This window comes from Chiloscyllium plagiosum, unplaced genomic scaffold (assembly GCF_037043375.1).
Source record: "Chiloscyllium plagiosum isolate Xiang-an unplaced genomic scaffold, Cpla_swu_hap1 HiC_scaffold_9, whole genome shotgun sequence".
Lineage (NCBI taxonomy): Eukaryota > Metazoa > Chordata > Chondrichthyes > Orectolobiformes > Hemiscylliidae > Chiloscyllium > Chiloscyllium plagiosum.
This window is the reverse complement of record NW_028270147.1, coordinates 40,123,196-40,368,309: the sequence shown is the minus strand read 5'-3', so window position 1 is coordinate 40,368,309 and position 245,114 is coordinate 40,123,196. Positions and strand designations below refer to the sequence as shown.

General features: G+C 40.9%; 4 protein-coding genes and 1 pseudogene across 10 annotated transcripts; 2 read left to right on the top strand and 3 right to left on the bottom strand.

Annotated features, from left to right (window-relative positions):
• Positions 1 to 2,171: 2,171 nt before the first annotated feature.
• Positions 2,172 to 63,571, bottom strand: LOC122554297 (uncharacterized). Of its 3 annotated transcripts, none has more exons than XM_087990565.1 (12): positions 63,377 to 63,571; positions 57,802 to 57,870; positions 48,589 to 48,622; positions 46,030 to 46,178; positions 40,176 to 40,257; positions 39,895 to 40,087; positions 39,039 to 39,106; positions 37,110 to 37,186; positions 26,136 to 26,236; positions 23,892 to 23,971; positions 20,987 to 21,148; positions 2,172 to 5,471 (listed from the first exon to the last, which is right to left on the bottom strand). In XM_087990565.1, the coding sequence occupies exons 1-12, from the start codon at positions 63,398 to 63,400 to the stop codon at positions 5,332 to 5,334; spliced, it is 1,179 nt and encodes a 392-aa protein (XP_087846691.1). In that variant the 5' UTR covers positions 63,401 to 63,571; the 3' UTR covers positions 2,172 to 5,331. The 3 variants fall into 3 exon arrangements, with proteins under 3 accessions (XP_087846691.1, XP_043555030.1, XP_087846692.1); XM_043699095.2 differs by having other exon boundaries at positions 63,205 to 63,568; XM_087990566.1 differs by lacking the exon at positions 63,377 to 63,571 and having other exon boundaries at positions 48,589 to 48,617; positions 57,802 to 57,872.
• A 138-nt stretch (positions 63,572 to 63,709) lies between these two features.
• Positions 63,710 to 72,978, top strand: LOC148149128 (cyanocobalamin reductase / alkylcobalamin dealkylase-like). 3 transcript variants are annotated; one of them, XM_087990563.1, is made up of 4 exons: positions 63,716 to 63,822; positions 66,273 to 66,467; positions 68,785 to 68,937; positions 72,058 to 72,978. In XM_087990563.1, the coding sequence occupies exons 1-4, from the start codon at positions 63,718 to 63,720 to the stop codon at positions 72,388 to 72,390; spliced, it is 786 nt and encodes a 261-aa protein (XP_087846689.1). In that variant the 5' UTR covers positions 63,716 to 63,717; the 3' UTR covers positions 72,391 to 72,978. The 3 variants fall into 3 exon arrangements, 2 of the variants coding, with proteins under 2 accessions (XP_087846689.1, XP_087846690.1); XM_087990564.1 differs by having other exon boundaries at positions 63,762 to 63,865; XR_015758142.1 differs by lacking the exon at positions 72,058 to 72,978 and having other exon boundaries at positions 63,710 to 63,822; positions 66,273 to 67,808; positions 68,785 to 68,826.
• Positions 72,979 to 93,428: 20,450 nt separating this feature from the next.
• zte38 (zebrafish testis-expressed 38) lies at positions 93,429 to 153,922 on the bottom strand. The gene is made up of 15 exons (XM_043699090.2): positions 153,874 to 153,922; positions 142,855 to 142,947; positions 137,173 to 137,317; positions 133,537 to 133,600; positions 128,215 to 128,251; positions 127,942 to 127,962; positions 115,222 to 115,248; positions 115,047 to 115,114; positions 104,495 to 104,634; positions 101,768 to 102,003; positions 101,452 to 101,485; positions 97,631 to 97,692; positions 96,055 to 96,126; positions 95,029 to 95,145; positions 93,429 to 93,809 (listed from the first exon to the last, which is right to left on the bottom strand). The coding sequence occupies exons 2-15, from the start codon at positions 142,900 to 142,902 to the stop codon at positions 93,750 to 93,752; spliced, it is 1,131 nt and encodes a 376-aa protein (XP_043555025.1). The 5' UTR covers positions 142,903 to 142,947; positions 153,874 to 153,922; the 3' UTR covers positions 93,429 to 93,749.
• On the bottom strand, positions 146,361 to 154,289 carry LOC148149127 (uncharacterized; annotated as a pseudogene).
• Positions 154,289 to 235,407, top strand: dmap1 (DNA methyltransferase 1 associated protein 1). 3 transcript variants are annotated; one of them, XM_043699085.2, is made up of 11 exons: positions 154,289 to 154,394; positions 169,436 to 169,544; positions 174,377 to 174,468; positions 193,174 to 193,369; positions 193,967 to 194,125; positions 214,481 to 214,648; positions 215,958 to 216,143; positions 217,396 to 217,467; positions 225,903 to 225,975; positions 228,140 to 228,435; positions 234,198 to 235,391. In XM_043699085.2, the coding sequence occupies exons 2-11, from the start codon at positions 169,446 to 169,448 to the stop codon at positions 234,255 to 234,257; spliced, it is 1,401 nt and encodes a 466-aa protein (XP_043555020.1). In that variant the 5' UTR covers positions 154,289 to 154,394; positions 169,436 to 169,445; the 3' UTR covers positions 234,258 to 235,391. The 3 variants fall into 3 exon arrangements, with proteins under 3 accessions (XP_043555020.1, XP_043555021.1, XP_043555019.1); XM_043699086.2 differs by having other exon boundaries at positions 154,355 to 154,381; positions 234,198 to 235,393; XM_043699084.2 differs by lacking the exons at positions 154,289 to 154,394; positions 169,436 to 169,544; positions 174,377 to 174,468 and adding an exon at positions 176,331 to 176,616 and having other exon boundaries at positions 234,198 to 235,407.
• Positions 235,408 to 245,114: the final 9,707 nt, after the last annotated feature.

The following is a 245,114-nucleotide window of genomic DNA, read 5'->3' as shown; positions in this document are numbered from 1 at the left end:
TATTTTAAACCCTAAATTAAGTGGGCTGCTTTTACTTGTGATGTTGTCACTTTCTCTATAGTCCAGTAGTAGACTAATGAAGTGACTGACCCATTAAGACAAAATGCCATGACTAGTTCACTGCTGGATTTTTAGTTGAAAATGGAAGGTACGTACAAAAGCAGCCACTGGTCTAATGCTCAAGTATTTATTTTGGTAATCTGAGTTGAGCTAAACTTTGGACCCAAGTTTAGGGAGCTTGTTAAGGTTTGATGTTGAATGGTTGTCAAAAGTGTTGTGAAACATGAAAGGGTTCAGAAAAGATTTACAAGGATGTTGCCAGGGTTGGAGGATCTGAGCTACAGGGAGAGGCTGAACAGGCTGGGGCTGTTTTTCCTGGAGTGTCAGAGGCTGAGGGGTGACCTTATAGAGGTTTACAAAATTATGAGGGGCATGGATAGGATAAATAGATAAAGTCTTTTCCCTGGGGTTGGGCAGTCCAGAAATAGAGGGCATAGGTTTAAGGTGAGAGGGGAAAGTTACAAAAGAGACCTAAGGGGCAACTTTTTCACACAAGTTGATACGGGTATGGAATGAGCTGCCAGAGGAAGTGTAGGAGGATGGTACAATTGCTACATTTAAGAGGCATTTGGATGGGTATATGAATAGGAAGGGTTTGGAGGGATAAGGGCCGGGTGCTGGCAGGGAGGACTAGATTGGGTTGGGATATCTGGTCAGCATGGATGGGTTGGACCGAAGGGTCTGTTTCCATGCTGTACATCTCTATGACTCTAAGCAACTTTGGCAACCACAAACACCTATTTGATTCTTCTGAAGTTTTTCTCTTAAAATGCACAATTGTGCATATTAACATAAATATGTCAGTGAGCTTTATGCAGGTTTATTGTTCTGATATAGAATTAGCTGCCTGCAAAATGACATTTTGATTACCTTGTGGGTTAGCTGCATCATATGGCTAGTTTATTTCCCCCCAGTTCTACAATCTTTTGAAGGAAGTAAGCACTGCTGGTAAGATCAACATTTATTCCCCATCCTTACTTGCCCTGGAAAAGTGATGGCAAGCCATGTTCACCTTGAATTCATGCAAACCGTAGGGTAAGTACTGTGCTGTTCAGATGGGAGTTCAATGATTTTGACTCTGTCTCAAGTGAAAATCAATTTAGTTCCAAGTCAGTGGTTAGGAGAGGAACATGCAGGTGGTGTTCCCATATGTTTGCTGCCCTTGCCCTTCTAGGTGGTTGTGAATATGAGTTTGGAAGGTGCTGCTGGAGGAGTCTTGGTAAATTACTGCAGTGCATTTTGTATATGGTGTACACTATATAGTAGCAAATATTCATCAGTTACATTTTGTAATCTTTAATTCTGGTAAGGGTTTATAATTAACAACGTTTAATTAGTTTGAATTCACATTGGTCCTGAAACCTTTGCTTTCATTCAGTTCTCATCTTATCCTCTTCGCTTAGAAATCCAGATGATAGTTGCACAGAGACCACTTCAGCCTACTGTATGCATCACACTATTTACTTAACCTTTCCAAACATTTTGACAACAATGATTTCTCCCTACAACCGTGCATCAATTTTAATCCATTTTTCCCTTTTAAAAATATGCAGCAATGCCGACCTTTAAGTATTCCTTGTGGTAAATGTTTTGTTTAATAACTAAACTTTTCCTCCTCTGATTTCATAAACTCTTTTTATCATAGTTTTAAACATGGTTGAAACAACTCACTTCTGAACACAATTTTTCCCTGTGCATCTTACTGGAATTTTTAAAATTAAAATCTTATTTCGCTTTTTCTCTGCTTTTAATGTCAAAATATACCAAGTCCTCTTAGTTTCCCTTCGGGTCTTAACCAATTTTGTTTGCTGTATTGCTCTGATGTTCTTTCTATGAAGATCTAAGGATATGCCTATCCATTGTCCATGAATTGGGGGAATGTTTGAACTGTTACTATCCACTTTCAAGAAAGGAAAACCACCAGTTATCACGTGAGAAACTTACTGAGGAGGCTCTTATGGTGCAGTGATAGTGTTCCAATATCTGGGCCAGAAGATCAGATTCAAGTCTTACCTGTCATGGAGGTGTCATAATTCGATTGAACAAGCTGTTTCCTTTTATTTAAAGATCTAGCGGAGGGTTTTCAAATCTCACATGAAGATTAAGAAATATACACAAATAGTGAAATATTTTTATTTTGAACAGTAAATTATTACTTTCTCCAGATAACTGTTTACAGACGTTTAAAAGTTTAGAAATTTGTCTCTGAAATGCTTAAAAATAGTTGATGGCTTCAAAATCCATTAAATTTATAGAACATGATAAAGAATCAATCTCCTGTATTTTCCAAAATGCTTACTGTGAACAGTGGCACTATGCTTAAATTGGTTCACTTATTTGCTTATGGTATGTGGGCATTGGCTAAGCCAATGTTTACTGCACATTCCTGACTGCCTCAAGAAAGGTGGTGGTAAGCCTATTATTAATAAATCATCATATGTTAAAGTATATTTAAGACTTTACCTCTGCTTCCCAACTACTTTGCTAGGCTTGAAATTCTTAATTTTGTGGAAGACTTTGATTTTACACAAGTAATAATATTTATTTAAAATGCCTGGAATAATGCAATGCAACTTGCCACTGAAGACCTCCTTGCAATAGTTCATTTGTCAGATATAGCCACTAAAAGGTTAAGTACCTTTCTGGTCAACTGAAAGGTCAGTGGCAAAACTGGAAATATTTTGAACAATAGTTACTTTAACTACTTTGAGATTAAAGGCTGTGTTAAATTTCTAACGACACTGTTGCTCTACACCATTCGCGTCGATTATTTAAATGTAAATGTTCGTTGTTGTATTACTGCCATATACTTTACCTGTGATAACTCCCTGCTATCTGAACTACCACCAAGCGATAGCTGAAAACCAGGAAGAAAGAGCAGTGCAGAAACTGATGCAGTGAGTTCAGTGGAAGAATCCTGCAAAATGGGCTACTGTATTACAGGTTAAGAGAGACAATGTCATAATCCTAGTCTGGCAGGGTTACATAAGCAGCCTCTGAGGGGAGAGACATGAGTAATTAGACAAAGAAGGAACCAAAAAGCTTGTTGTCGTCACCTCCTCGTGGATCAGGTATTTCATGAAGGGCTTATGCCTGAAACGTCGATTTTCCTGCTCCTTGGATGCTGCCTCACCTGCTGTGTTTTTCCAGCACCACACTCTCAACACTGATCTCCAGTCCTCACTTTTGCCTATTTGTACTTTACTGCCTAGTTAATGCTTCTTACCAACTGTACACTTAAAATGACCAAATTCTACTTTATTGATTATTACTAACAGCATTGAAGAATTACCAGGGCAATGGACTCACTGGTAGACCATTGTCATATTCCAGGTGAAGTAAAGTAACTGTATTGAGAGTAACTGGGAGTGTAAGCCTCAACCTCTGACCACTGTAAACAGGAGTGCAGGAAACACAACCACCAGCTTCGTGCAGGAGCAGAAAAACAGCCACCTCCCTCGACTGAACCCCATCTGGCCACTGTCTTCACACCTGCTGGCAAAAATGTCTAGCTGGATTATTTAAATGAAGGTAACCTTCTATTGACACTCCATACTCTGGTAAGATAATAAAAGGTCAGAAGTAGGTGGGTCATGATACTTCAGCCAGGATACAGGACCAACAGATTGTGGACCTCGTGCATTGAGAAATTCCTTTTTTAAAAAATTCATTATGGTAAGGTCAGCAGTTACTGCTTTTGAAACAAGCTAAGTTGAAGTTGGCCATCAGTATGTGAAACATCACTTATTCAATGCGCTGTCTTGATGCCTCTTACTTTAGCTTGGTATTAATTATTGGCTGATCATACTTGTGAAGGGCCTTGGAATGCCTCACTACAGTACTACATAAATTCAAGCTGTTATGATATATTCACATACTTGCAGTAACTGTTACACCAATGGGTGCTGCAGTTACTCATTTTCACAGTTCTGGCTATCTTGCCTTCATAAAATTGGATGTTGTGTTTCCTAAATTTTATCAGGTAAACAAAATTCAAATATTTGCCATTTTAAAATATTAGTTTTATCACCTATTTCAGTGTTTTATCTCCTATTTATTCCTACGTTGCTGTGTGGCAGAAAGAAGTAAACGATGAATTCTGCTAATTGTCCACGAACAGCCTGTGCTCAGATTTATTAACTAATCTCATATGAAACCTAGTGATGGTCCTTTTTAGAAATCCTCGATATAGCACACCCCAATGTAGCATTACCCTTGTATATTCTGTTAATTCTTAACCAGATAAAAATTTGAAGTTGGTCAAGCTAAGGTTTTCTTTTGGAAAATCCATATTGGCAGCTATCTTTTTGTTGTTACAGATGTTCAGTACTTGCAGAAAAGTGACTAAATAATGTCCTGTGAACTTGATTACTATCTAAAAATAATACCAGCTACCTGCCAAGAAGGTGGAAGAGGAAATAAATGGAGCAACTTTAAAATTAATTAATCTGATACTAAGATCGTGACTACTTCAAAATTAATTAGCCAGAAGACTTTTTGAAAGCCTAGAAACTTCAATCACTCAGATTATAGGAGCTTTCTAATTTAGTAGATCAGGCCAACAAGGGAAGACTTGCTGCTGAATGTGGCAAACTGAAATGAGACCAGTGCCTTCCTCAGTTTCACTACTCCTTTGTCTCTCATCCCCTCTCCTACCTTCCTTTTGTACATTGGCTGCCCATTTGTTCAATACCCTACTTGAGCCCTGTTACAATGCTACCGGAGGCTGACTATATCAGTGACCACACCTTATCACATGAATACTCCAATTTTAACAAAAAATCAGTGCACTTTTAAATGTGTGTATTGCCACCCAAAAAAAAACTTCCATTTCTTTCCAACCAACTTATTCAAAGAAACCAAACCTAGCTTTCAGAATAGGTAATGGATGATGGCAAGATTTGAACAAACCCTGGTACTAAACAATTCTTCCATATTCATTCAAATTGATGTCCAGTCTGAGCCCCAAGTTTCTTCCTTCATTCACTTGTAAAAGTTTTTAACCAATTTTTGGATGTTTCTTGCCTGGGACCATAAACAATATTTGGAAAATAAAACTGAAATTGTTTTTTAAACTCTAGATCAAGTATACCTGAAGAATAGATATCACTGTCAGGAGTAAAACAGAAGTTATTGCCTTCGACTGGGAGAATCTTGATTTAAATATTAATAAGATGCAAATCTTTGAATATGTTAGAGGTCTTTATGAGAAATATTGCAGAAATGTCATTCTGCAACGCTGCTGGGTTTTTTGTTTGAAGGCTGCAATATTCAAGACAGATCACTGAGAGTTAGTTCAGGTGGGTTGTCAGATAGTCCTCCTAAGTCCACGCTGAAATCTTCATCTGAATAACTTGTTCTTGGTTCGTTCTCACATTCCTCCATACACAAGGCAGAACTGTACTTGGCACCTATGTTAGAACAAAATATTTAAGTTAACCATCACTTGTTGACTCTAGAATGCCTTTTTGAAGGGACGCTTTATAAACTAGTGTTGGAATATCCAATTTAATTACTTTCTAGTTGAGTTCTCATTTTAAGTAAATGTTAAAAAGCAGCACTTATTCCTCCATCTAGTTCATAGTTATCAGAATTCTGCTTGTTATTATTGAATTGCAAACAGATGAGAAACTATGAATCATTTGTTACTATAGTTACTGAAATTGAATAGTAAGTAGTTTTTCATTTATTTTCTTTCCATTTATTAATTTAGTAATGAATTACACCAAAACATTTTGTTGCCATTGCTGGTGAGGCTGACCTTTTACTGCTAATTCCTAATTACTCTGAACAAGGTGGTGCTGTGCCACTAAACTGTTGTAGTCCATTTGGTGTAAATATAGCTACAGTGTTTAGGTGTTCCAGGATTCTGACCCAGCAATAGTGAAGGAATTATATACTTCAAGTCAGGACAGTACTGGAGGGGCAAGTTGCAAGTGATATTCAAAGTTTGGAAGATGCTATTGAAAAAGCCTGAGCATATTCTTAGTGTGTGCTACCAAAAAAAGTGGACCTCTAGTGGCAGGAGTGAATATTTGATGTGGTGGATGGAGTGCAAATGCAGCAAAGTGCAGTTTATCACATTCCTGACTAGTACCTTTAGCTGCTGGTTAGGCTTTGGGGATTCAAAAGGTGAATTACTTGTCACAAAATTCCCAGACACTGGCTTTCATAATCACATGATGTGACTGGGCCAGTTAAGTTTCTAGTGATACCTAAAATGCTTGTTTATGCTGGGCCATTCACTGATAATGACATTGTTGAATATTCAAAGTGGTTAGCCGTAAATACTGATCCATGCAAGATTTGAATTTTGCTCCTTACAGAATTTAAAGCATTATTATTCCCACTCCATTTCGGCCATGTACTGCACCACACAGTCTTTGGTATTGGAAGCAGCTGATGGTTACAATCATTGTTCCTTGAATCGTTCTGCCCCAACCTTTTAAATTATCGGTGAAAACGCTCTGGTTTTATCTTTGAGCTACGATAGTTGACTGGCTCAATAGACCCATATAGGATCCACAGAGTGATCATCCATTTTCCTTCCTGTCCTTTCTTCACTGGCATTTTCTCTATCAACACCACAATTTTCAAATCTTCTACTCAGTTTCATGACTTTGTTCTTCCCACCTGCTACGACCTCCTCAGCCCAATTTTTTTTTTTCCTTAAATCATAAATACCCCACATGCTCTTTTCAACTCTGACCACCCTTCAAACCTCTTTACACAACTTCTTTAGATGTCATGGCCATGGATTCTAGAATTCTTTCTCTGCCACCTGACTATTTTTCTCTTTCAAAACATTCCCTAAAACAATCTTTGTCATGCCTTGGGGTCATCATCCCTCCAATATTGTACAATTTTTCAATATCCAGTTACTTTCACTTCTGAAATATTTGGAATGTTTGATTAGATTCCCAGAGTCTTAGAACATCTTAACTCTATGCAGATTTTATTCCTAAGCCACTTTGTCTACTACTTCCTTCACCTTTTTAAAATCTAGCTATTTGTCAAAGCTTTCAGACAAGCCTCAGTCCTCTCACATAGCTCTACCTCTTTCCTTTTGTTATTTTCCTCCTCTGTAAAGCTTTGTTTCTATACTAAAATTAAGTTGCTGTTTTCTTGTTTCAAATTTTTATTTTTATCCTTTTTTATCCTTGCAACGATGCATTATTGAAATAAAATCCACACGTGAAAGTTTGTTTTCATTCTCATATAGATCATTTCCATACAGATCTGCCATGCATTGACATTTTGATAAATTCAGTGCTATACTGGAAAGTTCCACAGCTGAATTAAGTTGACACTCCGAATAACTTTTGGAATTGCTATCCCATACAAAAGAACATTACAGCGCAGGAACAGGCCCTTGGGCCCTCCAAGCCTGCGCCAATACGTATCCTCTATCTAAATTTGCTGTCTATTTTCAGAGGATCTGTATCCCTTTGCTCCCTGCCCATTCATGTATCTATCTAGATAAATCTTAATTGACTCTATCTTTCCCGCCCCTACCACCTCTGCTGGCAATGCATTCCAGGCACCCACCACTCTCTGCATAAAGAACTTTCCACGTATATCTCCCCTGAATTTTTGCCCTCTCACTTTGAACTCCACTCTCGGGAAAAAGTTTCTTGCTATCCACCCTGTCTACACCTCTCATGATGTTGTAAGCCTCAATCAGGGCCCCCCTCAACCACCTTCTTTCCAATGAAAATAATCCTAATCTACTCAACCTCTCCTCATAGCTAGCACCCTCCATACCAGGCAACATCATGGTGAACCTTCTCTGCATCCTTTCCAAAGCATCCATATCCTTTTGGGCAATGTGGCGATCAGAACTGTGCGCAGTATTCCAAGTGTGGCCAAACCAAAGTCTTATACAACTGTAACATGACCTGCCAACTCTTGTACTTAATACCCTGTCCGATGAAGGAAAACATGCCATATGATTTCTTGACCACTCTACTGACCTGCGTTGCCACCTTCAGGGAACAATAGACCTGAACACCCAGATCTCTGTACATCAATTTTCCCAAGACCCTTCCATTTACTGTATAGTTTGCTCTTTAATTGCATCTTCCAAAATGCATCACCTCACATTTGTCCGGATTGAACTCCATCTGCCATTTCTCTGCCCAACTCTCCAATCTATCTATATTCTGTTATATTCTCTGACAGTCACCTTCACTATCTGCTACTCTACCAGTCTTAGTGTCATCTGCAAACTTGCTAATGAGGCAAACTAATGTTCCTCCAAATCGTTTTTGTATATCACAAATAACAGTGGTCCCAGTACAGATCCCTGTGGGACACCACTGGTCACATGTCTCCATTTTGAGAAACTCCCTTCCACTACTATTTTGTCCTGTTGCCCAACCAGTTCTCTATCCATCTCGCTGGAACTGGTTGAGCAACAATTGTATTAGGAAGTTAAGGCAATGCTGGAAATGGAAGTGGACTCTGAATTAAAATAACAATTTAAAAAGTTAATTAATGGTATTTCTATTACCCCAATATTTGGTCAGCTACACAAAGCCAATTTTATGCATTTATTAGAGAAAATAAGGCAGGACCTCCAATGCTGGGAAGATCTCCCAATATCCTGGCTAGGAAGAACAGCTTTGGTAAAGATGAATATTCTACCTCGCCTACTATATCCCATGAGAATGCTTCCTTTGATGTTGCCAACACAGGTACTGTGTAAGCTTTATGGTTGGCTTGGCTCCTTTATTTGGAATCACAGACAGACCCTTATTAAGTTGCAGCTTGCACAAGTAAGGGGAGGTCTAGATTTTCTGGATTTCAGAAGGTACCAACTGAGTTCTCTGTTATCATATGTGGCTGATTGATTGATTGTGGGTCACGAGACCCAATTTGGTTGGACATTGAGGCTTCCCAAGTAAAATGTCCCCTCATCAATCTATTATTTCTGGATTAGAGTTATTACAGATCATTGTAAAAACCTAATTGTATTCAATACAATCAAAGTTTGGAGGATGATGTAACAGGATGAGGGTAATTCACAAAAAACCTCTCCTTCCACTCCTATAGTGGGAACATTGGGATTTCAGCCAGGCTTGACTGACGCTGGATTTAAAATTTGGGAGTCCAAAGGCATCTCCTGTTTGGGAGATCTGTTCAATGGGGAGGTCATGATGTCTTTCAAACAGTTGCATCAGAAGTTCGGGTTGCCTAACAAGGACCTTTTTCGATACTTTCAAGTACAAGATTTCATACAAAAAAAACCACATTGATGACTAATCCGTACAAATTAGATATGGAAAGGAGTGTGCTTCAGCTGATGGGAGCACCCTCGGTCAGTACTCTCTATCACTCTCTAGGTAATAAGGTATCGAAGACACAGTGGTTAGCACTGCTGCCTCACAGCGCCGGAGACCCGGGTTCAATTCCCGCCTCAGGCGACTGACTGTGTGGAGTTTGCACGTTCTCCCCATGTCTGCGTGGGTTTCCTCCGGGTGCTCCGGTTTCCTCCCACAGTCCAAAGATGTGCAGGTCAGGTGAATTGGCCATGCTAAATTGCCCGTAGTGTTAAAGGGTAAATGTAGGGGTATGGGTGGGTTGCGCTTCGGTGGGTCGGTGTGGACTTGTTGGGCCGAAGGGCCTGTTTCCACACTGTAATGTAATCTAATGTAATCTAATCTAATCAAAAAGACATGGAACGGTTATACAAAAACTGGAATCAAGAATTAGGGACGGCAATCTCCTTCGAGGTGTGGGAGGATATCTGGGAAAATGCTAGGAAGATCTCTATCTGTAATAGAACTCAGGCTATCCAATGGAAGATAGGACTCATATGGCACCAGAGCAACTTGCAAAGTTCAAGGCAGGAGCATCCCCAATGTGCCCGAAATGCAAAATAGAAGTTGATACTCACTCATTGTCTGTGGACATGCCATAAGATTCATAGATATTGGGACAGTGTATCTTGGTAAGTTGGGTATCAGAAAATCCCTCGGGACTGTCGAATTGGCACAGGACTGTTATGGAATATATTCTTCTAGACTTCCATACGAATATGGATTATTTTATAGAACATGGCGGCCCGTTTTGAATTACACTGATGCAGATGTATCGGCCATACTGTTTAGGGCCTTTGTTTAGCCATGAAGATGATGTTTGTTGGTTCGGGGGCCCCTGGGAGGAAGAATCCCATATAAATACGGGTTGTGTTGTGACTTAGTCATAGAGATGTACAGCATGGAAACAGACCCTTTGGTCCAACCCGTCCATGCCGACCAGATATCCCAACACTATCTAGTCCTACCTGCCAGCACCTGGCCCATGTCCCTCCAAACCCTTCCTATTCATATACCGATCCAAATGCCCTTCAAATGTTGCAATTGTACCAGCCTCCACCACTTCCTCTGGCAGCTCATTCCATATCCGTACCATCCTCTGTGTGAAAAAGTTGCTGCTTATGTCTCTTTTATATCTTTCCCCTCTCATCCTAAACCTATGCCCTCTAGTTCTGGACTCCCCCACCGCAGGGAAAAGACTTTGTCTATTTATCCTATCCACGCCCCTCATAATTTTGTAAACCTCTATAAGGTCACCCCTCAGCCTCCGACGCTCTAGGGAAAACAGCCCCTGTGCAGCTTCTCCCCATAGCTCAAATCCTCCAAATCTGGCAACATCCTTGTAAATCTTTTCTGAACCCTTTCAAGTTTCACAACATCTTTCCGAGAGGAAGGAGACCAGAATTGCATGCAATATTCCAACAGTGGCCTAACCAATGTCCTGTACAGCCGCAACATGACGTCCCAATTCCTGTACTCAATACTCTGACCAATAAGAAAGCATTGCAAACGCTTTAGAACATAGAAAAATACAGCACAGTACAGGCCCTTTGGCCCTCGATGTTGCACCGATCCAAGCCCACCTAACCTACACTAGCCCACTATCCTCCATATGCCTATCCAATGCCCGTTTAAATGCCCATAAAGAGGGAGAGTCCACCACTGCTACTGGCAGGGCATTCCATGAACTCACGACTCGCTGAGTAAAGAATCTACCCCTAACATCTGTCCTATACCTACCACCCCTTAATTTAAAGCTATGCCCCCTCATAATAGCTGACTCCATACGTGGAAAAAGGTTCTCATGGTCAACCCTATCTAAACCCCTAATGATCTTGTACACCTCTATCAAGTCACCTCTAAACCTTCTTTTCTCCAATGAAAACAGCCCGAGGTGCCTCAGCCTTTCCTCATACAATCTTCCTACCATACCAGGCAACATCCTGGTAAACCTCCTCTGCACCCGTTCCAGTGCCTCCACATCCCTCCTATAGTATGACGAACAAAACTGCACGCAATACTCCAGATGCGGCCGCACCAGAGTCTTATACAACTGCAACATGACCTCAGGGCTCTGGAACTCAATTCCTCTACCAATAAAAGCCAGTACACCATATGCCTTCTTCACCGCACTATTTACCTGCGTGGCAACTTTCAGAGATCTGTGTACATGGACACCAAGATCTCTCTGCTCATCCACACTACCAAGTATCCGACCATTAGCCCAGTACCCCATCTTTTGTTACTCTTACCAAAGTGAATCACCTCACACTTACCTACATTGAACTCCATTTACCACCTTTCTGCCCAGCTCTGCAACTTATCTATATCCCGCTGTAACCTGACACATCCTTCCTCACTGTCAACAACTCCACCGACTTTCGTATCATCCGCAAACTTGCTCACCCAACCTTCTAGCCCCTCCTCCAGGTCATTTATAAAAATGACAAACAGCAATGGTCCCAAAACAGATCCTTGCGGAACACCGCTAGTAACTGCACTCCAAGATGAACCTTTACCATCAACTACTACCCTCTGTCTTCTTCCAGCCAGCCAATTCCTAATCCAAACCTCCAACTCACCCTCAATGCCATACCTCCGTATTTTTTGCAGTAGCCTACCATGGGGAACCTTATCAAACGCCTTACTAAAATCCATATACACCACATCTACGGCTTTACCCTCGTCTATCTCCTTAGTCACCTTCTCAAAGAATTCAATAAGGCTTTCTTCACTATCTACCTGCAACTCCACTTTCAAAGAGCTATGAACCTGCACTCCAAGCTCTCTATGTTCAGCAACACTCCCTAGGACCTTACCATTAAGTGTATGATTCCTGCTAAGATTTACTTTCCCAAAATGCAGCACCTCGCAATTATCTGAATTAAACTCCATCTGCCACTTCTCAGCCCATTGGCCCATCTGATCAAGATCCCGTTGTAATCTGAGGTAACTTTCTTTGCTGTCCACTACACCTCCAATTTTGGTGTCATCTGCAAACTTACTAACTGTACCTCTTATGCTCGCATCCAAATCATTTACGTAAATGACAAAAAGTCGAGGACTCAGCACCGATCCTTGTGGCACTCCACTAGTCACAGGCCTCCAGTCTGAAAAACAACCCTCCACCACCACCCTCTGTATTCTACCTTTGAGCCAGTTCTGTATCCAAATGGCTAGTTTACCCTTTATTCCGTGAGATGCAACCTTGCTAACGAATCTCCCATGGGGAACCTTGTCGAATGCCTTACTGAAGTCCATATAGATCACATCTACCGCTCTGCCTTCATCAATCCTCTTTGTTAATTCTTCAAAAACCTCAATCAAGTTTGTGAGACATGATTTCCCACGCACAAAGCCATGTTGACTATCCCTAATCAGTCCTTGGCTTTCCAAATACATGTACATCCTGTCCCTCAGGATTCCCTCCAACAACTTGCCCACCACCGACGTCAGGTTCGCTGGTCTATAGTTCCCTGGCTTCTCCTTACTACCCTTCTTAAAGAGTGACGATGTAATTTTATTTTAAATGCATATTTATTTATTTATCCTTTTTTTTTTCGTTGTCAATAAGTTTTATTTCTTATACCTTATTTTGTGTTTTGGTAGTTTATAGAATAGATTAGTAGTTAGTTTTTTTTACAATATAATGACAACGCCAATATAAAATTTAAAGTGGACAAACTATTTTGTAAAAAAAAATTAATTCTTTTCAATAAAAATATTTACAACAGAAGTTAAATAGAGGTGGGCAGTGCAGGCTTCAGTCCACAGGCCTTTGATTAAATTGTTGCATATATTTAATCAAAGTTGAATTTAACAATGGGCAAATACCTTTGTGGTTCAAAAGATGTTAAATGGTAGAACTAATAAATTTGTGTGAAGTTTTAATTTTGTATAATACCTTGGATCTACTTTGTGTTAAAATATGTACAATTCTGACTGTTAGCTGCATCACCTCAACATTTGAAAACTTACTAAACTACACACATTCCAGCTTCATGTTAAAGCTTTATATTAGTTGACATGTAACTGTTCTCTCTCTCTTTGGGTTTTGTCCTCTTTACTGTTCTTTTAAATCTGCAGTCATTAACCCTCAAACACTTTAAACCTCATGCTTGCAAGTTATTTACCCATCTTCAACATGCTTTCCATCCCTAAAATTGATGAATATATCTTTGCCCCCTAAATGTGTACCCAAGTTATAGGAGGTCTTTCAAATAACTGACCAGTCTCAGATTGCCACTTGTCACACTAAAAATGACAGTTGATCACATCACATTCCCCCATACCTCTATTTCCATCCAGCCAGGAAATACTGCCAGAGTGACCAGCCAAGTCTACTTAATTGTGATAATGCATCACCATTTATGATTCCTTTTTCTCATTTCTGCATAGCCAAGCTTCTTTGAACAATTCAACTGTTAATTTATCAAGTTGTTGGCCTAACAGCTTGAAACTTCTCCCATGTAATTACTGAGAAGACTGAAGCCACTGAGTTTGGCCCCTACTATAAACTATACTCCTGTACCTCGACCCTATTACTGTCAACCTGATGCTGAACCTACCTGTAAACCAGAGATGAGCTTTCAACCATATATCCACATGGTTAGTGACAACCGATTTCTACCTGCACAACAATTATTCTGCTGAAGTTCTTATCCATGCTATCATTCTCTAGATATTATTTGACACGTCTGGTCAGCCTCTTGTGTTCTATCCTCTTCAACTGAAGTCATCCAAAACTCACACCAAGTCCTATTCCCACACTACCCCTGTGTGTTGGCTTCATGTGCCCCCAGTTAATCTTAAAATTGGTGTTGATTTTCAAATCCCTCCACAGTCTATTGTCTCCCGTCTCTTGAAATCACCACCTCCAGTCTCAACCATGTATTAACTCTGGGCTCTTCAGCATCCCCACCTTTAATCATTTGATTTATGGTCATGCCTTCAAATGTCCAAATCTTAAATTATGGAGTTGCCTTCCTGAATTGCTTTCTCAACTATAACTTCCTCCTGCTCTTTGTTTTGGTCATCTTCCCTAAAATCTCCTTATTGTGGCTTAGTGTTGTTTTGCTTTATTTATTTAACCTGTATTTTTCTAATCAACCTGTTCAGAGATGTTATTACATACCTTTTGGAGCAGGTGCGAGTGAAGCAGAACCTCACTCCAGGTGCAAGGATACATTATACTATACAACACCACACAAGATTATAATTCTGAAGTGCCTTTTGATTATTTTATTACATTTAAAGGCACTATATATAACTGCATGTTGTTATAGGATATCTATTTAATTACTCTCAGCTGCCCTGGTAAAAATTTGGAACAAAACCAAACAGGATGAAAAGTGTGAATTTAAGTGCCATGATTATGATACCGATGCACAATCTTCTGTGGATGGAAGTTTCAGAGAGGCAAAGGAAAACTGCAGAAGGGAAGAGTGGAGAAGTACACTTTAAAAGGAACGTTGTGGAAGAGGAATGTTAATGTATGATATTCTAATCCTTGGATATCAAAAATATATTCTGAGTAGTCAATCTCAAAATGGTTCATTCTTTGAAACTGCAGGCACAGACATGATAGACTAAATGGCTGCCTGAGTAATTTGATTTTTTTTTGGAAGGAGAAAACATTGTTTCATTTGCATATATATTTTAAGAGGGCAGAATCCCTGCTAATATTTTTCTCCTGACAACTTGATGGATGAATTTAAGCTCTGCATATATTCTGCAATATAATATGAAAAGTTATTATTTTGCAGAATATAAACCTTGAAGTAACCAAAAAAAACAGAATTTGCTTATGAAACTCCACTTCTAGCAGCATCTGTGGGAAGAAATCAGTGTTAACGTTTTAGTCCGGTGATTCTTTATCAGACTTACAAGCAGCTAGGACCTGCTGAATTTTGCCATCGGTTTTTGGTTCAGATCTCCAGCATCTGCGTTTTGTTTTACTAAAAACAATGATTTGTTCATGCAGCTTAAACTGTAATTGCTTATTCCATTTTAAAACAGAAAAAAAGTGCCCTACTTCTATTAAGCATGGGGCAGGGACAAAGGTTTTCCATGCTCTTGATAATTTCTACAGCCTCTATTGGTATCTTGTCTTCTCCTGACTCTCCTCAGACTGATACAGCGATGGCCCATAAAATATTCTGTTCACTGCACTGAATTTACTATGCTATTTGGAAAACATCTAAACTGGTGTTTATGTTCTGCATGAGCCTCCTCCCACACTTTTGTTAAGCCCATCAGGGTGGTACTCCTTTCTCACAATTATCTAGTTTCTACTGAGGTGGACTTATGCTATTGGGGTTACCTGTCCTATAAGATGATTTTCCCATTATGGAACCAGAATGGAACTATTAGTACTCTGGACTTTGAATGCAGCAATCTAAGTTCATATCTTGGTGGATCCTTAAAGTGTCTTGAAGGGCTTTTGTGGTGCAATGTAGTGTCCCTACCTTTGAGCCAGAAGGCCTGGGTTCAAGCCCCACCTGGTCCAGAGATGTGTAATAACATCTCTAAACAGGTTTATTAGAAAAATGGACCAAGAATCCTAGACTCCCCCCTCACCTTTGGTTTGCATTGTGCATAACAGGCTTCGCTTGTAAATAGTGAATTGGCAACATGGATGTTTTTACTGGCAATGGATAGTAGTTTTAAAGCAAAAAACAAGTCTGATTTTGCTGGTGGGAAGGTTCTCAATTGTGAGAGAACACTTCTAGGTAGAATTTGAACAAACTCAGGCTCTTGTCATGCAGTAGTATTGTCCCTGCCTCTGAGGCAGCCCAGGTCTCACCTAATCCAGAGGTCTAAAGAAACAGCAGCACCATAACAGCGAGGTTGCCTTTCACAACCTTTAAAAGCTCTCATTACATAAGTTTGAGCACCCTATACGACACACTTGTGGTGTAGTGGTGGTGTCCCTACCTCTAGGCAAGGAGGCTTGGGTTCAAGTCCTATCTGCTCCAGAAGTGTATAATATCTCTGAAAAAGTTGATGAGGAAAATAAAATGTAAGCACCCTCTGAGGGCTCTTCGTAGCAGTATCACAATGGAGGTGGGTAACATTTCTTAACAGGTTGATTAGAAAATATCTCTAAGCCCCATCCGGTCCTTTTTCTGTAGTGTAGTGGTTACTGCATTCACTTTACAGACCCAAAGGGCCTGGCTCAAAACCAGACAAACATTTGCACTAATTGCTTGTCACAATGGAGAACGGTTTCCTGATTTAAGGGGCTTTTTTGGTGCAGTGTTAGTGTCCCTGACTCTGAGTTATGAGATTCGGTTTCAAGTTCCACTTGCTTCTGAGGTGTATAACAGCCATCTCCTCCTAACTAGATTATGTTGTAGAGAAATGGTAGTGTAGCTGCTTTTGACCCAGGAGGCTCCAGTTCAAGTTCCATTTGCCCCAATAGTGTATAATGACATCTCTGAACAAGTTGATTTAGGAAAATAACAAACCTAAGAATACACAGACTCTTGCAGCCACACATTTGATCAGACTATTTAAAAATATCTTTTCAGTACCCTCTGGATAAAGATGTTTCTCTTGAAATCCTGGTTACATTTAGAGTCACAGATGTACAGCATCGAAACAGACCCTTCCGTCCACGCCGACCAGATATCCCAACCCAATCTAGTCTCACTTGCCAGCACCCTACCCATATCCCTCCAACCCTCCTCATTCATATACCCATCCCAAAAGCCTCTTAAATGTTGCAATTGTACGAGCCTCCACCACTTCCTCTGGCAACTTATTCTGTACACGTACTGCCCTCTGTATGAAAACGTTGCCCTTTAGGTCCCTTTTATTTCTTTCCCCTCTCATCCTAAACCTATGCCCTCTAGTTCTGGACTCCCCAGCCCCAGGGAAAAGACTTGCCTATTTATCCTATCCAGGCCCCTCATAATTTTGTAAACCTCTATAAGGTCACCCCTCAGCTTCTGATGCTCCAGGGAAAACAGCCCCTGCCTGTTCAGCCTCTCCCCATAGCTCAAATCCTCCAACCCTGACAATATCCTTGTAAATCTTTTCTGAACCCTTTCAAATTTCACAACATCTTTCCGAGAGGAAGGAGACCAGAATTGCACGTAATATTCCAACAGTGGCCGAACCAATGTCCTGCACAGCCGCAACATGATCTCCCAACTCCTATACTCAATATTCTAACGAATAAAGGAAAGCATACCAAATGCCGCCTTTACTATCTTATCTACCTGCGACTCCACTTTCAAGGAGCTATGAACCTGCACTCCAAGGTCTCTCTGTTGAGCAACACTCCCTAGGACTTAAAACTTTAATGGTAAAGTCCTGCTAAGATTTGCTTTTCCAAAATGCAGTGCCTCGCATTTATCTGAATTCAACTCCATCTGCCATTTCTCAGTCCATTGGCCCATCTGGTCAAGATCCTTTTGTAATGTGGGGTAACCTTCTTTGCTGTCCACTACACCTCCAATTTTGGTGTCATCTGCAAACTTACTAACTGTACCTCTTATGCTCTCATCCAAATCATTTATGTAAAGGACAAAAAGTCGAGGACCCAGCACCTATCCATGTGGCACTCCACTAGTCACATGCCTCCGGTCTGAAAACAACCCTCCACCACCCGCTCTGTCTTCTACCTTTGAGCCAGTTTTAGATTAGATTAGATTACATTACAGTGTGGAAACAGGCCCTTCGGCCCAACATGTCCACACCGACCCGCCAAAGCGCAACCCATCCATACCCCAATCCCTACATTTACATTTACCCCTTACCTAACACTACGGGCAATTTAGCATGGCCAATTCACCTGACCTACACATCTTTGGACTGTGGGAGGAAACCGGAGCACCCGGAGGAAACCCACGCAGACACGGGGAGAATGTGCAAACTCCACACAGTGAGTTGCCTGAATCGGGAATTGAACCCGGGTCTCTGGCGCTGTGAGGCAGCAGTGCTAACCACTGTGCCACCGTGCCGCCCAAATGGCTAGTTCTCACTGTGTATTCCATGAGATCTAATCTTGCTAATCAGACTCCCATAGGGAACCTTGTTGAACGCCTTACTGAAGTCCATATAGATCACATCTACCACTCTGCCCTCATAAATCCTCTTTTTGTTACTTCTTCAAAAAACTCAATCATGTTTGTGAGACATGCTATCCCCCGCACAAATCCATGTTGACTATCCCTAATCAGTCCTTGCCTTTGCAAATACATGTACATCCTGTCCCTTAGAATTCCCTCCAACAACTTGCCCAATAAGGTGATCATCCCTTTCTTATTTCTCAGTTCCATCCAAATAATTTCCCTGGATGTATTTCTAGGAATATCCTCCCTCAGCACAGCTGTATTGCTGTCCCTTATCAAAAATGCCACTCCCCCTCCTCTCTTGCCTCCCTTTCTATCCTTCCTGTAGCATTTGTATCCATTTCACAACCTTTAAAAGCTCTCATTACATAAGTTTAAGCACCCTATACGACACACTTGTGGTGTAGTGGTGGTGTCCCTACCTCTAGGCAAGGAGGCTTGGGTTCAAGTCCCATCTGCTCCAGAAGTGTATAATATCTCTGAAAAGGTTGATGAGGAAAATAAAATGTAAGCACCCTCTGAGGGCTCTTTGTAGCAGTGGTAGTATCACAATGGAGGTGGGTAAGCTGCCAGTCCTACCCATCCCTGAGCCATGTTTCTGTAATTGCTATGATATCCCAGTCCCATGTTCCTAACCATGCCCTGAGTTCACCTGCCTTACCTGTTAGGCCCCTTGCACTGAAATAAATGCAGTTTAATTTATTAGTCCTACCTTGTCCCTGCCTGCCCGTTTGATTCACTTCTGTTCTCAACTGTACCAGTCTCAGATTGATCTCTTTCCTCACTATATCCTGGGTCTCACCTCCCCCACCTTACTAGTTTAAATACTCCCAAGCAGTTCTAGCAAATTTCCCTGCCAGTATATTAGTCCCCTTCCAATTTAGGTGCAATCCATCCTTCTTGTACAGGTCACTTCTATCCCAAAAGAGATTCCAATGATCCAAAAATGTGAATCCTTCTCCCATACACCAGCTCCTCAAACATGCAGTCATCTGCTCTATCCTCCCATTCCTGCCCTCACTAGCTCATAGCACTGGGAGTAATCCAGATATTACTACTCTCAAGGACCTCTTTTTAAATTCCTGCCTAACTCTTTGTATTTTCCCTTCAGAATCTCAACCTTTTCCCTTCCTATGTCATTGGTTCTAATGTGGACAATGACCTCTTGCTGGCCCCTCTCCCCCGTGAGAAAATTCTACACCCTCTCTGAGACATCCTTGATCCTGGCACCAGGGAAGCAACACACCATTCTGTTTTCTCACTGCTGGCCACAGAAACGTCTGTCAGTACTTCGGACTAGAGAATCCCCTAACACAACTGATCTCTTGGAACCCGACATACCCCTCGGTGCATTAGAGCCAGTCTCAATACCAGAAACTTGGCAGTTCGTGCTACGCTCCCCTGAGAATCCATCACCCCCTACATTTTCCAAAACAGCATACCTGTTTGAAATGGGTATAGCCACAAAAGATTCCTGCATTACCTGCCTGCCTCTCTTACCTTTCCTGGAGTTATCCCGTCTATATGACTGTATCTGAGACTTTCCCCCTTTTCTATAACTGCCATCCATCACATACTGTTGCTGTTGCAAATTCCTCATTGCTTCTAACTCTAACCGATCCATTCGATCTGATAAGATTCGCAACCAACAGTATTTATGGCAGATATAATCCACAGTAACCCTTAAACTCTCTTTAAACTCCACATCTGACAAGAAGCACACATCACTCTACTAAACGCCATTTTTGCTCCTTTAAAATCTATAGACCCAGAAAATATCACTGTCATATTCCTCTACAAACACTGCCCCAGGTTAAATTAATAGTTATGGCTTATATTTTAAGTTTAATCAAGAGACATATCTCCAAAAACATATCAAGAAAGAACCCACTCTACTCACTACTGCAGACTTTCTGTAGTTCACTTAAAACAATTAACTTATCTGATTCTGTGCTGTGAACTTCGCCCAACTCCTCCAAGATCAGTTGTGAAATTCACTGTTTGTTAATTTTCCCAGATGCACTCCAATGTCCAGTGATACATGAATTTAAACAGCAAAGGCAGTGTCAGTTTCTTTCTTTCTCTTTCTCTCTCTCCTGCACACTGACCTCACCATGTGCTTCCTTTGTTTGTTGTCCCTTTTAAAACTGCTGTTGTTTTGACTTTATTTTTCCCAAAAGTTCCAAAACAATGCTGCTCCTGGAATTAGAGGAAATCACCTCCCCCCTAAAATACCTCAAAAAAGGTGCAGCTGTTACAGCCTGAAATTTTTCCTGTCCTCCATCCTCTTTTTCAGACCAAATTTCTGACTTTGCCGACAAGTATATATTTTTCCTCCACTTACGCTAACAAACCTTTTGATAATCTTCAAGACCTCCATCTGATTACACCTCCACTTTGCTCCCATCTCTGTGATGCTCATTGAAAGGAATGTGACTGGAATCAAAAGCTCAATTTACTGTTTTGCGATTATAGCTACTGGATTGTTCAGCCAACATTTCCAACAAACTAATTTCCAGATTTTACCTTTTTTATGAGGAGGATCTAAATCAAGATCTTGCAATGATGAAATGTCATCATCTGAGCTAATGTCTACCAAACTAAGAGTACAACTTAGATTGGAGTCAGAATCTTCATTTAGCGACTGGGTCATGGATTGGTGGTTCTCTTGGTACTGTTTTCTTGCATCTGAAACAAAGAATAGCAAGATAATGGTATATCTTGGTAAATTGAAAATCAACTTCTGAGTATCAGAAAATCCTTAAGTGTGAAATAGCCATTTGACCCAACAAGTCCGTCCGACCCTCCAAGAGTAACCCACCCAGACCTGTTCCCCTACCTTATTACCCTATTTTTACCCCTAACTAATGAACCTAACCTACACATCTCTGAACATTATGGGAAATTTAGCATGGCCAATTCACCTAACCTGCACAACTTTGGGTTGAGGGAGGAAACCAGAGCAACCGGAGAAAATCCACACTGACATGGGGAGAATGTGTTGCCTGAGGCTGGAATCAACCCAGATTCCTGGTGCTGTGAGGTAGCAGTGCTAACCACTGAGCTACTGTGCCATCCAAGTACTTGAATATCTATACTGCTTCACATTATTCCTCAAAGCAAAGATAATGCTACAATATCAACAAGAAAACAAATTGTTTGCTGTGTTCTTGCATTTAACCAACTTTCTATAGTCTTATACAATAACACTCCATATAGCATGTCTGCTGTAAGTTAGTTCGTGGAAGTACAGAACTGTAATGGTGGATTTCTAAGGGAAAATCACCTTAGAGATTTAAATTATCTCCTTTTATTATGACTGTATAAAGATTTACCCGTACTTTATGTTTCACGGTGTACAAATGATGTTTGTTTTGGAAGATCCTTAAAGCTTCACTAATGGAGCCACCCCAAAGGCCAGAGTGAAATTATTTTCCTCTAATCACTGAACATTTCATTTTATCAAGAGGAGATGGCATAGCCAACGTGTCAAAGGCTAAAGATTGGTTAAAGGATGAGGATGTGCCACAGTATTGCGAATCTGATTTCAAAATTAGTGTTTTGGAAAGTAACTACCAGGAATTGAATTTGCAGTAATTACAATTCCAAGGTTACTCTGTTTATTTAATATGGTCCCAGTTAGAAGTGACAACAATAAAACAGTGGATGACCCATATGAGCTTTTATTTGAACAGGAAGTCTGCAGTAATTTCTAAGACTTAAATTACTTGTGGTTTACAGATCAAAGATAATAAAAATCAGCTCTTGTACAAAGGGTTTTCTAACTGAAGCAAGTCAGGAGAGAGTCATTTAACTCTATTACACATGTACATTATTCACATGGTTCATAGAATCAAAGGGTTCCATTAGAAATAAAAAAGGTAATTGACATGCATTTCTATTTGAGAACATCCCTTGTTTGCCTTGTGGCTATAGCGTTAAGCTGTACAAGGTGGGTACCCATTATGTTGAATTTTTTTCGGTCTTGATTTTCAAAAGGAACAGGCAGAGGTAGGGAGGGAGCAAAAGACAAATCTATTAGCAGCTGCAAGGACAGATTTGGAAGAAGCAATGTGTCTGCTTAAAGCCAGAATAAAGAGCATGTAGACTATTAGGTTTTAAATGCTAAGGATTCCCATGAAACTTAACATCTGAGAATAACTGGAACTGAAGAGAATTCAAAATGAATTCCAGAGAACTATGGTGTACTTAATTTCAGTCAAAGGTGAATGAACTGTCAATTTCAATTTGGCAAAAACAGAAAGGAAAATCAATCGAATGGCAACAGATTGGGAAAAAGCGAGGTATAACAACCTGGATGTCCTTGTATACCAGTTGCTGAAATAAACATGCAGGTGCAACAGCCAGTGATGAAGACAAATGGTATGTTGGTCTTCGTAGCCATGGGCTAGTTTACAGGGCAGCGATGTATTGCTGCAATTGCCTGGGCTTTGGTGAGACCACATCTAGAGTACTGTGTGCAGTTTGGTCTCCAATGAAGGATATTCTGGCAATGAAGGGAGTGCAATGAAGATTTACCAGACTGATTCCTGACATATGAAGAGAGATTGAATTGGTTCGGACTACATTCACAATTTTAGAAGATTGTCAAAATCTTGTAGAAGTGTACAACATTTTAACAGTACCAAACAAGCAAATACAAGAAGGGTATTCTTTATAACCAGGGATTACAGAATCAAAGATCACAGTCTAAGGAAACTATTTAGCATTAAGATGAGACATTTTTTCAACCAGAGAGTGGTGAGCCTGTGGAATTCTCTGCTATAGTTGATGTCAAAACATTACATGTTTTCAAGGAGTTAGTTATAACTTTTAGGGCTAAAGGGATCAAAGGATATGTAGAGAAAGGGAGAACAGAGCACCGAGTTGAATAATCAGCAATAATCATTTTGCATTGAGGAGCAGACTCAAAAGGGCTCCTACTCTACAAATTTCTTGGATGAAAGTCTTGACAAATTATAGTATAAAGCTGGTGTTTACATTATTTTAATAATAAAAGTTTTACATTATCTCAAAATTATTTTTCTAATATAATTTATTTCAGGTGTTTTGAATTTTTTCATGTATTAACAGTCTGAGCTTCATTACAACACAGTCTCAAGTTAATCATAGAGATGGTGGATGTGGTTAATGTCATTTTAGTGATGGAGGGAAGTATAGAATAATTGGTCTTGAGGTCCATTTTAAATCTATCCAATGAGGATTTTAATATGACCACATGCTTGAGGATTTTAATCTGACCACATGCTCAAGGATATTTGAAGGGTTAATGTATTCCAGGTCACAGTTGGTGACAGGATTTTAAAAAGGAAAGAGGACAGTACTTGAGAGGGTTAATAAGAACTCTCTTGAACAGTTACAATCAAGGGAGCGGATAGTTGTAATGTTAAGTAGGTATTTATGCACTTACCTGGCTTTGATGGTGTACTTGTCTGGTTATCAGCTAGATTGATGTTTCTCAGTTGTTCCTTCAAGCCTGCAACTGTGGATCTACAAAGAATTTTACCTCAGAATTAACAATAAATTAAGTATTAATGTAGCTGCAGTAAACACTTCATTCAGATTTATCTCTTCAGTGACTGTCCTACAGCTATTACAGAAACTTTTGTATAGATAGAAGTGACTGCGATGAAAATACTGTATATTAATCTTAATTTATGATAAATCTGCTCAAGTTCCAGTCTCTGAATAACACTGCATCCTAGAAGGCCATATGGTTCAAGGGCTGCACTAGCTCCAGGCTACTCTGTAGCAATTCAAGACCACTTTCTTCTTCACGCCTTATCAACTAGATCAGACTGTACATGGGAATGTTATCATGTCCAAATCACATACTACCCTACTTGGACATAATATATTTCCTTCATTGCTGGATCAAAATCCCAAAATTCCTTACACAATGTAATCACCACATGATTTAAAAAGGAATCTAAAATCCAGCACCTTCTTAAGGACAAGTAGGAATGTGCAAGAAGTGCATGCCTTGCTAACAATACCCACATTTATTTAATAAAGGTGGTAAGGAAAAGCCTGAAAACTATAGACCTGTGAGCCTGACATTGGTGGTGGGCAAGTTGTTGGAGGAAATCCGGAGGGACAGGATTTACATGTATTTGGAAAGGCAAGGATTGCTTCGGGATAGTCAACATACCTTTGTGTGAGAGAAATTGGGTTTCTTTAACTGAGGATTTTCTTTGAAGAAGTAACAAAGGATTTGAGGGCAGAGCAGTGGATGTCATCTATATGGACTACAGTAAGGCATTTGACAAGGTTCCTCCATAGTAGACTGGTTAGCAAGAATACATCACATGGCATAGAGGGGGGACTAGCTACTTAGATATAGAATTAGCTTGAGGTAGAAAACACAGGGAGGAAGTGGAGGGTTCCTTTTCAGACTGGAGGCCTGCAACTGCAGTGTGCCACAAAGATCAGTGCTGGGTGCACCGCTTTTTGTATTTTATATAAAATATTTGGATGTGAATATAGGAGGTATGGTTAGTAAGATTGCAGATGATACCAAAATTGGAGGTGTTGTGGACAGCAAAGAAGGTTATGTCAGAGTACAATGGGAATTTGATCAGATGGGCCAATGGGCTGAGAAGAAGCAGGTGGATTTTTAGATAAATGTGAGGTGCTGCATTTTGGAAAGGCAAATCACGGCAGGACTTGTGCACTTAATGGTAAGGTCCTGGGGAGTTTTGTTGAACAAGAGACCTTGGAGTGCAGATTCATAGTTCCTTGAAAATAGAGTTGCAGGTAGATAGGATAGTGAAGGTGGCGTTTGATATGCTTTGCTTTATTGGTCTGAGCACTGAGTACAGGAATTGGGAGGTCTTGTTGTGGCTGAAAGGGACAGTAGTTAGGCCACTTTTGGAACACTGTGCAATTCTGGTCTCCCTGATATAGGAAGGATGTTGTAAAACTTGAAAGGGTTCAGGAAAGATTTACAAGGATGTTGCCAAGGCTGGAGCTATAGGGAGAGGCTGAATGGGCTGGGTCTGTTTTCCCTGGAGCATTGGAGGCTGAGAGGTTTATGAGGGGCATGGATAGGGTAAATATAGAAAAGGTCTTTTCTCTGAATGGAGGGAGTCCAGATTGAGAGGGCATAGGTATAGTGTGAGAGGGGAAAAATTTAAAAAGGGATCTAAGGGGCAACTTTTTCATGCAAAAGGTGGTGTGTGTATGGAATGAGCTGCCCGAGGAAGTGGTGGAGGCTGGTACAATTTCAACATTTAAAAGGCATCTGGATGGGTACGTGAATAGGAAAGGTTTAGAAGGATATAGGCCAAATGCTGACCGATGGGACTAGACTAGGTTAGAATATCTGTTTGGCATGGATGAGTTGGACCAAAGGGTCTGTTTCTGCGCTGTACATCACTATGACTCTGCCATTCTGTCATCATGTGTAGTCACTTAGCTTTAAGATCACAGAGTATTTCACCTATAAAGTTGCAAGTGAGGATTTTTTTTTCCAAACCAGTGATGTATCATAGAGGCTGGAATCACAGACAGTAGGAGCCAAGAACAAAACTTATACTTTTGTAGAAATGTGCATAAAGATCTTGGTCACTTATCAAATCTATCTGCAAAGTTTAACAATGCAACATTCAGCAAAGCTTCAGAGCTTTATATGTTAGTTATAGTATTTACTCACCTGATGTGTGTAAGCTCTTGTTCAGTATACTCTCGTTCATGAACTGACTTGTTAGAATCCAAAAGTTGCAATTGATACTTACTCATCAATTCTCTCAGAATCTATGAGGAAAAAAAATGACATTTTTCACAACCTGAAGACATCCCAAAGTATATTTTTTTAAACAGCCAAAGGAACACTTCTTTTTGAAAATATATTCACCGTCATAATAAAGGTATTGCATCAAGCAGTTTGTATTGGCCAAGACATCCCAGAACTCCCTGCTCTGAGTTATGCCACAAGATCTGAAAATTCTAAACAGGGCTTCACCCTTGTCTAAATGACAGCAGCTGCAATAGTGCACGTTCTCAGCAATGGAATAAGATTTTAGTTTTCACAAGGTTTGGCAAAAAAATGACGTAAGTAAGCACAACTTTATTTCAATAGTAATCATTGTAATCAACATTGAGCACAGTTCTCCAACATTAAGAAATACTGAATAAAAACAATTAAGCTTCCAATTTCTTTTCTATATTACCAAAAGCAAAACTCTGTACATACTGAAAACCTAATTAAACACAAAAAAAAATTGAAATCGTAGGTCAGGCTGTACCTATGTAGAGAAAAGCAGGGTTATGTGTTTCAGGTGGATGAACTTGCTCGAGGTCATTGGCATGTAATGCTAATTTCTTTGTTTGCAGATATTACCAGTGAATTTTGTTTATTTGTAACTATGTACATTCTGCAGTAAAAACAAATTTCTGGAGAACTTAGCAGGTCTGGTAGATATTAGGGAAGAAAACAGAGTTCACATTTCAAGTCTGCTGATCCTTCATCAGAACTGCTCCAAAACATATTTATCTTAACACAACAGGCTTTGGTCCCCATTATATTTTAAATAAAAAACCAACATAACATTATAATGAAATACATTACAGTTAGAGTTGGTGCTAAGAAGTGTGATAGAACATAGCAAAGTACAGTACAGGACAGAACAGGCCCTTCAGCCTCTATGTTGTGCTGGCCTTTTATCCTACTTTAAGATCAGACTAACCTACACACCCTTCATTATACTATATTCCATGTGCCTAACAAAGAGTCACTTAAATGTCTCTAATATATCTGCCTCTACCACCACTCTCTATAAAGAACCTACTGCTGGCATCTCCCCTCAACCTTCCTCCAATTACCTTAAAATTATGCCCCCTTGTGTTAGCCATTTCTGCCATGGAAAAGAAGTCTCTTAACTATTTACTCTATCTATGCCTCTCAACATCTTGTACACCTCTATCAAGTCACCACTCATCCTTCTTCGCTCCAATGAGAAAAGCCCTAGCTCCCTCAACCACTCTTCATAAGACATGCCCTCTAGTCCAGGCAGCATCCTGATAAATCTACTCTGCACCCTCTCTAACGCTTTCACATCTTTCCTATAATGAAGTGACCAGAACTGAACACAATATTCGAAATGTGGTCTAACCAGGGCTCCATAGAGCTGCAGCATAACCTCAGTTCTTAAACTCAATCCCTCTGTTAATGAAAGCCAACATACCATACGCCTTCTTCACAACCCTATCAATTTGGGTGGCAACTTTGAGGGATCTATGGATGTGGACCCCAAGATCCCTCTGTTCCCCTACACTGCCAAGAATATTACCTTGAACCCTGTATTCTGCATTCAAATCCAACCTTCACACTTTTCCAGGTTGAATGCCATCTGCTACTTATGAGCCCAGTTATGCATCCCGTCAATATCCCATTGCAATCTACGACAGCCCTCCACACTATCCACAACTCCATCAACCTTCATGTCATCGGCAAACTTACCAACCCACCCTTCCACTTCCTCATACAAGTCATATATAAATATCATAAAGAACCAATCCCTGCAGAACACCACTGATCATCGAACTGGGTTGAATATTTTACATCTACCATCACTAGCCAATTCTGTATCCAGATAGCCAGATTTCAATGTATCCCATGCCTCCTTACCATGGTGAACCTTATCAAACGCCTTGCTAAAATCCATGTACACCACATCCACTGCTCTATCTTCATCAACGTGCTTTGTCACATCCTCAAAAAGCTCAATAATGTTTGTGAGGCATGACCTGCCCCTCACCAAGCTATGCTGACTATCTCTAATCAAACTATGATTTTACAAGTAATCATAAATCATTTAGAATCCTCTCCAATACTTTGCCCACCAGTGATGTAAAACTGACTGGCCTGTAATTCCCAGGGTTAAATCCTGTTCCCTTTCTTGAACAAGGGAAAAACATTTGCCACCTTCCAATCATTTGGCACTACTCCAGTTGACAATGAGGACACATGATCACCAAAGGTGAAGCAATCTCTTCCCTCGCTCCCTGTAGTAAGCTAAGGTATATCCCTTCTGGCCTAGGGGTCTCATCTATCCTTATGGATTTCAAACTTTTCAGCACTTCCTCCTTGCTAACATCAACCAGTCTGTTTCACACTGACCTCAGCAACGTCAGGGTACTTCTCAGTAGTGAATATTGAAGCAAAGTATTCATTAAGGGCCTCCCCTACTTCCTCCGATTCCAGGCACAAGTTCCATCCACTATCCCTTATCAACCCTACCCTCACTCTGGCCATCCTCTTGTTCCTTACAAATGTAGAATGCCTTAGGCTTTCCATAATCCTACTCACTAAAGCTTTCTCATGCCCCTTCTAGCTCTCCTAAGTCCAATCTTCAGTTCTTTCCTGGCTATCGAGTAACACTCGAAAGCCCTGTCTGATCCTTGCCTCCGCAACTTTAAGTAAACTTGCTTCTTTCACTTGACTAGATGCTCCACATCCCTGGTCAGCCAAGATTCTTTCAATCTACCATCCCTTCCTTGCCTCAGTGGGACAAACCTGTCCAGTACTATCAGTGAGTGCTTCCTAAACAGCCTTCACATTTCTGTCGTACATTTCGCTGAGAACATCTGTTCCCAATTTAACAGTCCCAGATCCTGCCTAATAGCATTGTAACTTCGCCTCCCCTTTCCCATACAATCTGCTCCTATCCCTCTCCGTGCGCATAGTAAAGGTCAGGGAGTTGTGATCACCATCACCAAAACACCAACACCTGGCATGGTTCATTGCGAAGCATCAAGTCCAATATGGCCTCCCCTCTAGTCGGCCTATCTACATATTGAGTCAGGAACACTTCCTGGACACACCTGACAAGAACTACTCTAGCTGAACTATTTGAATTAAGGAGATTCCACCAATATTCGGGAAGTTGAAGTCACCTATAATAACAATCCTGTTACTTCTGCACATTTCCAAAATCTGTCTCCCAATCTGCTCCTCAGTGGCTCTGTTGCTGTTGGGGTGGCTGTACAAAATTCCCAATAAAGTGGTTTATTTGGAAGCAGTAGCTTTCGGAGCATTGCTCCTTCATCAGGTGGTTGATGAAAGAGCAGCTCCGAAAGTTAGTGCTTCCAAATAAACCTGTTGGACTATAACCTGATGTTGTGTGATCTTTAACTCTGAAATTACTACTCTGCTCATCCTGCCTTCTAGCTTCCAACCTAACTCCTTATATTCTCTTTTCAGGTCCTCCTTCCTTTCCTTACCTATATCATTGGTACTGATGCGTACCAAGACTTCTGACTGCTCTTCCTCCCCCTTAAGAATCCTGTAGACTCAATCTGAGGCATACCTGACCTTTTACTGTTCAAAAATGTCTCTCTGCCTTAAAAACATTAAAAATACACATACAAGGAGATTCAAGAATAGCTTCTCTGTTGTTGTTTTCAGACTTTTGCATGGATCTCTTAAATGTTAACGTTGATCTCTCTCTGCACCCTTTCTGCAGCTGTAACACTCTATTCTGCGACCTGATGCATTTTGTATTCCATGATCTGTCTGTCGAGCATGTAAAACAATACTTCCACTGTACCTCAGTACATTTGACAACAATAAATCAAATCAAATACCAGAAGTGAAGAGTTAAGGCAAACCGACCAATCAGGCTTCAAATATCACTACAGCTGGTGCTGACCATTCTGTAAATTGGACTAGTCTATGATTCTTTCACTTTCCAGCTTTCTGATTTCTGCTTCTCCTTTTGCCTGTAAGTCAAATTACACAGGGTGGGCCTTGTAGAATCATGGAATTGCTTCCTGGTCAATATGTAATGTGGCGAAAGTGAGGACCGCCGATGCTAGAGATCAGAGTCAAGATTAGATTAGTTAAGCAGGAAAATCAAAGGGCTTTTACCCAAAAGGTCAATTTTCCTGCTCCTCAGATGCTGCCTGATCTCCTGTGCTTTTCTAGCACCACTCTAATCTCAACATGTAATGTGGCTTTGGCTCCTCTGATAGTCCTTAGACTTTCCAGGAAGATTTCAGGGTATTTAGTTCGGATTTCACTCGGGCAGCCATTTTCAATTTGAAAAATGTTGAGCCAAACTAGGTGAATCTCTCAGAAACAATTTTGCCTGCTCAGACTTGGGCCAGATTCTTTTACAATGCTAACTGAAATAGCTGCTTTCTGTAAGAAACATTCATCCTCTTTTATATGTTAGCAAGGGCTCCCTGATTGGGTCTGTTACTCTGGTCCAATCAGGGGGATTCATGTTGTCATAGAGATGTACAGCACGGAAACAGATCCTTTCGTCCAACTTGTCCATGCCGACCAGATATCCCAACCCAATCTAGTCTCACCTGCCAGCACTTGGCCCATATCCTTCCAAACCCATCCTATTCATATACCCATCCAGATGTCTTTAAAATGTTTTGTACAATCCTCCACCACTTCCTCTGGCAGCTCATTCCATACATTCCTCTGCATGAAAAAATTGCTCCTTAGGTCTCTTTCATATCTTTCCCCTCTCACCCTAAACCTATGCCCTCTAGTTCTGGACTCCCCCACCCCAGGGAAAAGTCTTTGACTATTTATCTTATCCATGCCCCTCATGGTTTTATAATCCTCGATAAGGTCGCCCCTCAGCCTCCGACGCTTCAGGGAAAATAGCACTAGCCTATAGCTCAGATCCTCCAATCCTGGCAACATCCTTGTAAATCTTTTCTGAACCCTCTCAAGTTTCACAACATCTTTCTGATAGAAAGGAGACCAGGATTACATGCAATATTCCAACATTGGCCTAACCAATGTCCTGCACAGCCGCAACATGACTTCCCAACTCCTATACTCAATGCTCTGACCAAGAAAGGAAGGCATACCAAACACCTTCTTCACTATCCTATCTACCTGTGACTCCACTTTTAGGGAGCTATGAACCTGCACTCCAAGGTCTCTTTGTTCAGCAACACTCCCGAGGACCTTACCATTATAAGTCCTGCTAAGATTTGCTGACCCAAAATGCAGCACCTCACATTTATCTAAATTAAACTCCATCTGCCACTTCTCAGCCCATTGGCCGATCTGATCAAGATCCTGTTGTCAACCTTCTTCGCTATCCACTACATCTCCAATTTTGGTGTCATCTGCAAACTTACTAACTATGCCTCATATGATCACATCCAAATCATTTATATAAATGATGAAAAGTAGTGGACCCAGCACTGATCCTTGTGGAACTCCACCGGTCATAGGGCTCCAATCTGAAAAACAACCCTCCACCACCACCAACGCCCTCTGTCTTCTACTTTTAGCCAGTTCTGTATCCAAATGGCAAGTTCTCCCTGTATTCCATGAGATCTAACCTTGCTCACCAGTCTCCCATGGGGAACCATGTCGAATGCCTCACTGAAGTCCACATAGATCACATGTATCACTCTGCCCTCATCAATCCTCTCTGTTATTTAGTCATAGTCATAGAGATGTACAGCATGGAAATAGACCCTTCGGTCCAACCAGTCCATGCCGACCAGATATCCCAACCAGATATCCCAACCAATCTAGTCCCACCTGCCAGCACCCGGCCCATATCCCTCCAAACCCTTCGTATTCATATACCCATCCAAATGCCTCTTAAATGTTGCAATTGTACCAGCCTCCACCACATCCTCTGGCAGCTCATTCCATACACGTACCACCCTCTGCGTGAAAAAGTTGCCCCTGAGGTCTCTTTTATATCTTTACCCTCTCACCCTAAACCTATGCCCTCTAGTTCTGGACTCCCCGACCCCAGGGAAAAGACTTTGCCTATTTATCCTATCCATGCCCCTCAATTTTGTAAACCTCTATAAGGTCATCCCTCAGCCTCCGACGCTCCAGGGAAAACAGCCCCAGCCTGTTCATCCTCTCCCTGTAGCTCAGGTCCTCCAATCCTGGCAACATCCTTGTAAATCTTTTCTGAACCCTTTCGAGTTTCACAACATCTTTCTGATAGGAAGGAGACTGGAATTGCACGCAATATTCCAACAGTGGCCTAACCAATGTCCTGTACAGCCGCAACATGACCTCCCAACTCCTGTACTCAATACTCTAACCAATAAAGGAAAGCATACCAAATGCCTTCTTCACTATCCTATCTACCTGCGACTCCACTTTCAAGAAGCTATGAACCTACACTCCAAGGTCTCTTTGTTCAGCAACACTCCCTAGGACCTTACCATTAAGTGTATAAGTCCTGCTAAGATTTGCTTTCCCAAAATGCAGCACCTCACATTTATCTAAATTAAACTCCATCTGCCACTTCTCACTCCATTGGCCCATCTGGTCCTGATCCTGTTGTAATCTGAGGTAACCCACTTCGCTGTCCACTATACCTCCAATTTTGGTGTCATCTGCAAACTTACTAACTGTACCTCTTATGCTCGCATCCAAATCATTTATGTAAATTACAAAAAGTAGAGGGCCCAGCATCGATCCTTGTGGCATTCCACTGGTCACAGGCCTCTAGTCTGAAAAACAACCCTCCATCACCACCCTCTGTCTTCCACCTTTGAGCCAGTTCTGTATCCAAATGGCTAGATCTCCCTGTATTCCATGAGATCTAACCTTACTAATCAGTCTCCCATGGGGAACCTTGTTGAACGCCTTACTGAAGTCCATAAAGATCACATCTACTGCTCTGCCCTCATCAATCTTCTTTGTTACTTCTTCAAAAAACTCAATCAAGTTTGTGAGACATGATTTCCCACACGTAAAGCCATTTGGACTTTCTACGAATCCAGTTGAAATGTACAAATTTGAGAGGGTCCTGGATAGAATGTATGAAAATGTCATAATTTCCCTAACAGAGGGGTCAGCAACTAGGGTGAACAGACTGATAGAAGAATTGGAGAGTTATCCAGAGTTGATAGATGTCTGGAACTTACTACCTGAGTGGGTAGTGGAGGCAGAAAGACTCATCTTATTTGAAAGGTCTCCAAACATGCTGCTGAAGTCCCTTAATCTTCAGGAACATGGACGTATTGCTCTATCATAGAATTAGGATGGCTCATTTTGGCACAGACATGACAGGCAGATTGGTCTTCTGTGCCATAAGTCTTTTTACACCTTCTAAATATTCAAAATATCTAAAGAAGAGGAATGTTCAGGGATATGGAAGAAGGGTGAAGGAGTGGGAATATATGAATTGCTCCATGGGAAGGGAAAAATGGACACAATCAGTTGAATGGCCTCCTTCAGTGCTGTTCTGGATTAGTGGTGCTGGAAGAGCACAGCAGTTCAGGCAGTATCCGAGGAGCAGTCCTTCAATGCTGTAATGATTCTACAAGACCTTGAATGATTTAAATGTACATGTTTCTTTTCAGATCTTATGCACCTTTTTTTAGGATGACTGCTAATGGGTATCCTGCACCACGTATTTGAGTGGGGTTTGGAACAAATTGGTCCTGGAAGTTGAATTACCTTAATCAGTGTCACTCAATATGTTGGATTGAAAAAGATACGTTAAATTCGAAATAGCTTGGTGGCAAAAAAACAGGAGAACTAGCATCCTGGACAATTGCCAATGCTCTCAAAGGGGCTGCAAAGGAAGGGAGAAAGGATTTACAAATAAGAGGCGGGGGTGGGGGAGGGGGTGCAGGGTGGCTGGAGGAAAGAAAGTGAAGAGCTGCAAAGAATGTGAAAGGGGCTTCAGGAGAGGACGCACCAACAAAGGGAGGGAGTTTGTAGAGGGAGGGAAAAGAAAGCAATGAGGCAATTTGAAAAGGGAGAGTAGGAGGATGTCTGAAAGAGTGGGAGAGGGGCTGCAAGAGAGAGGTCAGAGGTTGCAAGAGAGGGAAATAGGAGCTGCAAGAGAGGGAAAATGAGCTGAAGCGGGGAGGGGGGAAGAGAGAGAGCATGAGTGAGTAGAAAGAGGACTTGAAAAGAAAGAATACTAATCTGAATAGATTAGATTTGATTAGATTACTTACAGTGTGGAAACAGGCCTTTTGGCCCAACAAGTCCACATTGACTCTCTGAAAAGCAACCCACCCAGAACCATTCTCCTACATTTAGCCCTTCGCCTAACACTACGGGCAATTTAGCATGGCCAATTCACTTAACCTGCACAATCTTTGGATTGTGGGAAGAAACCGGAGCACCCGGAGGAAACCCACGCAGACACGGGGAGAGTGTGCAAACTCCACACAGACAGTTGCCTAAGGCAGGAAGTGAAGCCGGGTCTCTGGCGCTGTGAGGCAGCAGTGCTAACCACTGTGCCACCGTGCTGCCCCTAGTTTATTTCATAAATATTTGTATTTACTTGTTACCAAATCAAAGCATCTCGGATAGTGCAAGTTACTCAGCAGTGATTGCATTAGAGACAAACAAGCAATGATGTAGCCGTGGTCTCACCAGTCCATGCTTGTGATGATGCCTTTGTGAATAGTAATATCAGTTTAATTTAAAAAAAAACAGGCATAAGTTAGTATTAAAGGTATCTTGGAAATTAATGCTTTGATTGCGTTTTATGGCTAGGTTTTAGAGAGTAGTGATGATTGAGGACCCTCATGATTTATTCTAAGAGAGTTCAATTATCAAATATGTCAACAAAAATACACCAGATAATGTTAATGCATGAGTGAATCACCTAATAAAGAAGTTATGAGAACTACAAGTATCCCCTCTAAACTGAAAAGTAGCCCTGAGAGAAATCTCAGGAGGAGTAATAGAGGAAAACAAAACCGACCCCTGCAGCATGGCAACCGCCAAATGAGACTCCAGCCAATTAAGGCAGGAGCAGTCCCCGAAAGCCATTGATAGTTCAGTGCAGTTCACAGGCGGGTGACAGAAGTACATAAACAGTATTTACATGGTACTGCTGAGAAATATTAGAGCTCAGAAACCCTAAGAGTAGCATCAATTTAGTGAAGCTAGCTGTCTATAGAAGATCTGCATCTAAGTTTGCTCGCTGAGCTGGAAAGTGTGTTTTCAGACATTTTGTCTCCTCATACTAGGTAACATCATCAGTGAGCCTCCAGTGAAACACTGGTGTTAGTGACCCGCTTTCCATTTGTGTGTTTAGATTTTCTTGGGTTGGTGATGTCATCTCCTGTGGTGTCATTTCTAGTTCTTTTTCTCACAGGGTGGTAAACGGAGTCCCTTACTGGCATAAAATTCACTAAAGAGGAGGAATACAACAAGAAACTGCTATTCTTAAATGTCACAGTAGAGCGAACAGCCAATGGGAAACTTCAAACTAGTGTCTACAGGAAAACAACACATACGGACCAAATACTGAACTACAGAAGCAATCATCCCAACATTATTTAAAATGAACAACAACACACTGCAGCACGGAGGAACTATGAAGAACAGAAGAAAATCACTTATACAGCTTATTCAAAGAGAACAGGTACCCAATGAACACAGTCTGTCGATTTCTCAGCAATAAACCAAAACATGCATACAAAACGTGCCAAGAAACCCTAAATCAAAGACATCTTGGAAATGACTGCCAGACTACTCAGACCTCTTGGCATCATGGTCACCCACAAACCCACCAACACACTAAAACAGCAGCTAGTGAACTTGAAAGACTCCATACAGACAACAAGCAAAACTAATGTCATTTACAAAATACCTTGCAAGAACTGTAACAAACACTATATTGGACAAACAGGCAGAAAACTAGCCACCAGGATACATTTTGTGGAATTAGCCACAAAAAGATATGACCCACTCTCACTAGTATCCTTACATTCAGATGAGTAAGCACACCACTGGGACAACACATCCATCCTAGGACAAGCCAAACGGACACACGAGAATTCCCAGACGTTTGGCATTTTAAGTGGAACTCTCAACAAACACATTGACTTGGACCCAATTTACCACCCTCTGAGAAAAAGAACAGGAAATGACACCAGGAAACCTAAACACATCAACTGAAAGTGGGTTACTAACACCAGTGCTTTCCCTGACTCTCACTGATGATGTTACCTAGTAGGGTGACGAAACATCTTAAAATGAACCTTCAAACTCAGCAAGTAAACTTACATCCAGAACATCAACCTGAGCTACACATCTTCTCAAAACTCACTGTCTATAGAAGAGCTGAATTGTACAGGTGAGTAGGTGCTGGAGCACAGCCTTGAAAATCTGTGGAAGCAAATTCACAAGAAGAAATTAAATTACTAGGATATACGCAGTCATTGTGACAGTCCTTGAAAGGATCGCTTTTGAGGGTGTTCTCAAAATCACCATCTTGAAAAATAAAGAACTGGAATGCCTTGCAAACAAAAAAAAACAGGGTTTTAATGAGATTTTCGAACCCACAATGTCAGGATCTGTCTTTGCTCTTTAAATGGTCAAAGGAGTAATCTGAGGCTGTTTAGTATATCCGTATATATACTTTAGATTGTTTTACTTTAGTTTTATAAAGGTTAATTTGACTTGCTCAAAATTATTCAATCTTATGACTTTATTTTCTTAGTATTTGCAATCTCTACTTCAGACAAAAAAAAGTTAGCGATTCCTAATGGAATTACAATTGTATACATCATTATAAAGTCTTTAACCAAATCTCGTTCTTGTAAGTGAAGAGTTCTACTTATGCCTGTGCAAGACTAGTATTAACATACATAAAGTGCAAAACAAAGCATTTCACAGAAAACATTCTTAAGATTAAAGATCTACCTTACTACTTCTCTCCTGTGATTGCTTAAGTTCTCTTGTATCAGAAATGTGATTCAGTAGTTCATCCTCTTGTCTCCCTAATAAATACAGTGCAAATTCATTATAAATTCATAATACTTAATAGAAGTCTGAATTAAAGAATATGTCATAGTATGTCCAGCTAAATGGCATTTAAGAAAAAGAAATCATCAAAATCTGATTCTCTTTAAAAATACAGCTTACTATCACGTCAAATCAAGTGTCTGTGTCTGGAACACCAGAGAATGGCTGTACATGGTGAAATATTTTGTTTTTAAAATGTCACATATGAAAAAAAAACTGCACAATAACATCATTAGCCAGGACTTAAGTTTCTTAATGGGACCATACAAATCTATTGACACTGAATAGTGGTGAAATGAGACCATGGTAAAAATGCAAGTGGTCTCAACAGTCTAAACCTAATGCGCCAGGTGGTCATGCTTTGAACATAATTTACATTTCACTAATGCAAACAACGACATCTTTGCTTGTAATTCTGTCTTCTCAAACCAGGTACCATCCTAACGAACCTGTATAATCACCTATCAACATTCTTCTATTTGGAGCCTATAATATTGCTTTTATTGCTTACTACTAAATCTGGATGATGCCGAGCATTATTATGCTGTCCATTTGACAATCTACTCCTCCTAATATGCTTACTGAAGATTGTACATCAGCAAGGACACTTCAAAAAGTACTCCATAAGCTATAAGATGCTTTGGGATATAATTAGGTCATGAAATACGCTATATTAATGCAAATTAATTTTTCTTCCTTTTATAATCATTTATTGAAAAGTGCTTCCCCATACCCCTCTCAACCTTTCCCACTTTTACTTCAAATATTGTGTAAGAAGTTCATGGACTTTATACCTTCCAATCCTGACTTTCGTACAAGTTCAAGTGAATTTTTGCAGTTTCTCTATCATCTGCTCCACCCACATTGAATTTCTCTCTCTCAAACCTACTTGCTGCCTCCTTGATGCTTTCTTCATATCTTCCCTAGCCCTACTGGTCACTGACAATTTTAATGGCATCCTCTGTTGCATATTGCCCAGTCTCATTCCATACAATTTCAACAAATCCTCCTCAAAAAGCCACATTTGAACCATCCTCCCTCTGTCAATCAACTTATAGCTTCTGCTTCCAAAGTTCAGTTCTTCAATAACTTCTATTCAAATCCATTCAGTCTCAATTTTCTTCTACCCATAGGACTGAAACCATAGTGGTCAAAATCATGAACAATGTACTTGGTAACTGTGTGACATTGGTATATAATCCTCCCTGAGCTCTTTGCAACATTGCACATTCCCCTCAATATGCTATGTACAGAAAAGGTTCAACTATCATTATTGTGAAGTATGTAGTAAGGCATAATATCTCAAGATAGCATAGGGTTTTTATAAAAAGATTAAGCTATCTTGAGAATGTGACTTGAAAGAAGCTCTGAGATTTACATATTTATGAACCAAAACCGGCAACCCATTATAAAAGATGAAAGACTTAACAGCAATCTAGGTTTGCTCAATATATCATATCACTTGCATGCATGACACTGCAATAAATTTGCTTTTGTTATAAATTCTGTGTCTTACGATCCTGCTCCACAGCTACCTGAAGAAGGAGCAGTGCTCCGAAAGCTAATACTTCCACATAAACCTGTTGGACTATAACCTGGTGTTGTGTGATTTTTAACTTTGTCCACCCCAATCCAACACCAGCACCTCCATCTCATTAAATTTGAAGAAGATGGAAAGAAAATATAAATATCTCTTAAAATACTTAAATATTTATGGCAAACAGATCCATTCAACTCTTGTCAAAAGAAGAAAAAATAAAATTGAAAATGCAGCTAACCTAGTTTACTGACATCAAAACTTAACAATCCATTAAAGCATGCACTTACGTATTTTGTGCTTCAAATGATCAATCTCTCTTCGAAGTGAGTCATGTTCTTCGCACAGATCTTTTTTGCTGTGAATGAAACATTTGATTAAAATATGCTTCAAATGGATTATTTGTGAATTGTCAACACATGTCATCGGGGTAGAGTAATTAGAGTAGGCTCCTTGATTTTAGTATAGTTTTTGAAAAATAGCTTTAATTCAAGTTTAATTCAATTAGGGGGAGGTGATGGCCTAGTGGCATTATCGCTGGACTCGTAATCCAGAGACCCAGGTCATGTTCGAATCCTGCCGTGACAGATGGTGGAATTTGAATTCAACAAAAATATAGAATAAAGAGTCTAATGACAATCATTGTCGATTGTTGGGAAAAACCCACCTGATTCACTAATGTTCTTCAGGGAAGGAAACTGCCATCCTTACCTAGTCTGGCCTACATGTGACTCCAGACCCACAGCAATATGGTTGACTTCCCTCTGGGCAATTAGGGATGGACAATAAATGCTGGGCTAACCAGTGACATCCTCAACCCATGAATAAATAATAAAAAAAGTGCACTAAGTGACAACACTATATTTAATATTATTTACATGCCCGCAATGAGAATAGAAATGCAGCAATGATTAGTTTCCTTAGATATAGATCAAAACCTGATTTTTCCTGTCCAATCAGTGCTTATGAAATAAAATTCAAAATACTATTAAAAAACTAACTTTAGAGGTTTTTTTGGCACATGGTATCACCCTCATTGTTCTATCAATGGCTTTAAATAAAAGCATGAAATCTAAACAAAAAAACACTTTAATACAGGACCACAAGACCTAAAAAGCAATAAGGATTATCTTAATTAGTTCCTACCTTTGCTGCACTTCTTGCATTAGACTAGAAATTGTGATTTTTCCTTGACTAAATCTCCCATCCACATGTTGTACTTGCTCTCGCAAGCTGTAAATTTCATTTGACATCCCTCTCCGCCATTCCTCCATTTTCTTCTCCAATTGGAAATCCAAACATCTTTCTTCAGTTTTACTCTGTAATCGTCGAATGTCCTCTATATCAGAGAAAATTGGTAATTTAGAATTCATATTGCATTTTTATAAAAAAACAAGATTAAAAGTAAGAAATTTTTAAAGCTTTACCTTCTAATGATCGAATTTTTTGCGTTTGTTGTACCTTTTCTGTTTCAACTCTCAATAAAGCTTGTTGTAAAAATTCAATTGTCTAAAGACAGAATTAGATTGATCACCATAAATGAAAATATGTATATACAGTATAAGAGACCACTTGGAAAAAAAAATATCTTATTTTGATCTCTCTATTTTGCACCAAACATAATACTGACTAGTATCCAGATTATCATTAAGGGTGATGAATTACCCCTGTCTGGATAATTTTTTTAAAAGATGTCAGATGTAAAATCCATCTGAATCACCAAAACAGTGCAGCAGAATATAGCAGAGGGCTGACAAAATCAGAAGAAACTAGATACAGCAAATGTCAGCGTGTTCTCGGTCGTGATATCTGGCCACCATGCATTCCAACTAGGTGACAAATTGAAGTATGAGGATGGTGAAAGGGGTTCCTAAGAACATAGGAGTAAGAACAGACCACCCAACCCACAGACCGTTTATGCCTTTCAACAAAATCATGGCTAATCCAATTGTGGCCTTCACTCCAATGTCCCTCACAACTTCTGACACCCTTGTCAAATAAAAAATCTATAACACGGACATAAGTAATTTACTCAATGAAACAATCTGCATTATTCTCCAGGGAAGAGTATTCCACTGACTCATAATCCTCTATGCGAAGAAAATCCTCTTCTTCTCCACCTTAAACAGGAAATCCTTATATTTTTAAACTGTACCCTCTAGTTCTAGTTTCCCTCACAAGAGGGAATATCCTCTCAGCATCTATTCTGTCAAGCCTCCTCAGAATCTCAAAGTCTTGCAGGCAGATAGAAAAAGCAAAGTCAGGAAAAAAAAGTAAAGTTAAACCAGAATCACAGTAGTCTCACAAGGACAATAAGCTACCATATCAGCATATCATTCCTGATGAAGGGCTTTTGCCCAAAACGTCGATTTTCCTGCTCCTCGGATGCTGCCTGACCTGCTGTGCTTTTCCGGCAACACTCTGATCTAAACTATATGATCTAAACCATATCAGCAGTCAAGGAATGAGAAAAACAACTCCATATGTGGAAAGAAGCTTGAATATTCCAAGCTCTTGGCCTTGAGGTGTGATAAGGTTAAGCCAAGTTTAGAATAAAGAGAGTATGTGAAAGTCGTTAGGCACCCCTTACATGAGGCGTTTTGCCAAATGTAATGGGTCAACCCTGCAGTTTCAAAATAAACTTTTTCTTTGCTCTTGCTAGCATTTCAGTCGAGTCGATTTAATTTCCATGACATCCAGTGACAATGAAAACTGCAAGGCCTTCTCACCCCTACATAAAGTTTGGCTGAGAGCCCAGAAATCCAGTAAAACTATTAAAATAGCTGAACCCCAGGGAAATCATTAAACAATTGACTGACCTGTACCTCAGATCTATAATAATTGTATAATGCTTATTTACACAAGGTGGTTTCAGGTACTTTCAATTCTGAAAGTATTTGAATGCTTAATACATCTATTTACGTGTAAAAAGTAAAAGCAATCCCTTTCCTTTTTCTTCAGAAATGTTTTTTAAATTTTATTTTTATTAGGAAACAGAAAATAGGTACAGGCATAACCATCCAGAACACCAAATCTGCTCTACCGCTCAACATGAACATGGCAGGTTCTTCAGCTGTATGCATTGCCCCTGCACTCTATCTATATACCTATTTATTTCTTAAACATATTCAGTGACTTGATCTCCACAACCTTCTGCTTTAGAGAATTCCACAAATTTATCACCCTCAAGTGAAGAAACCTCTCTGCATCTCAGTGTGAAATAGTCTGCTCTGGCCAGAGATTGTGATTCCTTATTCTGTAACCTGAACCAAGGGAACCATCATGCTTGCATCCAATCTGTCTGACCCTGTCAGAATTTTATATTTCAATCAGATCCTCTCATTCTTAATTCCAGTGACTACAGACCCAATTAACCTAATCTCTCATCATATGATAAATCTGCCATCACAGGAATCAGTCTGGTGAACCATCACTGCATTCCAACATGTCAAGTTTATCTTTGCTTAGACGTGCAGACCAAAATTGTACACAATTCTCCAGTTGTGGACTTAAGGTCCAATACAGCTGCAGAAGGATGTCCTTGCTCCCTGTATTCAAACTCTGCTGCATTGAATGCCAACATATGAATGGTTCTTGCGATGCAGTGGTGAACCATAAGCCTGAGTTAAGTCCTACCTGTTCCAGAGGTGTTTTTAACATGTTTGAACAGGTTGATTAAAAATATCTACCCTATGCCTTCCTAACTACACAGCAGCATCAGCATGCTTGCTTTAGTGATGGGTGTAGAAAGACACCCAAGTCCCTGTGTATATCAACATTTTCCAATCTGTCACCATTTAAGTAGCATGCTCTGATTTTAGTATAACTATAGGGTTCTTTACATCTGAACGGTGTGAATTTATTTCTTTTACAGGTTGCGAACAAGTCAGGAGGCAAATTTACTTCCCATTTCTCAACTCCCTTGAGAATGTGGTGGTAAATCACCTACTTCTGGATCAGTGGTGCTGGAAGAGCACAGCAATTCAGGCAGCATCCGAGGATAGGCAAAATCGACGTTTCGGGCAAAAGCCCTTCATCAGGAATAAAGGCAGAGAGCCTGAAGCGTGGAGAGATAAGCTAGAGGAGGGTGGGGGTGGGGAGAGAGTGGCATAGAGTACAATAGGTCAGTGGGGAAGGAGATGAAGGTGATAGGTCAGGGAGGAGAGGGTGGAGTAGATAGGTGGAAAAGGAGCTGGGCAGGTCGGACAAGTCCGGACAGGTCAGGGGATCGAGTTGCGGGAGGTTAGAAGCTAGGATGAGGTGGGGGAAGGGGAAATGAGGAAACTGTTGAAATCCACATTGATGCCCTGGGGTTGAAGTGTTCCGAGGCGGAAGATGAGGCGTTCTTCCTCCAGGCGTCTGGTGGTGAGGGAGCGGCGGTGGAGGAGGCCCAGCACCTCCATATCCTCGGCAGGAGGTTTTTACCTCATTTTTACCTGGTAAATCACCTACTTGAATTGTTTCAGTCCATGTGCTATAATGCTGTTGGGAAGTGATATACTTACTGGCTAGGATGGCGTGTACCTTGGAGGGCAACTTGTGGGTGGTGCACCCCATGCATCTGCTGTCCTTGTGTACGGTTGTGGTCATGGGTTTAGAACGTATTATAAATGAATGAACCTGGACATCTTATTCCTTGGCATGAGGGCAGACATGAGACACTATGGGACTTGGTGCCAAAACTTGGCCTAGGAGATATGAATAGTTAATAGGGAAAGGGGTTAATGCCACAGTTTGTCATAGAGATATGAATTATATTTGTTGGGCATAGTCTGGCACAGGGGACTTGAGAGGCCATAAAGAGCTGGGCAAGTGCCACAGTTTGGTAAGGGAATTGAAAGGCCATGGGACTATGAGTGAGGAAGCATTGCCTGGTATCATGGGGCATGAGGAGGACCTTTTGCACCTAACTCTCAAACAATTTCTCTCTGTAGACCACGGTTAACGACAAACCCAAGATGCCATGGATCATAATTCTTTAAAAAGCTGGCCTGACTCCAAAAAAATTGAAGACGTGTAGGACATGCCTATCCCTGCAATGTCTGAAGTACAGCCTGATGGCTTGTGAACTCACCCAGCCTGCAAATCTGAAAATTGGAAATCCTGGAATAGGGTCAGCAATTTTGGAATTTTGCCACGTCCATCATTTTTAAAGGATTCCCAAGTTACCACAGTTCGGCAAAATCCCAAGAATGTGTCAGTGAAGGTTTTTCCTAAATAAATTACCAACCTGGATGCAAGTTTGCTCGCTGAGCTGGAAGGTCCATTTTCAGACGTTTCCTCACCATACTAGGTAACATCATCAACGAGCCTCTGGTGAAGCACTGGTGTTAGTGACCCGCTTTCTATTTGTGTGCGTGGGTTTCTTTAGGTTGGTGATGTCATTTCCTGTTCTTTTTCTCAGAGGATGGTAAATGGGGTCAAAGTCAACGTATTTGTTAATACAGCACCAGTTGGAATGCCATGCTTCTAAGAATCTTGTACGTGTCTCTGTTTTGCTTGCCCAAGGATGAATGTGTCGAAGTGGTGTCATTCACCATCCATATGTAAGGATATTAGTGAGAGTGGGTCATGTCTTTTTGTGGCTAGTTGATGTTCATGTATCCTGGTGGCTAGTTTTCTGCCTGTTTGTCCAATGTAGTGTTTGTTACAGTTCTTGCAAGGTATTTTGTAAATGACATAAGTTTTGCATGTTGTCTGTATGGGGTCTTTCAAGTTCACTAGCTGCTATTCTAGTGTGTTGGTGGGTTTGTGGGCTGTCATGATGCCAAGAGGTCTGAGTAGTCTGGTAGTCATTTCTGAGATGTCTTTGATGTAAGGAAGAGTGGCTAGGGTTTCTGGGTGCATTTTGTCTGCCTTTTTGTGTTTGTTGCTGAGAAATCGGCGGACTATGTTCATTGATAGCCGTTTTCTTTGAATAAGCTGTATAGGTGATTTTCCTCTGCTCTCCATTGTTCCTCTGTGCCGCAATGTATGTTGGCTTGTTGAAAAAATGTTCTAATGCATCTTCGTTTGTGAGGGTTGGGACGATTGCTTCTGTAGTTCAGTATTTGGTCCGTATGTATTGTTTTCCTGTAGACACTGGTTTGAAGTTCCCCATTGGCTGTTCGCCCTACTATGACATCTAGGAATGGAGTTTTTTTTGTTGTTTTCCATCTCTTTAGTGAATTTTATGCCAATAAGGAATATTATTGATGGTCTTGAAGGTTTCCTCTAATTTGTTTCGTTTAGTGATAACAAACATGCCATCCACGTATCAGACCCAGTCTGGGTTGGACAGTTGGCAGAGCTTTTTGTTCGAGTCTCTGCATTACTGCCTCTGCTAAGAATTCTGATATCAGAGATCCCATGGGTGTTCTGTTAGCTTGTCTGTAGGTTTTGTTATTGAAAGTGAAGTGAGTGGTAAAGCATAGGTCCACTAGCTTGATGATGTTGTCCTTGCTGAAGAAGTTGGTGGTGTTTGGTGTATGTGTCTTTGGTTCTTCTAATAGTGTAATCACTGTTTCCTTGGCCAGGTTGATATTGATGGATGTGAACAGGGCTGTTCGTCAAAGGAGACCATATTTCATTGTCTTCTATCTTGAGGTCTTTGATGGTATTCAGGAATACTTGGATGGAATGAATGGAGTGGTGCGAGTCTTCTACTAAGTGTTTTAGTCTTTAGTGTATCTCCTTGGCTAAGCTGTACATTGGTGTTCCAAGTAGCGAGACTATGGCTCTGAGGGGGGGGGCTCCTGGTATGTGAATTTTGGGGAATCTGTAGAAGCATGGTGTGTTGGATCTGTCTGGTTTCCTTTTTTTGGAAGTCTGTCTTATTTAGTTCTCCAGATTTCTGAAGTTTTTTGATTCAGTTGAGATTCGGTTCTCTAATTGTGGGATTGGGTCTATTGCCACTTGTTGGGAAGTGTCAGTATCTGCAAGTAGTGCATTAGCTTTCTCAATGTAATGTCTTTGGTTTAAAATAGCTAAAAACTCACTGATGTTACCTAGTATGGTGACGACACATCTGAAAATGAACCTTCCAGCTCAGCGAGCAAACTTACATCTAGAACTTCAACCTGAGCTACAAATCTTCTCAAAACTTGCAAATTACCAACCTGTTTGGGCATTTTATGACACCTTTGTGGCCATCTTGATGTGGGACTTGAACCTTCTTGCCTAAGGCAGGGCCATTACTACTACTACATCACAAGACCATATTTTTCGACTCCAGACAAGAATGAAAATAGAATTCATGCACAATATAAAATGTGTTTTTACATTTATTTTTTTCATACTTACCTTTCCTTGGGATTGGAGCTGTCTGTAGATACCCATTAATTCTTCTTTAGGTAATTTATAGCTTAACATATCTGAATAGGAAGAGGGTTCTGTTGCAACTGATATAGGATCACTGAACCGAACATGTTCCATTTTATCAATTGAGCCAACTACAAGAAATAAAAAAAAAGACATAAAATAATAAAACTAATCGGCTGAGAGAGTTGCATATTTTGGTGATTACAGAAAATTGAAGACAAGTAAGCCATGCATATCCCTGCAATGTTTGGAAAACAGCATGGTTTGTGAACTCAACCAGCCTACACCATAAGACCCAGGAGCAGAAATTAGGCCATTCAGTCCTTTGAGTCTGCTCCACCATTCAATCATGGCTGATAAGTTTCTCAACCCCATTCTCCTGCCTTCTTCCCATAACCCTTGATCTCCTTGACACTCAAGAACCTATCTATCTCAGTCTTAAATATACTCAATGACCTGGACTCCACAGCCTTCTCTGGCAATGAATTCCATAGATCCAACAGTCTCTGGCTGAAGACATTTCTCCTTATCTCTGTTCTAAAAGGTGTTCCCTTTATTATAAGGCTATGTCCTATGATCTCTCCTACCAATGGAAACATCTTCCTAACATCTACTCTGTTCAGGCTATTCAATGTTCTGTATGTTTCAAGTAGATCTCCTCTCATCTTTCTAAACTCTATCGAGTATAGACCCTGAGTTCTCAAATGTTCTTCATATGTTAAGGTTTTCATTCCTGGGACCATTCTCGTGACCGTCCTCTGAACATGCCTCAGAACCAGTACATCCTTCCTGTGGTATGGGGCCCAAAACTGCGCACAATACTCCAAATGTGTCTGACCAGAGCCTTATAGAGCCTCAGAAGTACATCCCTGCTTTTATATTCAAGTCCTCTCAAAATAAATGCTATCATTGCATTTCCCTTCCTAACTATTGACTCAATCTGCAATGAGAATATCCTGGACTAGAACTCCCAGTCTCTTTGCACTTCAGACTTCTGAATTTTCTCCCCATTTGGAAAATAGTTCATCCCCTATTGTTCGTACCAAAAGTGCATGACCTCACATTTTCCCATGTTGTATTCCATCTGCCACTTCTTTGCCCACAACTGTCCAAATCCTTCTGCAGCCTGCCTGTCTCCTCAACGTTACCTGCCCCTCTACCTATCTTTGCATCATCTGCAAACTTGGCCAGAATGCCCTCAGTTCCCTCATCTAGATCAATAACGTATAAAGTGAAAAGTTGTGGTCCCAACACTGGCCCTTGCGGAACACCACTGGCTACCATCCTGAGAAGAACCCTTTTATTCTCACTCTCTGCTTTCTGCTAGACAGCCAAGCTTCTATCCATGCTAGCACCTTGCCTCTAATATCATGGGCCATTATCTTACTCTGCAGTCTCCTGTGCGGCACCTTGTCAAAGGCCTTCTCGAAGTCCAGGTAGGTAACATCCGTCAGCTCTTCTTGGTATTACCTGCTCATTACTTCCTCAAAGAATTCTAGAAGATTTCTCAGGCCTGAATTCCCCTTGATGAAACCATGCTGTTTTTGCCCAATTTTACCATATACTTCAAGTATTTAGAAATCTCATCCTTCACAATGGATTCCAGGATCTTACCTACGACCGAGGTTAGGCTAAATTGGACTAGAGTTTGACCTCTTTTGCTGTACTTCCTGCTTAAACAGAGGTGTCACATTGGCAATTTTCTAATCTTTCTGAGACCCTTCCTGATTCTAGCAATTTCTAAAAGATCACCACTAATATCTTCACTATCTCTTGAGCTATCTCTCTTAGAACTCTAGGGTGTAGTCCATCTGGTCCAGGTGATTTATCCACTTTCAAGCCATTCAGCTTTTCTAGCATCTTTTCCTTGATGATGGCCACCATACTCAGCTCCACTGTCTTTCCTGCTAGGCTCCTCTCCCAGTCAATTCTACACAGCTCTTCCCTCATGCCTCTGTAGTTGCCTTTATTCAGCTGTAATACCGCATCCTCTGATTCTATCTTCTCCTTCTCAAATAGCAGAGTAAATTCAATTATATTATGATCACTGCCTCCTAAGGGTTTCTTTATCTGAAGCTCCCTTATCAAGTCTGTCTCTTTGCACAACACTAAATCCAGTATTTCCTGTTCCCGAGTGGGCTCCACTACAAGCTGCTCCAAAAAGCCATCTTGTAGAAACTCTTAAACAGCAAATCTGAAAACTGGAAATCCTGGAACAAGATCAGGAATTTTGCCATGTTTATCATTTTTTAAAGATGATTACACCAAATGAATCACTTATTTCTCAGCACATCTGTGCTAATTTCTCTCAGATGGCATAATATTCTACTTTGTGCAACTTTCTCCACAGAATAAGAAAGAAAATGTCTTCTTGTCAGCACACATATGCTTTGTTCTATGCAGAAAATGCTCATGAGAAAGTCAGAGTTTGATTTATAATGATATAGCTTAGAATGGGAAAAAATTGAAACAGTAAGATTAGTAAAGAGTATTTAGATTTAAATCACAAATAAACATTCAGCTATTACATTAAAGCAGTACCTTTAGCATAATAACCTGTTGTGTTCAATCTTTTCTGTAAAGAAAGAAAAGTATTCACATTAATTGTCAGTACAGTTTATAAATATTCAACAGTAATAACATTTCAAATAGCAGAAGCATGGATTTTTCAGTCAGTAGTCAAAAGAGCAGTGCTCACTGTTCTTTAAGATTGCAGCTGCCGGGGGATCGAAGATGGTGGCGATCTGAGAAGATCACACTGCAGAGGTTCACATCGCAGCAGGAATAGGACAGTCCTTTAACCTGCCCAACCCAGGTCATCAGGATTTCTTGGGACTCCAGAAAGATCGTGGAGTCCCAAGAAATGTCTAAAAATTAATTTACCTGTATTTTCAGCTGTCCAGAAATGCCGAAAAAGGGAGGAGAAGCATCTGAAGCCGGGTCTGCAGTTCAGCCTGCAGCAGCCTCGGATCCAATTATTCTCCAGGACCTGGTTAACCAGTTCTCGAAATCTCGTGAGATGTTGGGGAAACAGATTGAAGTAAAGCTGGCTCCAGTCTCTCTCATGCTACAGAAGCATGAGCAGCATCTGGGAGACCTGGAGAAGAGGACATGTGAGGTGGAGCACAGGGTCACAGTGGTGAAAGCTGATGCCAGTTCATTCAAGGATGAGATCAAAGCCCTGAAGACGCAGGTTCGTAATTTGCGTGACCAAGTGGATGATCTTGAAAACAGGGGCAGGAGAAAAAACATTCGGATCATCGGTCTGCCTGAGAGTAAGGAAGGTGAGTGGCCTGCAGAATTTGTTGAAGATTGGCTTCCGAAATTCCTTGACTTCAAGGCTGGCATGAGAGCATTGAAGATAGAGGGCTCACCGGGTTGCAGTGCGGAGATCGGGTCTGGGTGAACATCCTCGTCCTCTCCTGGTGTGGTTCCATCATTACCGGGATAAGGAGAGAGTCATGGAGGCTTCCAGACTCCAGGAGAAGAATCTGAAGGCCCTAATTTACAGTGGCTCTAAGGTCATGTTTTTTCAGGACTTTTCAGCGGCAGTGATCCAGAAGTGAAAATCTTACAATGGTGTCAAGAGAAGACCAAGGGAGCTTGGGATTCAGTACTCCCTGAGAAATGCGGCAGTGCTTCGGATCACCTTAGATGGATCCTTGCATTTCTTTGACACATCGGAGAAGGCAACAGACTTTGTGAACAAACTAAGCTAATTTGAACAATTGTAGTATGTATAAATAGTGTTCTTTGGGTGTGTGTTTATCATTCTGTAAAAGACATGGAGGAAGTCCAGTTGGAGCTTTATTTCTTTTTCCTCTATTGATAATTTGGTTTAAACTATGTCTGGCAGTGATTAAGATATACATTTTCAACTTCTAAGTTAGGATATACTAAAGGATAGGTGAGGTATCTATTTCCCCCTTTTTTTTTAATAAGAATTTTTTTTATTCATATCGATATTCTATGGGGTGTTTATTATTTTCAGCTTGTGTTTGCGGTGCGGCTCTAGCTGGGAGAAGTGAAGGTGGTTGAGATGGTTAGATGCCTACTTATGGGCAGTTCGGGATGGGTAGTTGCCCCCTCTGGGCAGGGGTTGAGTTCTCCTACTCAGCACTGTTGGCGCGTTATATGTTGGTTTGTTTTCTGGTTTTTGTTGTTTTTAATTTTTAATAATTTTGTAGGTTTGTTAAATGTAGTGGTTTTAGTTTATGTAGTTTTTCTATTTGGTGGATCATGTGACACTAAGGCTCAGCAGTTTGTGGTTCGGGTTCCTCCTCTCTGGAATTTAAATGTAATTGCAGAAGATGATGGCTAATGATTTGATTAAATGGTGTACCTGGAATATCAAAGGAAGTCACTCACCAATTAAGAGGAAGAAGGTACTCTTGAGTCTTAAAAAGGTGGATAATGCTTTGTTACATTTGGATGATAAGGAGCATCTGAAATTACAGCAGAATGACTTTGACCGTGTTTATTTTTCATCATTTAATACCAGAAGTAGGGGAGTGGCTATATTGGTTAGGAAAAATCTCCCATTTAAATTGTTGGAATGTGCTAAAGACACATACGGGAAGTTTGTAATTATGGAAGCCTTGATAAATGGGGAAGAACACGATGTTTTAAATGCTTATTGACCCCCAGCTCATCCCGTTAAATATTTGGTAGATGCTTTTTCTAAACTGATAAGTCTTGAGTCCCGGCACATCATTATAGGGGGAGATTTTAACTGTCTCATGGACCCCACAGTAGATAGGTTGCCCAAAGGTCCCTCAATACCCTCTGTACAAACTAAACAGTTAGTGGGTCTGTGAGGAGAATTATGGTTGATGGACGTCTGGAGGCATTGCCACCCTACAGGTAGAGATTTCACGTTTTTCTCCAATCCGCACAGATGTCACATGAGGATTGATTTTTTTCTGACCCCTGCGGTAACTCTGGATGTGGTGGCATCTTGTACGTTTGGTAACACTACCATCTCTGATCATGCTCCAGTGTACCTTATGGTTAAGATTAAGGACGTTACAGTGGGTTCAAGGTACTGGCGAATGGATCCCTTTATTCTCATGGGATAGTAAGTTTGTGGAGTATTTCTCTAGGGAATGTTCCTGGACATCAACATAGGCTCAGTTGATAGCTCATCCGTTCTCTGGGAAACTGCCAAAGCCTATGCTAGGGGGTTAGTTATTTCATATTCCACCAGTAGGAAGCAGCAGGAGGGTGAGCAGCAACATCTCCTTGAAGCACGGTTGAAGGCAGCTGAGAAGGCCTACTTTGACAGTCCCTCGTTGGTCAAACTACAGAGGATTACAGCGCTGCAGTCTGCACTAAATTCCGTGCTCACGCAGATGCAAAGAAGGAGCTGGCTTTTGCAAAGCAAAGGTTATACGAGCATGGTGACAAGCCAAGCAAATACTTAGCATACCTTGCCAGAAACAGGAGTGCCCCACAAACCATTACGGCGATTAGGGAGGGGTCTGGGAACCTAATATCTGATTCTAAAAAGATTAATGTGGCATTCCAGAGATTTTACTCTAAGTTATACCAATCTGAGGGTTGTGAGGAAGGGCAGGCCAAAATGGAATCCTTTTTTTAAAGAGATTAGATTAGATTACATTAGATTAGATTAGATTACATTACAGTGTGGAAACAGGCCCTTCGGCCCAACAAGTCCACACCGACCCGCTGAAGCGAAACCCACCCATACCCCTACATTTACCCCTTACCTAACACTACGGGCAATTTAGCATGGCCAATTCACCTGACCCTGCACATCTTTTGGACTGTGGGAGGAAACCGGAGCACCCGGAGGAAACCCACGCAGACACGGGGAGAACGTGCAAACTCCACACAGTCAGTCGCCTGAGGCGGGAATTGAACCCGGGTCTCAGGCGCTGTGAGGCAGCAGTGCTAACCACTGTGCCACCGTGCCGCCCACAAGATCTGAAGCTCCCGGGTGTGACTCCCGAATAACAGTCCTTTCTCAATGCCCCATTATCAGAGCAAGAAGTGCAGGAAGCTGTGAGGCAGCTTCAGAGTGGAAAGGCGCCCGGTCCTGGCAGACTTCCCAATGAATCCTATAAGGAATTTATAAGTATACTGTCAGGTCCGATGCTGAATATGTTTAATGATTCATACAGTCATGATTGTCTCCCACCATCTCAGAGTCCAATATTTCACTTATCCTTAAAAAAAGGGAAGGAGCCAGAAGACTGTGCTTCCTACAGGCCCATCTCGCTCTTAAATGTGGACTTTAAAGTCCCCTCTTGCATTATAGCTGGAGACTGTGTTACCTTTATTATTAAAGAGGATCAGGCGCGCTTTATAAATGGTCGCAGATCCTCCAATAATGTTAGGAGGCTGCTTAACGTAATTCAAGTATGCCAACAGCAGTCAATAGAGGGATTGGTGATTTCTTTAGATGCAGTGAAGGCATTTGACCGAGTTGAGTGGCCGTACTTTTTCTGTACTCTCGAGCGGTTTGATTTGGGTGAAATCTTCATAAGATTGATAAAGGTTCTCTACGGTGTACCTGTCGTGGCGGTCATCACCAATGGGGTATGATCAAGCAATTTTAATATTTTTTGAAGCAGCTGGCAGGACTGCCCCCTTTCACCATTGCTTTTTACGTTGGTGATTGAACCATTGGTGGATGCCATTCGTGGGGATCCCAATATATCAGCTCCAGAAGTGGGATCAAAACTACATAAGATCTCATTGTATGCAGATAATGTCCTAATTTTTTTGACAAATCCAGCAGTTTCAGTGCCTCGCCTGATACAATGCATTCATGTGTTTGGTGTTTTTTCAGGATATAAGATTAATTTTGCTAAATCAGAGGCTATGCCTATGGGTGGTCTTACGAAGGAGCTGGCTCTTGAGGGCGACTATAGATTCCCATTTAGGTGGTCACAGGAGGGGTTTAGTGTATTTGGGCATATTCATTACTCCAGTTCTGGATTGGCCATTTAAAGTCAATTTTACTCAATTATTTGGAAAAATTAAACAAGATCTTCAAAGATTGGAGACACTTCCAGTCTCGTGGTTGGTCAGATAGCGCTTAAGATGAATATTCTCCCTAGGTGCTATACCCTATACGGATGCTCCCCCTGATTTTCAATAAACAAACACTCAGGAGACTGAACTACTGGTTCAGCTCCTTTATTTAACATTGTAACCGGCCCCTCATTAAATTAGCCAAAATGCAGTTGCCCCACAGATTGAGGGGAGTGGACCTTCCAGACATTACAAATTACCAATTAAGCTCGCTTTTATCCTACGTGAGTGATTGGGTTTGTGGGGATCCTCTTTCAATATGGCTAGATATCGAAGCCTCCCAGGCAAGGTGCCCCCTTACCAGTTTGCTGTTTTTGGACAAGATGAGGACAGTTAGGGAATGTTGCCATAACCCAATAATCGTCAATACTGTTAAAGCATGGAGGACAATTCGGCAGAAGGAAGGCAATATTGGCAAAACAGCTTTGTGGATATGCCGGGTTTTCAACCGGGTCTGATCGATTCAGGATTTAAACGTTGGGCAGTTAGGGGTGTGTCTTGCATGGGTGATTTATTTGAGGGAGACGTAATGATGTCCTTCGCTCAGTTAGTACAGAAGTACAAGTTATCTAATAGAGATGCCTTTTGTTTTTTTCAAGTTAGGGATTTTATTAAAAAAAAAGACCACACTTTTGACTGATCCCTGCAAATCTGACATAGAGAGGGGGGTGCTAAGGGCTAAGAGTATACTCTCTGTCAGTACTTTATATCATCAGTTGGGAGGTGCCACCTCAGAGGAGTCTGATCAACTCTGCAAGATGTGGGAAAGAGAGTTGGGTGTTGAAGCTTCCTCAGAGGCATGGGAGGATATTTGGGAGAATGGAAGGAAGATATTAATTTCCAATAGGAGCATGCTTTACAGTTGAAGATTCTCCATACGGTCCACTTGGCTCCAGACTGTTTGTCAAAAGTTAAACCAGGGGTATCTTCAGCATGTCCCAAGTGCAAGCTCTGCACGGGCACCCTTACCCATTGTCTTTGGTCTTGCAATAGGCTTCAAGCAATGGAGAAGATTTTGGGTGTAAGGGTGGAGAAGGACCCCCTCTCTCTCTCTCTCTCCTTTGGGCCTATCCACTGTATTTCCTGCAGACGTGCATAAGAAAAAAAGCTTTTCAATATGCTCACATTCTGTGCAAGAATGAATATCTTGCGAAGTTGGATATCCAAAAAATCCCCAGGCCTGTCGGGTTGGCGGAAGATTGTTATGGAGCATATTCCCCTGGATTTTCTCACAGATATGGTACACCACAAATCTGAGAATTTTTACAAGTCATGGCAGCCTTTTTGGAATACCTGGACACACTAACAAGGGCTTTTATATAACCATAACAATTGTGTTTCACGAGTCCAATAGCCAGGGAGGAGGAACTGTGAGTGTATGAGTGTTTTGTTTGGCTGGGCTTTTGTTTGTTGTTGGTTATTTATTTAGTTAGTTAAATAGCTAGTTTAGATTTTTAAACATTTTATATTTTTCTATATATGTTTATATATATGTGGAGTCTGATATAATGAAGTATTCTCAACTGAGTTCTGAAATCTGTGTGAACACAAAAAGCAAAGTGGGGCCTCTTCACCCTATTAGACTGAAGGATTTTTACTGAGGTAGACAAAATTTGAAACAGGAAGCATTCATTAGAATATTCAATTTAATATATAAGAAGTAAAATTGAAAACAATGATAAAGCAGGTGTAAAGAGAAAAGGAAAGAAGTCTATTTTTAGATCTTCATGAAGATAATTAAAATCTTTTAAATTTTAAAGAAATGAGACTCATTTGTAAAAGTCAGTTTTCACTGTCAAAGAAGGCATTTGTCTACAGTTAAAACTTACCAAATTAATAAAAATAACTTTACATTCGAATGGACACAGACATTTTTCTAATGTATTTAGTGGTATCTAGTAGGCAAGTACAGTAACCTGACATAAAAGAACAAGGTTTATTCCTCGCATTAGAGTGCAGGCAGGACCTGAGACTTTCATCCTCAAAAGGTGATAACTGAATTGTTATGACACAGGGGTGAACCCCTCTGTTGATTAAACCAAACACCCAGAAAAGCTCACCTCGCCTGATAATCTGTTAAAATATGAGTGACAGAGAACTCCCACATTCTACTATTTAAAGAAAATAATATCGATTTTTTTTTAAACTCAAAGTGAACATTAAATAACACTATTCACAACTCTAAACTCCCTTTTCTCTTAACTGTTTATTACCTGACTCCAACTCTATAACAATTTGCTGTTCCAATAAGACACTTATTCAAACTTACATCAAATTAATTTCAAAACCACACAGCCACTGTCGTCTTCTGTGACTTCACTCTTCTAACTGCTGAATTCTCTGGGTCGTCTTCTTTCTTTTTACTGCGAGTATGTTTCATATGAAAAGATACATTTGATAGAGTGTTTCCTAATTTGTTGGAGAGCAAGATCTCCATGTGTTTCTCTCTCGATGGCAGCTGCTCACTCTTCAATTTTCAAAAGTCTGCATTTTTATATCCCTGACATTGGATCATCTCATTGGTTCAATGTTGACAAAATAACAAATTCAACCTCGATTGCATTTTAGTATCCCAGGGCATAATTTAAATTTGAATTGTTGTCAAAACAGCAATCAATTCAAGTATCCATTTCATAGCCAAATATTACATATTTTAAATTTTCCCATACGCTGGGACTGCCATCTAGTCATATACACAGGTGCTTGTAATCTCTCAGTTCAAAACAGCATTCTGTCTCAAAGATGCAGTACACGTCTTCAACTTCATAACAGAATGAAGGAATCTTATAGATTATGCATGATAATGAAAAAGGTGGTTTTTGAGATGACAATGTTCTTGTTCACAGTCATACAGCGCAGAAACAGACCCTTCAGTCCAACTAGTCCATACCAACCATGTTCCCAAACTAAACCAGTTTCACATACGGCTTTTGGCCCATATCCCTCCAAGCCTTTAATATTCATGAACTTATCAAATGTCTTTTAAATGTTGGGACTGTACCAGCAACCACCACTTCTACTGGCAGTTCATTCCATATGCAGACCACTGTGTAAAAAAGAAAGTTGCTCCTCATGTTCTTTTTAAAACTTTCTCCTCTCACCTTAGAAAAATGCCTTAGTTTTGAACTTCCCCACCTTAGGGAAAAGATTTTTCTATTAACTCTATCTATAGCCTTCATGATTTTATAAACTTCTATATAGTCACCCCTCAACCTCCCATGCTCCATTGAAAAAAAGTTCCAGCCTATTTTTAAACACAAACCTTCCATTCCCAGCACCATCCTACACAAAGATATTTTCACTTTTGTTGCTGGGCAGAGTATGGTTAGTGATGGAGTGGCTGTCCATTATACAGTTTCTGGATCAGTGGTGCTGGAAGAGCACAGCAATTCAGGCAGCATTCAAGGAGCTAACAGTTTGTCCAGTTATACTTTCCATCGTCATTTCACCCAGTGTCATGCAGCTCTAGCAAGACTAAAGTCAATGAGAAACTGGAAGAAAACTCTCCACTGGTCGGAGTTGTATCTATTACAAAAAGTAAAAGTATTTGTTAAACATAAAACACCATCATTTTTCAACCCCTTTCAGTTTTGAAAAAGAGCCATACTGGATTTGAAATGTTAACTCTTTCTCTCTCTACAGATCTCCTGCGTTTCTCCAGAATTCTGTTTTTATTTCAGATTTCCAGCATCCACACTACTTTGCCTGTATTCATGCAATAAATACGGTGGCTGCAAGAGCAGGGAATTCTGCAGTGAGCAATCCATCTCCCAAAGCATGTCCACTGTCTATTGTTTAGAGGAGTGCAGCTGGAACAACACTTATAAACAAATAAATAAATCTAAAATAAAGCTCGACTGGCATTCCATTTATCACTGCTACACATCAGGGCAATGGGGTGTACCACCTACAAGGTTCTCTGCAACAACCTGCTACAACACCTTGACAGTACCTTTCAAACTAATGATCTCTGTATCTAGAAGGACAAATCCCTTCCAAATTTCACCATTTTGACTCAGAACTGTATCTTATATTACTATTGGGTCAAAATCGTGAAATCCATTTCTAAGACCACCACCTTCTCAAGGACAATTAATACTGCCAGTGATACACTCAATTTTTTTTTAAAAATGTGTCAATTATCTCACAAAACAATCAACACCTGCAATGTATCTCATAGTAGAGTAGTTGAGACAAAAACACTGAGCCTGTTTAACAATTAGATGCCACATGGGCATCGGTTGACTTTTTCAAACATTCAATGGAATAGATTGAAAATATTCTTCCTAAAATATATTCATTTTAATCTTACATTATCTCTTCCCTGGATCTCCTCTCGTGATTCTATATTGGAGATTTACACTAGTCAATATTACATCTATAATGCTATATCCAAAACTGTAGATGGAACTTAAATTGTCAATCTTCAAATAGTGAAATGCATGATTATATACAATTACTGGCAAAGGAAAGTCACAAATTAATGTGCAACTGTTTACAACACAGGTACTTATATAATCCAAAATTTAGCTTGTATTTTATTTAAAAATGGCTTGGAAAGAACTTTGAACTTGGACTACATTTTGAGAGTTTGTTTGTAACACAATCTGAAAGATCCTCTCATTCATCCATACAGTTGAGAAGTATAAACTAAAAGGAAGAAAAACATACAATTCAACAGAATAACACACTTACCTTAATTTTTTCAACATTGCAATCAGTATCATTCAATATGGAATTTAGCTGAGTGTTCCAGTTCATGTTCTGTTACAGGAATGTAAACACAGTTTATGTCAACAGCAACTTCAAAGACATGACCAGGCAGCTTAAAAATCAAAAGGCTTCATTTTTTTTATTAATTTGCTTTTGTTTCAAATCGTGAAATAATGTTTCATGAATTTTGAAAAAAAATCAATTTTATTTGTTTTTAAATGGAGTTGCACAAATATATAAATATTTGCCAAAATAATAATTTACTTGTGCAGTAACTGTAACATAGAAACATAATCAGATAAGAATGCACACTAGCCAAAGAAGAAAACATTAGAAAAGGTGACCGAAAGCTTTGTCAAAGAGGCGGTTCTTAAAGAGGGTCTTAAAGATAAAGGAAATGGAAACACAAAGGGAGGGAATGCCAGACAGCCTAGACACCTGCCAGCATGGTCAACATTACAGCGTGAAAGGAATGAGGAATACATATCCAAGCAGAGTTGAAAGAATTACAGGACTGGAGAAGATCACAAAGAAATGGAGGGTCAACTTCATTAAGGGTTTCAAAAGGGAAATTTAAATTCGATGCTTTGAGAGAGCCAGAGACCAAGAGAGGTCAGGCATGAGAAGGATTGTGTGATGTTACATAAGTGAAAGTAGCAAAATCTCAGATCTGGATCAAATGCAGTGCTGAACTAATATATTTAAACAGCCAGGATGAGATATGGAGTCAATGGCAAGGGAGTATAGAGCTGGTGATGGGGCCAATGACAATTGCTTCTCTCTTACTAATATGCAGGACATTGTGGCTCATCCAATACTGAATGTCAGATAAACAGGTGAAGAACAGACACTTGAAAGAAACAGAGTTACATTTGCTAAATTTTTACTTAAGCTCTTTAAACTAGAAAATGGGGAGGTTTTGTTTAGATTGGATACTGGACATCCACTTATTTTGTGGCAGAGCTGCCACATATTTCGACCATAAGAGCGAGCAACAGGTGGAGGTAATTCGGCCCCTTGAGCCAGCTTGACCATTCAATAGGATCATGGCTGATCTGACACTCCCCACATCCAGTTTTCTGTCCTTTGCCCACAACTCTTGGTTTCTCTACTGATTGCTTTCTCTCAGCCTTAAATATACAAAGCTCTCTGTGGCAAGGAGTTTGAAAGACACTCAACCTCAGAAAGGAAATTCCACTTCATCTTAGTTTTAAATTGGTGCCTCATTATTCTGAGACTATGCCCTCTTATGGGAAAACATCCTCTCAATATTAAACCCCTTAAAAATCCTTTATGTTTCAATGGAAAACAGTAGCTCAGTGATTAGCACTGGTGCCTCACAGCACCAGGGACCCGGGATCAATTCCAGCCTTGGGCGACTGTCTAAGTGCAGTTTCACATTTTCCCATGTGTGTGTGGATTTCCTCCCACCGTCCAAAGATGTGCAGGTTTGGTGGATTCGCCATGATAAATTGTTCATAGTAACCAGTGATGTGCAGGCGAGATGGATTAACCATGGGAAACGTAGGGTGATAGGTTGGGGGATGCTCTTTGGAGGGTTGGTGTGGACCTGATGGGTCAAATGGCCTGCTGCCACACTGTATGATTCTCGATAATCTCTCATTCTTCTAAACTCCAATGAGTACAGTCCCACCTGTTTTAGATTTTGCTTATACGACAATCTGGGGAATCATCTTACAAACCATCCCTGAATTGCCTCTAATGAAATTAAATCTCACCTTCAATTAAGGGGCCAAACTAACTCAGATCAGATGTGGCCTCAGCATTTGGTACAGTTGCAGTAAGATTTCCCTACTCTTATACTACTCCAACTCCTTTGATAAAAGGACCAACATTTGATTAGCCTTCCTGATTATCTACTGCAACTGTGTGCTAGCTTTATGTATTTTGCGCACAAGTATCCCCAAGTCCATTTGTGTTGCAGTTTTCTGCAGATTTTCTCCATTTAAATATTATTCTGTTCTTTTGGCTCTCTTCCAAACTGAACAGTGTCACATTTTCCCACATTCTACTCCATTTGCAAACTTTTTGCCCACTTAACCTATCAATATCTCTCTGTAAACTGTTTGTATCCCTCTCACAACCTACCCATACACCTATTTTGTGTCATCTGCAAATTCACTTCCTTCCTCCAACTTATTAATATGTAGTGTGAACAGGTACAGTCCCAGCATTGATCACAATGGTCACAGCTCACCCCACCTGAAAAAGAACCCCTTTTCCCCACTGGTTGCTTCTTGCCCATGGGCCAATTCTCTATCCAGGCCAATATACCTCCTCCAACACAATGGGCTCTTATCTGATGATTTAACCTTTCATTGAATGCATTCTGAAAGTCTAAATACAACACATCTACTGGTTACCCTCTATCCATTCTAGCTGAACTTCCTCAAAACAGTATTTCCTTTTATTCTAACTCTACCTGATTAGATTATGATGATTTTCCAAAAGTTCTGTTATTATTACCTTAATAATTGCTTCCAACACTTTACCTACAAGTTAATTGACCTATAGTTCCTACTTTTTGAATAAGGATGTCATATTAGCAGTTTTTCAATCCTCTGATATTTGTCCAGAGTGTATTGATTTTTGGAAAATTACAACCAATGCACCCACTATCTCTGTAGCTATCTCTTTTAGGATCTTAAGATATAAGCCTTCAGGACCAGGGGATTTATCTGCCTTTCGTCCCAATAGTTTGTCTAAAATAATTTATTTAGTGATGGTGACAACTTCCTTCCTTCCTGTATTCTTTAGTTGTGATGGAATGCTTGAAGTACCTTCCACTGCAAAGACTGATGCAAAATATCCATTTGCCTCCTTTGCCATTTTCTCAGATTCATTTTCTAAGGGGCCTATGTTCATTTGACCTCTCTCTTCCTTTTTATATATTTAAAGGAGCTCTTAATGACAGTTTTTATGTTCCTCGCAGTGTTTTTTGTCTTTATTATCTTTTTAGCTGTCCTTTGCTGGATTTTGAATTTATCCCAGTCTTCTGTCTGATTAATAGAAACTAATTATGTTCCCAGTAACAAGAACAACTTAATCATTATGACTTCCAAACAGACTAACAATTTTATCCTGTCAAAATGCTGTATGATTTCAAATTGCAACTAAGACCGAGCCTTGATCACTTGAATGAAAAGTCTTAATATTTAACAGTTGCCTCCTTTTCCTTCTTTTATGGACCAGACCAGACTCCCTACATTTCAAGAAAGTAGCCCAGACCTTAACTTTGTTAGTTGTTTTAAGCAGGTGAAACGCAGATATTCCAGCAGGGATGCCGTTGGTCACACCATGTAGTTTTAAACAAAACAGAATTTATTTACAAGATTACCAAATGAAATACAAACAAAAAAGAAAATGGAATACTGAATAACTTAAACCTATCCGAAAATCCAACAGATTGTCCCAACTTAACGCTGTTTCAATACTTGCAACAATGCCCATAAACATCCCTCGGCACAAAAGGTAAAATCAAACACAGGGTCTTACAGAAGAGCTGTCAGGGAGAGAGGGTCAGCATAGACCTGCTTCTCAGCAGCTTCAAAACACTACTGCACTGAAACCAAACCAAGCCAGAGGAAAGCTGAGCTGAGAGAACTGACCACTTCCCTTTCATAGTACAAGTGTTTTTTTCCCCAAAAACTTGAAAGCCCATTGCCTGAGACCATATCTATCAGCTATAATCAAATTAGTCTTAAAACTCTTCAACTTAGACTTTTCGGAATCTGTGTCTTTTACGACCTCTCTTTTAAAAAAAATGCCAAGGACACTATAACCTTGTTAAAAGGAGCAGCACCATCGCACTCCTCTGACCAACCATTCACAACCAACAAACTTTGTACAGCCATTGCAGCAGAAGTTAAATACTCACTGCCATTTCTTCAACTTTTGTTTGGATTTACTCTAAAACAGCTTCTGAAACACCAAATCCATGCTATTGACACTTTCAGATGCAATTACTTCAGTGGTACCTTTGATGGCTTTAAGTTATCCAGTTTCTAATATACTAATTTATTCAAAATGCATCGACCCATATTCTGCTTCAGCCAGCAGCTCTACCTTGTTTACTTACATATGCTCCTTGCACCACAGGCCATTAAATTTAAAAGGCAATGCTTCTATCTCTGCCATAGAATCACAGAAGTGTTATGGCATGGAGGAGGCCTTTGGCCCATTGTGCTTGTACCCAATTGTTAAATGAACATGATTATCCAAGTCCAATCTGCTGTTTTTTTGTTCCATACCCTTGTATATTATTTTTATACAAATATTCATCCAATGCCTTCTGGGCTTAGTTGAACATGCCTCCACCATACTTCCAGGCAGTCCATTCCATACCCTAATTACTTACTGAGTGAAAAAGTCTTTCCTCACTTCAGCCTTGCTTCTTTTACAGGATACTTTAAATCAATGCGCTCTTATTCCTTTCACAAGCAGGAACAGTTTCACTCAATCTACTCTATCCAGACTATTCATGATTATGAAAACCTCTATCAGATATGCTCTTAGGCTTCTTCACTCCAAGGACAACAGTCCCTACTTTTTCAATAATTGAAGTTCTTCATCCATGGAATCATTCTTGAAAAGCACTTTGGCACTGTCTCCAATGAGTTCACATCCTTCTTATAATGTGACACCCACTAATGATCTCAATAGTTCAGCTAAGGTCTACCAAGTGTCATGTCCCCATTAACAAAGCTGAAGATACCACATGCTTTACTTACTGTTCTCTCTAACTATCCTGCCACTTTCAAAGACAAAATTAGAAATTGCTGGAAAATCTCAGATCTGGCAGCACCTGTGGACAGAAATCAGAGTTAACATTTCAGGTCGAGTGGCCCTTCCCCAGAGTTGGAATACCAGTTTTAATGATCTGTGCACACGTACACCCATATCACTTTGCTCCTGCAAAGCCACCCCCACACTAGAATTGGACCACGTTTTATATTTTAAATTAGAGTGGTGCTGGAAAAGCACAGGTCAGGCAGTATCCGAGGAAGTTGTGACTTATTTCAGAGTTGATGTCGCACTGCCTGACCACAGAGTTGGCAAGACAGGTCTGGTATTCGCGTGAAGATCTATGCTAAACAGGAGGAGGCGACTTGAATGAGATGAAGTTAAAAATCACACAACACCAGGTTATAGTCCAACAGGTTTAATTGGAAGCACACTAGCGTTCGGAGCGACGCTCCTTCAAAATCACCTGATGAAGGAGCGTCGCTCAGAAAGCTAGTGTGCTTCCAATTAAACCTGTTGGACTATAACCTGGTGTTGTGTGATTTTTAAACTTTGTACACCCCAGTCCAACACCGGCATCTCTGAATGAGATGAGGAAGAGAAAAAGAAACATCGAGGTACCTTAAAGGTGGCGAATGCAGGTCTCGTTATCGCAAATGGTCGGTTTGGATATTAACCCATCAACATAACGGCAATGTCAGGAAACTGGTCTACATTAAACACACTTTGCAGGAGGAACAATCACATCAAACTATGTAGAACTAGGAAGGGTTTAATCATAAAGGCCTTTAACCTTCACTAGCTGGGGTGTCGCCATATTTGACTGGAAACACTCGGTCGGTTTACATTTAACAAGGCACAATCACTATATTGGGGTCCGTTCCGTGAAGTTGTTGCAGACAGCTCTTCCCTGCAGCCAATCTACCGTTAGGTACAGTCAATGTCAAACACCAAACATTGACTCACCCCAGCGGCTCCCCGAGATTTAAAAGAACGTCAGATCGTATGACGCCACGGCGCACTGCGCAGAGCCGCCTGGGAGTTGTTGCTTGTGGTACAGCCCCGCGCCGCGGCGGATGTTACGTCACAACGTGTCGCAGAGCCCGTTGGGAGTTGTAGTTATACGTTCCCTCTATGGAGGATATTGCATCACAGAAAGGTGAAGTTATGGCGGCTGGAATACATCAGTGGCTGAGTAACTGGTTGGGTCCGCTCGGCTTCCAGTGCGACCCGTTCAAGGTAAAGATGACTTGAGTAAATGGACCTTGGGGCTGTTTGCTTAGTAAGCATATTTCTTTCTGATCCGATGTTAAATGCGACCGAAATTGTTAGTGATGCTGAATGGACAGGTGGAATAATGTTTCCCCTAAAAACCTGCAGCAATCCTCCTCTTGTTCCCAGTCCCCTCTGTTCATGGTATGTCTGTACGTGGGACACTCGACCCGAAACATTAACTCTGATCTTTGTCCACAGATGCTGCCAGATCTGCTAAGCTTTTCCAGCGATTTCTGTTTCTGTTTCACAGTTCTTTCAGTTTTTACCAATCACTGATGTCAGACTCAGGTCTATAGTTTCTAGGCTTCTCCTCTTTAAATAAAGGCACAACATTAGCCACTCTCCAGTCCTCTGGCATCTCACATGTGGCTGTAGGTGATACAAATATATCTGCTCGTGGCTCTGCAATTTCTTCCGGAGCTTCCCACAACATCCTGGGGTACACTTGATGAGGTCCTGGAGATTTATCCACCTTTTATGTTTTTAAGACCTCCAGCCCTCCCCTTCTACAATACATCAATATTTATACCCTGATCCTGAGTCTCCATGTCTTGCTCCACAGTTAAAACTGATGTGAAGTATTCATTTAGTATCTCTTCCATTTTCTGTGGTTCCACACAGAGACAACCTTGTTGAACTTTACAGGGCCCTATTCTCTCCCTAGTTGCTCTTTTGCTGTTAATGTACTAGTAGAATCTCTTTGGATTATCCTTAATTTTATCTGTCAAGGCTATCTCCTATCCCCTTTTTTGTCCTCCTGATTTTCCCTCTTGAGAATGCCCCTACACCCCTTATGCTGATGAAGAGATTCATTTGATCCCATTTGTCTATACTTACCCTATGCCTCCTTATTCTTGACCAGAGCCTAAATATATTTATTCATCTATTGTTTCCAACTCCAACCAGCCTTGCCCTTCACTCTAACAGGAACATACTGCCTCTGAACTCTTGTCTCACTTTTGAAAGCCTCCCACTTGCCAATTTGACTCTTTATCTGTGAAGTCTACTCTAATCAACTTTTGAAAGTTCTGCCCCATACCACCAAAATTTGCCTTACTCCAATAACTTTTATACAAGGCCTATCCTTTTCTGTAACTATTTTAAAACTAATAAAGTTATGATCATTGGTCCCAAAGTTCTCTCCCACTAACTCTTCAGTTACTTGCTCTGCCTTATTTCCCAAGGGAAGGTCAAGCTTTGCTCCTTGAGCTTTGACAAAGGGTCAGTTAGATTCGAAACGTCAGCTCTTTTCTCTCCTTCCAGATGCTGCTAAACCTGCTGCGATTTTCCAGCATTTTCTCTTTTGGGTTCAGATTCCAGCATCCGCAGTAATTTGCTTTTATTAAGCTTTGCTCCTTCTCTAGTAGGTACATCTACATATTGATAAATAAAATTTTCTTGAGCACATTTAACAAATTCCTCACCATCCAACCCCTTAATTGCATGGCAGTCCGTCTCTGTTTGGAAAGTTAAAATCCCCTGCTATTACATCCTGTTAATCTTGCATATATGAGATTTCTCTACATATTTGCCCCTCAGTTTGACTGTTGCGGTCCTATAATACAATCCCATCAAGATGATCTTCCCCTTTTTTATTTTTTGAGTTCCACCTATATAGCTTCACTGGACAACCCCTTGGGAATGTCCCCTCTAAGAACAGTAGTAATTTTTTCCAAACCAAAAACCTCACAACCCCTCCTCTTATGCCTCCTTCTATAGCATCTAAACCCCAGAACATTGAGCTGCCAATCCTGTCCCTCCCTCAGCCATGCTTAGGTTTACTTGTCATTTCTGGAAATCTGCGTTTTCTGTAAATTTGGATTTTGATTCATTTTCATTATGTTTACTACTATTTAAATAACTTGGAGTCCAAAAAACATAGAGCATTAAAAAAAAACACTTTTCACAACCTTTTGGATGTCATAGCCATTGAAGTACTCAGTAAATATAGGAAATTCATCAAGTTATGACAAGTTGTTATTTGTAAAATTGAGTGGTGGGAGAGACTTCAATGCTGATCAGCTGCTGTTATGGCAGAAGTGTGATATGACACACAAATGTGTGCTCGTGACTTCTTTTCTTTTATTATTAAGGTAATTTTTAATGTAGGTGTTGGTTAGCTCAGGTGGTTGGACAACTGGTTTGTGATAGTGAAGATGTGGCTGGACAGGTTCAATTGCTGCACTGGCTGAGGTTACCATGAAGCACTCTTCTTAATCTCACCTGTCACCTGAGGCATGGTGACCCTCAGGTTAAACCACCACTTCTAATGAGAGAGCAGTCCCATGGTCTGGCAGGACAATGGCAACTTTAATTTTAATTTTTAATCTGCTTATTTGTATTGCATTTCTTAAGCCCTACTTGTTTGTTTCTGTTAGTTTTATTATGACTATATTGTTATTGTTTTTTCACAGATTGGTTGGTACAATGCTTTCATACAGCCCTCTTTTCACCTTCAGTATCAAGATGACACATTGGCCTTTGTTGTCCTCAGTACACCTCAGATGTTCGAAAAAGCCTTCAAACCTTTCATTGCAGAGAAGCCATTAACCACTATTCGGGACCCAATAGATGAGTGTGTTGTTCATTATTTTTCACTTCTGAAGAATGTAAAGAGCACCTTTTTATTTAATGTTTTCAAAACTTAATTTTGTGAACAAATAGGAATACTAAACACTTTTCATCTTGCATCTCATCAAGACAGATTCACAAACGTAACCAGTTCTTAGAGAATATCAATAATTGGAGGAACCAAATGTTTTGATTTGACTTGCTATTTCTTGTGATTCTGTTTTATTGAGTGAAGATAAAAACTTCAAAATGTGTTGCTGGAAAAGCGCAGCAGGTCAGGCAGCATCAAAGGAGAAGGAGAATTCTCCTTTGATGCTGCCTGACCTGCTGCGCTTTTCCAGCAACACATTTTTAAGCTCTGATCTCCAGCATCTGCAGTCCTCACTTTCTCCAAGATTAAAAACTTCAACAGGATGCTTTTTTTTTAACAGAAAAATGCTATCAAGAAACTACAGTCGATATATTCGTGGTGGATTTTGTTTGTCGGTTTTCATGACCAGAAATCACCTCTGTCAAAATATTGTGAATATTGAAGCCATTGTGTTAGTCTTCACGACAATTTGTGGGCGGCACGGTGGCACAGTGGTTAGCACTGCTGCCTCACAGCGCCAGAGACCTGGGTTCAATTCCCGCCTCAGGCGACTGACTGTGTGGAGTTTGCACGTTCTCCCCGTGTCTGCGTGGGTTTCCTCCGGGTGCTCCGGTTTCCTCCCACAGTCCAAAGATGTGCAGGGCCAGGTGAATTGGCCATACTAAATTGCCCGTAGTGTTAGGTAAGGGGTAAATGTAAGGGTATGGGTGGGTTTCGCTTCGGCGGGTCGGTGTGGACTTGTTGGGCCGAAGGGCCTGTTTCCACACTGTAATGTAATCTAATCTAATCTAAAATCTAAACTGTTTCCTGTTCACTTGTTCCATCTCTCAACCAACAATTGTCTGAGACTTAACCAGATAATTTGCAACTTAAGTGTCATACTTGAGATGAGCTTTTTTCCAATTCCATGCCATCACTAAATCTCTGCCTCAGTAACATTGCCATACACCTTTTTACAGCTTATTGCAGTTGAACCTCCGTTAATGCTTTTGATTCTTCTAGATTTAAGTTTTCCATTGCACTGCATGCTCTGTCTTATTAATTATAAACAAGCTCATCCAAAACCTTGCCACCCATAGGCTAGCTTGCACTGTCCTCTGTTCAAGAGTAACCCTCTGCTGCCTATTTTGGCTCTCCGTTTAAGTTCAACTTTTAAAATTCTCACCTTTGTTTTCAAGGAAGATGGTTGTGGTTGTTGAAAGTCAGCAATGAATCTCTTTGCGGGAGATCCTTGGGATAGTGACCTAGGCCTAACTGCTTCTTCAATGACCATCCCTCCATCATAAAGGTTAGAAGTAGGTATGTTTATTGACTTGGAACCAGTTGGACACTTGGAATCCAACAGTGAGTGACTCACAACTGGGCTCTCCAAAACCTATCCACCATATACAAGGCATAAGTCGGGAGCGTGCTGGAATACTCCCCATTTGCCTGAATGAGTACAGCTCCAACAACATACAGGACAAAGCACCATATCCCTAGACATTCACTCATTCCACCACCAGTTCATAGTAGCAGCAGTGCAGATATTCACCAAGACACTTCAGACAGCACTATCCAAACTCACGACCATTTAGAAGGATGAGAACAGCAAATAGATAAAAACACTACCAGCTGCAAGTTCCCTTCCAAGCCATTCTTAATCCTTATTGCAGTTCTTTCAGTGTCAATTGCTCAAAATCCTGGCACTCCCTCACACCTTGTGTGTAACTACACCAAATAGATTGCAGCAGTTCCAGAAGGCACCTTACCACCACCATCTCAAGGGTAACTAGAGATGGACAATAAATGCTGATCCACGTCCCATGAATGAATAACGAAAAAAGCCTCCTTGAACCTCACCCCGTCTATCTGTAAAACAACCTCTGACTGCTCTCTTAAGATATCTACACTCCTCAATTCTGATTGCTTAACGCAGACTCCATTTTAATTGTTCTGCCAATACAAAACATGTTTTATCTGTCATGGGCACACAGAATTAAAAACCATCATGAAGAGATCAGTATTAGGGTGAATGGTTGTTTACTCAGTCCACAAGGGAAGAAAGGAGCAAACCTGGCTATAATTGGATGGGACTTAAATGGTGAAGTGCCATTTAAATCTAAATTTGTGTTGAGGATTTGGAGTATTTATATAACCTTTTAATGTGATAATGTTGTGAATAACTGAATAAGTTTTCTTTTAAAAATATATATCTATGTATGCCAGATACTTGGTTCCTTATAACTTGTACATTAAGAAACATTTTTTTCTTCTTGCTATAGGATTTTTCTGATCACAGGATTGAAGCCATCCATGACTTTGAGGTGCTTCCAAATCGAAAGCCAAAGATTTTGGCACAGACAGCTGCACATGTGGCTGGAGCAGCCTATTATTATCAAATGAAGGATGTGCAGCAAAACCCCTGGGGAGAAAAAGTAAGGGTGAGGCCTCTGAAGGAGAGAGGGAGCGTGTGATTTGCTAAATTTTGAATGATCCATTAAATAATATTTCTGATAAGACAGCAACTTAAACTTATGAATTGTTGCTCTAATCTGCATTTGGCCTTTTACTGCCCAAACATTAACGAGTTCTGAAGAAGGATCATACCAGGGATCAAAACTTTGCATCTATTCCTTTCTCCACAGATACTGCCAGACCTGTCAAGTTTCTCCAGAACTCTGTGTTTATTTCAGAATTTCAGTATCGTGGTATATTGTCTTTATTTGAATGATACTTCATTCGGTAGTTTTCTTTCTCTCAGCCTTGTGGTTTCTGACAACTATTTTTTTTAAAAAAAAGCTTTCTTCCCTCATATATTTCCAATAAAAGCACATTTCAGTTGTCTGGGTGTTTCATCAAAGGATATTATCTTTTTTGGAAGTAGTTTTTTTTTAAACAAAATACTTGTGCAATGGCTTCCAAAGAGTCATTATTCTCAAATTAGTCATTATAATGTATATTGAACCTTGCTACTTGCTGCTTCATTCTATCCATGTCACTGAAACCCTCACCTACAAGGGAGTAAATATTAATGTGGGGGCAGACAAGAAAATACAGCTACGGACATACATAGATCAGATGTGAACTGATTGAACAAAAACAAATTACTGGAGAAACTCAGGTCTGGCAGTATCGTTAAAGAGAAAGCAGAGTTAATGTTTTGAGTCCATTGATCTTCTGGATTTTGGCTGTGTTTGCAAACCTGTTTCTGTGGTCTAACTTCCCACCTTTAGTTAAGTGTTTCACTGTCTTGGTTCCAAACAGTGGATAGTGAGGACATCCTATATCTGGTGTGACCTTTGTAACATTTCAGTAACTATGAAAACAAGCTCATGGAGTGTAGCAGGATTTCATAATCTGGTTTTAACTAAATCAAGTAATGTTTGTGGAATTGATGGAAAAATTATAAACTTTCCTAAAGATATTTTCAAATTATGGATATTTTAGACAATAGTGAAAACTGATCATTTATTAGTTTGATAACTTGTATAGCATTATCTTTTGGATGTCTTACTAGATATAAAAGATTCGATTTGAAGGAGGCCAGGGTACTTCTGTTAATTCAGCCAGCATTTGTCCCTCAACTGTAAACCCAGATTGTTTAACTTAATTTTACTTGAAAGGCATAAGTCAATTACAATTGAAGGCAGAGTTTGAGACAACTAATCTAAAAGTGTCTCAATCCTGATTAGCTACAAAGCCACTCTAGATGCAAGTGTGTTTTCACAAATTTCACAGAATTTATTAATTTTGTAGCAATAGGTACAAAAGAACCAATAGTAAAGGCAGTGATTCAGTTGGTTCACTTTGCGAATCAGGCTGAGTGGGCTGCAGTCCCTGGTCATGTTAATTAGAATTGTTCTGTCTTCACTTACTGCTGAACACTGGACTAGTAAGAGTCACTGCTTATTAACCCTGTTATCCACGAGTTCTGTACGTGGTCATTGACATCATTTTGGGTGGCATGGTGGCACAGTGGTTAGCACTGCTGCCTCACAGCGCCAGAGACCAGAGTTCATTTCCCGCCTCAGGCAACTGACTGTGTGGAGTTTGCACATTCTCCCCGTGTCTGCGTGGGTTTCCTCCGGGTGCTCCGGTTTCCTCCCACAGTCCAAAAAATGTGCAGGTTAGGTGAATTGGCCATGCTAAATTGCCCGTAGTGTTAGGTGAAGGGGTAAATGTAGGGGAATGAGTCTGGGTGGGTTGCGCTTCGGCGGGTCGGTGTGGACTTGTTGGGCCGAAGGGCCTGTTTCCACACTGTAAATAATCTAATCTAATCTAATCTCTGAACTCGAATTGGATTTCAAAGGAGGGAATTGCCTGTGAAGCTGAAAATTCTGCTGGGCAATACCCTAACACCTGGGACCCTCTCAAAGTCTCCATTTGAATTGGAAGAATTCAGAAGACTCACTGAAATTACCCAGAAGTAAGTAGTTACTCAAGCAAAATTAGACTATTAAATATGTAATCTAACTCATGAGTAACAGTTTAACTGACTCCCCAATTTACCTCACACCCTTGCAGTGGTTATGCCATTCAACATCCGGGACGGATCGGTGTGTTTATTAAATTCTTTTGTTGAAGATGGTTGTTGTCTTGGACTTAAGGTACAAATGTTACTTGCCACTTATCAAGCCTGAATGTTGTCCAGATCTTCTTTCATATGGACAGATTTTGTTTCATATGGACACAGACAGCTTCAGTATCTGAGGTTTTGTACATGGAAGTGAACATTCTCACCTCTGACCTTGTGAAATTTTCAAAATTGATGAGTTGTTTAACAGCAATTGATTGGCATTGATTTTGAACTTGTGTTACCTTGCATGTTACATTGATAATCTAAGCTATTCAAATGGGCAGGTAGTTTGTGCTGAAAATATTGTGTAAGATTCCAGGCTGTGATTGTGCAACTTCTAGTAAATGGTGGCTTTGGAGTACAGGACCTGTTGTCTGTCATTTCTGCCATGAATTGGTTACTTGGTTTTGCAAAATAAGGCTGTGTTCACGTGGAAATGCATGAAGACCCATAAAGTGATAGAGGAAAAAAATACTTTCTTAGAAGAAATAAGAAACTTGTTGTTAAACTTGAAGGGATTCAGTAAAGATTAAGAAGGATGTTACCATGGTTTGAGGGACTTGGAAAGAGTGAATTCACAGAGGGTGGTGCACATATGGAATGAGCTGCCAGGGAAAGTGGTGGAGGTTGGAAGAGTTACATTTCAAAGGCATCTAAATGCATACATGAATTGAAGGGTTTGGAGGCATATGGGCCAAATGCTGGCAAATGGGACTAGATTAATTTGGGGTATCTGGTTAGCATGGACAGGTTGGACCGAAGGGTCTGTTTCCATGCTGAACAGCTCTATGAATATTTTTACTAACATAAGAAATAACTCATGTTTTTTGAACCATTGGATGTCTTCAGTGGACACTTTATGAAATGCCATTGAGAAAGATCGAGCAGTTGTCATCTATCCACCACACTGGAAACCAAAAGAGAAAAGGTAGAACAATAATAACCTTGAATTTAACAAACGAAAACTGTGTATTTCCAGAAAATGTATGGAGTTTGCATTCATCCACGCTATGGGGGCTGGTTTGCAATACGAGGAGTCCTGATATTCCCAGATGTCCAGGACCAAGACCTTGAGCAGAGGCTGCCTGTAGACTGTGTGTCAACAAATGAGAAAAAGATCCAGTTACTTGAAAGGTTTAACTTTAACTGGCAAGACTGGACTTACAGAGATATCATTGATGTAGAGGAGAGGTACTCTGAAGAACAAAAGCAGTACTTTGCTACACCACCTGCTGAAAGATTTAAACTCCTTGGATTGAAAGGTGATGCTTCTGGAGGTGATCAGCAAACCACAACTCATGGAGGTTTTTAATCTCTCCAGATTACAGGAAGCCCAGATTTTAACATTTGGTGAAGGGAAAGTAATAGAGAGACTGTTAACTATTTAGCTGCTGGATAAATAAATCTTGGGAATAAGTTTTGTGGATGGGATAAATTATGTACTCCACTTTTTATGCCATAATATATAGTTTTATAACATTTTATAAAAAAGTATGGTTTTCTGTTTTGGGTTTTTTATGGTTGTTTCCAGCTTTCTAGATACTTTGCTTTATAAATTTAGAAAATAGCATTATTAAACTATACATAATTTTGTTTTAGTATTTAACTCAAAGATGTCATAGTATGAGAGGTTTTCAATTAACTTGTGAGGTAAGGAAAATCATGGCATTTAGTTTATATTCTGAGTTTGCAAAATAAGGTTTTATTTATTCAGAATAAAATATATAGAAATTGATATGGACTAAGTCACAATATGGAAATGAGGTACTTGGCCTAATCTTATTGCAACACTGCTCTGGTGCATGTTTGAGTCTCTGTATAATGCAAATACTTTGTGAAAGAGTAAATGTTATGAAAACCGATGGAAACATACAAAATAAAAGTTTACGTTTGGAAATCACTTTAAAGAGCTCTGCTGAATATGACATTTAATCATTTTACAATGTAACTACATTGGGTACACAATTTTGTGAAATTGTGTACAAATTATTGTAAAAGTGGAGCGAACTGTTACAAGTAAGTGCGCTGAAAACTTTCGAAACACTCAGCTGGCAGTCAGCATTTGTAAATTTTATAAAAGTGAAATATTTCAGATTTTGGAAATATGAATTAAAAATATAAGATGTTAGAGAATCTCACTTAAGAATTCTGAGCTCTTGCCACCCTTTAATGATTCATCTAAAATAGAGTTCAACATGGCAGAGTACTGATCCATCACTTGAGGGCCTGGAGGAATATGTGGTAATCAGCAGAAAGTTTTAGTGCCTAAATTTAATCTGATGCCATGAGATTTCTTGATCCTTTGTAAATGTTGATGCCTATGGCAACTTCCCCCTGACTGTAGACCACTGTGCTATAACTGTCAAGCCAGGGTATTAATTGTGTTTCAAGGAAGTGTACAGGAGAACATGCCAGGAGCAGTACTATGCATTCATAAACATGAGGTGTCAATCTGGTGAAACCACAACCCAGAACTACTAGCACGCCAAATAACAAAAGCAGCAAGTGGTAGACAGGATTGTGATTCCAGAATCAATTATTCAAATCTAAACTCTACAATCCTGTGACATTCATGTGTGAATGGTGATCAACAATTAAACAACTCAGTGGAGATGGAGGCTCCACAAATATTCCATTCTCCCAGCGTAAATACAAAAGGTAATGCTGAAGTTTATGTAACAAGCGTTAGCCAAAAATGTTGACTGGATGTTTAATCTGAGTTACCTCTTCTGGAAGTCCACAGCATAACAGATGCCAGTTCCCATAATAACGAGAAGTGGCTGAAGATACTGGATGCTGCAAAGGCTGTGAATTCTGACAATACTCGTAGAATCCCTACAGTGTGGGAACAGGCTCTTTGGCCCAACCCTCTGAAAAGAGTAACCCACCCAGACCCATTCCCTTATCCTATCTTTATCCCTAACTAACACACCTACACTTCCCTGAACACTATGGGCAATTTAGCATGGCTAGTTCATTTAACCTGAACATCTTTGAATTGTGGGAGGAAACCAGAGCACCAGAGGGACCCCACACAGATAGTCACCTGAGGCTGGAATCAAACCTGGGTCCCTAGCACTGCGAGGCAGCATTGCTAACCACCAAGCCACCGTACCATACTCTGGTAATAGTACTGATGACTTGTGCTCCAGAACTTGCCGCACCCTCTTCAAGGTGTCCCAGTGCAGCTTGTGATTATGCTGTGCCTTTAACGAGGTTATTGATCTTGTTTTTGTTCCAAAGAGGTTGTAAATGACCACAGCCTCTGAAAAGTCTAAATTGCAGGGTTTTAGGGCCAATTTGATTATAGCAAGCAGATACTGCCTGAGGCAGAAGGGTTTCAAGTTTTCGAAAATCACTTGTACAATGAGAGGGGAGTGGCCAGTTCTTCCAGGTCAGCTGGTTTGATTTGGATTTCTTTTACCAGTTTGGCTATTTACTGAAAGCAGTCAGGCAGTTTTGAAGGTGCTTGGCCCAAGAAGCACGTGCATACTCTCTCTCTCGTGCTGACATCTCCTGCTCTCACTGACATCTTTCCTGTAAGGCTCTGGGCTTGATTGTACCTTTTGGGCCGAGGGATGTTTATCAGGACTGTTGCAAGCATGGGGAACAGCATCATTAACTTTGTCTTCGGTTAGGTTATTTTATTCAGTATTCTGTTCTCTTTTGTTTGTGTTTCATTCAGTAATCTTGTAATAAATTCTGTTTTGTTTAAAACTAAGTGGTTTGATCAGCTACATCATTCCTGGATTATTTATGTTACACCTCCTTAAAACAGCTAGCAAAGTTAGGGTCTGGGCTACTTGCTTAATGTTTCGAGAGGGCCTGGCCTGTTCCATAACAGATTGGGGCTCTTTGCGGTATTTGTTCTATTGTTCCAATTTGGGATTAGGGTTGTTGACTTGAACACTGCAAGTGGTAGGTGTTAGTGTCTTTTGTTCTGGGTGTTGAATTCGGTTGGTTTAAACAGTGCTTGGGAATAGCTCTTTCAGTCACCAAGAATTTTCTGGGGGTGGACGAAGTGACTTTGGGAGTTTTGCAAAAAGTGATTAAGGCCAAGCTGCTGGAATTGGCAGACAAGCTAGAGTTGGAGCTGCTTCCTTCCATGAGGAAAGGAGATATAATTACAGCAATATCTCAGAATTTAAATTTGCTGAAAATGCCCTCAGAATCTTTAGAGGTGGCTAAAATTCAATTTAAAATGAAGCATCTTGAGTTGGAGGCAAAAGACAAGGGAAGAGCAACAGAAATGAAACGGTTTGAATTACGATTAAAAGCAGAGGAAAAGAAAGAGGAAAGGAAGAAAGAAGGAGTTTGAACTCCAGAAATTGGCAGTTGGACAGGAGTTCGAAAATTCATTTTCTGATGTAGTGAGAACTCGTGGAAGAACAGAGAGCTAAAATGGCAAGATTAGCAGCTGAAATTGCTGATGATTATGAATTGGTCCATAAATCAAAGTTTGGCTTCCAAAACCAATTTCAATCTGTGAGGGATAGAAATTGGGGAAAAGAGAAATCCTCACATGGAAAGGGAAAGGTGGATCTCGGTGATCATAAGGATAATTTACTACAGGGTAACAAGGAAACCCTTGAAGGGGAAAGAGACGTTTTAAAAGCTCTGGTGTTTTCACTCTAATAAAGTAGGCCATGTGAAATCACAGTGTTGGTGGGTTAAGAAAAACACTGGGAAGCCAGATGTAGGAAAACATGGTAAGTCAGTGAATTTTGTTGGAGTGGTAATGGAAAGCATAGCGGAGACTAGAAAACTGCACCAGAATGCACAAACTGGTTGGAGGTTGGTTAATGAGGAGGTGCCAGATCTTCTTAAACCATATACCTATGAGGGTAAAGTTTACTTACATAGGTCAGGAACAGCAGGTAAAGAGGTTACTTTATTAAGAGATAAAGGATCCTCTCATTCTGTGATGTTGAAAGATGAGGAGATATGTACCTCTGAAAGACTATTGCCAGAAAAGGTGCTAGTAATGGGAATTCATGGTGAGACAAGAAGCACTCAATATGTAAAGTGGGGTTAGAGTGTCCAGTGAAGAGCGGAGAAGTCACGGTAGGGGTACTGGATGAAGTCTCGGCCCCAGGAATATAATTTGTCCTTGCTAATGATATAGCTGGTTCACAGGTAGGACTGCTGTCTACTGTGGTTGAAAAGCCAGTGGAAACCAGGCAACTGAACAATTGTAGGACACATATCCTTGGATTTTTCCAGACTGTGTGGTAACAAGGTATCACAAAGGCACCAATTGAAACAGGAGAGATCAAAGAGTATAGATCTGAATGTTGAAGTGGAATTAGCAGAGACCCTGTTTGATCAGATGGTTGATATGAACCAGAAGCAGATAGATGACACAACAGGCATAGAACATAGAAAAGTACAGCACAGAACAGGCCCTTTGGCCCACGATGTTGTGCCGAGGTTTAATCCTAATGTAAAATATAGTAACAACCTACGCACCCCTCAACTCACTGCTATCCATGTGCATGTCTAGTAGTCGCTTAAATGTGCCCAATGACTCTGCATCTTTAGCTCAGATAAATTAACTGAGTTACAGCAGATAGATGAAAATTTAAAGCAATCATATCAAAAGGCATTCACAGAAAAATATTTGGAGTGTATCCCTGAGTGTTATTAAAAATGATGTCTTAATGAGGAAATGGAGGCCATCATGTATTCAGGCAGATGAGAAATGGACAAAAGTTCATCATATTGTATTGCTAGTGGGTTAGAGAAGGGAGGCATTGCAAGTAGCACATGGGCTACCATTAGGGGGTAATTTGGAGTGAGAAAAACTAGCTAAAATACAAAAACATTTTTACTGGCCTGGACTGCACAAGGATGTAGTTGAATTTTTCCAGACATGTCATACATGTCAGGTAATTGGAAAACAACAGGTAGTAATAAAAGTGGCACCTTTAATACCTATTACCTCCTGCACTTTAGGAACCTTTTACAAGAGACTTAACTGATTGCATAGGACCCCTACCTCAAACAAAAAGTGTGAATCAGTATTTGTTAATAATTGTGGATATGTTCACTAGATTTCCAGTGGCTATTCCATTATGCAATATCACAGCTAAAAGTATTGTAGAGGAGTTACTCAAAATTTTCACTAGATATGGACTACCCATAGAGATACAATCAGATCAAGGGTCAAACTTGACATCAAAATTATTCAAGGAAATTTGGACAGCTTAGGAATAAAACAATTCAAATCTACTGTGTACCATCCAGAGTCACAGCGAGCGCGAGAAAGAAGGCATCAGAAATTAAAAACTATGTTGAGGGCTTGTAGTCAAGACTATTCAGATGATTGGGATAAGGAAACTTCATTTGTGCTTTTTGTGATCAGAGATGCACCAAATGAATCAACCAAATTCAGTTCATTTGAATCTTTGGCCATGAAGTGAGAGGACCGCTAAAATTGATTAAGGAGAAATTGGTAAGTCAGAATTCAGAAGCCACATATTTGGACTATGTGTCAAATTTTAGGGAACAATTAAATAGAGCAGAGAAGTTGGCTAGACAGCATTCAAAGGTATCACAGCATACAATGAAACAGGAAGCAGACAAGAAATCAAAAACTTGCAATTTTGCTATCAGAGATAAGGTGTTAGTGTTACTTCCAGTGACAGGTGAACCTTTAAAAGCAAGCTTTAGTGGACCTTATCAAGTCAAAAGGAAATTGAGTGGGGTGAAATACTTGATAAAGACTCCAGACAGAAAGAAATCTCACAGAGCCTGTCATGTAGCTATACTCAGAAGGTATTTTGATGGGGAAGGAAAGCCAAAGGAGATTGTGTTATTGGTTACAACACATTGGGAAGAACCAAGTTCAGAGGATTCTGAATTGGACATTCCTCAAATGAAGTTGGACATGACAAAGTTGTCAGTAATTGGGATAAATTATTGAGTTGTCTTCCAGAGGAAAATCAAAATGACCTGAAAGACCTATGACATGGGGAGATATGTGGAAATAAGCTGGGAATATTGACCTGATTATGCATGATGTAGATACAGAGGTTGCTATTTCAATTAAGCAGCATCCTTATAGGCATATCCTTCTAAAGTTGGCATAGGTTCAAAAGGAGGTTGAATCCATGCTCCAAGACAACATACTGAAGTGAGTTACGGTGACTGGAGCTCACCCCTAATAATGGTGCCAAAATCAGATGGTACCCAACGGTTATGTGTGGACTATCGCAAAGTCAATGCAGTTTCAAACACTGATGTATATCTGATTCCACATTTGGAAGACTGTGTTGAAAAGGTGGGACAACCAACTTATATTTCTAAGCTGGACATGATCAGAGGTTACTAGCAGGCACCTTTGTCAGAAAGGGCAAAGGCAATTTTGGCTTTCATTATGCTGAATGGACTGTATCAGTTTAAAATTATGCCATTTGGTATGAAAAATGTGCCAGCCACATTTCAGAGACTAACCAATAAGGTCATTGCTGGATTACCCAGCCCTGTCATATATATAGATGACCTGGTGATTTTTAGCGAACACGTGGAAGAAACATTTGCACCATTTATCAGACTTGTTCGATAGATTTCAGAAAGCAGGCTTGGTGATAAACCTGGCTAAAAGTGAATTTGTCAAAGTCCATGTCACCTTCTGGGCCATGTTATTAGACATGGACAAATGGCTCCACGGAATGCAAAAACAAAGGTAATCAAAGAGTTTTCCATACAATCAACAAAAAGATCATTATTATGGTTCTTGGGATTGAGTGGATTTTATCAAAAATTCGTACCAGATTTTAGCAGAGTGGCTGCTCCCTTCACAGAATTGCTAAATAAAGGCAAGACGTCTCAATGGACAGAGGACAGTAAGAAGGTATTTGACAGCCTGAAAGCTGTGTTAACTACTGCCGTAGTATTGGCCACACCTAATTAAGCGAAGTCATTCATGTTGGCTATCAATGCAAGTGATGTGGGTGTCAGTGCTGTGCTTTTGCAGGAAGATGATGAGAAGATAGAAAGACCTTTTCCCCAAGAAATTGAACATTCATCAGCAGAAATATTCAATAGTTGAGAAGGAGACTTTGAGCTTGGTGTTGGCATTACAACATTTCAATGTTTATGTTACCAGTAATGTATCTGAGACATCATATACACTGACCCTAGCCCATTGAAGTTTTGGACAAATTGAAGGACAAAAATGCCAGACTGTTTAGATGGAGCTTGTTGTTACAGCCATTCAAGTTGAAAATCGTGCATGTGACAGGACGAGAAAACATGATTGCCGATGCATTGTCGAGACTTGAATGAAAAATGAACGGATTCAGTGGCAAGAGTAAAACAGACTGAAACCAAATGTAGTTGTGCATATTTGCATGTATATCGTCAATGTATGTGTGCATTATAGAGTACTAACATTTTAAAATCAAGGGGTTTTAAAATGAAGCCATCTTTGGATATTAATGATTCATTCTTTTAAAAGGGGGGAGGTGTGACGATATTGCTCCTCTAACAAGGTTATGTTGTGCTTTTTTTTTAGAGAGGTCATAAAAGACACAGACTCCAAAAAGTCTCAATTGAAGAGTTTTAGGGCCAATTTGATTATAGCTAACAGATACTGCCCCAGACAGATGGCGTTCAAGATTTAAAAATAGCACGTCTACAAATAAAGGAGAGTGGCCAGTTCTTCTAGCTCAGCTTTTCTCTGGTTTGATTTGTTTTTGTAAACGGTCGGCCTATTCGCTGAAGGCAGTCAGGCAGTTTTGAAGCTGCTGAGCCCAAAGAAGCAGGTCCATGCTAACCCCCCACCGACTTCTCTCCTATGAGACCCTGGGTTTGATTTTACCTTTTGTGCCAAGGGGTGTTTATGGGGATTGTTGCAAGTATGGGGTACAGCATCATTAAGTTGGTACAAAACGTTAGGTTTTCGGATAGGTTAAATTATTCAGTATTCTGTGCTCTTTTGTTTGTGTTTCATTCAATAATCTTGTAAATAAATTCTGTTTTATTTAAAACTAACTGGTTTGAGCAGCTGCATCACTCCTGGAATACCCACATTACACCAGCTAAAACAACTAGCAAAGTTAGGGTCTACACTACTTTCTTGAAATGTTTTGAGGGGTTCTGGCCTGGTCCATAACAAACTACAACACGAGCACCTACCCAACAATCTGGTAAGTTGCTCAGGTTTGTCTCATGTGCAAAAAGCAGGACAAATCGAACACTAACATCCTACTTAGTCCATGTTCGATCCTACATAAAGTGATGAAAGGACTCATTAACACTGCCATTAAGCAGTGCAATAACCTGCACACTGATGCTCTGTTTGCATTCCACCAGGACCACTCAGCTCCTGTCATCATTACAAATTTGCTTCAAACATGGACAAAAGAGGGTGTTGGAGGCAGGTATTCTCAACATTTAAGAAGCATCTGGATGAGCACTTAAAATGTAAGGGTACAGTTGGCTGTGCGCCAAGTGCAGGAAAATGGATTAGTGTGTTTTCTTTCTTATTCATTCACAGGATAAGGGTGTCGCTGGCCAGGCTAGCATTAATTACCCATCCCTAATTGCCCAGAGTGCAGTTAAGTGTTAACCGTATTTCCACAAGGGAAATGAGAGCGAATGCCCTTGATATCAAAGTCACATTTGACCAAGTATGGCATCAGGACCTCTAGCAAAGCTAGGGTCAATGGGAGTTCTGGGATAACTCTGTAGTTGGAATCATACCCAGCACATGGGAAGATGGATATGGCTATTGGAGGAAAGCATCTCAGATCTAAGGCATCATTGCAGATGTTCCTCAGGTTAGTGACGTAGACTCGACCATATCCGGCTGCTTCATCAATAATCATCCCTCCTCCATAAACTCAGAAGTGGGGATGTTTGCTGATGACTACACAACATTCAACATGATTCACAATTCCTCAGATACTGGAGCAGTCTTTCCCAAATGCAACAAGACCTTAATATCCAGGAATACAGCAATCATGCTGCATAAGTAGCAAGCAATGACCATCTCCATGAAGAGAAAATCTAACCATCGCCCCTTGACATTCAATGGTACTACCATCACTGTATCACTCCAATGCCAACATCCTTGTGTTTATTGTTGATGAGGTACTGAACTGGACTACCCATATAAATATTGCAGATACAAGAGAGAGAGTGGAAGGAAAAGGTGCAGCGGAGACGTACCATATTGCCTGAGATGAAAACTCTCAGTTATGAGGAGAAACTGGAGAGGCTGGATTTGTTTTCCTTGGAACTGAGGAGGCTGTGTAGGGAGCTGGTTGAGGTAAACAAAATTATGACAGGCATAGTTAGAGAAGATTGTGAGTATCTTTTCTCCATGATGATGACTCTAAGGCCAGAAGCATAAGTTTAAGGTAAGGGACATATGGTTTAGAGGAGATCTGAGAAAGAAATGTTACCTGGTTGGTGGTAGAAATATGCAATGTGCTGTCTGAGAGGGTGGTGGAGGCTGGTACACTCAACATTTAAGAAGCATTTGGATGAGTACTTAAAATGCAAGCGTATAGTAGGCTATGGATCAAGTGCAGGAAAATGGGATTTGTGTTTTTTTCTTATTCATTCACAGGATTCATCGCTGGCGAGGCTAGCGTTGATTACCCAATTGCCCAGAGGACAGTTTAGAATCAACCACATTTCTCTAGGTCTGGAGTCACATGTAGGTCGGACCGGGTAAAGTTGGCAGGTCCTTTCCCAGATCTTTTTGACAATCGACAATGGATCCATGGTCATCATTAGACTATTAATTCCAGATTTTTAATGAATTCAAATTGCACTATCTACTGTGGCGATTCAAACCTGGATCCCCAAATTGGTACCTGTGTCTCTGGATTAACCGTCCAGTGATGATACCACTAGGCCATTGCCTCCCCAAAGACTGCTAATCATGTCCTTTGTACATAGCTGTAAAAAAAATTGCACAAACAGGTTTTATGTTTCTTCCTATTTTATGTTCATACTCTATTGTCTCTTCCTGTATCAAAATCTTGGCTCTTCCTTAAATCCTAAAATTCTCTAATCCTCAGGTTTCCAGCTTTTTTTTGACAACTGTATAAGCCTCCACCTTTGATCTAATATTATGTTTAGGTTTCATATGAGTGACGGCTCTTTAATTTTCTTGTTGGGTATATTTAAAGGAATGTTTTTTTTAAAACAAAGCATTAGTTCTTTAAATATTATTTACTGTCTATCTAGTTTCAAACCTTTTTTTTCAATCCAAATCCACCACAGTTAATTTCCTCGTCATAACTTAATAACTAGGAAAAGGTTTTGAAAGGTGTGCCCTAGAAATTAATTTTTATTTAGTTGGTTCTTGGAAAATAAATAATATTTTCCTTAACCATAAGGAAAAATGAAGAATCTTATGTTCACAATTATAGAAAATGTATACATGTAGAAGTGAAATGATTACTGTTTTGTAGGTGACATTGTAATTGACATAGGATTAGCAGACATGAGTAGTCTGGATATAGAAATAGATAAATGCACAAATTTAGATGTTCTGGTTTAAGTTATTAAAAGATAGTTTATATAAAATATGTTCTACAAAAAGTCTGAGAGTCTGAGCTTTGACATAGGAGACTTTATATAGAAAAGCAACAGTATTTGATTCTGTGCAGATCATTTGTCAAATCTCAGTAGGATTTAGTGTTTGGTTTTGGATGACTTTAGAAAGGATATAGGAGTCTTGGACAAAATGTATTGATGATTAACAATGATGTTTCCTGGGATTAACAAACTTTTTTGAGAAACGGGATAAATTAGGACGACATTTTCTGGATATAAAATAGTTAATACATGACCAAATAGAATTGTTTAAAACAGCTACATCATGTAATTTTTTTTTCACCATCAAACACTGACAGTTAGGCCTCAATAAGAGCCTCAGGCACTTTTGGAGCAGGTTGGTCTGAGATATTACGTGGAAAACCTGAAAGAACTTTCAGTACACCCATCTATGGCATTTAATGCAACCATCTCATTATAATATCACCTCCAGGTTTGATGTGAAATGCATGACTGCAGGTAAATTGTGTGTTTGCATAATTCAATCTCAACTAGACTATTTAAAGATCCAATCCAAAGATTAAACTTTGAGGAGGTAGAAGTTTGAACAAGGACAGGGAGACATTTCATCATGGATTACTAAGAGTTAAACGCCAAGCCTCTATTTGCATTGAGCTACTTGGTGTACTGCTGTGAACAATGAGGAATCATGAGGGTTAATTTTTCCCAATAACAGTTGAAGATATCTCCTGCTCCAATGCAGAAAGTGAAGGTGACTGAGCAGGTCATCTTCAGGAGATTGTGTTCAGGTATCAATGCACAAACTGCATGAATGGCCAAAGTGCATTAATCCCCTTGCCAGGTCATGCTATGTTCAGTTGTGCACAAATTCTACACATTCTGTCCCACCCACCACTTTGCCATTGTCCAATTACACCAAGATAAACTCCTCTTTTTGTTGCCCTTCACTTTGTTCTCAAGAAGTGATCTCTATAGCTTTTCTCTGTTGCTTTGAATAGTTTTGGCCACAGTACTGAGCTTTCTTGTGCTATTTCTCACTTGAAACATGCCTTATTGTTCCTTTTCTAGCCTGACACATGCTAGTTGGTTCCAATATAGGTTCTGGATAAATCTCACATCCTTATTATCAATGTCACATTTCAGCAACACGTCTAAAAACTTTTGATGATAAATACAATTGACTGTTTTTCAAAGACAATAAAGCATAAGTTATTGCTTACTTATGTATATTTATAAATGTTTGTTTTAAGGTAAAATATTCCCCTTCTGTTCAGACACCATGTCTAAATTCAGACTATTTCACCAATCTCTGCTTTAAGTGTGTTATTTATTTCTATTATGATTGTGAAGATCACATTAATGAGGTGACTTATTACACTTATAGTTCTAGAATGAGTGCACTCTATTGCTTTAAGCTTCTTAGACAATTAAAAAATAAAGAATAGGGAGGGGCCTCAAGTCACTTGGAATGTAACTTTTGAGAGATATTTGATAACTAATGTCTGTTATGAATTCTAATTTTGCCTATCCAAGATTTAAAATGTTGCATTGTTATTTCATTTGTGACTGGAGTTTTTCCTGTACTTGTCAATTTTTGAGTTTTTTTTACCTTGGGTATCATGTTTTGTCCATCATTTATCTTTCTTGTAAGAGTTCCCTCAGCTTGGGTCATTGTACAATTCACTTTTACGTTCTATCAACCATAGTGCTACTGCTTCTCTTTCAAATAATATTTGACTATTTTTGTCTTTTATGCGTCCACTATTTGTTATTTTTTCCTTTTTGTCTGCCATATTTTACACCACCTGACCCAAAACTGTCATTTCTTTCTTACTCCTATACTTCAGCACTCATCTCATTGCAGTATTTATTTTTTCTTTTAGTTATCCTAATTTATCTAATTTCTCAAAACTCTTAATCCCAGGAAACACCTTTGCTAATCATCAATGAATTTGTCCAAGACTCATATATCCTTCCTAAAGTCATCCAAAACTAAACACTAAATTTTACCAAGGTTTAACAAATGGTCTGCATAAAATTAGTACTATGGCCTACATGCGTTTTTTAAAAAATCTTAGTCTGGCATGTTTCCTTTCATCTTTCTATCATCATTGCTAATATTTCATTCATCATCCACTCCTTTCTCAAAGATACATAAATGCAAATCACTTAGCTATCTGATAACAAAATTAAATATCGATGACCCACATATACCACAACTCAGAATCAAGTTTAATGGTTTTCAGAAGCTACTGACATTTACATACACAATTAGACTGTACAGCATAGAAGTAGCATTGGGCCATTTGGCCCATTGATCCCACTGTACCATTCAACATGATCATAGCTGCTCTGATAATCCAAGTCTTTTTCCAATAACCCTCAATTCCCTTTCTGATTACATATCTGTCTAACTCAGCCTCAAAAGACTTCTGTGTAAAGAATTCCACAGACTGACTAACCTCTGAGATAAGTAATGCCTCTTCATTTCAATCATAAATGGGAGATCCCTTATTCTAAGATTATACCCTCCGTTCCCATACTCTCCCATAAGGAGAAACAACATCTCAGGGTTTACCATACTTCTAAGAATCCTACATGTTTCAAGAAGGTCTCCTCTCATTCTTCTAATCTCCAATGATTACAAGCCCAATCCACTCAACCTTTCCTCGTAAGAAATTCCCTCCATACCCAGAATCAGCCCAGTGACTCTTCCTCGGACTGCCTCCAAATGCCAATGTACTTCTCCTTGGACAAGGGGACCAAAATTGTTCATAGGCATAGTCTGACGAATACTTTATAAGAGACAAAAAAACTGCAGATGCTGAAATCCAAAATAGACAGACAGGAGGCTGGAAGAATACATCAGGCCAGGCAGTATCCTTTTTTTTGGTGGAAGTGTTTATGGATGACTGGTGGGGTGGTAGGTGAGGACTAGGGGACGCTGTCTTCATTGCGTTGGGATGTGGGGGGATGGCTGGTTAGAGCTGTACAACGGAGATTGGAGGTGGTGCAGCAGAGGGCTATCTGGATGACGGGGGAGGAAAAGCATGTTGTTCAAAGTAGCTGGACCACCTAAGAAGCTCATGAGTGGAATCTCTCCTCATCCGAGCAGATGCGGTGGAGGCAGAGGAATTGGGAGAATGGGATGGTGTTCTTGCAGGATACTGGATGGGAGGAGATGTAGTCCAGGTAGTTAAAGACCTCTCTCTTTTTAGATGTCTTTGAAGTGAAAGTCAGTTTCATCTATCCACTCTTCCAAGAGACTTTTCAAATTATCTTGAGGCCCGGCCTTCAACTGCTTTATTGCAGGCTGCAGTTGCTGTGCTACAGCTGCCTTTATGCAGTTACATGCAAATTGATGTTGTAATTAAGTCAACTTATCAAACATAAGAGTATTCATACTTTCACAGAATGTCAAAATTTTGTTTTGAAAATGTCAGAAGTTTGAAATGAACACTTGATTGAGTTTTTCTAAAACACACTGGAGATCCACCACATGATGTCACTGGTTGGCAAATGTGAATTTGGATTTCGTATTTTTCCAGCTTCACCTATGTTTATGTGGAGAGACATTAAGTGGAGTTCAAAATATTTCCATTGAATAATTCCATATTCATCTTAGTTAACTGGTTTTAAAACAGCAGGGACTTTGAGAACAAATCACCTGTCTGCCCTTTCAGTCAGGGATGGTGTAAAATGTTGCAACCTAAAGAAAGAAGGCAAAGCACAATACATAAATTTAAAAAAATACAAATCAATTTGTATACTGGTAAGCAGACTTCTACATTAGAAACACATTCATAACTCTCATTCCTATAAACTTCATGCAGGTTTGAAAGCACAAACTATATAAAATAATAAACACAAAAGAGTCCTGTTTATATAGTAATCACAAGCTGAATTGACCTGAAACGATAACAGGAAGTTTTATGGTAATTCAATTTGTTTTATCTATATACATGAAGTTACACATGCCAGTATTTATCGTTTAATATTTGGCATCGACAGAGGTTTATTTGAGAAATTAAACCACTGAATCAAAGCATCCTTCAACTTCTGAATTGAAAAGTTACCTCATTTCGTTTCAATTGAGCTTTCACATTACAATGTACTTCTTGGCAGCCAGCTATATTTTAACTTCATGTATATATCTCTGTCATCTAATTAAAACTTAAATGGCAGATTAACACCATTGAATAAATTTACCTTTAAATTCAGAATTTCTAACTGTTCAGTCAAAATGCATTCAGTGGTTATTTTTAAATTTTCTTTCATTTTCATTGACTTTTCTCATGCTACAAGGTCAGTGGGAGCAGCAACCTCCAATGTCTTATTTAAGAGGTTACTCTTCATGTGTGAGCCTGAATTGACAGTGAAGGCACTATATAGTTGAATTAAAGCCAAGGCTCTATTTAACATAAACATTTATTTTTTTGGCAGTCAGGAGGTGACATTTACATTCCTAGCACAAAGTGCTGACACAAATTACAATACAACATGGCTTGCCTTGCTGAGATTGATCAGCACAGTGTAGATTACACTGGAAGCTTCTAGTCAAAATTATACAGTGTAATTGTTCACTATTGTCACAAAGCTGGTCTTTTTTGTAAAAGGTGGTCCTTCTTCTCAAGGAAACTGTGTCCTTGATATTTTTCAGAGAGATCGTAAACAGCCCAGGCTCCGAATTGGCTGAAGTGGTACAGAGATGAATGGGTTTACTGAGAGGCTTTTTGTTTACATATAAACAAATGAGTCTTCAGACTTCAGATTTTCATGTTTTAGAAGTAACCTGTATAATGAAAGGGGAGAGGTCAGTCCTGAAAGCTCAATTCTTGTTTTTGCTCAGTTGCAACAGGGGATGTGTGAAACAAGCTGCTGAACTCTCTCTCCTTCTGCTCTTCTAACTTCGATCTGTAAGCTGCTGTTTCATTTTTACTCTGTGTTTAAAGGGGTTTGTTTATTGGGACTGTTTGTATTTTTGGACCAGCATAATTAAGTCTAGTTTGGATAGACTCAGTTTTGTGTGTATTCTATATTCTGTTCTTTGCGTTTCATTCCATAATTTTGTGAATAAATTTTTGTCTGTTTTAAACCTGTTAGTCAACCTAGCTAACTTAGTCCGATAATTTTCACTGTACACTTACTGAAGCAAATAGCAAAGTTACAGTCTGGGCTGCCTGCTTAAGAATGTTTTGAGTGGTCTGGCATAGTCCACAACACTATGTTGTTTCTCAAAAAGACATGTAAAATCTTCATTATTTCCTCACAATCCACTATTAACTGTTTAGAATAATGAACCGATTGCGTTTATAATTCCAAGAGTTATCTCCGTTAATGATAGCCATCTGAGTGTCAGGATATTGCTGTTTCCAAAGTTGGAGGGAAAAAACATCTTCCTCATAAAATTTACATACATTTTGCAATAATTAATTTGAGCTTGCTGTTTAGATAGTGCCTGCCATTTACAGTTGATCCATTCAAAACCATGTCAAATTTCTTACTTCCATTTTCCCCAATCACATTCCATTCTATGAAATTAAATGAACATATCATTTGTAAGATTAATAGCCCCATAAATTCATAAAGTATAACACATAAAAAGCAAAGGATATTGAAATTCTCTCTGAAATCTGATAGCTAATGATAACCTTTATTTCAGCAACTCTTGCACCAATTTCAATAGTACAACACATTCTGTTCGGCCTCTCAGCACCCTAGAGCCATGAATGTGTTATCGTTGAGGTGTTGCTTTAAAATTCAGCTCCTAACTTGTGATACTGGCTTTGCAGGAACCACCTGCCAACTCTTTGATGTGTCACTGCTCCAAATATGGACCGTGACAACTAGTTCTCTCACTTCCTGCAACAGAAATCTTGTCAATTACTAAGCATACAAAAGTTAATCTGAAGATTTTATTCTTCACTTTAAGATTACATTTCATGTTGCAAGAATGAGATTGATATAATTGCTCCTCTCAGCTGAATGTCTTTGTTCACAACCAGTAAAGAAAATAGAAGAAACTTTTTGTGTAATTCTAATTTTTTAATTATTACAAGCCATTTACTTCAAATTTTTTCCTAAATATTAACAATCTGAATTTACAGTACTGTAAAGGGTAGAGACAGTCAAAGGTTCCTTGAGTGTGCTAAGGAAAATTTTCAACAGTACTATGTTTCCAGTCCGACAGGAAAGAAGGCATTATTGGTTTTGCATCTTGGGGCTGAGGTAGGTCAAGTTGTTCAAATTTCAGAAGGGGAACATTTAGGATTCAGTGACCATGACATCATAAGATTTACATTGACCACAGAAAAACACACAGAGCAATCTAGAGTAAGATTAATTAAGTGAATGAAAAGCCAACTTCAACTAATTAAAAACAGATCCAGACCCCAAATAAAGATTAGCAGACAAAACTGTAAATGAAGAATGACTTTAAAGAAGGCATTGTTCAAATACGGTTATGGAATATTTCCTTGCGAGGAAAGACTGTGCAAACAAATCCAGAGTTCCCTGGATAATGAAAAAGATAGGGATTAAGATTAAGCAAGGAAAAAAGTGTGTTTATGACAGATGTCATGTGGATAATACAATTGAGAACTAGGCTAAATATAGAAGACTAGTATTGAAAATGCAGACGAAAATGTTAGAAATAAAGATAAACTTCGAGAAGAACATATGAGGGAATATAAAAGTTTTCTGGCAGGCAAATAAATGAAAGAGAGGAATGGAACAAATTAGCAACAAAAAAGGGGGATTTATACTGAGAGGGCATTATTGAGCTATTAAATATTATGTTAGTAGGGCTGTTGTACTTTAAAGTCATTAAAGCTCAAGGATGAAATTAAATGCATCCAAGGATGCTAAAGGAAATGAGGGTGGAATTTGTGGTTATAAGTTTTCAATCTTCCTTAAATTCAGAGGTGGTGCCAGACAACTGGAGAAGTGCAAACATTATACTCTTTTTCAACAAAGTATAAAAAGTAAACTTAGCAACTACAGGCCAATTGTTTCTGAGTTGTAGAAACTTTTAGAAACAATCTGCTGAATTGTTCCATTTTCAGTTAAAGTGTTTTGTCGAGTAAGATTCATGATACCCAGTCCACACTGGCATACAATGAATCCTCTCATGTAACTTTCCATTCCTCACCTCGATAATTTCATAATAGTACTCTTCAGCACCCTTCTTGTGTACTCATGTGCCATGAGAGGCAAGTATGCTCACCACTGCTGGGAACAAGTACTCCACAAGGGTGAGTGCCTGAAATCCTTTCTTTGCTACTTCACTCACAGGGCTACCAATCATTCTAATTCTGTCACACCAAATCATCTTGCCAAGCTCATAGACAACTTTCACTATTGCATGCATCGTGTCCACTCACCAGCTCTCACACACCTCATCTTCCCAAACTACTAATCCTTCCTGCCCTTCTCACTTACTGGGATACTTCACAACTCTCCTACTCCTACACTACCAGTACCTTCTCTCCCACCCACTTCCATCATACTCAATATCTTCCTTTTGTCTCACTGTATGAAAAATTGTCTCAACTCAAATTTATATCTCCACAGGGCACTGACTGATCTACCTATCATCCTGAAACTAATTGCATTTGACCTGCACAACTGACCATAGGCCAATCTCTAGACGGTAAGGTAACGGATGCCTGGATTTTGTTTAGATCCAACTCCTAACTGACCATGGCCAATTCCCTGGTGACACTCCTTGATGCCATGAAGGATTAATCCCCTTTGACTTTCAGACATTGCCATTTACTTGAAGCACATGCAGGGTGTTTGCCATGCAAGCTGCTGGCACAACTGCAGGTATAATGTTGATGTAGGTTGGTGCTGCAGAGAAATTGTCCCCTTGACTGTTCATTGCTCCCCACTGTGTCAAGCTGTCTGCCTCTCACTCTGAGGGGTAGCACAATAGCTCAGTGATTTGCACTGGTGCCTCACAGCACCAGGAACCTGGGTTCAATTTCAGCTTTGGGTGACTGGGTGGAATTTGCACATTCTTCCTGTGCCCGGATGGGTTCTTGTTGGCTGCTCCAGTTTCCTCCAAGTATGCAAAGATGTGCAGGTTAATTGGATTGGCATGGTAAATTTACCCAGTAGTATCTAGGGATGTGCAGGCTACGTGGGTTAGCCATGGTGACACTGAGGTTATGATAGTAGGGTGGGGAGCTGGGTTTGAGTGGGATGATCCTTGGAGTGCCTCCTTTCACACTGTAGGGATTCTAATACTCTGCATGAAAATCACTGAAAGCCAGAGGTTGGTAGATTCCTAGTAAGCGCACAGAAAGAGAGCACCAACAAATTATCGTGTGTGAGAGACCCGGTAAAGTTGTAGGTGTCCTTGATCTCCAAAATGAAGTGTTAAAGGGCTGAAGTAATGTATGAGTGGGTCCAAGGACATGCATTATGAAATGGTGAGGGTGATGGTTTGATATTCCAACTTGTATAAATGAAGAATTGATAAGAATAGGGCCCATGAAGCATGAAGGGATATTGTGGTGAAGTCATTGTTTGCTGACAGCTGGAGGGCACAATTAATGCTGCAGCCACCAGCTACCCTCTCTGACTCATAAGTTGAGAATTTGCACCATCTACTTTCTTAGGGAAGGAAAGAATTGGAATTAGCTATAAAAAGTGTACTGGGCTAATAACGAATTGCAAATGCAGGGATTGCTGCTCAGTAGTGTGATTGGTAGTTGCCATTTAATACTGGAGTGAAAATTTGGATTTTTATTCCTCTACATCAAAATTCTGATGTTTTCATTTGATGTATTTTCCCACCTTTCTTGCCACTGCCCACACTGATCTATTGAGGAGCAAATTACACCCAATAATTAAAATTGAAATCACTTAGGAAAAGTGGATAATTTAAAAAGCTAGCACAGATTTTTAAAGGGCACATTTTAACTAACCTGTTTCAATTTTGATGAGATAACAGTGGGTGTTGAGGGTAATGCTTTAATGTGATGCACAGGGGCTTTCAAAAAACATTTGATAAAGCGTTACACAAGATTAGTAAAGATGGGGCGGGGGGTCATGAAATTGAAAGGACAGTAGCAACATGGATATGAAATCGGCTGTGACAGGAAACTAAGTAGTGGTGAACAGTGGTTTTGGAATTGATAGGAAATTTCAAAACCATGAAGGATGTTTCATGAAGGAAACCTGTTCCCATTGCTGGCAGGATTGAGAACCAGGAGATGAAGATTTAGGGTAATTGGCAAAAGCAGCAACAAGACTTTGGGAAAACACTCTTTCATGCAGTGAATAGGTAGGATCTGGAATGCACTGCTAAAGAGTCTGTTATATCACACTCAATTGAGGCTTTCATGAGGGAATTGGATTATTATCCAAAAAAGGAAACATTTGCAGGATTACAGGGAAGGCAGAGAAGTAGAACTAGATAAGTTGATCCTTTACAGGGCCAGCACAAATGCAACAAAAGGTGGACGGCCTCCCTCTGAGCTATAACCATTCTATGATTTTATGACTTTTCATCAGAAATGATTTGACAGATTGGTGTTCAAAGACATAAGTAGTCTTGATATAAGAGATAGTGAAAAACTGCAGGAATGGAACCAGCCAAGTTGCTTTGGCACCAATCTGGCATGGATATGATGGATTATACCTCTATCAATAAAATCTACTTGTGAACTAATACAGGATTCTTTTATCAATTTTGTCATTATAAGTTCAAATGAAAAGCTCGAACAGTACATCTCCTTTTTGAGTAAAATTGAAGTTCTGTAAACTCAAATGTAATGGTTTAAGTTACTGCTCATGCTCAGACCAAGTCCGAAGATGTGCAGGTTAGATGGATTGGCCATGCAAAATTCCCCATAGAGTCCAAGGATGTGCATCCTAGCCATGCGAAATGCAGGGTAACAGAAATAGGGTAGGGGCTGGATTTGATTGGGATGCTCTTCAGAGGAACAAATAGGACGGATGGCCTGCTTCCACACTGTAGAGATTCTATGATTCTAAATTGTCTTGTATGTATTATCATTAATTATTCCTAATTCCCAAATGTTAATGCTGGAAAAATTCTAACTTGAAGTTGTTAGCCAGGCTGCTGCACAGAGACAGAGACAGGGAGATCAATCAGAGACATATTCCTGAAAATGAGATGTTAGTCAGGAGGCTGCAAAGCGGTGGAGGTGCCAGTCATTGACAGGGGCCAGGAATGCTCAGTATATTAGAAAAAAACTGCTGACATACAAGAGAAACAGCTTGTGAACTGAGAATGACTGGAGTCCAGGTACTGCTTGGTACCAACCATATTCTGCAGTAAAAGAAAGAAAGATGAGGTAATGCAAACACCTTATTTGGACAAGGGGCAATAAGGTAATGCTACTAGCTCCTTGGTCTGGAGCCAATCAGGTAAAGACATGCAATTAACAGGTGAGCCTGACCCAACGGGGAAAAGACACCATGACTTGAGAAAGATCAGGAAAGAGGATAAAAGAAGATGCTCGAGGCATACAGACAGCAATAACTCCAGTAATTAACACTTGCAAATCAGATCCTTTGTTGGTTAACATGGAGAGAGAGCTGTGTGTGGCCAATGTCAGTCCTCAACAGGAGCAAAACAGTTAACTAGTTCGTGTATTATCTTTTATATTCTTATACTACTCAGAGTGTAAGAGGACTCAAGTGGGTGTATAAATAGGTTGTTAATTCAGTTTGTGGGAAATATATAAGCTATGGTTTGTAACAGAACACATAATATGTAAGTGCATGGTTTAATACATAAATAAAGTAACTTGTAAAGTTATAAGAACTGACTTTTCTCTCTGCACACACCAGCAGCTGCAGCTGGTGGTTGCTGGACTCAAACAGACATCAACAAAGTATTCATCACGAAAAATTACCCTTGTAAAGTTTAAGAAATATGACAAAGCCTTACATGACCACAGTGTTTTATTTCATTTAAATTATCCCAAATATATTTTATACATATATAACCAAAGTAGTAACAACGACTAATGCAATCTTTGGGTGACAATGTATTTTGTTGGCATGCAGTTCAATATATTAAAAATCTAACTAAATTAATGGTTAAGTAATGCTGTCATGAATCATGAATTGTGCCCAATATTGTGAAAGCATGTTTCAATTTTTCCTCCTTCGCTTTGTGATCTTCTCTTGAAGCATAGCAGAATCACATGTTGCCTGTTAAGAAATGTACATCATAAGCACACTAGCTGTGAGTGATTTGTAATATCACATCATGTTTTTGAAAAGTATTTGTGAAACTCTTTCTTCCCATTAATTAACAGTAAATAACTCTTTTTCTGCCACATGGACACAGCAAAATATATTGGATGCAAATTTATTTTTAGATACAAGAAAACTGTATTCTAATAGATAGGAACAGAGATCAAGGTTGGGCCCAAACATAGAACATAGAAGAATACAGCGCAGTACAGGCCCTTTGGCCCTCGATGTTGTGCCGATCCAAGTCCATCTAACCTACACTAGCCCACTATCCTCCATATGCCTATCCAATGCCCGCTTAAATGCCCATAAAGAGGGAGAGTCCACCACTGCTACTGGCAGGGCATTCCATGAACTGCTGATTCGCTGAGTAAACTTGTCCTTGTTTTCATGTCAAAATTTCATGTGAATTTAGGACTGGGAGTATTAAAAGGCAAATGAGGGAATTATGTTATGTTCCATATTTCCTTCCATTTGTCAATTTTGAATGTATATTCAGATGTATACAACTGTTCATTTCTATTAAGAGTACCATTAAGTACACTGGGGACAATTTCAATGCTGCAGTATGTCACAGATTGGTGTTGAAATCTAACTTAGCAAAAAATTGAGACAATCACTGCTCATAAATTTTTAAAGATACTAGATAGTTATGATTGTGGTTCTAAATCCCAACCTGAGTCAGGTGCCTCAGGTGTGCTGGAAATGGAACAGGAGATGCAGTCAAGTGACAATAGGAATGCTATACATTTCTGAAATGACTATGGGTGGAGGTGAGGAATAAGAGGTATGAATTCTGTCAGTGGTCCGAATGAAAACAGGCAGAGGGAAAGATAAGATTTAAAGTAATTTAAAGTGAACAGAGCTGATCCTGACAGCTGTTGGATCTCATAGTACTCTGTAGAACTTTACCCAAAAAACCAGAAAACTTGTTTCTGCTGTGCCACTGATATTTCCAAATCACACCTTGGGGATGTTGCAGCTGCACAACATGAGAGCCACGGAAGTGCAAGGAAACTCAGGGGTAACAATTTAAAGGCAGAAAGCTGTTCCACCAAATATCATTTCTGTACAGTATGCACATGTAAATGGTAAAGAATGAGTACTTATCTAAATATGTTCAAATTTATCTACTAAAAAAAAATAGAGCAATTCATAAAGATTTTTCACCAACCTGATCAAGTTCAGAGAGAGTCTTTTTAGCTCGAACAGCTTTTATACTCTGTGTAGTGCTCAACTTTTGAGGTTCCTCATATCCTATGCCATTATCCTGCAAGTCATCTTTTTGCATCTAACAGTGAAAACCCAGCAAGATAATTACATATATGCCAAGAATTCAAACAGTATGGTAAGAACCATTAGCAAACACGACTCATAAATATATTACAGTTAAATGTTTAGGGTAAAGCCTTCTTCCAGAAATAGTTCAGTGGTTTTTACAGTCTTAAAAAAATGGTTATTCTCACCATAATAATTGAAACAGCAAACTGTAGTTATTAAACACTTTTACATTGTGCATTAAAAAATTGGATCCTCAACCCAAGTCACGTGAGTCCTAATCAGTGATTTGCAGCCTTTTTTGTACTGAAAAATAAGGAATGCTCAAAATGCAGGTGCATTGCAGAAAAAAAATTAAAAACCACATGTTGCCAAAGTTAACGGGCCATCAATTTGGAAGAGAAACTGTTTAACAGGATGGCCTATGTTGGTGCTGTTACATACCAGCAGGCTAAACTTTCAGGAACTGAGAGAAGACATTGATTGCCTGCTCAGCAGCAACCCTATCCATGGTTGAAAGATTCCAGCTGAACCATATTCATGGGCAAAGGTTAAGTTAAATTGGTTACTCACCACTACAGGTTGGTAGTTTCTGCAGTGGTGACTCCATCTCCTGCTCACAAATGTGAACAAATCTGGTAGCAGTGCATGTGATTAGCTATGTTCCAACACTGCTCCAAGTTCTGCCTCCATGCAACCATGAAAATTCTCATAAATTAGGAGTAAGAAACAAACATCAAATTTCTTGCATAGTGAAAACAGCTTTCTCTAGTTGGACTATTAATATATTCATGAAAGATGCCTATAGATTTACATGGTTAACTTCTCTGTTCTTCAGATTGGACCACAGTACCTGGAAGCACTGTGTATTAAAAGTGCAAAAAAGGAAAATATTTCAAGTAAGATATTGCAGAATACTGACCAACACTTTTCTAAGCTTTAATCTTTTGCCTGATACATCCAGCTCTGCTGCCTTTGCAACCAACTGCTTTATCTGAAATTAAAAAAAAGTATTCTTGAGACAAGTGCAAAGTTGATATTACAGTACACACTTCGCTCTTGGTGGTGCAAGATCAGCTTTGCTGTTTCACCTTGTGTTTAGCAGCCAGAATGTTTTCATTAGTCTGCCAGCAGAGATTTTTAGCTACACTGGCAATGCCCTCTACAGGGTAGACAGGATGTGGTGGTTCCAGTATTGGACTGGGGTGGACAAAGGCAAAAATCACACAACACCGAGTTATAGTCCAACAGGCAGCTGCCTGTGGGAAGTAACAAGCTTGCAGTTTTCAAATAAGCCTGTCAGACGATAACTCGATGTCATATGATTTTTGACTTTTATAGGGTATTAATGGTATCTATGAGCAAAGCAAGTGACTGCAAGGCTCATCAACTAATCAGTTTGAAGCACCTGCATTGAAATATGCAGATCGCAAACCAGGAAATGAAAAATAGGAAACTGTGTACAAAATGAAGCAAATTTTGACACACAGTTGAGACTAAGGTAGAGCAGTGAAAAAAAGAGAGAAAAGAGAACAAAGACAAAATTTGAATTTATATTTTCCTAATCAGCTGCAACATCAACTTTTTTTTAAGCAAATATACGACCTTATAACTCAACTTCTTTTCAGAACTGGAAAGATAGTTTGTCAATGATTATCATATTGGGCACTGTTTAAAAATAATCATTTCTAGAATCACTTTCTACAATTGGCACCCTATAAAGAGATTTTTCTCCCAGAACCAGCCCTAACTTTTTCAGCAGATTAAATGTAAGATAGACTAAATTTGTATAATTACAGTGTTAACAGTGGAAGTCTATTGCTGAGGACTGCATTAGTGCACCCTTTCGAAAATTGGGGTATCTCCGACAGCTATATCAGAATTTCCAAGATTAACTGCACATATGCATATTAGAAGATACTATTAGACTCATTTTCCTCAGTTCAGCATCAATAGTAGAGCAAAATTTGGGCATTGTTAAATGTAACAATTTAAAGCTTAAAGATTTGAAACAAGTTGTAACCAAGAATATCATGATAGTAATTTATGTTGAGTTACAATAGTTGAAATGCCCTGTTGAAATTATGCTTTTCGTGCAAACTTTTTTTGCACTATCAGCAAGGTACAATCTATGTTGTGATTTGATGTTATTACACACCTCTGGAGCAGATGAGACTTGAACCAGAGACTCCCAGTCCAGGAGTAGGGACACCAACAGTGTTCCACAGGAGGGCCCTAAATCTGAGTAACTAATGTGTGTGTTTCTTGTTGCTTGAAGGGTGTTAACCATAACTGTGGGAAATGTCTCTTCATTACCTTAGAGTAGCTGATCCAGACAATGGGGAAGCATTCTAATACTGAGTACTGACCACTTTTATTTTAATGAGCACAACACATGCTTACTTTACTTTTTATGTTATATATACAAATGAAAACGTTTCTGATTCGTCCTTGTGACTTCCAAAGTATTTAACAGAAATTCTTCACAAATGTAATACCTCTTTGTCTGATTCACTAAATGACTGCTCATTAGTCACACTCCTCTGGAGTTCAGAATGGGCTGCCAAAATATGAAAAATGGCCAAAGGTTACATATTTTCCAACTGATTATTGTATAAATGAAACACTACCCTGGATATTAACATTGTATAAAATGATGTAGTACAACGTTGCATAGCTATCCTCCAATAGTTGTGACTAATTATTTACCTTTAGTATATAAAAATCTAACAATTTTATTCATAGAAGTTACCTTTTCTGGATGTTCTGGCAAATCAATTTTATAGAGTCTTTTTTCTTTTACTGAAAGTTACATACATTTACTTATTTGATCTTTGCCATACTCATATTATGATTAGATTACATTAGGTTCCCTACAGTGTGGAAACAGGCCCTTCAGACCAACAAGTCCACACTGACCCTCTGAAGAGCAACCCACCCAGACCCATTCCCCTACATTTGCCCTTGCACCTAACACTACGGGCAATTTAGCATGGTCAATTCACCTAACCTGCACATCTTTGGACTGTGGGAGGAAACCCACGCAGACACAGGGAGAATGTGCAAACTCCACACAGACAGTTGCCCTAGTCGGGAATTGAACCCAGATCCCTGGCACTGTGAGGCAGCAGTGCTAACCACTGAGCCACCGTGAGTATGATGTTCCTACACATATACATAAATGAAAAATGTATCATAAAATATTTCTTAAATTTAACACGTCTAGGACCCCATGCCTTTTGGCTACAATATAGTGTAGATCAAATGTGTAGCATCCATTTCAGGCTTTGGGAAGGTCTAGTTGCAAACACTTCATGAATTTGTAAACATAGCCAAAGTAGGATAGAGATAGCAACTCAGCCAGTCTGACAGTATCTGTGGAGACAAGAACAGTTAATGTTTTAATCTGATATGACTCTTCTTCAGAACTCCAGATGGTGCCAGATCTGCTGAGTTTCTCCAGCATTTTCCATTTTTCGTACACAAGCAAAGTGCTGCAAATAGAGATGACAATTATCTGCACACCTATATTTTTCATCTGTAAAGAAATAAGTTAACTAAATGATTGTTTTCTATTCCTATTATGTTGGAAATTATGTTTCTTTGGTGATGCAAAGACTCCCTTCATCTCTGAAAGAGTGCAGCAAACTTGAGGCAGATTCTAGGGAAACACTTGAATTCAGAAATGGTTGCCAGATCTGCACATTGCACTCAGATTTTGAAATGTTGCTTTGAAGACCCTGGTCCAAGCAGCAGACAGGAAGAGACATCCTACTACTGCCAGCGAGAGCAAGAAAACTCTAGGCAATTTTTGCATCACTGTTGGAAACTAACCTTTCAGGAATCAATGCGAGAGGAATTAATTTTTAAAGGACATGATTGCAATGCCACAACATATTTAATGACCTCTAAATTGTCAAGATTTGAATACTGTTCTCTTATTCTCTGCTCACATATATACCACCTTCAACCTCACTACTTATTTATTCTTATAATCAAAAGTTGATCAACGTTTGCATTTCTCAGCCCTGCAGGCTTACCAGTTGTGCACAACCCCAGGTAGGAGTCAGCCAGTGGAGAACTCCAAGTTCACCTGCAAACCACTTCATCAGAAGAAAGCATACGGGCCTTTATAGGAAGAGGGAGAATCATGGCCATTTGATTCAAAATGCTAGAGGACACTTTGAACGCTTAGTTCCTATATGCACCATGCATGACAAACTGAAGATACATTTATCATGTAATTATTTATTGTAAAAACATTAAGTAATGTCGCTTTTGAGAAATTTGGTGACACCTCAAGGGAAGCACAGACTTTGTATTAAGTAGCACCACTCAATTTGGCAAACTTATTTAAATATTTAAACTTATTTTTGTTGGTCTGTTTGCCAAGCTGGTAAGTTTGTTGGCAGACATTTCGTCCCCTTTTTAGATGACATAATCAGTGCTCTGTTGCCTCCTGTGAAGCACTGCTGTACTGTTCCACTTTGAATTTATGTGGTTGTGTTTGAGCTGCTTCCAGTTGGTGCCGGTTCTGGTTTTTCCACTGCAGCGGTTCGTGCATCGGGTCCAGGTCAATGTGCTTGTTGATGGACTCTGAGGATGAGTATTATGCCTCCAGGAATTCCCTTGCTGTTCTTTGTTTAGCCTGTTCTAGTATCATGGTTTTTGTTGTCAGTATGTATGGATACCAGGGAGAGTTGGTCGTGTTGCTTAGTTGCTAATTAGTGTTCATGGATGGGGGTCACTAGCTGTCTGCCTGTTTGTCCTACATAGTGCTTAGTGCATTCGCTGCATGGGAGTTTGTAAATTACATTCATCCTGCACATAGTGGGTATTGGTAATTTATTCTGGTGAACCACTGTCTAAGTGTGGCTGTCGGTTTGTGTGCTGTCAAGATCGCTAGTGATTGGAGCAGTTTAGTTATCAGTACTGAAATGTTTTAATATATGGGAGAGGAATCCATGTATTGGGGCGTGTCTTGTCTTCTTGATATTGCTTGACTGCCAAACATCTTCAGACAAAGCTGTGGGGGTATCCATTTTTAGCAAAGACTTTGTATAGGTGTTCTTCTTCCTCTCTTTGCTGCAGTGTTGCTGCTCTTTTGACCAGGATTCTAATGCAGTTCCTCTTGTGGGTGTTTGGGTGGTTACTGTTGTAGTTGAGGATCTGATTGGTATGTGTAGTCTTTCTGTAGACTTTTATTGTGCATTCGCCATTCTGTGTTCTTGTAACCATTACATCTAGAAATGGGAGTTGGTTGTTTTTCTCCTCCTAACTAGTAAATTTGATCCCGGTGAAAATGCTGTGGATCTTCTGGTGTATGTTCTGGATTTCAATTCTTTTGATTTTCACAAAAGTGTCTACCACGTACCTGATCCATAGCATGGGTTGGATCTGTAAGAGGGCTGTCTGTTCAAGTCTTTGCATTACCGTTTCAGTTATGAGCCCTGAGATGGGTGGGTCCATAGATGTTCCATTGATTTGTTCATATACCTGGTTGTTGAAGATGAATTGTGTTGTCAGGCACAGGTCAAGTAGTTTTAATATGCTGTGTTTGAAGGGTTTATTGTCAGTTTGGCTGTTCTGGTTGTTCAGCAGTTCTGCTATAGTTTCTTTAGCTAAAGTTATATCGTTTGAAGTAAAAAGTGCCATAATGTCGAATGAGATCATCACTTCGTTTTTGTTGATATTAATATTCCTGAAGTCGTCCTGGAAGCATGGTACTCAACCTCAGCCTCTATCAATAAACCTTCATCTGGACCCATATACAAACCGCTGCAATGGAAAAACCAGAACCGGTACCAACTGGAAACAGCTCAAACAGAACCACGTAAATTCAAAGCGGAACAGGACAGCAGTGGTTCACAGGAGGTAACATCGCACAGATGATGTCATCTAGAAAGGGGATGAAACGTTTGTCAATAAACCTAACAGCTCGGTGAGCAGACCAACAATGAACCCAACCAGCTCACGAGATACAGATCTTCACAAAACTTTATTTAAAATATTAATTTGATATTTTAATAGTTCAGGGATGTACCCTGGATACATAAGGAGCAGTCTCATTATTTTGGTGGATGTTATATTTGCAGCTCCAAATTAAGGTGTGCATTATGCCTGCTGCATTAATATTTATTTTATATTAGAGAAGTAGATGTGGGATCAATATTTTTTATGCCATCTTCATTAATGCCTGGTAGCACTCTGCTTCTTGCACTAGACAACCAACCTTTTTAAATTTTCTGTAGTTCAGGAAGTTGAATTATGCATCAAACTAGTGCTCATACTTTCCTTTAATATGCCGGAATGATCATACCTGTAATATTTTGGTAGGATGGAGAATCTCTGTCCTAGATCAAAAGAAACAACAGCTGAGATGCCGATTGCAACAGATTAAAACATGATAATGATTTATGCTTGTAGAATTTAGAACACCACTCCTGCAAGTCACTAGTTGTTCTGGGTGTCTCACCATAAATATTCTAAGTGTGCTTTGCTCTGAACAAAAAAAACAGGCTCAATTTTTTATGAGATCCATCCTTGTTATATTAGTTTCTATTAGAACCTCACTGTTGTACAGACTGAAACATTTCAAAATAAATTATAAGTAGCTAGTTAGTGTTGTCACTCACGTTCGGGGTGGATTTGACTTCCTCCATTCCTTGTACTGAAGTTTTGACTTCCTCATTTAGTATGTTCTCCTTCTCCAGCTGTTCCATTGTTTCTTTCTCTGTGGTGACCCTCACTTTCATCATATGGAATGGAGTCGGCACATCACCAACTTTAAAATGGACTGGAGTTCCCTCAAACCACACAGCATCACACTCACCTTGTTTAAACCCTGGAGGCTGGTACTCAGGAGGTGTCACTGCCAAGTAGAAAATAAATGAGGATTTTTTTCACCAATATTTATGCAATGAACATTTTAAGTAAAGATTAAAATACAAGCTATACTTAATAAATTCTAACGCTTGCCTTCTGGCTGGATTTCCTAAATACAGATATGTACAATGCTATTTAAATTGACACTAAATTTTACAATTGAATAATTTAGAAAGGAGAAATGAAGTAGAAATGACCTCATTCAAAAGGTTGCGTATCTTTGGAATTGTCTAATCCAGAAGGTACAGGGTGTTCTACTTCTGAAGACATTAAAAATATTTATGGGTTATCAAGAATAAAAGGGTTAGGGAGTGGGCAATAAAGTGTAGTTGCGGCTCAAGATCAGCCATAATCATATTGAATGGTGGAGCAGACTAAAAGAACCACATGGTGTAATGCTACTCATATTTCTTATGTTCTTATTTACCTATTTACTTCTCTCTCATAGCGCCTGGGTGCAGGCAATATCTGAAAACACCCCAAAACATTTGTTTATTTATGCCTCTTAGATTTCCTGTCAGCCTGCTAATCTTTAAGGGCCCTTCTTTTACAGGAATCTGTCATTACCATGGGAAACATGACATTATATTATAGTAATTTCAGTAACACAATCAAACCTATAAAATTGTATGATCATCTTTGTTGCCATAGTAGAACTTCTAGGGGAGGATCACTATAGCTGGAAATCCTGAGTACTCAATAAAATGGACGCATTATATTGAATAGGCATTGTCATGATCCTGGATGAGACCACAAATTACGTTACAATCCATGACTACACTGGTTGTGCTACATTATGGCTAGGGACTAGGAACGTTTTGTATTTAGATAAAGTTTGAGATCTCAGGTACAAAGAGCGCCTGGGTGCAGGCAATATATGAAACCATAAAATTCCATGGTTTTTAACAAAGTTTTATTGTACAAAGTTAAAACAGTAAAACAATGTATTTTATATTATATACATACATGCCTTAAACTATAAACATCCAGAATTAAAAAGGTTAATGTATCTAACATATAAACAATGGTCAAATACCCAAACCAGAAATAACAGGTTCTACAGATTTCACAGCAACACCACAGATGTTACTGACGCTATAGGTCAGAAACTATTAAAACTTTTTCCAAGGCATTCTAATTCTTCTTTATTGAAGACACAGCTTCAGAACTCCACTGAAAGCTGCCCCATCAGAGTTCCTCAATGACTGCTCACAAGTTCAATCTCCTTGGGAGACTGTTGTCCATTGGATTCCTAAGACTGCATTTTATCATTATTCATAGGCAAAATTTCTGTTTATAGAAGATAGCTGGCTTCATTCATTTTAGTTGGATTTCTCAGAACTCAGTATGCTAATTTTTTGAGTTGTACCAAGATATTGCTTGTGGGCTTCCTTCATATGCATTCTCAGTGGCACTGAACTACCAAAGGTTCTCAGGTTCCAACACAGAGCTAATGATTTTCCACCATGTTTTCAGCTCCTGGGGCTTCTTTGGAGTCCTAACTGCATGGAGATATTAAATTGGTTCCTGGGTCTTCTTCCTGAATCTTAAACAATGTTGCACCACTGAGGCTTAGCTGTCTTCTCACCAGCAGTTAACACTAACACTTTTCCTACATGGAGCTTATTTCTCTATACCATGTCATTTGTCACTAACATATCATGGGTTTCCATGCCACCAGCAACCTGCAGGTGCACAACACTGAGAATGGGTTCACCCTGCTCGATCTCTGTAATGGCTGTGAAGAATTGCTAGGCAAAGAATCCCAGTAAACACCAGGCTGACCATGAATGGTCTGTCCGCCTTGTGCATACAGCGGAACTTCCAGAGCATGCCAAGAATTATTGTCCTTAGCCTCTTAGTGAAAATGGCAAATTTGGGTTTCCTAATATCCTGTACATTGGGAAAATAAAAGTTCATTAAAGGGACAGTTTTGAAAATACAAGTTCTTAACATATATAAAAGAAACAAATAAACAAACAAACAAATAAATAAATAAATAGAGTTGTAGTTGAATTGGCTTGACTAGGGGTGCACCAAGTTCTGGAATACAAGTCTCCAGTCCTATTGCTGAAATGTTCTCAGGGCCCATAGCTTTCGTTGTATCCAATGCCTCCAGCAATTTATTGATATCATGTGGAGTGACTGGCTGAAGACTGGCATTTGTGATGGAGAGGACCTACAGAAGAGGCAGAGATGGATTATCTTCTTGGCACTTGTGGTTGAAGACTAAGGCTTAAGTATTTGCAACATTTTTCACACTGACACGTTGGCTCCTCTATCATTGAGGGTGGGGAATATTTATGGAGCCTCCTTCTCCATAGAGTTACTTAACTGTCCACCACTATTCACAACTGGATGTGACAACTGCTGCTGAGCTTAGATCTGATCAGTTTGTTATGGAATCGCTTACTCTTGTCCATCATTTGCTGCTTATGCTGTTTGGCACAATTCTTAAAATAATAAATCAAATTTACCTTCATCATAATAGAACAGTTTCATTGTCAGAGACACGTCATTAGGAAGAATTTCTAGGCTTTGCATCAAGACAAACAGCTTACGGATGAGCAAAATGGAGGCTTTCTTTGTATCTTGAAGGCTTACTTGCTTGTTTTTGCTGTAAAAATATAAATATATTGGGATGAATACCCTTGCTTTTCTAAACCACACTTGTGATGCATAATCAGAGTATGAGATCTTTTACCAGCAAAAAATGTATACAGGAGTCCATAACATTGATTTTCTACTGTTAATTCTCCTTCGTTTACAACCCATTTCATTTGTGTTCCCTTCCTTCACTTCTTCTGTGTCTTTATTTAAATCTATGGACTTGGAATTTACAACATATGCACATAAATATACCCATAATCTCCTAAATCAGAATCGTTGATAGAGAGAGATTTTTAGGAGAGCAATAAATTTTTTTTTCAGATCTTTTAAATGAAATTCTAAAAAATCCTCACCTGTGACTGACTCTTCTTTCCTAAAATAAATTTTTATGACATCAGTATCCTTCACGTAGAAAATTAAATAGCTTCTTCAGTAGTGGGTTCTTAAACATGGTAAGCATAAGGTGGAACTCAAATTTTAAACTCAAGGAACTCGTTTTCTGACTAGTCAGGGTATCTTCCAATTCTGCCAGTAGCTATATCAAACAACAGAGGGAATGCAACTGCAAAGAGATTAAGCAAGTGGTTGAAGATGTAGCAGATGGAGTTCAATGTAAATGTTGTTTGGTGGGGTGTGGATAGGAATGAGGTTATCCACTGTGGTGAACTCAAGAGAGATAGATCATAGTATTTTCTAAAATAAAATATTAAGAAGCGAGGAAATGTGAAGCAGAGGTTTAGGAGCTCATGCACATAGATCTCAAAAAGCTAGTAGACAGGTATAACATTAATTTTAAAATTACATGTAATGTTTGATCCCCCCCCACAAATATGGGATACAAAAGGGTGAAAAATATGGTTCATCTGCATCAACTCATTACACCACATTTTTTTTTATAGATATTTTTATTAGAAATTTAACATTTTTACAAGTTTACAAAAATAAACAAAACTCTCAGATATAAACATTGATATACAATTAGCTCAAATATACAATAACCAAAATTTGACAAAAAAAAACAAAAAACAAAACAACAAAAAAAAACGAAAAGAAAAAAAAACACAAACAAACAAAACTCAACTATCTACTAATCTAGATTCTGGATCAGTGGTGCTGGAAGAGCACAGCAATTCAGGCAGCATCCGAGGACAGGCAAAATCGACGTTTCGGGCAAAAGCCCTTCATCAGGAATAAAGGCAGAGAGCCTGAAGCGTGGAGAGATAAGCTAGAGGAGGGTGGGGGTGGGAGAGAGTGGCATAGAGTACAATAGGTCAGTGGGGAAGGAGATGAAGGTGATAGGTCAGGGAGGAGAGGGTGGAGTGGATAGGTGGAAAAGGAGCTGGGCAGGTCGGACAAGTCCGGACAGGTCAGGGGATCGAGTTTCTGGAGGTTAGAAGCTAGGATGAGGTGGGGGAAGGGGAAATGAGGAAACTGTTAAAATCCACATTGATGCCCTGGGGTTGAAGTGTTCCGAGGCGGAAGATGAGGCGTTCTTCCTCCAGGCGTCTGGTGGTGAGGGAGCGGCGGTGGAGGAGGCCCAGCACCTCCATATCCTCGGCAGAGTGGGAGGGGGAGTTGAAATGTTGAGCCACTGGGCGATGTGGTTGATTGGTGCGGGTGTCTCGGAGATGTTCCCTAAAGCGCTCTGCTAGGAGGCGTCCAGTCTCCCCAATGTAGAGGAGACCGCATCGGGAGCAACGGATACAATAGATGATATTAGTGGATGTGCAGGTAAAACTTTGATGGATGTGGAAAGCTCCTTTGGGGCCTTGGATGGAGGTGAGGGAGGAGGTGTGGGCGCAGGTTTTACAGTTCCTGCGGTGGCAGGGGAAAGTGCCAGGATGGGAGGGTGGGTCGTAGGGGGGCGTGGACCTGACCAGGTAGTCACGGAGGGAACGGTCTTTGCGGAAGGCGGAGAGGGGTGGGGAGGGAAATATATCCCTGGTGGTGGGGTCTGTTTGGAGGTGGCGGAAATGTCGGCGGATGATTTGGTTTATGCGAAGGTTGGTAGGGTGGAAGGTGAGCACCAGGGGCGTTCTGTCCTTGTTGCGGTTGGAGGGGTTGGGTCTGAGGGCGGAGGTGCGGGATGTGGATGAGATGCGTTGGAGGGCATCTTTAACCACGTGGGAAGGGAAATTGCGGTCTGTAAAGAAGGAGGCCATCTGGTGTGTTCTATGGTGGAACCGCTCCTCCTGGGAGCAGATACGGCGGAGGCGGAGGAATTGGGAATACGGGATGGCATTTTTGCAAGAGGTAGGGTGGGAAGAGGTGTAATCCAGGTAGCTGTGGGAGTCGGTGGGTTTGTAGAAGATGTCAGTGTCAAGTCGGTCATCACTGATGGAGATGGAGAGGTCCAGGAAGGGGAAGGAGGTGTCAGAGATGGTCCAGGTAAATTTAAGGTCAGGGTGGAATGTGTTGGTGAAGTTGATGAATTGCTCAACCTCCTCGCGGGAGCACGAGGTGGCGCCAATGCAGTCATCAATGTAGCGGAGGAAGAGGTGGGGAGTGGTGCCGGTGTAATTACGGAAGATCAACTGCTCTACGTAGCCAACAAAGAGACAGGCATAGCTGGGGCCCATACGTGTACTGGGCCCCAGCTATGCCTGTCTCTTTGTTGGCTACGTAGAGCAGTTGCTCTTCCGTAATTACACCGGCACCACTCCCCACCTCTTCCTCCGCTACATTGATGACTGCATTGGCGCCACCTCGTGCTCCCGCGAGGAGGTTGAGCAATTCATCAACTTCACCAACACATTCCACCCTGACCTTAAATTTACCTGGACCATCTCTGACACCTCCCTCCCCTTCCTGGACCTCTCCATCTCCATCAGTGATGACCGACTTGACACTGACATCTTCTACAAACCCACCGACTCCCACAGCTACCTGGATTACACCTCTTCCCACCCTACCTCTTGCAAAAATGCCATCCCGTATTCCCAATTCCTCCGCCTCCGCCGTATCTGCTCCCAGGAGGAGCGGTTCCACCATAGAACACACCAGATGGCCTCCTTCTTTACAGACCGCAATTTCCCTTCCCACGTGGTTAAAGATGCCCTCCAACGCATCTCATCCACATCCCGCACCTCCGCCCTCAGACCCAACCCCTCCAACCGCAACAAGGACAGAACGCCCCTGGTGCTCACCTTCCACCCTACCAACCTTCGCATAAACCAAATCATCCGCCGACATTTCCGCCACCTCCAAACAGACCCCACCACCAGGGATATATTTCCCTCCCCACCCCTCTCCGCCTTCCGCAAAGACCGTTCCCTCCGTGACTACCTGGTCAGGTCCACGCCCCCCTACGACCCACCCTCCCATCCTGGCACTTTCCCCTGCCACCGCAGGAACTGTAAAACCTGCGCCCACACCTCCTCCCTCACCTCCATCCAAGGCCCCAAAGGAGCTTTCCACATCCATCAAAGTTTTACCTGCACATCCACTAATATCATCTATTGTATCCGTTGCTCCCGATGCGGTCTCCTCTACATTGGGGAGACTGGACGCCTCCTAGCAGAGTGCTTTAGGGAACATCTCCGAGACACCCGCACCAATCAACCACATCGCCCAGTGGCTCAACATTTCAACTCCCCCTCCCACTCTGCCGAGGATATGGAGGTGCTGGGCCTCCTCCACCGCCGCTCCCTCACCACCAGACGCCTGGAGGAAGAACGCCTCATCTTCCGCCTCGGAACACTTCAACCCCAGGGCATCAATGTGGATTTTAACAGTTTCCTCATTTCCCCTTCCCCCACCTCATCCTAGCTTCTAACCTCCAGAAACTCGATCCCCTGACCTGTCCGGAATTGTCCGACCTGCCCAGCTCCTTTTCCACCTATCCACTCCACCCTCTCCTCCCTGACCTATCACCTTCATCTCCTTCCCCACTGACCTATTGTACTCTATGCCACTCTCTCCCACCCCCACCCTCCTCTAGCTTATCTCTCCACGCTTCAGGCTCTCTGCCTTTATTCCTGATGAAGGGCTTTTGCCCGAAACGTCGATTTTGCCTGTCCTCGGATGCTGCCTGAATTGCTGTGCTCTTCCAGCACCACTGATCCAGAATCTGGTTTCCAGCATCTGCAGTCATTGTTTTTACCTCCTATCTACTAATCTAACCTACAACTAACCAGGGTGTATATTTAAGTCTCTTACATGCTCGGGATGTGTTAACATCAGATATGATAAAACCCGTATTCGTGCGGGATTCCTCCCCCGAGGGGCCGCGGACCAGCCAGGTCTGTAGTCTCAATTAAATAAAAGCCCTTGTTAGGATAGCCGAAATATCTGTATTTATGTAATTCAAAAAGGGCTGCCATATTTTATAAAATAATTCGGTCTTTCGGTGCACCATATTTGTAAGGAAGTCAAGGGGAATACATTCCATAATTAGTCTGTGCCAATTTGAAAGTCCAGGGGGGCCCTCCGCCACCCAGTTCATCAAAATATTTTTCCTTGCACAGAAAGAAAGAATAGAAAATAGTCTCTTCCCGTACGTGTCCAGGGAGGGAAAGTTCGAAAAGCCCAAGAGGAGAGATACGGGGTCCACTTTTATTTCCGTTCCTAAAATTTCTGTCAGGGTGCTTGCTACTTTAGTCCAATATCTACGGATCTTATGACAGGTCCATAAGCAATGTACAAGAGTGTCCACCTCTATTTTGCATTTAGGACACATTGGAGATGTTCCTTCCTTAAATTTTGCCAATCGAACCGGTGCTATATGGGCCCTATGAAGTATCTTCAGCTGGATAGCCTGGGTTCTGTTACAAATAGTAATTCTTCTAGCATTTTCCCAGATATCATTCCACGTTTCTGTGGAGATTTCTAGTCCCAGATCCTGATCCCATGTTTTAAGCAGATTATCCATATCTCCCGATACTTCATCATGTAGCAAATGATAAATATTACTGACGGAAGATACCCCCACTGGTCGTAGGACACTACATTCTCTATTGGATTTATAAAGACTATCTAATAACGTAGTCTTCTTCTGTATAAAATCTGGAATTTGGAAGTATCGAAAGAGGTCTCCATTGGGTAATCTGAATTTCTGACGCAGCTGTCCGAAAGACATCAGGACCCCATCTTTAAATGAATCCCCGAGACATGAGATACCCCTGGATCTCCAGAGTTTAAAAGTGGCATCTGTTAACCCCGGTTGGAATCCCCATGCTCCCACTATCGGTGCATAGGGGGATGTTTTATGTGAATTACCCTCATTTTGCCGCATTATATTCCAAGCCTTGATTGTATTCAGTATTATAGGGTTTTTACAGTGATCTGTAATGATTTTCCTCTTGTCTGAGAATAAAAGGTTAATAAGTGGGTATTTTACTTGAGAAGCCTCGATGTCCAACCAGATTGATTGTGGATCAGACAAGACCCAATCAGCTATATAACTTAATAGGGAACTTAATTGATATTTCCTAAAATCTGGGAAGTCCAATCCACCCCTTGCCTGTGGAAGCTGTAGCTTCTTCAGCTTAATAAGGGGCCGCCTATGATTCCAGATAAAGGAACTCAGCCAGCCGTATAATTTACATAAAGCTGTCCTCGGCAGCATCACCGGAAGCATTCTCATAGGATATAGAAGACGGGGCAGGATATTCATTTTGATTAATGCTATTCTACCCAACCAGGAAATTGGCAGGTCTCCCCATCGCTGGAGGTCCTGCCTTATCCTTTCCAATAAATACACAAAATTAGCCTTATACAACTGACCAAATACTGGGGTAATAAAAATGCCTAAATATAAGAAACCCTCCAGGGACCAGCGAAAGGGAAAAAGGGAACCGTCCGCTAAGCGGGGTATCACAGCAAGGCCACCCATTGGCATAGCCTCCGATTTTGAAAAGTTAATTTTATAGCCTGAGAATGCACTAAATGTATTAATAACTTGGATTAAACGAGGTATGGACATCAAAGGGTTACTGAGGAATAGAAGAGCATCATCTGCATAAAGGGTAATTTTATGTTTACCTGTACCAATCCTTGGGGCCACTATATTAGGATCAGCTCGTATAGCTTCTGCTAGTGGTTCAATTATTAGCGTGAATAACAATGGCGAGAGGGGACATCCCTGACAGCAGCCCCTACCCACACTGAAGCTATCCGAGCCTAATCCATTGGTAACCACAACTGCTTTGGGATCACTATACAATGTTGAGATCCATTTGGTAAACACCTGTCCAACACCAAACCTCTCCAATGTGTAAAACAAATATGACCATTCGACCCTATCAAATGCCTTTTCCGCGTCTAATGAAACCACTACTCCTGGTATCTTTCCCTGATGACAAGCTTGAATCATATTCAGAGCCCTTCTAACATTATTGGATGATCTACGGCCCTTAATAAACCCCGTCTGATCCTCCTTTATAATATGTGGCAGTATCCTTTCTAATCTCAGTGCTAACGTTTTAGAGAGGATTTTAAAATCTACATTTAGCAAGGATATTGGTCTGTATGATGTACAATCTTCTGGGTCCTTTCCTTTTTTAAGGATAAGAGAGATATTTGCCTCTTTCAGCGAAGGCGGGAGACAGCCCTGACTATATGCATAGTTATACATATCCATAAGTGGACCAACCAGTATTTCTGTAAATTCTTTATAGAATTCAGCTTGAAAGCCATCTGGGCCCGGCGTCTTACCATTTTGAAGGTGCCTAATTGCATCAACTATTTCTTGGGGTGTAAGAGGAGCATTTAGGACCGATACTTGTTCCGGAGTTAGGTCTGGAAAAGTCAAATTTTTAAAAAATGACTGCATCCTCTTCGTCCTATCTTCACAATCCTGTGATTTATATAACTCAGAATAGAATTTTCTAAAGGTCGCATTAATCTTTTTATGATCATGAGTCAAAATACCCGTACTTTCCTTGATAGACATAATAGTCTGAGGGGCCTTTTTTTTCTTTGCAAGAAATGCTAAGTATCTACCCGGTTTGTCGCCATATTCATATAACCTTTGCTTTGCAAATAATATTTCCCTCTTAGCCGTTTGAGTAAGTGTAGTATTTAGAGCTGTCCTAAGGGCTGTAATCCTTTGCAATTTAATAATAGAGGGTCTATCAGTGTATGCTGTTTCAGCCGCTTTTAAGCGGGCTTCATGCAGACGCTGTTGTTCTCCCTTTAATTTCTTCTGGGTCGCTGAGTAGGAGATGATCAAGCCTCGCGTGTAAGCTTTGATGGTCTCCCACATCATTGACGGGTTGCTAGCTGTACCTGAATTAATTTCTAAAAAAGTTTTAAATTCTTGCGAGAAGTACTTTACAAATTTACTATCTTTCATTAAGAAGGGGTCCATACGCCAATGCCGAGGGGATGTCCCACTGTTCCTCGCCTTAGTTTCCATATATACAGCAGCGTGGTCAGAAATTGCTATATTACCTATTTTACAGGATGATATGGAATTTAAAAAAATTGAGGGGGCAAAAAACATATCAATTCTGGTGTGACATTTATGTGGATTAGAGTAGAAAGAAAAATCTCTACCCTGTGGATGAAGACATCTCCATACATCTACTAATCCTAATTCTTTGTTCAGATCCATCAATTGTCTAGATCTGGGAGATACTCCTGCAGTACTCTTGGGAATCCTGTCTATTTCCGGATCCATAATACAATTAAAGTCTCCCCCTATAATTATATGACGGGCATCAAAAGCCATCAATTTTGAAAAGGCTTCCGTTATAAATTTAAAGGGGTGTGCCGGGGGGCAGTACAAATTTAAAATCCCATATTCCTCTCCATTTATGAGAGCTTTAATCAAGATATATCGTCCAGATTCGTCTTTTATCTGCTTTAGGATTTTGAAAGGGAAATTCTTCCGAACAAGAATAACAACTCCCCTGCTTTTTGAGCTAAAAGAAGAAAAAAAGGCCTGATCAAATCCGCCCTGTCGTAATTTCAAGTGTTCTTTATCTGACAGGTGTGTCTCCTGTAGGAGAGCTATATCAACTCTTTCCTTCTTAAGATTTGATAATATTTTCTTCCTTTTAAGTGGCGAATTACTCCCCTTGACATTCCAGGTGCACCACTTAACCGATTGATCAACCATAATCCTCTGGGCCAATCCGAGACCCCTCGGGAGGGGGAACCCTATCCAGAACATCCCGAGCATGGAACATGTAAAATTTACAAAAATAAACCCTCTTTAATACACCCACAACAATACAGTAAAAAACTATTTCTAAATAAAAAAAATATAAAACGTATCTAAGTGGAGACTTTCCCCCTTGTTCCCAGGGGGCATCACTTCCTCTCCAAAAATCCCTCATATCCTCTCCCAACCAATGCCCCACCCTTGACCCAGGCACTCCTCAATAAAATGAGGAAAATTCAAATATAATACAAAGCTAGAGTTAACAGTGAGCACCCCACCCCCACCCCTACCAACACCTGGGTATATTTGGTAATGTTAATACCATATATAAACATATAACTATAAAATTACCAGTTCAACAAATAATAATTAAATATGATAATACAAAATAACGAAGGGAAAAACAACCCCGCTCCTAAAGACAGAGGTAAAATCGAATAAGGTAACCACCTCCCCCCACCAACATTAACCAAATCCCCCAGCTTATATATACATATATATACATACACATACATATATATATATATATATATATACATACATACACACACACACACACATATACATACATCCCTCATATATACATAAAATAATAACAGAAAACAACTCCAAGGGGGGGGGGGGGGGGGAGAAAATCAAATCCCTCTCCCCACCCCCCATAATAATGTTAAGCAATAAGGTAAGAAAAAAAAAGGGAGGGGATATAAACCAAAACGGGGGGGGGAAGGCAGACCAACATCCATTATGTCCTACAGTTTATCTAAGAGAGTCCAAGAATTCCTTAGCCTTTTCTGGTGATCCAAAGTTATATACAGATCCTTCATGGTTACGGCGTAACATCGCTGGGTAGCGTAAGGAGTACTGTACATTTAAGTCCCTTAAACGCTTCTTCGCCTCGTCGAATGCCTTCCTCTTTCGAACCAGAGCCGGGGAAAAGTCCTGAAATAGCATGATCTTGGATCCTTTGTAGATCATAGCTTGGGGGTCTTTTCCGAGATTTCTAGAGGCTTCTAGGAGTATCTGCCTCTCCCTGTAGCTCTGCAGCCGGAACAGGACCGGGCGTGGGCGCTGGTTCGAGCCGGGCCCGCGTATTGCTACCCGGTAGGCCCATTCCACCCTTACCTGGCCTGATCCAGCTTGCAGATTTAAAAGTTGTGGCAGCCACTGCTCCAGGAATGCTGAAAGCTGGCCTTCCTCTTCCCGTTCGGGAAGGCCCAGCAAACGAATATTTTTTCGACGGCCTCGATTATCGAGGTCGTCAATATGATTTTCCAAGGTCCGGACTCGCTGCTCGAGAGTCCGGACCTGATCCACGGCCGATTGAGCGGTTGTCTCCGAGGTCGCGGCCTTTAGCTCCGCCCCTCCGACTCGGCGTTGAATTTCTTCAATTTCACGGTCGTGCTTCTGCAGCGCGGCCGAGAGCGACTCCCAACGATTCCTGGATTCGACGATAAAGGCATCGATCTTCGAGTCAAGCTTGGAAAGCATTTCTGCAAGACTTGCTACTGTAGGTAAGTCCCCGGGGCGGCTGTGGACGCCTCTGCTGCAGCTGGAGAGTGTGGGGAAGGGGTTCCTGCTTGCTGAGAGCTGCGGGCTCCCTTCCCTTTAGTCATTTTAACTTAGGATAAAGTTGCTTAAATGTAATATTACACAACTAATTGAGTTACTAAACTATTAAAAATGATTTATAAATGATTTGGTGAGCTTGGTAGGGGGTAGGTGACCCACTGTGCCCAAGTCTTGGGAGGAGCACTATAGACTCAGTCTTACTGGGTCGCCACCATCTTGGATCCCCACCCTTACACCACATTTTGAGCAGGCACTGCCCTGAGAGAACGTATATTTTTGCTCTGGAGTGTCAATTCACTGGAATGATACAAGACTAACATGCCGACAAATCACATTAGATTAGATTAGATTACTTTACAGTGTGGAAACAGGCCCTTCGGCCCAACAAGTCCACACCGACCCGCCAAAGCGCAAACCACCCATACCCCTACATTTACCCCTTACCTAACACTACGGACAATTTAGCATGGCCAATTCACCTGACCTGCACATCTTTGGACTGTGGGAGGAAACCGGAGCACCTGGAGGAAACCCACGTAGACACGGGGAGAATGTGCAAACTCCACACAGTCAGTCGCCTGAGGCGGGAATTGAACCCGAGTCTCTGGCGCTGTGAGGCAGCAGCACTAACCACTGTGCCGCCCATGGTGTGCATTTCCTTGAGAATCAAACATTAAAGAATGTTTTTAAAAAATGGTAATACAGATAGAACCATTTTCTACTGGTGAAACCCAGTTTATTACCTTAAAATATCCAGCTTTGGTCCATCTGCCGTGTACTTGAACTTAAACTGGTAAGACTCAATTATGCTCTGTAGGTGGATATGGGATCAAGTATAATTATAATTACCTTTCACTTTTATTTGTAAACAAAAATAAAAATTATTACAAAATATTTTCACAAAATATAAATGCTTACATTTGGATCCTCAGGATCTCTGTGAACCTAAAAATTAAAATTAATCAAAGTTGTACTGTAGATTATCCAGGAGTTAAAATTGAACATTTTAATAATTATAGCTACAGAATAATGACAAATATATTCAAATATATTACATGCCAGGAATATTAAATAATAAACGAGGAAAGATTAATTTGCAATCAGTGAGTAAGTCTTTTCTCGCCTTCCAATCTTGGTGTGATTTGAACTGTCATGCCTCTCTCTTCAAAGCACATGGAGTTTGAGTTGAGATGGTTGGAGATTTTGGAGTCAGGGAAGGATTGTAGGATAGTTTTTTTTGGTGTGGGTGGAAATACTCCCATTCATCATGGCCCAAAAGCAATGTTGTAAAGTTATGTATCCAATGGATACAAGTACAGATCGTTCTGCTGTAATGCGCATTTCATTAATGCAAATTCGCTATAACATAATTGACAAATTGAGGACACTGTTTCTAAAGCATGAACTTTTAAAGCATGTATTGGTTATAACATGATTCTGGCCCCATTAATTTAAATACTGCTGCTATTACACAATTTTCACATGGGGTTGCATCAGAACTGAACTATTGTGTGAGAGCAGAACCAACTGCTCTTCTTGCCATTTTTTATTCACTTGGCTTCTCAAGGTTATTTAAAATTGAAATCCTCTTAAAATAGACGTACTCAGGATCCTTCAAAGCTTCTCATGGTAGACCTGCCTCTTGAGAGCAAATTGGTTGTTCACATTTCTTCAGCTTCTATAACAACCAGAATTGGATGGGTTTGATGTCGAGATGTTCTCAATATTTTAACTTCTTACCAGAATAATGCTTTTTATTTTTTTGTGGGTATGAGTGGGTGTAAACAGATATAGGCACACTTATTGTTCAGTCGGTAGTTACTGATTAGCTGGCTCAAGCAGACTATTGAGGCTAGAGGTTTGTCCATAGTTAATGTTGAGATCCTTTGCTGGGAAAGCAAAGACAAAAATAGGCCTGGATGGTTTGATTGATAAAGAGGAATATCAGTCATAACTCTCAATCAGAATCCATTGGACTTTCTTGACGGTCCGTTCCTATATACATTTGATAGAGGTGGGAATAGGCATGTGATGTCATCATAGTTGGAATGGCGAGACTAATGCACTAACTTGTACATTAAAATGGCGACCTAAGGGCAATAATTGGAATCAACACCTTCAAGAGTGTAGGAAGGAATGAAAAAAAGGATTTAGTACTTAAAACATGAAAATAATAGCCTGCTGTGTATTTTATGTAGGAGCAACGTTAGTTGTGAAAAATTTGCTCTGTCTGTCTAACACTCTCAGTGCAAGAATATTCAGAAATGAGTTAATTTGATGCCATAACCAAAGTAGGCTAACACTCTTTTGCTAAGTAAAATAAATTGAACAGTATATTAAACAATATTTATGAATAAAACAGAAAATTCTGACAAATACCATCATGTTCAACAGTATTTGTAAAGAAAACCCAAGAACATGTACATATATAGCACTCATTACATCAGGATGTTCCAATCTTGGGGATCAGCATTCTGGCAGGCAAGTTTGCTACTGCAACACAGCTACGTTTAAACTAAGTAGCGGGGGGGGGGGGGGGGGGGGAGGGGACAAACTAGACGCTTATGAAGGAAACTGAAGGGAAAGTTAGAACAAGGGAAGTCAAGAAAGACAACTGTCAATGAGGCAGAAAACTTAGAAAGGGATCATGCTGTAAGGTTGAGTGAAATAGGAGTTGATGGGAAAGGTGAGGGCAGTAACAAATTAAAAATACTATACATGAATGCACGAAGCATTAGAAATAAGATGGGTGAGCTTGAGGCTCTTTTGGAAATTGGCAGATACGATATTGTGGGGATAACTGAGACGTGGCTTCAAGTGGACAGGGCCTGGGAAATTAATATTCAAGGCTACACGTGCTATCGTAAGGACAGACTGACGGGCAGAGGGAGTGGGGTGGCCATGTTGGTAAGGGATGATATTCAGTCCCTTGCGCGGGGGGACCTAGAACCAGGCGATGTAGAGTCAGTGTGGATAGAGCTGAGAAATACGAAGAGTAAAAAGACCCTCTTGGGAGTTATCTACAGGCCCCTAAACAGTAGTCTGGATGTCGGATGTAAATTAAATCAGGAGCTGAAATTGGCCTGTCGCAAAGATGTTACTACAGTTGTAATGGGGGATTTCAACATGCAGGTAGACTGTGAGAATCAGGATGGTATTGGACCTCAAGAAAGAGACTTTGTGGAGTGCCTCAGAGATGGATTCTTAGAACAGTTGGTGCTGGAGCCGACCAGGGAGAAGGCAATTCTGGATCTGGTATTGTGCAACGAATCAGAATTGATCAGGGACCTCGAAGTGAAGGAGCCATTGGGAAGTAGTGACCATAATACAATAAGATTCAATCTGCAATTTGAGTGGGAGAGGGTACAATCGGAAGTGACAATATTTCTGTTGAATAAAGGGAACTATGGAGCTATGAGGGAGGCACTGGCCAAAGTTCAATGGTGCAATACCTTAGCAGGGATGACAGTGGAGGAACAATGGCGGATATTTCTGTGTATAATGCAAAAGTTGCAGGATCAGTTCATTCCAAAAGGGAAGAAAGATCCTAGGAGGAGGCATGGGTGGCCGTGGCTGACAAGGGAAGTTAAGAAACATATAAAGTTAAAAGAGAAAAAGTATAACATAGCAAAGATAAGTGGGAAAACGGAGGACTGGGAAGCTTTTAAAGAACAACAGAGGATTACTAAGAAGGAAATATGCAGAGAAAAAATGAGGTACGAAGGTAAACTGGCCAATAATATAAAGGAGGATAGTAAAAGTTTTTTTAGGTATGTGAAAGGCAAAAAAATGGTTAAGACTAAAATTGGGCCCTTGAAGACAGAAACAGGGGAATATATTACGGGGAACAAAGAAATGGCAGAAGAATTGAATTGGTGCTTCAGATCTGTGTTCACTGGGGAAAACACAAGCAATCTCCCTGAGGTAACAGTGGCTGAAGGACCTGAACTTAAGGGAATTTATATTTGCCAGGAATTGGTGTTGGAGAGACTGTTAGGTCTGAAGGTTGATAGGTCCCCGGGGCCTGATGGTCTACATCCCAGGGTATTGAAGGAGGTGGCTCGAGAAATCGTGGATGCATTGGTGATTATTTTCCAGAGTTCGATAGATTTGGGATCAGTTCCTGCGGATTGGATGGTGGCTAATGTTGTACCACTTTTTAAGAAAGGTGGGAGAGAGAAAGCAGGAAATTATAGACCAGTTAGGCTGACCTCAGTGGTGGGAAAGATGCTGGAGTCTATTATAAAGGATGAAATTACAACACATCTGGATAGTAGTAACAGGATAGGTCAGAGTCAGCATGGATTTATGAAGGGGAAATCATGCTTGACTAATCTTCTGGAATTATTTGAGGATGTAACTCTGAAGATGGACGAGGGTGATCCAGTAGATGTAGTGTACCTGGACTTTCAGAAAGCTTTTGATAAAGTCCCACATAGGAGGTCAGTGATCAAAATTAGGGCGCATGGTATTGGGGGCAAAGTACTAACTTGGATTGAAAGTTGATTGGCTGATAGAAAACAAAAAAAATGGCTCTATTTCGGAATGGCAGGCAGTGACCAGTGGGGTACCGCAGGGATCAGTACTGGGACCGCAGTTTTTTACAATATATGTTAATGATATAGACGATGATATTAGTAATAACATTAGCAAATTTGCTGATGATACTAAGCTGGATGGCAGGGTGAAATGTGATGAGGATGTTAGGAGATTACAGGGTGAGTGGTCAGATGCATGGCAGATGCAGTTTAATGTGGATAAATGTATAGTTATCCACTTTGGTGGCAAGAACAGGAAGGCAGATTACTATCTAAATGGAATCAATTTAGGTAAAGGGGCAGTACAGAGAGATGTGGGTGTTCTTGTACAGCAGTCAATGAAGGTAAGCATGCAGGTACAGCAGGTAGTGAAGAAGGTTAATAGCATGCTGGCCTTCATAACAAGAGGGATTGAGTATAGAAGCAAAGAGGTTCTTCTGCAGCTGTACAGGGCCCTGGTGAGACCACACGTGGAGTACTGTGTGCAGTTCTGGTCTCCAAATTTGAGGAAAGACATTCTGGCTATTGAGGGAGTGCAGCGTAGGTTCACGAGGTCAGTTCCTGGAATGGCGAGATTACCTTACACTGAAAGACTGGAGCGACTGGGCTTGTATACCCTTGAGATTAGAAGACTGAGAGGGAATTTGATTGAGACATATTAGATTATTAAAGGATTGGACACTCTGGAGGCAGGAAACATGTTTCCACTGATGGGTGAGTGCTGAACCAGAGGACACAGCTTAAAAATACGGGCTAGACCATTTAGGACAGAGATGAGGAGAAACTTCTTCACCCAGAGAGTGGTGGCTGTGTGGAATGCTGTGCCCCAGAGGGCAGTGGAGGCCCAGTCTGTGGATTCATTTAAGAAAGAGTTGGATAGAGCTCTCCAGGATAGTGGAATCAAGGGTTATGGAGATAAGGCAGGAACAGGATACTGATTAAGGATGATCAGTCATGATCATATTGAATGGTGGTGCAGGCTCGAAGGGCAGAATGGCCTACTCCTGCACCTATTGTTTATTGTAAAATGCTTTTAACCTGTTCAGATGTGGTATGACACACCTCCAGAACATGTAGAACTTGAACCCTCAAATTACTTGTTTTTTTTTGGAAATTCAACTGTTCAGAAATATTATACACTTATTTCGCTGATGGGACTTAAACCCATACCTCCTGGCTCAGAGGTAGGGACACTACCACTGAACCAAAAGGTCCCCTTAAACCTTTCTATATTGTCATAACATCACAAAGCTTTTTCCAGCCAATTGATTCTACTTGAATTACAATTGTGTGTTTTTTTTTTAAAAGAGATCCTTCAAATCAACCTGCTCAGATGTGTTTTGGATAGTTTCCATTCAAACTGTTCAGACTTGTTATCAGACAGTTTCAGAGCAAGAGGGATTTGACATATATCTTCTGGCCTAGAGATGGGTGCACTATTAGTGTGCCACAAGACCTTAATTGCTTAATTATAAACTGTAGTCAATATTGTTTGTAGACAAACATAATAGTAAATTTGTGCACATTAGAGTCTTAGGAAAGAAATGAGATACTGATGTAATTTGCTATTGATATTATTGCTTCAACAATAAGTGTCAACCAGGTTGTGACAACATCTCTGCTGTTCTTTGAGGAGTGTCACACAATCTTGTGTGTCCACCTGGGATGATGGATAAGACTGTGATGGATGGGTCTATTCTGAAATATTTCTCAATGTTGTGACCAGAACTTGAAATCACCTTTTCTATTTATTTATGGGTATATTCATTTTCCATCATTTTTTTAGAATAATTTTTATCCTTATTTTGAAGTCAAAGTCTCATTTGCCACTATTTGGCCCATATCCCTCTGAACCCTTCCTTTTCATGTAACCATCCAAATGTCTTTTAAATATTATAATTGTCCCAGCCTCCACCACCACCAGCAGCTTATTCCATATAAGCACCATTCTCTGCATGAAAAGATTGCCCCCTCATGATTTTATAAACCTCTATAAAGGTCATCCCTCAGCCTCCGATGCTCCAGGGAAAATAGCCCAGCCTATTCAGACCCTCAAACCCTCAAATGCTGGCAGCATCCTTGTAAATCTTTTCTGAACCCTACCAAGGTTAACATCTTTCCACATTCCTGATGAATAACTTATGCTTGAAACATCAACTCTCCTGCTCCTCAGCTGCTGCCTGACTGGCTGTGCTTTTCTAGTGCCACACGTTTTGACCCCCAACATCTTTCCTATAGAATAGAGTCATAGAGATGTACAGCATGAAAATAGACCCTTCGGTCTAACCCGTCCATGCCGACCAGATATCCCAACACTATCTAGTCCCACCTGCGAGCACCCAGCCCATATCCCTCCAAACCCTTCCTATTCATAAACCCATTCAAATGCCTCTTAAATGTTGCAATTGTACCAGCCTCCACCACATCCTCTGGCAGCTAATTCCATACACGTACCACCCTCTGCGTGAAAAGGTTGCCCCTCAGGTCTCTTTTATATCTTTCCCCTCTCACCCTAAACCTATGCCCTCTGGTTCTGGATTCCCCAATCCCAGGGAAATGACTTTGTCTATTTACCCTATCCATGCCCCTCATAATTTTGTAAACCTCTATAATGTCACCCCTCAGCCCCCGATGCTCCAGGCAAAACAGCCCGAGCCTGTTCAGCCTCTCTCGATAGCTCAAATCCTCCAACACTGGCAACATCCTTGTCAATCTTTTCTGAACCCTTTCAAGTTTCACAACATCTTTCCAAAAAGAAGGAGACCAGAATTGCAGGCAATATTCTAACAGTGGCCTAACCAATGTCCTGCACAGCCACAACATGACCTCCCAATTCCTGTACTCAATACTCTGACCAATAAAGGAAAGCAAACCAAACATCTTCTTCACTATCCTATCTACCTGCGACTCCACTTTCAAGGAACTATGAACCTGCACTCTAAGGTCACTTTGTTCAGCAACACTCCCTAGGACCTTACCATTAAGTGTATAAGTCCTGCTAATATTTGCTTTCACAAAATGCTGCACCTCGCATTTATCTGAATTAAACTCCACCTGCAACTTCTCAGCCCACTGGCCCATCAGGTCCAGATCCTGTTGTAATCTGAGGTAACCTTCTTCGCTGTCCACCACACCTCCAATTTTGGTGTCATCTGTAAACTTACTAACTGTACCTCTTATGCTGACATCCAAATCATTTATATAAATAACGAAAAGTAGTGGACCCAGCACCGATTCTTGTGGCACTCCACTGGTCACAGGCCTTCAGTCTGAAAAACAACCCTTCACCACCACCCTCTGTCTTCTACCTTTGAGCCAGTTCTGTATCCAAATGGCTAGTTTACCCTTTATTCCGTGAGATGCAACCTTGCTAACGAATCTCCCATGGGGAACCTTGTCGAATGCCTTACTGAAGTCCATATAGATCACATCTACCGCTCTGCCTTCATCAATCCTCTTTGTTAATTCTTCAAAAACCTCAATCAAGTTTGTGAGACATGATTTCCCATGCACAAAGCCATGTTGACTATCCCTAATCAGTCCTTGGCTTTCCAAATACATGTACATCCTGTCCCTCAGGATTCCCTCCAACAACTTGCCCACCACTGAGGTCAGGCTCACCGGTCTATAGTTCCCTGGCTTGTCTTTACCATTCTTCTTAAACAATGGCACCACGCTTGCCAACCTCCAGTTCTCCGGCACCTCACCTGTGACTATCGATGATCCAAATATCTCAGCGAGTCCCAGCAATCACTTCTCTAGCTTCCCACAGAGTTCTCAGGTACACCTGATCAGGTCCTGGGGATTTATCCACCTTTAACCGTTTCAAGACATCCAGCACTTCCTCCTCTGTAATCTGGACATTTTGCAAGATGTCACCATCTATTTCCCTACAGTCTATATCTTCCATATCCTTTTCCACAGTAAATACTGATTCAAAATATTCATTTAGTATCTCCCCCATTTTCAGTGGCTCCACACAAAGACCGCCTTGCTGATCTTTGAGGGGCCCTATTCTCTCCCTGGTTACCCTTTTGTCCTTAATATATTTGTAAAAACCCTTTGGATTCTCCTTAAATCTATTTATCTCATGTCCCATTTTTGCCCTCCTGGTTTCCCTCTTAAGTATACTCCTACTTCCTTTATACTCTAAGGATTCACTCGATCTATCCTGTCTATACCTGACATATGCTTCCTTCTTTTTCTTAACCAAACCCTCAATTTCTTTAGTCATCCAGTATTCCCTATACCTACCCGCCTTCCCTTTCACCCTGACAGGAATATAATTTCTCTGGATTCTAGTTATCTCATTTCTGAAGGCTTCCCATTTTCCAACCGTCCCCTTACCTGCGAACATCTGTCTCCAATCACCTTTCGAAAGTTCTTGCCTAATACCGTCAAAATTGGCCTTTCTCCAATTTAGAACTTCAACTTTTAGGTCTGGTCTATCCTTTTCCATTACTATTTTAAAACGAATAGAATTATGGTCGCTGGCCCCAAAGTGCTCCCCCACTGACACCTCAGTCACTTGCCCTGCCTCATTTCCCAAGAGTAGGTAAAGTTTTGCACCTTCTCTAGTAGGTACATCCACACACTGAATCAGAAAATTGTCCTGTACACATTTAAGAAATTACTCTCCATCTAAACCTTTAACACTATGGCAGTCCCAGTCGATGTTTGGAAAGTTAAAATCCCTGACCATAACGACCCTATTATTCTTACAGATAGCTGAGATCTCCTTACAAGTTTGTTTCTCAATTTCCCTCTGACTATTAGGGGGTCTAAAATACAATCCCTTTCTTATTTCTCAGTTCCACCCAAATAACTTCCCTGGATGTATTTCCGGGAATATCCTCCCTTAGCACAGTTGTAATGCTATCCCTTATCAAAAATGCCACTCCCTCTCCTCTCTTGCCTTTCTTTCTATCCTTCCTGTAGCATTTGTATCCTGGAATATTAAGCTGCCAGTCCTGCCCATCCCTGAGCCATGCTTCTGTAATTGCTATGATATCCCAGTCCCATGTTCCTAACCATGCCCTGAGTTCATCTGCCTTCCCTGTTAGGCCCCTTGCATTGAAGTAAATGCAGTTTAATTTATTAGTCCTACCTTGTCCCTGCCTGCTCTGACTGTTTGATTCACTTCTGTTCTCAACTGTACCAGTCTCAGATTGATCTCTTTCCTCACTATCTCCCTGGGTCCCACCCCCCCACCTTACTAGTTTAAATCCTCCCAAGCAGTTCCAGCAAATTTCCCTGCCAGTATATTAGTCCCCTTCTAATTTAGGTGCAATCCATCCTTCTTGTACAGGTCACTTCCACCCCAAAAGAGATTCCAACGATCCAAAAATGTGAATCCTTCTCCCATACACCAGCTCCTCAGACATGCATTCATCTGCTCTATCCTCCTATTCCTGCCCTCACTTGCTCGTAGCACTGGGAGTAATCCAGATATTACTACCCTTCAGGACCTCCTTTTTAAATTTCTGCCTAACTCTCTGTAATCTCCCTTCAGGATCTCAACCTTTTCCTTTCCTATATCGTTGGTTCCAATGTGGACAATGACCTCTTGCTGGCTCCTCTCCCCCGTGAGAACATTCTGCACCCTCTCTGAGACATCCTTGATCCTGGCATCAGGGAAACACACCATTCTGCTTTTTCTCTGCTGGCCACAGAAACGTCTGTCTGTACTACAGACTACAGAATCCCCTAACACAATTGATCTCTTGGATGCCGACATACCCCTCGTTGTATTAGAGCCAGTCTCAATGCCAGAAACTTGTCTGTTTGTGCTATGTTCCTCTGAGAATCCATCACCCCCTACATTTTCCAAAATAGCATACCTGTTTGAAATGGGTATATCCACAAAAGACTCCTGCCTTAGGTGCTGACCTCTCTTACCCTTCCTGGAGTTAACCCATCTATGTGACTGTATCTGAGACGTTCCCCCTTTCCTAAAACTGCCATCCATCATATACTGTTGCTGTTGCAAATTGCTCATCGCTTCTAACTGTCTCTTCAACTGATCCACTCGATCTGGAAAGATTTGCATCCAATAGCATTTATGGCAGATATAATCCGCAGTAACCCTTAAACTCTCTTTAAACTCCCACATCTGACAAGAAGTACGTATCACTGCAAAAGCCATTTTTGCTCCTTCACAATCTACAGACCCAGAAAATAACACCGTCTTATTCCTCTACAAAACACTGCCACAGGTTAAATTAAGAGCTATGGCTTACATTTTAAGTTTAATCAAGAGACTTATCTCCAAAAACATATAATCAAGAAAGAACCCACTGTACACACTAATACAGCCTTTCTCTTGGACAGACTTAAAACAACAATGAACTTATCTTGTTTTAGGTTACTTACTTACTTACAGTGTGGAAACAGGCCCTTCAGCCCAACAAGTCCACACCAACCCGATGAAGCGCAACCCACCCAGACCCATTCCTCTACATTTACCCTTCACCTAACACTAGCCAAATCATGTAATCTGCACATTTTTGGACTGTGGGAGCGAAACCGGAGCACCCGGAGGAAACCCACGCAGACACGGGGAGAATGTGCAAATTCCACACAGTCAATTCACCTGAGGCGGGAATTGAACCCCGATCTCTGGCACTGTGAAGCAATATTGCTAACCACTGTGCCACCGTGCCGCCCCTCTGATTCTGTGTTGTGAACTTCGCCCCAAACCGGTTCCTCCAAGATTAGTTGTGAAATTCACTGTTTGTTAATTTTCCCAGATGCACTCCGAAAAGCAGGGAGGCCAAAACTGAACACACGTTTATTCCAAAGCATGACATACTCATACTATACTTGAAACTCAATGCACTGACCAATAAAGGCAAGCATAACAAACACCTTTTTCACTACCTATCTACCTGCAACTCCACCTTCAAAGAACTAAGAACCTGCATTCCAAGGTCTCTTTTTTAGGCATCACTCCCCAGGACCCTACCATTAAGTAAGTCCTACCCTGATTTTCTTTTCCAAATAGTAGCACCTCGCATTTATTTAGAAAAGAAAATTTACAGCCCAGGAACAGGCCCTTCGGCCCTCCAAGCCTTAGCCAATCCAAATGTACTGTCTAAACCTGTTGGTCAATTCCTAAGCATTTGTATCTCTCTGCTCCCCACCTACTCATGCATCTGTCCAGATGCATTTTAAATGCATCTACTGTGCCTGTCTCTACCACCTCTGCTGGCAATGCGTTCCAAATGCCCACCACCCTCTGTGTGAAGTACTTGCCGTGTGCATCCCCCTTAAACTTTTCACCTCTCACCTTGAAAGCATGACCTCTCATTATTGAATCCTTCACCCTGGGAAAAAGCTTGTCTCTATCCACCCTGTCTATACCCTTCATGATTTTGTAAACCTCAATCAGGTCCCTCCTCAATCTCCTTTTTTCTAGTGAAAATAAACCTAACCTATTCAACCTCTCTTCATAGCTAGCATATTCCATACCAGGCAACATCCTCGTAAACCTTCTCTGCACCCTCTCAAAAGTGTTTTATATCTAAATTAAACTCCTCACCTCATCTGATCAAGTTTCTGTTGTACTTTGAGATAACAGGCTTGAAAGTCCAATACACCAATTTTGGTGTCATTTGCAAAATTACAAACCATTCCTCCTATATTCACATCCAAATCGTTTATGTAAATGGAAAAAAGCAGTGGATTCAGCACCAATCATTGCAAAACACCGCTGGTCCCAGGTCTCTAGTCTGAAAAACAATTCTCCACCATCACACTCCATCCAACCTTTTAGCCAATTTTATATCCAAATGGCTAGCTCTCCCTGGATGCCATGTGATCTAAACTTACTAATCAGTCTACCATACGGAACCTTGTTGAACACCTTGCTGGTCCATATAGACAATGTCTATAGTTCTGCCATCTTCAATCTTCTTTGTCATTTCTTTAAAAATTTGATTAAGCTAATGAGACTGAGACTATCTCTAATCAGTCCTTGTCTCTCCAAATACATGTAAATCCTATCCCTCAGAATCCCTTCCAACAACTCATCTACCACTGACTTCAGGCTTATTGGTCTATAGTTCCCTGACTATTCCTTGCCACCTTTATTAAATAATGGTACCACATTAACAAGCCTTCATTCTTTTGGCACCTCACCCATGGCTATCAATGATACAATATTTCAGCATGGACCCAGCAATATCTTTCCTAGCTTCCTAAAAGATTCTGGGATACACCTGATCAGGTCCCATTGATTTTACACCTCCTTCTCTGTAATATAGACACTTTTCAAACACCACTAATCATTTCTTCAAGTTCTCTAACTTCCATATCCTTCTCCACAGTGAACACTGATGTGAAATACTCATTTAGTATCTCACCCGTCTCCTTCTCTTCCACACAGATGCCTTTATTGATCTTTAAGGGGCCCTATTTTCTCCCTCATTACCTTTTTGCCCTTAATGAATTTATAGATCTCTCTTTGGATTCTCCTTAACCCTATTTGCAAAAACTACCTCATATCCTCTTTTAGCCGTCCCAATTTCCCTCTTAAATACACTTCTACTGCCATTGTATTCCTTGAGGGATTCACTCAAGACCCAGCTGTCAATACCTGCCATATGCCTCCTTCTTCCTTGACCATAGCATCAATTTCTCTAGTCATCTAGTATTCCCAACAACCACGAGCCTTGCCTCTCACACTGACAGGAACATACTGCCTTTGGACTCTTATTGTCTCATTTTTGAAGCCCTTCCAGCTGTCCAGTTACCTGCTAATAGCCTCTCCCAATCAACTATTAAAAGTTCTTGTTTAATGCCATCAAAATTTGCCTTACTCCAATTTAGAACTTCAACTTTTAAATCAGGTCCATCCTTTTCTATAACCATCTTAAAACTTATGGAATTATGATCACTGACCCCAAAGGTGCTCCTCAACTGACACCTCAGTCACTTGCCCCAAATTTATTTGTAGCTGCAGAAGAATAATGCCATTATGGTATCTGTTATGTCTCGCTGAACCTCATACCAAATATCAAGACACTCATAGATCTGAATGCATTTCTCATTTCAAAATCTTAATAACGAATGCATTTTTTTAAAAAAAGATTGTACTTACTCCCAGGATTATTGTTCGTAACTATCAATGCAAAAGAAAACAGAAAAACTTATAAGTTTGTTTTTAACAATCTAAAAAACAAATAATTTATATGCATGGAAATTTGATACATTTAAATGAATCTTCAAGAATTGAAATGAAATAGATAAGTTTATATTTGTTAATGACACTTAGAATATTTAAAATAGTGTACTTGAAATAACGAAAATACACATTCTGAAGTTACATAATGGTATGTTAAAAGAATTTTGGATCTAAGCAAAATTAACTTACAAATTTTTTTTCCAAAGCATCAAAGCATCCCATCATCCTGGAAGAAAATAAGATTGAAATAACCATAGCCAGCAAAGTGAATGGAGATCAACATTTCATGTAATATGGAGAATTCATCTCTGACTCAATGATTTTGTTTTGCAAAGCAGTCATCACAGTTTGATTCCTGCTTTTGCACCACATCTCAGCTCTACATTTCTGGCCTGGCTTTCTTATTTGGCATCTTAAGATTTGCTGAGTAAATTTTTTAATAGGTGAGCTTCCTCACAGCCTAGAGTTGAAGACAAACCTTACTCCTTTTTATGGCACCAGCTGCCACAATGCAAGTTTAAATGGATGAATAAATGAGCAGGCTGGTAGGGTGGATAGGTGGTGAGTTAAGTGGTATGGTGGCAGGCAAGTGAGGGAAGAGGTGGGTTGGGTAGCAGTTGGATATGCTACTAGAGCAGGGAAGCACCCAGAATGGCAGGTTGGTGAGACGGGTGAATGTCTTTTGGGTTGTTTGGAAGCGATTGTCATGTTGGGGATGTGGTGGGACTAGTCAGATGGTGGGGGTAGTCAAGTCGGGTCACTGTGAATGTTTGGGGGTTCAATTATAGTTACAAGAAATCAGAGGCTTTTTTCACTGGGTCCTGAAGGACAGAAGAATTGTCCATTTGAAGTTCAAACTTCCTGGATAAGTCCACTGAGGTCAATGAGAAAGAACTTCCGCAAGTCCCAGACATACCCCTTGGGCTATATATCCTGTTTCCAAAAATAAATACCAAGAGGATGTGGGCCATTAAATTCTGTCCACAGCATCACTGAGACTCAAATACATTTATTTCTCGGAATTAGAATTTATTGGGAAGCTAGCAGGAACCTGACTCCAGCATTTAGCTTAAAATTATATAGTGTTGGAAACCATTACTCAGTGAAACTTGAAATTATTTAGTGTTTCAAGCTGGCGCCGGAATGTGATGACACTGTGTACAACATGTGAAAATACACTTTTCATTGTATTTTTATATACATGTGACAATAGATTTTAACATACAGAACTGATAATAATGTTATTAATAGAAGTTGAAATAAATCAGTGCAATTTGAATTCTGGATTCTATCGTTAATTGTCAGTGTGTGTGTTTCTTCATCCTCCTGCAAATTGTTGGGTTCATCAAGTCAAGAATACAATAGGTTTGACAAGCCAGAACAATTGACATGCAAGAATATCTTTAAATACTGAGATATGACAGCTGTTGCTCTGCCTAAGTGAAAGGCTTTGCCCACAACACAATTTCTGAGAGTGTTTTCACTTGTTCAGAGCTTTTTGTTTTTACTATTTTTGAGTTTTTAAACCTTTGATTTGCTCTTCATGGCTGTCAGCCTTTGCAGCAGAGATGCTTATACAGTTCTATTTCAGATCTCTGATGAGCATCAAAGATCAGCACCAGTAGTCACAGCACCAGTAGCTTCCTTCTCCTCAACAAACTATGGCTCCTTGGGGCAGACAAATTGGAAGTTTGAACAAGATCCACAAGATTCTGTTGTGATGTCTTTATTCTTCACCAGTTACGTCTTGCACATGCTTTTTCACCTCCTAGTAGGGTCAGTGAATGGCTCCTTGAGGCAAGAGATAAATAAAATGTCTTTAAAGTTTGAGCATCTTATCATAGTCACCCATGAAATATACTACCAAAGGCACAAGAATGGTCATTGTGCACATCACCAGATGCTGGAGATACTTACTGGTGCATAATGTAGGCATCCCCAGATTTATCTAGGTAACTGAAATGTATGTCCAGACTTTTCATGTTTTTCTGCATTGCACAATTTAGCACAGTAGGAAGGATTGGAACTATAGAAGGAGCAAACTGCATTTTTCGAGGAGGACGACAAGATGCAACAGAAAGAGCGGGAGAAGTCTGATGTATTGAGGCTACTTTTGGTTTCTTCCTTAGTTGCTAAGGATACCTGGGACCAGATGCTCCCTCTAACCTGTGTGGTCACACACTGGTTGGAGGTTCCATGCAATTCAATTGGCATGCTAACACATTGGCTTGCACTTCTGAAAACCGCTGTCATGCAGAGACCTTGGAATCTGAGCAGCAGAAAAAAGATAATTAGAAGGTTACTTGGGACAAACAAATTCAGGCACATTTAGCTAACTCGCACTCGTAAAGCCTGTCAACTATCTTAACTTGCAGAGGAGGAATGCAGCTCCAACAAATACCAAGAAGTTTCCCACCTTCCAGGACAAAGCAACCTTTTTCATTGGAACACTTTTGACCACCTTATAACTCTCACTCCCAGCAGTACAGGCATATAGCAACAACCGTACGTGCCATTTAAAAAAATAGGGATTGCAGCAACTTCCTTTGATTCCACCTTCTAATCCCTCTACCACTATCATCTCATAGAACAAGGGCAACAGGCACGTAAGAACACTACCACCTAGAAGATCCCTTAAGTTCGTGTCTCTTCATTGTTGCTAGATTAAAATCCTGGAAATACCCTCACTAGCATCACAGAGTGCACCTTCACACATGGACTGTAGCAGTTCAATATGTTGACTCACCACTATTGTCACAATGCCATCAGGTGTAGGCAATAAATGTTTGTCTTGCCATTGTTGTCCACATCTCAAACAGTTATAAAACAAATATGAGGCAGAGCGAACATTTGATATACCAATGCTGAATGAATTGTGCTTACTCACCTATTCCAATTCAAAGCAGTCTCATATCCCTCTCACTGACACAGCAAACAATGGGAAGGATAACAGACTACGGCATTTAATATATTGTTAAATAGCCAAGTGAAATCCTTGCGCTCCTACAAGTCATTTCTCTTCCTTTTCCTATTACTTCAAACTGGTGCTCCTACAGCAGCTTCAGTAGAGTTTGAAGCCTCTTGCTCATTCTCCTGCTGACTGTGGAGATGCTTATAGCCTTATGTTTTGAGTCCTCCAGGAGCCTGTCAAAGATTACTCAACTATACCTATAATGCAAGGTCAGACTGGACCAATAAAAATTGCACCAGGAGTCAGCTTGAGATACCTTGACTTAGGGCTAAATCAAAATAGGAAGACTCAGTGCACTTTCAGCAAAATTCCTACTTCCATATTTCTTTTCTCTGTCTTAATTCTCAGGACCCACCTACATTTTCTTGCTAATCAAGAGATGAACAGCGCTTCAGTAAAGTACTGAATGGCTAATGCAAGGTGGTTGTCCATTTTAAGTTGGTATAATGAGGGCAAAGGCCATCAGTCAAGGCCAGCATGAATGAAGGTGCCTGAAGCATTTGAAATTTCATTAATTTGGCTACTGCTTCAATGGATTTAGAAATCAATGCAAAGGCCTGTGACATCAGAGCATTTGTGGTAAGACTGAACCTTTCTGATTTATCTCCAAGTGTGTAAAATAGCTCTGAAAATGCTGTCATAACATCACAAATTTTCTGTTGATGTCACAGGACAGCCTTGTTCATCAATAATCAGAGGGTCAGCACCTGTCTCCTGCTGAACAAAACTTGGCATGTCTCCACTGAAAATCACCTATTGCTGTTCCATGCTTCAATACTTGGTCCCATTCACTTTTAATACATTAAATGCCACCCATTATTTAGAACTTATATGGAAGGTGAGGGGGTTCTTAGTTTTCTCATTATGAAATTATCTTTTTCCATTGTGCTAACACTAAATTAGCATGAGTGATTTATCTTATGTAGCTGTCCGATAGCTCATTCTATCAACAGGTAGCTAGGAGACCGATTCTTTCAACACCAAAGATTGTGTGTGAAATTCTGCTGATCTTCAGTCTAAGAGCCTACATAGCAGTCAAGATTGTGATGACTGATTGGGTACCTTTTTTTGTACGCTTTTTCTGCAAGGAAAGAAAGAAACATGTCATAAGTGTGAAAAACATTAATGTGTTGAGAGGATAGAAGGGCAACATTTGTGAAGGGTCACTGAGCTGGGGGTTAGTTTTTTTTTTCCTGTTTATTTTTATATTTTTTTTTCTGGTTATATTTATATTTTATTAAACAAATTACAGACAAACAGTTTACAAAAAACATTTACAGCTGTACATAAGAGACAGCAATGTTACAAGGGAGAGGAGCAGCAAAGCTAGGCCCCAAACCCTACCATTCAACCATTTTACAGGGAGATGAGGACAAACCTCAAATCCCAGTTCCACTTATGGCAAGACAGTGACAATGACATTTGTACATTAGACAATACTGTTACATACAAAGTGCAGACAATACAGACCCAGCAAGCCCCCATCCCTCCCACCTTCCGACCACTCTAAGGCAGCCCGCCCCTACCCACCTTCTGGTTACTGAGCTGGTTAGTTATGACACGGCAAAGAGTGTCATTGGAGGGTTGTCAAATTGGGATGTGAGCAGATGTCTTGATAAAAATGGTCACAAGTCACAACACCAGCATACAGTCCAACACATTTATTTGAAACCACAAGCTTTTGGAGCATTGCTTCTTCATCAGCTTGTGATTTCAAATAGACCTGTTGGATTATAACCTTGTGTCGTGTGACTTCTGACCTTGTCACTGCAGTCCACAGCAGCACTCCACGTTATTGATAAAAATGGACAGGTTCACCTGCAAGATGTGTTGATGTGAAGAATGTTGTGTCGGGTAAGTCCAGAGGTCAGATAGAAGGGATTTGCCAAGTTGAATCTGCCATGTCACTGACCTTTCAGAGCTGAAGAATTTAGTGCAAGACCATATGCAGGAACAGAACATTGTAGTCATTATTACTATTGATATCTTCTGTCACTCCTAGATCTGCGTTCGTGATTTCTGAGGCAGGCTACTTCATACTGTGTGCTGATTACAGAACATTCCTGCTGAGCCTGCAGCACAATGTCTAGTGATGTATCAGAGAACTCAGCGGCTGGTTAAAGATTTCCTCTATTGACATAGAACCAGCCAATTGACAGGTGTTATCTTGACAGTTGTAGAATTCTATATTGATCCTTCCAAGTCCAGTGAAGCTTTAAAAGGGTAAGGGAAGAAATCATCATGTCCATGCATCATAATCCATTGGGAAACTTGCGGAATATTAATATGTGGCATAATTAAAAGGCCTCTGAAAAGCTCACCACTCAAACTGTAATGATCCTGATGCACTGCTGGCCTTGCACAGTTGGAAGGAGGCTGGACAATAAAATATAGTCCAAAGTTTCACAACAAATTAATAGAGTTTAATACTGAACAAGCAATTGAAGTGTTAAAAGATAATTTAACTAATTTAGATTTACAAAAATCATTTAACCATATGTTTACTCTAATGTCATTTAAGTAAAAGACGGTGTGCTGACCACTTTACGACTTTAGATGCTCCAGGAAAACGACTGTCCTCACGCAGAATCTTTACACACATGCCTGAAAAACATTACACAATAATTCAAATGTGTAGAATTTTCAGGTGTGTGCAAAATAAAAATATAAAACCCAAATTTAATTAATCATACTTTTATTTACTGCATTCAAAAACCTTTTGAATTATTATGCTGTGAATAAATCTCAATAATTTATAGGAGCCAAGTAGCCATTATTGCAATGTAATCGATGACCTTAGCTACTATTGTAATCAGAAAAGGAGGAGAGCTTATGATGAAGAGCTTAAGTTTGAAGGGTTGATTCTCCTGCTTCTCAGATGCTACCTGATCTGCTGTGCTTTTCCAACGCCACACTTTTTGACTCTGATCTCCGGCATTTGCAGTCCTCACTTTCTCCTAGTCAAAAATGCAAGGCGAGTTAAAGAAGAAAGCATTCGAATGGAAGACAAAAATTTAGTCAAAGTAATTTCAAAGGAGGAACAGGCAGAGGAGAAACAGAGGTAATGGAGAACAAAGGGGCATGACACGAGAAGGCACAATAGTGAGATGAAAAGACCCCAAAATGTACAATAATTCATATTTGGAACAATAGAGAATTTTGAAAGATGTTGTAGAGTTGGGGAGAAAACATGTGAAGGGTCAAGGCCATCAAGAGTTTATTACACAAGGCTGAGAATTTTGAATTTGATGCATTCTGAGACCAGGAGTCAATGTAGTTTTGATGGAAAAGTGAACTTGATTCACATGAGCATTGTAAAAGTTGAGTCTTTATTGGTTTGTCCTTGATCTGCCATGATGTTAGTCATAGAAAACCGAGTGCAAACTTTTCAGATGTTCACTGGAATGAAATTAACATTTCTACACTCCGAGATGGCAGCAGATTAGGGCTCCTCTTTTCTTCCATTTAGGGTCATAAATTTGTACAGTACAGAAACAGACCCTTTGGTCCAACTCATCCATGCTGACAAGATATCCTAAGTTATGTAGTCCCATTTGCCAGCATTTGGTTGATATCTCTTGAAACCCTTCTTACTCATGTACTCACCCAAATGACTTTTAAATATTGTAATTGTACCAGCCTCCATCACTATTTCTCTTTTCTCATTTTTTTTCTTCTTTACCCTTACCACTTGTGAAGAGGTCATTTGTGGCAATGGCATCGGCAGCGAGCTTGGGTTCCCAGTGGCTTCTGCATTGACAAGGTTCACCCAGCGCCGATTCATGGCTGCTACAGCAGACGCGAGTTTGGTTCCCTGCAGCATCTGCATCCAGCGCAGATTCACTGAGGCAGTGGCAGAGGCGAGTTTGGGTCCAAAACGAGACCCAGTTGCAGTGGCAGTGGTTGCATTCCCAAGGTCCAGCAACAATGCATGGTGGTGGCAATGATGAAAGCAAGATGGTGCCCAAAGATTGGGGCTCTTGTTGTGGCGGTGCGGTGAGGGAACTTGTGGCAGGCTGCTCCAGGCTTATGACAGCACTTAACCCGAAGTGCTGTAAAGTTGAACTTTATTTTTCAAAGTTTGTGAAAAGATTTGTCGCTCGGGTGCTCGTTGTTATGGTTCTGGGAATTTGTGTTGCAGACGTTTCGTCCCCTGTCTAGGTGACATCCTCAGTGCTTGGGAGCCTCCTGTGAAGCGCTTCTGTGATCTTTCCTCTGGCATTTTTTATGGTTTGAATCTGCCGCTTCCGGTTGTCAGTTCCAGCTGTCCGTTGCAGTGGTCGGTATATTGGGTCCAGGTCGATGTGCTTATTGATTGAATCTGTGGATGAGTGCCATGCCTCTAGGAATTCCCTGGCTGTTCTCTGTTTGGCTTGTCCTATAATAGTAGTGTTGTCCCAAATCGAATTCATGTTGCTTGTCATCTGCGTGTGTGGCTACTAAGGATAGCTGGTCGTGTTGTTTCGTGGCTAGCTGGTGTTCATGGATGGGGATCGTTAGCGGTCTTCCTGTTTGTCCTATGTAGTGTTTTGTGCAGTCCTTGCGTGGGATTTTGTACACTACATTGGTTTTGCTCATGCTGGGTATCGGGTCCTTCGTTCTGGTGACTATTCAAAAGGGCCACAACACACTGCAGTACACCAGAACTGCAAAAAGAGGAAGAAGAACATCTATACAATGTATTCGCCAAAAACGGATACCCGCGCAATTTCATCAACAGATGCCTAAGGGAAAGACAACGGAACGAGGACATGCCGCAACCCAAAGAACTAGCCACACTACCATACATCAAGAGCATTTCTGAACTAACAGCCAGACTACTGCGACCACTAGGACTCATAACAGCACACAAACCAACAGCCACTCTCAGCCAACAACTCACCAGAACAAAGGACCCGATACCCAGCATGAGCAAAACCAATGTAGTGTACAAAATTCCATGCAAGGACTGCACAAAACACTACATAGGACAAACAGGAAGACAGCTAACGATCCGCATCCATGAACACGAACTAGCCACGAAACGACACAACCAGCTATCCTTAGGAGCCACACACGCGCAGATGACAAGCAACATGAATTCGACTGGGACACTACTATTATAGGACAAGCCAAACAGAGAACAGCCAGGGAATTCCTAGAGGCATGGCACTCATCCACAGATTCAAATCAATAAGCACATTGACCTGGACCCAATATACCGACCACTGCAACGGACAGCTGGAACTGACAACCGGAAGCGGCAGATTCAAACCACTACAAATGCCGGAGGAAAGATCACAGAAGCGCTTCACAGGAGGCTCCCAAACACTGAGGATGTCACCTAGACAGAGGACGAAATGTCTGCAACACAAATTCCCAGCTCGGCGAACAGAACCACAACATTGAACTTTATTTCTTTGATTTTCTGCTTTTATATTCTATGTTTTGGTTTACTTTTTGATGTTTTTAAATGACACCAGAGACTGGCATCCTTGTACAACATTTTTCACTATATTTTATAGCAAAATACATGTGACAATAAATAAAATAAAAAATACTCTATGTTCTGCAAATGCACGTACGAATAACCATAAAAGGTGTCTCAGGTAGAATATGCATTGGGAGGAAAATAGGAACAAAGAAATGGCACCCTTCTTTTGTCTTCAATGAATCAATTCTTTTGGGATCATTGGAAGCAGGGCAACGATAGAGTAGTCACATTATGGAGATGCCAATAAAGCAGCAATAAAGTAATGTAGATATTCTACAGGAAAATGTAACATGAATATCACAAATTAAATAGGACACATTATCTGAGCAATTTAATAGAATTTTACATTTATGCCGATTCATTGGCTTGAAATATATCCATTGGTAACTTTGTTAACACTATAAGCAAACAAGCAGTCAAGTAAACAAACTCTGTTGAATATTATTTTACTATTCACTATAACTTTAAGAAATATCTTTAATCCTGCAAGTAACTTTAGAGAACCTCTACTTTACTTTGATTTAGCAAGTTATATCTCCAAGTAACATTTGGAACATTTCTATTTTGGTTCCATGTTCTTTGAATCAACACCTTCAAATATGTCTTACATACTTAAGTGTTGTAGTCTATATAATTGGATCATTGCTTTGGTGTAACGTCTCAGGGTTAACAAAGTATTATTATAAATCAGGAATGTGTGTACCTTCTAAGTATCGTGTTCTATAGGCATCTTCAGGAAATATCCCACGTAGATATGTAATGCATGATACTCCCACAGCCATCATTCTCTTAATGAAAACAAGGGATTGGTGTTGTGTTGTTACATCATTTGGAAATATTGCATTCCACTAGAAGCACAAAAAAAGCATACATTAGTGGAAAAATACACCTTGCTATCAGCTTAATATTTACAAAAGCCCAGAAATTGTGTTCCCAGACAAAAAGAAAGTGGAAGAACCAGAAGTTGAAGCAAAATATGTCTCTATAGAGGTCCTTCTTTGTCAGACAACAATAATTCATTCCAGCTTAAGGGGTTTGAGGATGCTTCTTCTCCATTGCAAACTAGATTTAAACTTGAGGGCATTCCCAGTTTTCGAGGAGAAAGTGAGGACTGCAGATGCTGGAGATCAGAGCTGAAAATGTGTTGCTGGAAAAGCGCAGGTCAGGCAGCATCCAAGGAACAGGAGAATCGACGTTTCGGGCATAAGCCCTTCTTCAGGAATGAGGAAAGTGTGTCCAGCAGGCTCAGATAAAAGGTAGGGAGGAGGGACTTGGGGGAGGGGCGTTGGAAATGCGATAGGTGGAAGGAGGTCAAGGTGAGGGTGATAGGCCGGAGTGGGGTGGGGGCGGAGAGGTCAGGAAGAAGATTACAGGTTAGAAAGGCGGTGCTGAGTTCGAGGGATTTGACTGAGACAAGGTGAGGGGAGGGGAAATGAGGAAACTGGAGAAATCTGAGTTCATCCCTTGTGGTTGAAGGGTTCCTAGGCGGAAGATGAGGCGCTCTTCCTCCAACCGTCGTGTTGCTATGGTCTGGCGATAGAGGAGTCCAAGGGGGAGTTGAAGTGTTGAGCCACGGGGTGGTTGGGTTGGTTGGTCTGGGTGACCCAGAGGTGTTCTCTGAAACATTCCGCAAGTCGGCGGCCTGTCTCCCCAATATAGAGGAGGCCACATCGGGTGCAGCGGATGCAATAGATGATGTGTGTGGAGGTGCAGGTGAATTTGTGGCGGATATGGAAGTATCCCTTGGGGCCTTGGAGGGAAGTAAGGGGGGAGGTGTGAGCGCAAGTTTTGCATTTCTTGCGGTTGCAGGGGAAGGTGCCGGGAGTGGAGGTTGGGTTGGTGGGGGGTGTGGACCTGACGAGGGAGTCACGGAGGGAGTGGTCTTTTCGGAACGCTGATAGGGGAGGGCAGGGAAATATATCCCTGGTGGTGGGGTCCGTTTGGAGGTGGTGGAAATGACAACGGATGATACGCTGTACATGGAGGTTGGTGGGGTGGTAGGTGAGGACCAGTGGGGTTCTGTCCTGGTGGCGGTTGGAGGGGCGGGGCTCAAGGGCAGAGGAGCAGGAAGTGGAAGAGATGCGGTGGAGGGCATCGTCGACCATGTCTGGGGGGAAATTGCAGTCTTTGAAGAAGGAGGCCATCTGGGTTGTACGGTTTTGGAACTGGTCCTCCTGGGAGCAGATGCGGCGGAGACGAAGGAATTGGGAATAGGGGATGGCGTTTTTACAGGGGGCAGGGTGGGAGGAGGTGTAGTCTAGGTAGCTGTGGGAGTCGGTCGGTTTATAGTAAATGTCCGTGTTGATTCGGTCGCCCGAGATAGAAATGGAAAGGTCTAGGAAGGGGAGGGAGGAGTCTGAGATGGTCCAGGTGAATTTGAGGTCGGGGTGGAAGGTGTTGGTAAAGTGGATGAACTGTTCAACCTCCTTGTGGGAGCACGAGGCAGCGCCGATACAGTCATCGATATAGTGGAGGAAAAGGTGGGGGGCGGTGCCAGTGTAGCTGCGGAAGATGGACTGTTCCACATATCCTACGAAGAGGCAGGCATAGCTGGGGCCCACGCGGGTGCCCATGGCTACTCCTTTGGTTTGGAGGAAGTGGAAGGATTGGAAAGAGAAATTGTTCAGAGTGAGGACCAGTTCAGTCAGTCGAAGGAGGGCGTCAGTGGAAGGGTACTGGTTGGTACGGCGGGAAAGGAAGAAGCGGAGGGCTTTGAGTCCTTCGTGATGGGGGATGGAGGTGTACAGGGACTGGATGTCCATGGTGAAGATAAGGCGTTGGGGACCCGGGAAGCGAAAATCATGGAGGAGGTGGAGGGCATGGGTGGTGTCCCGCAAGTAGGTGGGGAGTTCTTGGACTAAGGGGGACAGGACCGTGTCAAGGTATGCAGAGATGAGTTCGGTGGGGCAGGAGCAGGCTGAGACAATGGGTCGGCCAGGGCAGTCAGGTTTGTGGATTTTGGGCAGGAGGTAGAAACGGGCAGTGCGGGGTTGTGGGAGATCCCCTGAGGTGATAAGGTTATGGATGGTCTGGGAGATGATGGTTTGGTGGTGGGAGGTGGCGTCATGGTCAAGGGGGCAGTAGGAGGTGGTGTCCGCGAGCTGGCGTTTAGCCTCAGCGGTGTAACGGTCGGATTTCCCCAGACATCCTGCTGGGTACATCACCATAAGGCTCAGGTGTAGTTTGCTGTTCTCGGCCACAGATGGGCACCAGTAAACTGCCACGAGTTGCCACTTGATTCAGGGCCAACATTTCTTTTTACAAATTGATCCTGCGGGATTTTGTGGCACAGTGGTAGTGTCCCTACTTCTGAGCTAGAAAGCTTGGGTTCAAGACTTAGCTGTTCTAGAAGTCTGTCATAACATGTCTGAACAGATTGATTAAAAATATCTACCAATTGATCCAGTTCTTGTTGACTGAGTTTGTAAGTATTCTGGCATGACATTCAAAGATTCCAAATGTTCTGCTGTCTGGGCAGTTCTATTGTGTTATTATTGGCACAGATATTCAACCTTTTGGAATCATAACAGGATTTACACCCCACAGCATTTGTAATGGTGTAATGCTATCAGTAGAATTTCTGTTCTTTGCATATCTATACCAATAATAGTAATAATAATAATAGAAATAATATCAATACATTTTAAAAACATTAAAAGTTGCATGCTTTTTAATCTGTGGTGTAAAACTCAGGAGAAAACACGAGGTCAATTCCTGGAATGGCGGGACTAAATTATGTTGAAAGATTGGAGCGACTGGGCTTATGTACCCTTGAGTTTAGAAGGCTGAGAGGGGATTTGATTGAGACGTATAAGATTATTAAAGGATTGGACACTCTGGAGGCAGGAAACATGTTTCCGCTGATGGGTGAGTCCCAAACCAGAGGACACAGCTTAAAAATAAAGGGTAGGCCATTTAGGACAGAGATGAAGAGAAACTTCTTCACCCAGAAAGTGGTGGGTGTGTGGAATGCTCTGCCCCAGAAGGCAGTGGAGGCCCAGTCTCTGAATTCGTTTAAGAAAGAGTTGGATAGAGCTCTCAAGGTTAGTGGAATCAAGGATTATGGAGATAAGGCAGGAACAGGATACTGATTGAGGATGATCAGCCATGATCATAATGAATGGTAGTGCAGGCTCGAAGGGCAGAATGGCCTACTCCTGCACCTATTGTCTATTGAAATTATACTATGCAAAGTTCCTTGCCAAACATTGAAGATCTCAATGACCAAGACTGTTTTGAAATTAAGAATTAGGTCTTAACAGAAGTCAGCACCACCTTTATTTGAACACATATTCTACATTATACAGCTTACCCTACAAATAATTGCTCAACTTATTTGCTATTTTAAGAGTCAAGGAAAATGGGGTTGTAGTAACATAGTACAAGTTCAAGTGTTCAGTTGTGTCAGTATCACAAGGCACAATTATGCCAAGTTTTATGAAGAGCATGTCTCCTCATAATTTGAATAAGTTCCACAGGGATAGCTTTTTCAAAGAGACTAGTCAACAGCACATTTGCAGGAAATTCAAAATGGAGTAGCATCAGCCGTGAAAGGCTGATGTCCACCACAGGAAAGCAACTTGTTTTAGCAAAGAAACACATACTTGTTAGTCACAATGGCAAAACTGAAACATATGACCAAGACCATAAGACATATGAGCAGAATTAGGCCATTCAGCCCATCGAGTCAGCTCCATCTTTCAATTATGGCTAATATATTTCTCAACCCCATTCTTCTGCGTTCTCCCAGTAACCTTTGATCCCCTAAACAATTAAGAACCTATCTGAACCTTAAATATGCTCAATGACTTGGCTTCCATAGCCTGCCATGACAATGAGTTTCACAGATTAATGACTCTCTGGTTGTAGAAATTCCTTCTCATCTCAGTTCCAAAAGGTAATTCCTTCACTCTGAGTTATTGCCCTAGTCTTTCCTACTAGTGGAAACATCTTCACCATGTCCACTCTATCCTGGCCTCTCAGCATTCTGTAAGTTTCAGTTAGATGCCCCCTCAGCCTTCTAAACTCCACTGAGTACAGACCCAGAGTCCTCGATTGTTCCTCAAACGACAAGCCCTTCATCCCTGGGATTATTCTTGTAAACCTCCTCTGGACTCCCTCCATTCCCAGTACATCCTTCTTAAGAATTGGGGCTGTAAACACTCAATATTCCAAATGTGATCTGATCAGAGCCTTACACAGCCTCAACAGTACATCCTAACCCTCTCAAAACGAGTGCTAACATTTCATTTGGCAGTTAGGAAGGCAAATGCACTTACATGTTAATGTTAAGAGAACCTTGAATTAGGACTCCCATTTCCCTTTGTGTTTCAGATTTCCAAAGCATTTCCTTGTTTAGAAGAAAGTATGCTTCTGTTCTTCTTACCAAAGTACATAACCTCACACTTTCCTACATTGAATTCCATCTGCCACTTCTTTGCCCACTCTCCTCGCTTGTCCAATACTTCTCCAGCCTCCCTGCTTCAACACCACCTGTGCCTCATCTGCAAACTTTGTGTTCGTGCTATTAATTCCTTCATCCAGATTGTTAACATATAACATGAATAGTTCTGGTCCCAACACAGACCTCTAGCTACCAATGCCACTCTGAAAAGTACTTCTTGATCCATACTCTCTGTATTCTGCCAATCCTCTATTCATGCCAGCACTTTGCCCCTAATATTTTGGGCTATTATCTTATTAAGCAGCCTCTTGTATTGCACCTTGTCAAAGGCGTTCTGGAAGTCCAAATATATCATGTCCACTAGCTCCCCTTTGTCTGACCTGCTCATTAACTCCTCAAAAGAATTTTAACATATTTGTCATGCATGACATACCCTTGACAAAGCCATGTTGATTCTGCCCTATTTTACCATGCACTTCCAAGTACTCCACGATCTCATCCTTAATAATGGACTGTAAAATCTTAAAGAAAAAAAGGCTGAAAATACTCAAATCTGGATGTTGAAATAGAAACAGAATTCACGTTTGAGTTGGATATGACTCTTCTTCAGAAGTCCTTTAACTGAATGTGAAATTAGGAGAGCGGAGCTTAGCAATGATTGACAGAGATAGCAGACAATCAAAAAGAATCCAGTTAATTCATTTTTATGCTTCAGTTTGATTTAAAGTGGAAAAAAAAGGTAAAATGCCAAACATTTTCAGATAGAAAAGTACATACAAATAAGATATATTTATATTGACAGATGGATTAGGCACACATGTATGCCTAAATATAAGAAATTAACAGTTTTCTTTCCACTAAAATGGCAATGAAATAAACTATTTCTGATATACACAATGTAATTTACAATTTAATTGAATGTCTAGAATATCTAGTAATAAACTATGCAGTAATACTTGTTTAGTCTGAATACAAAATTACCCCAGATACTTGTTTCTCAGAGGTCCGCATTTGTTGTGCTGTTGCCATGGAAACAGGAAAAGAGTTTGCTGTTGTTTCCAATGAAGTATAATCCTATGGTAGAAAGACATAGCATAGATTGAAAGACAGAATTCAAAATAAATGTGAAACATAAAATCTTGGAACAGTAACTGATCCAACATGAGCACAGTGAGATCTGCTGTATCATTTATACACTTTAAAGTTGTATTTACAGTATAAAGTATTTTGAATTATGTATAAATTACAATATGGATAGAGACCATTTGGTTTAACAGTCTGTGTTGGTGTTTAACCTCAACAACATTCCTAATCCCATTTCATCTTCAGTTTAATCTTTTCAACCAAGAAAGTAACTTGTCATTAATTGCTGACGGTTTCCACTGTTCTATCCTTTTGGACTAAATCTTATATCTAAGCTGTACTGAATATCACATGTATTCAAATACACAAATTATTCTTGTTTAAAATGTTAATGCATCAGGCAGCATTAATTCTCGAGAATGTGTATTTGGTTCCACAGCTTGAATTATGCCATGGCTACCAGAAATAGACAATGCATTCTGAGCATGGTCTACTTAGAGTCATAGACATGTACAGCATGGAAACAGACCCTTTGGTCCAACCCATCCATGCCGACCAGATACCCAACCCACCTGCCAGCACCCGGGCCATATCCTTCCAAACCCTTTCTATTCATATACCCATCCAAATGCTTTTTAAATGTAGCAATTGTACTAGCCTCCAACACTTCCTCTGGCAGCTCATTCCATTCACAGACCAAACTCAGCATGAAAACGTTGCCCCTTAGGTCTCTTTTACATCTTTCCCCTCTCACCCTAAACCTATGTCCTCTAATTCTGGACTCCCCCAGCACAGGGAAAAGACTTTGTCTATTTATCCTATCAACGCCCCTCATAATTTTGTAAACCTCGATAAGGTCACCTCTCAGTCTCCGACGCTCTAGGGAAAACAGCCCCAGCCTGTTCAGCCTCTCCCTATAGCTCAAATCCTCCAACTCTGGCAACATCCTTGTAAATCTTTTCTGAACTCTTTCAAGTTTCACAATATCTTTACAATAGGAAGAAGACCAGAATTGCATGCAATTCAAAGTTTGTGAGAAGATTTGTAGCTCGGGTGCTCGTTGCTGTGGTTCTGTTCGCTGAGCTGGAAGTTTTTGTTGCAAACGTTTCGTCCCCTGTCTCGGTGATATCCTCAGTGCTTGGGAGCCTCCTGTGAAGCGCTTCTGTGGTGTTTCCTCTGGCATTTATAGTGGCCTGTCCCTGCTGGAAGCAGGAAACACCACAGAAGCGCTTCACAGGAGGCTCCCAAGCACTGAGGATGTCACCTAGACAGGGGACGAAACGTTTGCAACAAAAACTTCCAGCTCGGCGAACAGAACTACAGCATTGCATGCAATATTCCAACAGTGGCCTAACCAATGTCCTGTACAGCCGCAACATGACCTCCCAACTCCTGTACTCAGTACTCTGACCAATAAAGGAAAGCATACCAAACATCTTCTTCACTATCCTATCTACCTGTGACTCTACTTTCAAAGAGCTATGAAGCTGTACACACTCGTCCAGGACCTTACCATTAAGTATATAAGTCCTGCTAATATTTGCTTTCCCAAAATGCAGCACCTCGCATTTATCTGAATTAAACTCCATCTGCAACTTCTCAGCCCACTGGCCCATCTGATCAAGATCCTGTTGTAATCTGAGGTAACCTTCTTCACTGTCTACTACACCTCCAATTTTGGTGTCATCTGCAAACTTACTAACTACATCTCTTATGCTCACATCCAAATCATTTATATAAATGATGAAAAGTAGTAGACCCAGCACCGATCCTTGTGGCACTCCACTACTCACAGGCCTCCAGTCTGCAAAACAACCCTCTACTACCACCCTCCGTCTTCTACCTTTGAGCCAGTTCTGCATCCAAATGGCTAGTTCTCCCTATATTCCGTGAGATCTAACCTTGCTAATCAGTCTCCCATGGGGAACCTTGTCGAAAGCCTTACTTAAGTCCATATAGATACTTGAATGTATCATTGTTACTGGCAGTCCTTTTAATCTCCATAATCACTTTAGGATGTAAATCTCTGATGCAGAACCTTCAAAATATTGAAAATATACTTTAGGTGCACTGCGTGAGCATCTTTGTGAAAAAAAACCCATCTGCAATGCTGCCTTGAGTGAAATATAGGGCCAAATAAGATGAAAAGTGGTTCCTGGGCTCTCAATTGCTGGTTGGGGGACATCTTGCAATTTCACCAGAGGTTACCTCTTAATTGGTCACCAGTGACCCACCACTAAATTAAGAACGGTGGAACTCATTCCGTGCCCCCAGTCTACGACCTGTCCTCTCACTGTTACCTGTCTTCTGTCTATTACCTGTTGTCTCATTCTGTGATCTGTCCTCCATCTATGACCTGTCATGTCTCTCTCTCTCTCTCTCTCTGTTACCTGTTTGTCTATTACATGTCGTCTTGCTCTGTTACCTGTCCATTACCTGTTGTCTCGTTCTCTTTTTGAAACACTCATGAGCGCCTTTTTCAAGACTTTACCTCACCCGTCGACATCTCAAACCAAGAGTTTGAGATCTTGTCATCTCTGAAATACCGAGTGCCTGCCTCTTGACATTCAAGCCTTCTCCACTTTTCGAATTCCCTTTCTCTCCATCCTGCATACCTGTTGGGTGGTTTCTGTCGTCTGGCGTCTGCCTCCTATAGTGCTGGCATAGTTGTCTGGATGTGAGTCATTGGGTCCATTTCCCCTTCACTGCTGCTTTGGCTGCCAGGTAGGAAATCTTCGAATTCTTTGAGGACTTTGAGTTCTCGCAGTCCTGCGACAGTGTCTGTTGCATTCTCCTCTATACTGGAACTAGGCCCATATGATAACATCCTTAGACATGTCTAGTGCCTCGCGTTTGTGGACAATCGCAGATGGAATTTGCACTTCCAGTTTTGGCATGCTTAGACTGACATTCCTGTTGCTGGCACACAGGATTCCAGCAGTGGTATGAGGTGGAAGGTGGAGGAATTCTTTCATGGTGTTCCGTATGATTTGGTCCAGCTTTATCAGTGTGCTTTGAGATGCTTCAGACAGGATCAAATGAAAATACAATCTGGGGATTGTATGAGTTTTTAGGATTTCTAGGTGTTGCCTCGGTCGGAGAGATACTGCCTGTATTCTTTTCACCCAGGTCTCTCCTCCTATTCTCCTTCCAACACACCTGCCCACTGGTTGATACAAATACCCAGGTATTTCTCAGTATCTCCTGGGGTTATATAAACTATAGATTTGTTACACAGCCTCCAGTTAGTGAAGTGATTATACAGGAAGGTCTTCCTCTTAAAAGTAAAGTGGAAACCCTTTGACTTTGCGATGTTAATATGGAGGCCTGTGTGGTCACAGTATGACTGCAGCAGCTTCAGATTCCTCACCACACCGATGTGACAGTCACTCAGAAGGGCTATGTCATCTGAGAAGGCCAGAGTCGAGCAATTGACTCTTCTGCCACCCAGGGGCATGGCGACCCGAGTCGGCCTTCTCCAGAGAGCATATCAAAGAATTCAGAGTGATGTTAAATAACATTGGATCACCCGTCTCAATGTTTATTGGAGTGGTATAAGTACCGTTCCATTCTACCACAGTTGTATTGCTAGTGTAGAGATCCTTGATCAGGCCTACAAAGGCTTTTGGAAGATTTGCTCTTTGCAACATTTTTAATAGTAGCTTGTGCCCAACTGAGACAAACACTTTCGCCAGATCAACAAAGTCAACTGCGAAGTCCTCACGGTTATGCTTCGCTCCCTTAATTATGTTCTCGAGGATGACAATGTTTTCATTGCACCTGGGTGTGGCTGCTAGAAACCCCTTTTGTCTGTTGTTTATTTCAACAGTTTCACTGAGGCGTTTTGCCATTATTTTTGTGAAAGCCGTAGCAGCATCAGACCAATGGTTATTGGCTGCCAGTTGTTGATGTCTTCATCCTTGCACATAGGAATCAAGACTGTTTGACTCTTTGTTAGTGATTCCAGTATCATGCTCGATTTTAACCTTAGGGAGAAGAGTCGGGATGGAGGGGTTTCCTCCTCCTCGTGAATGGATCTTACATCACTCAGTTTCAGGCTGTCTGGTCTAGCGGTACTGTGCTCGTCTATCCCCTTGATGGTTGCCTCAACCTCTTCCACCTCTATGGGTTTCATCGAGAATCCATCATCTACGTTCCCTGTATATGGGGCATATTTACTAATATTAGATTTATGATTTGGTACTGAAGGTTTCTCTCTGAAACATGCCTTCAGTTCCTCTTGTGCGAGAGGACAAGCGGATGAGGTCAGCACCACCATGATCTCTCGAGCTAGCTGGCGCCGGTTGGTTTTGTAGAGCTGCTGCGTTGCTCTGAACAGAGTTCTACATGTTGCCCATCTTTTCTTTGTGCCGGTATTATTGCCGGTCTTTTTGTCTTTTTTACTCTGGCCTTCTCGAGGCTTATTCCATTTACTCTCTCTCCCTACCATTCATTATTAGGTCGATAATACTCTCCATCAGTCCAACCCCTAGGGCCAGAGTGTCCGGGTTGTTCCTTGCACTCATGAGCTCCTCAGCTTGTTTTAGCTGGTCATCTACGCCCCTATGCTTAGGGATTGAAGCCGGTGTTCTGTGGTTGGCTCTTTGGCACGGGTTTGATTCATCTGACTTATCTCGGACACTCTCTGCCTCCAATTTCTGCAAGTCATTAGCTATGAGGAGAAAGTGAGGACTGCAGATGCTGGAGATCAGAGCTGAAAATGTGTTGTTGGAAAAGCGCAGCAGGTCAGGCAGCATCCAAAGAGCAGGAGAATCAACGTTTCGGGCATGAGCCCTTCTTCAGGAATGAGGAAGGTGTGCCAAGCAGGCTAAGATAAAAGGTAGGGAGGAGGGACTTCGGGGAGGGGCGTTGGAAATGCGATAGGTGGAAGGAGGTAAAGGTGAGGGCGATAGGCCAGAGTGGGGGTGGGCGCGGAGAGGTCAGGAAGAAGATTGCAGGTTAGGAAGAGGCATAGGACAGATGTTAGGGGTAGGTTCTTTACTTAGCGAATCGTGAGTTCATGGAATGCCCTGCCAGTAGCAGTGGTGGACTCTCCCTCTTTATGGGCATTTAAGCGGGCATTGGATAGGCATATGGAGGATAGTGGTCTAGTGTAGGTTAGGTGGGCTTGGATCGGCACAACATCGAGAGCCAAAGGGCCTGTACTGCGCTGTATTCTTCTATGTTCTATGAAGGTGGTGCTGAGTTCGAGGGTTGGGACTGAGACAAGGTGGAGGGAAAGGAAATGAGGAAATTGGAGAAATCTGAGTTCATCCCTTGTGGTTGGAGGGTTCCTAGGCGGAAGATGAGGCGCCCTTCCTCCAGCCGTCGTGTTGGTATGGTCTGGCGATGGAGGAGTCCAAGGACCTGCATGTCCTTGGTGGAGTGGGAGGGAGAGTTGAAGTGTTGAGCACGGGGTGGTTGGTCTGGGTGTCCCAGAGGTGTTCTCTGAACTTTCTGCAAGTAGGCGGCCTGTCTCCCAAATATAGAGGAGGCCATATCGGGTGCAGCGGATGCAGTAAATGATGTGTGTGGAGGTGCATGTGAATTTGTGGCGGATATGGAAGTATCCCTTGGTGCCTTGGAGGGAAGTAAGGGGGGAGGTGTGGGTGCAAGTTTTGCATTTCTTGCGGTTGCAGGGGAAGGTGCCGGGAGTGGAGGTTGGGTTGGTGGGGGGTGTGGACCTGACGAGGGAGTCACGAAGGGAGTGGTCTTTTCGGAATGCTGATGGGGAGGGGAGGGAAATATATCCCTGGTGGTGGGGTCCGTTTGGAGGTGGCGGAAATGACGACGGATGATACGATGTATATGGAGGTTGGCGGGGTGGTAGGTGAGACCAGTGGGGTTCTGTCCTGGTGGCGATTGGAGGGGCGGGGCTCAAGGGCGGAGGAGCGGGAAGTGGAAGAGATGCGGTGGAGAGCATCGTCGATCACGTCTGAGGGGAAATTGCAGTCTTTGAAGAAGGAGGCCATCTGGGTTGTACGGTATTGGAACTGGTGCTCCTGGGAGCAGATGCGGCGGAGACAAAGGAATTGGGAATATGGGATGGCGTTTTTACAGGGGGCAAGGTGGGAGGCGGTGTAGTCTAGGTAGCTGTGGGAGTCAGTCGGTTTATAGTAAATGTTCGTGTTGATTTGGTCGCCCGAGATAGTAATGGAGAGCTGCCCCACCGAACTCATCTCTGCATACCTCGACATGGTCCTGTTCCCCTTTAGTCCAAGAACTCCCCACCTACGTTCGGGACACCACCCATGCCCTCCACCTCCTTTGGTTTGGAGGAAGTGGGAGGTTGGAAAGAGAAGTTGTTCAGAGTAAGGACCAGTTCAGTCAGTCGAAGGAGGGTGTCAGTGGAAGGGTACTGGTTGGTACGGCGGGAAAGGAAGAAGTGGAGGGCTTTGAGTCCTTTGTGATGGGGGATGGAGGTGTACAGGGACTGGATGTCCATGGGGACCGGGGAAGCGAAAATCATGGAGGAGGTGGAGTCACTCCCTCCGTGACACCCTTGTCAGGTCTACACCCCCCCACCAACCCAACCTCCACTCCCGGCACCTTCCCCTGCAACCGCAAGAAATGCAAAACTCGCGCCCACACCTCCCCCCTTACTTCCCTCCAAGGCCCCAAGGGATCCTTCCATATCCGCCACAAATTCACCTGCACCTCCACACACATCATTTACTGCATCCGCTGCACCTGATATGGCCTCCTCTATATTGGGGAGACAGGCCGCCGACTTGCGGAACGTTTCAGAGAACACCTCTGGGACACCTGGACCAACCAACCCAACCACCCCGTGGCTCAACACATCAACTCCCCCTCCCACTCCACCAAGGACATGCAGGTCCTTGGACTCCTCCATCGCCAGACCATACCAACACGACGGCTGGAGGAAGGGCGCCTCATCTTCCGCCTAAGAACGCTCCAACCACAAGAACTCAGATTTCTCAGTTTCCTCATTTCCCTTCCCTCCACCTTGTCTCAGTCCCAACCCTCGAACTCAGCACCCACCTTCCTAACCTGCAATCTTCTTCCTGACCTCTCTGCCCCCACCCCCACTCCGGCCTATCGCCCTCACCTTTACCTCCTTCCACCTATCGCATTTCCAACGCCCCTCCCCCTTACCTTTTATCTTAGCCTACTTGGCACACCTTCCTCATTCCTGAAGAAGTGCTCATGCCCGAAACGTCGATTCTCCTGCTCTTTGGATGCTGCCTGATCTGCTACGCTTTTCCAGCAACACATTTTCAGCTCAAGTCATTAGCTATGCTCGCATCATTTGGGATTTGGACCCTGTCGGAGTGTTCGCAAGGTTTTTGTGTTTGTCAGAAATTTGCTTGGGTGTTTTCGTTTTAAGGATACTGGCGATCTCTTTATTAATTAATTTGCACTCTACAAATCTCTCTTCTAATTCCCTCAGGAGTGCAACCTCCTCCTATGACCATATCCGATCACGTCTCCTTGGTTTGCCTTTGACCTTGAGGACTGTTCTGAGGCAGTTTTCATTTTGTAGAATAGGATATTGATGACTCTCGTGTTGACCAAGTCCATCCTGGGTTGTAACCCTATTGTCACACACACTGCATGCAAAGTCCCCAGTCGGAGGGGATTTCTTACCTTTGCACTTAGGGCAATGGCAGGAGATTGCGTGGTACTCTCCTGCTTTATCGCAGCATGAACATTTTGTCTGGATGTTCTTAATTTGGTGCACCTTAGTCATGTGGATCTTAAACAGCTCACTGTGAGGTTGAGCAGTCGATGCAAAACAATCCATTGATGGGGTAATGGATTATTACCTCCCGGACAGATGTTCTGTCATACACTGATTCGATAGCAACTCCTTTCACGAAGGTAGTTGTCTCGGTTGTCATACCATTGGTTTTGGTCTCGTTAGCCGAATGCTGTGCCCGGTTTTGAAATTTGACAATTTGATAATTGTTGAAGGAAGTTTGGGAGTGATGCTTATCCCATCCGGTGGGTGGACCGCCCACACGGGTCCTTCCAGAACATAATCCATGTCATCCACTATGAGACAAGTCGGCTCATTTGGTGGTGGTGGTGAGGTGGTGGTGGGAGGTGGTGGTGTGGCAGTATAGCCGAGCTCAGCTCCCAGTAGGGCAAGATGGCTGTCTCGGTTTGACTAGAGACTGATCTTGTTGCCAGCTTTGTAGTCTATGCACATTTACAACTTAACACAGCTCGCAGTTATGGACAAGGTGCGGGAGGTTGTTTATCCAGGATGCTTCCCAGCCCAACTGCTCCACTGAAAATGGAAAACCCTTTCTTTTTTGAGAGTGATACCGAGGTATCCAGTCTGCATAGACCACGGCAGCCTTGTACTTTTTCTCAGTTGTTACATCACTCAGCAGCCAAGGCTACTGAGCTTACCAGCAGGCCCAATGAGGAGGCATGAGACAAAATATGTGCCCAAAATACATCAAAACGTCATAGTTACTCCCATTTGTTACCTGTTACCATAGTTACCTGTCCTCTGTCTATTACGTGTCCTCCATCTATTACCTGCTGTCTCTTTCCCTCTCTCTGTGTGTTACCTGTCCTCAGTCAATTATCTGTTTTCTCTCTGTCACCTGTCTTCTTGCTCTCTTAACTGTTGCGAGCGTGGTGCTGGAAAAACACAGATGATCAGGCAGCATCTGAGGAGCAGGAGAATCAATGTTTCGTGCATAAGCCCTTCATCAGGAATGAGGCTTGAGAGACAAGATGGTTGAGAGATAAATGGGAGGGGAATGGGGCTGGGGGGTAACTGAGAGTGCGATAGGTAGATGAAGATGGGGTTAATGGTGATAGGTTGGATAGGAAGGTAGAGCAGATAGGTGGAAAGGAAGATGGACAGGTAGGACAGGTCATGACGGCGGTACCGAGTTAGAAGGTTCAATCTGGGATAAGGTGGAGGAGGGGAAATGAGGAAATTTGTGAAGTCCACATTAATCCTGTGTGGTTGGACGGTCCCAAGGCAGATGAGGTGGTTTGGTTTGGCAATGAGAAGGTCCAGCACCTGCATGACCTTGGCAGACTGGGGACGTGGAAGGAGGAGTTAATGTTTTTGGCCATGGGGTGGTAGGGTTGCTTCGTGTGTGTGTCCTGGAGATATTCTCTGAAGCATTCTGCAAGCAGGCATCCTGTCTCCCCAATGTAGAGGAGACCGCATCAGGAGCGACAGATACAATAAATGACGTGTGGAAGAGCGGGTAAATCTATGATGGATGTGGAAGGCTCCTTTGGGGCCTTGGATGGAGGTTGGGTGGGGCAGGGGGGGGTTTGGCGCAGGTTTTGCAATTCTTGCAGTGGCAGGGAAAGGTGCCTGGAGGGGAAGGTGGTGTGGACCTGACGAGAGTCATGGAGGGAATTGTCTTTTACGGAATGCAGATATGGGTGGGGAGGAAAATATATTTCTGGTGGTGGGGTCCATTTGTAGGTGGCGAAAATGCCGGAGGATGATATAATGTATCGGAGGCTGATGGGGTGGAAGGTGAAGACCGGGGGGGGGGGTTCTGTTCTTTGTTGCGGGACCACTCCAGCAATGGTGACCGACTCAACACGGACATCTTTTACAAACTCACTGACTCCCACAGCTACCTGGACTACACCTCCTTTCACCCTGCCTCCTATAAAAACACTATCCCTTATTCTTAATTCTTCCACCGCATCTGCTCCCAGGAGGGCCAGTTCCACCACAGAACACACTAGATAGCCTCCTTCTTCAAAGACTGCAATTTCCCCTCCCATGTGGTTGATTTTGTCCTCCAATGCATCTCATCCACTTCCCGCAGCTCCACCCTCAAATCCCACTCCTCCAACTGCAACAAGGACAGAAACCTCCAGTCCTCACCTTCCACCCCACCCACCTCCAGATATATCGTATCATCCTCTGCCATTTCTGTCACCGACAAATGGACCACAGCACCAGAGATATATTTTCCTCCCCACCCCTATCTGCATTCCCTAAAGACCATTCCGTCTGCAATTCACGCCAGATCCACCCCCCCAACAACCACCCTCCCCTGCACGCACCTACCCATACCACTGCAAGAATTGCAAAACCTGCACCCACACCTCCCCACAACACCTCCATCCAAGGCCCCAGAAGAGTCTTTCACAGACATCATAGATTTACCTGCACTTCTACATGTCATTTGTTGTACTATTGCTCCTGATGCGGTCTCCTCTACACTGGTTAGAAAGGACGCCTACTTGCAGAGCGCTTCAGAGAATATCTCCGGGTCACCCGCACGAACCAACCCCACTGCCCTGGCCGAACACTAACTTTCCCTCCCACTCTGTCAAGGACATGCAGGTGCTGGACCTCCTCCATCGCCAAACCATAACCACCCGATGCCTGGAGGAAGAAGGCACCCCCCAATCACATGGATTAATGTGGTCTTCACCACTTTCCCCATTTCCCCTCCCTCCACCTTAAGCCCAGATGCAACCTTCTAACTCGGCACTGCCCTCATGATCTGTCCTACGTCCCATCTTCCTTCCCACCTTTCAGCACCATCCGCCTTTCCGAACTATCACCATTACCCCCACCTCCATCTATCTATCGCACTCTTCGCTCCCTTAGCCTCCAGCCCCACCACCCCTCCAATCTGTCTCTCTATCCCCTTGGCCCACAAGCCTCATTACTGATGAAGGGCTAATGATTGAAAGGTCAATTCTTCTCCTCTTCGGATGCTGCCTGACCTGCTGTGCTTTTCCAGCACCGCAACCTCAACTGATCACCAGTCCCCCGGCGATTCCCTGCGCTCTCTCCCTCCATCACCTGTCCACCCCCGTCGATCCCTGCGCGCTCACCCTCCGTCACCTGTCCTCAGTCTATTACCTGTCGTCTCGCTCTCCGTCACCTGTCCTCAGTCTATTACCTGTCGTCTCGCTCTTCGTCACCTGTCCTCAGTCTATTACCTGTCGTCTCGCTCTCCGTCACCTGTCCTCAGTCTAATACCTATTGCCGTCTCCTCGAACTGTCACCGACTCGCTCGCGCTCTGTCACGTGCCGCTCCTCCTGCACTCGAACCGACGCCCCTCGCGCGTTTTTCGCGCTGCTGTTCCCGCCCCGCCCCGCCCCGCCCCGCCCCTCCAATCGCACCGGTGAGCGTGTGAAACCTGCTAAAAACTTAGCGGATATTCAGTCATTGCTTCAAAAGTTTTAATGTCATAATTTGCGAACAATGCCAAAATTAATATTCTAAATATTAAAAAGTAACGCGCGTTCCTACCTTAGCCTGAAGCCAGTTAACTATTTCCAACAATTTCGGACCAACTCTCAGGACTACGTTTCCCAGGATGTGGCGCGATTCGCGCCTGCGCTCTGTGGGCATGCGGGTTTCCCATAATGCAGTTGGATCTGACCGGTGTTAGGCAGGAAGCGTGAGAAGCGCATTTAAAACGGAAAGTAAAGCTTGTCTTTGAGGTGAACAGTAAAGGTATTTGGTTTATCGTTTGTAATAAGTCGATGTGGTTGTCGTAGTCATTTATTTATCTTGATTGTTACCTTTGAAGAATCAGAATCAAATACTTGGGCCTAGCTGTAAATGGGGGCCCAATGCAAAAGCTATGTTATTGCTGCCTGTCCTGCCGTTGGAAGGAAACGTCCAGCAGGTGGAAACATATTGTAGTTCTGAACTAAGTCCACGCTTAAAATTCACGAAGTCCAAGCATATTATAAATAGTAGCCAATTTACATGGACGTAATTAAAATACCAGCATGTTTAGTAGATAGCATTTTAGGTGATGTCGACATTTGAAGGATCTTGGTGACTTGGGCTAAACAAAAGCATATCATTGCAGTATTTATGAGTTCGTACTGCAGTAGTTGCTGTTTTCGCATACTTGATTGCGTTTTGAAACTTGGTCTTATTGCAGTATGAATTTTCCTTATTCAAATTATGCTGCCACAATTCATGATTTTATGTGACAATCTTTTTACTTATTGGGTTCTGTTTCTTGTTAAGTGAGGAGTTTATAACTTTAAAATGAGTCCCAGTTAATATATTGCCACTTCAAAAAATACTACATGTTTTAAGATTGTCTAGACTTCCTCAACAGAAACAGGATTTTTTTTTATAAAGTGGGAATTGCGCTGCCTTTTAGGAATTTTGAGTAGTGCTGATAATATGGGTAGAAATGTTACAAAAAAAAACTGTATTCTGTGCATTTCATAGCATTTAGCAAATTTTGAGAAGATTTGTAGCTCAAGTGGAGCTTCTGGATGTAAGTTTGCTCACTGAGCTGGAAGGTTTGTTTTCAGATGTTTTGTCACCATACTAAGTAATATCATCAGTGAGCCTCTGGTGAAGCATGGGTGTTATGAGCTGCTTTATATTTGAGTTTAGGTTTTTTTGTGCGTGCCAAACAGAAACACGCACGAGAATTCCTAGAAGAATGACATTCCAACCAGAACTCTATTAGCAAATACATTAACTTGGACCCCATCTATCTCTCTCCTGAGAAAAAGAACAGGAAATGATGTCACCAACCCAAGGAAACCTAAACACACAAATAGAAAGTGGCTCATAATGCCAGTGCTTCACCTGAGGCTCACTGATGTTACTTAGTATGGTGATGAAACTTCTGAAAGTGAACCTTCCAAGTCAACGAGCAAACTTACATCCAGAATTTCATAGCATTAATGTAATAAAAAAGCCAAGCACCGTTGATTTGGAGGAAAGAGATTCTTGCTGGCAAAAAAAACCTTGACTACTTTTGAGGACATTAGTGATTAAACAGTGAGTGGTGCTTTGAAAGCTTAGTTCCACATGAAAGACTTCTAATTAACTAAGCTTTACACAAATCTGGTTTTAAAATAGAAAGTACAATAATGTTGCTATATACAATAATCTCTATTAATGGTTTTCAATTAAAATCCAGTTAAAATGTGAAAACTGAGGCAACGTTTTGTACTAACCTCTACAAAATTGCCTCCTTCATCACTTTTTCATTTTATGTTCTTACTGCAAATGGATTTATAATATTTTAAAATTCTATCTAATGCATTGTAGGAAAATGATTATGATGAGGATTGCAGTAGTTGAAGGAAAAGGTCTGCATCACCTTAAAGCAAATAGGGATAGGCATAAAGAAGCCTTTCTATTGCCCTTGGCTTTTTGCATAATTGTAATTTCTAAACTTTTCTGATACCCTTTAGCATTTTTATATTTATCATAGTTTTTGTTTTTATGACAGGATAATGATGTAGACAGGCAATACATGATAAAATTTCCTGCAGCATATTGTGAAATTATGCACTTTTAATTCACTCTGTCTTCCTTTGCACTGGAAATGAATTCAACCAGTGGAGAATTTTCTCCAGAATCCCATTGACTCCAGTTTTGCCTAGGTCACTTCATACCATACTTGCTTGAATACGACTGTTGTTGTTAAGGGCAGTATTGTCATCTCACCTCATCTCTGAAGTTCAGCACATTTACTCCCATAATTTGCTGTTGATCAAGAGTAGATCAATCTCAGCATGTTGGATTTGACTTGCCCTGTATGCAGAATATGATGGAGCAGTTCTCCACATTGTGATAGATGCCAGTATTGTATCTGTATTTAAGATAGAGATGCCCCTTAAAAATCAGCAAGGTTGCCTATATGTGGAACTGCAGGAGATAGGGGAGACACCCAATGAGTATTTTGCATCAGTGTTTGTTGTGGGGAAGGATATGGAACAGAGAGAACATGGGGAAATAAATAGCAACATCTTAATGTCCGTATTACAGAGAAGGAGATGCTGGACACCTTAAAACATACAAAGGTGGATAGATTCCTGGAATTTGATCAGGTGTATGCTAGAACTCCATAGGAAGCCATGGAAGTCATTGCTGGGCTCCTTGCTGAGATATTTGTATCATTGATAGCCACAGGTGAGGTGTCGGAAGACTGGAGGTTGGCTAACGTGGTTCCACTGTTTAATAAAAATTGTAAAGAAAAGCCAGAGAACTACAGACCAGTGAGCCTGACATTGGTAATGGGCAAGTTGTTGGAGGGAATCTTGAGGGACAGGATTTATATGTATTTGGATAGGCAAGATCTGATTAGGGGTAGTCAACATGGCTTTGTGCGTGGGAAATGGTGTCTCTCAAACTTGATTACTTCAAAACAATTCACTGAAGACGATTGAGCATGGACTGGTGGGTGTGATCTATACGGACTTCAGTAAGGTGTTTAACAAAGTTCCTTATGGTAGATTGGTTAGCAAAATTAGATCACATAGAATACACGGAGAACTAGCCATTTGGATACAGAACCAGCTTGATAAAAGAAGATGGAGGGCATTGGTGGAGGGTTACTTTTCAGACTTGAGGCCTGTGACCAGTGGTGTGCCACAAGGATTGGTGCTGGGTCCACTGCTTTTTGTCATTTATATAAACGGTTTGGATATGAACATAGGAGGTATGGTTAGTAAGTTTGTAGTTGACACCAAAATTGGAGATGTAGTGGATAGCGAAGAAGGTTACCTCAGAGTTCAATGGGATCTTGGTCTGATGGCCCAATAGACCGAGCGGTGGCAGATGGAGTTTAATTTAGTTATATGTGAGGTGCTGCATTTTGGAACAGCACATCAGGGCTGGACTTATACAATTAATGATAAGGTCCTGGGGCGTGTTGCTGAACAAAGAGACCTTGGCATGCAGGTTCATAGTGCCTAGAAAGTGGAGTCGCAGGTAGATGTGATAGTGAAGAAGGTGCTTGGTATGTTTTCCTTTATTGGTCAGTGCATTGTGTAGGAGTTGGGAGGTCACATTGAGGCTGTACAGGACATTGGTTAAACTACTTTTGGAATGCTGCGTGCAATTCTGGTCTCCTTTGATGTTGTGAAGCTTGAAAGTGTTCTGAAAAGATTTACAGGGATGTTGTCAATGTTGTGGAGTTTGAGCTATAGGGAGAGGCTGAATAGACTGGGGCTATTTTCCCTGGAGCGTCGGAGGCTGAGGGGTGACCTTATTGAGGTTTATAAAATCATAAGGGGCATGGATAGGGTTAATAGACAAGTTCTTTTCACTAGGGTGACGGAGTCCAAAACTTGAGGGCATAGTTTTAAAGTGATTTGGAGATGTCGGACTGGGGATGTACAAAGTTAAAAATCACACAACACCAGGTTATAAGTCCAACAGGTTTACTTAGAAGCACTAGCTTTTGGAGTGCTGCTCCAACCACCTGATGAAGGAGCAGCGCTCTGAAAGCTAGTGCATCCAGATAAACCTGTTGGACTATAACCTGGTGTTGTTTGATTTTTAACTAGGTTTAAGGTGCACAAGGAAAGATTTAAAAAGGACCTAAGGAGTAAAGCAAATCTTAGCAGGACTTATACACTTAATGGTAAGATCCTAGGGAGTGTTGCTGAACAAAGAGACCTTGGAGTGCAGGTTCATAGCTCCTTGAAAGTGGAGTCGCAGATAGATATGATAGTGAAGAAGGCATTTGGTATGCTTTCCTTTATTGGTCAGAGCATTGAGTATAGGAGTTGGGAGGTCACGTTGTGGCTGTACAGGACATTGGTCAGGCCACTGTTGGAATATTGTGTGCAATTCTGGTCTCCTTCCTATCGGAAAGATGTTGTGAAACTTGAAAGGGTTCAGAAAAGATTTACAAGGATGTTGCCAGGGTTGGAGGATCTGAGCTACAGGGAGAGGCTGAACAGGCTGGGACTGTTTTCCCTGGAGCGTTGGAGGCTGAGGGGTGACCATATAGAGGTGTACAAAATTATGAGGGGCATGGATAGGATAAATAGGCAAAGTCTTTTCCCTGGGATCGGGGAGTCCAGAACTAGAGGGCATAGGTTTAGGGTGAGAGGGTAAAGATATAAAACAGACCTAAGGGGCAACTTTTTCACACAGAGGGTGGTACGTGTATGGAATGAGCTGCCAGAGGATGGGGTGGAGGCTGGTACAATTGCAACATTTAAGAGGCGTTTGGATGGGTATATGAATAGGAAGGGTTTGGAGGGATATGGGCCGGGTGCTGGCAGGTGGGACTGGATTGTGTTGGGATATCTGGTCGGCATGGACGGGTTGGAACGAAGGGTCTGTTTCCATGCTGTACATCTGTGTTTTCAGGCAAAGGGTGGTGCATGTGTGGAATGAGCTGCCAGAGGAAGTGCTGGAGGCTGGTACAATTACAGCATTTAAAAGGCATCTGGATGGATACAAGAATAGGAAGGATTCTGAGGGATTTGGGCCAAATATTGATGAATGGAGCTATTAATTTCGGGTATCAGGTCAACATGGATGAGTAGTACCAAAGGGTCTGTTTTTGTACTGTATGTCTCTATAATTCTATGTGGCTAGTTCTAAAGCACATTTTCAGCACTATTACCAAAATGTCATCAGGGCACATATCCTTTGTAGTATCCAGTGCTTTCAGCCATTTCTTGATATTTTCTGATTTGCCTGATGCTGCTCCTCCACTGTTTACTGAATCAGGATTGGTTCCAGTACTGAGCCCTTGGGAACCTCTCCACAAACCTTTGTCCAATCCAAAAAAAATCCATTATTTATTAGTCTCTCTCACATACCCCTCAGCCAATTTTGTACGCATGTTTCAGTGACCTGTTGGGTGGCTTTCCTCCTTTTCCCTTTTAAGAGAATACATCAATATTTGGGCCTACTCTATCCGGCCCATCTTTGACCTTCTCCGATTGAATTCCACTGTCTGCCAGTTGACTATTCCTAATGATGTATGTCATTTTTCATTGTCATCCTAAACTTGCAATACAATGAATGCTGCCATTGAAATGCTTCCCCCACTGTCAATTTGTTTTCTATTTGGCCCACTTTATTGCCAACAACCAGGTAAACCAGTGCCTCCTTTCTACTGGACATGCATGTGATGTTATTTTCATTCATTGGATGTGGAAATTTCTGGTTATACCAGCATTTATTGCCCATCTTTCAATGAAGAGTCAACCGCATTGTGGATCTGGGGTCACATAGAGTCATAGAGTTGTACAGCGTGGAAGTAGACCCTATCATCCAACTTGTCTGAGCTGACCAGCTACAGGTCCTTCTGCTATAGTTTGCATTTTGTCAATGTGATTTCGCTGTAATGCGACTGATGAATTGGGGACACTATTTCTAAACTTTTAAAATCTGTGTTGACTATAATGCGATTACATCTCCAACACTTTAAGCATTGTTTTTAAAGCGCAATGTTTCTTAAATGTGGGATTACACAAGAATGCAACCATCGAGTAATAGAAGAACTGACTGTATCCTTAGTTAAGCTAGTCCTATTTGCCAGCGTTTGGCCCATATCCCTCTAAATCCTTCCTATTCACATACCAACCCAAATGCCTTTTAAATGTTGTAATTCTACCCACCACCACTTCCTCTGGCAACTCATTTCATAAACACAATCACCTTCTGCTTGAAAATGTTGCCCGTTATGTCCCTTTCAAATCTTTTCCCTCTCAGCTTACACCTATGCCCTTGATTTTTGGCTCCCATACCGTGGGGAGAAAGACCTTGACTATTCACCGTAACCATGCCCCTCATGATTTTATAAATCTCTATAAGGTCACCTCCTCAGCCTCTGACTCTCCATGGAAAATAGTCCCAGTCTATTTAGCTTCTATCCATAGCTCAATCTTCCAACCTTGGCAATATCCTTGTAAATCTTTTCTGAACCCTTTTCAAGTTTAACAACATCTTTCCTATAGGACGAAGACGAGAATTGAATGCAGTATTCCAAAAGTGGTCCATCCAGTGTCCTGTACAGTCGCAACATGACATCCATACTCCTGTACTCAATGTATTGACCAATAAAGGCAAGCGTACCAAGCATCTTCATTACCTTGTCCATCTGTTACTTCTTTTTCAAGGAATATGAACCTTCACTCTAATGTCTCTTTGTTCAGCAGCACTCCCCAGGATACTACCATTAAGTGTATAAGTCCTGCCCTGATTTGTCTTTCCAAATTCAGCACTCCCATTTGTCTAAATTAAACAACATCGGCCACTCCTCGACCCATCATGTAGGCCACACCAAGTAACAATAGCAAATTTACTTCTCTAAAAGGCATCAGTGAACTAGATGGATTTTTAACTCTTTCTTTGTTTAAGTATCTTGTTGATTGTGGTTCTCTTCAACATTTTGTTTTTAATTTAAACTCTGCGTTATTTTTTACCTAACTAAAATTTGTTTCTTTTCCAGTCATGTATCATTGTTGTCCTTTTTTAAGGAAAAAGAAAGTTTTATATTTAAATGTTTTTTACAGCCACTGATTATCTCAATGTACTTTTTGGAGTGCAAATACTTGAGAAAATGCAGCAGCCAATTTATGCACAGCAAATTTGGGGCGGCACGGTGGCACAGTGGTTAGCACTGCTGCCTCACAGCGCCAGAGACCCGAGTTCAATTCCCGCCTCAGGCGACTGACTGTGTGGAGTTTGCACATTCTCCCTGTGTCTGCGTGGGTTTCCTCCGGGTGCTCCGGTTTCCTCCCACAGTCCAAAAATGTGCAGATTAGGTGAATTGGCCATGCTAAATTGCCCGTAGTGTTAGGTGCAGGGGTAAATGTAGGGGAATGGGTCTGGGTGGGTGCGCTTCGGCGGGTCGGTGTGGACTTGTTGGGCCGAAGGGCCTGTTTCCACACTGTAAGTAATCTAATCTAAAAAAAAAATTACCACAAAGAACAAGAAATAATCAAGCCAAGTGTTATTGAGGGATAAATTTTGCTCAAGGCATGGGAGAACTCCTTCCCTCAACAGTGTATTGGAATGTCAAACTTGATTCCTGCACAGAAGTGCTCGAGTGGGACTTAAACCTGGAATTTTAAAACTCTGAAGCTAGTGTGCGACTACGATTGATTGCAGTAAAGGGAAGCCATGCTAACATTTACTAGGGTAGCATACGACTGAGGAAGATAAAAGGTTAAGCCGTTGTTCCTTTGGAGAGTGTTCAGCATAGGCAGGAAAGCTATTGCTGGAGATGCTGTTGGCTGTAGGTAAAAGTGGAATCAAGCAAAGATAGTCCCACCCAACTGGAAAGCAGATAAGTGAGGTAGAGAATGATATCATCAGTTGTAAATATTATAGTAATATGTACATTTTTAAATTAAGTGCTGTTTGATCTGGGGATTTCATTTTTGCCTTCCTTGTCCTGATATTATTTTCTACCAACTTTTTCAGTTAAACTTGTCAATCTTTCCACCTTCAAATATTCTATATACAGTAGCGCCTCGACTTACGAACTTAATCCGTTCCGGGACCCGTTTCGCGAACCGAAAAGTTTGCGAACTGAATGAATTTTTCCCATTGTTTGGATAACGTAAGAATGCTTGGACGGCTGTTCACAGCGCACGCACCAAAGACGAACTGAATGAGATCACGCGGGGCCCGAGAGCTTTTGTGTTCAACAAGCACGTAGCAAAGCAGCACAATGAAACCACTTGGTCGCACATGGGCTTTTTGCGATCGTACCTTGAATTTCGTATGTACGTTGAAGCAAAATTTTACGTACAATCCTGTTCGTAAACCGATTTGTTCATGAACGGGGTCGTTCGTATGTCGAGGTGCTACTGTACTGATATTGAACATAGAACAATACAGTGCAGAACAGGCCCTTCGGCCCTCGATGTTGCACTGACCTGTGAACTATTCTCAGCTCGTTCTCCTACACTATCCCATCATCATCCATGTGCTTATCCAAGGATTGTTTAAATCTCCCTAATGTGGCTGAGTTAACTACATTGGCAGGTAGGGCATTCCATGCCCTTACCACTCTCTCAGTAAAGAACCTGCCTCTGACCAAAAGAGAAAATGCTGGAAAATCTCAACAGGTCTGGCAGCATCTGTAAGGAGAGAAAAGAGCTGACTGAATGAGATCACGTGGGACCTGAGAGCTTTTGCGTTCAACAAGTGCGTAGCAAAGCAGGACAATGAAACCATGTGGTTGCACACGGGCCTTTTACGTTCGTACCTTGAAGCAAAATTTTACATACAATCCTGTTCGTCTAACTGACCCTTTGTCAAAGTTCAATCTTACCTACCCTATAAAGATTCCTCCTCCTACCTCCCCCAGCCCATGACCACACCACTGAGCATCAAGCCATTGTCTCCCACACTGTGACTGACCTCATTTCCTCTGGATGCCTCCTCCTCCCCCCCCCCCCCCCCCCCCCCAATAGCTTCCAACCTCATAGCCTTCCAACCCTGGACAGCCTGTTTCTACCTACTCCCCAAAATCCACAAGAAGGACTGTCCCGGCAGGCCCATTGTGTCAGCATGCTCCTGCCCCACTGAACTTATTTCCTCTTACCTTGACTCCATCCCTACTCCTCTGGTTCATTCCCTCCCCACCTACATCCAGGATTCCTCTGATGCCTTGCGACACATTGACAGCTTTCAATTCGCAGGCTCCAACCACCTTCTATTCACCATTGATGTGCAATCTCTTTACACCTCCATCCCACACCAAGACTGCTAGAAAGCTCTTTGCTTCTTTCTCGAAAAGAGGCCTGAACAATCTCTATCCACCACCTCTCTCTTCCACCTGGCTGAACTTGTTCTCTCTCTCAACAACTTCTCCTTCAACTCATCCCATTTTCTCCAAATCAATGGTGTAGCAATGGGTACCCACATGGGTCCTAGCTATGCCTGCCTTTTCATGGGGTATGCGGAACATTTCTTGTTCCAGGCCTACCCAGGTCCCCTCCCACAACTGCTTTATCGGTACATTGATGACTATTTCGGTACAGCTTCATGCTCTCGTCCTGACCTGGAAAAATTCATAAACTTCGCTTCCAGTTTCGATCCACTTTGACAAAAGGTCAGTTAGACTCAACGTCAGCTCTTTTCTCTCCTTACAGATGCTGCCAGACCTGCTGAGATTTTCCAGCATTTTCTCTTTTGGTTTCAGATTCTAGCATCTGCAGTAATTTGCTTTTAAATCTGCCTCTGACATCTGTCTTAAATCTATCACCCCTCAATTTGAAGTTATGCCCCCTCATACAAGCTGACGTCATCATCCTAGCAAGAAGACTTTCACTATCTACCCTATCTAATCCTCTGATCATCTTGTATGTCTCTATCAAATCACCTCTTAGCTGCCTTCTTTCCAATGAAAACACACCTAAGTCTTTCAGCCTTTTCCCCATAAGACCTTCACTCCAGACCAGGCAACATCCTGGTAAATCTCCTCTGCACCGTTTACAATGCTTCCACATCCTTCTCGAAATATGGCGACCAGAACTGTACACAATATTCCAAGTGCTGCTGTTTTGTATAGTTGCGGCAAGATATTGCGGCTCCGGAACTCAGTCCCTCTACCAATAAAACCTAATGCACCGTATGCCTTCTTAACAGCACTACCAACCTGGGTGGCAACTTTCAGGGATCTATGTACATGGACTCCAAGATCCCTCTGCAATCCACACTCCCAAGAATCTTTCCATTGACCCAGTACTCTGCCTTCCTGCTGTTATTTCCAAAGTGCATCACCTCACACTTAGCTGCATTGGACTCCATTTGCCATCTCTCAGCCCAATTCTGCAGTTTATCCAAGTTCCCCTGCAACCTTAACATTCTTCCAAACTGTCTACTACTCCACCGACTTTAGTTTTGTCTGCAAATTTACTAATCCATCCACTATGCCTGTGTCTAAGTCATTTATAAAAATGACTAACAGCAGTGGTCTCAAAACAGATCCTTGTGGCACACCACTAGTAACCGGACTCCAGGCTGAATATTTTCCATCAACCACCACTTGCTGCCTTCTTTCAGAAAGCCAGTTTCTAATCCAAACTGCTAAATCACCCTCAATTCCATGCCTCTGCATTTTCACCAACAGCCTACTATGTGGAACCTTATCAAAGGCTTTACTGAAGTCCATGTATATCACGTCAACTGCCCTACCCTCATCTACATGCTTGGTCACCTTCTCAAAATACTAAGAGTTTGTGAGACATGACCTTCTCATGTTGACCATCTGAAATCAAATTGTTGCTTGCTCGATGCTTATAAATCTTATCTCTTATAATCCTTTCCAAAACCTTTCCTAGAACAGAAGTAAGGCTCACTGGTCTATAATTACCTGGGTCATCTCTGCTTCCCTTCTTGAACAAGGGCACAACATTTGCAATCCTCCAATCCTCTGGTACTAAACCTGCAGACAATGACGACTCAAATATCAAAGCCAAAGGCTCTACTATCTCCTCTCTAGCTTCCCAGAGAATCCTCTGATAAATCCCATCCAGCCCAGGGGACTTGTCTACTTTCATTCCTTCTAGAATTGATAACACCTGTTCGTAACTAACCTCGATCCTTTCTAGTCTAATATCTCATATTTCATTCTTCTCCTCTACAATATTCTCCTTTTCCTACGTGAAAACCGATGAGAAATGTTCCAAAGACAATAAAGTAAGGAGCTTGTGAGGCATTTAAAAAAAAAATAAGTTAGAAAAATAGAAGCAGCCTGAATGGGTGCGATCAACATCCCACAGAAGCAGAATTTTTTAGTTTTAGTCCTCAGTAGCAGTTGCTGGGATCTTGAAACTGGATGTGGTAGTTCTTATTCCTCACTTTCTGTTACAACTAAAAGCTGGGGTTCTCTGCCTGCTGCTAGAATTGCATGTGAGACAACCTATTTTACAGAATTTGCTTTTGCCAAGTGTGTGTTTATGGGATGTTACTGTGTTGGAACAGTTTGTCAGAATTAATTAATATCTATGCTGAGCATGTTCCTGGATCCAGTAGGTGTCCACTGATCAGAGGCTGAGTGGGGCCTGCTGGAGCATGTCCGGAATCTGGTAATTGGAGGCTATGAATGGGCTCTGCCCGAGCATGTTCCAGGACTTGGTTGCAACACCAGTAGTCACAGAATTGGAGGCAGCAGCAAGAAAGCTGAGGCAGTAGTGTCAACAGTAGCAATCACTCCGCTCCTCCCAAGACGCCAGGCTGTGGCTTGGCCCGGCTGCCTGCATGGAGATAAGATTTACGGAAGACTTAAATATCTGGATACTTCTCATCCCTTTTGGCTTTGTTTCCCTCAGTTATGCTTTGTTAGAAAATTCTGCTTTTGTAATCAAGTGTGTAACAAAGATGGTGCTGGTTACGTCAGTGGAGGCGGGATGGCACTGAAGAGTGGTGACTTTCGTTCCAGTAGTGCAGTGAAGGGGACTCATGCCTGGCCACCTAGCCCATGATAGAGCACTTAACAAGAAGGACTGTAAAGTTGGACAATTCCTTTATTTTCCCATTTTTCTGCCATTATATTCTGTTTTTATTTGTTTTTTTACGGTGGTGCCAGAGACTGGTGATGCTATACAACACTTTTCACTGTATTTTGTAACAAGATACATGTGACAATAAATAAATGAAATAAAATATATTGTTAAGCACCTGTGCTCCGGTTTCCTCCCACAATCCAAAAATGTGCAGGTTAGGTGAATTGGCCATGCTAAATTGCCCATAGTGTTAGGTTAAGGGGTAAATATAGGGGAATGGGTCTGGGTGGGTTGCGCTTCGGCGGGTCGATGTGGACTTGTTGGGCCGAAGGGCCTGTTTCCACACTGTAAGTAATCTAATCTAATCTAATGTCAAGAGTTACAGTTAAGCAAATTATTTTTTTATTTTGTCTCTATTTTAATCATAGGTGTACGAATAAAGTATGTTTTGTTTCAAGCCTGGTAGTTTGATCAATCAAGTTGCAATTAGAATACAATGCCTTACACTTATCTGTACAATAAGAAAAAGTTAATGTCTAGACTATATTCTTGAGGGGATTTGGTCCGATCCATAACATAGCGATTGTTGCTTGGAACAATATGTTGGGGAATCGACCAAGGAGCAGGCTATTGGTATTTGGTATTGTGTTAGAAAGAAAGAAAGATTATAAAGGGAGGGAAAGCATCCATAGCTAAGCAAGGAAATTAAAGATAATATACAGTCAAAAACAAGGAATACTATATTGCAAAGGTGATTTTCAGGCTGGAAGATTGGGAAGAATTTAAAGATCAATAAAGGGTTGCTTAAAAGTCGGAAAAAGAGCAAAGGTAAGTTATGAAAAAAATCTGATGTAAAATATATAAGTGAATAGCAAAAGGTTCTACAAGTATATAAAGGGGAAGAGAGTAGCTATAGTGAATGTTGGTATTGGGGGCTGAGATTAGGGAGTTAATAGTGAGGAACACAGAAATAGCAGAGTCACTAAATTAATATTTTGCTTCAGTTTTTACATTGGAGGGCCTGAAGGTTTACATTTTAGGATCTTAAAGGAAGTGGCAGCAGAGATGTTGGATCGGTTGGTTATAGTATTCTAAAGATCCCTGGATGTGGGGAAGGTTCCATTGGATTGAAAAATGTTAATATAGCACCCTTATTCAACAAGGGAGGGAGGCAGAAAGTAGGGAACTATCGCCTAGTTAGTTTAACATGTCTTTGGAGTATTATTAGAATCCATGTTTAAAGAAGTAATAACAGGACATTTTGGATAGTCAAAATACAATTCATCAAAGTTTGCATGATTTTATGCAGGGTATTTCATGCTTGACTAACTTACCAGAGTTCATTGAAGGCATTTGATAAGGTGTCGCACAAAAGTGTTTGTGACAATGCTGGGGCATTGAATAATTTTAAGGTGGAGATTGACAGATTTCTAAATTTAGTAATGGGTTGAAGACTTCTGGACAGTAGGCTTTCAAGTGAAGTTGAGGCCAAGGTGAGAGTAGTCATCATCATATCAAATAGCAGGGCAGGTGCAATTGTCTCCTCCTGCTCCTAGTTCATGTGTTCTTTTATCCTCTAATGTTTCTTGGCAGGATGTGTGTGCTTTCCTTCCAATCCATAATTATCTTAAAGTTTCTGTGTCTGCTCTTTTGCCAGGTATCAGGGAGGCAACACATAATTTGAATTCAGTTTTGCATGTGTGACCTCAACTTGGAGCTTTCATGCAAGCCTCACCTCTGAAGGCAATACTGAGGTTGCCACCCACAAAACTATCAATCTAGTTAATACAAATTATTGTACATTTTTGCTTATTTAGAATCAGTTGGGCTTCTATAGAGGAAGTAAGATTTTGAAATGGGTTGAAGTTATCAGATGTATGCTTCAATGAGTAGTTATCTTATGTCTTATCTGGCCAAGCATAACAGTGGAGAGTAGTAATTCAATGTTAAAGATTAAAAAGAACTTTATTTAAATGTTTAGGTAAATAACTGTTAGGTTACATATCATTTTGTTACTTTCATATAGGTTGTATAAAACTGCCACCAGTTGTATTCTCTAATGAGAGAGAGAACACAGCCCTATGGTCCACTAGCACGATGTGACTTTCATAAACTGACAATGTTTATTGCTACTTGACTATTTATTGACATTCAGTAAATTCAAAGTGGCTTAATCATCATTGTCTCATGGTAATCACATGTGAAAGAGTTGAATTGAATATCAGTACATATCAACATAACCAAAATCTGAACATTCTTTTACTTTATTTTTACTTAAATTCAACCCTATATCTTGGAATTGTAGTTTTATCTTGAACAGTTATGGTCTTGAATAATATTTTACTTACTGCTTAATACTTGGCATCCATTCTATTTGTAGTTATATGAGATAATTCTGATTTAGGCCTTTCTTTTCAATTAAAATGTAAAATGGTGTGTAGTAGTGCAGAGATTGATGTTACCTGCTTGGGGTTCTGCCTTACAACAAGCCTGTGTGTTTTGGTTACTATACAAATGAGGGGTGTGGGGGCCCAGATTGAAATTTAATGGGAGCAAAGTGCAAAATGTCCATACCTGAAAGCAAATGCAGGAGAAACTAGGCTGACTATGGACAGACTTTTAAGCTCTGAGATTTCTTTATATAGAATGGGACAGGTCTTGCAGAGAAGAAAAAGACTGGCCAGCAGATTGGGTAAACTCTGCAAGACTCCTGGGAACTACCAGATGGAATGCTGGAGGGAGGATGGTCACTGGTTGAAAAGACGCATCCTAATTTAAGGGTCCTTGAAGATTTGTCTTGATGAGGCTTGGAGGCCTTACTGTTGACAGTTGGTTTGGAAATTCTCTGAAAACAGAGGGAAATGTCTTTCAACAGTTATTCTATTATGACTTGGCTAAACAAAAGATGTGAATCCGTTGAAACTGGGAGTGACTGTAGACTTTTTTCCTATATAAAAAATGCTACCTGTGGAGAGTGTGTTGTATGTGGCATGGGTTTACTGGTCATATTAGAATTATGAAGATGATTTTTTTTGTAGTTAGATGATTAGTTGCCTACTGGATAATTTTCTAAGAGCCCTAGTATCCTATTTTGAACACAGTCCATTCAATTAATTATATCATGGGTCATGTCTTGAGAGTACCCAAATGTAAGGATTCTGAAATTTGTATACAATGGCTAAGTTCAGCTGTTCTTCAGCATTGAAATTTCAACCCAGGTGTAGGGTGAATACAGTAAATACAGTTTTTGATTGTTGTAACTGAATTTCCTTCTTAAATTTCTACTTTTAATCTTTACAGGTTTATAAAAATGGCGACAGGAGCAGATGTTCGTGATATTTTGGAACTGGGGGGTGGTGACTCTGAAAACACACCAATTAGTAAAAAAGATATCATTAATTCAGATAAGGTAACACTTTTTTTAAACAATTCTACAATGTAAAACTCCTTCAAGGTTAATATGAACTGTCGGAGCTCATTTAGTTCAGTTGACTGGATAGCTGGTTTGCAATATAGGGTAACACCAGCCGTGTGGGTCCAGTTCTGCACTGGCTGAGGTTATCATGAAGAACTGTACTACTTGATCTCTTCCCTCACATGAGGCGTGGTGACCCTTAAGTTAAAACTGCCACCAGTTGTGTCTCTCTATCATTCATCACTCCTCTCTTCCCCCCGACCTATCATCTTCTCCCTCACCTTCATCCACCTATCGCATTCTCAGCTATCTTTCCCCAAACCCCCACCCCCTCCCATTTATCTCTCAGCCCCAACCCACAAGCCTCATTCCTGATGAAGGGTTTATGCCCGAAATGTCAATTTTCCTGTTCTTCGGATGCTGCCTGACCTATTGTGCTTTTCCAGCACTACACTCTTGACTGACTGACTGAGTGAGAGAGAGAGAGCAAGCAGCCCTATGGTCCACTAGATGACGTGACTTTCATAAACTGACGATAATGCTTATTGCTACCTGACTTTATTGACATTGAATAAATTCCAAGTGGCTTAATCATCATCATTCCACATGAAAGAGGTATTGAACATAGTACATATCAATATAACCAAAATTGCTCAAAGTTGTGGTTCAAATTAATAGCAGATAACTTTGTTTAGTGCACTGCTTTAAAATTACTGAATAGATGTAATCTCACCTCTGGGTTTCTATAATTGTTTAAAGCCCTTAAGTCTTTCTTTCCTGGAGTCTGTACTACTTTGAACTGATCAGTGAGATTAATGGTTTACAACCAGACCTGTGTATATATTCAGTTTTTAAGCAGCACCCTTTTGAGCCATTTCATTTGTATTTAAATAGTTTTCCATCATGGATTTAAAAGATTAATTTATAGCAGGCTGGCCAAAACCTGTAAATTTACATATGCTTTTAATTTAAATTAGCATTTTAATTTCTTCACTGATTTGCTCTGCATTGACATCATCTTGCCCTGATTATCAGTGTGTTAAATTAATCAGAAATGATGCAGCACAATGTAGAAAATGAGTAAATATTGAATTTCTGTTCCCTTTCACTTCAGTGATTGTGTTTAATTAAAAGGAATAAGCTGCTGAATCATTTTTTTGAATAGATTTTGCTTTGAATAAAATCTGCATGTACTTTTTTGCATTCCAAAATGGGGCTAAATGTTCTAAACTTCTTCATTCTGTGTTATTTTAAATCTATTGTAATTCAGGCAGAATAATTACTATAGCAGCTTCAATTAGTGGGTAGATGTTGGAGAAACTAAGTAAGTAAAATTGCGTGGATTTATCTTTCAAACTAGCAATTAGATTGAGACGACAAACAATTTTGGGCCTTACTTGGAAATTCCTTTATTCCTGCCAATTTCCTCCTCTTCCTAGCTTAAGATTGTTGATTATGATTCGAGGAAGGCAGTGGCTTAGTAGTAATATCACTGTTTTAGTGATTCAGAATCCCAGGGCTGTCTTCCAGATTCTTGCTTAATTGGTCACATTTGAACCTTAAGTGGCTATGGAAAACTGAACTACAGCGACATTGTAGTCCTATCCAATCTTATCCTTATTAAATTTACATATAGAGTCTTCCAGCAAGTATCACTGGATACTCATCCTTGCAAATTGTTCACTCCCAAATCCAGGCATGCCAAGACCTATAATTGATCTGTTTGAGATCTGCTAATTTGACTAGTTGAATGTTATACATGATATATCTAATCTGTATGTGAATCTGTTCGAGATGGTTTGGTCATGGAATTTCTTTTAAGGCAATGGTTTGCTAAATTTTAAGCTTGAATTTTAATAGGTTTTGGAATTCATTCTTGTTTCATAATTTTGAAGTTCTATTTTAACTTCATTATTTAGACAAAACTAAACTTTAAAAACTGGCTGAAGGTGAAAACCAAAAATACATACTGATATTTCTTTAATTTAGAGGGATAGAGGAAGAGATCAGCTTTTTCAAGCCAGGGGTCAGTGATTGATAGTAAGGAGGAGGCTGAAATGATCATCTTGGTCTTTGGAGTTGGTTACAAAGCAGATAAATTATTGTGGCTATGAGCTGTTGTGGTGAAAGGGTTAAAATTGTGTCCCAATACATGTGTGAATCTAACCGAAAATGGAAGGTGTCGCTTAGTCCCGTGTGAATCTTATTACACACCTTCCCGTGTGAATCTTCTTATCTGTATGTGACCAGAATGGAATGTGTTTTTCAGCCTTGCTCTGCTGTTCACATGAATGTTTAGATCTCGAAAAGAGTATATCAGCTGGAAAAGTCTCCAGTTCGGTAGAGTCTGCTCCGGGGTTGCGTTTAACCGCCGAGCGTGGGTTGTTGGCAACCGCTCTACGAGAACTGACGGCTCCCAGTTCCGGTAACACGTAGAGTGAGTATAAACCAGACCCGTTGTAAGTACGAGACCTGGTTGTGGCGACGCTGCGGGGAATAAAACACTTATATTCTAGCAGACTCGCCTCTTGGCTGTTTGTTCTGTGTCAGACTACTTTCCTGCGAGCCTGGTCCTTGACCTTGAGAATTTTTAAAAACATTTTGGCGTAGTCGGCAGGATACAATCGCAATTGAGGAAAGATTTTGATACAGAACAATGTTTTGGAAAAAGGCTAAGAAACCAGAGGAACAAACTGTGGAGGTCCCGACCGTCCCGGGATGGCATGGACCGTGGCATGGCGTGGCAGTTTGTTTGAGAAATGGTGGGGGGCGACCGGAGAACTGGGAGGCCGAGGGCGTAGGAACCCCAGGGTCGCTGCTGTCCACCCTTGAGAGGATCCCAGTCCTGCCGAAGAACCCCTTGCCTGGGGTACAGCGGAGGATGTGGGCCTGTGCGGCGGCTTGTAGACAACAGTCAGACAAGCGCCAAAAAGCTGAAGCAGAATTAGCCCTCCTGAAACATGAGCAGGGACTCAGTTCGGGAGATGCCTCTATGTTGAGGCAGGAAATTATGAAGTTAAAAGCTGAATTGACAGCATTAACTGAACTAGCAGGACGAACTATTATGTATCTGTCTGCTAAGAAACGGAAAGAGAAAAGGAAGGTCCCTCCAACCCCGGACCCAGTACAAGTACGGGCGTTTGTAGCCCAGTTAAATAACGGGGATCGGTGGGATATCGATCATTGGGATGGGAACATTTGGGGAGATTCAGATGATCAGTACGAAGAGGACCTACCCGTACTCCAAGCTAAACCAGTGGTTAGGAGAAAGCAGGTTCAGAGACGTCTCCCAGTGCAACGGGAGGTAACGTTAGATGAGGAAGGAAACCCTATACGGAATGAACAAGGGGAGGCAATTATGCATGAATTACCGCGGGCTCAGCCTCCTGCAGAATTCTCTGAATTAACGGAAGATTTCACTACCGATGAGGTGCTGTTTATCACCCAGAAAACCCGACGTAATCCTGGGGAGCCGTTAGAGCTATGGCTAATTCGGCTCCTCGAGGAAGGGGGGCAACAAGTGCAGGTAGACTATCAGGATGCTCCCAAGTTTGGTGGATTAGCAAAGGATGCTGCCATAGACCTGGGGTACCGCAGACAAGCCAAGGATATGGTAATAGATCGCAGTATGGGGACCTTATTTGGGATGTATGCCAGGGCAGTGGCCGAACAGTATCCCTTCCCGTCCGATTGGCCCCCCTTGGAAGGAACTTGGACAACAATTAAGGAAGGGGTTCAGAGGCTAACCCGTTTGTGTGTGCGGGATGCCCTGTTGCTGGGAGTGCTGGACGAGGTAGATAACACAAATGTTTTAAAAAATTCTCAAGGTCAAGGACCAGGCTCGCAGGAAAGTAGTCTGACACAGAACAAACAGCCAAGAGGCGAGTCTGCTAGAATATAAGTGTTTTATTCCCCGCAGCGTCGCCACAACCAGGTCTCGTACTTACAACGGGTCTGGTTTATACTCACTCTACGTGTTACCGGAACTGGGAGCCGTCAGTTCTCGTAGAGCGGTTGCCAACAACCCACGCTCGGCGGTTAAACGCAACCCCGGAGCAGACTCTACCGAACTGGAGACTTTTCCAGCTGATATACTCTTTTCGAGATCTAAACATTCATGTGAACAGCAGAGCAAGGCTGAAAAACACATTCCATTCTGGTCACATACAGATAAGAAGATTCACACGGGAAGGTGTGTAATAAGATTCACACGGGACTAAGCGACACCTTCCATTTTCGGTTAGATTCACACATGTATTGGGACACAATTTTAACCCTTTCACCACATTCCACTGCTTGGCCCAATACATGTGTTACATTATGATTCACACATGTATTGGGACATAATTTTACACCACAGCTGTCCAACAATAGTAACTTACTTCACTGTAAAGCTGAAATTCTGCAGCAATAGGTTGCTGTATACCAGTTTGGGAGAATGCATTTTTTAATTTTCAATCTAATTCTTACTTTGTCCCTTCTTGTGTTTTCCTTTCCACTAATTGTGATTTTATTTTATGTAGAGTTTAACTCTTCTCATTTTCACTCTCCGCTGTGTTGCTTAATGGTAAATAAAAACAGAACGTGCTGGAGAAACTCATCATGTCTGACAACCATGAAGAGAGAAAATGTCTTGAGTTCAATCACTATTCTCTGATCATTGGGTCCAAAACTCTGGATCTATGTCTATTGATATCGCCAGATCTGTGAAGTTTCTTCAGTACTTATTGTTTTTATTTCAGATTTAAAGCAGCTGCAGTATTTAGCTTTATTTTAATCCTTAATGTCAAAGCTAATTTTGAATAATAAATTCCTATTTTATTCAGAAAAAATCAAAGAAGTCCACAGAAGCGCTTACATTTAAAAGACCAGAGGGAATGCACAGAGAAGTTTATGCTCTATTGTACTCTGACAAAAAGTAAGTTAAAGCAAATGAAAAATAATGTTTTTACTAACTGCTCACTAAGTGATTGGTTTATTGAGGATGTGTTTATAACCTCTAACAGCTTTGTGTTAGAGCAGCCTCTCATGGCAGCTGTGGAATATTGCAGTGTTGTATTACTCTATTTCTCACTGTTCCTGGATTCTGCTGAAATTCTGAGTGCATCTTATGCTTCGGAAAGTGGAGATTTCAGTTTTGAAGAAAAACATTAAATTAAAATTAGGTAAACACGGTAGTCAAGTTTTCAGAATAATGCCTGACTCCTTTATTAATGCACTTCTCACGGCTGTCTATTTAAATACTGTCTGTACAGGGCTGAGGTATTTTAACAGTCAAAGGGAGTTATTTGTTGAAGGTAAAGGGAGACTGATCTGAATGACTGGTTTGAAAGTTAGCATCTTGAGAACAAATGTGATGGAGAAACTTGAAGACTGGCATCAAGTCCCCTACAGAACTAGGGTATGAGGATGGGAGTCACTGAGTTTATGGTGAATATTGGTCAAGATCTGCACATAATTAAAAATTGAAACAGAGAAGTTGAGAAAGGGAAAGGAATATTTAGAGATGAACCATTAAAGAAGGGTGGAATTTTGAATCAAAGATGACAACTTGGGTTGAGCTGAGAGCAGGAAACTGTGTTGGTACTGTCATTAATGTATGATAATAGAGGCTAGGGAGGGGATCGAAATGGAATTTAGATTATGAATGAGCCACATAACCCAAAAAGAAAAGGCAGGTATTGCTCAGAATTATGTAGGTTGCCATAGCAGCACATTTATTTGAAATCAATGAGTTGACTCAAAAAGAGAAGTTGTTCACTGTGTGAATACGTTAGCCTAGGGCTGGAAGATAGTCATGATAGATAGAGAATTCTTGGATCTCCTTCAAGGAAGAAGTGGCAAGTCCGCCAGCTGACCTGGTGAAGCTAGTGAGATTGGATCTCCATGGATAAAAGGCGATATATAATGGCATGGAACTTGAAACTGAAGTGGGATTGACAGGACCAATGAAAAAATGTGTTGAGTTGTTTTCATTCCAATTCCACTGCACTGCAATATTCAAAGTACATTGTCAATGACAATCAGGTATAGAAATAGAAAGTGAGTTCTGCGTTATGAGAAGAAAGTCTGTGCATCAGATTTGTCTCTGTAGTCTAATCATGTTGCTGCAGTACTATAATATCCAGGGTGTGTGTTATCAGGCATAAAGTTTACAGATAACTGTTAATGGGTATAAAAGACAAATGTTTACAATTTGAAGAAGTAATTTTTAAAAATAAAATGCTATGAAACTTTAGTTGCGCCATGACCACATATATGATCTGGAGATGCTTTCGCACAAATCTTGGATATTACAATTGAATTTGTGAAAAGATTTGTAGCTCGGGTGCTTGTTGTTGTGGTTCTGTTCGCCGAGCTGGGAATTTGTGTTGCAGACGTTTCGTCCCCTGTCTAGGTGACATTCTCAGTGCTTGGCTGCCTCCTGTGAAGCGCTTCTGTGATCTTTCCTCCGGCATTTGTAGTGGTTTGAATCTGCCGCTTCCGGTTGTCAGTTCCAGCTGTCCGTTGCAGTGGCCGGTATATTGGGTCCAGGTCGATGTACTTATTGATTGAATTTGCACTCATCCACAGATTCAATCAATAAGCACATCGATCTGGACCCAATATACCGGCCACTGCAACGGACAGCTGGAACTGACAACCGGAAGCGGCAGATTCAAACCACTACAAATGCCGGAGGAAAGATCACAGAAGCGCTTCACAGGAAGCAGCCAAGCACTGAGGATGTCACCTAGACAGAGGACGAAGCGTCTGCAACACAAATTCCCAGCTCGGCGAACAGAACCACAACAATTACAATTGAATCTATGTTCATGTGTCCTGTTGCTTCACTAAATTTGCTCTGATGCTCTGACTGTGAGACTTCAATGCCCATCACCAGAAGTGGCTTGGAGCCACCTCTGACTGAGCTCAAAACTGGGCATCCACAGGGTCCTGTAGATTATTACCAGCAGGAGAACTGTGTTCAACCAGAATCTGGCATATTCCTCACTCTGCTATTATCATCAAGCCAGTGGATCAACCTTGCTTTGATGGAAGTTCAGGAGAGAATATTGCAAGCAAGGTCAGGCATAGCTAAAATAAGGTGTCAACCCATTGAAGCTATATTAAAGGGCTACATACAAGCCAAGCAGTGCATAGATAGAGCTAAGTGGTTCCACAACTAATGATCAGATCAAAGCTCGACAGGGTTGACACATTCACTGATGAATAGTGGTCTAACAATTCAGAACTAAAGAACAGTTCTGAAGAAGAATCATAACGGACTTGAAATACTAATTCTTTTTCTCTCTTCACAGATGCTGCTAGAACTACTGAGTTTCTCTAGCACTTTCTGATTTCCGTTCAGATTTCCAGCATCTTCCGTATTTGCTTTAATTTGATAATCCAAGCAGGTGCACCAACAAACATCCCATCATCAGTGATGGATGGGACCAGTATGTCAATGCAAAAGATAAGACCGAAGGTCTAAGTGGGTGATCCATCTTAGCTTCTTCCTGAGGTCTTTTAAATCACTGGATGCCAGTCTCCAACCAATTTGAATAACTTTACATAATATAAAGAAACAACTAAAGACAGTGGATACAGAAAAGTCTATGTTTACTGACAATACCTTGGTAATAGCACTGAAGATGTATATTCTCGGACCAGCCACATACTTTAGTTAAGCTGCAACACTGACATCTACTGACAACATGGAAAAAAAATGCCTGTATATTCTCGGGCACAAAAGGCAGGATAAATCCAATCTTGCTAAATACCTCCTGCCCTCTAATATTGATCTAACGTTGATCTTCAGTCAAGTGTTGGAATATATTGTTGACAGGGCTATCAAGTGACACTTAATAACCTGCTTCCTAATGCTCAGATTTGGTTCTGCAAGGACAAGTAAGAATCTGAACTCATGAATTTACACTCATGAGGTTTAAACATGAATTCAAGAAGTGAGGTAAGAGTCCTTGACATCAAGGTGGCATTTCACTACATGTGACGTCAAGATGGCCTATTAAATCTGAAGCAGGAGTAGGCTATTTGGCCCTTCTATCTGCTCTGCTATTTAATAACATTATGGTTGATCAGATTGTGGATACAACTTCACACTTCTGCCTAACCCCAACAATCTTTGACTCCTTGTTAGTCAAGAATCAATCTACTTCAGGCTTAAAATATTCAATGCTGCTGTTCCTGCACTCCCTGAGGAAGAGAGAAACCCTCTGACAGAAAAAAAATTCTCTTCATCTCTTTCTTAAATGGAAGATCTCTCATTTTTAATCTGTTTCCTCATTCTAGTTTCTCCCTTAAGGGGCCACAACCTTTCAGCATCTACTTTAAATCACCTCAAGATCTTGTTTCAATCAGATGATCTCTCATTTTTAAACTCCCATGAATATAGGCTCAGCCTCTTGCCAACACTGCAAGTGTTGTCCTTCAATCATCTCAGTCCCAGAACATCACAGTTAGAATTTCGCAGGGTTATGCCCATGGCTAATCATCTTTAGCTGCTTCATTAATTAATATTGGAAGTGGGGATGTTCATTGATTGTGCAAGATTGCAAGTCACTCAGAACTTCTCAGCTATTGAAGCTGTTCATATTCAACAAAACATGGACAACCTTTATGCTTCAGCCAGTAACTTGTACCATTGCCCTGCGATAGTGTGATTTGAATGACCATTTCTGAGATAATATATCTCCCCATAACATTCCAATAGCATCAACATTATTATTGACCAGAAATGGAACCAGCCCACACCTCCCCCCTTACTTCCCTCCAAGGCCCCAAGGGATACTTCCAATGGCTTGGAAAAGGTGGATGCTAGGAAATTGTTTCAGTTAAACGAGGAGACTAGGACCCTTGGACACAGCCTTAGAATTAGAGGGGGTCATTTCAGAACAGAAATGCGGAGACATTTCTTCAGCCAGAGAGTGGTGGGCCTGTGGAATTCATTGCCACAGAGTGCAGTGGAAGCCGGGACGCTAAATGTCATCAAGGCCGAGATTGATAGATTCTTGTTGTCTCGAGGAATTAAGGGCTACGGGGAGAACGCTGGTAAGTGGAGCTGAAATGCGCATCAGCCATGATTGAATGGCGGAGTGGACTCGATGGGCCGAATGGCCTTACTTCCACTCCTATGTCTTATGGTCTTATGGTCTTATCCGCCACAAATTCACCTGCACCTCCACACATATCATCTATTGCATCCGCTGCACCCGATGTGGCCTCCTCTATATTGGGGAGACAGGCCGCCGACTTGCGGAACGTTTCAGAGAACACCTCTGGGACACCCGGACCAACCAACCCAACCACCCCATGGCTCAACACTTCAACTCCCCCTCCCACTCCACCAAGGACATGCAGGTCCTTGGACTCCTCCATCGCCAGACCATAGCAACACGTCGGTTGGAGGAAGAGCGCCTCATCTTCCGCCTAGGAACCCTCCAACCACAAGGGATGAATAGTTATTTTTTTTTAGACTAGATTAGATTAGATTACTTACAGTGTGGAAACAGGCCCTTCGGCCCAACAAGTCCACACCGCCCCGCCGAAGCGCAACCCACCCATGCCCCTACATTTACCCCTTACCTAACACTACGGGCAATTTAGCATGGCCAATTCACCTGACCCGCACATCTTTGGACTGTGGGAGGAAACCGGAGCACCCGGAGGAAACCCACGCAGACACTGGGAGAACGTGCAAACTCCACGCAGTCAGTCGCCTAAGGCGGGAATTGAACCCGGGTCTCTGGCGCTGCGAGGCAGCAGTGCTAGCCACTGTGCCACCGTGCCGCCGATGAACTCAAGATTTCTCCAGTTTCCTCATTTCCTCTCCCCCCACCTTGTCTCAGTCAAATCCCTTGAACTCAGCACTGCCTTCCTAACCTGCAATCTTCTTCCTGACCTCTCCGCCCCACCCCACTCCGACCTATCACCCTCACCTTGACCTCCTTCCACCAATCGCATTTCCAATGCCCCTCCCCCAAGTCCCTCCTCCCTACCTTTTATCTTAGCCTGCTGGACACACTTTCCTCATTCCTGAAGAAGGGCTTATGCCCGAAACGTCAATTCTCCTGTTCCTTGGATGCTGCCTGACTGCTGCGCTTTTCCTGCAACACATTTTCAGCTCTGATCTCCAGCATCTGCAGTCTTCACTTTCTCCTCCAGCCATATAAGTACTGTGGGTACCAGAGCAGAACAGAAGGTAGGTCTTTTCCTAAGAGTAACTCATCTGTTTCCTTCACACGGCCTGTCTGCCATCATAATCAGGAGTGTGATAGAATCACCCCAATTGCTGGGATGAGTTTGTCTCTAACAGAACTCTAGAAGCTCAATAACATTTTGGACAAAGCCCAGATATTGGCCCCCTCTACCACTGGTAACAGCCTTGGTTAGGAGTTCCTTCCAAACTTATTACCTGTACCACCTAGAACATCATATGGGAATGCCACCAGCTGCAACTGGCAATTTTTTTTTGCTGGATCAAAAACCTGGAACTTGTCCCAATAGCACTATACATGTCACTAGACCAGATGGATGGCTGCAGTTAAAGAAGTCTTGCCTTCAGCTCCTTCTCAAGGAACTTGGGGCTATAGAAAATTGCTGGCTTTGCCAATGACACTCTTGCTTTTGGGTTTATAAAGGCAGTCTTTACATATTTAAGATGATAAAAATGTAAGCAATTTGCTTGTTTTGGTTAAAATGTTCAAAGGTTTAATCAGTTTTATTCATTTGTGAGTTGTGGATATAACTGACCAGGCCAGCATTTATTGCCCATCTACCTGTTAGGTGTCAGTGTTGCAGCTATACTGAAACAGCTTAGCTAGGAGTGCTGCAATTTTTGGAGCACATGTGTTTGTTGACATTGCTAGAATGTTGTTGGGACTTAGACCCTTTGCAACATGTAATGCCTTGAGCTATTTCTTGGTATTGTATGGAATGAATTGAATTGGCAGAAGACTGTCACTGGTGATGCTGGGAGTTTTTAAAGTGGTGCGAGATGGATCACTAATTCAGCACTACTGGGTGAACCTTATTGTGAATCCTTCAGCTTTATCTTTTGCACTGATGTGCTGGGTTCTCCATTATTGAGAGTGAGGATATTTGTAGAACTGCGTCCTTCAGGGGCTGATGGTCTTGGGATGACTAAAATAGAAATGATGATTCTTTGATATGATGGACAAAACTAATGTAAAAAAGCACAAGCAAGTTTGTTAAAATCAGCTTACTTTTTAAAAATTTTTTTAATCAGAATTGTTTTAAATGGCATTTTCTTTAAGTAATAACCGCAGTTACTGACTGGATATCTACATTGTCACTTCGATTTGTACTTTAGTATAAACTTAGTTGTAGGAAAACAATATTTGATGTATGCTATGAATGTTTTTGATTCAACATACTCGAGAATAAATGCACCTCAGTGATTTAATCCATTTTGTTGTTGAAAGTAGAAGCAGTTTTGCAATTGAACAAAGAATCTTATAGCCCAGGAACAGGCCTTTTGGCCCTCCAAGCCTGTGCCAATCCAGATCCTCTGTCTAAACCTGCCACCTATTCTCTAAGGGACTGTATCCTTGCTCCCTACCCATTCATGTATCTATCTAGATACATTTTAAATGATGGTATTGTTCCCACTGCTCCCACCTCCACTGGCAACGCATTCCAGGCACCCACCACCCTTTTATCTCCTCTAAACCTTTTCCCTCTCACTTTGAACTCGTGACCCCTAGTAACTGAGTCCTGTACTCTGGGAAAATGTTTAGAGTCATAGAGATGTACAACACGGAAACAGACCCTTTGGTCCAACCCGTCCATGCCAACCAGATATCCCAATGCAATGTAGTCCCACCTGCCAGCACCTAGCACATATCCCTCCAAACCCTTCCTATTCATATACCCATCTAAATGCCTTTAAATTGTTGCAATTGTACTAACCTCCTCCACTTCCTCTGGCAGTTCATTCCATACACGTACCACCCTCTGTGAAAACGTTGCTCCTTAGGTCTTTTTTATATCTTGCCCCCCCCTCGCCCTATGCCCTCGAGTTCTGGACTCCCCCACCCCATGGAAAATACTCTGTTTCTTGCTATCCACCCTGTCTACACCTCTCATGATTTTGTAGGCCTCAATCAGGTCCCCCCTCAACCATCTTCTTTCCAATGAAAATAATCCTAATCTACTCAACCTCTCCTAAGAGCTAGCACCCTCTATACCATGTGAACCTCCTCTGCACCCTCTTCAAAACATCCACATCCTTTTGATAATGTGGCGACCAGAGCTGTACACTATTCCAAATGTGGCCAAACCAAAGTCTTATACAACTGTAACATGACCTGCCAACTCTTGTATTCAATATCCCATCCAATGAAGGAAAGCATGCCGTATGCCTTCTTGACCACTCTACTGACCTGCGTTGCCACCTTCAGGGAACAGTGGATTTGAACACCCAGATTTCTCTGTACATCAATTTTCCCCAGTACTTTTCCATTTACTCTTGAATTGGAGCTTCCAAAATGCATCACCTTGCATTTGTCCAGATTGAACTCCATCTGCCATTTCTCTGCCCAACTCTCCAATCCATCTATATTCTGCTGTATTCTCTTGATAGTTCCCTTCACTATCTGCTACTTCACCAATCTTAGTTTCATCTGCAAACTTGCTAATGAGGCAACCTACACCTTCCTCCAAATCATTGATGTATATCACAAACAACAGTGGTCCCAATACACGTCCCTGTGGGACACCACTGGTCACAGGTCTCCATTTTGAGAAGCTCCCTTCCACTATTACTCTCTGTCTTCTGTTGCCCAACCAGTTCTCTATCCGTCTAGCCAGAACACCCTGAATCCCATGCGTCCTCACCTCCTTCATCAGCCTACCATGGGGGACTTTTATCAAACACTTTACTAAAGTCTATGTATATGACATCTACATCCCTTTCCTCATCAATCAACTTTGTCACCTCTCCAATGAATTATATTAGGTTTGTAAGACATGACCTTCCCTGCACAAAACCATGCTGTCTGTCACTGATTTGCCCATTTTCTTCCAAATGGGTTTATATCCTACCTCTTAGTATCTTCTCCAGTACCACTGACATCAGGCTCACAGGTCTGTAATTACATGAATTATCCCTGCTACCCTTCTTAAACAAGGGGACAATATTAGCAATTATCCAGTCCTCTGGGACCTCCATTTCTTGCCATTTCTATCCCTCATTTTCATAGCAACATTACCTCTCTTTAAAAGCCTCCCATATATTGAATGTGGATTTCCCTTCAAACAGTTGCTCTCAATCGACATTCCCCAGCTCCTGCCGAATTTTGGTATAGTTGGCCTTCCCCCAATTTAGCATTCTTCATTTAGGACTACTCTTATCTTTGTCCATGAGAATTCTAAAGCTTATGGAATTGTGATCACTATTCCCAAATAATCCCCTACTGAAACTTCAACCACCTGGCCGGGCTCATTTCCCAACACCAGGTCCAGTATGGCCCCTTCCCTAGTTGGATTATTTACATACTACTCAAACTCTCGTGGATGCTCCTTACAAATTCTGCTCCATCCAAACCTCTAACACTTAAGTGAATTCCAGTCAATGTTGGGAAAATTAAAATCTCCTATCACCACCACCCTTTTGCTTCTATATCTTTCTATGATCACTCTACATCTCATTTTCACTGTTAGTACAATCCCGACATTGTTATCACACCTTTCCTATTTTTGAGCTCTGCCATATTGCCTCACTGCTCGAGTCTTCCATTGTGCCCTCCTTCAGCATAGCTGTGATATCTTCCTTGAGCAGTAATGCAACTCTTCCACTCCTTTTGCTTCTCTCTTTATCCCACCCGAAGCACTGATATTCTGGGATATTTAGTGCCAAATGTAATAGAGTAAATTGGAAAGAAATTTGGAGTTAATGATAGCATATTGGCCATGGCTCAGGAGGTAGCAGTCTTGTCTCTGAGCCCAAAGGTTGTGAGTTCAAGTCCCACCCCTGAATTCAGGGCTCTTGTGGAATAGTGATAGTGTCCCAGGGTCAAGTCCCACATATTCCAGGGTCTCTGAACAGATTGATTAGGAAATATCTACTTTTACTGATTTGTATTATAGAATATTATAGCCTACAAGGAGGCTATTCAGCCCATTGTGCTTATGCCAACTCTTTAAAAATCTATGCAATTAGTCCCATGTTCCTGTTCTCTCTCCATGTGCCTGCAGATTTAATTTTTTCAAGCATATATTCAGTTGTCTTTTGTAACTTACATTTGAATTTGCTTCCATCATTTTCGGGTAGGGCATTCCAGTTCTTAATACATTTTCAAAATTCTTTGCCCTTTATTTATTTGCCAATTATCTGAAATCTGTTTCCACTAATTATTCTTTGTTTTTATAGTCTCATTAAAATTGAGCAATTTAATTCGCACAGCCCACCATTTTTCTGTTCAAAATGCATCATTTTACACTGGGCATTCAACATTATTTGCCATGTATCCATTGTCCTCCTCATCTTCCTAAAACCTTTATTATTTACTCCTATTAACTACATTTCTAAGCTTCGTGACATCTGCAAAGTTGTGGGCTGGATCATGCATCCCTTTGACAACAAGTTTGAAGGTGGGTAAGGTTTGCCCACCCTTGAGTAACTAAAATCCTTAAGTGGCCAATTAATGGGTGCTTTAGGGCTACTCCATGTGTGGAACTTGGCAACTTTAACTATTGCATCAGACAAGAGGTGGAGAGTCTTCTTTCAGGGCCATCTGTACTCAATACCTCTCCATCCTCTCTCTACACACCACACTGTCCCTCACAATCATTCTTGTGACTGACCTTCACTGTCCAGTTACTGAAGGACGTTTGATTCTATGGTAGTTTGGAGACAGGACCTGTTCCTGAAAAGAGAGTAGATGACCTGCTTCATTTCATTTTGTGCTTCTTGAAGTGTTTAATGCTGCAGGATGACCATCTGGAGCAGGGTAGGTTCCCATAATCACACACGCAAACACACTCTCTCAAACTCTGAGTGCCAGTTCAGTCAAAACATCTATTTCTTATATCCAAGTTAACATTGGTAGTATCTTAAAGATAGTAGTGGTCCTAATACTGACTCTGGAGACATCACTGCTTACCTTGATCAGTTATTCACCATTAGAAGAGCAGACATTGTTGGGAAAACTTAGCAGATTTGGCAGGTATGTGGACAGAAAACAGTGTTAACATTTTGGGTCCATGACCCTTCTTCTGAACTGAGTTTTCCCTGCAATTTCTGTTTTGTTTCTGATTTCCAACATCGATTAATGGGTGGCATGGTGGCACAGTGGTTAGCACTGCTGCCTCACAGCGCCAGAGACCTGGGTTCAATTCCCGCCTCAGGCGACTCTCTATGTGGAGTTTGCACATTCTCCCCGTGACTGCGTGGGTTTCCTCCAGGTGCTCTAGTTTCCTCCCACAATCCAAAATGTGCAGGTTAGGTAGATTGGCCACGCTAAATTGCCCATAGTGTTAGGTGAAGGGGTAAATGTCGGGGAATGGGTCTGGGTGGGTTGCGCTTCGGCGGGTTGGTGTGGACTTGTTGGGTGGAAGGGCCTGTTTCCACACTCTAAGTAATCTAATCGATGTGTGTTTTTTCTATTCGCTACTACGTTGTACACTTTGTCTTGCCCAGTATTGTATCCTCACTACTGCTGCACCTTTTAATCTCATGGACTTTTTTTTTATCAATTGTTTTTGGAATGGCTTTATTTATGTCTAAGAATTCATCTTCTGATGAGTTTTTAATTTTAATCTCAACTTTTTTAGTTATTGGGTATTCCTTTTTCCTGAGGCTGCATGTTCACATCTTCAGTCACCCTTACCTGTAAATTTAATAATCTCTCACTCCCCACCCCACATTCCAGCGTCCCTTCCACACTTCACCCAGTCTTCCCTTCTGACTTCTCAATCCGCGTAGCCTCAGGCTGGGAAGTGGGGACAAAAGTGTTAATCGTATCCTGTGATTAAATATTGCAGGACTTGGGAATAGAGTCATAGGGATGTACAGCACAGAAACAGACCATTCTGTCCAACTTGTCCATGCTGACCAGATATCTTAACTTAATCTAGTCCCATTTGCTAGCACTAGGCCCTATAAACCCTTCCCATTCGTACACCTCGCCAGGTGTCTTTTGAATGCGGTAATTGTCCCAGCTGCCTCCACTTCCTCTGGCAGCTCATTCCATACATGCACCACCCTTTGTTGAGAGTGTGGTGCTGGAAAAGCACAGCAGGTCAGGCAGTATCCAAGGAGCAGGAGAATTGATGTCTGACACCCCTTTGTGTGACAAATTTGCCCCTTAGGTCCCTTTTTAAATCTTTTCCTCTCACCTTAAACCTATGCCCTCTAGTTCTGGACTCTCCCATCCCAGGGAAAAGACTGTGTCTATTTACCCTAAACATGCCCATCTTGATTTTATAAACCTCTATAATGTCACCCCTCAGCCTCCAACGCTCCAGGGAAAATTGCCTTAACCTAGTCAGCCTCTCCCTATAGCTCAAACCCTCCAACCCTGGCAACATCTTTGTAAGTCTTTTCTGAACCCTTTCAAATTTCACAACAACATTCCTATAGGATACTTCGGTGTTTCATAAATTCACAATTGTGCCTACTCCTCATATGTCTTGGGCTATTGTCTCTTTCATTTAACCCTAAGAATGACAACAATAAAAGGTTGCTTTTTAAAAATGTCTCTAAGGCTTTAAATGGTTTTATATTCTTGCCTGCTTTAAAAGTTTTCTATTTCAGTCTAGATTTGCTCAAACATACCTCAGGTATAACTATTTAACAAACTTTCCACACAATGTATTCCATTGTGCATCAGAATGCAGAGTTGAAGCTGCAATCAGATAACTATGACCTTACTGAATGTTAAATAGATTTGTGGGGTCAGAAAGTCTACTCTTTTAATTTTTATGTATACATGAATGGTAAATTTGTATAGACCCTTCTTATGTCAGCACCAGCCCCTCCTATTCCAAACTTTTACTGGTCCCAATTCCATTACATTCTTCAACTCATTCAACACCTTATTAGGAAATATTTTTCTTCTTCTGTTCAGTTGTAAAGGAATACTAGCTCCAGCACTTAATGAGTGCACCAATACAGCACTGGATCTTTTGTTCCCATCCTCTTCCCTCTAAATCTGTCCCTTCTAACCCCATCTTTTGTTGTGTATTTGCCATATCCGCTGATCTTTTGCTCTACAACTCTGAACAATCTGAGGGCTTTATTCTCATATGCCCACACCTAAATGAATTTTGGCACAGCACAGCATTGAAACCTTCTCTGTTCCCTTTGCCCTGTACCTAATTACTTTGGAAAGCCTGTTCCCCCCCCCGCCTGGCTTCATTGAGAACTGCTGGCATGACAATGTCTGCCTGAATTTCTCTGCTTCTTTCTCTCACTCTATATCTGCACTCTGTTTTTCATGTCAAATCCTGATATTATCAAACTATTGACAAGGATGGTGCTATTGTTCATCTATTCCTGATGAAGGCCCTTGCCCGAAACATCAATTTTCTTGCTCCTCGGATCTGCCTGACCTGCTGTGCTTTTCCAGCACCACTCTGATCTAAACTCTGGTTTCCAGCATCTGCAGTCCTCACTTTTGCCTTGGTGCTATTGTTATCTGGTGTATTGACCTCTGCCTTTCATAGACTAAGCCCAATTTTCTATCACTTCTAATTTTCCTTGTATCATAGCCCCATCACTGACTATCAAGCTGTTGTTTTGAGAACTGTTTGCCCTTGAGATCTTCCCTCCACACCTTCCCAGCTGTTGGTCGCTGAACTCTGAACAGCCAACTTTAACTTTCTTCCTAAATTTCACAAATGGGACCGACCTGACAAGACTCATCATTTCCGCGTGTTCCAATCCCATCTGAACTGATTCCTTCCAACCTCAACTTATTTTTTTTATCCCTTTATTCAGGTTATTTCAAACTACATTCATTATTCTTCTGACTCCCTATCTCAGTTAGAGTCATAAACATGTTCGGCACAGAAACAGACACTTTGGTCCAACTCGTCTATACTGACCAGATATTCTACATTAATCTAATGCCATTTGCCAGAATTTAGCCAATCATGTTCCATGTTTCCTGATCCTAAATATTTACTCTTCACTATGGGCATATAATCCCTCTCCACCTTTTATCTTCATCAAGATAGTCTGAGGGCTTTCTGCATTTTCCTGGAATAGAGGCTTGAACAGTATCCCTCCACAACCACTTTTCTATGCCTTACTGAGCCCATTCTCACTTTGAACAATTGTCTTTAGCCTTTAATTTTCTTGAGGTGAAAGGTGTGGCAAAGGGTACCCACATAACCCTTAGTTATGCAGGCCTTTTTGAAGGGTGTGTGGAACATTTTGTTTACTCTAGCCCACTCCCACAACTGTTCCTCCACTACATTGGTGACTGTATCAGTACTGCTGCTTGCTGTCATCCAGGTCTGAATAAGTTTATCAATTTTTCTTAGCTTCCATCCAACCTACCTTCATTTGATCCATCTCTGACTTTTCCGTTACATTTCTTGTCTTCTCTGTCTCCTCTTCTGGGGATAGGGTGTCTACTGATTTTACAAACTGACTCCAGCCACCTCGACTACAGTTCCTCATGCCATGCTTCCTGTGAAGTTTCCATTTCATTCTCCTAATTTCTCCATTTATCACAGCTGTTCTCATGATACTACCTTTTATAACAATGCCATTGGCATGTCTTTCTTTCTCTCTCAAATGAGGCTCCCCCTGCCATCCCTCCAACACTATGGGTGACGGGCCACCCACTTCCTACAGTTTTACCCTCATTCCTTCCCCTTTTCCCAGAGCCAGGAAAGTGTACTCCTTGTCATTGTTTTTCACCCCATCAGTCTTCAAATTCAAGGAATCATTAAGTCTGTAAGTTAACTTACTGAGCTTGAAGGTTTGTTTTCAGACGTTTCATCACCATACTAGGTAACATCATCAGTGAGAGTCTCTGGTGAAGCGCTGGTGGTTTGTCTCGCCTCTCTAATATAGGTCTTAGTTTCTCAAGCTGGGTGATGTCATTTCCAGTTTTTTTTTCAAGGGAAGTTAGATAGGATTTAAGTCGATGTGTATATTCATGGAGTTCGGCATAGAATGCCATGCCTCTAAGAATTTTCATGCGTGTCTTTGTTTTGCCTGTCTGAGGATGTGTGTGTTGTCCCAGTCAAGGTGGTGTCCTTCTTGTCTAGTGATAGTGGGTTGTGTCTTTTGGTGGCCAGTTGGTATTCATGTATGCTGGTGGCAAGTTTCCTGCTAGTTTTTCCGATGTAGTGTTTTTTACAGTGCTTGCGTGGTATCTTGTAAATGATGTTAGTTTTGCTGGTGGTATCTAATGGATCCTTTAAGTTCATTAGTTACTGTTTAAGTGTGTTGGTAGGTTTGTGGGCTACCTGGATGCCAAGGGATCATTACCATTTTCATCACTCCCAGCATAATGTCACTACCAAACACATGCTAGGTACTTGTCTACCTTAATGCTTTTCAAAACACCAACATCTCTTTTATATTGACGTGCCCTACAATATCAGCATATCCTCCTGAGACTCACCATCCCCTTCTCCTTTATGAATACCAATGCAAAGTATTTGTTAAGGGCTTCATCCATTTCCTTTGGTTCCATGCAAAATCTTTCTCCTTTATTCTTGAGTGGATCTACCCTTGCCGTAGCTAACCTCTTGCTCCTTGTATAAAGCACCTTGGAATTTTCCTTAATCCTATTTGCTGAAGATATTTCATGTCCCCTTTTGGCCCTCCAACTTACTTCTTTGAGTTCTTCCCTATCAACTTTGTATTCCTTGAGGGTTCTGTCTCCTTTCAATTTCCTAAACCTTACGTATGCTTTCTTTTTCTAACAAGTGGTCTACTGACTAAATTACATATGTTCAACATCAGCTCCTTGCTTTTGTACGCTAATCCCTTTTTAATAAAGCTGAGGATTCATATGCTTTATTAACTGTACTCCACTGTCCTGCCACCTTCAATGATCTTTGCATATGTGTAAACAATCATAGAATAATCGAATCCCTATAGGGTGGAAGCAGGCCAGTCAGCTCATCAAGTCCACACCAATGGTCCAAAGAGTATTCCATCCAGACCCAACCCCCCCCTACCTTATCCATGTAACTTTGTATTTACCACGGCTAATCCACATAGTCTGCACACCCCTGGACATTATGGGCAATTTAGATTAGATTAGATTAGATTAGATTACTTACAGTGTGGAAACAGGCCCTTCGGCCCAACAAGTCCACACCGACCCGCCGAAGCGAAACCCACCCATACCCCGACATTTACCCCTTACCTAACACTACTGGCAATTTAGCATGGCCAATTCACCTGACCCTGCACATCTTTGGACTGTGGGAGGAAACCGGAGCACCCAGGGAAACCCATGCAGACGAGGAGAATGTGCAAAGTGTACACAGACAATCACTTGAGGGTAAAATTGAATCCAGGTTCCTGGCACTGTGAGGCAGCAGAGCTAACCACATTCTCTGGCCCTGTACATGGCTTTATATTGTCTTTCAATGTTCTTCCCGCCAAGGTCCTCACACTTCTTTGCATGGAATCTCACCAGACACCTATCTGCCCACTCCACCAACCAGTCATTACTTGTTTAGTTACATCACCTGTTCACAGAGGGATATGGGTCAAATGCTGGCAAATGGAACTAGGTTTGGTTAGGACGGATGAATTGGACCAAAGGGTCTGTTTCCATGCTGTATGACTATGACTAATTTCCTTTCAGAAAGGAAATCTACTGTCCTTATCTGGATTGGCTTGTGTGATTCTAGACCCACAGCACTGTGGCTATGCTGAGCTTAATGACCTACTAACTCACTCAGTTCAAGGTCATGTAAAGATGCACAATAAATGCTAAGTTTGTCAAAGATGTCCACCTCATATCAAAGAATAAAACGGAAAAAATTGTAACTTACTAGATCATGCTGAATATTAATTGTAAAGCAACTATTGTTCACAAGGTGGGTTCAGTATAAATCCCTCCTTGTTCATAAAAACAATCAATTTTTTTGGTGAAAAACATTGATCATTTTGTCTCGATAGACAAGTGTTGCTTTGTCTATCACATCTGTCCTCCGCTGCAATACCCACACAAAGTCTGATTCCTTTGTTGCGATAGAACTAACTTCTAGTGCTTACAACAGGCCTTAAAAGCAACCACTTTATGTAGTCCTGTTTGATATAACAAACATTCTGAGATATTTCACAGAAGTGTTATAAAGCAAAATTCGACACCTAGCCATGAAAGAGTGTTACAGTTGATAGTCAAAAGCTTTGCAGAAGTTGATTTCAAAGAATCTGTTAAAGGCAAAAGAGAGAAGCAGAGTGTTGTAAGAAGGGAGTTCAAATCTCAGGATCTAGGCAGCTGCAGACATGATGACCAGTGGTGGAGTGATCAGCTTCTGGGATACTTAAGGGATCAGCATTAAATAAATGAAGATATCTTGGAAGATTGTGAAGTTGGAGGAGAGAAGCCAGGCTCATTTGGAAATTTGAAAATAAGGGAATTTTAAAATCAAGCCATAGATTGCTGAGATCCAGTTGTATCAATAACCAAATTCGGTTTAAAGGCTGTTGGCAAACTTTCATGATTTTTTTTGACATTTTTGCTTTTGTTCATTAACTTGCTATCCATTTTTTATTTCAGTAACTTTTCCAGTTTTGTATTTCTCAGCCAAATCTATTTTTTGAACTTGCTCATTTATGATTTAGCTTCCTACTTCCTGTAGTGCTATTGTTAAGACCTCCTGTACACTTGTTTCTGCAATGTATTTTCTTGTTTGTACAGGGAAATGAGCTAGTGAATGAAAGGGTAGCTATAATTAGTCTGTGGAAACTAGTCAGATGGTCTCAAAGTATGGTTAGGTATGTTGAGTTGGGTGATGACTAATATGTCACCCACAATAATGAGATAGCCTCACTTAACTCTCACCTCTTAGGAAACTGACTGGTGGGCAGTCCAGTGGGTTATAAGGTGCCACAACAATGGTGACCGTCGTCCATGAGATATTTCCAGCCAATTGGAAGCTGGCTGTTTCTAGGTCTGAAAATCCAATGGTTGAGGCCTGCTCTGATGTGATCCAGTGGTGAGAAGGTATTTTATGAAAATCTTTTTTGGGGGTTCAGTTTGCTGGGATTGAGGGGTGCAGAGAAAAGGGCATGGAGGTTGTTTTCAGAGGTCTTTTTCTGCTTACCCCATTTGTGTGTCTTATTGATCCCAGACTGGGGCATTTGGAGGCCTTCCTAAACATAGCACATAAGAAGGGTCTTAATTGCTGGTGAGTTGAGAAAATTGCCCACAGAATAGAGTCCTAGAGATGTACAGCATGGAAACAGACCCTTTGGTCCAACTCGTCCATATCAACCATACACCCCAACCCAATCTAGTCCTACCTGCCAGCACCTGGCCATTATCCCTCCAAAACCTTCCTATTCATATATCTGTCCAGATGCCTTTTAAATGTTGCAATTGTACCAGCCTCCACCATCTCCTCTGGCAGCTCATTCCATACGCATACCACCCTCTGCGTGAAAAAGTTGCCTCTTAGGTCTCTTTTATATCTTGCCCCCCTCGCCCTAAACCTATAATTTAAGGGCTATTGCATGCACGATAAAGGATGGGTGAAATCTAAAGTAATTGAGTTCAGATGAGCTACAAGTAATTCATCATTTGCTATCTTACTGAGGCACAAATTATATTTGAGTTGTACTGCTGTTTTCATCTTTTGTACTTTAATGAAGCGTGGGTATGTGTGTATTAGATTAGATTAGATTACTTACAGTGTGGAAACAGGCCCTTCGGCTCAACAAGTCCACACCAACCCGCCGAAGCGTAACCCACTCATTCCCCTACATTTACCCCTTTACCTAACACTACGGGCAATTTAGCATGGCCAATTCACCTGACCTGCACATCTTTGGACTGTGGGAGGAAACCGGAGCATCCGGAGGAAACCCACGCAGACACGGGGAGAATGTGCAAACTCCACACAGTCAATCGCCTGAGTCGGGAATTGAACCCGGCTATTACATAATATATAATAGATGTCTATCCCTACTCTGTGGTCAACCATACCTCTTCCTCCAATATCAGTTTTTTGTCTGTTTTAGTGGGGCTTGATTTGTTCTACTATTAGCTACCCAATTGTATTCATTAGCTTTCAAATTCCGAAAGGTTCCATCCTTGGCCTTTTTCTTTTCGTCACTTACTTGGTGCAACTTCCTATCACTTTCCAAAAACCATGAGTCTTAAGTTCCACTTGTCAGTTGATGACATTAGCTGTGCATGTTAGCCATCTCTCAACTGAATCATTGCCTGTGCTTTCTCAGATTTAATATCCCAGCAACAACCTAACAGTAAGAGGGAATGTAGCAAGACTGAATGAAAATTATTAACATACAAATTTACAGTTTACCCAAATCTGACTAGAATGTTTAACAACTGAAAATAAGGAAGAAAGATTTTTAACAGGATTTCTTGTAGATAAAGGTATATTTTTGTGCTTGTTAACTACAATTTAAAATCTTCCTTTATGTTTTGAAAAGGGATGCCCCTCCATTACTTCCAAGTGACACGACACAAGGGTACAGGACTGTTAAGGCAAAGTTGGGGTGTAAAAAGGTCCGACCGTGGAAATGGATGCCTTTCACCAACCCAGCTAGGAAGGATGGTGCAATATTTTTCCATTGGAGACGGCTTGCAGATGAAGGCAAAGATTATCCTTTTGCAAGGTTTAATAAGGTAGAACACATTTAATAGTTGGCAAAACAATTATAAAAGACACGTTTCTTGGGGTTGGGGAGGGGGAGGGGGAGGGAAGGGGAGGGGATCAGAATGCTGGGGAAATGGCATAGTTATACATTGCTGAGAAAAGAAGCTATGATACAAGCCCATCACCTTTTTTTCTGGACAGTTTGCTAGATTGTTCTGCAGATTGTTTTACAAATTAGTAATGGTAACATTTTATAACACATTTTAGTTTGATGCACTATATACATACCTCTGTATGTGTCTGTCTAAACTGTAGTGTTAAAATAAAATGTAACATCCTTTTGCCCTTTGATTGCTGTGTGGTATTTTGTGAAGTTGACGCATGTGAAGTATTAGCTGCAATTTTGCACCAGCTCATGTGATTATAAATAAGATCAGTTGGGATCTTGCACAGCTGTTACTGATATTTGAGCAAAGGTGAAAAATGTGTCTTCCTTTTGCCAAGTAATCGGTGAGAGAAGTGGAATAACCAAAGTCAGTAGTGATTCTTCAAATTATATCAAGCTTGTTGTTTCATTGAAAAAAGTTGTAAATAAATTCAGAGTAAATTTTTTTGTGGTTCTCAAGACAGTCCAGGTACCTGTATATTCAGAACAGGAATACCAGATGTATCTACATGATGATGGATGGACCAAAGCAGAAACAGACCATCTCTTTGACCTCTGCAAACGCTTTGATCTCCGGTTTATTGTCATCCATGATCGCTATGACCACCAGCAGTTCAGGGTGAGTAAGGGAACAGTGAATGAATGAATATAATCCAAATGAATGCAAGATCATCTGGTTAGCTGTAAAATTATAAATGCATTTCTTTTCTATTGAGCAAGTTCAGTAAAGTACCAGCAGTCTTTTGATTTATTTCATAAACTAGGTCTAATTTAAAGTTGTGACTTTATTCTTGAAATCGCAACTTGTTCATTATTTATGTAAATGATTTAGACTTGAATGTAGGAGGGTTGATCAGTAAGTTCACAAATCATGAAAACATTGGCGAAGTGGTGGTAAATAATGAGGAGGCTAGCCTTCAACTATCAGAGAGTATGGACTGACTAATCAGATGAGCTAAATAAAAACTGAAAGAAATGCAGATGGCAGTTCTGAGGAAGGGTCACTTGACTTGAAATGTTAACTCTGATTTCTGTCCACAGATGCTGCCAGACTTGCTGAGCTTTTCCCATAATTTCTGTTTTTGTTGGTCAGATGACTTCATCAGTGACACACAAATTTAATCTGGTTAAATGTGAGGTGATACTCTTGATCAGGACAAACAAGGCAAGGGAATGCATGATGAGCAGTCGTATCCTGAGAACTGGTTAAGGTATCAGGGCTGGTAGATAAAAGTGAGGACTGCAGATACTGGAATTCAGAGTCTAGATTAGAGTGGTGCTGGAAAAGCACAGCAGGTCAGGTAGCATCTGAGGAGTAGGAAAATCGACGTTTTGGGCAAAAGCCCTTCATCAGGTCCCTACCATAGAGCAAGAAAGCCCAGGTTCAAGTCCCACCTCTTCCAGAGGTGTATGATCTCACTCTGGTAGATAAAATAGTTAAGAAGCCTTTATTAGTTGAGGCATGGAGTTTAAGAGCACAGTTATTATGCTGCAATTGTGTAAGATATTGGTTAGGCTGCATCTAGAATATTGTGTGAAGTTCTGGAATCCACAGTACAGGAGGGATGTTATAGCATTGAAGAGGTAAAAACAATGACTGCAGATGCTGGAAACCAGATTCTGGATTCGTGGTGCTGGAAGAGCACAGCAGTTCAGGCAGCATCCGAGGAGCAGTAAAATCGATGTTTCGGGCAAAAGCCCTTCATCAAGAATAAAGGTAGAGAGCCTAAAGCGTGGAGAGATAAGCTAGAGGAGGGTGGGGGTGGGGAGAAAGTAGCATAGAATACAATAGGTGAGTGGGGGAGGGGATGAAGGTGATAGGTCAGAGAGGAGGGTGGAGTGGATAGGTGGAAAAGGAGATAGGCAGGTAGGACAAGTCATGGGGACAGTGCTGAGCTGGAAGTTTAGAACTAGGGTGAGGTGGGGGAAATGAGGAAACTGTTGAAGTCCACATTGATGCCCTGGGGTTGAAGTGTTCCGAGGCGGAAGATGAGGCGTTCTTCCCCCAGGCGTCTGGTGGTGAGGGAGCGGCGATGAAGGAGGCCCAGGACCTCCATGTCCTTGGCAGAGTGGGACGGGGAGTTGAAATGTTGGGCCACAAGGTGGTGTGGTTGATTGGTGCGGGTGTCCTGGAGATGTGCCCTAAAGCGCTCTGCTAGGAGGCGTCCAGTCTCCCCAATGTAGAGGAGACCACATCGGAAGCAACGGATACAATAAATGATATTGGTGGATGTGCAGGTAAAACTTTGATGAATGTGGAAGGCTCCATTAGGGCCTTGGATAGAGGTGAGGGAGGAGGTGTAGACGCAGGTTTTGCAGTTCCTGCAGTGGTAGGGGAAGGTGCCAGGATGGGAGGGTGGGTTGTAGGGAGGGGGCGTGGACCTGACCAGGTAGTCACGGAGGGAACGGTCTTTGCGGAATGCGGAAAGGGGTGGGGAGGGAAATATATCCCTGGTGGTGGGGTCTTTTTGGTGGTGGCGGAAATGTCGGCTAATGATTTGGTTTATGCGAAGGTTGATAGGGTGGAAGGTGAGCACCAGGGGCATTCTGTCCCTGTTACGGTTGGAGGGGTGGGGTCAGAGAACATTTACCAGGATGTTAACTAGGTTGGAGGGTTTCAGTTATGAAGAGAGATTGGACAGACTTGGTTGTTTTCCTTGGAACGGAGGAGACTGAGGGGGGGGATCATGATTGAGATGTATAAAATAATGAGGGGCATAGACAGGAAAATAAAAATTCCTCTTGATGGAGGGATCAATGACCAGAGGGCATAGATTTAAGTTAAGGGCAGAAAGTTTAGAGAAGATGTGAGGAAAATATTTTTCGCCCAGAGGGTGGTGGGAATCTGGAATTCAGTGCCTGTTATGGTGGTAGAGGCAGAAGCCATCTAAACATTTAAGAAATACTTAGATATGCACTTGTGGTGCGAAAGCATACAAGGCAATGGGCCAAGTGCTGTAAAATGGGATTAGAATAGTTTTTGACTGGCGCAGATGCGATGGCCAAGAGAGCTGTTGTCTTATGACTTCAAGCGGATCATGCTTTCCCATTAGAATAGTGCAAATGTTATAGTAAGACCCTCCTTAGCAGAAACAAAAGATTAACGCATCTTACCATGATAGTCAAAATACGTTATATTGCTAAATTTTGTAAACAAAGTACCTTTTTAAACATGAAATGCTTTAAAATATGTAAAAATGTATGATATCTCCTACTTGCTGCTGATCCTGTTTCCCAAATCTCCCTCCCTACCCTGTTGATTGCTGCAAATCATCTTGTCCCTGACCCTCTGAGGTGCAATCTCTCTGCCTCCTTGACTCATCCTCTCACCAAACTTCATTCCCTGATTCAATGTTTTGCTCTTTCCCCTCTCCTGAGCCTTTGTGCCTTTTCCTGTTCAAAATCCAGATCTGATCTGAAGCCAGAATCATGGTGTGGATTTACAGTTTTTGAGGATGCAAACATGGCAATCACTTTTTTTTAAATGACAGTCAAAATTGCTCCTCTTGTTATTCATCAGTAAAACCTTGCTCACAGTGGTGGTTCAGGAAAAGGAAGTGGTGAGGGAAAGCATTCAAAAAGACATGAATTTTAACAGCTCCAGCTTAATATCAAACCATTGGGATCAGTACTTGCATAATGCTGAACTTCCAGCTTTGGATTTGTTTTGTATCTTGAACAATGAATACAGATTCAGGAGATGAAAGTAGTGGGAGGATGAGTCCAGGTATGGGATGTTAATCAAGAGACTAGTTTGTGAACACAGAGACTGCAGCTGGGGTAAGAGTGGTGTGGTGTGAGAGAGAGGGGGTGGAAGATCATGGTACAAATCTGATTGTGTGGCCCTTTGTCAGACTGGTAAGAAACCACATTAAAACAAATGTCGCTAAACGAGGTTACAGGCCTCATTGTTTCATGTTAATATCAGTGAGAAAATGTTAAAGGGGGCAAAATTAAATGTGGAATAACTTCTAAAGTATTACCTACAATTCAAACTGCATGTGTTCTTTATTCATAAATGATTTCTTCTATTACGAGCAATACGTATTATTGTTTGGTGGAGCAGATGGTCAGATGACCTGTGTCAACATGCAGGCCATTGCTGAATTAACCATTAACAGGCATATAAAAATTGTACGACTCAACTAGCTTTCTGATTTTGATATAAAAATTATTTATTTCCTACTTCTGGGTGAAGAACCACCACCTGTCAGAATCACTGTTCATATCATTCACAAACTGTCCCCTGCACACCAAGATTAGATTAGATTACATTACATTACAGTGTGGAAACAGGCCCTTCGGCCCAACAAGTCCACACCGACCTGCCGAAGCGCAACCCACCCATACCCCTACATTTACCCCTTACCTAACTCTACGGGCAATTTTAACGTGGCCAATTCACCTGACCTGCACATCTTTGGACTGTGGGAGGAAACCGGAGCACCCGGAGGAAACCCACGCAGACACGGGGAGAACGTGCAAACTCCACACAGTCAGTCGCCTGTCCCCAAAAATACTAATTGACCATTACTCTGTTGCCTATCACTCAATTTTTAAAAAATCCATGTTGGTAATATACTTGTATTTCATGAGCCATCACTTTCCTCACAAATCTGTAGTGTATCACTATCAAAAGCTTTCTAACCATGCATTAGTCTCATCAACCCTTTCTGTTACCTCTTCTAACAAAATCTCCAAGTTAATTAAATATGATTTACCCTTTAGAAGACCATGTTGGCTTTCCTATGTTAATTCACTTTATTCCATTGACTACTAATTTATCCACGATATTTGTTTCCAGAAGCTTTTTTACCATTGAAGTTAAACTGATTGGACTGTAATTGCTGGGCTTATCCTTGCAACCTTTTTTGAATAAGGGTATGATATTTTCGATTCTTCAATCTTTTTGCCACTTTCTTTCCCTCTTCTCCTTTTCCGAGTGCCTTGTACCCAGCAATATTTAACACCCAGAATTGCCCTTTCTTAAGCCAGGGCTTCATATTTGTAAATGGCAATCTGTAAATGTTTACTATATATATATTATCTGTACATTCATATAGATGCACAGTAATCTTGATTTAGACGTCATTCATTTCTCCCTTACTCCAACTTCACCTATTGACACACTATTCTCTATGGTCCTGCCAACTATCTCTTGACGTATTTTGTGAGCCCTTCTATTCTTCTCTAATATTCTCTCTTGATTCCTATACCTCTGCTAAGTTAGTCTAAAGCCCTCTCAGCAGCATTAGTAAAACGCTCTTCAAGGAACTGAGTGCTAGCCCTGTTTAGGTGCAACCCACCCGGCTTGTACACATACTGTCCTCCCTCGAGTCTGTCCCAGAGATCTAAAACTCTCGCTGAGAGTCATAGAGATGTACAGCACAGAAACAGACCCTTCAGTCCAATCAGTCCATGCCAATCATAATCTCAAACTAAATTAGTCCCACCTGCCCGAGCTTGGCCCATATCCCTCCAAACATTTCTTAGTCATGTACTTATCTAAATGTCTCTTAAACATAACTGCACCTGCATCCACATTTCCTCTGGTTAATTTCACCATGAACCATCTCTGTTTCTAAAAAAAAATTGCCTTTCATCTTTTTTTTAAAATCCTTCTCCTCTCACCTTAAAAATATGTCCCCGAGACTTGAAATCACCCACCCTAGGGAAAAGACACCTGCGATTCACATTATCCATACCCCTTGATGAAGGCATCCCTCAATTTCCTACGCTCTGGTGAAAAAAGGTCCCAACCTGTCCAGCCTCTCCTTATAACTCAAACCCTCCGTCCCTGGCAACATCCTGGTAAATCTCACCAAAGTCCTGTACAACCTCAACATAACATCCCAAATCCCACACTCAAAGGTCTGAGCAATGAACATGTTTAGCATGCTTACCTTCTTAACCACCCTATCTATGTGTGATGCAAACTTTAAAGAATTATGTGCCTGAACCCCAAGGTCTCTCTGTTCTGCAACACTACCTAGGGCCCTACCATTAATTGTATAATTCCTATCCTTGTTTGTTTTACCAAAATGCAGTACCTCACATTTATTCAAATTAAACCCCATCTGCCACAGCCCAATTGATTGAGATCTCTTTGTAATCATAGGAAACTTAATTCACTGTCAACTATGCCATCAATTTTGGTGTCATCCACAAGCTTATGAACGGTGTCTTCTATATTCAAATCTAAATCATTTAAATAAATGACAAAGAAAAGTGGACCCAGCACCAATCCCTGTGGAACCATGCTGGTGACAGGCTTCCAGTCTGAAAAACAAACCCCGTCCTCCATCTTCTGTGACCTGTCTTCAAGCCAATTTTGTATCCAGTTGGCAAGCTCACGCTGAATCCCATGTGATCTAATTTTATTAATTGGTTTACCATGCGGAACCTTGTCAAAGGCTTTACTCCAAGTCCACATAAACAACGTTTCCTGCTCTGTCCTCATCAATCTTCCTGGTTACTTCTTCAAAACACTCGATCAGGTTTGCGAGACCCAATTTCCCTTCCACAAAACATGCCGACTGTCCCTAATTATTCCTTGCCTCTCCAAATGCATATACATTCTACCTTTTCAGAATCATTTCCATCAATTTACCCACTGAAGTCAAACTCCCAGTTCTGTAGTTCCTAGGATTCTCCTAACACCCTTCTTAAGCAAAGGCATAACAGTAGACATTCTGCAGTCATCTCGTATCTCACCTGTAGTTATAGATGATATAAACCATTCTGCAACATCTTTCCAGCTCGTCATTCATCTGCTTTATCCTCCTATTTCTGTACTTTACCAACAATCATTAATAATGATGAATGGTATTGTAGAAATATTCATTGATACCTGGCCTACATTTATCCAGCAATCAAGATCACAAAAAAGAAGCAGATTATTTGGCTTTTATCACTTAGTTATCTATGGGACCATGCTGTGCACAAATTGATTGCCATATGCTCCTAAGTTACAACAAGCACTTAAAATCCTTGAGGCATCCTGAGTTCATAAAAGGCACTATAGGAATGCAAGTACTTGAGTCTTTATCCAGATTTTTAGCATAAATTTTGCTTTATAATTTTATTTGAGACCATAAGACATAGGAGTGGAAGTAGGGCCATTTGGCCGATCAAGTCCACTCCACAATTTAATCATGTCTGATGGGCATTTCAACTCCTCTTAACCCGCCGCTCCCCGTAGCCCTGAATTCCTTGCAAGATCAAGAATTTATCAATCTCTTCCTTGAAAACATTTAATGCCCCGGCCTCCACTGTGGTCCATGGCAATGAATTCCACAGGCCCACCACTCTCTGGCTGAAGAAATGTCTCCTCATTTCCATTCTAAATTGACCCCCTCTAATTCTAAGGCTGTGCCCATAGGTCCTAGTCTCCCCGCCTAACGGAAACAGCTTCCCAGCATCCACCATTTCTAAACCATACATTATCTTGTAAGTTTCTATTATATCTCCCCTCAACCTTCTAAACTCTAATGAATACAATCCTAGGATCCTCAGTCATTCATCGTATGCTGGCCTATCATTCCAGGGATCATCCGTGTGAATCTCCGCTGGACATGCTGCAGTGCCATTATGTCCTTCCTGAGGTGTGGGGCCCAAAGTATTCTAAATGGGACCTAACTAGAGTTTTATTAAGTCTCAGAAGCACATCGCTGCTTTTGTATTCCAACCCTCTTGAGACCAATGACAATATGACATTTGCTTTCTTAATCACGGATTCAACCTGCAAGTTAACTTTCAGAGAATCCTTGCCTGGCACTCCCAGATCCCTTTGAACTTGGGCTTTATGAATTTTCTCACCGTTTAGAAATAGTCCATGCCTGTGTTCTTTTTTCCAAAGTACAAGACCTCGCATTTGCTTATATTGAATTTCCTCAGCCAATTTCTGGACCACTCACCTAAATTGTCTAAATCTTTCTGCAGCCTCCCCACTTCCTCATTACTACCTGCCTGTCCATCTAACTTTGTATTATCAGCAGACTTTGCCAAAATGCCCACAGTCCCTTCATCCAGGTCATTAATATATAAAGTGAACAGCTGCGGCCCCAGCACTGAACCCTGCGGGACACCACTTGTCATCGGCTGTCATTCCGAAAAAGAACCTTTTATCCAAACTCTCTGCCTTCTGTCAAGACAGCCAATCCTCAGTTCATGCTACGAGCTCACCTTGAACACGATGGGCCCTCACCTTACTTAGCAGCCTCCCATGAGGCACCTTATCAAAGGCCTTGTGGAAGTCAAGGTAGATAACAGCCACTGGGTTTCCCAGTCTAACCTACTTGTTACCTCTTCAAAGAATTCTAACAGATTTGTCTGGCATGACCTCCCCTTACTAAATCCATACTGACTTGTTCTAATCCAATCCAACCATTAACAATGGATTATAGAATTTTGCCAACAACTGAGGTTAGGCTAATCGGCTATAAATTTTCATCTTTTGTTTTGATCCTTTCTTGAAGAAGGGGGTTAAAACAGCGATTTTCGAATCATCCGGGACTTTTCCCTGACTCCAGTGACTTTTAGAAGATCACAACCAATGCCTCACTATTGCCTCAACCACTTCCGTCAGAGCTCTAAGCTGTAGCTCATCAGGGCCAGGAGATTTATCAATCTTTAGACCTTTTAGCTTTTCTAGCGCTTTCTCTTTTGTAGTGGCTACTATACTTAACTCTGCCCCCGACTTTCCTTAATTGTTAGGATATTACTCATGTCTTCCACTGTGAAGACTGACACAAAGTACTTATTAAGTTCTTCAGCTGTTTCCTTATCTCCCATCACTAGCCTGCCAACATCAATTTGAAGCAGCCCAATGTCTACTTTTGCCTCTTGTTTGTTTCTTATGTATTAAAAGAAACTTTTACTACCATTTCTAATATTACTGGCTAGCCTACTTCATATTTGATTCTCTCCTTCCTTATTTCTCTCTTTGTTATCCTCTGTTTGTTTTTGTAGCCTTCCCAATCTTCTGATTTCCCAGTGCTCTTGGTCATTTTAAAGGATCTCTCTTTTCTTTGGTACATTTACTGACTTCCTTGGTCAGCCATGGCTGTCTAATCACCCCCTGGATAATCTTTCTTTTCTTTGGGATGAAGCTCTGTACTCTGTCCTCAACTGTACCCAGAAACCCCTGCCATTGTTGCTCTACTGTCTTCCCTGCTAGCCTCTGCTTTCAGTCACTTTTCATCAGTTCCTCTCTCCTGCCCCTATAACTATTTTTATTTAACTGTACCACCATTACATCTAATTTTGTCTTCTCTCTTTGACTGAATTCTACCATATTATGATCGCTGCCACCTAAGTGTTCCCTTACTTTAAGATCTTTTATAAAGTTTGGTTCCCCTCCCCCCACCTTGTCTCAATCACAACCCACGAACTCAGCACCACCTTCCTAACCTGCAATCTTCTTCCTGACCTCTCCACCTCCACCTCCATCCCACCCCCACTCTGGCCTATCACCCTCACATTAACCTCCTTCCACCTATCGCATTTCCAACGCCCCTCCCCCAAGTCCCTCCTCCCTATCTTTTATCTTAGCCCGCTTGGCACACTTTCCTCATTCCTGAAGAAGGGGTCATGCCCGAAACGTCGATTCTCCTGCTCCTTGGATGCTGCCTGACCTGCTGCGCTTTTCCAGCAACACATTTTCAACTCCTCATCATATAGCACTAAGTCCAGAATAGCCTGCTCCCTTATGGGTTTCATCACACGTTGTTCCAAAAGCCATCCTGTAAGCATTCCATGAATTCCCTTTCTTTGGATCCACCGGCAACATTATTCACCCACCTTGCATTTTGAAGTCCCCCATGATCACCGTGACCTTGCCTTTCAACATGTCCTATCTATTTCCCGGTTCTGCCCACTGTTAGGAGGTCTGTACTGCTTATCTTTCCATTTAACTCCATACTCCCTGTCAAGGATTTAATCAAGGATAAAATAGATTTGAGAAGCCAGTAGCAAATGAACATTTCTCACATGTTAGTTGCAGTTTTTCCTTAATAAAATGTCAACTCCCCAACCCAACCTTCAGTTTCCACCAAAGCTGGTTACATAGTAATATTCCAAATCAACAGCGCATTTTCCCCCAAAATATATATTGGCCAGATTTTTCAAAGATTGGCAATCAGACCCAGATTCTGTTATCCTGGTAGATCTCTTGTAGGGTAGAACAATCAGAAAAGGTAAACCACCACACTTTTTCACAGCAGTCAGTTGCCATACGCTCAGATTTCTCGTAAAGATAAAGTGAGTGATATTAGAAGAAAATACTGATGTCAACAGTCATAAAGGTTAGGTTTAAGAAAGAAAAGAGAAGCTCATGGCAGATACCAATAGTTCTTTACAGCAGAGTCCTTAGAACTCTTTAAAAAGTGTGGGGCAAATCCGGAAAGCAAAGAATGTATGAGAAAGCATTAACAGGTAGGATAAAGGAAAACCGAAAAGGATTTTTTAAAAAATGCATAAAAAGCAAGAGAATATGTTGGGAAAGATTAGGGACTGGTGCAAAAATAAAACTGGAAAAACAACTGACTCATAGCCTACAATAGAAATTAGGAATAGTATTAGATCCAATGAGGAGACATGTAAAATTGCCAGAAAAAAAGCAGCAAGCAATATGAGCGTTTTAGAATTTGACAGAAGAGGATAAAAGCTTTGATCAATCGAAGAAAATAAAGTGTGATAGTAACATTGCAGAGAATGTAAAAACTGACCATAAAAGCTTCTATAAATATGTGAAGAGAAAAAAAGATTAATAAAGAAAAGTGTACGTCCCTTACAGTCATAAACTGGGAAATTATAATAGGAGCAAAGAACATAGAACATTACAGCGCAGTACAGGCCCTTTGGCCCTCAATGTTGCGTCGACCTGTGGAACCAATCTGGAGCCCATCTAACGTACACTATTCCATTCTCGTCCATATGCCTATGCAATGACCATTTAAATGTCCTTAAACTTACCGAGGAGAAAGTGAAGACTGCAGATGCTGGAGATCAGAGCTGAAAATGTGTTGCTGGAAAAGGACTTTGGATGCTGCCTGACCTGCTGTGCTTTTCCAGCAACACATTTTCAGCTCTTAAACTTACCGAGTCTACTACTGCTGAAGACACTGCATTCCATGCTTCTACTACGCTCTGAATAAAGAAACAACCTCTGACATCTGTCCTATATCTGTCACCCCTCGTGCTAGCCATCACCATTCGAGGTAAAAGGCTCTCACTGTCCACCCTGTCTTAAACCTCTGATGATCTTATACGTCTCAATTAAGTCACCTCTCAACCTTTTTCTCTCTAATGAAAACAGCCTCAAGTTCCTCAGCCTTTCCTCATAAGACCTTCTCTCCATACCAGGCAACATCCTAGTAAATCTCCTCTGAACTCTTTCCAAAGCTTCCACATCCTTCCTATCTTGCAGTGACCAGAACTGTAAGCAGTACTCCAAATGTGGCTGCACCAGAGTTTTGTACAGCTGCAACATGATCTCGTGGTTCCGAAACTCAGTCCCTCTACCAATAATAGCTAACGCACCGTGTGCCTTCTTAACAACCCTATCAAGCTGGGTGGCAACTTTCAAGGATCTATGTACTTGGACACCAAGATCTCTCTGCTCATCTACACTACCAAGAATCTTACCATTAGCCCAGTACTCTGCATTCCTGTTACTCCTTCCAAAGTGAATCACCTCACACTTTTCCATTTGCCATCTCTCAGCCCAGCTGTGCAGCTTACCTATGTCTCTCTGTTAACCTACAACATCCTTCGTCACTGTCCACAACTGTATTGACCTTAGTGTGATCTGCAAATTTACTAACCCATCCTTCTATGCCCTCATTCAGATCATTTATAAAAATGACAAACAACAGTGGATCCAAAACAAATCCTTGCAGGACCTCACTAGTAGCTGAACTCCAGGATAAATATTTCCCATCAACCACCACCCTCTGTCTTCTTTCAGCTAGCTAATTTCTGATCCAAACCACTAAATCTTCCTCAATCCTATGTCTCCGTATTTTCTGCAGTAGCCTATCATGGGGAACCTTATCAAATGCCTTACTGAAATCCATATACACCACATCAACCGCTTTACCCTCATCTACCTCAAAGAACTCACTGAGGTTTGTGAGGCATGACCTACCTTTCACAAAACAGTGTTATCAACTTATTCCTCTCTAGATGATTATAAAGTCCTATCTGTTATAACTCTTTCCAGTACTTTAACCACAACCGAATTAAGGCTCACTTGTCTATAATTTCCAGAGTTGTCTCTACTTTCTCTCTTGAACAAAGGAACAACATTTGCTATCCTCCAGTCTTCTGACACTTTTCCTGTAGACAATTACAACATAAAGATCAAAGACAAAGGCTCGGCAATCTCCTCCCTGGCTTCCCCGAGAATCCTAAGATAATGGCAGAATAATTGAACATGGAAGGCAAATAGCAGAATAATTGAACATGGACTTCAGTCCATCTTAAGAAAAGACAGCATAGATAACCCAGAAATGTTACAGAACCAAGGATTTAGTGAGAGGGAGGAATTGAGGGAAATTGGTATTAGAAAGAAAGTAGTATTAGGAAATGTAATAGTGTTCCAAAACTGACAAATTCACATGGCCTGATCATCTGCACCCAGAGGACTAAAGGGAAGTTGCCCTGGAAATAATAAATGGATTGGTGGTCAAATTTCTATTGTCTGTGGAGCAGTTCTTACAGATTGAAGGGCGGGAAAAGTAACCCCCTTATTTAAAAAGGGAGGGAGAGATAAAGAAACTTGAACTACTGAGCAGTTAGCGTCACATCAGTAGTGGTGCAAATGTATAATCACTTATAAAAGTCATGATAACACAGCACTGGAATGCATTGACAGGACTGGACAGAGCCAGCATGGGTTTATGAAAGGCAAATCATGTTTAACAAATTTACTGGAATTTTTTGAAGATGTAACTAGCAGAACAGATGAAGAAGAACCAGTGGAGGTGGTGTATTTAGATTGGGTAATATGTTGGCATGAATTGAGAATTGATTGACAGACAGTGAACAAAGAATGGGGAATAAATGGATCTTGTAACTAGTGGGGAACCACGAGGATCCTAGCTATTCAGTGGGCCCGAGCTTTTCAGTAGATATGAGCTAGACAAGGGTATCAAATGCAGCATTTCCAAGTTTGATGACACAAATCTGGGTGAGGTTGTGAGAACAATACAAGGAGTCTTCATGGTGATTGAAACAAGTTGAATTAGTGGGCAAACACATAGCAGATTGAGGTATGATATGTCTAAATATTAAGTTTCATGTGAAAAACCAGCTGAGTATTACTTAAACAGTGATATATTGGGAAACTTCAATGTGCAGGGAATCTTGGTGTCCTTGTTCACCAGGCAGTGAAAGTAGACAGGCAGGTGCGGCAAGTAATTAGGAAGGCAAATGGTATATTGGCCTTCATTGCAACAGGATTTGAATTAGGGATGTTTTAACTGCAGTTATACAGGGCCTTGGTGAGCCCATAGCTGGAATACTGCATGCAGTTTTGGTCTCTCAACCTAAGGAATCATATGCCTGCCATAGAAGGAGTGCAGCAGGGGTTCACTAGGCTGATAAAGGATCTGTCCTGTGAAGAGACACTAGAGTTTAGAAGGATGAGACGGGATCTGACCAAAAAAATTTTTAAATCCTCCCTGGCCACTGGTGAGGTGGAGGGCTGCTACCATTGTCCAGTTCTTACGAAAGGGAGGATGGGTGGACCAGGAAATTACTGGCCTCTCAGTCTAACCTTTATGTAGGGGAAGTTATGAGAAAGAAATCTGAGGATAAAAATATACCTGCACTTGCAGAGTCACAATGATTTGTTAAAGAAAGTTTGAGTTAAAAAAAAAAATTGATTTCAATTTTTTGCTAAAGTAAGAGGCATGTTGATTTAGATAATTGATATGCTCTTCATGGACATTAGCAAAGCTATTGTTAAGGTCCCATATGGCAGACTGGTCAAGAAACAAAGGTCCATTGGCATCCAAGGCAAAGTAGCACATTGGATCCATGAGAGACAAGAAGCAGAGGGTGATAGTAAATTGATGTTTCTGTGACCGGAAGTCTGTTTCCAGTGGGATTCTGCAGGACTTGGGTGCTAGGCACCTGTTGTTTGTGGTGTACAGTAATGATTTGGACTTAATGTATGGATCAGAAAAGATTTACAAGGATGTTGATAGGATTGGAGAGTTTGAGCTATTGGGCCAGGCTGAATAGGTTGTTTTTTTTCTCTGGATCATCGGAGGCTGAGGGGTTCCTTATAGAGGTTTATAAAATCACGAGGGGCATGGATAGGGTACATAGCCAAGATCTTTTTCCCAGGGTAGGGGAATCCAAAACTAGAGGGCATAGGTTTAAGGTGAGAGGGACAAGATTTAAAAGGGATCTAAGGGGCAACTTTTTCATGTAGAGGGTGGTGTGTAAATGGAAGGAGCTGCCAGAGGAAGTGGTGGGCGCAGGTACAGTTACAACATTTAAAAGTCATCTGGATGGGTACATGAATAGGAAGCGTTTAGAGGGATATGAGCCAAATGCTGGCCAATGGCACTAAATCGGTTTAGGATATCTGGTCAGCACGGATGAGTCGGACTGAAGGGTCTGTTTCCTTTCTGTATAATTCTCTGACTCTATGTATGGGATATAATCAAGATGTTGTGGATGACAAAAAATTGGTGAGGTCATAAATAGTGAAAAAGATATCTGCACGTGCAGGTGTTTTTTAATGGTCTGGTTAACTTCGTAGAGCACTAGCAAATGGAATCCAAACCAGAAATGCTTGAGGTAATGTGCTGGGCAGCTAACGAGACAAGGAGTTGCACTTTAAACGAGAGGACCCTGGAAAGTACTGAAAGTCAAAGGGATGTCAGTGTGCATATAAAGAACAAAACAGCACAGGAATAGGCCTTGGGCCCACCAAGCCTGCCCTGACACATTTTGCCCTTCCATACTAAAGCTGTTATCATGTGCAGGATCTGTATTCCTCTATTCCCCTCCTTTTCACGTATTCGTCCAAGTGTTTCTTGAATGCAGTTGTTCTATCTGCTTTCACCACCTCCTCTGGCAGTTCTGGCAGAGGTATTGATATAGAGTCAGAAGTAGAATCGATGTAGTTAGAGTTGCCAGAGGGGAAAAAAGATTCTGATGGGAGTTGTATTCAGGCCTCCAAGCAGTATCCGCAGATTCCAGAAGGGAGTATGGCAGGTAGGTAAAGGGAAGGTTAAGAAAGCATATGGGATATTTGTATTCCAAAACTTGATGATTATAAAGGGAAGAGAAGGGAGATTAGTCTGGAACCCTATTTAAAAATGAGGTAAATACACTTCCTGTGGCTCATGGACTTGAGATATTGAGCTCAGTGATCAGCCATGATCATGATTAATGGCAGAACAGGTTTGAGAGGTTGAATGGCCTACTCCATTTCTTATTTTCTATGTTTCTTAATTAGTATAGAACCTTGGTTAGGTCACAGTTGAAGTACTGCATACAGTTCTGGTCACTAAATTATTGTAAAGGTGTTCTTACATTAGAGAAGGTGTGGATGAAATTTACCAGGATGCTGTCTGGAGGGTCTGAGAGAGGAAAGATTGCATAAGCTGGGGTTATTTAATTGGACCAGCTAAGGTTGAGATGGGGTCTCGTAGAGGTCTGTAAGATTGAGGGGCATAGATAGTGAGGGTAGGAAGGCACATTTTCCATTAGTAGAGGTATTAATAATCAGCAAGCCTAGATTTAAGGTAAGAGGTAAAGGCTAAGAAGAAAGTTGATGAGGTTCAGAAAATACCATCAGACCTGTAGCAACTTGCTTTTTATGCATGATAAAGGTAATAATCTCTGGATGACTACCTGAGCCATGAGCAAACTGACAGGGGCTCACCAAGATTAAAGAGGTAAACTAGTGTCCCAGAGATTGGTATGGGAGAAACAGGTTTGAATTCATGGAACATTGGCACCAGTATTGGGCAAGGAGAGAGAACTGTTTCAATGGGAGGGCTCCATCTGAATTATTCTGTGACCAGTGTCCTGGCAAATTGCAAAACTAGAGCTGATAGAGCTTTAAATTAAATAGTGTTAGGGGGTGGGTGCTTTGGTACAGCATGGACAATTATGGAAAATGTTAAAGTGGGGTTGGGCTCAGCAGTGGTTATTAAAGTTTCCAAAACAAGTAATCGGACAGAGAATTTGGAAAGGGTCAGGAGTCTAACTTCAGGCACAGATAGGGGACAACAATGAGAAGGAGGGTAGTCAATGCAGGATTGAGGATGTTGTACTTAAATGCATGCAGTAAATAAAACAAAGTAAACTGAGCTTGTAGCGCAGATTGAAATTGACAGGTATCATGATGTGGGTATCACAGAGATGTGGTTGCAAGGAGATCGGGTGGAAACTAAATATTCAAGCATACATGTCCTTTTGAAAGGAGGGGCAGAGGGGTGGGTTTGTCTTGTTCGTAAGAAATTGAATTAAATTGATAATGAGACTTGATATAAAGTCAGAAGCCATAAAATCTGTGTGGGTAGAGTTGGGAAACCGCAAAGGGAAAAAGATTCTGTTGGGAGTTGTGTACAGGCCTCCAAGCAGTAGTCAGAGTTTGGGAAGAAAATAAATCAGGAAATAGTGCCTTGCTTACATGCCTTTTCTATTACGTTAATCATGGGAGATTTCAATATGCATGTGAATTGGGAAACTTCAAGTTGGTAGTGGATTTCAAGAAAAAGGATTTTGGAATATCTACAAGATTTTTTTGATCAGCTTGTCATAGAGCTATCTTGGGAATAGGCAGTTCTGGATTTGGTGATGTATAATGAGGCAGACTTGATTAGCTTGTTTAAGGTGAAGGAATCCCCAAGGGACAGTGACTGTAATAACATAAATTCACCCTGTAGTTTAAGAGAGAGAAGATGGAATCAGATACAATGGGATTACAATTGAGTGAAGGTAACTGCAAAGACATGAAAGAGGAGCAGAGTTGATTGGAAGAATAGCCTAGCAGAGAAGATGCAGCAATGGCAGGAGTTTCTGGGGTAATTTGGGAGGCACAGCAGAAATTCTTCCCAAGGAATAAGAAACATACTGAGGGCTGAGGGGAGGATGAGGCAACCATGACTGACAAGATGAAACAGACACAGCATAAAAGCAAATGAAAAAGCATAGAAGATTAGTGAGAAACCTTTAAAAATTAGCAGAGGATAACTGAAAAAGCAATAAAGGGGAAGATGATGAAATGAGAGTATGGTAATTAGTAAAATAAATGAAGATTGCAAGAGCTTTTTAAATATCTAAAAGGAAAGAGAGAAGCAAGAATGGACATTGGACCATTGGAAAATGAAGCTGGAGAATTAGTAAAGGGGAACAAAGAAGTGGCGGAGGAACTGAATAGGTACTTTACGTAAATTTTCACAGAGGAAGACACCCTTCTTAAACAGTGGCACCATGTTTGCCAACCTCCAGTCTTCCGGCACCTCACCTGTGACTATCGATGATGGATTCCTGAAGAAGGGCTTATGCCCGAAACGTCGATTCTCCTGCTCCTTGCATGCTGCCTGACCTGCTGCGCTTTTCAAGCAACACATTTTTCAGCTCTGATCTCCAGCATCTGCAGTCCTCACTTTCTCCCACTATCTATGATACAAATATCTCAGCAAGAGGCCCAACAATCACTTCTCTAGCTTCTCACAGAGTTCTCGGGTACACCTGATCAGGTCCTGGGGATTTATCCACCTTTACCCGTTTCAAGACATCCAGCACTTCCTCCTCTGTAATCTGGACATTTTGCAAGATGTCACTATCTATTTCCCTACAGTCTATATCTTCTATATCCTTTTCCACAGTAAATACTGATGCAAAATATTCATTTAGTGTCTCCCCCATTTTCTGCGGCTCTACACAAAGGCCGCTTTGCTGATCTTTGAGGGGCCCTATGACATCTTTATGACTCTATGACCAGCAGCATACTGAGATTTGGGGGCAGAGGTGAGTGCAGTGGCCAACAATAAAGAGAAGGTAATAGAAACAAAGTTGCAGGAGAAACTCAGCACATCTGGCAGCATCCGTGAAGAGAAATCTGAGTTAGCTTTCTGGTCTCGTGACCCTTCCTTAGCACTGATGGTAGCTAGGAAAATGTCGGTTTATACACATAAGATAGGGTCGGGGGAAGGGGCAAGGAGTAAACGATAAGTGGGGATAGAGCCCAGAGAGAGAACAGTTGGACAGACAAAGGAGTGGATAACGATCTGGTTAGGAGAGTGAATAGCTGTTAATGGAGACTGTTAGTGATTAACAACAGGTAATGTGTAATGACAAACTATGTGATAACAAGGCCTAATATGTGGATTATGGGGCTAGGACGTAGGAGAGCTCAGGCCCTAAAACTATTGAATATGATATTGAGTCTGGATGGCTGCAGGGTCCCTGATAAAGTATGAAAGAAATAATAGCTAAAAAGAAACCCCATATTTATGAGAATACATTTTGTATTAATAAAATTACTTTTAATAAAGGGCTAAGTGAGGTGACCATGAGAATGAATGTATCCAAGCAAAAATTATCAGTTAGGAGAAAGTGAGAGACTGCAGATGTGAGAGATCAGAGTCGAGAGTGTGGTGCTGGAAAAGCACCATAGGTCAGGCAGATTCCTGATGAAGGAAACATCAATTCTCCTGCTCCTCAGATGCTGCCTGACCTGTTGTGCTTTTCCAGCACCACTCTCTCAACAAAGATTATCAGTTGAAACTTTATTGCTGGAACAGCACAGCAGGTCAGGCAGCATCCAGGGAACAGGAGATTCGACGTTTCGGGCACAGGCCCTTCTTCAGGTCCTGTTTCCCAGAAACTTGCCATAACAAGTTGCTATGAAATCATGATGCAATGACCAGGACCAGATAGTTCCCTAGCTTCTGACGTACATAGTTTTGAATAGTTAGTTTGTTTAACGTGTGAAAGAACCCTAATAGAATTAACAGCTTTGTTCCCTAGCTTCTGATGTACATAGTTTTGAACAGTTAGTTTATGTATGAAAGAACCCTAATAGAATTAACAGCTTTGTTCCTATCTCATTCCCATACATTTATGCAAATAATGCAAAATGTCAGCGGCTTTGTATAACAATACTAAATTTATTGATTATCTAATGAGAACCTGATTAATAAATAAACATTTTATGGTGTGAATTAGAGAAAAATAAGATAGAGCACACTATGGGTATAAAATGCTGTCTCTTTACTATGTTTGAGAGATCATTTATTGGCATTTTCTCTGGTAACCTAGATTTTTTTTGTATATTGATCGCTCGTTGGCTTAATAACAATATAAGGCATAATCTTCCAGCTCGTGCTGGAACACTGCAATAGACCTGAGACAGATGTTGGCCAGGAAACAAGGTGGCGTGTTAAAGTGCTATGCAACTGGAATTTCAGGGGTTTTTTTGTGGGCAGAGTGTAGATGTTCTGTGAAGTAGTAATCCAGTCTACGCTTTATTACCCCAATGTAGAGACCACATTGTGAGCAGTGAATGCAGTAGGCAAAATTGTGTGAAATGCAGGTAAAGTGCTGCTTCACCTGGTAAGTATGTTTGGGCCCTTGGATAGTGAAGATGGAGAAGGTAAATGGTTGGGCTTTACACGTTTGGCAGTTGTGGGGGAAGGTGTCATGGGACTGTGGGGAGGTGTTGGGAGTGAAGGAAGAGTGCAGCACGGTGTCCTGGAGGGAAGGGTTCCTTTAGAAAGCAGACAAGAGAGGGGAGGCTGAAAGATCTGAAGGTGGATAAACTACCCAAGTTCCAGAGTTCTGAAGGAGATTGCTGAGGAGATTGGTGAGGCATTTGTGGTAATTTTTCAGAATGACTGGAGTCAGGGAGATTCCCAGATGATTGGACTTGCCCAGAGTCTAATATAACATCTCTGTTGAAGAAGGGAGGGAAGAAGAAGACATGGAAACGGTAGTCCATTAGTGTGACCTTGATCCTTGGTATAATTTTAGAGTCCATTGCTCTAAGGATGAGATTCTGGAGTTCTTGGAAGTCCATGATAACATAGGGTAGGGTCAACTTAGTTTTATCAAGGGGAGGTTATGCCTGACAAATTTGTTAGAATTCTTTGGGGAGGTAATGAGCAAGTTTGACAGAGGAAAGCCAGTGGTCATGGTCTGTTTGGATTTCCAGAAGGCCTTTGACAAGTGCTGTTCTGGAGGCTGCTAAATAAAATAAAAGTCCATGGTATTAAGAGACAAGATACTGGCATGGATACAAGATTGGTTGATTGGCAGAAGGCAGAGAGTGGGGATCAAGGGTTTTTTTTTCCAGGATGGCAGCCGGTGACTAATGGAATTCTGTAGGGGTACATGTTGGGACCACAAGCACTCATGTTGTATATTAACAGTCTGGATGACAGAACTGTTGCAAGGTTTGCAGGTGACATATGGTTAGTGGAGGCAGCAGAAGGGCCTGGATAGGCTATCAGCGTATGAACAGAAGTGGCAAATGGAATACAATGAGGGGAAATTTTGTGGTTGTGCACTTTGGTAGGAAGAATAGAGGTGTAGACTGTCTTCTAATCTAAAGCCTAAAGGGACTTGGAAATCCTAGTTTAGGATTCTCTTAAGGTTGACGTGCAGATTCACTTGGCAGGTAGAAAGGCAAATCCAATGTTAACATTCATTTCAAGAGGACTAGAATACAAGAGCAGAGGTGTATTGCTGATTAGTAAGATAATAAAGGAGAAGGCAAGAAAATGGAGTTGAGAAATATATCAGCTATGATTGCTGGAATAGACTCAGTGGGGCTGAATAGTCTAATTCTGCTCCTACGTATTATGGTCTAATGGATATGTTGTTATCTTGTGTGCTGATTCTGCTTGTAATCCTTATTCATGAGCTGTTCATTCATACAAAATAAATAAACTTTTGATGCATTTAGCACGTGCAATTTGTTTTTTTAATATCTTGATAGAAACGTTCAGTGGAAGATTTGAAAGAACGGTATTATAGTATTTGTGCAAAGTTAACGAAGATCCGTGCTCCACCTGGTTCTGATCCCAAACTCTCTGTCTTTGACGCTGGACATGAGAGACGGAGAAAAGAACAGCTTGAAAGACTGTACAACAGAACACCAGAGCAGGTAAAAATAATCCAGCATAACGTAGTACATTGGAAAGAGAAAACATCTAATACAGAGGAACCTCGATTATCCGAAGGACACAGGCGGGGAGTATTTCGTTCAGTTAATCGAATACCGGATAATATAGTTAGCCAAGCATCGGGACCTTGTGATCTTGCTCAGATAATCCAAAACTAAATGCCGGATAATCGAGGTTCCTCTGTATTAGTCAGCAAACAACTGTAAAATACAAAATCTAATAAATGGAACAAACTGGTTATCAAGCAGGAATCAGTAAAAGATGTGAGGAGATTTTGGCTTTTGTAGGAATTGTAGTAGAGGCAAAGTTGGCATAGTCCTATTGAATCATTGGGCTGCTCTTTAATTAGAGACAGAGATGACTGCTGGTGGTTTAACTTGAGGGACACATCTTGGGCAAAGGGAGAGGTTGACAAAGAGTGTCCTTGGTAAACTCAGATGGTGCAGGAATTGAACCCATGCTGTCGTCATTACTCTGCATCACAAACCAGTTATCCCGCTAGCTAAGCTAACTGAATCCAAAGAGGATGTGGTAAGATCAAGTAGTTTAGAGTTTTTAAAATCAAAGAGAGGTGCAAGAAGATAAAAGTAATAACTGCTAAAGAAAAGTGCATTGTGTTTCAGCACCTTGTACTGTCACAGGAGCATGAAGTATTGAATTATTTCAGAGGGCAGAAATATAGAGGGAGATCAGTAATTCCAGATTAAACATTGTTTTAGAAACGGCTAGGATTAGAAGATATTTTCACATTTTCAAAGTGCCTGTTAATTCGTTTATATGATAAATATCTTTCAAGATTTTGTTTTTAATCATGTAGCACTCAGCAATAACACATGGTCAAGCTTATTTAACGTATACGTTTTCTGTGCTGGTTAGTCGATGTTAAATGGACAAAATTAAAGGTGACAGTCTTAAACTTGAATAAGAAACCAGTGTTACAGCTACTGCTTACTAAATGTAACTATAATTGCTGAATGAGGACAACATTATGTTTGCTCCTGTACATAATCATCAATACCTGATATTCAACTGTACATGAACAATTGCGATTTGTATAAACTACCATAAAAAACTTGTTGGCTGTGAACTTGAACCTATCAACTTAAGGAAGTGAAATTTAAAGAGAAAATAGAAAAAGAATTGCAGTTTGAAAATGAACTTTACTCCCATTCCAGCAAACAAATCTCTGTGCAGCTTTTTTTTAAAAAAACTTGTCAATCTAGGATATTATGCAACTTGCCCACTAGGGGTCAGCATTGTTTTGATATAATATTCAACTCTTGTTTGTAGGTAGCTGAAGAAGAGTATTTAATACAAGAACTAAGAAAAATTGAAATGAGGAAAAAAGAAAGAGAAAAGAAAACACAAGATTTGCAGAAACTCATCACAGCTGCAGATAATACGACAGAAATGCGTCGGGCAGAGCGCAAGGCAGCAAAAAAGAAATTGCCGCAGAAAAAAGAAACAGAAAAACCAGTAAGTGCTGATATACATGTTGTTTTAAAAGTACAAGAACATGCTTGAATAGACTATTTGAGCATTTTATATCACACAAGTCTGTTTCAATTGGAAATGATGCAAAGCAAAGGAAAGGAATTTAAATCCTTGTGTTTTTTTATTAATTGTTGCTCAAACTTGATGCTGATCTGCTTCTCCCAGCATCTATTTTTAGTAAACCTAGTCCATTGTCATAGTTACAAGTAATCCAGTGGCATTTAATTACTTCAGACAGGATTGCTACAAGTCTGAATGACAGATTCATAACTCTTATGTCTAAAATTACACTTACTGCTTTAAACATTGCTTCAGTCAGTATTGCTAATACTTGCATTTATATTTTGTATGCTGCACAGCACCTGTTATCTCTTAGCTTGAATAATTGCATCAATATTTGGAGCAAGTTAATGTGTTTGACCATCTTGAGCATTTTATTTCAGAGTATTTGTCACAGTTTGAGACCATCATTTAAGGCTTGCTTTTGTTCAAGATGCAGAATACTTGATTCCATTCAGCACTTGTAAATCTTCTGATCAATTGAAGTTCATCTAATTATTTTATGATTTAAAAAATGAGATAGGAAATGGTTAATAGACTGTTAGGAGGTACATGAGCATAGGAAGTAATCCGGTCTATGATCTCCTTTTGTCACATTTAATATAATATTGGCAGTAACTTTGAGCTGACTTGAGAACAGATTATACAAAGATGAATAAACAATGCAAGTTCTGAACTGTTTGACAACTGCACTGAAAATCCTTCATGTTATTTTCCATAAACTAAAAATATTTGGTAATTTTGGTAAGCTGGAGGCTTTTAAGAAAGTGTTTTTTTTTGTGTGTCTCTTACAGGGATTTCTGCAATTGTATTAAACTTAATTTGTGCCAGAAGTATATAGTGTTGTAACAAGTGAGACAAACAGTCAACACATGCTAATGCATTTTTTGCAGATCTGAATAGAATTGCTGCTGGAGTTTTTTTTTAAGTTAACTAATCAAAAATTAATTAGTGATTGCCACATTGACTAGAATCTTCTGCTGTTCTATGCATAATAATTTTCTCTGCTACATTTTATAAATAAAAGATAATTAATTGATGCTGTAATAATCCCAAAGAAGAGAAATTATGTACTTTGTTATACAAAAGGTGTGGTACCCAGAACTGTTTTTCTTATTTCTACATCTTTGTCATCCTTCTGTATCAAAATATCCTGCCTACTCCTGTTTTATAGGCTGTACCAGAGACAGCAGGCATCAAATTTCCAGACTTCAAGTCCGCAGGTGTCACATTACGCAGTCAAAGGGTAAGACTTTTAAAAATATTGTTTCATTTTTAAATTGCAGAAGGTTAGTAATCTTGACTTGAGGTATTGTGTATGTGAATTGAGCTAGCAATGCAAACGTAAAATAAACTAAGTTGGGGCTCTATCTTGATATCATTTTCCCAGACCTGATGACAAATAGCGGATAAGTAAAGCACTAGTTTAATAATAGCAGTAATTATAACTTGTTTCGGACATTAAGCCTAGCTTATAATATTTTTGGATTTTATTGACCATTTTTCTCATGGAGAGAGTTTGGAAAACTTGTTATATTTAAAAACATTAAGTAGATTGCTTCCCATCCCAGTAATCAATGTACACCTTAATTCCATTCTGTTCGGAAGACCCTGGTCTCTAGTTCAGCTGGGGTTATTTACTGTCTGTTCATTGTCAGAAACTAGAAACAAAAAAGCACATTGACAGCACTGATGGAAATTACAATAAAAGCTGACCAGCCCACGATGCCCACATCCCATGAGTGAATAAAAGAAAATTGCTCTCTTGTGAGGTTGAGGTGGTGATTTCTTCTGTTCTGACCTAGCCAGGTAGAGAGAGAGGTTTTAATTAAAGAGTGGTCCAGAATATTGATGACTGTGAACCAAATATTTCCGGCAGTTCAGACCATTTTATCAGCCCTGTATGAATACCCCTCCCTTAAACTTGAATCACAACTGACTGTCCCTCCACACTAATTCACAGTTGCAATTAAATGTCAGCAGAAGCTAAGAATAGTGAGGAAATACAAAAATGATAGCCGACTCAGTGGAATAATCTAATGCACAGAAGCAAAGGTAGTTAAATCATAAACTTTAACATGAAATAAAGCATCTTTCTTTATAAAGTAGTTTGCCTCGAGCAAATGTAATACCAGTCACTCAGGCGTTGATTTTGTATTTCCAGTATAGCTAATATGATTCAGAGATGGATTTCTAGCAAAATAAATGTATATTAAAGCACTTGCTATTATTTAAACTTTACTATTTCATTGCACATTCTGGAATCTGAAAACTAGGGCATGATTTAGTAGGATTAAAACACATTAACACTGAAAACTTGCTTGTATCCGGTCATGCAAAGTAACAGGAAAGGAATGATTATTCAAATTTCAATTTGGTACATGTTATGGGTGGGACCTTCTTGAAGGTCAGAAAGTTCTGCATGGATTTGTTTAAAATGTTCACGTGTCAATAGTCTTCATTCTGTTTTGGTCTCTGTAGTCAATCGATGAATGAGAAATGTAGCTCAAGGCTAAATTGTCTAACAAATCTACCAGATTGTGGAAAGTGGTATCAGTAGTAATCACAGTTTACATTTCTTGTTTGTAACTTCTATTAGTATCAAGGACAGCAGGGTTAGGCATTTTGTCAGTTTTTGTCATGGTTAAACCCACTGTGTGCTTGGATTCTCTTAAGTCAGAGTCTAAAGGAAATCTTGATACATATTACTATTTTTAAAACAAAATTCTGTTCTTGGGTGTGTTGGCCTAAGGATAATGAGGGAATAATGAATCAGCATTCTGATGAGTTGACCAGGGCATGCTATTAATTGTAGTGTGACTGTACCAATGTCCGAGTCCCTTCTTCCCATTATTTTCCTTAATTAAACTGACGTCTTATTGCCATCTTTTAAATGCATTAATAATGGCTTGAAGTGGGATGAAAGCTGTTAGTTAGGTCTGTAAACTATGATAATCAGAGATTCTGTATGATGGTTATACTCTTCGTGGAGGTAAGATCATTGGTTCGTGGTGTCAGGCAGCATGAAATTACAATTTTCGTCACTTACAATGCTGAATGCTTGTAATTTTGGTACTTCTGTATAGCTGCTTTGATAGTCCAGCAAAAAGAAGAGTTCCTATTTAAGAACAAGGTGTTCCATGCCTCAGTAATGTACAGGATGAATTTATTAAATAGTACCAACAGCTAAAGTGTATTTTAATTTACTATCATTACCAACATTTTATGATTTATATTGCTGACTTGAAACTCATATGTGAAAACTCACCCATGCCAGTTTGTCTTAAAGACTGATGAACACAGGCCAGTCTGTATGCAAAATTTATTTCATCAAAATGAGTAATATATTACTCAAATACTTTTAATAATGCATTAGTTCTTATAGGCTAACATGTTGCAATTTGTTTATTGGGCTGACTTTAAAGAAGCACTCATCCAGTTGAAATACCAAATGTTCTGAGGAATGATTCTTTAATTTTAAAACTGTTTAAGTGGCCATTATCTTTCCCAAGTTTGAAATTTTTCCAGGTATTTTTATTATTTGATCATTTATTTATGACCTATTTTGTGGGGAATTTTGATTCTTACTTTTCTTAATTAGTAGTAATCAAACCAGTTAATTGCAAACAATAGAAATGTTGGTATATGGGGATGGTAAAGGTAAAGACTCATTTGCTGAATAGTTTTGCAGTAAAATGATCTTTGTTATTGCCGAATGAGTAATTATCATGAAAGAAAATTTTAGATGAGTTTCATAATCTAGACCCTAGAACTGGCATTACATGTACTGATTTTGAACCTGTTCTATAGCAACCAAAGTTGCTAAATTATTGATGAATTGTATAACTCTTCTGTTTTAGTTGTCATATTGTTGCATTGACATCTTTTCCTCTGTGCTCCCTTTATAGAAGAGAAAGAATAGCTATGCCCGCTGAATTTGAAAAGCCTTCAGACATTTCACATATTTTTTAATAAGCAGTGCAGATGTTTGTGACACCAGTAGAGACAAATAACTTTGAAGGAAAAAGAAATTCAAGCTTCTCGTTGGTAGCTGACAGAATAACATTAAAAAATTGCACATTTTAAGATTTTTACTAAAAGCACTTGGCAAAACAATATTTTTGGAGGCAACTTTACTTGGAACTACAGAACAGAACTCTCTCCTTTTACTTTTAAAACCGATAACAAAAGTATTTCACAAGTACTTTTCTTAAAGTAGTAATTTTGTTTATGTGGACTCAGTGTTCTGAGGAGTTTATTCTCCCAGTCTGATCAACATTTAACTCAAGTCTTTGATAGTGAGGATTTTTTTCCCCTGAAGATTCTTGCTGTAGTATGAGCTATGTGATTTTGTTCTAGTTTTGTTTGAATTCAGAATAATTTGATCTTTTGATCCAATCGTAAAGTCCTACCTGCATTCCTGTGTGATGAACCATTGTGACTTTTCAACCTCTGGTTGCTTCATTTCTCCTAGATTCTGAAAGACTTCTTGTCTAAGAGTCTCAGAGATATCTGAGAAAACCTTTTCCTCCTAAAGCACATCTCCATGGCAACCTGAATCTCATGGGCCTTGTCCAGGTAGAAATACAGATAAACAACCCTCAAGACTCCAATTTTCTTTCATCTCAATATAATACAAAACAATATAATAATACAATACAATAAAATACAGAGAGGAAGAGGCTCTTTGGCCGTCCAAGCCTGTTTTTATTCTTAATCTTTATCATAGATCATAGAGTCTCTACAGTGTGAAAACAGGCCATTTGCCCCAACACCAACCCTCAAAAGAATAACCCACCCAGACCCATTCCCCTACCCTATTACTCTACATTTAACCCTAACTAATGCACCTAACCTACACATTCTTGAACACATGGCTAATTCACCTAACCTGCGCATCTTTGGATTGTGGAAGGAAACTGGAGCAGACACTAGGAGAATGTGCAAACTCTACACAGGCAGTCGCCTGAGGCTGGAATTGAAACCAGGTTTCTGGTGCTGTGAGGCAGCAGTGCTAATCCCTGAGCCATGTTGCCTGTAATTTAGACCTGGTACTTACTGCTCAAGCATGATATCTATCCCTCTATTTGCCTCCTGTTCGTGTCTTATCCAGAAACACCTTAAATGTTGCTAACGTGTCTGCTTCCACCACCTCCACTGGCAGTCTGTTCCAGGCACCCACCCGCTTCAGTGTGAAAAGGTTTCCCTGCACATCTTCCCTAAACTTGACACCTCTCACCTTGAACCTGTGCCCTCTTGTAATTGACCTTTACACCTTGGGGGGAAAAAGTCTCTGACTATCCACCCTGCCTATGCCTCTCATAATTTGTAGGCCTCTATCAGGTCACTCCCCAGTCTCCATCTTTCCAGTGAAAACCATCTGAGCTTACCCCACTTCTCATAACTAAAACCCTCAAGAACAGGCAACATCCTGGTAAAGCTTCTCTGCACACTCTCCAAAGCATTCATGTCTTTCTCGTAGTGTGGCAACCAGAGTTGCATGCAGTATTCCAAAATGTGGCCTAACTAAAGTTTTGTACAGGGTAAAAACAATGACTGCAGATGCTGGAAACCAGATTCTGGATTAGTGGTGCTGGAAGAGCACAACAGTTCAGGCAGCATCCGAGGAGCAGTAAAATCAACGTTGCGGGCAAAAGCCCTTCATCAGGAAGTTTTGTACAGCTGTAACATGACTTGCCAACTTTTATATTCGATGTCCCAGTCAATAAAGGTGAGCTTGCTGTATGTCTTCTTGACCACCTTGCCTACCTATGTTGCAACTTTCCAGGATCTGTGGACCTGTACACTCAGATCCCTATGTATGTCAGTGTTTTAAGGGTTCTTCCATTTATTTTACATTTCGCATCTGAATTTTACCTTCCAACAGTTAAATTGTTATTGTTTGCAACTCAACATTCTTAACATCTTGGGACTTTGGATACTAGCAATGCAACCACTATAAATAAAGCTTCCAAATATGAGCACCTAACACCACCTTATCAGCACAATAATCCAGGCCTCCTCTTTATCTGTAACATATCACCCGGCCCATTGCCGGGCAGGCTTTAGAACAAGGCACGGTGGCACAGTGGTAAGCACTGCTGCCTCACAGCGCCAGAGACCCGGGTTCAATTCCCGCCTCAAGCGACTGACTGTGTGGAGTTTGCACGTTCTCCCCGTGTCTGCGTGGGTTTTCTCCAGGTGCTCCGGTTTCCTCCCACAGTCCAAAGATGTGCAGGTCAGGTGAATTGGCCATGCTAAAATTGCCCGTAGTGTTAAGTAAGGGGTAAATGTATGGGTGGGTTGCTCTTCGGCGGGTCGGTGTGGACTTGTTGGGCCGAAGGACCTGTTTCCACACTGTAATGTAATCTGATCTAATCTAATCCCCTCTATATTTTATCTGAAATTACTGGCTCTGCGTAAACATAATCCTTTATTTTTTGGCCATCTGAGTGCTGTTAGTCGTCGAATCTAGTGAATTAGTGATCTATAGTTTACACTAAGCAAGGTTATTGCACCCTCTTATGCCTTAGCATTCGTCAAATTGATTCTGTTCTCAAACCCTTTGAAACTTCTTTCCCCATTCCTGCAATGTTCTCCTTAGCCAAAAATGCCACCCCTTGTTCCTTTTTTTTCCTATTCAGTCTATTTGAACACTTTGCAATTAGGAATGTTTAACATCCAGACAAGTCCTTCCTTGAGCTAGGTCTCATTCATTATGATTATTGTCACAACCACATCATTCCATATGGCAATCTCTGTCTGTAACTCCATGCTCCATGCATTCATGTTGCAACCCTGATTTAGACTTCATTACTTTGTCCATTACTCAAAATCTACAAACTAACTTGCTATTTTCTCTTGCCTCTCTGAGCTTTTTGTGCTCCTAGTATTACCTTCTAATATTCTCTCCTGGTTCCCCACCGAGTTATATTAACCCTCCCGACAGTGCAAGCAAAATTCACTGCAAGGAACTTAGTCTTGGCTCCAAATAGGGTATCCTTTTTGCTGTCCGCGAAGACCTGTCAGCCTTTAGTATCAAAGTCCACTGCATAACTCTTATAGCATTACACCAGAAATTAGGAACTTACTAAGAAGTATGAGGAGGGTCTTGCATCCTAAAAGCAATTTGCACAGGTAGCATTTATGTAATATATTAAATGTAAAAAAAATTATCCCATGGTGTTTTACAAAGAGGTAATCAGAAAAAAATTTAAATTGAACAAGCTGACGTATTTGGAGGGGATCCCAAAGCTTTGTGAGCAAGGTGGCTTTAAGGAGAATTGTAGAAGAGTGGGAAATGAAAGGGCGTTTGGAGATTTGTGGGGAAATTTCTGTAATTTTGGATCTAACTAAGGCGCAACTGACAATGATAGGACAAAAGGAGGATAGTGTGTACATCTAGCATCAAGAAAGGGTGAATTCATGATGAGGGTTGGTGATTGTAATGCTTGTGGAGGCTACTGAAATGGGGAGGAGTGAAAATATTAAGAAATTTGAATTGAAAGCCTTAGGCAAGAGCCAACGCAAATCCGTATGAATTTCAGCATTATGTGAATAGAACTCATTGAGGACTAAAATATGAGCAGCAGATCAGTGTGATGTGATGGAATTCCTGCAGGGTCAAAGATAAAAATTCCCTCAATAATGAGCCACACACTCCAATGTACTTCTGCAGCAGTGAAGTCTTTAATAATGGTTAGTGAATTTATATGGGCTTGCAGAGTTCTGAGTTAATTCAAAGGAAAAATACCGTTCAGGATTAAAATTAAAACTGAATTCTTTTCTTTGAGGATTGAAAGTTCTACCTCAACTGAATTACAGAAATATTTTGTGGATACACATTTAATTTTGTGCCAGAAATACAGCACTTCTGAAAGTGGAATGCAGGATTGCTATGTGCCCCTTTGCTATCTTTTGCTCATAGAATTGTACAGTACAGAAAAGGCCTTTGGGCTCATTTGAGTCTATATCAACAAAAAAGCTACTCCTCATCTATAATCCACTTGGTTCATAACCTTGAATGTTCTGATACTTAAAGTGCTTCTCCAACTACCTTTTAAATGTTGTGAAGTTTCCTTCCTCAACTACCCTTCCAGGCAGTGCATTCCAGATTCCAAGCATCCTTTTGGTGAAAAAAACATTTCCTCCAATCTCTCAACCTTTACCTTGAAATTTATACCCCCTTTGTTATTGACCCATCGAGTAAGGGGAATAGCAGCTTTCTCGCCACCTTGTCCATTACTGTCAAAAATTTACACCTCAATCAGCTCCCCTGTTGGCCTTACCTTCTCTAAAGAAAACAACCTGTGCTTATCCATAGCTAAACTGCTCCACTCTTAAAAATTCATTTTTCTGGGCGTTGCTGGCTGGCTAGCATTTATTGACTGTCTCTCGTTGCCCTGGGAAGATGTTGAGCTGCCTTCTTGAACCACTGTGGTCCATCTCAGTCCAATCCCAAGCAATATTCTGGTGAATAGTTTTTGTACCATTTCCTGTGCTATCGCTTCATTCTTATAGTTTGGTGAAGAACTACATGTGATACTCAAGCTGTGGCCTAACCAAAACTCTGTACACTCCAACATAATCTTCTTGCTCTTATAAGCTATGCCACAGATAAAAACAGAAATGCATAGAATGTCCTGGAAGAGATTGAGAAAGGAGAATGTACATTCAGTGAGCTTATGAATTAAGGTAGGAACAGTATACTTCATATGGGTGGCATGGTGGCACAGTGGTTAGCATTGCTGCCTCACAGTGCCAGAGACCCGGGTTCAATTCCTGCCTCAGGCAACTGTCTGTGTGGAGTTTGCACATGCTCCCCGTGTCTGCGTGGGTTTCCTCTGGGTGCTCCAGTTTCCTCTCTCAGTCCAAAAATGTGCAGGTCAGGTAAATTGGCCATGCTAAATTGCCCGTAATGTTAGGTGAAGGGGTAAATGTAGGGGAATGGGCCTGGGTGGGTTGCACTTCAGCGGGTCAGCGTGGACATATTGGGCCGAAGGGCCTGTTTCCACACTGTAAGTAATCTTAAAAAAAAATCACTTTTGTATTCCTGATGTTTATCAGGGACACAATTTTTTTTTTAAAAACTGAGATGTTTTTCCTTCAGTTCTAATAGGTATAAAATGATAGAAAATTGCACACCACCAAATCGCTTGCACTTCCTTGATAATATGTCAAAAGGGACTATCTCCGCTTGAAAGACATTGCCAAAACATTTGCTTGTTTTGCAAAGTGTTAGGATGGAGATAGGAAAAAGTAACAAGCAATAGAACATTATCCCTATGTTTATTTAGAAAAGTGTATGAATACTTTAAATAGATGAGTATTTTAATCACTAAGGAATTTACATTTCTTTTCAAAAAGAACAAGTTGCATTTGCAATTACCTGCTTGCAATTTGGTTTGAAATCTCTCTTCCAAAAAAAATTTGTTATACTTCCTCTGCCTTTCTTTCTGCATTGGTTGTTGTGAATGGAATTTAATTTGTTACTTAAATCAGTTTTTAAACTGTGTTTACTAAAACATCTATATTTTAGAATGGAGAAAAATATCAAATTTAAAAGAAGCCTATTGTTATTTGCCATTGGAATAATTTGGATGCTTGTTTCCATGATTGCAGCAAACTAGTTTTAATGAACTTGCTGTCACATTGTTGATTTCTCTTGTTTTCTGTATTTAGATGAAACTACCTAGCTCAGTTGGACAGAAGAAGATCAAAGCCATTGAACAGATGCTGACAGAGTTGGGAGTTGGTAAGCAAAGAAATGGATATCGTTATTTTATTGATTACTTTCTGCTAAAGAAGTATGTGCACATTGATCACGCTATTACAATGAATTTTGAACAGTATATTACCAGTCAAATTATGTCAGTGACTATTTAATGTAAAGGAAAGGGATGTTCTGAAACAAGTAAATACATTTTGAGATAATTGCTGAGAAAAGGAAATCTGGCGTTGTTATGTTCAGTAGTTTTGAAGGCGCAGTAACATCTCTTTAACATCTAAAAGGGAGTGGGTGAGACAATCATTTTTTTTAAAATTTACTCATGGTCTGTGGTATTGTTGGCAAGGTCAGCAGTTGTTATGTGACCCAATTGCCCTTGAGAAAGTACTGGTGAACCATCTCTAACAGCTGCAATCCACAGGGGCTAGGTATGCCTACATTGTTATTAAGAAATGAGCTCCAGCATTATGAGCCAGCGACAGTGAATGAATACAATATCTTTCTAAGTGACATTTGGTGTGGCTTGGAGGGGCAACTTGAAAGTGGTGCTCGTGTCCATTTACTTCCTTATCTTTCTAGCTGGTGGTGGTCACAGGCTTGGAAGGTGCTGTGGTGTGTTCCTGCAGTTCATCTTGTAGAGAGAACACACTGCAGCCATTGTGTGCTGGTGGTGGGAGTGATTGAGTATTGAAGGTGATGAATAGGGTGCCAATCAAGTAGGCTGCTTGTTCTGGACAAGAGCATCCAGAAAAGTGGAGAGTATTCCATCCCACCCCTGACTTGTGGACAGGCTTTGGGGATGCAGGAGGAGAGTTACCTGCCATAATTCCTAACCTTTGCAGCTGTAGCCACGTTATTGGTATTGCTAGTCCTGTTTAGTTTCTGGTCAATGGCAATCCCCAGGATGTTGATGGTGGAGACTCAGTAATGGCAATGTCATTGAATATCAGGGTAGATGGTTAGATTCTCTCAAATTAAAGATAGTAATTGCCTGATATTTGTGGTGCAAATTTTAATTGCCACTTATTTGCCCAAGCCTGGATGTTGTCTAGGTCTTGCTGCATTTGGACACAAATTGCTTCAGTATCTGAGGAGTTGCAAATGGTGCTGAACCTTGTACAATCATCAGCGAACACCCCCATTTCTGAACTTCTTACGAAAGGAAGGTCCTTGAGGTAGCTGAAGGTGGTTGATCCTAGGATACCACCCTGAAGAACTCCTGCAGTAATGTCCTGAGACTGTGATAATAGAGCTTCACAATCCACAACTATCCTATGATTCCTACTGCATTGAATATATTATTGAAGTACCAGCCTGTGTGCATAAATTTGCCCTGTATCTTGTCACACTAAACCTGACATGGGTGACAAGGTGTTCTGAAATCTTTCTTTCCTAAGGAAAAACAAATTGAATGGTGTTGATGGTCAACAGTATATGTTAAGGCCCTTAAGGAATGATATGAATCACATATACAGAATCATGTAGTCACACATCCATTGTCACATAATTGCAGTGTACAAATAGTTATTTGTATGATATTCCGGGCAGTTACCAGCAACACTGTTACATTTTTCAGGTGATCCATAAATAAATCTTTAACTCCTAAAATATATTACAAAATGCAATAACATTTTTTTATCTCAAGAGAGTCTTCACCAATAAATGGCTCGAATGCTTTGATTAAAATGCTTCAACCTATGACCTCTGCATTTAATCAGTAGGATATGACTGCTTGCTGCCAGGCTGCATAATTTTTTTTATCGTAGAATCTGACTCAAGAAAAATATGGCGAACAAATCGTTAAAGCAACTTTTTTCACAAAGGTTTTCAATACTAAATACACTAATATGGGCATACTGACTTATAAAATGCTGGTTTGATAAATAATAGATATTGGTAAGTCATAGTAAAATGTTATTTGTTGTGTTGTAGAAAATGAATATGTGTAAAATCAACATATAGTTTTTTGTTCAGAATGGTAGAATATTGGTGCTGTTGAGTCTCTCGGGCAATTTAATTGATAGTCAGAAGTTCTGACATATTGACTTTTCGGCTGATATAAACCATGCCTTGCTATTTATTGTCTTACAACAACCTCTTTATGTCATGTTTTCAACAGTATTTATATAAATCCTCATTGTTTTAGATGTTATGAAAGTATTGACATATTTTGGTTGATAATGATTTACAGATCTAAACCCAATGCCTACTGAAGAGATTGTACACATGTTCAACGAACTCCGCAGTGATTTGGTGTTATTGTATGAACTGAAGCAGGCATATGCTAATTGTGAATATGAGCTTCAAATGTTAAGACATCGATATGAGGCACTGGCAAAGGCAGGGACAAACAGCTTGGCATCTGGAGAAGGTTTTGGCATTGATGGACCAATGGGAACTGTGGGAACCAGTACTGAAGAAATTAAGGGGGAAGGAAAAGATCAATTCATTGATGTTGTTGGAGCTGCACCTCTCACACCAAACTCGGTAAGTACTGATTTGAAAATGTTCAGCAAACTTTTGATTTGTAGATGGCTAACAAAATAATAATGTCTACTATGGGAAAATGTTGGAATCTATTATAAAGGTCATATTAAAAGCAGATTTAGATTTAAAATATAACCAAGCAGAGTTAACATGGCTTCGTGGAGGGGCAGTCATGCCTGACAAAATGTTTAGAGCTCTTTGAGGAAGTATAAGCAAGAGTGATAAAGGAGAGCTAATAGATGTAATATATTTGGATTTCCAAAGAGACAGTTTCATGAGGCAGTTGTGACCGTGGCAAAGATTAGCAGTAAGTTAGAGAATTGAGAGAGTTTTAAAAAGTAATAACGGATGACTTAAAAGGGAAGAATAGACTTTGAGGACAAAGTAGCAAGTAATTTCAAAATGGAAAGCAAGAGCTTCTTTAAACGTATAAAATTGAAAAAAGAAGCTGAGTTGAACAAAGTGAATATTCTTCTAAAAGATATGGTACCACACTTGGGGCTACTTACTAAGATGAGTTAATGGTGTTGGGAGTATTGTATTAGCATGGATAGAAAATTGGCTATCTGATAGAAGACAGAGTTGGGATGAAGGAGGCATTTTCAAGATGGCACCCTGTAACTAATGGAGATCCACCAGTATCAATGCTGGCTAGAATTATTTCAAAATGTATTAATATTTGGATGAATGAAGTGAATGCATGATTGCCAAGTTTATGGATGACAAAAAAATAGGTGGGAGGATGAGTGGTGAGGATGACAGAGCCTATGTAGAAATACAGACAGGTTGACTGGAGTGGGTGAAAACTTGGCAGATGGATTATAATGTGGTCAAATGTGAGCTTATGCACTTTGACAAGAAGAATAGAGCTGAATATTATTTAAATAGAAAGCGCCAGGAGAATATGACAACACAGAGGTATTTGGGGATCCTCATGCATAAATGGTACATATAGGTTCAGGTGATCGGGAAGACAATTGGCAATTTCAAAGGGAACAGAATGTTATAATAGGAGGATCTTGCTAAAATTGAATGTTGAGCATAACAGCACAACTCCATGTCTCCACTACACTTTGTGTCTTTTACATGATCTAAAGCACAAATTCAGGTCTGTTTTAGCATTTTCAGCTTTCTTTGAAGCATTTGGCTAGCTTTTGTCAATTTGCTAGGTTGACGTGTGCTGCCATAGAAAAATTCAAAAAAACAACATTAATTCAGTATATGTCCTGCTTCAATGAGCTGTTCTGTGGAGTGTTTACAAGTTTGTGCTCCTAATTTGTTATACAGAAGAGCTTTAGGATCTTAAAGATTCTGAATGAAAGCCAAAATGAAGTCTGAATTGCTAATTAATTGTATGCTTAACACCCACATGTTCTCTGCCAACACAATTGTTAAACCACAGGGATTGTAGAAAATGTGGAATTTTTTGAGTGAAATATAAAAGTTAAAAGTTTAAAAGACCAGACCTATTCAGAAAGCTTGCATTCCTCTCAGCAGCTGTAACAACCTCTGCTCATGCCAACAGTTCTTCACTTCTGTTTCATGTCTGTCACTTTTGCTGGCTATTTTCAAAAGGGTCAGATTCAACTTAATGCACTCTTTGCTTTTAATCTTATGTGGTTTTTCCAAGACAGCCAGTGCCAGGATACTTAATGTATACTTTCTTGTTGGTTTTCTTTGCCAAGTGTATCAAGTAGCTTTTCCTCAAATTAGTTTGCACCCAGTAGAAGACAGAGCTGAAAATGTGTTGCTGGAAAAGCGCAGCAGGTCAGGCAGCATCCAAGGAGCAGGAGAATGTCGATTCTCCTGCTCCTTGGATGCTGCCTGACCTGCTGCGCTTTTCCAGCAACACATTTTCAGTTCTGATCTCCAGCATCTGCAGTCCTCGCTTTCTCCCAGTAGAAGACAGTCAAAATTGCCTTATCTTCCATGATTTGGGCACTCATCCTCCTTTAGTGAAGGCAGATGTGCACTTGAATCTTCTTGAATAGCACCTTTTGGTATATTTAAAGAATATTAATAGATCCCTATTATATATGTTTTATCAATCAGCATAAAATCATACAGAATGTCACTTTTGAAAATTTGGAAGTGGAGATATCCTGCAAGCCATTTTCAGTGATGTAAAAAATAGTTAAAATGTTAAATACAGCTCTGACCTTTACTGGCTGATTAAACAACGAGAATGGCATTAGATTAGAATAAGATTGAAGGTCAAACCAATTCACTGTACAACCATTTTAGAGTGCTTCTAAAATTGTTTTTAACATTACCTCCCCTTGTACCTCACAAAAATGCAATTTTGCCAGTACTTTGAGAAAACAAGAATTGACCTAATCACAGTAGCTTGGTAATTCTTCAACTGTTTGAAAACTTTGAGGTGTTGTGCACCTTTGGAAATGCCAATTGTAGTGTTTTAAACCTCTTTAATGTGCATGTCGGGCAAGTTGAATTGGAATCTGGAATCTTACCGTACAGAAGGAAGCCATTTGATCCATTGTGTCTGTACCGGCTCCTGAAAGAGCTACCCAGCTAGTCCCACTCTCCAGCCCTATCTCTGTAGCACTGTCATTGCATCATTTTCAAAAGAGGGTAGAAGGGTTAATCGAGGAGTAAGAATGGGCTGAGGTTCTTGAATTTGAACGGATCTCTGTATGTTTAAAAGTAGACTTTCTTAGCGAATGGGAGAAAGAAAATGGTAGCTAATGTAGGAAATGCGTAACATGGTATCTACTTTGAGAGTGGTGCAAGGAGAGATTTGACAAGTTGTTTAATCTGAAAAACACTGGTGTATTACCAGAGAAATTAGAATTTTATTGAATGTTTAAACTCCCTAATTAACATTAGAACTTTAACTGGCAAAGAATATCCAACAGACAAGTGAGTCATTTTGTGAGAGATGCATAAAGATTTAACATAAAACTAAAACTAACTCCTTTGATTCCTCTTCATTACAAACCATTGTCCAATCTTCAATTTGATTTTCCTTCCAAAGTCCTGGAAGGTGTTACTAATTTTCAAATGCATACCCATTTTTCTTTCAAACGTCATTTACAGATCTCTAGTCTCATTTTCATCCTTCTCACAGCAATAGCCTGTGTCAAATTCACAAATGAATCTTTCATGATTGTGGTAGACTGTTCCTCCATATCCTTAATGTATCTGAAACGGTGCTCAAAACATAAAGTCACCATATTCCTGAGGAACATAGGACCGCTCTCGCAGTAGAGAGATATATCGATTGTGGTGGTTTAATCTAAGGGTGACCACCTCTCAAGCAAGGGACGGTTGAGAAGAAGATGCAAAAGCACCTCATGTTTTCAAACGCTTGAAAAATTACCGAGCAACCACAATTAGGTCAGTTCTTGTATTTTCAAAAGACTTTATGGTGACCTCAACTAGTATTGTTGGTGTTATTGTGTATCCAGCCAACTGAGCTAACCAATCAGGCTTAAAGGGCCGAATGGCCTACTTCTGTTTCTAATTTATGTGTTCGTTGTAATAAATCTGTTCATTTTAAAAAGTAGCCCTTGAGTAAATCTCAAGAAGAGCTCTCGCTAAACAAAAATAATCTTGATCTCCTGTCTGTATCCTTTGACTTGGTTGAACATACCATTCATCTTTTCATTATCCAACTGAGTGGGATTGACTTTGCCAGGATCTATTCCTGTCTAATCTATCAATACCAGGCTTCTCATTCAAGTCCCACATGGCTGTGCCTGGAATCCTTCAAATGTCTCAAAAACAGCATCAGAGAATCTAATGTCAGAAACTATGTAAACCTTTACCCTTCCACTGCATCTGTTTTGTTGCACTGCTTGTCTGAAATCCAGTATTGGATAAAAATTAGAGAATATGAAATAGGGATAGGTGATGCAATTCATTAAGACTCCTCTGCCATTGAATAAAACCTTGGTTGATCTGCTTTTGTCTCCACTCCACTTTCCTGCCTGTTTGCCAAAGGTGTGGACTTCTCTACAATTCAGAACTTTATCACAACCTTGAATATCTTCAATGACTTGGCCTTCACAACAGTCTGAGAGAACAAATGCATCCACAGTATCATCTTAACTGAATCCCTTATTCTGAAATCATACCTCCTAGATTTCCCCATGAGGCGAAACATCCTGTTAGCATGGCTTACATCCTTAAATCTTATGCCTCTCATTTTTCTAAACGCTGACAAAGCTAACTGGTCTATGGTGTTTTGCTTTCTGTCTTCCTTGTTTGTTGAATAAGGTTATTACATTTGCAATTTTCTAATCAGCTGGGATCTTTCCACGATCTAGAATGTTAGAAAATTGCAACCAAATTATTTCTCCAATTTATTTTAAGACAGTAGGCCACCAAGTACAGGGGACCTGTTATCCTTCAGTTCTACTAGTAAAATTCTTTCTTCTGTAACAATTATTTTAATTCCTCTCTCCCTTCTGTACTGCAATTTTCTATCATCGTGAAGACAAATACATATGTTAACAGTCTGTTGTTTTCATTGTTTCCCATTCCTAACTCCCAACTGCATCCTCTGAGAAACCAGCTTTTATTTTCGAAACTCTCTTCCTTTTATATACTATATTTGTAGAACCTGTTCTTAATATCTGTTTCTTTAGTGTTTGCTAGTTTATACTCATCTTTTTTTAAAAAATCTGGAAAGGTATGTTACTTTGGAAGTTTTGCTGTGTGGTAGAATTGCCAACAAGAATCCATGTTTTCTCATTTATGGTCCAAATAATGAAATTTTGCAGCATATGGTCCATTTACTAGCATTTCCAGCTGGGCAAAGGTTCTGAAATAAAATTCTTCTAGGGAAAATGTTAGTTGAAACAATGCAGGGGTTTTCATTTTGACTTTTTGAGGTGTCGGCAGATATAATACCCTAGATGAAATGCGAACAAGCTCATGGTAACCATCATGCATCCCAGATGAATTGAGATTTCCTTTAATTGTCATGTATTATTATTAATTATCATTTACATTTCGAGTATTGGGCACAGTTTTGGGCCCCATATCTTAGGAAGGATGTACTGGCCCTGGAGCGTGTTCAGAGGGGATTCACGAGAATGGTCCCAGGAATGAAAACCTTACAGATGAGGAAAGTTTCAGGACTCTGGGTCTATACTCGAAGGAGTTTAGAAGGATGAGGGTGGATCTTATTGATACTTAGAGAATACTCTGGCCTGGATAGTGTAGATGTTGGAAAGATGTTTCCATTGGTCGGAGAAACTAGGACCTGAGGGTACAGCCTCACAGTAAAAGGAAGACCTTTTTAGAATGGAGATGAGAAGAAGCTTCTTCAGCTGGAGAGTGGTGAATCTATGGAATTCATTGCCTCAGAAGGCTGTGGAGTCTAGGTCATTGAGTACATTTAGGACTGATTGTCAAGGGGATTAAGGGTTACAGTGAGAGAATGGGGTTGAGAAACTTATCAGCCATGATTAAATGGTAGAGCAAACTCGATGGGCTGAATGGCCCAATTTCTGCACCTATGTCTTATGGGTCTTAGTCACTTTTTCACCTCCATTGTTTGATCCATACTGGTAGACCAATTAATGTATTTGTTTTGTCGAAAACGTCAGTGTGGAAAGGAGATCTTCACTTTTCTTAGAAAGTAGTTATTCGTGTGGCAGTGTTGTTTCATTGCTACTGGTTTAAGATCACATTTCTAGCTGGTGTCTGACTTTTATGAGTTAATTTAGAGATGTTCCTGGCCATGCAAATTGTTTGATGCATGCTATCTTACATCCTGATTTTTGATTTTACAGAGGAAGCGAAGAGAATCTGCATCAAGCTGTTCTTCAGTAAAGAAATTGAAGAAACCGTGAACTCGTTTGAAAGGCTAGGAAGTCGACAAAATGTGGTTAAACGGATCTCTCACCACATAGCAGTTATGCTCCTGCATTTTATTCAGAAAACACCACCGGAACCCCAGGAAATCAGGCACATCAGTGAACGTACTGTTGATAAATTATCTGGTGGTGGTTAGGAAGTAACAAGTACCTTCTCCATAACATCAAAACAAAACGGCTAGGCCATTTCCTAGAGAAGTTCTACAATACCCTAACAGGACTTCATTAATGAGACAAATTTATTCACAAAATGGATCACAGTGCTTTTAATATTTGTATAATTATGTTCTCTTTGTAAGGTTTTGTTCTCTTTGGTACAGGGCAATGAAGCTATCACTGAGTGAAGATCACTCGCATGATCTTATTTTTATTACAATTTTTCAATTTGACGAAGAAAGATTACAAATATATGCCATGTTAAATTACTAGAAAGTGTACAAAAATTACAAAACATTTATGGTAATGGAGAAAATATCAATATAGAATAAATGACTTTTAAAAAAAAATGTTTGCAATATTCACTGTCATTTGAAGTCTGGTATTAGAATTCCCTGTCTGACATGTAATAGTTTCTTTAGATTGCTAGTTTAGAGTTAAGGGGGATTACAGACATCTTGTGCACTCATTGTCGTGTGACTCTTCCTCTAATATTTTTGTCAAGTTATAGTATTAGTTTTGCTTGGATCATTACCAGACACCACATTTCCATCATGTTTTTCCTTTGATTTAATGAACTTGCATGCTTGGTCATCCTAAGTTGTTAAGGCTATTAACTTCTCAATTTTGTTTCCAAAAAATATTTCAAGTTTATTAAGAGGGAAATCAGGAAGGAAAAAAGGGGACATGACATAGCTTTGGAAAATAGAGTTAAGGAGAATCCAAAGAGATTTTATAAATGCATTAAGGACAAAAGGGTAACTAGGGAGAGAATAAGGCCCCTCAAAGATCAGCAAGGCAGCCTTTATGTGGAGCCACAAGAGATGGGGGAGATACTAAATGAATATTTTGTATCCGTGTTTACTGTGGAAAGGGGCATGGAAGACATAAAATGTAGATAAATAGATGGTGACATCTTGAAAAATGTCAATATTACAGAGGAGCAAGTGCTGAATGTCTTGAAAAGCATAAAAGTGGATAAATCCCCAGGATCTGATCAGGTGTACCTTAGATCTCTGTGGGAAGCTAGGGAAATGATTGCTGGGCCTCTTGCTGAGATATTTGAATCATTGATGGTCACAGGTGAGATTCCAGAAGACTGGATGTTGGCTAACGTGGTGCCACTATTTAAGAAAGGTGGTAAGGACAAGCCAGGGAACTATAGACCAGTGAGCCTGAAGTTGGTGGTGGGCAAGTTGTAGGAGGGAATCCTGAGGGTCAGTATGTACATGTGTTTGGAAAGGCAAGGACTTCTTAGGAATAGTCAACATGGCTTTGTACATGGGAAATCATGTCTCACAAACTTGAGTCGGTTTTTTGAAGAAGTAACAAAGAGGATTGATGAGGCCAAGTAGTGGATGTGATCTATATGGACTTCAGTAAGGTGTCGACAAGGTTCCCCATGAGAGATTGATTAGCAAGGTTAGATCTCATGGAATACAGGGAGAACTAGCCATTTGATACAGAACTGGCTCAAAGATAGAAGACAGCGTGGTGGTAGAAGGTTGTTTTTCAGATTGGAGGCCTGTGACGAGTGGAGTGCCACAAGGATCATTGCTGGGTCCACTACTTTTCGTCATTTATATAAATGATTGGGTGTGAGCTTAAGAGGTGCTGCATTTTGGGAAAGAAAATCTTAGTGGGACTTATACACGTAATAGTAAGGTCCTCAGGAGTGTTGCTGAACAAAAAGACCTTAGAGTGCAGGTTCATAGCTTCTTGAAAGTGGAGTCGCAGGTAGATAGGATAGTGAAGAAGGCGTTTGGTATGCTTTCCTTTATTGGTCAGAGTATTGAGTACAGGAGTTGGGAGGTCGTGTTGTGGCTGTACAGGACATTGGTGAGGCCACTTCTGGAATATTGCGTGCAATTCTGGTCTTCCTATGAGAAGGATGTTGTGAAACTTGAAAGGGTTCAGAAAAGGTTTGCAAGAACATTGCCAGGGTTAGAGGAATTGAGCTATAGGGAGAGGTTGAATAGGCTCGGGCTGCTTTTCCTGGAGCATCGGAGACTGAGGGGTGACCTTATGGATGTTTACAAAATCATGAGGGGCATAGATAGGATCAAAAATGAAGTCTTTTCCCTGGGGTGGGTGAGTCCAAAACTAGAGGGCATAGGTTTAGGGTGAGAGGGGAAAGATATAAAAGAGACCTGAGGGGCAACTTTTTCACACAGAGGGTGGTACATGTGTGGAATCGGCCGCCAGAGGAAGTGGTGGAGGCTGGTACAATTGCAACATGTAAAAGGCATCTGGATGGGTATATGAATAGGAAGGGTTTGGAGGGATATGGGCTGGGTGCTGGCAGGTCGGACTAGATTGGGTTGGCATATCTGGTTGGCATGGATGAGTTGGACCGAAGAGTCTGTTTCCATGCTGTACATCTCTATGACTCTGCTTCTGTTATGGGATTCCAGTGATGTTTCGCCATTTCTTTGATGATTCAACCCTTTGGCTCCCATGGTTACTCTTTAATTGCTAACTATTCTCGTCTGTGGTCCTTTATTTTCCGGTGACCCGGGTTCGATTCCAGCCTTGGGCCAATGTCCGTGTGGAGTTTGCACATTTTCTCCATGTCTCTGTGGGATTCCTCTGGGTGCTTTGGTTTCATCCCACAGTCCAAAGATGTGCAGGTTAGGTGAATTGGCCATGCTGAATTGCCCATGGTGTTCAGGGGTGTGTAGGTTAGATGCATTAGTCGGGGATAAATGTTGGGGAATGGGTCTGGGTGGGTTACTCTTCAGAGGGTCAGTGTGGATCTGTTGGGCCAAATGGCCTGTTTCCATACAAGGGATTCTATTAACTATTAATTCTATTCTATTCACTATTAACTAGATCCAAAATTAAGTTCCCAACATAAACATCGTACCTGTGATTCCCTCCCATCACGTGCTCCATTATTTTCTCTCGGTAAATTCTTCCCATCCTGTAATCTGTTCTACACACGCCTCTTCATTTTTGACCAGTATTATCTAAAGTGCAATGGTGGTTTCACACTATCTCTTTGCTTATTTGTACAAAATGTGTGACTTAAAGCAATCAATCATGGAATTCAGAACTGAAAATATTGCTCCCTGTATTATAATTCTTGAATAAAACTGCAATTCAAGTTATTTAATCAAGATAAATCCATTAATATAATATATATTATGTTGCATTTGGAACATCTGACTCACAAAAATCCAGGAGTATTATATTTCTCAGATTTTGTTTTGGAAGTATCAAATAAATTTGTAAATATATGGACCAAGTATCAAACATTGAGAAGTATTGGTTAACTATATGTCTAAAATTATATATACAAAGAACACAACTTAGGGCAATAACATTAGAATCTGGGCAGCATTTCCACTGCTCAGAAAAAAAATGCACTAACCTTTGCTGCTGGCAATCCTTGTAGACAATGTTAAGATCCAAATATTGCACAATTCTGGTGTAAATTTTAAGGCATAGACTGAAGGTTAGCAGGTGAGCTGATGCAATCATTACCTGCATGTAATATTTCTATTTTTATGAAAATTGCTAGAGTTTACTTAGCCTAAAAAAGAATGTTTGTGTTATAGTGTAATCAAAAAGGTGTAAACAACAAGAGATGCAGCTAAGACATCAAATGCAGCAAAGCAGCAGATAAATGGGGAAAGGTCAGTGATAGAGAATTGTACACCACTATGTTAAATGTGTGTTTTTCAGTGTAGTCAAAATGGAAATCTGCTTTTAGCTATGTCTGTATTGGTAGAGGATGGTGATGGGTTTGGAAGCATAATAATGATGGAGTCAAATTTCCCTGAGCTATGTACATTGAGAGTTGTGCTAATCTTATGTTTAGCATGTTGATTTCTTGCTGGATTTTTTGCTCCCACGTTTATTAATATTTTGCATTTCATTTATCACCGTTATATTTTCCCAATTAATTGTAACTGATTAATTGAATTATAAGTTCTATAGCTATAGCTTTGACAACCAGTTCTTCACCCAGACACATGGAACAGCCATGGGGATCAAATTTGCACCCCAGTATGCCAATATCTTCATGCACAGGTTCAAACAAGGCTTCTTCACTATGCAGGACCTTCAACTAACACTATACACCAGCTACATTGACGACATTTTCTTCCTCTAGACCCATGGCGAGGACTCACTGATAAAACTACACAGTGATATCAACAAGTTTCATCCCACCATCAAACTCACCATGGACTACTCTCTACTATCTGTCTCATTCTTGGACACATGCATCTCCATCAAGGATGGGCACCTCAGCACCACACTCAACCGCAAATCCACAGACAACCTCACAATGCTACATTTCTCCAGCTTCCACCCAAAACATATTAAAACAGCCATCCCCTATGGACAAGCCCTATGTGTACACTGGATCTGTTCAGATGAGGAGGAACATGACTGGCACTTGGAAGTACCCAAGGATGCCCTCATAAGAATGGAGTACAATGCTCAACTCCTTGATCACCAGTTCCGACGTGCCACAGCAAGGAACAGTAATGACTTCGGGAGACAGATGTGCTGCAAACTACAGGGTACCCTCCGTTGTCCAGTATTTCCCAGGAGCTGAAAAACTACGCAATGTTCTTTGCGGCCTGCAACACATTATCAATGAGGATGAGCACCTCACCAAGACCTTCCCCATACCTCCACTGCTCGCCTTTTAAACAACCACCAAACCTCAAACAGATCATTGTTCGAAGCAAACTGCCCAGCTTTTAGGACAACTCCATACAACCCTGTAACAGTAGGTACTGCAAGACATGTCAGTGTGTGGACATGCATACCACCATTACACATGGGGACACCTCCCACCATGCATGTAGCAGGTACTCTTGCGACTCAGCCAATGTTGTCTATCTCATACGCTTCAGGCAAGAATATCCTAAGGCATGGTACATTGGTGAAACTAAGCAGAGGCTATGGCATCGGATGAATTTGCACCGCACAACAATCAACAGACAGGAGTGTTCCCTCCCAGGTGGAGAACACTTCAGTGGTCCAGGACATTTGACCTCTGACCTTCAGGTGACCATCCTCCAAGGTAGACTTAGGGTCAGGCAGCAGCGAAAAGTGGCTGAGCAGAGGCTGATAGCTCATTTCGGTACTCGTGGAGAGGGCCTCAACCAGGACCTTGGGTTCATGTCACACTACAGGTGACCACCATTGCACTACACACACACACACACACACACACACACACACACTCCTACACTCTCACATGCACCCTCTCACAGGCTTAGACCCCTTTATACTCATACACACATATACACTCTCTCACGAACACTTAGAACCCCCCACCCTAGATATACACACACACAGGCACTCTCTCTCTCACTCTGTCTCTCACACACACACACACATATACATTTGTGGTGTGAATTTGTACTTGCAGAGTTACATTGTACTTTGCTCAAAAACTGCATGAATCTATGCAAGACTGTGAACTCATTTTTAGATTAGAATCTGTCTAAACATTATGGCACAGACAACAGCACACAGGGGGCTAACACTTTCAGCATATTATTTGGGCTGACACCAATTGTTAAAGTTACCCTGAGAGTGTTACTTTAAAAAAAGGTTTTGTGATTTACATATGAAAGAAGTGAAACTAACATGGTAATTCTAACAGATGAGAGACATAACAAACAATCGAGGTATTTTTCAGTGTATAATTTCGGTTACATCACACTGTAAACTTTTGCTATAAATTCTGTGTCTTACAATTATGTACTCCACAACCATCTGATGAAGGAGCGGTGCTCCGAAAGCTAGTGCTTCCAATTAAACCTGTTGGAGTATAACCTGGTGTCGAGTGATTTTTAACTTATAACTGTAACAGTTGTGGTGGTGGTGGGAAAGTTTGTATCCTGCCACTAGAAGGTGCTATAGTACAAGAGCATGTTATGTTGCATTTTAGAAAAATGTTTGCAATGTGACTTTATAGAATAATTATGATTTAATTTTGTAATTATGCCTAACAGTTTGAACATTTTCAATGTTGATTTTGACAATGATTTTATTGTCAAGAATACTTAACCTGCCAGTGGTTTGCTGGTTTATCTGATGCTTTATAGAGTCATAGAGATGTACAGCATGGAAACAGACCCTTCGGTCCAACCCTGTCCATGCCGACCAAATATCCCAACCCAATCTCGTCCCACCTGCCAGCACCCCGCCCATATTCCTCCAAACCATTCCTATTCATATACTCATCCAAATGCCTTTTAAATGTTGCAATTGTACTAGCCTCCACCACTCCCTCTGGCAGCTCATTCCACACACATACCACCGTCTGTGTGAAAAAGTTGCCCCTTAGGTCCCTTTTATATCTTTCCCCTCTCACCCTAAACCTATGCCCTCTAGTTCTGGACTCCCTGACTCCAGGGAAAAGACTTTGCCTATTTACCCTATCCATACCCCTCATAATTTTGTAAACCTCTATAATGAGGCTAGTTTATATGCCAAATATATAAATATAAACTAGTTGTCTAGGTGTTTGCCATTTTGAAATGTAAAAAGAAATACCAGTAATTTGGACTAATTTATTGTGGCACAGTTTATTGAATGAATTAATTGTACAAAAGTACCTTGAACCACCTTTTAACTGCCTTTTAATTGGAACATTTTTACATCAAATGATAATGACTTTGATGTTAAGGGTTTATTGAATTAATTGAATCACTTTGGACCATGCCATCATTGTCAGGATCCTACTTTGGATCCCATGTGGCACTATCATTTTCAGAATCAATTCACCACAACAAATCACCTTGCTGTAAATTCATTGAATGGACTCTATATGCTCTATATGGACTTCAGTAAGGCATTTATCAATGTTCCACCCCATGGTAGACTAGTTGGCAAGGTTAGATCACATGGAATACAGGGAGGACTAGCCATTTGGATACAGAAGTGGCTTGAAGGTAGTGGGGGGGGTCCTTTTTACACTCGACACCCATGACTAGTGGAGTGTCACAAGGCTTTGTGCTGGGATCACTGCTTTTCATCATTTATATAAATGATTTGGAAGTGAGCATAAGAGGTATAGTTAGTAAGTTTGTAGATGATACCAAAATTGGAAGTGTAGTGGACAGCAAAGAAGGTTACCTCAGAATCCAACGGGACCTTGATCATATGGGCCTATAGGCTGAGGAGTGGCAGATGGAGTTTAATTCAGATAAATGAGAGGTGCTGAATTTTGGAAAGGCAAGTCAGGGCATTACTTATACACTTGATGGTCAGGTCCTGGGGAGTGTTGCTGAACAAAGAGACCTTGAGTGCAGGTTCATTGTTCCTTGAATGTGGAGTTGCAAGTAGATAGGATAGTGAAGAAGATGTTTTGTATGCACACCTTTATTGATCATTGCATTGAGTATAGGAGTTAGGAGGTTATGTTGAGGCTGTATAGGACATTCAAGGTCTTTTCCCCTAGATGGGGAAGTCCAAAACTAGTGGGATTAGGTTTAAGGTGAGAGAGGCAACTTATTCATGCAGAGGATGGTGCATGTGTGGAATAAGCTGCCAGAAGAAGTGGAGGAGGCTGGTACAATTAAAACATTTGACAGGCATCTGGATCGGTATGTAAATAGGAAAGATTTAGAGGGATTGAGCCAAATACCGGTAAATATGATGAGGATGGGCGAGTTGGACTGAAGGATCTGTTTCCATGCTATCTAGCTCTATGACTGTGATTCTATTCGAATTGGATTTCCGTGTTATTCCATTTTGCATAAGTGTTGAATGGCTTGTTGAAGCATGCATGCAAAGGTTGGATGATGGACATTATACCTTTTGGTGTAACTGCAGTATGGTGTTATTTCTTCACCAGCATCTCTTGATCTCATTGATTATATGGAATATGCACTTGTTCCACAAAATTGGCAATGTTTTACATGGGTCATTGGAAGCCTATTCCACACATTACTGATCCATAATTACACCTTGTTCTCATGCATCCAACTGTTGTCATTGACATGGACTAAAATCCTGCAGAAAACTTGCTTTTCAATATGGCTTTGTTCAAAAATTAATATAGGCTTTGATTTCATTCTGTCAGTCATGCAAGTGAGCACACTGAATCATCTGTGCCTCATCATTTTCACTAGACCTGCTTTTCTGAATGATTTTACTCCATCATTTGGTTGCTGAACAATGGTGCTTCATATATATTGCCATTATGATTTAATGTGCACTATCCGAATAGCGGGAAACTGATAATTTTTGCATTCAGGTCTTTTGGTTGTTTGAGTAATCTTGGTCTTCTGTTGCAGCTGCAGACTGCTTTAACCTTATAAAATGGCTACAATCAGCTTTTGCTCTGAAATCTTTGCTCAACTTGGTTTGATTTGACTCACTCAAGTGCATGCATGTGCATTGTATTTTTGCTGACCATGTAACAATTCTAATGATTTTTGAGGATCTTTGCTGATACAGCCAGTGACTGGTTTCTGTTCTGATGTCACATTTGGTTTTGGGGCATCTTCTTCAGGGCACACTCTTTCTATTTATTGCACCAGTCTTTCCACAAATATCACATTCCCTTGAGCAACAGATGAGTTAACAAATGTTATGACTCTTAGCTTGAATTCTGCTTGGTATTTAATTTGCTTTACTGGAAGACTCATTTCTGTTGACCATTTGCCATGTCATGCTTAGTCTTTGTGTCTAGACGTATTTAAATTCCCATGCATCATCTTTACAACAGACTCTGTAATGCCAACTTGATCCCTGTAGCAACTTATGGTATAAGGAAAGGAAAACATTTTTCTGGGGTGAAAATGAGGTGCCAATGAATATCCCTGAATCTATTGGAAATCCGATTTTGAGCATTGATCCCCTGATCTCAATTTTATTTTTTGTTGTTGCAAATAATGTCAGTATAGCATTTCACAGTTGAAAGGATGTGTAAGTCCAGTATATGTAAAAATAATTTCTAGCACTGGAAAAATCCATAGTCTTCAATGCCAAGTCAACTGATCTGTAGCAATTCAAGATTTTGGATGTTTCAGCACCAGCTGTAAATAAAGGCTAGATTAGCAGCTAGCCAAGTTTGCTGTTTGTAGAATATGGATTTAGATGTCCCTACTTGTCAAAACAAACTAACCTGCAGATGTGCAACATTATCTGGGAATCCATAAAGCAAATTCTGTCCATTTAACATTCAAATAGCTTGTCTTGTATAGTTTTGTTTCTGCTTTTGTGAAGATGACCTTGAAAATTTTGTATGCCTCCAAGCTATCAAGAAAGATCTTCATTTCATATGATAACCTAGTTTAAACTATAACTGGTGTAAAACTGGCTCCTGTCATACACTTGATTTCAAATTAACATTTGTCATTGCAATTGTTTTACACTAATGGCCCCAGTGAAATCCCTAATAATTTTAAGTAAGATTTTCTCTTGAGCATTTGCTTTGCAATCTCTTAGGAGTATTGGGGACATTGCAACCAGTCTGCTTTGATGCTGTTTTTTTTTAATATCCCTGAATCTATTCGAAGTCCAATTTTGGGCATTGATCCCCTAAACTCAATTTCTTTTGTTGAAAATAACAAACCATCAAAACTATCAACAGAAATGCAAAGTATTTGCCTGGAATTCAGAACTTTAGAATGTAAAGTCTGTTCCTGCCTGTTAAAGAGCCAGAATTAATCTTGAGTTTTTCAATTGATCTAGGAATTTTTAGATTTTGCATTTAAGTGACTATCCCTTTAAATTTCCTGCTAAAGCATGATTCTTGTCACTCCCGCTCCTTTCAATTAGGCTACCTCTCGGTACCAGGCAGGCAGCTCTGAATTATTATGCAAATACATTGACCCTGTAAAATTGAAAGCAGTCAGCACTCTGCGGTAAGTTAGCTTTACAAAAGTAACTAGATGTTTAAACCCACAGTTAGCCTGGACAACAAAATGATTTCTTTTAAGAGAAAAAAAAGCTCATTTTTGTAATCAAACTGCTTAACCCGACAGTTGTGCTGTGGCAATAAACACTGGCCTCTGCCGACACGCCCACTTTCTATAAAATAATTTTTTAAAAACTCAGAATCTTTTATGTTTCAAGCAAATTGCTTCTTATTCTTTCAATTCCAGTGGATGCAAGCTCAGCCTGTTCAACCTTTCCTTATTAGACAATCTGCCTATTGCAAATATTAATCTAGCAAACCTCTGAATTATTTTCAGTGTATTTACATCCTTCCTTCAATAAGGAGGCCACACAGTATTCCAGATCTGGTCTCACCAGTGCCCTGTATAACTGAAGAATCACCTTCCTACCTTTTATGTTCAATTCCCCTTACAATAAACAAGAATATTCTATTAGCTTTCCTGATTACTTGTTGTACTTGCATGTTAACCTTTTGCGATTCATGCACAAGGCAGCCAGGTCACTTTGCATTTCAGAGCTCTGCAACATTTAGATAATATTTTTATTTTTCCTGTCAAAATGGACATTTTTATATTTGCTAATGTGGCACTCCATTTGCTATTAGCAGAGCTAACTAAAGTATAAATTTAGGGTAAGGACTAGGAGAACAAAGTGCAGTGGCAGACTTTTAAGGGATATTTCATAATGCTCAGAATATATGCACTCAGAGAGAGAGAGAGAGAGAGAAATCAATGAGAGCACCCACCTTCTATTTTTAACTAAAAAAATTAAAAATCGTACCAAACTTAAAAGCATAAT

What these genes read in the sequence shown, in the direction of transcription:
- LOC122554297 (XM_087990565.1), bottom strand. Translation starts at nt 63,400, where the DNA reads ATGGCGACACCCCAGCTAGTGAAG. An exon ending in ATGCAAGAAGTGCAGCAAAG is followed by an intron (nt 39,107 to 39,894) that starts GTAGGAACTAAT and finishes TTTCATTCACAG; the next exon opens with CAAAAAAGATCTGTGCGAAG. An exon ending in AGATCCTCCTCATAAAAAAG is followed by an intron (nt 5,472 to 20,986) that starts GTAAAATCTGGA and finishes GTTCTAACATAG; the next exon opens with GTGCCAAGTACAGTTCTGCC.
- LOC148149128 (XM_087990563.1), top strand. Translation starts at nt 63,718, where the DNA reads ATGGAGGATATTGCATCACAGAAAGGTGAAGTTATGGCGGCTGGAATA. An exon ending in TCCAGTGCGACCCGTTCAAG is followed by an intron (nt 63,823 to 66,272) that starts GTAAAGATGACT and finishes GTTTTTTCACAG; the next exon opens with ATTGGTTGGTACAATGCTTT. An exon ending in AAAACCCCTGGGGAGAAAAA is followed by an intron (nt 68,938 to 72,057) that starts GTAAGGGTGAGG and finishes GTGTATTTCCAG; the next exon opens with AAAATGTATGGAGTTTGCAT.
- zte38 (XM_043699090.2), bottom strand. Translation starts at nt 142,902, where the DNA reads ATGGCAACAGCACAACAAATGCGGACCTCTGAGAAACAAGTATCTGGG. An exon ending in TAGAACACGATACTTAGAAG is followed by an intron (nt 133,601 to 137,172) that starts GTACACACATTC and finishes AATGTTTTTCAG; the next exon opens with GCATGTGTGTAAAGATTCTG. An exon ending in ATGCTTTGGAAAAAAAATTT is followed by an intron (nt 127,963 to 128,214) that starts GTAAGTTAATTT and finishes TTGCATTGATAG; the next exon opens with TTACGAACAATAATCCTGGG.
- dmap1 (XM_043699084.2), top strand. Translation starts at nt 176,420, where the DNA reads ATGCCCATCACCAGAAGTGGCTTGGAGCCACCTCTGACTGAGCTCAAA. An exon ending in GAGAGAATATTGCAAGCAAG is followed by an intron (nt 176,617 to 193,173) that starts GTCAGGCATAGC and finishes TGTTTTGAAAAG; the next exon opens with GGATGCCCCTCCATTACTTC. An exon ending in GCTGACAGAGTTGGGAGTTG is followed by an intron (nt 225,976 to 228,139) that starts GTAAGCAAAGAA and finishes AATGATTTACAG; the next exon opens with ATCTAAACCCAATGCCTACT.